General features: G+C 36.3%; 2 protein-coding genes and 1 long non-coding RNA gene across 6 annotated transcripts; 1 reads left to right on the plus strand and 2 right to left on the minus strand.

Moving 5' to 3' along the window:
• Positions 1-21,682: 21,682 nt before the first annotated feature.
• Positions 21,683-61,356, minus strand: LOC145685753 (coiled-coil domain-containing protein 97). 2 transcript variants are annotated; one of them, XM_081758255.1, is made up of 5 exons: positions 61,204-61,356; positions 48,626-49,327; positions 42,728-43,006; positions 34,777-34,993; positions 21,683-21,857 (listed from the first exon to the last, which is right to left on the minus strand). In XM_081758255.1, the coding sequence occupies exons 2-4, from the start codon at positions 49,324-49,326 to the stop codon at positions 34,795-34,797; spliced, it is 1,179 nt and encodes a 392-aa protein (XP_081614381.1). In that variant the 5' UTR covers position 49,327; positions 61,204-61,356; the 3' UTR covers positions 21,683-21,857; positions 34,777-34,794. The 2 variants fall into 2 exon arrangements, with proteins under 2 accessions (XP_081614381.1, XP_081614382.1); XM_081758256.1 differs by lacking the exon at positions 61,204-61,356 and adding an exon at positions 53,658-54,029.
• LOC145685755 (uncharacterized) lies at positions 54,212-121,447 on the plus strand. The gene is made up of 3 exons (XR_014131482.1): positions 54,212-54,317; positions 89,444-89,705; positions 117,820-121,447. It is a non-coding gene; the product is annotated as an uncharacterized LOC145685755 (long non-coding RNA).
• MESR3 (misexpression suppressor of ras 3) lies at positions 107,734-199,296 on the minus strand. Of its 3 annotated transcripts, XM_081758258.1 has the most exons (3): positions 162,348-162,363; positions 159,315-159,504; positions 107,734-112,454 (listed from the first exon to the last, which is right to left on the minus strand). In XM_081758258.1, exon 3 carries the CDS (start codon positions 112,399-112,401, stop codon positions 111,430-111,432), a length of 972 nt encoding a protein of 323 aa, XP_081614384.1. In that variant the 5' UTR covers positions 112,402-112,454; positions 159,315-159,504; positions 162,348-162,363; the 3' UTR covers positions 107,734-111,429. The 3 variants fall into 3 exon arrangements, with proteins under 3 accessions (XP_081614384.1, XP_081614383.1, XP_081614385.1); XM_081758257.1 differs by lacking the exons at positions 159,315-159,504; positions 162,348-162,363 and adding an exon at positions 198,592-199,296; XM_081758259.1 differs by lacking the exon at positions 159,315-159,504 and having other exon boundaries at positions 162,348-162,456.
• Positions 199,297-288,358: the final 89,062 nt, after the last annotated feature.

The following is a 288,358-nucleotide window of genomic DNA, read 5'->3' on the forward strand; positions in this document are numbered from 1 at the left end:
GTAACCAAACCCAACTATCACTTAACTCACTATGATGTACTTACTCCGTAAAAAAATACAAAAACTCGATATAGGGGCAGTTCAAAAATTTTGTGGCCCTTGATCCAAAATATCCAATATATTTCATTCAATCAAACATTTTCATGTACGCCCCATATTTGGAGAATTACGTATAGTGTAGTGAAACCAAAAGTATCACTTAACTCAATATGATGTGCTTATTACGTAAAAAATACGTAAACTCGATTTAGGGACCGTTTAAAAATTTTGTGGCATCTAATCCAAAAGCTAATTAGTGGCCAAGGTCGCAATCTTTTGATGCGTTTCTTTTTTTTCTTTCTTTCTTTCTTTTTTTTATCATTCCTAAAATTCTTGGCCAAGATCGCAATCTTTTGATCCATTTTTTGGATCATTCCTAAAATCCTTGTTATTTATTTGTTTTTATTTTGTGTGAATACCCATTACAATCAAGGTAAGTTATAATATTAACGAATTAATTCACTTGACTGATGTGATGTTGAACTAAAATCCGCCGTAGTTTTCTCGATTAATGTATGCATGGACAAATACACGTCGGATGTTCTAAATTTATCATTTCTCTTCTCGTTCTTTTTCTGTTTGCTCTGCCTAAAATGGAAACGTTTTCGCGACTGAGATCCGTCAGTGGTTAGGTTAGGTTAGATGAACTCGATCTGATATCTGAAGTGCTAAAACTACAACATGATATACTAGAACGTTTATTGCTAATTGCAGATATTGTACACCCATGTCCAAAATGATTGCCGTATATCTATAACTGTCTTCTTGTACGAATATAATTTGGTAATGAGTATGCAGGGTACTTTTAATACCGATACTATGTGTATAATCGGGAAATGTATATTTGTGGTAAATTTCGTAGGAAAAGAATTATAAATACGAAAATTAGAATGAGTAAAACAAAATGTTGCTAAATGGACAAGAAAGTTTTATTTTCGTTTTATTGTTCTTATTACTGGTCTTTTGACATGAAATTTTCCACATACATGTCTTTGCAAATTATACACATACTAACATTATAATAAATACCTGTAGAAATCGTTATCAAATTATATTCCTACATCAACATATTTATAGACATGCGACAATAATTTTGGACATGAGTGTACCTTTATCGCAACATTGTAGGTAACTAAATTCGTTTAAATTTATAGCCAATGTAATTTTGTATTTTGTAATTTTGTAATTTTTTACCAATATGACATATATTCACGAATGTATTAATAGTCTTGATGACTACCGTATGCATATTTTGACAAACTCTCCTCTGAACCGTCATTATTACGCTTCTTCACATTTTCACACATTGTAACACCACTTTATAACTTATACATGCCTTATGCGGGTTTGTTTACTAAGCAAGTTAAATGCTCTTTGTGTTCCTAATGAATGAAAAAAAAAAGTATTGGAAGTATATTTACAAGCATATTTGTGGACCGCGGCCCAGTCTTACAAAGATTGAAAATCACTGTTCCAAGTTCTTTAATGTTCTTTGAAACGCAAGTTCATTTATTTTGATTCACTCATGGTCCAACTTAACCGATGTCACTCGTATAGGACTTCTGAACCATTTCCCGTATGCACAACCAGGCCGGTAGCCAACCCAAAAATGTAGGGGGGAAGAGACAGAAGTTAGGGATGGCCCGATCCAACCATATTATAGTTCATCACCATATTATAGGTCATTTGCAACCCTACCGTGAAAATTTTAGGAGGGGGCAGCAAAAATTTAGGGGGGCCGCCCCCCTAGACCCCCTTGGATACGGGCGGATGGGCCTGTGCACAAGCTATAAAATTTTCAAAATCAACCTCAACACTTTTGTTTTCACTTCAAACATCAGTAAACAAGGTTCTTCCCAGGACACCTTCAAATTATTAACGTGTTCTGGAGTGAGACGGCACCGTTCTGAAGTTAAAATTCTATTCATTGTTGAAGATGATCTCTCCACTGAAACGGTACCGATTGGAAGAAGCACAGGTTTTGTTGCTAGAGCTGACAAATGATTAAATATAATGCGTTTACATTCTTCACAGGAAAGCTTCATTAGAAATCCCTTGAAGAAAGTTATTCTTTCAATCGTTTGAGAGTTCTATATTCAAATAGCACTTCTTCGCACAAAACATGAAATAATTGTGAAAAATCGCCTATTCAGGCTCGGATCAAGGCAGAAGTTTGGAGGGTGTTACTCGAAGTTTAGGGGTGACACCCCCTATCGGGGGGGGGGAGGGCTGGCGGAATCCCTGACTGAATAAAACGCTTGTTTGTATAATTGTTCGTCAGAGTTAAAGCCCGTCGACGGGAAAAAACGTCCTTTTCCTTTGAAAGTGATATTCTAGAAATTATTGCCATAACGTATACCCACTCTCGAATATTTTAAAATCTTTTTAATAATAATAATAATAATAATAATAATAATAATAATAATAATAATAATAATAATAATAATAGACTTATTGCAACTGCCAACATTTCTATGGGTGGAATACAGGGTCTCATTTCTGTATGCTGGCGCTGAATATGGTTTCCAATTCTTTCTATTAAAAAATCAAAAGTTTGTGTGGACATGCGATAGTAATTAAAAATTTTTGCATCGTCTTCGCGTAATTTCTCATATAGTGTATAAAAAGCACCTTCTACATAACGCACAGTCAATAATGGATGAACCCAAAGCTTTCGCGATCTACATTTCCTGTTTCTACGTCTTAAGTACAACAAGGCAAGAAGATATCTCTTGTTGATAGCTGGACTCATCTTCTCTCTTTCACGTCCTGTCCAATACTAGTCTCAGCGCCGACATTATCGGCCACGTGTGCAAACTATCGCCGACACCGATATTGTCGGGGCTTCCACCGATATTGTCGGCGACGTGTGCAAAGTACGCCGACACCGACACCGACACCGCTTAGTGCGTTTGCACACGGCAACGATAATATCGGTGGAAGCCCCGATAATATCGGTGTCGGTGTCGGCGTACTTTGCACACGTCGCCGGCAATATCGGTGGAAGCCCCGACTATATCGTTGCCGGTGATGAGCGAAGTAAACGACACACACAAAAAATCTTCTCCATATATGAAAACAAATAAAAAAAATAATAATTGGGAATATTATTTTTTAAAACAAGGACTACAAAAACTGTTCTGAAGAGGTGTGGAGGACGGTACAAAACTTAGAAAAAATAGCCCTATGCCTAATCATGTTTAGATTTAACAGTGCCGTTTTAAATAGATGCTGTAAACATATTATTTTCGTTTAGATGAGAATTGATGGTGTTGTACATTGCAAACTATATTAGTTTTAATTTTTGTTGGAACACTTTCATGTTGTATGTATATAATTTTGTTTTCCATGCAATTAACATTAATGTCATAGTAGATTAAATGATAAGATTCGAATTAGTAATTTTATTTCACATTGCTCCATACATACACTGGCGCAAATCCCGGGGGGATGAAGGGAACATGTCCCTTCCAATCTTGGAACTGGGGAGATTGTCCCCCCAATAATCCGATTTGAAATGTTTTTTTTTGGGGGGGGAGCGAAATTTGATTGTGTCCGATCGCCAGAAAGGAAAGTGAGATGGAATTAATTTCCACTCAGAATAAGCCTCAAATCTGTCCGCCTCCCAATGTTGAAGACAACTCTGCTCCCCTGATCCTCCACAGCATTGTTTCTCGACTACGGAAATAGTTTGAACATCGCTATATATATAATATGGGAACGATCTTACCCCCCTCCCCCAATGTTGAAGACAGATTTGCGCTGTTGCATACATACCTGTCGTTTCTCGTTTCTTTTTGTCCATGAACTCAAAATCCTGGGCAAGGCTTGCATAAACTTTTCACCATGCTTTTTGCTTTTCAATTCTGTCCTTGAAAGAGTCTGTTATCTTATCCCATATGCAAGGTCTACATTCCACAAGTTCAATAAGGGTTAAAATATCGAATGGAAAAATTCCTGCCATCTCTAAAAATCTACGCGAAACTAGAAAGATACGAATGCAATAATACACAATCTTTACATTCAGTCACTGTAGCTAAACTGCAGAACTCTATCAGGGGGTCGATCCCGGTACAAAGGGGAGAGGGAAAACTTGGATACATAGCTTTGGTCTTAGTTTTCAATTGCCATTCCACAAATTATTTTTAAAAAGAAGGATTTGGGATAGTTTTGGAAATGAGAGAAAAAATCTGCAACAAGTGAAGCATGAAGTCACATCCCTATTGTTGAGATCACAATCAAGAAATGCCAAATGAGTAACTTGTCCTTGGAGCTTTGGAAAGAGCTGGATTGTGCTGGTTTCGTTTTAAAATAATAATAATTCTACTTTGACTTGTCAACAAATATTCTATTCAATCATTGCTTATTGAGTTTAACCGGGAAAAGCGATTTGCACACAATTCTGATGAAAATAAAAGAAAGTAATAATAATCAGGATTTTTTCCATATGCTTATGTTCACAGTGTATCAAACTTTGAAAATTACGCTTAAATTAATTTCCAGAATGTATTAAAATTTAAAAGCATTAATAGATTAAAAAATATACCATCAAAGAGAGTGCGTGAGAGAGAGAGAGAGAGAAAGAAAGAAAGAACAAAAATAAAAAAGGAGTGGAAAATAATCAAGAAATTGATTATCTAAATTTCCTATATTCTATTTGGTAATGACTATTTAGAGGGAAACCAGTACTCTTCGGACTTTCCACATTTTATATTTATTTAATAAAGGGAATTAGCTACTCCAAAACAGAGACTGTAAAAAAATAATAAGCTGTTCCGAAGTTGTTTATAGGACAAGATAATAATAATAATAATAATATACAATTGTAATAGAAAAAATGGAAACAACAAAATTCCAAAGACAAGAAACGAAACAAAAATACACTGCGCCTTGTCACTCAGTCTCTTCATCTAACCCGCTGACCGGCCGACATTATCGGTGGCGTGTGCATCCAATCATAAGAAAACATTGCCCCCGACAAAATCGGTGTCGGCGGTACCGCCGATAGTATCGGGGGCTTGGCCGACAGCATCTGCGTGTCGGAGGATCGGCCGATAATATCGGTGGCGTGTGCAAGCTACGATTTGAATACATTGAAGTCGATTTCACCGCCGACATTATCGGTGGTTCCACCGATATTATCGTTGCCGTGTGCAAACGCACTAAGGATGATATTCCTGGAAGCTCATGTATCACGATTGTTTCATTCAATAGACAGAGGACACTTTTCTATGAAGGCTTTCAACATGTTTTCACACAAACATGTCTTCTCCTTTTGCAATCTATATGACTATTGGCAATTTCAATCTTGGCCATTTCCGCCAGCGTTTTCATTTTCGAGACACGAGACGAGACGGGACATTTCAAGAGACATCCCGTCTCGTCTCGTGCCTCGTCTCGTTTTCGAGACGGGACAAGTAGCCTGTCTCGTCTCGTGTCTCGTCTAAAAGGTTCTGTCTCTTCTCGTGTCTCGTCTCGTCTCGTGGCAACACTAGCTAGGCATTCGCCATTAGGTGTTCTAAATTCATCTCCCACATCGATGCATTTGTTTCTTCTTTTTCTAAGCGATTATGTACTAGAAACAACAAACGCATCAACTTTATTCGATGGCAACTGTCGCCGATCACTTGAAAGTGAATATGGAAGAACCATGAACTAAAGTAAATAGACATTCATCATTTTGTTATAAAATTACATGGCAAGCAGATGATCCCGAACGGTTATCGTCGAATATACCCAGTTAAAGGAGCACTCTGATTAGCCAAATTCAAAAGACCTCAACAATTTATCTCTCTACAAGCGACAGTATCTTCATCGCCTCCGTGGCCAAGTCAGAAGAGCACGCGGCTGGTAATCCAAAGGTTGGTGGTTCCCGGCAACCCTGGGGCACATTTTTTTTTACTTGTTTAGACTTACCTTAATGTAAACACATGACGCATATAGGCGATTTAACATATTTTGGAGGAGTAATTTTGTGGTTCGTTGACGCTTACAGCATGAGGAACATACCTAGGACATACTAGGCACGTTTCCCAAGTACATGTCAGGCATGTGCCTAGAGGCGGACATAGACTGTGACTATCACTTGCCATCCATGTGATTTCTCTCTCAGAGGTACATAAGGCACATACTGGACACATCCCCATGTACCTGAGGGAACATGATAGGCATATGTCTGCTATGTAATTGTGCTGTTAGGGTTAGTGGTAGAGCAGTTACCTCTGGTGCGTGGTGTTCATAGTTCGATCCCCATCCAGGTAAGTTTGTGATGGAAAACATCGTGTTCGTGGGTTTTCTCTGTACTCTTATTTCCTTCCACATTCTCATTCTAGTACTAATTCTTCAAATCATCAATCATTTGCCTTAATCATTCGTCTTTCTTATTCTAATCATGAGACGTTCAACTGATTTTATTTCATTTCCCTTTCAATTCTTGCACCATTCCACTAAAATTCAGAGTTCTTTACTAGGTAGGGACTCCACACCTCTGTAAACTAGGGATGGCCACAAAGTTCCGGTTCCGGCGGAACCGGTTCCGCGAGGAACCAGTTCTTGGAGATCCGGTTTTCAGAACCGGTTCTGGAACCGGTTCCGGACCTGGATCCGAAAACCCGGTTCCAGAACCGGATCTTAGGAACCGGTTCCAGATCTGGATCTGAAAACCCGGTTCCAGAACCGGATCTTAGGAACCGGTTCCAGATCTGGATCTGAAAACCCGGTTCCAGAACCGGATCTTAGGAACCGGTTCCAGACCTGGATCCGAAAGCCCCAAAGACCCGTAAATGAGGCATAAAGATCACCTTCAAAAATAATGCAAAGAGGACCATGCGCTTGTGCCTTCCTCGCCCAGACACGCTTGTGCCCCCAGAAAAAAAAAATTGGTCCACCAGTGGGTGTTTAGCCAAATGAGTTGGCCAGTTTGCCTGTTTAACCAATGAGTTTGCCAGTTACCCAGTTTATTTAGCCAAATGAGACAAGCTGCCGCCGCCTGGGCACCTGCCTGTCGCTTCCACCATTTCATCTAGCATACTGTTCACAGCTTGCCAGCAGCTCGGGTTTAGCGTAGGGATGGTCACAAAGTTTCGGTTCCAGCGGAACCGGTTCCAGACCTGGATCCGAAGAACCGGTTCCAGACCTGGATCCGAAAAACCGGTTCCAGACCTGGATCCGAAAAACCGGATCTTCTGGAACCGGATCCGTTCAGACCCGAAAACCGGTTCCACTAGGAACCGGTTCTGGCCATCCCTACTGTAAACCAAGTCGGCAGACGGAATATGGTCCAGTGCTCGATTTCTGTTACTCTTGAGCTTGGGCCACTTTTAACGGCAACGAAAGTTTTTCAGGCTAAAACTATGATCGAGTCTGTGCCAGTTCCGTGCCTTGGAAAATCAGCACCCGTCGTGAGAGTATACAACGGCGCCACCACACACATATTCCAAGTATTTTTCCTATCTTTTTTCCTCTTTCTCCCGAATTTTTCGCCCGCCTTACTTCGGCGTCCGGGGTCGTCGCCCCGCTCGACCCCTCATGGCACGGCCCTGGTCTGTGCAGAAATGGATGCCAATCTGTGCCTCGTTGCTAGGTAAGGCTAGATAACATGACTGAGCCACATAGTTCTAATCTGTGAAGAATGTGATTTTCTTTGTCAAAGAGTGATTTTCAATTAAAAGCCAACGAGTGATCGAAATTCAGGAAATACGTTATTTAGTTCTAAAAATGAAAAAAAAAAACTGTTTTCTTATTTGGAACGTACTTTCTTCAATTTTATTGTAACTTTTAATTCACGCTGGGATTGGCTGAAAAGTGATAAAGAAAAATATTATCACTTTTGTAAATTAACTGCCTCACATTGTGATTAAATTGTGAAGGGTAGAGGGCAGAGTTGGCGTGGTCAATGAAAACTTGACCCACGACCCACTGACCCACCACCCACCATGACCCACTCTGACACACCACCCACGGTGACCCACTTTGACCCACCACCCACCGTGACCCACTCTGACCCACCACCCACCATGAACCACTCTCATCCACTGTGACCTATTCTGGCTCACCAAAATCCATCGTCATCAACTCTGAACACGGCCTCTTCTGTACTGACTAAAGAGTTTACACTTGTAATAAAACAAGACTGTGAAATTGTCACTAATCGGAGTTTGAATTTCTAGTCAATCGCTCAAGCACCACTCTGTTACAATAACGGTGGATTTGACCTTTACAATATCAAATGGTAAAGTGTTTGTCAGTGAGGAAATTGAAACAGTTCGAGGTGGGGGAAATTAGTGTGTGCCTAAAATATACGTGTACTAAAAGAGTATTCTTGCAAGTGTTAATTTCTGAACGCATTCTAAAAGAAACTTCTATTCGCAGGAAAATACCCCTGTACAATATGGAAAAGGTTATGGTTTCTCAGTTCACAGTATTTTTCTCACAAAAAACTTGAAAAATCAGTTTTTCATAGTTTATAAAGGTGCTCGGGTACCCTATGTGAGAGTATCTCCATAAAGTATGCTCATAATTGTAATTTGTGTAATTACTAAAACACCACGTTAAATTTAAATTACAAATATGCATAATTGCAGTTATTATGAATATTTATTCAAAGTAGTTTACCTAAAGCATAGAAGAGACTTACTAAAAAATAGGTACAAAGTTCAATAACACAAATAAGCCATTACTAATACAAGTATACATTTTCTATAACTCGTAATTTTCCACCTTAAAACAAACCTGAAATCGGGTTTATTTCCTGTCGGTAACTTTTTCGTGGTAAATCATCCACAGCGGAATGGTGTCCATACTTCAGCCAAGAAATAAATAGCTCGTGTACTTTGAGCTTGTCTAGCTGTGGGCCATTAACATTGATGAATAACAAGTTAGACAATGTTTGAGCACTTAGTGTATTTCTAATATCAGTCATCTGTAAATTCATAAGGGGAAATCCCCGTTCGCACTCAGTCGTGGAAATTGGTAATACTTCTACCCAATTTCTGCAACTCCTCATCGACAATCTGCTTGTTAGACTTAAGTCTGATAACGATTTTTCTTAGTCAGTTTTGAAATACTCAGCAAGAAGTACGTATAATCTCTCTATCACTATACAACATCTTTTCCATATCGACCATGTCAGTTGGCAATGTCGACTCATGGAGAACAGAAACTTCATCTACCGCGCCTTCGATAGGGAATCTTGTGAATAAATTATCAATTAAAGCCTGATAAACTGATGATTTCTTATTTGTTTATAAATTTAATCTTCGTAAGTTTAACGGTTTGCGAGATACTCATTTTTTTTTTTTCGCAAAAATTCGGATCCTCTCTATCTATTTAGGATATTATGCATTATAATAAAAGCAATATAATATCCCAGTTTGGATTAAGGCCTAACTATATACCAAAAGTAATTTCATTTTGACTTTGCAATTTGAACGTGATGATCAGGCACACATAGTTACATTCAATTTTTTTATATAATAATTTATATATTACAGTGATTCAAAAATGTATTTTTTCCAGTAGTTAGCTCCTCTAAAAACTCACAGATCTCGAAAGCCAAATATTAGTTTAAGTGCTATTGCTATTATTACAATTAAAAATATCAATATCCAAAAGTCCTGAAGTTCTTTTTTCACTTTGTTCGATATACTCACCTCAGGTAAGTAGACAGAAACAAGTGGAAAAGGAAGGGAAATGAAGGTCTTGAAAGTAAAACAGAGACAAATTTACCAGTCTTCAGAAGATACTGTCTACAATGCAGTGAGCAGAGAGGGTAGGTAGATCATACTGAGTCGGTGGGTCGCAGTGGGTCATAGTGTGTGGTGGGTCGCAGTGGGTCACGGCAGGTGGTGGGTCGCAGTGGGTCACGGCAGGTGGTGGGTCGCAGTGGGTCATCGTGGGTGGTGGGTTATAGTGGGTCACGGTGGGTCGTGGGTCACAGTGGATCACATTCTGTTGACCCACGACCCACTGACCCACTCCATCTCTGGTAGAGGGAAACGACTTATTTTCATTAGCACAGATAAATCCCTGATGAAATAAGTTTCCTTCACTATCTAGATTCGGTCAAACGGAAATCGACGAATGGGAAATTCCAGTTTCACCGAAAAGCAATATCAGGATGAAATTTTGCTTCTAGTCTATTCGGCAAAACGAGTAGGAACATTTAAACTCCTCGTTAGAAATAAGCAGACATGTATCTAGTATTTTTGAAAGCTCCCGTTTTAAGGATGCCATTTTGTAAAAAGATTTCCCGTCACATTGAAATCGGCGGTGTGTGATATCACAGGAAAATGACTCACCCATGGATTCCCGAAAGTGGGGGCAGGGTGGGGCCTGGGCCCCCCTCTGGCTCACGAATACAACTTAAATTTCATAAGATTTTCTTAATACAAATAAAAAAATGCTAAACGTAATATAGCAACGGAGATGGGCCTCTCCCTAGAAAATTTTCTTCGGGCGCCCATGGACTCGCCCGTTTCCAAACGAATCTTGGAACATAGTATCCACCTCAAGCTGAGTTACCCATATCACTTTGATTCAAAGGCGTGTCTTAAGGGAAGTAGGAAGTTCAAAAATTTTACATAAATGTATTCTCTCCGTGCAAAGAATAGACATTTCAGATAGTGCACAATAAATAATTAGAAAGTATGCAAGTACAGTGCACCGGGGTTACGAACATAATCCGTTCCGTAACACTATTATTAAAACCGTTTATCTGTCAATGTTCCCAACTGGGAACATGCTTTTAGAACTCCTGTTGAGAGGTTGTAAACTAACGATAGGGACGAGAGCTGGCCTTTTATGATGGAGGAAGGTTGAATCATTTATTTTAGCTGAAATATTTTGTTGTTGACACATTTTTAAGACTTTTTGAAAAAAATCCTTTTGTTAGATATTTACTTCCTTCCTAATTCGGCTTAAATCGAAATTGGGGCCGCAGTGGCTCAGTGGTAGAGCGTTCATCTCTGGTGCTTGGGATCCCGGGTTTGATCCCAGCCCCGCCAAATAAACTTTGTGGTGGACAAACACCGTGTGCTTGGGTTTTGTCGGGGTTCTCCCGTTTCCTCCCACTTATTTCATTCATTACTCATCATCACCGTCTCCTTTAGCATAACCGGCATAACCGTGGGACGTAAAACTCAGAGATTTTAAACCGAAATTATTTTTCCATTGAAATTAGTGTAAATACAATTAGGCTAATCTATTCTAACCATAGAAACATGATACTCTTATTCATGTATTTATTTTGGTTATGAAGAATATAGAATGGAATTAGCACTCTTTCTAAAGAAAATAAGTAAGGCTAAATAAACAAAATAGTGTGGAGGCTAAAAGGAAAAAAAAAAAAGACAAACAGTAGCTTTTGAACACACAGCTCTGACGACATATAATATTTACGTAAAATGAAATGAAATCTTTGAGTTTAACATCCCACGACTATGCTCTTTAGCTAAGGGAGACGGATGATTAAGGGGAGTGAATGAAGGAATATTTGGTGGAATGATAATATGGGAGGATACGGGATTACACCGAGAAAGCCCACGGACACGATGTCCACCACAAGCTAAGTTGGCCGGGAATCGAACGGGGGACTCCATGCAGAAGAAGTAAGCGCTCTACATTGCCCACCCCTTATGGCAAATATGCAAAAGCATTACTAAGTACATGGAATTAATTGTTGGTACAGGCATGTGTGCGTTCCTATCGCGATATATTGTTTGTAATCTGAGGGGAAAACTGTTCACAAAACTTGTTTGTAAATCGAATTGTTCCCAAATCTATGCTATTCGTAAATCTAGTTCAGTTTATACTGTTTATTCTGTTCACATTTCTGTCGTTTAGTGCCATCTATTAGATTTAGTAGGAACTATTTATTCAATCATTTTACTGCCATCTGTTGGATTTAACAGGAAGTATTTGCTGAAACAAAACTGCTGTGTTGTTGGGCATAATTTTATTTTATTTTATTTTATTTATTTTACATTTTCAAAATATTTCGTACATAAATATTGCAACCCTTATAGAAAGGTTATGCCCCCTCTTGAAATGAAATCTTTCAGTTTAACGTCCCACCCCCACGACAAGACCCTTTACGCTCAGAGAGACGGAGTCCTTCCGTCTGTCAACAGTTGCCGGAGTAATAACCGAATAAATTTTTTGAAGCAATATTTTATTTTTAAAAAAAGTGATAAACAGAGGGAAAAAAACTGAAAGGGTAAAATGAAGAAACAAGAACAAGAACTAAAAGCATCGGATATTCTTTCTGAGATTCACAGCCAAAGTTCTTATGGACATTAGAAAAGTAGTTCGTAATTCGTTACAATCATGAGTAATATAATGCAGTTTATGCAAACCAATGCCTTTAGCCTTAGTTCGATTCCTCCATTTCGCCCCATTAAAAACATCTTTCCCCTTTCCGGTGCATTTTATATGTACACTCATGTCCAAAATTATTGTCGCATGTCTACAAATATGTTGTTGTAGGAATATAATTTGGTAACGAATTCGCCCGGTATTTCTTATAATGTTAGTGTGTGTGTGTATAATCGGCAAAGACATGCATGTGGCAAATTTCATGTCAACAGTGCAGTAAATAAGAACAATAAAACGAAAATAAAACTTTCTTGTCCATTTAGCAACATTTTGTTTTACTCATCCTAATTTTCGTATTTATAATTCTTTTCCTATGAAATTTACCACAAATATACGATTATACACGTAGTATCAGTATTAAAATTACCCTGCAAAATCATTATCGTATTATATTCTCACAAGAAGACAGTTATAGATATGCGACAATAATTTTGGACATGAGTGTACCTAGAACTCATAATAATAATAATAATAATAATAATAATAATAATAATAATAATAATAATAATAATAATAATAATAATAATAATAATAATAATAAAAATTAATAATAATAATAATAATAATAATAATAATAATTATTATTATTATTATTATTATTATTATTATTATTATTAATAATAATAATAATAATAATTATTATTATTATTATTATTATTAATAATATTAATATTAATATTAATAATAATAATAATAATAATAATAATAATAATAATAATAATAATAATAATAATAATAATAACTTACACTTTTACATAGGTGGGATCTAGTGGACCCTAGCGGATATCTCAATGGAAGTAATTATAATTGCAGTGTTGAAGTAATTATAGTGTTTCGATCACTACAATATAAGGACATTATGTGCTACTAGTACTAATGTTATTTTGACATATCCACAGTCATTTTGACAACAAGAAGAGTACCTTTCAAGTAAAATAATCGGTATTTTTTTTATTGTAAGAAGTATTTAATGCGCTAAACTATTTACTAGCACATAAACATATTTTTTTTCTAGTTTGTAAATATGTATATTTAAATTAACTAAAAATACTCTGAAGCCAGTGGCGGCTTTGGTGGGTAGGCACGGGTCTACCCAAAAATTTTGAAAAATATATAAACGCTAAAAAGATACTATAAAGAGTAAATATATTTTCCACTATTTATATTAACGGTAGATAATTCTTTAACGAATAGCATCAACCATTACTGTAAAAGTGATTTCCTAGTGTCATTAAGCAATCAAATGTGTATATGTATCCATAAATAAGGGAGCGGGCCTACCCAAAATTAACATCCTAAAGCCGCCCCTGTCTGAAGTTGTCTCGACATCTGTTATTGAAATATATAGCTGTCTTTGCAACAATAGGACTCATGCAAATTTTATATTTAAAAAAATAAACTATTATTACTCTGCCTATTATATTCTAATGTAGAACTATACACAGAAATGCCGTAACTCCGTTGATAATTCCATTATGAATATACGAATCTGCACTTACAGCTTTTAAGTTTTCACTTACGTACATTCAGTACACAGTACTTTCGAATTAGGGATGGGCACGAGTCGAGCTAAAACTCGACTCGATTCGAATTCGAGCCGAGTTATGAGTCGAATCATAGGTAATTTTCTCGAGTCGAGCTCCGAGCCGAGTTACTGTTTTTGAAGTCGACTTTTGAGTCGAGTCGAGTTTGAAAATGACTCGCTCGTTCAGATCATTTTAAAATCATGGAGTGGTTAAACCGGGAAGCAAAAACCATGAGAAATGTAAGCAATAATGTGGAATACTTTTAGTATTCTTAACGAGAGGGGACACTACTCGTCTCGTCTTGATAAGGAGACGACGATATATTTTTATAACGAGATAGCCTCAAATTTCGTGAACACCAATATAAGCAGGCCCTATATACTGTAGTTCTTACCATCAAGGCTGAGACTTGCATGGTCGAACTTTTGAGCCAAGCAGAGGTCCAACCGGAGAGTATTGTTTCGGCTCGGTTCAACTAAGCGAACAGGTCGAGTCAGCATGATTGGGATTAGAAATCGGCTCGGCTCAATTGAACTGATGGTTTGAGCCGGCTAGATTGGGGTGAGCCATCAGCTTGACTCGATAGTGAATGAGCTGTGAGCCGAGCCACTCGAGCCGTTGACAACCCTAAACCCAGGCCTAGCACTTTTGAACACGTTTGGCCGGCGCACTATAGCTTTTAACAATTTTCGGCTCGAGCTCGAACACTAGCTCCTCCGGAACTCAAATCCAGAAACTTGTGAACGATGTCCTTGCTCCTAGACTTCACGACTACTGATGTCAACCAACTTTTATTATTCAGATACAAACCGCCTATCTTTCATGTTTATACACGGTGTTATAATAACAATATAATAATAATAATAATAATAATAATAATAATAATAATAATAATAATAATTGTAGTAGTAGTATCATTCATAATAATTATATTGTCTATGTAGCAGGCACGTAGCCAGGAGGCAACATATATTGGTTCGTTTAGCCAGGATATCGTAATTGGGGAAGGGGGCGTGATATAAAATACTGTGGTTACACGCCAGGGGCTCGATCAATCTAAACCATGGGCGGGCAAGAGGGGGCAGTTGCCCCCCACTTTTTTGAAGTGCCCTAATTTATATAATTTCATTTGGAAATGTAAACAGGGTGTCCATACAATTTGGAGAGAAGTTCTCTGACTTTTCCCTGACTTTCCACGACAAAAGTTGCAGATTTCCCTGACCCCTGAATAACTTAAAAATATAGAAAAAAGAAAGAAACCCCAGCCTCCACATTCCCCATAGTTGGCCTTGTTCTATTCCACTTCTGTTTCTTTCTTTTTCAATTTTCTTTCCAAAGGAATGTAAATTTACAAATATGTGCATTAGGCCATTATTGATTAGGCCTACATATTTCACAAAATGTAAAGTTACAAACGAAAGTGTGCAGTATACAGAGTACTTAAGATATGAAAAAAATACACATTATAATACCAATTACACAGCATTACAATATTGCCTATAGCAATAAACAGTTCATACATGATTTTACTGATTATTAAAAAAAAAAAAAAAAAGAACACACACACATTATGTAACACGTACTTTTGCTGGTGCAGTTGTTAAATGCAACAAATTTGAAAATTTGTTTTCATATTTTCTCGCATAGTTTTCTTCTCATTGATCTGAATGTTCTTGTCTTCGCAGGTTAATTTTCTTTTCTTCCTCCAGCTCCTTTATTTGTTGCTGAATCTTCAGTTTCTCTCTCCTCTTCTCGTCCCCAGCATTTATTTCTCTTTTCTTTTCCAAATACACCTGATATTGTCTCATTGAACTTCTCACTGAATTTATCATACCTCTTGTAATTATTAATCCTGATGATCCACCTATTCTCATCACAGAATCATATATGATCCGTTGAGCCACCAGAGATTCTTCTTGTAAGTTGTCAACAATGAGAATTTTATTTATTGTGAAACCACTTTCAAAAAATGCGTTTCCGTGAAAGAAGATAAAACACATTTCATAACTGACCATAAGTCAACAAAGTTCTTCCCATTTCCTAAGACTAAGTAAAAAACTCATTAAGTCCAATACCATCTCTATCATTGGCTATGAATTCATTCGAGTGTTCCTTAAATTCTTCAGTCTGAGCTTTCACTGTGAGCTGGAGATACTATTTCTTCGCGTTCTCAGCCACTTGTCCAGATATCCTCTTGGCACCATGCAATTCTTCTAGAACAGCGTCTACCCTTTTGAGCAAATATGCCAGGATGCAGTTAGATGTGTTTCACACAGAAAATTAGTTTCAACAACTATACCAGAGAACACTGACTCCCTCAGTATCAGCACTAAGAACACCACGTTTTACATCCCGTAACAGTAAAGAAATCAAACCTATTTCATAAATTCAGTAATTGAACAATGGACCTAAATCGATTTTTCCCTGACTTTCCCTGACCAATCTGTCATTTCCCTGACTTCACCTGATACATTATTACTTCCGTGACCTTTTCCTGACTTGCACTTATTTTCCAGAATGTGGAAAATATTACTGTTTCATAGAAAAAAATGGTGCCATTTGATATTTGCCGTTGCGTTAGTACATATTGGTTATTTGTCTTCCCATGGAGTTAAGAAAGCTACAGGAATTGCGTTTTAATTGCAATTCAAAGCAATTAATATTCCAATTGCATATTTCTTTAAATGTCATAGCATATGCTTGCAGTACTTACTGTATTTCATTTCATTTTCTAAGACTAAAAACATTCATTTAATTGCATGTGTAGAATTAAAAGTATAAATTGTTCATTAGTTCCCAGTTTCAATATAACTTGTTGAAAACAAGCATCATTATTCATTACTATTATGATTAATATTATCCCTTATATTTATTTATTTTGCAAATTTATTAAATAAATCTGATCACACAATTTTCCAGACAGAATTTTAAGATGATCATGAGCAAGAACTCAAATCTCTTCTTACACCTTCGTTGTTTAAGGGTATAAAGGGCTAGTACTACCTGTATTGCTGTTATGAATTTACTTAATAAAATAGAAATACGATATAAGGCATTTTAAGTGAAAAGAGTATCCTATTAGTTATACAACCTTTCATGAAACAGTGTTAGAAACAATCAGGAAATCTAACATTGATATACAATTGTTCAGATCATGTCTTGCCTCCCCACTTCTAACGTCCAACCGCCGCCACTGATCTAAACTATTCTACTGGCAACATACCCATATTGATTTGTTAGGACAATAAAATGAGAATATGCTAGGAAATATTTTAATAATAAACTATGAAGAAATCACGAGTAAAAGAATATTTCAAAGAGTATTGAAAAAGATGTAGTCTTCTGAGGTCATTCGAACTCCATTCTTCACGTTTCTTTCTTTCTCTTACCTTCGTTTAATGTCGTCAAGGATAGCAACGAGATTTCTTTCGGCAGTAAAAACATCCTATAAAATGGATGAATATTGCCGCGAAAGTGAAAATTTCTTTAACAAGTGTAATGCATGTTGGAATTTATGTTGCCACTCTCATATTATTAGTGATTGTGGGCATTTCTTAAGTTCTGCCTAAGAGTCATCGATCGTCATTTGTAGTTCATAGGATTAGCATCGAGCTAAATGGATTAGCATCGAGCTCCGATACAATAATATCAATTTTCAACTTGACCCCCCCCCCCCCCATCCGCTTCCTACATACAAAGCTCCTCATACGAAAGAGCAACCAAACGCTTGCTGTAGCTTTATATTTTTAACGCTGATTCTTCTTTTCCTCGTTTCTCTTTGTTTCCTCTTTCCTTAATTTTTTTCATTTCTGGTTTCGAAAAGGGGGGATCCGGACCCACCCCTTGGCGAAAGCGCAACACTTGCGGTATCGACATTCGCGGTACTGCGACATTTGCGATACTTCGAGTATCAACATTTGTGGTCCTGAGACATGTGCGGTACTATTCGAAATAACTTCTTATTCTCCAAGTTAAGAGAGGATATTTCCGGGTGTTCAGTTAGAAGATAAGCACACAATATCAGCTGCTATGCAAAGACCAAATTTTGTAACATTTGTGTAGCCAGCAAGTTTTCTAGGAGAGAATAACATGACTTTTCCAGGGGACTCGGGGCTCTTTTGAATACTAAAAGTAGACTAAAAATCTTCTTTCAGAATATGAAACCATTATTAAGTAACCACACATACATACATATATATCTATCTCAGAACACTAAAATCATGTAAACCCAATATAATAAGGATCACTCATACAGAAAAGTGAAAAAAATATAAACAAATCATTATCTGTGATTGGTCAAACGCTTGTCCATGCCATTTAAAGGAAACTTCTAGAAATATTTATATTTTTTTGTTTTCTTTTGTAGGTTTCATTAACTTGTCAGTGTTTACTCAAAGTTGAAATATCATATTCTTTTTTCTTCGTTTTCAACATATTGAGATATTTCTAATTACGAGGAAGTATTACCGAATTATCCAAAGAGCAACTTACTTGCGGACTGATTTACCACAAGTCACTCATTTTGCACACAGTTGTCCATTGTTATGAGCATATTTAGGGATTTTTGGTCAGATTAAGCTCGGAATAAGTATAAGAGACAAAGTCAGAATTAATGTTCAATAAATTAGTACTTTATTTTCATGATTTATAATAGAGTTCAATTAGTACATTAGAGATAAGCGCATAATAGTAACACATAATGCTAGGGCATAACACATTCTGAGGCAGAGCCTCATAGTAGTCTCCTGAATGGATTTATAGTAATCTCTTGAATTGATTTATAGTTATCTCCTGAATTTATTTATAGTAATCTCCTGAATGGATTTATAGTAATCTCCTGAATTGATTTATAGTTATCTCCTGAATTTATTTATAGTTATCTCCTGAATGGATTTATAGTAATCTCCTGAATGGATTTATAGTAATCTCCTGAATGGATTTATAATAATCTCCTATATGGGTTTATAGTAATCTCCTGAATGGATTTATAATAATCTCCTGAATGCATGGGCGGCGATTAGGGGTGGCAAAGGGGGGCAGTTGCCCCCGCACTTTTTTGAAGTAACCAATTAATGTATATAGTTTCATTTGGAAATGTAACGATTTTGTATGTGTTACTGATTAATAGGAAAAAATGCTGCCATATAATATTTGCTGTTGCGTGAATACGTATTGGTTGTCTTCCCGTGGAGTAAAGAAAGCTACTATAATTGCGTTTTAATCGCCACAGAAAATAACCCCCAAAAATAACCTATTGGAGCACAATTTCAGCATACTTTCATTTCTTCTTACAAGGGCTCGATATGTTAGTGAGCCGCTTTGAAGCTAATCGAAAGAACATTATGCAAAAAAGTAGGGCCTATTTCACAAGTTATTCTTTAATTGCACAAAAATTGACAGTTCCTAAAATGTCTTTTCTTCTTTCTAAAGTAAGGAATATCGATTAAAAAGAGCATGATAAGAAACAACTTCTACCTTTTCCATTGTTTTGTAGTGTAATATACGAGTGAAGTGTTGTGTTTAAGGATGTGCGAGTGTATATACAATAAAATTTAGTAAATTGAGCATAATTCTAGGTTTTAAGTTTATTTTGTATAACTGAAGTGTGGATTGATTCTAAGTATTGTTGTGTTTTGATGTGTTCCAAGAAAGTGAAAACTGCACCTAATGGCAACGAACATATTTCAAGAAGTTGCAAAAGCAAATATTTCTTTAAATGTCGTAGCATATGCTTGTAGTATTTACTGCCTTTCATTTTCTAGAGTAATAACATACATTTAATAGCATGTGTGGAATTAAATATTAAGTTTTTCATTAATCCTCAGTTTCAATATAACTTTTGCAAAACAAGCATCATTATTCATTACTATGATTAATATTATCCTTTCTATTTATTTGTTTTGCAAATTTATTAAATAATCTGATCACACAATTTTCCAGACAGAATTTTAAGATCTTCATGAGCAAGGAATCAAATCTCTTCTCACACTTTCGTTGTTTAAGAGTACAAAGGGCTAGTATCTACTTGCGTTGTTCTTCTCAATTTACTTAATAAACTATTATATACGATATACGGTATTTTAACTGAAAATATAGTATCCTATTAGTTATACAACCTTTCGTCAAACGAAATGTTAGAAACAACCAGGAAAACTAACATTTATATACAAATATTCAGATCATGTCTTGCCCCCTCACTTTTAACGTCCAACCGCCGCCACTGCCTGAATGGATTTATAATAATCTCCTGAATGGATTTATAGTAATCTCCTAAATTGATTTATAGTTATCTCCAACTATTTGACCCAACAGAGATTGGTTGCTATAGCGTAAATAAAATAATCGCTATTATTCCAATTTCCTGTTAATATTGTAATATCCTACGCGTTGTCTTTATTTATAAAAACCAACACGTTCTTATTTGTAAACAAAACAACGTCCTCTCTTACTACAACTACTATAAGCAAGCAGACAACAGGCATCAACATCAGACCATGTGACAGAAGAGGAATATTAACGCCAGCGCTGTCCAGAAGAGAGTATAAAACACACTGTAAGACCTTCATTAGCATCAGTTTTGGCTGGTCATCCCATTCCTTTAGCTTGCCTACTTAACCTGTCAGGAGCGCTAAAGGAACTCAACCATTCTCTTCGCTTGCTTGGAGACTGCGAGATCCTAACAGCAAGCACCTAGCTTACCTGGAGCTCTGTGGTTTCCTTACCTGCTTAGCTTGTATGGAGCTCTGAGAGATTTAACCTAACTCAAGCCTCTTAGCTTACCTGAACTCTGAGATTTCTGCCCACTTAGCTTGCCAGGAGCTCTAGAGGAATTCAACTACTGTCTTTGCTTGCCTGGAGCACTGCGAGATCCTAACCATAACCACCTAGCTTGCCTGGTGCTCTGTGGTTTTCACCTACTTAGCTTGCCTGAAGCACAGCGAAATTCCAACCGCAACCACTTCGTTTGCCTAGAGCTCTATACCTTGCTTACCTGCTTAGCTTGCAGGAGTTCTAGAGGAATTCAACTACTTTCTTTCCTTGCCTGGAGCACTGCGAGATCCTAACCATAACCACCTAGCTTTGCCTGTAGCTCTGTGGTTTCTTTACCTGCTTAGCTTGCCTGGAGCTTTGGGAGAACTTAAACTCTTTTTACTTCCCTGGAGTACTGAGAATTTCTAAACCATTACCACATAGCTTGCCAGGAGCTCTGTGGTATCCTTCAATAGGCTGCCTAGGACACCTATTTATCGAAACTCATAAAGAATTTTGTATTGGCCATTGGACCACAAATATAATTAATTTGTTATACCTATTTGTACATAACACAACTTTTTATAATAAAAGATGGTGCGAGAAAACCGTATTAGCTGTACTAAATTGCTCTAAGATTTATTAAAGTAATTTTACAATATACTTTTACAACTGTGTGTGAAGTGTCTTAAGAATTTAGCATAAAGAATTTATATCAGTTAGAGTGTCTAAGAATCTGTGGAGAAGTTATTTCCAAACGAATATAATTATGTGAACAATTGAACAAATAAAGAAGCATTAAATTCATACTCGAGTTAATCTTCAAAAAGCGCCACTGATGCTCGCAGCAGTAAGTGAGTGAAATGTCAGGTATTAAAAACAACGCCAGGTACGTAAAAACATTATTTTATTTATGATATTCCTCGAAACGTGAACAAGGCTATAGTACAAGTATTTGAATCCGAGCGATTTACTAAGCAAATAATACATAAATCTATCCTATAAATTCATTTATTTACACACAATACAACAATTTTATACAACTTTCAGAATTTACTTTAAGATACGTTATGTATCTACACATACAGAAGAAGTGCGGTACAAATTTTGTAACTGACTTAAATGTTGTTCCCGTCCACTGAAAGGGAAGAACTACTTCTCTTGGAACATCTGAAAACAGAAAAGAAATATATATATGGTACACTAGAAGAATATTTAAGAAGCGTTTCAAAATTCTCTCAATCCAAAATATTTACTTTTAGATAACACGTGTTGCGTTTTATCGACTATGGTCACTTACTCTGCCTATTTTGGGTGAGTATAACATGCATGTGTTTTTCGTTCTCACAAGGAACGGACATGAACGTGTCATCCGGACATCCGAATCAAACCTAGCCAATTCGATAAACATAACAAAGACAAGTTCATGCACAAAAAAACAAGTGTCATGGACAACGGAGTAAGTCTCTGGGCCTCATTAACCCTGTTAGTATAAAGAAAATCGTAGATTCGCAGTGAAATAGGTATTGCATCAACACTGTTCATTGGAAAGTCATGGTTTATAGTGAATTCTCTTCAACATAAAACAAGATTTTCCGATGTGCTATGTATTGGGCCTCTAACGTACTTGAACAGGGAAAATTGGGAGAATGTCGGGAAAATTACCTCCAGAAATTCCCCCTCTCGAGTGGCCCCGGGTAAAAGCACATAATCCAATTATATCTCGAAAAATACTATAGAGGATAAGAAATGACTGTACCAAGTTTTGTTTTGACAGACGGGATACGTATGAGGGGGTGTATACCAGTACGCTCTGTACATACAAAACCGAACTTATGACCTAACATTATATGTGGTACACACATTTCCTATCTGCTATAGTATTTTTCAAGATACACTTGGATTGTATGATTTTACCCGGGGCCACTCCAGAGGGGACATGGTTGATGGGAGGGATTTCTGGAGGGAATTTTCCCAATTTTCCCTCTTCAAGTGATTTATGGGCACCGATACATAACACCTCTGGAAAGCTTAATTCATGCTGAAGAGAATGAACTATAAACCATGACTTTCCAGTGAACTTTGTTGATGCAATAGCTATTTCACTGCGAGTCTATCTTCTTTATACTAACAGGGTTAATGGGCCCCAGAGACTTACTTAGTTGTTCATGGCACTTGTTTTTTTGTGCATGAACTTATCTTTGTTATGTTTATCAAATGGACTAGGTTCGATTCGGATGACATGTTCATGTCCGTTCCTTGTTAGTACTTTACTAGAAGAGAATACTGTAAAATTCTGCTCAAGTAGGTAGAAAGTAGACCAATTATATACGGGAATCGTTTTCTCCCTCTACCAATTTTATTACACAACTTCCAAGTATAACACAATATGATACAATTTCACTAAATAAGTATAAAGGTTCTCTAGGTGATTAGGATAAGTAGGTGTCCCAAGACCAGATGGCGAAGGGAAGGATTCCTCACAAAACTCCATTGCAAGCTAAGTGGGGTGGTGAATGCTCTGCTGCAAGCAATGAGAGGTTGGAGTTCCACAGAGTACCACAGCAAACTAAGCGAGAAAAGGGAAACACGAAGTTCTACAGCAAACTGGGTGGTTTTGTGGTAAAGAATCTCTCAAAACTCTGCTGCAAGCTAAATGGGAAAGGGAGGACTTAGAGCTCCACTGCAAGCTAAGGGAGAGGACTTGACCAGCCAAGGACTAACTGATACCCATTCCATTGATCCCCTGAATTTTATAGCTGCTCGTGTAGCAGTGGCGCTAGTGTTCCTCCTCCATCACGTGATGAGTGGGCGCGCTCATGTTCTATCGTCTGCATCTCATAGTGGTTTGTAGTAAATGCACGTGGTATTGTTTGTAAATAAGAGCATATGTTACTGTTTACAAATAGAACCATGTGTGGGATATCACAGCGTTTTCATAGGTTTATATCACTTCTAGTAATGTTCAGCAGGCTGTTCGAATAAAACGTAAGGGCACACAAAAAATGCCACGATGAACATGTGCACATTATTCTTGTGTAGGGTACCTAGAGCATCTCAATTCCGTTTCCCAGCGATGTTGTATTGTTGGTATGGTAAGGGGCCTGATGAACTGGTAACGTTGCCTTTTTCATTAGGACGTCTTACCAGCGTGGAGCTCAAACGATTGGTGCGATTCGATAAATTCCACTTTTTTAAATTGAAAATCACCTGCGGTTACAACTTTCTTCTTTTTCCACTTTTTTTTTTTCGTATCTTTCTTCATAACGAAGTTGGCCCTGGACTTTTGATATACCCAGTATATTCCACATAATTTTCACGGAGATGTCTGTAATTAAATAAATTAAAAGTTTTGGTGTTTCATCTGTGTATTATATATTTTAACTGACATTTCAAACGTAATGATTGCCTTTTCATCAGAGTTGTATTAATTTTTCCAACTATGGTAACAGCGTATGTAATACTGTATTTTTTTTGGGATGGATGATTTAACTCTGACAATAAACACAGTCAATTCGTTTGAAACATCAGCTAAAATAAATACTACACAGATAAAACCCCAAAGATTTAACTTATTTAATTTTCTGGGTTTGTCTATTCCTCTCACGCTTCGTTTGTGGTGCTCTTGATACACAAGTCATGAGAATAGATTCAAGACCTTCGCTGAAAGATGGCTGCTAGCCAGTAGTGAAGCATAATACAGAGGCTGGTCCGTGTCCATTCCGTGTCCGTGTCTACTTGCAGACCTGCCAAAATGGGTTTTACAGAGCAACAAAAGTGTATGTATACGTGAATCACTTTCTCATCTGTTGTGTAGCAGCGTGATGGTGATCTAGTGCAGCGTTTCTCAACAGCTGTGTCGCAACACATTGGTGTGTCGTGAAATTTCTAATATTTTCATTAAGAGTCATAAGTTTCTTTTATGTTAATATGTTTCTATTCAAGAACCTTACGTAATTTGCTTGTGAGATTTGTATCTCATAGTCGTTCCATAATAAACGAAGTATTGTATGTAATTATTTTTTTTTCTTTTTTCTTTTTCTTTCTTTCTTCTTCTTTTTTTTGTATCTAGGAAAAAAATCATATGCAGGGGTGTCGTGCAAGTTTGAAACCCCAAAGGAAAAAAGATTGAGAAACGCTGATCTAGTAGACAAGATGCTGCTGAAAAAATCGCTTTTGGCAAGGGTACGTCATGGCTCTTTCCTATGCAAACTTGCGCATTTACCGCATATTAGAACAGTGTTCAAAAATGGCTCTGTGGCAGGATAAGCCACCGCCAGTGTAATAATCAAACGTTATGCACAGCAGCCTCCTCGACAACTCACATCATTAACAAAATCGCATCCAAAAGGAGCTTTAACTGAAACTCCCACGACCAGTGCTAAGGAGGATTCAGTATACAATGGCCTACGATAATCCATTACCACAGTGTGTTGTGGCCAATAGATTACAGTTCGCCAAAAAAACACAATCAACAGTGAATCGTACAATCCATCACAAATTGCGGCTCCGAACTGTCCGCAACGCCAGTGTGTGTTAACACCACGGCATATCGTAAAGCGAAAGACGAGGGCAAAAGGCTTACGACCATTACCTAGTTGGTGAACGGTGGAAATCAGTTGTGACAACGGACGAAGCGTGAATTTACCTAAGTAATTACAGAAAAATTCAGGCCATCATCTAGCGAAGTATTCACAAAAAAGACCAATGTAACTTTGTCCGTCAATATAAAGTTTCTCGAAAAGTTTTATAGTTGTTACTGGTTGCTGCGAAAAAGGATAGCTCAAGGTCCGTAAAACCGAAAAAATGTCAAAAATCAATGCTATTTATTATTAAAAACACGTCCTATTCCTAGTTTACAGAGACGAAATACTAGCATTGTATGATGATGATATTTATTGTGTGGAACTGCACCAAGTCAAAGTTTTCAAGTTACAAAGACAAAACATCGCTGGCTTTCTACCGACATGTAGTAGATAGATGCAACTGGTATCCATGCTGTTCCGTTCGAGGATATTTCCGTTAAAGTATAAATGCTAATCCCACAGATTATTGTGCTTTAGGAGTTCTCAAACGATACCTTCATGTCGGGTTCGCATGGTAAATAGTTTCTGGGAAGCTTGCATGCAGAAGTCGGAAAATACAGCTGCAACAATTTCTGCTGCTGTGGAAAGTAGGATGCCGTGGAATGGTCCATTTCTGTGGCCATCATATCCAGTATGATCGATGGTGGCGAGATGGTATACTTTAGGAAGGCAACTTCAATTTGTTTGAATGGAAAGGGATCAACCTTTATACCACGAAGTAACAACATACACTAATAATATAAGTACATAATGTAAAAGGATACTGAGAGAATATTACCGGACATACCTTTGTAACCTCGAGTTGATTACAGAATGCTGAGATTTAGAACTTTTCTACCAAAGTTAATTGTTGGAGCATAAACGAAAGTTACGAAAAATGAAATGAAATCTTTAAGTTTTACGTCCCACGGTTATGCCGGTTAGGCTAAAGGAGACGGTGATTATGAGAAATGAATGAAATGGTGGAATGAAGAATGTGGGAGGAAACGGGAGAACCCCGAGAAAACCCACGAGCACGGTGTATGTCCACCACAAAGTCCACACGGCGCGAGCTGGGATCGAACCAATGACCCCAAGCACCGGAGGTGAACGCTCTACCACTGAGCCACCGCGCCCCCAGTTACGAAAATGTTTTAGAAGTAACGGGTTTTAAGATGTTGAGAAAGATAGGCTCTTCTCCGAAAGGATCATATTATTAAGGTTTCGACCAGATCAGACAAATCTGTCATTAAACAAATCCCAAACTAACAATTTTTTAAAATAAGGTTCTTCTTTGTAGGAAATGCTTTTCTAACCTTCTTAAAACCAACACAACTATATTAAACACTGGAAGAATTGGAATGGCTTCTGTGAATGGACTGGATGGAACAGGAATGTACCAGTTCCACTTGCAACTTTTTTCAGTTACACAGACATGACTAAAATAAATATTCATGTCAGAAACAAAAATATGAAAGAGATACAAAATACAATGATCTATCGCTTTCAAACATTCTGAGAATGGTGAACACTATATAAAGTCCATGACAATGCTGAAAAAAAAAGATCTTCGTCGACGAAAAGATGAATACTTGGTACCTATAAAATACTGAAGTAGGCAGCTTGGACAAAATATAGATTCGAGTTATTGATGCATACCCAGATTTCCACCTTCAAAAGCAAGACTACAGCAAGACATAAAATTTTCAGAAATAATAACCATCATAAGTGCATTTTTAAATATGGAAGCAATTCAAGATGTACAAGTGAAAAGGTGTCTATTTTCTTTTGAGCTTCGTCTCCAAGTTTTTAACTTTTCTTTCACATTTACTTTACACAAGAACTCACTCAGCTACTGATGACCTTAGCAGAGGGTTTCACGTGTTGATTATATATCTATAAGTGGCTGAAGTGGCTGAAGTTGAAAACCAATCATTATGTTACGCGTTTACTTTCAGGGTAAAGGAATCCCTGTTTGGGGATTTGGGAGCACGGCTTGGGAAGATTGTTACAAGAACAAAAATATACGGAATAAAATATGGTAAAGCATAAATTTGGAATTACTTAAGAGAAAAGGACCTGTAATGCTACGAGGGGGACTGGAAAATTCGTGGCCTGACTTGGAAGGGAGAAATTATTTTATGTTTGTATACATTAGCTGCGTAGCTATATTCGTTGGTAGTCATTGTGCAAATAAAGAGTTTATAAGGCGCTAAGTCGGCGGAAGTGACGGGAAATTTGAACATGGAGAAAATCAAGCACCGAGCTGCCATTAAGTATCTGTATAATCTGTATAAAAGGGCTTAACACTACAGGAAATTCATATGGACATGGTAGAGATACTAGAAGACTCCGCGCTCTCGTATTTCATGGTGGAAAAGTGGGTAGCTGAATTTAAGAGTGGCAGAAACAGCACTGAAGATGATCCCCGCAGTGGCATGCCTTCAATGCGACCACTACAGAAAATGTCAACAAAATTTGTGACATGATTTTGAATGACCACAGAATCAAAATCCAAGAGATAGCTGAGACAGTGACTATTTTCTACGAGCGAGCACGAAACATTATCGTAAACGAATTAGGGTTTTCTAAGGTGTTCGCGAGGTGGGTACCCAAGTTGCTTCAGTTGAACACAAACATAACCAACTCACCCTTTCCTGTGATTGTTTTTAACTGTTTCAAAGTGATCCGGAGGAGTTTATTGACAGATATGTGACTATGGACGAGACATGGGTACACCATCATACACCGGAAACAAAACAACAGTCGAAGCAATGGAAACGACCTGGATCTACTGTCCCAAAGAAAGCCAAACAAGGTTATGGCATCAATTTTTTGAAATAATAATAAACACTTCTGACCAGAATATATACACTTGTTTATTAAAAACTAAATTCCAGTGTAACAGTTTCAACAACGTAACGTTGTCTTCATCAGACACTAACTGAAAGAGATGTCTTAGAGCGCAGTTATATATACTAAAAGTGAAAGTCCTTGTGTGTATGGGAAGCCACCTGGGTCGAATTCCCCTGGCGTCATCTTTCGGCCACCTGCCCTGACTTAATTACCCTTTCACCTGTGTTTATCTTTTCCAGACACACCTGTTGTTTATACTTGACCAATTGCCTTAAAACAGACTATACTACATACAACTGATTATAAATACAGCAATACAAATATATATATATATATATATATATATATATATATATATATATATATATATATAGACAAAAATAAACTATAAAATATAACAATATATAAAACTCTATATAACTATATACAATTTTAAACTATAACAATATTAAACTATATAAAATATTAAATATATAAATATAAATTACATGTAAATATGTTCAATCTTGTTTTTTCACTTCAATTTGTTCTAATAATTTATCCTATAGATCATGTATTAATAGTCCACTTGTCCAGTTCATTAATTTGTCACTCTTCTCTTTCTTTATCCTTCTTGCTTCCTTCCATTTCCTTATCATTGGTCTATTCTCCGTTTCTAGCCCCTTTACACCTTCCCAATCTATATCATGCCCCGTTTCTTTAACATGTTTATATATGGCATTATTTTCTCTCTTAAGTCTCACATCATCCCTATGTTGTTTAATTCTCTCCCTAGGTTTTTTCCTTGTTTCCCCTATGTATATCATATCACAATCCTTACACGTCACTTTATACACTACACCTTCATCTTTCTCACATATTTCCTTCGTTCTACTTTTCGCTTTCTTATTTCCAAAATTCTTCTTCCTCCTTTTTTGTACGTCTTCACACCACCTCTTCTAAGTAAGTTCTTTAGTGCTTCTGTCTTCTCCCCGATGCTCTCTATCCCGTGCCATTTGTTCTCCTCCTCTTTCTTTCTCTCCTTTCTCCTTCCTTTCCTTCTTTCCTCTTCAATTCTGTTCTTCCTTAACTTTTGTCTGTTGTACCCGTTCTGCTCTAGTAAACTGTGGAACTTCTCTATGTCCTCCTTCTTTTTCTCCTCTTTAGTATCTATTTCTTCTATTCTTCTCTCCATATTCCTTATGAACTTTCTTTTGGTGCTGTAATCCACATCACTTCTTTCGTGGCAGTAAACTCCTGCCGCACATTCTTTCCTATACCATCTTGTTGTAAATCGTCCATCTTTTCTCTCTATAGTCATGTCCAGGAAGTTTATAATGTTGTTGTTCTCCACTTCCATTTCCAGTCTTATCCCTTTTTCTTCAACCTTCTTTACGAATTTTTCCAGTTGTCTCTTTGTTCCTCTCCATACCCCCAAACAGTCATCCACGTATCTGCAAAATAATATTAGGTTGTTTCCACCTTCTCCTATCACTTTCTGTTCCCATCTGTTCATCACCAGTTCTGACAACACTGGGCTTAATCTTGAACCTATACTCAGTCCTTCCTTGATCTTGACTAGTTTGTTCCCTATTGTACAAAAACTATTGTCCCATAGTACTCTCAAGGCTTTCACTATCTTCTCTTTCTTCCAGTCTCTTATTTCTCTCCCTTTCATCTAATCTTCTATGACTTTCACTATGTAATCCCTCTTTATACTCGAAAACATTGCTTTAACGTCAATACTAAACATAATTGTTTTCTCCCTCTTATTTCCTATACATTCTAACATTCTTTTCACTTCCTCCGTATTTTTTACTCGATGACTCTCTTGACCTATCCGTATCTCTTCTGCTATTTTTCTTAACTCTTCTTCTAATGGTTCTAGACAGTTTCCTCTACAGTCCAACACTGGCCTTAGCTTAATCTCTTCCTTGTGAATCTTCGGGAATCCTTTCATCTTTGGAATCCTTCCTTCTTTCCGTTCTCAACCACTTCCTTGAGTACCTCATCCTTAATCTTCTTCTCCCCTATGACTTCATACGTTTCATCACAAAGTTCATTCAATTTTCTTTCATACCATTCTTTCTGCATCACTACCACTGCACCTCCTTTGTCCGCTTGTTCAATAACCACGTCTTTCCTCTTCCTCAGTCTTTTTAAGCCCACCCTTTCTTCTTTACTAAGGTTCCCCTTTCTAACGTAAGCATTCTGTCTCACTATCGCCACCACTCTTCTCCTTATTCTCTCTCTCTCTTCTTTGACAGTGGGTGAGGAGAACAGAGTGGTAGTTATAGGAAATGTGGATCTAACGGAGGAAGAAAGAAAGTTCCTAAAACTGGGACACAAATTTAAAGTGAAAGACGAAAAAGTGGATATCAAAGAAGTAGTGTTTTCAGTAGAAGAAGCTATCATGGATGTGAAAGACAAAGAAGAGAGAGAGAGAATAAGGAGAAGAGTGGTGGCGATAGTGAGACAGAATGCTTACGTTAGAAAGGGGAACCTTAGTAAAGAAGAAAGGGTGGGCTTAAAAAGACTGAGGAAGAGGAAAGACGTGGTTATTGAACAAGCGGACAAAGGAGGTGCAGTGGTAGTGATGCAGAAAGAATGGTATGAAAGAAAATTGGATGAACTTTGTGATGAAACGTATGAAGTCATAGGGGAGAAGAAGATTAAGGATGAGGTACTCAAGGAAGTGGTTGAGAACGGAAAGAAGGAAGGATTCCAAAGATGAAAGGATTCCCGAAGATTCACAAGGAAGAGATTAAGCTAAGGCCAGTGTTGGACTGTAGAGGAAACTGTCTAGAACCATTAGAAGAAGAGTTAAGAAAAATAGCAGAAGAGATACGGATAGGTCAATAGAGTCATCGAGTAAAAAATACGGAGGAAGTGAAAAGAATGTTAGAATGTATAGGAAATAAGAAGGAGAAAACAATTATGTTTAGTATTGACGTTAAAGCAATGTTTTCGAGTATAAAGAGGGATTACATAGTGAAAGTCATAGAAGATTAGATGAAAGGGAGAGAAATAAGAGACTGGAAGAAAGAGAAGATAGTGAAAGCCTTGAGAGTACTATGGGACAATAGTTTTTGTACAATAGGGAACAAACTAGTCAAGATCAAGGAAGGACTGAGTATAGGTTCAAGATTAAGCCCAGTGTTGTCAGAACTGGTGATGAACAGATGGGAACAGAAAGTGATAGGAGAAGGTGGAAACAACCTAATATTATTTTGCAGATACGTGGATGACTGTTTGGGGGTATGGAGAGGAACAAAGAGACAACTGGAAAAATTCGTAAAGAAGGTTGAAGAAAAAGGGATAAGACTGGAAATGGAAGTGGAGAACAACAACATTATAAACTTCCTGGACATGACTATAGAGAGAAAAGATGGACGATTTACAACAAGATGGTATAGGAAAGAATGTGCGGCAGGAGTTTACTGCCACGAAAGAAGTGATGTGGATTACAGCACCAAAAGAAAGTTCATAAGGAATATGGAGAGAAGAATAGAAGAAATAGATACTAAAGAGGAGAAAAAGAAGGAGGACATAGAGAAGTTCCACAGTTTACTAGAGCAGAACGGGTACAACAGACAAAAGTTAAGGAAGAACAGAATTGAAGAGGAAAGAAGGAAAGGAAGGAGAAAGGAGAGAAAGAAAGAGGAGGAGAACAAATGGCACGGGATAGAGAGCATCGGGGAGAAGACAGAAGCACTAAAGAACTTACTTAGAAGAGGTGGTGTGAAGACGTACAAAAAAGGAGGAAGAAGAATTTTGGAAATAAGAAAGCGAAAAGTAGAACGAAGGAAATATGTGAGAAAGATGAAGGTGTAGTGTATAAAGTGACGTGTAAGGATTGTGATATGATATACATAGGGGAAACAAGGAAAAAACCTAGGGAGAGAATTAAACAACATAGGGATGATGTGAGACTTAAGAGAGAAAATAATGCCATATATAAACATGTTAAAGAAACGGGGCATGATATAGATTGGGAAGGTGTAAAGGGGCTAGAAACGGAGAATAGACCAATGATAAGGAAATGGAAGGAAGCAAGAAGGATAAAGAAAGAGAAGAGTGACAAATTAATGAACTGGACAAGTGGACTATTAATACATGATCTATGGGATAAATTATTAGAACAAATTGAAGTGAAAAAACAAGATTGAACATATTTACATGTAATTTATATTTATATATTTAATATTTTATATAGTTTAAAATTGTATATAGTTATATAGAGTTTTATATATTGTTATATTTTATAGTTTATTTTTGTCTCTCTCTCTCTCTCTCTCTCTCTCTCTCTCTCTCTATATATATATATATATATATATATATATATATATATATATATATTTGTATTGTTGTATTTATAATTAGTTGTATGTAGTATAGTCTGTTATTTATTTCTAATAGGCATCAGAGGTAGATTAAGAGAAAATGTTTTAAGGCAATTGGTCAAGTATAAACAACAGGTGTGTCTGGAAAAGATAAACACAGGTGAAAGGGTAATTAAGTCAGGGCAGGTGGCCGAAAGATGACGCCAGGGAAAGTCCGACCCAGGTGGCTTCCCATACACACAAGGACTTTCACTTTTAGTATATATAACTGCGCTCTAAGCCATCTCTTTCAGTTAGTGTCTGATGAAGACAACGTTACGTTGTTGAAACTGTTACACTGGAATTTAGTTTTTAATAAACAAGTGTATATACTCTGGTCAGAAGTGTTTATTATTTCTTTAGTGAGTTCCAGAGTCGTGATGGATAGAGTTGCAATTTTTTGAGGATGTTAGGGGTGTTATCCTGATTGATTTCTTGGAAAAGGGAAAGACTGTCAATTCTGAATACTACTGTACCCTTCTAGGACGTTTGCGTAAATAAATCAGGTTAAAAGGCCAGAAATGCTACGAAGAAAAGTTTGTTTAACCAAGACAATACGCGCGTTCACGCGTCCCTTGCATCCATGAAAAAAAATCATTCCTATGGATTCGAACTGTTGCCACGCCCACCTATGCGCCCTCTCGAACTTTCACTTATTTAGAAACCTGAAAAATGTTTTTTGAGGGTCAGCGATTTTCTTCATGCAGAGGTGAAAAGTGCTGTACTGGGATATTTTGCAGGGCTCGAGGAATGATTTTTTTAAAAGTGGTATAAAATCGTTATCGGAGAGATGGCGTAAATGTATCTCGATTTAGGGGGACTACGTGGAAAAATAAAACATAACTTATCCAAATATTTTCTAATTTTGTAAGTTAGGCCATGAACTTTCCAATCCACCCTCGTATAAATGTTATATCAAAATAAGAATATATATATCTTTAGAAGGCAAGTAACACAAATCAATGCAAAATCAAAATAAAAACGTGAATGAAACTCGTAAGACAAACCAGGTATCATATCATTTGCATGTTACAAATAACTTACATCCGTAAATAGAAACAAAATTCCATAGAATTTCTGCTATAATAAAAGATTTGATAACAAGCAATCCTTCCTTTACAATCCTTCTAGATACTCTGTGTCATTCTTAAAATGTTATGTTTATACAAGATTTCTCTCTATTGACTTCGACTAAAGCTTCAAGTTCCACAAGAAAGGCCGCATTATTAATTAATAATAACAAGTCACACCATACTGAAGTGCCTTGATGTACAGATCATTTCAAGCGTGCGAGCCTCAAATGATTTCTCCACTCAGTTTTTATGAGATTATTTAAAACAACACTGAGATACGAAAATCTTTCTCTTTCAAATAACAATTTCTTTTACATTTTTATCTAACTTCTGGATTTTACTTAATAACCTCTAATCTCTTTCTCAAGAATGAGTCGACTATTTTTTGACTTCATTGTTATATTATTTTCATGACTTCATTATTTTGCACAGGAGGAGTTTTTCGTGTTATTTTAGGTTTGTTAATTTAACTTTCTTGTTTGATGATAAAGTCGATCATTTGCAAAAAATTGTTATATCCAAAATTAAAAACATGACTTGCTGAGAATTTTGAATGATTAATACCGAACACTTATTTATGCTATCAAATGCTAATATTAGAATCTGTCTGCTTTGTGTTTATAATTCGTAGGTAAGTCTAATCACGCTTATAAAACTACAGTGAACTCAACCTTCGATTATAAGGTCTTTCGTATACAGGGTGCGGTAGTGAATCGAGCGATTTCACAACACAGAATGTAGTTAGTTTTAGCATCATAGGCCACATGCCACTACAGCTAATCCCTACTTTAATTATCATTTAGTAGAAGTGAAGGCGTGGAACAGTGCCGTAGTTGCAGTTTTATTATTATTATTATTATTATTATTATTATTATTATTATTATTATTATTATTATTATTATTATTATTTTTATTATTATTATTATTATTATTATTATTTTATTTCTCCTAATGTTATTTTTATATAATTACTTTTTGTAGCCAATTTCGTATATTAATAATATTTATTTAAGTTTTCAAAGTTTTCGTTTACATCAATTAGTAAAGTCGTTCTTTAACTATCTTATATATGGGCGTAGTGATACAAATGGTCAAGTTCATTTTCAGATATTAAATATACATGCGAGTCAAACATGCTGCAAATAATTTCCCAGTTTCATATCAACTGTTGCCAGACACTTTAGATAAACTTTTATTTCTAGATTTTTAGCCATACAATTAGTGAGAAATTTACCATTTTGACGTCAATGTGTTACGAAGTGTCCATGGCTTGATTTTGTTGTTCTTTGAGGCTTCTCATGTACTTGTCCAATTCATCTTCGCTATCATCGTCAACCAGACAGGCACTGTCCTCGCCTACGATCTCTGGAGTCTCTGAGTCGAAATATTTTTCCTCTTCATCCTGTTGACGAACATCCAAGCAATCGTAATCTGTGTTGAAATCCACTTCACTGCAAAAAACAATAACAAGGACATGATTACAAACTAGGTTTCCGAACAATTGAAGAGTTTAATGTAATAAGGGCGTAAGCGAGTTTACGGGCCTTTTTGCATCAAACGCATTTGTGGTTTCTGCCATGCTTGTTTAGCCTCCTGGTAACATTTCAATTCAATATCGGAATAAAAAGCTGCATATTACATTGTTTTATATAAGAAAAAAAAAAAACACTACTTAAATTTTCAACATCGTTTTTCTCCAACTGTATGTTTCAGACTTACGCCCTTAATGCATCAAACTTCTCAATTCCAAATGCAAGACAGCAAAATACAATTATAACTAACATATACAGTACGAAAAGAAGAAAGAAAAATTATAAAAGGAGAGAAAAATCCGGGTGGATGCCTTCGCTCTCCTGCACTCATTCCGACTTAACCCTTCAATTTCCTTCATTAAACCACATCTACTTTCAGCTTCGTAACACGATCAACCCAATCTTAAGCTGTTGTCATGCTGCAAGAATCTTGTAGCTGTCATAAAAAATTTGCAACCCTACAATATTTTTCTTTGTAAACATAGTCTTGAAAGGAACATGCAAGAGTTTTTTCATCTTGCAAGGAGTCTAACCGTGTTCAACTTTCAGGGTCGTCTTGCTTACTACTGTTATTGTCCTCTGACTGACATACACACATACATACCAGGGGCGGCTTGCCTATAAGTGCTGCAGAGCTGCAGAACTACCAGCTATTTTAGTGGCATAAATGTATTTTCAATTGAGTTGAATTGTGTTTAATTTAATCAAATTAATAACATGTAATGATGATATTTGGTCTAACGATGTCCTGAAATTGTACTGCTGGATATGCTACATATCGTAGTATTACTGGAAACACCTTCTGAAGCTTAATAATATTGCAAGAGCTGTGCACGGATTGCCCTATGCTTTAGCATTGAAACCAAAAACTTCACCAGCCGCACTGTATTACGTTTTCCTTGTCTCTTAGATAGGATTTATTAGAGCTCCACTCCCAGCAGCTCAAAACTTCCGAAGAAGCCGAAGACACACGACGTGATGTACATGAGGCTCCCTTCTCTTGTTTTTGATAACGGTGTTCAGTGTAATTGTTGTGCGCTTTGAAAGTAATAGTATTCCATGTTCAAGTTTGTGCAAATTTTCTGAACAAACGCAATTTGTGTGACAATTTTAAGGAAACCATAAACCTTTTCGAAATTCTTCTTCTAACTACCCCAACGACAATAGCTGAAGCAGAACGTTACTTCTCTAATTTTAAAATAGTTAAAACATTTTCGGGAAGCACAATATGTCAGGAAAGAATCAATGCTTTGGCTGCCTTATCAATCGAGCGTGATTTCATATCCATCATGCCGAACTTTAATGATAGAGTAATAGGACATTTTGTACAGCAGAAGACACGTCGGATAGACTATTTACAAACGATAAAATATTTATAATTCAGCAGTATTATTATAATTTCTACCTGTAGACATTACGTGAATCCGAAATTGTTATGGTATCTGAAAACAGTGTTTCTTACGATATGGGTATGGTATTTTTAAAGTTTGTTACACGCAACGGTGGCGTATTTAGAGAGGAGCTATAAGGCTCAAGATCCCCCGAAATTCATTTAAACTTGTAGGAATCCCAAAGGAAAAATCAAGTGCTTATTCATATGCTGTGTATAGCTAGCTCCTCCAGGAACAAAATCCTAAATACGCCACTGACACTCAATAAGCAAAACAATAGTGTTTTGGTTGCGATACAGTTGTGTCATTTACGTATAACGATTAGAGTGCTAAAAGATATGCGGTTCGTGTAGATTTTATAATTAATTACTGAAACGGGAAATTTAATATACAAAAAACACACTGTGCAGAACTACCTCAGATTATGGTATCGAGCCGCTACTGATACATACATACATATATAAAAGTTTCTCCGCTTCCGAAACGAAGGATTCTTCACCATTTGTCCACTAGAGTGCAGTGCTGCATGGGTGGAGATATCTTTCTTGCTTTCAGAAAGTGTACCGTGTAAACAGTAAATAGAAAGATGGGGTTGCAAGATTTTTTTAATGATAGCTACAAGATTCTTTCAGCATGGCAACCTTGCTTCACATTACAATGGCGCCCATCTAGACGCTTCGCCGTTTTTCCTTATTTCTTCAGATTTTGTTTCCTTTTGTCCTGAGGACACGGTGGATCAGTGATAAAGAGCTTACCTTTGCTGCGTGGGGTCCTTGGTTCGATCCCCAGCCAAGTTCGTTAGTGGTGGACAACATCGTGTCTGAGGGTTTTCTCAGGGTTTCCTCCCGTTTCCTCCCATATTCTTCCATTGTCATTCACTTGCCGTAATCATTCGTCTTCCTTATCCTAAAGGACATAATCGTAGAACGTTCAACTGAAAGATTTCATTTTATTTTTTCCTTTATTATATTTTACCCACTCCTATCTGATGAAGCATTTTAGCGAAAATGCTCACACTATACATGTTTTCCAAAACTCTTTTATACTGGGTGGCCCAAAAGTAGGTATACACCCCTGCATTGATCAAGTATAACATTCTAGCTTATGGGTTTATTTGCTTTAGCTGTTCCGAGCTTTAGGTGTAAGTAAAAAGGCTTTAGAACAAATAATCACGAAACTAATGGATAACAATAAGAAATATTATGAAATACAGTGAGCTGATCAGTACGCTTTTGGGCCACCCTGTATATTTACTGTGTCCATTTATGTGTCGATCCGAAAGCCAAAAAATTCTCAAGAACTACTTGAATCATCACCAGCTCTAGGGCCTGGTTGCTATCTTTAATTTTCCTTATAGTGTACTCCGATGATGATGTAAATTTAATAGGGGATGATAGGAGAATAGAAAGAAATGCATAGATCTTATTAAACGCTTGCAGGGACATGGGTTTAGAAATAAATGCAGAGAAAACTAAATACATGGAAGTGCGTCGGGACCGTAATACAGCAAAGTATGGATGCGTTAAAGAATTAAATAATACTTTTGATAAAGTGGATAGTTTCAAATATCTAGGATCAATATTAACAGAGGAAAATCATATTCACAAAGAAATTAAATGTCGACTAAAAGCAGGGAATTCGTGTTACTATTCGGTTCAAAATCTCTTGTCGTCGCGAATCCTGTCGAGGAATCTGAAACTTAAAATATACAAAACTATAATCATGCCTGTTGTTCTGTATGGTTGCGAAACATGGTCGCTTACTCTGAGGGAAGAACATAGACTGAAAGTATTGAGAACAAAATCCTGAGACGAATATTCGGACCCAAGAGGAACGGGAATGGGGAATGGTGGAAACTTCATAACGAGGAACTACATAATTTATACGGTTTATCCAACATTGTTAGGGTCGTCTAGTCTAGGAGGCTTACGTGGGCAGGTCATGTAGCTAGAGTGGAAGAAAGTAGAAACGCTTTCAAAGTCTTGACTGAAAGACCAATCGGAAAACGACCATTAGGAAGACCTAGGCGCAGATGGGAGGACAATATTAAAATGAATCTCGCAGAGATTGGAATACAAAGTAGAAACTGGATGCAGTTAGCTAAGGATAGAAGTCAGGGGAGAGCTTTTGTGAACGCGGCATTGAACCTCCGGGTTCCACAGCCCATAGAGTTATAGTTATATATATATGCTCAAAAATGACCGACATCAGTGTTGAATCCGTAATTTTCGGGGTCACTAAGATGAACATTGATAGTTACGATGCAACAGCATAGATTCAAATTCAGCCATACAACTTGGGGGATTGGGGAAGGGGGACATCATACTTCAGCATAAAATGTAAGTTATTATCAATCTACAACATCGTATTATATGATCTTCGGAAAAATTAACGGCAATAAAATACGTGAGATACAAAGATGTGAATTTAAATTATTTATTTCAACCCAGCGAAGCGGGTAATACATGCTAGTCTTCTATAAATTCTGGAAATTAAAATTTAAAAACATGTTTAATTACTCTTGCAAAACCACTCAATGCCAATTCTTTTGTTCTTTCAGTAGTTTGTGCTTTGGAAAGAAAATCCGTTTGTGCCCGAGGTCCAACAACGCTTTAAGCAGAATGAAAAACTAAATTTACATTAACAAAAAACTGGCTACTTGTTAATGAATCCTCCCTTGGAAAGCCTAAATATTTTTGTCATATGTTTCGGAACGCCACACTGGTTCCATCTTCAGTGGCAAGGTAACAAAGATAAAAACGGATAGAGATAAAAGGTGTAAAACAAGGAATACATACCACTAAACAGGGTTGGCAAAAACCATGGTTTTAATTGAAAAAATAATTTAAAAAAAGGTTGTTTTTTGGTTTAAATAATTTGCTCTATGTATTAATATCATATATGGACAGAAATAAGTTTGTTTCGCCTTGGTGTTATTATGCAACAACCGGGTTATGCTGGAAGGGTCACATAAGCTTAAAGCGGAAGCCAAACAGCTTCTCAACTTACATCCGAGAGAAACTCTCCTCCATTTGAACTCGGAATCAGGACTAATTGGCTACAAATGCAATACGTCCGCCGACTCACTCACGAAGGACTCCTGATAAAAATACGTTGTACTGATCTTTACATATTTGTTAATATAACTGTCAAGAGTAATTTCAGAGGGACAAAAAGATAAACAGTTGCACAAGTGGAACCATTATACAGAATTACATATGGACAATTTCAAAGTACTACAGAGTTCAGAAGAACTAATTTAGTCCAAGTTAGTTAAAAACGACTGTCATTAGTCCAAGTTAAAGAAATACGACGACTTAATTTGCATATCAGTAAGAAAAGTGAATAAATATACCAATTATCTGAGTCTACTTTGGCTCTGACCCATTTATACATAAATAGATACCTAAGATACTACTAATTTCACTAAATGCCTCTCGTAGGGTTTTATGACCCCTCCTCCCCCCCCACACACACACACAAAAGTACGGCATTTCGATGTATTTCATCAATAGTAAACATTACTGAAACGAAACAATACTTAGAATTTTTCTTTGATTGCAATTACATAACAATAATATCAAACTATGAAAAAATCACAAAACAAACATAAACTTATAAAAAAAACAAGAGTTGCTTTTGTAGTATAATCTTTTTGAGTAATGAATGGGGAATTTAGGTCTGAATATAATACGAATAATATACAAGAGTGAAAGTGATAACCCACAAATGTGTGTTCATCAAGATTTTACAAACACTTACACTTTTACGAACATTTTTTTTTCTTTCTTTAAACTATCCAACCCTGCCACTAAATAAATGTAACGTAAAGAATGGATCCTGAAATGTCACGAGCAGACCAAAGAACAAAAAGAGTGATCTGAATCGATGGAAGCGCGGTGTTTAGATACGTCACTATTGCCAGATTCAAAATATGCATCAATGGTAGGTAGCCAAATTCTGTCAATATTGCTAGTATCCAGATTTAAAAGCAGGTTTATATTTATGAATAAAGAATGCTTCTTTAATTTCCCGTTGTTTCTTTGCTTTTGCTGAACCAATTACATTGGCCTGTTCTATATTATGTATGTGTGTTGTTTTAAATGAAACGTCAATCCCGACATGCCCTCTTCTTGATTATCTAATATGTTCTTTAATTTGAGTGTTAACACTGCGTTTTGTTTGGCCTATATATGAAGAGTCACATTCGCATTGAATGTGGTAAATGCCTGACTTACTTAGCGGATCAACAAAATAACTTTTAAATCAGGTGAGATGTTTCTGTAGACTTTTCGGGGGGATACTAGAAGGAGGCACGTTATGCTTTGAAAGAGTACATTGAATTTTTGTCGATAATTGTAGATAGTAAGGAATTCTTATCCAAGTTTTTACTTCTTTGCGAATAACTATTTTAGGGGTATGTATTCCTTGTTTTTACACCTTTTACCTCCTATCCGTTTTAATCCTTGTTACCTTGCCACTGAAGAAGAAACCAGCGTGGCGTTCCGAAACATATGAGAAAAATAATTAGTCTTCCCAAGAGGGAATTCGTTGGTAAGTAGCCAATTTTTTGTTAATTTGAATCATCCCTTCATGAGCCCATATAATTTTAATTTTATACCTAAATTTGTTTATGCGAAGTGGAAAATATTTGAATTTACTGAATTTAGCTATAATGTTATTACATGTATGATCCAGATTACCTTTAAAAAGATTTAGTACAAAATTATGTCTGGATGAAAAGGACTCAAAACATGATTCCATCTGTGTTCGTGGAATATAAATGACGTCTGTGATGTCTCCAATATCTTACACATGGGTAAATAATTATATATATATATATATATATATATAAGTGTTACTTAAGGCCGCAGAGAGGGTCAAAATTGTATGCAAAGAAGAAATTGTCCTTCTCGATACAAGGTTCGTGCTTATTTTTAATTTGGTTTATATTGGTCACTTGTTTCACAATAGTGACTTGTGATGTTTAACTTTGTGTAAGTTTTTTCGTTTGTTTGTTTGTGTTTGCTTCAAATTGAATTTCAAAAGGATGCTCTAGATTAACAGGACACTTCTATATACTAATGAAAGGAAGAAACCATTGATTTTTTATTTTTTTTTATTTTACACACCAAATCCTTTATAGATGCGAATTCTAACGCAAAGAGTGAAAAAATGACTAACCGGATCGAGACTCGAACCCGAGACCTCCGGCATATGGTGCTGATGTATTAATCACTACGCCACCCAGTCCGCTTCCCGGAACAGCCACCCACTCTCTCATTCTCGAGGTTGGTGCTCTCCACTCGGACCACGTGGGTTATACCACAAACCACTGCTGTGCTTGGACAATTCCTGTGTCCATATATTGAGAACCTATGACGGTTGTAGTTTCATATTTGCTAAAAGCATTCCATATATACTAAACAGCAGGGGTCTGTGGTACAACTCACGTGGTCCGAGATGAGAGCACCGACCTCGAGAGTGACAGAATGGGTGGCGTAATGGTTAACACGCATCAGCATGGTATGCAAAGGTCCCGGCTTCGAGTCCCGTCTCTTCCTTCCTCTTTGCGTTAGAACACGTACTTCATTTCAACGACCCTACGAGGGAAGTAAGAGAGCTTCTGAAACGATTGTCGCATAGTAATTCCTATACAAAGGCAGTTTGAAGGATGAAACTCAGTTTGGGCATATACTAACTAAAAAACACCCAGATTTTTGTAAAGTTACCAGACTGTTAAAAAATAAAGGCGTTACCCTCACCGCTCAGGTACAGGCAGTAAGAACAAAAATAAATGCAGAAAATTAAAGGGTCTAGCAGTGAGAGTGTACAATACAGGGGCACTAAACGGCGTGACAAACATCTTGGCATTTGAAGGCGGCGCTCCAAGTTCCCTTTAAATCCTGCTAGCAAATGAGATGTCAGCGGTATTGCCACGTTTATTTTGTACACATCCCACGTCTATCCCCTGTCACCTGATCGCGCTGTAGTTTGTCTGCTTAGTCATAGCTACACCCCTTTACCACTTGGCAACGTCGCGCCAGAGCTTGCGTTTTATTCGTTTAGCCGAAATGCCAAGATGTTTGTCACAGGCTTTAGTATCATTAACCTCTAAGACAAGGTGTGTGTGTATTTGTGTATGAATTAATAGATAACAAGTGATCATGTTAAGCCAACAGTTTTGTAACATATATATACTATTACTTATCTAGACTATTCATGAACACCTTACATTTCGTATGTTCTAACGAAAACTTACGTGTAATCAAAATCAGCATCTTTTCCTTCCAGGAAGCTCCTATACATGCTCGTGACAAATTCTTGTCTTAACAAATCCTTTTCTTCTGTTGACAATGTCTTTGGCTGCATTTCCTCTTCATCTCCTTCCCCTCCACCTGCTTCTGTAGTTTCTTCTTCCTCCTCCTCCTCATCACTATCTTCTTCTTCTTCCAGTACGTCATCCTCTTCTTCCTGTTGCTTCCGTCTCAAACTAGAAACCTGATCCCTCTCGATATGATCCAACAACATATTGGAGAAACTACGAAGATAAACAAAAAAAGCTATTTAACAAAAGGTTCTCAAAGCTAACATTTTAAAATATTAATTCGATCTAAGCGAAAATGTACTACAATTTATTAAAGAAACAATGAAAAGAAAGGAAATTTGTTACTCTATGACAGCGTGTTCAAACTGCGGTCCTCAAAGTCTGCTCTTATGGTTCTCTTACTCGTAGATTGAAAATTAGAAAAAAAAAAAAAAAAAAAAAAAAAAATGAAATGCACAGCACACACCATAGCTGCCAAACTCAAACAGGTGTAAAAGTTAATAAGGTAAAAACTGTATAAATTCTAATGACTTATATATATAAATTATGCTTGATAACCATCAATTAATTAAAAGCAGTGAACCCTCAGATTACGAATCTAATTCATTCTGTAACGTTGTTCGTAAACCGAAATTATTTTTCTCAGTGAAATTAATGTGTAAATACAATTAATCTGTTCTAGCATGATACTGTATGTACCTTTTTTTAAAAATATTATTTTGAAATGTTTTTCTGTGATCAAGGAGATATAATGAAAATAGTATTTTCCTTTTTAAAGACAAAATAAGTAACAATAAATTGAACAAAACACATGAGGGCTAAAAAACACAAAAACTGGTAACAAATTTAAAAAGTAGTTACACAGAATTCTAACAGGTAAGTGTTTACGGCAAACGTGCAAAAGTACTATCACGCGCGTGGAATTGTCGATACAGGCGTGTGCGTACATTCGTAACCCGAGGGAAAAATTCTCCATAAAATTTGTTCGTAAACCAAATTATTCGCAAACAGAGGGTTTCATAAGCCCGGGGACCACTGTATGTATTTATCTGTTAATACCAATATAAAATCAAGAGAGTTTTAATCGAAGTTATTTTAAAAAATACGCCGTGTTTCAAAAAGAATGCCCTGATTTTGGACGGTAATAATCACTGAACATGGTACGTGCCGGCAAAGAAATGAGTGTTGTTAGAATGGGCGTGGCCTAGAGTTTCAGAAAATCGCCGTGTTAGATGTCAGTCAATCCGTCTTCTCAGTTATCCGTCTTCTCAGTTATCCGTCTTCTCAGTTTGCAGTCAGTCAGAAGTAAGATGGCGTCCGCTCAACAGGTGTTTTGTATGCCGCAGTTTGCAAAGACTAAGTCAGTGATTTCGGTCCACCGTGATTTTCGTTCGCGTTTTGGCATTGATCCGTCTGCACCCAAAAACATTCATCGTTGGAATCACCAATTTTACGAGACAGGATGCTTGTGCAAAGGTAAGAGTCCAGGTCAGCCTCGTATTCCCAATGAAATGATAGAAACAACTCTACAAACGAATTGTTCGTGCTGCTACTGGTGGAGACACAGAGCATTTGTAATAGTATAGCTAAAACTTCAAAATTTTGTGAGTATTTTGCAATTTACCGTATTTTTGTAGTATGTTTTTATCAATACTTATGGACTTTTAAATCAGGTCGTTCTTTTCGAAACATCCTGTATAAGTACACTAGTATATTTGCTTGTGGATGCTATAGGATACACATCGATGAATTATAATTAGCTTACCTGTGTATCTCGTAAATAATATGTTAATCCTTAAGATTAATTTCGGACCTTGCTGGATCCTTTGTCAACATTTACTACAGCTACGAATTTAAATCAATTTCATTCATAATGGTACAATTCTGTATATATATATATATATATATATATATATATATATATATATATATATATATATATATATATATATAAGTGCAGTATCATTTCAGAATAATTACTCGAAATTCTTCCACTAATTTTCCGTAAGAAATCGCACCTGAAGTTTTTAAACACATCCTGCTATCTCAATGTTGAAAAAAAAAAAAAAAAAGTTTGAAAGACAAAATAAATAATAAATATTAATCACAGATATCCGTTGATATAAGATTTTTTTTTTTTATCATTTCATTTTTGAATATTGGGATAAGAGGACGCGGATAAAAACACTTCAACTACGATTTCTTAAAGAAAACAGTGGAAGAATAACGTATAATATTCAAGTTATTGTCATATGATTCTGCACTTTTAAAATTTTTACAGGGCAACAGCGTTTACAGCCTTTCTATACCAAGTGTGCCCTCGGAAAATATATATAACATATTGATACTTCGGCTCCGCCACCCTCTTACAGAAGAAACCTTCCCTTTGCTTTGCGGAAAGTAGTCAATGAGCTCGGCTAGATTGCCAATTTGTCATTCAGTCATTTGGTCTTGGTGGGTGAAGATCGTTAGCTACTTAGAATGGCTAACAAGAAGTGCACAGTAAAACCTGTTAATGGCAATCCTGTCCACCACATTGAAGGATCTTGGCCAATGCAACGTGTTCCCTCTCTTTCGAGGGAGGTACGGGAAAACCCACATTGACACGTTAGCACCAGCAGGAAGCACTTGAAACAGAAAGGCTCTAGAAATGAAATAAATTCAAATTAGTAGTGGTAACACGTGTTCAAAAACGATGAATATAGTACCACAACAATAAAGAGCTAGGCGATACAGACAGTAGGTTAATGCAAATTTACATATGTTCTGTGACCTGCATCATCTTGATTTTAAGAGCCTTCGTGGCTAAGCGATTAGCGTATACGCCTTTAGCGTGGGAGACCCGGGGTCGATTCCCGACGGGAGCTCATGTGGTTCGGATTCCACGTTAATCAGTAGGTTCCGTCTCATATAGCCTCGTTGCTGAAAGGGACGTTAAACTCAAACTCAACTCAACTCTTGACTTTAATTTTTTTTCTTTCTTCAAGACAGAGCCACCGACCACATAGGCCAAGGAATAAAGCAATGCTACAGGAACTGTTTCCGGGACGACTTATTTCCAGAAAGACTAACTTTCTTTTATTTCCTGACAGTTAAGACCTAACGATATGTGATGCTTTTCTGTAAGGAATATTAAAGGAGAAGTGCTCCACATCCGTCCTACGAACTTTTTCACGATATTCGTAAGAACATCTAATCAGTATTTGGGAATATAATCCCTGAACAGTGTCCCCCATATTTTGTCAGTAATCTAGGGCGCAAGGTATATGTATTATGCATGACGGACAGCATATAGAACATGTCACTCTGCGATAAGCATAAATAAACTAAGGTACTAGGTTCCGTTACTTTTTACCCCACCATGTAGATGATTTTTTATAAAATAATCTTGATAGCTGAATAAAATGTACTAACTTCTGTATCCTGTTGAAATTTTGAACTTACATTATTTCAATCCTCGCTGGAATCTTTGTCAATAACAAAGTTTAATATAAATATAAAATAAAGAAAAGTTTAATTAATATTTTAAAAATATAAGTAAGTAAAAAAAAAAAAAAAAAAAAACTGCTCTACATATTATTGAAAAACCGAACTCACCAGGGATGACCCCAAAGTTGAACCTTGAATCTGGGGACAACCTATATATTTCCTCAAAGGATTTATCGAATAAGTTCCAAAACAAGTTTCAATTCCTTGCCCGGAAGTGACTCTTCCCCTTCAGGGTTGGAAATATATAGAACAACTTAAACTATATGTACTATATATCAAAGTGATCTGCATGACTAGTAGATTAAGAATATAATATGCACTACTCAATTATACCCTATATTAATGAATAAAACCACACACACACGCACAAAAAAAAAATATTTCATTATAAATATCCTATATTAGTGGACCTATAAAGTTGAAAAGCATATCCGTAATATCAAGTCAATAGTAAGTCATTTGATATCACACCTGTAATGTGACTCAATGTTATGGCTAGATGTAACACATTCGGTGTACGTATTTCAATTTCTATATTTTCCACGATTTCACCTATATACGTTGTCAGATCAGTACGTTCATTGTATGTTCGTCAACTGCTTTTGTTTGATAGGTCACACGGTACAAAAACTTTAAATAGATTTCGAGTTACTGATTAGGTGAAAACTAGTCGTGGTGGTATCTCATTTACTCGGTCCGAACAATTCTTTCTTTGTAGCTATATAAACCCGATTGGACACCCTTCAGGGTTTAAGCCCTCTAGCCACGACAAGGTCCGGGTAATAAGAGGGTAGAACGCTCCGACTGGATGTTGTTTGCCGAAGCTTGGCTTTTGTTTTGGCTATGTGTAAGAGCCATGTAACTTACATGTCACGGTCCTGGCAAGATTGTGCTGCCAGGACTTTGACTTTGTTCTTAACATAAGGCCACGTAACCAGGGTTGGCTGGTTTAAACCATTGTTTTTTTTAAAAAAAAAATGGTTTAAACAAAAACAAATGCTTTAAATTGTATAAACTTTATAGTGACGTCTCCACATATCAAACCATATCTGCATTACGTTTATCTACTTTTCACCTTTTAATCAAGGGGTCCCACGTTCAATTCTTGGTCAAACCACAACCCATCTTTCAAGTGTAAACCAAGTAGCGATTCGAAGTGTCCCTTTAAGCGAAAGTCTTCTCCGTGATAACCTTGGTATTTCATAAGGATGTTAAGCCTAAACATACGAAACGAAACCAAATTATATATTTCTACTTTGCCTGAATGCCTGTTGTTTTATAAAGAAGCCAAGATTGCTTAAATATATTGATAGAAATTGGCAAAATTTATCAACTGCCTACGTAGCTTCCAACATCAGCTTGGATTCGACTTTGTTTTAATTTTATTGAATGATACCTACATACCAAATTTGTAATTTAATACCTCAGTTTTAGCGTAGTGATTATGATACGCTGACCTTAAAATTTTATATACAAATACATTTAAAGTAATAACAGGATTTTCCCAATGGCTAAGGCGGGAGTTTTCCGATTTATATATAATTGTATAATGTTTTTACTTCTGTAATTGTTTATCTTTTGTCCTTCTGAAATTACTCTTGACAATTATATTAACAACTAGGCCTATGTAAAGATCAGTAACAACGTATTTTTATCAGGAGTCCTTCGTGAGTGAGTCGGCAATCGCATTTGTGACCAATTAGTCCCGGTTTCATGTCGAAATGGACAATTTCTCTTGGATGTAAGCCGAGAAGCGGTTTGGATTCCGCTTTAAGCTTATGTGACCCCTTCCAGCATAACCTTGTTATTGTATAATAACACCAAGGTGAAACAAACTAATTTCTGTCCATATCTAATATAAATACATAGAGTAAATTATTTAAACCAAAACAACCTGGCTTAAACAAAAAAAAAAAAAAAAAAAAAAAAAAAACTTTTTTTTTTCAATAAAAACCATGGTTTTTGCCAACCCTGTACGTAACACACACCCTCTACGGCGTGATAAGTAAGTTTCACTAATATATGATATTTATAGTGAAATAACCATTTTTTGGGTTTATTACCTTGATATAGAATATAATTGGGTAGTGCACATTATATTCTTAATCTACTACTCATGCGGAATACTTTGATATATAGGATATACAAGTCAAGTTGTTCTATATATTTCCAAGCCTGAAGGGGTAGGATCACTTCCGGGCAAGGAATTGAAACCTGTTTTGGAACTTGCTCAACAAACTCTTTTAGGAAATATATAGGTTATCCCCAGATTCAAGATTCAACTTTGAAGCCAACCCTAGTTAGACACATGGACGTTCGATACACTTTTCAAAGCGACTTTACCTGCTCATATCGATCTTCTCGGCTTGCTCCCTCTCTTCCTCAGTCAAGTACTGTCCAACCAAATGTTCATATAGAAGAGGGTTTCTCTTTCTCATTTCATCCTCACTAAAATACGAGCCTTTTTCTATCAGCTCCTTTAACGCTTCAAACCTCCGATTTTTTACATCCACTCGATTCGTAGCTTTACAATGATATCGCTGCAATTGTTTCACGTAAAAGTCAACCTCATAGTCCGTTCGCAGCGACTCGAAATACTCTAAGTGTTGCTCTTTTAAGAATTTTCCAAACCTAGCTAAAAACTGCCCTGGACTATGGTCCAAAACGTCACTCGCAATTTGTCGTTTTTGTGCAAATTTAAGTTCAGGTTCTCCTTGCTGTTGGCTCTTAAAATGCGCCTTTGTACTTGCTAAGTAATCAAGAAGTCCTCTGTGGAGTTTCTCGCGAAGCTTTTCAGCTCTTGTCATATTATCAGCATTACAGTGTTCGTCTGCTGATTCACAACTGTCCACACCACTTGTTGTCACTGAACTACCATGGTCACTTTCTCCCGAGGAACTTCCACTAGCGTCTGGCGACAGACCACTCCCATGTTGGCTATTTCCATTTTCTGCTGCGTCTCCCCCTGCGTTAAGTCCTCCACCACCGTTCACTGCCAAGTCTCCAAACCGTTTTGTCTTGTTCTCTTCTAGTAGCACCGGCATGCTAAAAATAAATAAATAATTAAAATAAATAATAAAGAAGCAGGTTCAGTATACACAGTACAGGGTGGCCAGAAAGTCCCTTTATAGCCGAACTAAATGCGTGTAACAACCTGTGTAATAATAACAAGATGTGTAACGATCAATTGTAAAAATAACAATAATAATAATAATTAAATAATAAATAAATAAATAAAACAAATTCATCTTCCAGTAAGTAATGAAATGAAGACATTCTAGTTAACAGTTTATCCGCATCATGGCTCCCTTGATAGACTGCCTTAATAAACATAATGCCAATGAGCTATCGGGAGGGCAATAAACTATATAATGTAACGTAATGTTATCCTATGTTTAGCTCGGTGCATTTGACGACTAGAAACCACAGGGAAAAGAACATACTTTGTACAGTCACTGAATTTGAGAGTTTAATGTACGAAAGTTTGAATGTTCGAATATATTGATGTAGTGTTCGTTATACGTTACATCGAGTGTCAAATTAGCATTCGTAGGTTCGTATAAAAAGTCTATATGAGCGTTAAATTATAGGTTATCTTTAATCAAAGTTAATCATTTGTCCAGTTATCTTTCTGTTTGTAGTTAACTTTTAGGCATGATAGTTTGATTGGGATAACTTGCAATTAATAGCCATACGGGTTTAAACTTAGCGAGATTTGAGTAATTGGTATGACAACCTCTTTTGGTATTTATAATCATTCAAAAGTTTAAGCTTTTAAATTGACGGAATTAATTGCTTTATTGCTCGCGTAACAAAACGTTTAGATAGGAATACTACATCTATAATGGATGTTTATGAAAATTTAAGGGAAATAGATGTGGTTCATATGGTTATTAGTTATTATGTTAAATATTTAACTCTGTTGTTGTTGCAATTTACATTTGATCATATTGAAAATAAATTTTTAAATTTGTCCTTGAAACGTCCATTTTTTCTATTATACTTTCTAGTAACTTGCGACATACACTTTTGTACAGCTATATAACCTCTTCGTGTTCTCTAGTCTCGTTTCGAGGCCATATGAGGACGACAAAATCAAATGCTCGGATTACAAACAACTCAAAGTACGTTTAAGATAATTTAAGATTTAATCGTCTCATTCTAATCACTGATATGGCTACAGTACTTCTCACGTAAAATGCCTCGTGACTGCCCGCAGAGGGAGGAGAATAAAATCTGTGCATTGACCAATTCACCGTCTTGGCTTTCTGTGTTTGCTAAACAACAACGACAGATGCCAGTGACTTCACTTTGGAGGAGCGCTTATTGGCAAGCGTGTGGGTTTATGAACGGAAGCACAACACCGAAAATATGCCGCAAGTGAGGGATAGGTTTCGTGAACAGTTTGGCCAACCTGAAAGGAAACGTGTGCAGAAGGAATTGCGTCAGTTAAGTAGACCAGAAAGAGTAATTATAAAGTATTATTAATGTAGGTATGAAATAAGTGCAGATGTAAAAGGACTTTCTAGCCACTCTGCACAAATTACTTTAAAAGTTTAACAGTAAAGAAGGAAAATAATGACAAAGTTTGACAGTAGTACTTCACTTTTTAAACTTTACAGGTAACAACAAGTGTAGTGAAAAAAAAATGTTATTACCAGTATGTTATTAATATTTTAAAAAGCTCACATAGAACTGTGCTCAAAAGTGGATAGTTTCGAAGTTATAGGGTACTGAAAATCTGAAACAAGTGAAATTTAAAAGTTCACAGCTCCGCTACTATGGGACCTATCGTAGTCGGATCAATAAAGAATGATCCAGTACTTGCACACCAATTTTCAGAGAGGTAGGTGGACAATGATTAAGTACTCCCAAACAGCCTTTCTAAAAATGATTGTGCAAGTACTCCCAAACAGCCTTTCTAAAAATGATTGTGCAAGTATTCCCAAACAGCCTTTCTAAAAATGATTGTGCAAGTATTCCCAAACAGCCTTTCTAAAAATGATTGTGCAAGTACTCCCAAACAGCCTTTCTAAAAATGATTGTGCAAGTACTCCCAAACAGCCTTTCTAAAAATGATTGTGCAAGTACCCCCAAACAGCCTTTCTAAAAATGATTGTGCAAGTACCGGTGGTTCTGAAAGATGGATATTTGGATAGTTTACATACCAGTTCCTCACTGATGTCTTGACCCGACTACAATAGGTCCCATAGTAGTGGAACTATGAACTTTTAAAGTTGACTTGTTTCATGTTTTCGCCATCCTGTAACTCCGAAACTATCCACTTTGGAGCACAGGTCCATTTGAACTTTTTTTCTTATTTTGATGTGAGGAATATGTTTCCAAAATATTGTGGCACATTTTTCTAACACCCTGACTGTATATCTTGCTAATAGACTGGAATAGTAGTGACGTCATTTCCTCTCCGTTACCATGGTGATCGCCATTTTGTTTTCTATACAAACGTGAGTGTATAAATGAGGTGTTGAGTAAACAATGTCTGTGAAATTATTTAGAATTTTTAAATACTTTGAGAACGAAGTAAAGTTGGTGGAAAAAGGCGAAAATGCTCTAGAATCAAATCATGTGTCTTCCGTAATGTATGATGGTGAATTTAAATATGTAACGCTTAATTTTCCCATAATGTTAATTTAATGTAGATGTTTTATTTTATATTTATATCTAGTACGAATCATAAAATTTTAAATAAATTTTGGAGAAAAGAAGAAAAATTCCTATTCATGATGTTTTCCTTTTAGACCATAATTACTGGTTCGTCTATACCCCACTGAACAGATGCCCGAAGAGTAGTGTGGCCCTCACCACCATTCGCGCGCCAATCCAATGCACTACAGAACAACCACAATGGCTTAAAAGGATTAACTCAAATTCTGACCAGACAAGTTTTGTTTCTAAAAGTAACGAACGTTTATTGCATCTGACTATTTAAAAAAAAAAATGTTGTGTCATTAATTCCAAGATCTTGCTGAAGCGACACCCAGCATCGAAACCTTTAAGCTTTATTTAAATGAAGACTATTATTAATCTTATTTATAGTACTTCAACTTGAAGACAATATTAATCAATTAACTGTATGTACAAATATGTACTGTTTTCGATTTGACCAAATAAAAATGTAAATATCTGTATATCTTTTATTGTAATTTCATATTCTTTAATTAACAATAATACTCCTTCATCTCTTAAGGAGTCATTTTCAAGAATAGATAACAAGATTCCTTTAAGAAATTGGAAAAGGAAAATAACTCATTGCTACCACTAAACATAGTATAGTTTACAGTTGAGGTTAACTCCATATCTCACCAGGCGTGCCCATACTTATAATCTCCAATCAATAAACACACAACACAAAAAAAAAAATGTTACTATGATTTTCCCTATAATTCAGCTTATTTGAAATACTGAATACATTCCCTTTACGGAGGGCAAAGGCTTGATATCTATATCTCATTTCATTCAACAATATTCACTTAGTTATCCGCACGACCGTGCATGACATTAATGTCAAAGCAATACAACACACAATAAGAAAGAAATCTACCTAACTAATCTAACCTAACCTAACCTATAACTATCCTATTTTTACCTCATCTAGTACGAATATTGAAACCACATTTCATATTTAAGAGAGCGGATAACTTGTACATTATATACATTTATATTCACATCATACGAAATTCACACAATAATAAAAGAAATCAGACACATAAATAAATTGCACGCTATAACTGGAGTTGCCTCAACATCTATTTACGCTATCAGGAATAACAAATTTATTTTTCAATAGTTTCTCGAAAGTATGCAAATGAGGTTTTGATTATACAGCATAATTCAACTCCTGTGGAATTTTGAATTTATATGTTAACCGTATAACAACGCTCATAAAAGAAAAAGAAAAAAAATTTCTAACTTAAAGTGACTATGGAATCAGTACCGTCAACAGTATCAATATATATATATATATATATATATATATATATATATATATATATATCAATTAACATGCTTTTAAGATGTCAACCTCAAGACGATGTGCAGAGCTTTCACTATCTGGTCTCATAGCAGCAGCTAATTATAAGACTTGAAGTTCATGACTATCAGATTTTGTCATTACTCATTTCCTTCCCCTCTAAAGACTGTCTGAAATTGTGTGACTTAGCGATACGCTTAACAACTCTTCATCATCATCACATACATAATGAAGAAATGACTATTTTCCCTGATTAACAATTTTGAATTTAGTCATCAAAACAATGTCACTGATACCCCAAAGTCACTAATACTTCAAGTGGTTTAAAGAGAAGTTCTCATGCAACTTCTAGAAGTCAACAAAATGGAGGATATAGTCACTAACCTGTATCCTGAGATGCTCAAACAGTACTAAAATTTACCACCTGGTTGACTACCTGGTTGGTGCCAATATTACCTGAGCATCCTTCTTGTTCCCAAATTACACTGAATAGCACCGAGAAAACATCTTGGACGGCTTCCCTCTATTTTGATTAACCTCCGTTTGAATTGCCATGTTAAAGATAGGCCGTCTCCAAACGAAACACTACTCGTTACTATTAGTATCTTCCAAGAGCCCCATTCTGCCTAATTACGTGCCAGGTTCTCTCAATTATAACTTTTTACAGGTTTTATAGCCAAAACTTTTGTTTTAAATGCACATTTTCCTTTTATATTTTAGAAGGGCTCTTGGGCTCTTTCACTATTATGTTATTTATAGGATCTTCTGTACACCTTACACACCCCCCGTTTGCCAACACTAGATTTAAGATTTAACTATAATAGATATTATTTAATTTTCCGGCTCGTAAAATATGAAATCAGTCTTAACAAAAAGAAAAGAGAATTTATTTATTTATTTCCGCATATTCCATTATTCTTTTTCTTCTATATTGAGTATTTAATGTGGCTGTTCCCGCTTTGAGACATAACATGGCAGACATTTGTTTACATCTCAGGAAGACGCACAATTCGTGCAAGGTCAGGCTTCAAAACCTCAGAACAGGTAAGCTTATCATGGAACACATTAAGGTGTTCGTACTTTTATAAGAATAATGGCAATTATGCTAAATATAATTTGAATATCTATAAAGATAAACAATAAATTCTATCTTTCTTCCGGTCAAACATTAGGCCTAAAATTATGTAAACAAAAATAACCTATAACATTTCTTCGTGAATTAATGCCGAATAACTTTTGGATTTAAAGCGATTTCATGATTATTGAATACAATCGCATTAATAAACAATCTATCTCATTTTATCGTAGTACAATTCCGTAGTATTAACAATAGAAATATAGTGAGTGCAAAGCACATAATCTGAGTTGTCATGCTACATTACTTACGTTATGTAACTATCAATGTCATATTGTCGGTACTGATTTACAATATGCTAGTCAGCAGTAATACATATCATTATAAGAATAACCTACCGATAAAATGTACAAGGAATACTGTAATATGGAATTTTATCTAATGTTACCGGTAGTGAAAAACATACCGTAACAAATATTTAAAAGGCAGAGTGGAGGCAAACATGAAGAATTGAAGTTGAGGTAAGTTTGTATCCATTATTTGTTAATATAAATGCCTCGATGTATTGCACAGAAGGGGAACAAACCTTATGTAAAGATCGTATTGATTTGTCTGTATCATGTAATATTACAATTGTGTGTTCTGATCGAATCATATTTGCTCATTTATTTTGCCTTAGCAATTTTACGTTTACGATTAAGAATTTTATGTTGCCTACAGAATATCGAAAATCTTTAGTACAGAATTCTAGAATACTGCTTGTTCCATTTCTGCTCAATTACATTAATGCTTACAATCAAATACATAACATATCATCATTTATGCGTTATTTCTCAGCCTTCGCTCGTGTTTATATAGAAAATAAAATGGCGATCACCATAGCAACGAAAAGGATGTGACATCACACTATTTCAGTCTATAACCACTATTCGATACATATTGAATAACTCAAATACACACCATTATACGTTGTATCCGGGGAATCACAAATTCTTTCAAACTGATTCGATGCTCGCTAACATTTTTATCACTGACTAGCAGAATGCCCGTTCTTCGCACGGGGATAATACGTTTTATTTTGGACATAAAGGGCACCAAAACTGTCACCAATCAACTTTTGGATCCCCATAACTATGAATTCGACAATAATATTGGCCATTTTTAATTATCTTTACATGTCACCATCACCCCTTAGGAGTACTATTGTGGGCTGAATTTGGTTTTAAACAGCATCAGAAGTGTCACTGTTCATCTCAGCGACCCCAAAAACTATGGATCTGACACTAATATCAGTTATTTTCAATCTTTTTTATCTATCTCCCCCCGTTCCCCTCCCCTACGTTGTACTGTCAAAGTGAAATGATAAAAACCATCCCAGACTAGAACCTCATCTATATTGAAAATTTGGTCGGGTTGGGTGGTTCAAGAGTTATTAAGTCACAAACATAGTCGCTTTCATTTTTATATTTATAGATTTCTGTTCGCTGCTAAACTGATAATATGATACGTGGGTGGTTCCCTGCCTTCTTGTGGAAGTCTTCTGAGAGAAAATATAAACGAAATCCTTACTTAGAAATTGTGCTGAACTCGGCTTCTTGAAAAGTTTAAATTCATCATTTTCTCTTCAACAGATAGACAAACGAACGTTATCAAATTAAAAAAAGAAAAAAAAAAAGAAAAAAAATCAAATAGTGAAAATTTTCAACTTATATTTTTAAGCCAACTTCCACCAAAGTTGGAAAGTGAAAATTTTATTGACTTATTTTCTAGAAGATTGGCTTTACAGGAAGACAGGGACTTACTACATGTTATCAGTTTAAGAGCGAATAAATGCCATTGATAAGGATGTCAGCAAGCATCGAAACAGTTTGAAAGTATTTTTAATTCTCCGGATACACAGTAAAATTATTTATATTTCAGTTTACCCCGTACTTTAAATTCTGATTCAAATTTGATTTTTAAAATTGCTAAACAACTCTGTACAAATTCCCACATACATGAGTGTTCGAATCTATCTCAATGTTGAAAAACCCATAACAGTGAAAAACTTAAATGTGAAAATGGAAAATTGCTATTGTTGAATGCTTGCATTACGGACTTTTATAGGTGTTTTCTCCCCACTTTTTAAGTTGCTAACGTCGCATTTACGAAATCCTTTACTTTTTACAGGATACGATTATAGTAGCTCATAAAAATTAAGTACATTGTGTTACTTACAAATTGTGATTGTCTATGACGAATGTACTCCTTGAATTAATTGTCAAGAGATCTATTTTAATAGCAGTGCTTTTAGATCGCGATATAAATTGTTTTTATTACTGCAAACGCTCACAAACTTGAGTTACCATTAGTCAGCATTTATGTGGCCATGCCTGCATTTTGGAAGTACTAGTTTCCGCATTTTCTAAGCTTAAGTGTATTGTCAATTGAATTGTATTGTTCGAAAATAAATTGATGAGCATATTTCTCTACGCATATCAACACCGAGAATATATGATGTTAGTTTTCTGCTTGTTTTTCTTTTCTTTGCTTTTATTTTCTGTTTTTTATGAAAGGTAGTAACTAGCCAATTGTCACCTCAACAATCAACTAAGCAACACGTGCAAGTTTCTTAACATATTTTATATGCTTTTGCTGTTCCTTAATATTATACTAACATGCGGAAAGTTTGATGGCGGATCTAAATTTCTTGTAGAATTTCTGCAGCATTTGTGTGCAATTTATGATGATTTGTTTACTACAGTATCAAAGTATCGGCAGTTGACAACAATGGATTACGTTACTGCGTGGCGATTAGTCACCAAGTCCGAATATATATCCTTCTATAAAGCCCATAAATGACTGTCTTGAAGATTCTGGCACTGATACACAAACTGAAGAAAAGAGGGTTTCCATAAAGAATATGATGCGAGAACAGTGTACTGATGAACGAGGAAGGAATCTCAATGCGAAAGACTTATCCAAAGTAGAGCATCCATGAAATCACGAATAGAGCAAAGAGAAGCATCGAAAAACGATTTCAATCTGACTCAGCGTTACTGTCCTCTTTATCACTCCTGGAGCCAAAACACTTCCAACAGCTGAAAGTAAAAGGTATTTCAAAAGGTACATTTGAAGCTCTGGCCAGTAAGACAAAACTTGAGTAAAAACGAAATTGAAAAACAACTAGTTCAGTTCATTGACCTGTATATGAAACTCTTTCTTGCAGTACTATTTACCAACCTCAGCCTGAAATGTCAGATAGTGGTGAAAAATACTCCTTAATCACTGTATATGAGGAACGTTCCAGATGCCACAGATGTTTATCGTGTGTAGTGAAGGTGTTGCATCAGTAGTATGTACTAGAAGCAAGTTCATTCAGCAACTTGTATGTAGGATACAAATACGGTCTTACCTTGCCATGCTCCCAAGTTACACGTGAAAGATCATTTTCAAAACTTCACCTGATTAAAACAAAACTGCGCTCTTTACTCAAAAAGGACTTGCTAGAAACGCTTTTGCTTCTTACTGTTGAATACAACATTTTATATATATATATATATATATATATATTGCACCGGGAACTGATTATAGAAGAGCTCTGATGTGTATGTGAATAAATTATTGGTAAAAAGCAGACGTGAGGAATCAATTATGGAAAATATAAAAAAGTTTCGTTATTATCGTTAAGCTTATTGTCAGATTTCTTTCTTCGTATTCTAAACAATGTTTTGGTTAAAAATATTTCGTTTTTACACATACTTGCATATGTGATCTGGAAAATTCTAATAGATATAGGGAAAACTGTTGTTTTGTTTTGTATCCTGAACATCAAAAAAGTGGTATTTGAAAAAATGTATTTCTGTCTTCGGTTATTTATGTTGCTACTACAAGTAAACGTTACATTTGTCGAACTAAAATAATTATTGTCTGTCCGTCACTTGAAAGTAGTAGAAATTAAATTACTTTATGGGAAAAACAATGAGCTATCACGTGAGTTTTTTTGTTGACTGACCTCATTAACAACTATTGACTCTATAATTTGTATTTCATAATCAAAACACGGGATATTTTCGCGTTCCGGCAAACATTTTAGTGTTCCTTTCCGTTTAGGACACCGGGAAAGAACTCAGAGAAAAACACGATCCCGTATTTTACGGGATGTATACGACTCCTATCGTGGGGCCCCTAAACTGCTCTGTTCAGCCAGGATCCCGGCGGACCCAGTCTGACACTGCACTACAGCTCTCTCATTCAGTCCAACACTACTGAGCTTCACATAAGGGCTCCACACGTACCTAGATCAACCTAACGTATATTTTGTGCCATTAATGAGTGGGCAACTTCTGTGAAAAATTGACCATATTTAGTCATTTGTTTATAAAAGAAAGCCAACTATCTTTCTTTCTGTTTTTCAGCCATGCTAGTGTAAGAGATCGAGGAAGTCAACACAGACAATTCTGCAATTTTATCTGGTATATCTTTGGAACTGGGGGCCAGAATATTTTACTTAAATACCGTGCTTTCTTGCTATATTTTCTGTATTTTTATGATGGTTTAGGTAGGTTAGGATATTTGGTTTTGGGAGACCAAAATTCTTTGCTTAAAATTCGTACTTTCATCCTATATCTTCTGTGTTTTTGATGGTTTACGTTAGTTAGGTTAGTACTTAGTAATTACACTTAAGTAACATCAACTCATCTCTCCTGTAAACATAGTGATTTTACCTGATTCCCCCCAGTTCCAAAATTAACCCTTTTATCTTGACATCAACTGTGCAAAATAGAAAAAATAGGAACAGATTTGTGTTCCATAAATGTAATGTGAGACGTCGCAAGATCCAATAAAACGAAAAATGAAAATACGGACTCATTATTTTTGTGATGTTACAATTTCACAAGCGAAATGACGAGATCGTTTTGGGCATTTGTACCGTATTGCCGGACCACTTTGAAAAATAAAAAAAGCACCAAAGTATATTGCATTCGGTTATATTTTGTTGATTACATTAAGTTACGTTAGATTGCGTTACATTAGGCATGCAGTATTACGTTAATACGGATCCATAGTATAAGTATTTGTAGTAGTAGAAGCAGTAAAGTAAAGCAGGGTTGGCAACATGGTTTTTATTGAAAAAAAAAAACAGGTTTTTTGGTTTAAACCCGGTTTTTTTGGTTTAAACCAGGTTTCTTTGATTTAAATAATTTGCTCTATGTATTTACATCACATATAGACAGAAATAAGTTTGTTTCGCCTTGGTGTTATTATACAACAATCGGGTTACGCTGAAAAGGGTTACATAAGCTTCCAAACCGCTTCTAGGCTTACATCCGAGAGAAATTGTCCTCTATTTGAAATCGAAACCAGGATTAACTGGCGATACGTCTGGCGACTCACTCACGAAGGACTCCTGATAAAAATACATCGTACTGATCTTTACATACTTGTTAATATAATTGTCAAGAGCCATTTCAGAAGGACAAAATAAATAAATAAATAAATAAACAGTTGCACAAGTGAAACCATTATACAGAATTACGTATGGACAATTTCAAAATACTGCAGAGTACAGAAGAACTAATTTAGTACAAGTTAGTTTACTACGACTTTTATTAGTCCAAGTTAAAGAAATACAATGACTTAATTTTCATATCAGTAAGAAAAGTGAATAGAGATACGAATTATTTGAAATCACTTTGGTCCTGACCAATTTATACATAAACAGATACCAAAGATACTTCTGATTTCAATAAATGCCTCTGGTGGGATTTTGCATGACCCTCTCCCCCCCCCCAAAAAAAATAAATACGGCACTTCAATGTATTTTATCAACAGTAAATATTATTAAAACGAAACAATATTTAGAATTTTTCTTTTGATTGCAATTGCATAACAATAACAAACTATTAAAAAAATCATAAAAGAAACATTCATAAAGTTATAAAAAGAACAAAAGTTGCTTTTGTAGCATAATCTCTTTGAGTACTGAATGGGGAATTTAGGTCTGAATATAATACGAAACGGGACTGAAATGTGATAATCCACAAATGTGTGTTCATCAACATTTTACGAACACTTACACTTTTACGAACATCATTTTTCGTTTTTTGGTTTAAATTTTTTTTTTTCTTGAAAAAACCAGCTGGTTACCAGCCAACCCTGAAAGGTAGTAATAGTAGGAACGGGTTAGAAGCTTGGCAGGGGTTGGTTGGGTTCTGTTCTCGACATAAAATGGGCAAATTAAAGACTTGCCATTTTTTTCTGTGCATTTTACAATTTCTGGATCCGTATAGTAAAGCAAGTGTACCTCTACGCGAAATAATCCATCCACCTCCACATACAGTGCCGCTAAATGCATCAAAAACAATCAACAAATACTACCACTTTCTTAACTTTTACTATTCCCCTTACCTGTCTTGTATTCACTCTTCCTCACACACAAATAAATTCTCCAATTGACCCGGTAAATTTCCTAAAATTGGTCCGGCTACGGCACCTAACCCTAGTTTTGGAACTGGGAGGCCAAAATCAGGTAAAATCACTATGTTTACAGGAGAAATGAGTCGACGTTACGTAGGGTTAATTACTAACTTAATCTAACCTAGCTTAGCCTAAACCATCAAAAAGAAAGAAAACAGCAAGAAAGTACGAAATTTAAGCAAAATATTCTGGCTCCCAAATCCAAAACTATGCCGAAATGACAAAGCAAACTAAACCAGGTTACATGCTTACAAACGTTTAAAATATACCAAGTGCTAAAATAATATAAACAAAACAGCACAAGTATTGATGTTTACATTCAACGTGCTATATTATTATGATTATTTTGCTAAGACTTATTAAACTAGAACCTTATTTTTTATAACTATAACGTACGTCACAAATAAAGTATTCCTATAGCTTTTTATGTAAACATATTCGTATATAAATAAATTAATCTGCAACAACTTTCATCACTAATGTCCATTTTCCAGGTAAATCGATTGTCACTTGTTGTAGCTATCAGTGATAGCAGAAACAGTCACTGAATTTTTAGTTTTCAGAAATCAAATCACTACATTCGCGTCGAGATCACGTAAAAGAATGTGGTGTCAATCCGAAGCGGTTTGCGTCAACGCAGCACAAATTTTGCGTTTCGGTTTGCCGTTAATGGGCATAGCAGCTATAATTACTTTTCACACTTCTTGAGTAACGTTACGATTCCGAATATTTGCGTAGACCGATACAAAATGAGGGCAATACAACCTACGAATTTATGAACGTTTACATAATAAGAAATAAATTGTTACCTGCACATTGATAATATCAGAGCTATTGTGTAATGACAATCAATAAATTAAAAAAAAACACTCGACTTTTATGCTAATATCCTGCAATACTTCCTTGCACAGTTTCCACTGGTACGATCAAACAGATCATACATGACTGTAGTGTGTGTGTGTTTATATATATATATATATCAGAGCCGTGCCGTGGAAAATCAACGCCCGGAGCGAAAGTATACGACAGCGCCCCCATACATATATTCCAAGCAATTTTTCCTATCTTTTTTTCCTTTTTTCTCCCGAATTTTTCGCCCCCTTATTTCGGCGCCCGTGGCAGTCGCCCCGCTCGCCCTCCCCACGGCCTTTATATATAAACTAGTTATAAGGCTCAAAATCTTGTAATCTATTATACTTTACACTTTTATTAAGTTTAATTGCACATGAAGGAAGGGGGGTTGCTGTCATGATTCATCGGGAATGTTGGAACTGAAGAGAGAGATATTGTGAGCAAGCAGCAAGTAGCAAGAGCATTAAGGTGCCGATGTTAAGAGCGTCGATATTTACAGCCACTGTTAGATATGGTTTCGTGAGCTTACTAAACAGTTTTTAAAACTATATCAGTTCTTATACTAATTCAATTTACACTGTACACGGCCTTTGGAAAATGTTCCCATGTATTTCTGCTAATTTAACCCGAACTTGAGCTAGACTACGTATTTAAGCCATAACGTATTTCACAAGGGTTTTCCAGGCGAGAATGTTTAAATAGTAGGTTTAATCAAAATATTGTTTCATGTGTTCTTACGTAGTAGTTGACAGAAACAATTGGGTGAGCCCTGGACATGGTGGCTCAGTGATAGAGCATTTACCTCTGCTGTGTGGAGTCCCTGGTTATATACTCGGTTAAGTAAGTTTGTAATGGACAACATCGTGTCTGTGGGTTTTCTCGGGGTACTACCGTTTCCTCCTACTTTTCATTCCACCAATTCTTCCATTATCATTCAATTGCCTTAATCGTAAGCAAGCCCGTATCCACGGGGGGGGGCAAGGGGGCCACCCCCTAAACTTTGGCTGGCCCCCATAAAATTTCACGGTAGGCCTGCAAATGAACTATAATATGGTGATGAAGAATATAATATTTGGGTCGAGCCCCCCCTAACTTCTACCGCCCCCCCTAAATTTTTGGGTTGGCTACGGGCCTGATCGTAAGTTTCCCTTAGCCTAAAAGTCATAATCATGGGATGTTAAACTGAAAGATTTCATTTCATTTAATCTTTTACTCGATCTTATATAATGAGATTTTGATGAATTTTTAACCTGTATCTATTACCCTGAATTTTAACCTGTATCTATTATAAAGGAAATCTAATGATTTTAATTTTTCATTAATTATAATGAGATTCAAGTAAGTTTTATCTTTATACAGATGGTTATCAAAACAAAATAAACACTTGAAGTTGAAACAAGTCAGATCTCTGGGTTGGCAGTGACCGCAGCGCCGGGCTGTTGAAACTCCGTACTACGTGAGGAGCAGTAGACCGGTAACGTGTGCAGTGAACTGAGCAGACGATGATACGTAAAATGAGCATCCTCTTTGATTTCCAAAGAAAGCAAATTCTTGGCGCTCGGTATTGTGATTCGAGCATGACGAAAGTGATAAGTGTATTGGGCAAAGAATAGTGTCCAAGGGGATGCCTACAATACCCGCGGCAAAATCATATCGGCGAAAAGAAACAGCGATCGGCTGAAAACTCTAAATGACAAGTTTCGCTCAGCTTTAGAGCGAATTGTCACTCAGAACCGTCGTGTAAGGTGTAACTGTGGTGCAAGTGACAGAGGAACTCACGGAACACGACCCACAACCTGTGTCAATACTCACAGTCCAACGCGAGTTAAATGACATGGGCATATGGTGTCGAGTATGGATTGCCTGGGGAAATCACTTATCATAAACCATAATGCTTTAGCACGATTACAATGGTACCGCGAATATGCAACATGCACCGCTCAGAACTGTAAATAAATGATATGAATCATAATCTCTTAAGTTGTAATTTTACGGATGTTTCTATAATTGTGATAACTATCTGTATATTATAATGGGATTCCGCGAGTTTATCTATCTATTATAATGAGATTTTAGAGGTATATTATTTTATTTATTATAATGGGATTCTGGTGAGTGTTTAACACTTATCTATCATAATGAGATTCTAGTGAATTTTTATACCTTATCTCTTAGATTGAGATTCTGATTATTTTTAAATCTTTATCCATAATAATGGGTATTTCAGTGAGTTTTAAACAGGGTCCTATATATCATGGGATTAGATGAGTTAATCCCTATGTACGAAAATAGGATTCTGGTGAGTTTTACTCTTATTCTACACCCTGTTTCAAAAAGAATATACGTATTACGAATAATTATTTTGTCCAAAGTATCGATCGCTGCACCTCGGCTCGGCTATTGGAGAAACGAATTCTTAGTCTAGTTTATATTATAGCCGCTAGATGTCAGTTGTCTTCTGGTTTGCTTGATAACCATCATATGTTTAGAATGGCTACTCCGCAGCAGAAATCAGTTTGTGTTCTAGAGTTTGCGAAGTGCAATTCCGTGATTACAGTGCAAAGACGTTTTAGGTTGAGGTACCAAATTGATCCTCCGAATGGGTGGAACATTCATTCGCAGATGGTATCGACAGTTTGTAGATACAGGATGTGTATGTAAAGGAAAGAGTTCTGGCCGCCCTCGTGTTCCTCAAGAAAATGTTGCACGAATTCAAACTGCTTTCCAACGTAGTCCTTGAAAATCAACTCGTCGTGCCAGTCAGGAGTTACAAGTGCCGACAACAACAATTTGGCGTGTTTTGAGACGTCGGTTGGTTATGAAGCCGTACAGGTTACAGCTGTTACAAGCTCTGCGTCCTGATGACAAACGCAAACGTCTGGCATTTTGTAACGAGATTCTGCATGCTATTGATAATGCTAACACTTTTGCACAACGCATCGTGTTCAGTGATGAAGCGACTTTCCGTGTTAGTAATCAAGTAAACAAACAAAATGTTCGAATTTGGGGCCTACAGAACCCACATGCAGTCATTGAATATGTACGAGATTCGCCCAAAGTCAATGTGTTTTGTGCGATATCCCGATCACCTGTTTACGGCCCATTCTTCTTTAATGGAAACACGGTTAACAGTCAGCAGTATCTCGCTATGTTACAAAACTGGTTGTTTCAAAGACTGCACAAAGACAACTTCATTTTTCAACAAGACGAGTCACCCCCTCACTGGAGTCGCCAAGTGCGTGAATATCTGAATGAAACTCTACCGAACCGTTGGATGGGTCGTCAAGGAGCTGGCGACTTAGTATGTCTCAGCTGACCTCCACGGTCACCGGATTTGTACCCTGTGACTTCTTCCTGTGGGGTTTCGTTAAAGACAAAGTTTGTATACCACCATTTCCACAGAACCTGTAAGAGTTGAAGAACCGGATCCGTACTGCCATAACATCAGTGACGCAGGACATGCTTGCCGAATATGGGAGGAATTTGAGTATCGATGTGATATTGTTCGTGTCGCTGATGGAGGACATATTGAACATCTGTAATTTGAACTTTGAACTGTAATTTGTACTTGAGAGGTTCGTAAATATGTGTGTAAAATTTCATATTCGTATGTCTTAAAGTTTAATAAATATATGCATTCGAAATCCGTATATTCTTTTTGAAACAAGGTGTATTATAATAGAATTCTGCTAAGTTTTTATATATTATAATTAAGTATTAAAATGAGATCCTCATAGGTTTAAATATTTAAGTATTATTGTGGTATCGTAGTGAGTTTTAATCTTTGACGATTACAGTGGAATTCTAGTGGGTTTTAACCCTTTGGGGATCCCATGGTACAATTTGTACCATACAGGGTGTTTCATGGTACATTGCGTTATAACTCTTCTATTTGAGCTTTTTAGTCCGTTTTTTTTTTCAAGTCCAGAGGCATTGCAGAAGACATTACGGATGGTTTCACACCTTCCTGTGTCGAGACATAGGAGTTGATGACGTCATAAGTCTAAAATTTATATTTTCGTGTAATACTTTTTTTGGGGGGTTATGTAATGTATTTTTGGCGGGCTTATTTTTGCACGTAGAAATTGAAATTTTGCACACACATGCAGTCCATCGAGTAGTATTTACCAGATTTTTTTTTTCAGATTTCTGCGTTAAAACAGGGGGGATCCAGAGGGTCAAAAAGTTGAAAAAGGGATATTTTTAAACAAAAATCCCGTTTTTCCTCATTTTCCCGCCTTAGATACATGATGGAGACAAGTGAATGGTACCGCCTGAAAGTTAGTTCTATTCTGAAGAGAATGATGTGCGACACATGGCCCTAGGTTAATTAGGGAAGTGTCAGGGAATTTTTATCAAAATATACTTCTCTATAGAGGAATTTTGGACATTTTCGGTACTATTTTTGTGCTGGCTTATTTTTGCACCTAGAAGATTGAAATTGTGCACAAACATTCAGTCCACCGAGTAGTATTTACCAAATTCTTTTTCAGATTTCTGCGTTAAAACAGGGGGTACAGAGGGGCTAAACTTTGAAAAAGGGAAATGTTTACCAAAAAATCCCTTTCACGGGATTTTCCCGCCTTAGATACATAATGGGGACAAGTGAATGGTACCACCTGAAAGGCAGTTCTATTCTGAAGAGAATGATGGGCGAAACATGACCCTAGGGTAATTAAGAATGTCTCAGGGAATGTTTAAAAATTTCTCTCTGTATACGGGAATATGGGACATTGTTGGTATATATTTTTTTTTTTTTTTGGCGAGCTTACTTTTGCACCTGGAAAATTGGAATTGTGCATAAACATTCAGCCCACCGAGTAGTATTTACCAGATTTTTTTCAGATCTCTGCGTTAAAACAGGGGGGTCCAGGGGGGCTAAAAGTTGAAAAAAGGATATTTAGAACCAAAAATCCCGTTTTTCCTCATTTTCCCGCCTTAGATACATGATGTAGACACGTGAGTCATACCGCCTGAAAGGCAGTTCTATTCTGAAGAGGATGATGGGCGAAACATGACCCTAGGGTAATTAGGGATGTCTCAGGAAATTTTTTACCTGAGATCATGGTGTTTGACGGTAATTTGGGGCATGGTGGGGATTCCTGATAAAATTTTTCCCGCCCTCGGTATTCAAGATAGAAACTTGAAATTTGGCACACACATTCAGTATACCAAGTACTATTTATCAGATGTTTTTAGATGGCTACGTTCACACAGGGTCGCTCAAGGGGGTCCTAAATTGCGAGAAAAAATTTCCCTCCGAAATTTTCCCTTTGACACCATTTTTCCCGCTCCTGGTATATGGTATGAGCATGCAAGTGGTATCATTTGAAAGCTAGCTCCATTCTAAAGAGAATGAGGTATGAACCATGATCCTAGGATAAATAGTGACGATGCAGTAGCTGCTTGACTGAAAGTCTAAAAAATAGCCCAAAAACCCCGGATCTCTTAAGGGTTAATGCTTAACTAGTGCAGGAGATTGAGCCAGTACTGTACAGTTTCCAGTGCCGGATGAAAGAGGTTGTGCCAATTGAGCGCTAGATAGTAGCTGGTTTCATTCATGCACTTTTAGAGAATTATGAAACACGCCCGTATTTTAAGTCAATTGCATTTCTCGTGCATGCCGTTAGGGAGTAGCTTATTGTAGAGTGCATATTCCTTCATGTTGATACTCCGTAGATAAGTTTACCAGTCTTCATTTGTTTTCATCAGGTAAGATAAACTTACCCGTTATGATTTTGGATAACTATTTAGTCATTTCTCTTTAGAACATATCATGTGGTCCCAATACCGTACGCCTGCTGTGTTCCCAGTACTGGCCAGAAGGAATTAAATCATTGCAGCCATGTAAAAGCAATGTCCATATCCAGAGATATCTTACAAAGATGGTTGCAAGAAGAATTGAAAATTGGGATGAAGAAAGAACGACAAACGCAAGAACATGCAGTTTTAGAGAAGCTTCTAATATGATTTTGCTATACCCAAATTTACTTTACAAGACTCTGTGTGTGTTCTATACAAATAAGCTATCACCGTTCAGATTTAGAAGAAGTTTCCATAATGCATTTGAAACTTAACTCAGTCAATATCTGAAATATCCAGGCCCGTGCTGGGACACCGGGACATGTCCCGGTGCGCCCACTGAAACATCACAGCATAAATAAAGGTACAAGTTTTTAGTAATAAATTCTTACAGTTTTATTGGTAAAGAACCCGTGAAAGATGCAGTGCGCTCTTTACATTAGGCACCCTTGCGAAACCACGTCAAAAATGAACGATTTTATTTATTCTTCTGTATATCGCAGTTCTGTACTATAAATACATACAGTTACTGTTGGTAATGAACTCGTGAAAGGTACAGTGCGCCCCTTACATAAGGTGCCCTGCGAAACATCACATTATCGATAAGTGGTTTTAGTTGTTCTGTATACCAGCTTTGTATAAGAAATTTAAATAGTGGCTGTTAATAAAGAACTTATGAAGGTTACAAGACGCCCTTTACGTAAGGTGCCCTGCAAAATATCACATTACAGAATTTTTTCTTTGTAAATTTATTCTTCTGTATTCCAGTTTTGTATTATAAATTCATACAGTTGTTATTAGCAGAGAACAGGTAAAGATTATAGTCACTTACAAAAATACGCATTTTTACAGCATCGAAGCTTACACAGTCATAATATTCATCCACATATCCCCACATACTGATTGTTAATGTGTATTTTAAAGCAGTGTTCGGGTAATCAGTGCCTATTATATTTCTAAAAAATAGCGATATTATTTTCCGTGAAATATGGTTTTCCTATCACCAAGGCATGGCGCCTCTCAGATTACGAATCGAGAAGAAGACCTCTGTGTATATATAGGTTAGCTGCGAATATACTAAATAAGCAATCGCGAACAGAGAAGTGGTGGTCCTCCAGCTTGGGGATTTGGCTAACAACCTCATCCTTAAAAAAAAAAAAGCTTGTTAGTAGATAGGGGTCACTTGGGGGCGTTTTTTTCCTACTGCGCATGCGCAAACAAACTGCTCCGGTTCCTGTTCCAGTTCCGGTTCCAGTTCCGATTCCTGTTCCGACTCCCTGTTCCATTACCGACCTGTTCCGGTTCCTCCGGAGCAGATATTACATAAGATTCGTTCCCTTTTATGAGCACTTTACGAACACATAGCAGATTGATAACACATAGCAGGGGTGTACTCGTTCCCTTTTATGAGCACTTTGAACATAGCAGATTGATAACACAGCAGAGCATGGAGACTACGAACACATAGCAGAGCAGATATCTCGTTCCAACCCTTATTTTAACATAGCCGAAATTACACTGAGACTACGAACACATAGCAAAGCACATATTACATAAGATTCATTCCCTTTATGAACACTTTACGAACACATAGCAGATCGATAACACATAAGACTATATAACATAGCAGGGGTGTACTCGTTTTCCACCCCTTATTTAAACATAGCAGAAATTACATAAGACTATGTAACATAGCAAAGAATAATGGGGTGTAGTCGTTCCCTTTATCACGTGATCGTCCTCCATTTTGTATTCAAGATGGAGACCAAATTTTTGACCTACTGCGCATATGTGCAAAACTGTTCCGATTCCGCCGGAGCAGATTATGGCACCATAATAGAGCAGAGATTAACAAAATAACAAAACACACACACACACACACACACAGCAGACCGCAGACTGTTCCAGTTCAGGAGCAGATTACGGCTATGCGCAGAAACATAAAATAAGACATAACACCCCCGTTCTCTTTTACGAGAATAAAAAAATAACAACACACACACACACACTTGATTGCTTATGCGCAGTAAAATTAAATTTCCAATTAATTGCACATTGCACGCATGCGCAGAAAAAATACAGTCACATAACAAACTGTTCCAGTTGCAGTGCCAGTTCCGGTTCAGGAGCCGATTACGCAACTGTTTCGATTCATGTTACGACTCCCCCGAAGCAGACTATGACCTATTTTTCATCCCCTAAATAACATAGTATACACACACACACACTTGGTTGCGTATGCCAAATCCGATTTAGTACAAATAACACGCATGCGCAGAAACATTTACATTTCCGATTGGGGGTTGCCGACCATGCTGATTACGAATACCACACTTCTTTTACCTGGGTCTTATAGTTTATGTGGGATACGTCGTTTGTATGACACTTAAAACCTAATAACTCAAAAACTGAGCCACATATTGAGGTCGTGTTTCCACATTTAGTAATTGGTCATCAACTACTACAAGTTCCAAAATAATGACCATCGAGGTCAAAGGTCAACATACTTAAAACCTAATAACTCGAAAACGGAGCCAAATATTGAGATGCTGTTTCCAAATCTAGTAATTGGTCATCAGGTACTACAAGTTCCAAACTACTGACCATCGAGGTCAAAGGTCAAACTCAAAAACAAAACAACATATCGAGGTGCTGTTTCCACATTTAGTATTTGGTCATCAACTAGTACAAGTTCCAAAATAATGACCATCGAGGTCAAAGGTCAAAATTCGAAAACGGAGCCACATACTCAGGTGCTGTTTCCATATTTAGCAATTGGTCATCCGGTACCACAAGTTCCAAAATAATGCCCATCGAGGTCAAAGATCAACATACTTAAAACCTAATTACTCGAAAATGGACCCACATATTGAGGTGCTGTTTCCACATTTAGCAATTGGTCATCAGGTACTACAAGTTCCAAAATAATGCCCATCGAGGTCAAAGGTCAAAACTCGAAAACGGAGCCACATACTCAGGTGCTGTTTCCACATTGAGTAATAGGTCATCAGGTACCACAAGTTCCAAAATAGTGGCCATCGAGGTCAAAGGTCAACATACTTAAAACCTAATAACTCTTAAATGGATCCACATATTGAGGTGCTGTTTCCACACCTAGTAATTGGTCATCAGGTACTACATGTCCGAAAATTAGTGGTCATCGAGGTCAAAGGTCAAAATACATAAAACCTAATATCTGGAAAACGGAGCCACATACTCAGGTGCTGTTTCCACATTGAGTAATAGGTCATCAGGTACTACAAGTTCCAAAATCATGACCATCGAGGTCAAAGGTCAACATACTTAAAACCTAATAACTCTTAAATGGATCCACATATTGAGGTGCTGTTTTCAAATCTAGTAACTGGTCATCAACTACTACAAGTTCCAAAATCATGATCATCGAGGTCAAAGGTCAACATACTTAAAACCTAATAACACGAAAACTGCGCCAAATATCGAAGTGGTGTTTCCACATCTAGTAATTGGTCATCAGGTACTACATGTTCCAAAATAATGATCATCGAGGTCAAAGGTCAACGTACTTAAAACCTAATAACACGAAAACTGAGCCACATATTGAGATGCTGTTTCCACATTTAGTAATTGGTCATCAACCACTGCAAGTTCCAAAAATAATGAACGCCCAATGAACCAATGAACGCGAATAACTCTTAAACAGAGCAACATTTTGAGGTGTTGTTTCCAAATCTAGTAATACGTCATCAACTAGTACAAGTTCCAAAATAATGACCATCGAGGTCAAAGGTCAAAACTCGAAAACGGAGCCAAATATCGAAGTGGTGTTTCCACATTTAGTAATTGGTCATCAGGTACTATATGTTCCAAAATAATGATCATCGAGGTCAAAGATCAAGAAACCACATATTGAGATAACGTTTCCTCATTTAGTAAATTTGTGTGATCTATTCAATTTTGTACAAAGCAGAAAAAAAGTGAAGAAGGAATAAATTTGAGAACATAATTTTAACTGGCGCAGAATTTCTGTACCTTTTTGGGCTATTCAAAAGAAAGCAAAGATATGCCATATTAACTAGCTGAGAATTATTTAAGCAAAACGAAGAAAGCGAACATGGGCCATTTTACTCAAATTTGGATGGAGTATTTATATTTGTATGAACCAGAAAAAATTAAGAAGGTCCGTTTTGACTAGTTCAATATTTCTGTACAATTTTGTACTATCTAAATAATCACAAGAAAATCAAAGAAGGGTCATTTTAACTAGATCAGCATTTTATACCTTTTTGTGCTATTTAAATAATAGAGGCAACAAATTTCAGTGGTCTATTTTATTTTTGTACCAATCAGAAGAAAAGCAAAGATATGCCATTCTCAGACTTTTATACCATTTTGTACTACTCCAATAAACGAAGGAATACCAACCAGAAAAAAAGAAGTGAAGATCAGGTGGATTATTTTCTTTTGTACCAACCGGAAAAGAGAAGAAGAGCTATTTTAACTAGCTCATTATGTACTGTTTAAACAAACGAAAATTGAGCATGATGTAACTTTTGAACTACTGAAATGTTCTATTTTTGTATCAATTAGAAAAAACCGAAGAAGGGCCATTTTAACAAGTTCATAATTTCGATGTTCTACTTTTTATACCAACGAGAAAAAATGAACTAGCTGAATATACGAAATAATAAATTTAAGTGACCTATTCAATTTTGTACCCTTGAGAAATGTCATTTTTAACTGGCTTAGAATTTTACTACTCAAATAAACAATGGAGTATTTAGTTTTGCACCATTTTGGAGTATTCAAATAAACAAAGGACTTATAATTTGTATCAAATCTAAAAAGGGTCATTTTAACTAGCTGAGTATTTTATACCATTTTTTTATTATTTCAACAAACAAAGGAAAAAGCAAAAAAAGGACCATTTTATATCATTTTAAACTAATCTAATAAACAAAGGCATAAATATGAGTGAGCTATTTTTGTAGCAACCAGAGGATCATTTTATACCATTTTGTATTACTCAAATAAACGAAAGAACAAAATTGTACTCACCAGAAAAAGCGAAGAAGGTACCTTTGTACTAGCCCAACGAACGAAAGAACAAATTTGGTTGTTCTACTTTCCATTTTAGCTAGCTGAGTATTTTATACCATTTTGTACTGCTCAAATAAACGAAAGAAAAAGCGAAAAAAGACCAATTTAACTAGCTCAGAATTTATATACGTTTTGTACTACTCCAATAAACGAAGGAATAGAGTATTTAGTTTTGTACCAAGCAAAATAAGAAAAAGAAGTGAAGAAGGAATAAAATTTAGATGGACTATTTTCTTATGTACCAACAAAAATGGAGCAAATTTGAGTGGCATATATACTTTTGTACCAACGACAAAAGAAGAAACCGAAGGAGTACCTATTCAGTTTTGTACTAAGCGGAAAAAATTGCATAAAAAAGCGAAGAAGGTAAAATTTAAATAGGTCAGTATTTATGTACATTTTGTACTACTAAAATAAACGAAGGAATAAAATTGGATGTTCTACTTTTTATACTAATCAGAAAAAACGGAGAAGGGTCATTTTATTTAATTTTGTAGTACTCAAATATACAAAGGTATAAATCTGTGTGACCCATTGAGTTTTGTACTAAGCAGAAAATTTGTTGGTTCAAATAAAGAAACCTATTCAGATTTGCCGGCTTATTAAAAGCGAATAAATTTCTGTTCTACCTTTTGTGCTCTACAAATAAACGAAGGAAAAGCAAAGAGAGACCATTTTATGTGCCTTTTGTAACGAAGAAACAAATTTGAGTGGTCATTTTAACTAATCCTGCTGCGAGTAGATCAACAGTATGGCATTAACGTAAAACGAAAGAAACGAATTGCGACTTTCATTTTCGAATACATATGGATTAGAGCAGACTTAAGAGGACCAAGCATTATTTTAAACTCGTATTCTAGCCAACAATTAGAAACCCACTAGTAGGGCATCGATTTATCGTTTGCAGTAAACCTGTTATGCTTTGGAAAACAAAATCCATATTGGAGTATAACTTTAAAAACATACTCTTATGACCACCTTTTATACAACAAACAAGCTTCTTAGCCTCACTCCAGAAATTAGAAAAGAAATTCTTTCTTCTACGGTCTTTGGTATGCATTTTAGACCAAGAGCAGCAAGATTAATATTTGTATTTTCCCCTGCTGGATAGAAATTCGATTCTCTCGATCTTCTGTTTTATCCGGCAACTTTACTTGGAAATTATCCCAATAAGCATCTGTTAAATTTATCACATCTTAGAAATCGGAGCATCTGTAAAATATTCTTTGGTGTGTAAAATTGGATCCACTCATCGGTATAGTAGTTAAAGATAATTGCTTCCAATCTCGTAATACCCTGTAAACGCTTGTCTGAACAATGAACCAAATTTGCCAAATAAATTTGTTGTAAATTTTAATGGAAGAATTACCTGTATTCTATCTAAGACAATTTACACCCACGGAATCATCATTGTTTCAAATAGTGTTAATAGGCTTGTCCTTCCATTTAAAAATTAAAATACCTGCAAAATCATGTGTAATGTTCTGTTTGTAGATGTTCTGAAATTTTTCTATTTGCACATCTGCTAATTCCATCCTAGTACTTCTTACTTATATCTCCCAAATACTTTTGCACAATTTGTTGTACACCTCTTCCCCATTTAATTTAACCTTAAATCTGAGAAAGTAGATGGTATAAATGTGTTAAAAGAACTACAAGCTTCCTTCTTAACTTTTTGTCCTTCGCAACATAATTCCCAAGTACATTGTCGCAGAACGGTGGTGCAATTGGTTCACCACTAGCAAATTGTTATCAGGTAAGTTTTATCTCAGAGATCATTATTGCTGGTAGACTAGAAATTGTACACTACAATACACATTTAAAACTCTTGTGCAATGTAACCTATTTAAAAAGTTTTAATGAACTTGTAAAACCTACTCTCATTCGAAAAATAAACTGCACTACTACAGACTGTTTTTTATAAGTACAGTGCAATATCACTATTACACAATGTATCGTTCTTGTAAAACCTACTATTAATCGGGGAATTATTGTTATCGAAGTATAATGTAATACCACCAAAATTCTCTTAAGTCTACTCCAAATAAGCATAAGGAGAAAGTAGTATTTTTTGCCGTAATGGATTATTCTGTATGTATAGCTTTATTGTGAGAAAAAAACATTTGTTATTCTTTTTCACAAAGTTTCCAAATACTGCGAGGTCCAGCAGATACGTATCAGGAGATATAGAAAAAAGGTCAGTTTTACAGTGAGGCTAAGAAGCTTGTTTGTTGTATAAAAGGTGGTCATAAGAGTATGTTTTTAAAGTTATACTCCAATATGGATTTTGTTTTCCAAAGCATAACAGGTTTACTGCAAACGATAAATCGATGCCCTACTAGTGGGTTTCTAATTGTTGGCTAGAATACGAGTTTAAAATAATGCTTGGTCCTCTTAAGTCTGCTCTAATCCATATGTATTCGAAAATGAAAGTCGCAATTCGTTTCTTTCGTTTTACGTTAATGCCATACTGTTGATCTACTCGCAGCAGGATTAGTTAAAATGAACCTCCTTCAAATTTGTTTCTTCGTTACAAAAGGCACATAAAATGGTCTCTCTTTGCTTTCCCTTCGTTTATTTGTAGAGCACAAAAGGTAGAACAGAAATTTATTCGCTTTTAATAAGCCGGCAAATCTGAATAGGTTTCTTTATTTGAACCAGCAAATTTTCTGCTTAGTACAAAACTCAATGGGTCACACAGATTTATACCTTTGTATATTTGAGTACTACAAAATTAAATAAAATGACCCTTCTCCGTTTTTTCTGATTAGTATAAAAAGTAGAACATCCAATTTTATTCCTTCGTTTATTTTAGTAGTACAAAATGTACATAAATACTGACCTATTTAAATTTTACCTTCTTCGCTTTTTTGTGCAATTTTTTTCCGCTTAGTACAAAACTGAATAGGTACTCCTTCGGTTTCTTCTTTTGTCGTTGGTACAAAAGTATATATGCCACTCAAATTTGCTCCATTTTTGTTGGTACATAAGAAAATAGTCCATCTAAATTTTATTCCTTCTTCACTTCTTTTTCTTATTTTGCTTGGTACAAAACTAAATACTCTATTCCTTCGTTTATTGGAGTAGTACAAAACGTATATAAATTCTGAGCTAGTTAAATTGGTCTTTTTTCGCTTTTTCTTTCGTTTATTTGAGCAGTACAAAATGGTATAAAATACTCAGCTAGCTAAAATGGAAAGTAGAACAACCAAATTTGTTCTTTCGTTCGTTGGGCTAGTACAAAGGTACCTTCTTCGCTTTTTCTGGTGAGTACAATTTTGTTCTTTCGTTTATTTGAGTAATACAAAATGGTATAAAATGATCCTCTGGTTGCTACAAAAATAGCTCACTCATATTTATGCCTTTGTTTATTAGATTAGTTTAAAATGATATAAAATGGTCCTTTTTTTGCTTTTTCCTTTGTTTGTTGAAATAATAAAAAAATGGTATAAAATACTCAGCTAGTTAAAATGACCCTTTTTAGATTTGACACAAATTATAAGTCCTTTGTTTATTTGAATACTCCAAAATGGTGCAAAACTAAATACTCCATTGTTTATTTGAGTAGTAAAATTCTAAGCCAATTAAAAATGACATTTCTCAAGGGTACAAAATTGAATAGGTCACTTAAATTTATTATTTCGTATATTCAGCTAGTTCATTTTTTCTCGTTGGTATAAAAAGTAGAACATCGAAGTTATGAACTTGTTAAAATGGCCCTTCTTCGGTTTTTTCTAATTGATACAAAAATAGAACATTTCAGTAGTTCAAAAGTTATATCATGCTCAATTTTCGTTTGTTTAAACAGTACATAATGAGCTAGTTAAAATAGCTCTTCTTCTCTTTTCCGGTTGGTACAAAAGAAAATAATCCACCTGATCTTCACTTCTTTTTTTCTGGTTGGTATTCCTTCGTTTATTGGAGTAGTACAAAATGGTATAAAAGTCTGAGAATGGCATATCTTTGCTTTTCTTCTGATTGGTACAAAAATAAAATAGACCACTGAAATTTGTTGCCTCTATTATTTAAATAGCACAAAAAGGTATAAAATGCTGATCTAGTTAAAATGACCCTTCTTTGATTTTCTTGTGATTATTTAGATAGTACAAAATTGTACAGAAATATTGAACTAGTCAAAACGGACCTTCTTAATTTTTCTGGTTCATACAAATATAAATACTCCATCCAAATTTGAGTAAAATGGCCCATGTTCGCTTTCTTCGTTTTGCTTAAATAATTCTCAGCTAGTTAATATGGCATATCTTTGCTTTCTTTTGAATAGCCCAAAAAGGTACAGAAATTCTGCGCCAGTTAAAATTATGTTCTCAAATTTATTCCTTCTTCACTTTTTTTCTGCTTTGTACAAAATTGAATAGATCACACAAATTTACTAAATGAGGAAACGTTATCTCAATATGTGGTTTCTTGATCTTTGACCTCGATGATCATTATTTTGGAACATATAGTACCTGATGACCAATTACTAAATGTGGAAACACCACTTCGATATTTGGCTCCGTTTTCGAGTTTTGACCTTTGACCTCGATGGTCATTATTTTGGAACTTGTACTAGTTGATGACGTATTACTAGATTTGGAAACAACACCTCAAAACGTTGCTCTGTTTAAGAGTTATTCGCGTTCATTGGTTCATTGGGCGTTCATTATTTTTGGAACTTGCAGTGGTTGATGACCAATTACTAAATGTGGAAACAGCATCTCAATATGTGGCTCAGTTTTCGTGTTATTAGGTTTTAAGTACGTTGACCTTTGACCTCGATGATCATTATTTTGGAACATGTAGTACCTGATGACCAATTACTAGATGAGGAAACACCACTTCGATATTTGGCTCAGTTTTCATGTTATTTGGTTTTAAGTATGTTGACCTTTGACCTCGATGGTCATGATTTTTGAACTTGTAGTAGTTGATGACCAGTTACTAGATTTGGAAACAGCACCTCAATATGTGGATCCATTTAAGAGTTATTAGGTTTTAAGTATGTTGACCTTTGACCTCGATGGCCACTATTTTGGAACTTGTGGTACCTGATGACCTATTACTCAATGTGGAAACAGCACCTGAGTATGTGGCTCCGTTTTCCAGATATTAGGTTTTATGTATTTTGACCTTTGACCTCGATGACCACTAATTTTCGGACATGTAGTACCTGATGACCAATTACTAGATGTGGAAACAGCACCTCAATATGTGGATCCATTTAAGAGTTATTAGGTTTTAAGTATGTTGACCTTTGACCTCGATGGCCACTATTTTGGAACTTGTGGTACCTGATGACCTATTACTCATTGTGGAAACAGCACCTGAGTATGTGGCTCCGTTTTCCAGATATTAGGTTTTATGTATTTTGAACTTTGACCTCGATGACCACTAATTTTCGGACATGTAGTACCTGATGACCAATTACTAGATGTGGAAACACCGCCTCAATACGTTGCTTCGTTTTCGAGAAATTGGGTTTTAAGTATGTTTACCTTTGACCTCGATGGCCACTATTTTGGAACTTGTGGTACCTGATGACCTATTACTCAATGTGGAAACAGCACTTGAGTATGTGGCTCCGTTTTCGAGTTTTGACCTTTGACCTCGATGGGCATTATTTTGGAACTTGTAGTACCTGATGACCAATTGCTAAATGTGGAAACAGCACCTCAATATGTGGGTCCATTTTCGAGTAATTAGGTTTTAAGTATGTTGACCTTTGACCTCGATGGCCACTATTTTGGAACTTGTGGTACCGGATGACCAATTGCTAAATGTGGAAACAGCACCTGAGTATGTGGCTCCGTTTTCGAGTTTTGACCTTTGACCTCGATGGTCATTATTTTGGAACTTGTACTAGTTGATGACCAAATACTAAATGTGGAAACAGCACCTCGATATGTTGTTTTGTTTTTGAGTTTGACCTTTGACCTCGATGGTCAGTAGTTTGGAACTTGTAGTACCTGATGACCAATTACTAGATTTGGAAACAGCATCTCAATATTTGGCTCCGTTTTCGAGTTATTAGGTTTTAAGTATGTTGACCTTTGACCTCGATGGTCATTATTTTGGAACTTGTAGTAGTTGATGACCAATTACTAAATGTGGAAACACGACCTCAATATGTGGCTCAGTTTTTGAGTTATTAGGTTTTAAGTGTCATACAAACGACGTATCCCACATAAACTATAAGACCCAGGTAAAAGAAGTGTGGTATTCGTAATCAGCATGGTCGGCAACCCCCAATCGGAAATGTAAATGTTTCTGCGCATGCGTGTTATTTGTACTAAATCGGATTTGGCATACGCAACCAAGTGTGTGTGTGTGTATACTATGTTATTTAGGGGATGAAAAATAGGTCATAGTCTGCTTCGGGGGAGTCGTAACATGAATCGAAACAGTTGCGTAATCGGCTCCTGAACTGGAACTGGCACTGCAACTGGAACAGTTTGTTATGTGACTGTATTTTTTCTGCGCATGCGTGCAATGTGCAATTAATTGGAAATTTAATTTTACTGCGCATAAGCAATCAAGTGTGTGTGTGTGTGTTGTTATTTTTTTATTCTCGTAAAAGAGAACGGGGGTGTTATGTCTTATTTTATGTTTCTGCGCATAGCCGTAATCTGCTCCTGAACTGGAACAGTCTGCGGTCAGCTGTGTGTGTGTGTGTGTTGTTATTTTGTTAATCTCTGCTCTATTATGTTGCTATAATCTGCTCCGGCGGAATCGGAACAGTTTTGCACATATGCGCAGTAGGTCAAAAATTTGGTCTCCATCTTGAATACAAAATGGAGGACGATCACGTGATAAAGGGAACGACTACACCCCATTATTATTTGCTATGTTACATAGTCTTATGTAATTTCTGCTATGTTTAAATAAGGGGTGGAAAACGAGTACACCCCTGCTATGTTATATAGTCTTATGTGTTATCGATCTGCTATGTGTTCGTAAAGTGTTCATAAAGGGAATGAATCTTATGTAATATGTGCTTTGCTATGTGTTCGTAGTCTCAGTGTAATTTCGGCTATGTTAAAATAAGGGTTGGAACGAGTTATCTGCTCTGCTATGTGTTCGTAGTCTCCATGCTCTGCTGTGTTATCAATCTGCTATGTTCAAAGTGCTCATAAAAGGGAACGAGTACACCCCTGCTATGTGTTATCAATCTGCTATGTGTTCGTAAAGTGCTCATAAAAGGGAACGAATCTTATGTAATATCTGCTCCGGAGGAACCGGAACAGGTCGGTAATGGAACAGGGAGTCGGAACAGGAACCGGAGCAGTTTGTTTGCGCATGCGCAGTAGGAAAAAAAACGCCCCCAAGTGACCCCTATCTACTTTGTTCAAATACATTCACAGACTCCTCGGATTAGGACTGATAACTTGGCAAGATTTAACCAAAGTAAAATGGACATGAGATTTGGAACATGGAATATACGAAGTCTCTATATCGCAGGCGCGTTAAAATTTGTAACGAATGAGTTATAAAAAAGAGGATGGACTAGTAGGATATCAGGAAGTTAGATGGAAAGGAAATGGAACTGTGACGTCCGGAAATTTTACGTTCCTTTACGGGGAAGGAATTAAAAATTACCAACTAGGATTTTTCGTTCACAAACGAATAATATCAGCAGTTATATGGGTTAAATTTGTTAATAGATTTCCTTTACTTCTGTTAAGGGGCGGTGATATTGTTTTGAATATACATGCCCCAACAGAAAATGAAAATGATGATATAAAAGACAGTTTTTACGAAGGAACAGAACAGGTATTTGATAAACTCCCATAATATCATATGAAATTTCTATTAGGAGATTTCAATGCGAAGGTAGAACGAGATGGTATTTTCAAACCAATTATAGGGAATAAAAGTCTGCATAAAGAAAGTTGTGAAAACGGCGTTAGACTTGTGAACTTTCAACATCTAAAAACCTTATCGTGAAGATTACAAAATTCCCACATCGCGACATTCAGAAATATACTTGGACTTCACCAGATGGAAAAACACATAACCAAATTGATTACGTTTTAGTAGATAGAAGAAAACAGTTTAGCACAACTGATATTTGGTTGTTCAGAGGGGCTGATTGTGATACTGATAACCACCTGATAGCAGCGTTAATAAGAGGGAGACTATCATTGAATAAAGGAAATATTCGATATCTGAAAATGGAGCGGTTTAGTTTAAAGAAATTAGAGGAGAGCCAGATTGAAATGCCGAACAGATTCTCGGTTTCAGAAAGTTCAGAGTGCACTAGGGTTCAGGATGTTTGTCGGGATCGTAATACTATGTTTTATGTATGTGTTAAAATACCAAATAATACTTTCGACAAAGAGGATACTTTCAAATATCTAGGATCATTATTAACAGACCAAAACCATAATCACGAAGAAATTTGATGTCGATTGAAAGCAGGGATTTCGCGTTATTATTCAGTTTAAAATCGTTTGTCGTTGCGAAATCTGTTGAGGAATTTGAAGTTTAAAATATAGAAAATTATAATCATGCCTGTTGTGCTGTATAATTGCGAAACATGGTCACTGACCCTGAGGAAAAAACGCAGGCTAAAAATATTTGAAAAGATTCTGAGACAAATATTCGGACTACAGGAGGAACGGGAATGAAGAATGGCGGAAACTTCATACCGAGGAAGTACATAATTTATACCGTTTACCAAATATTGTTAGGGTTATCAAGTCTAGGAGGCTCAAATGGGCAGGTCATTAGCCAGAATGGAAAAAAAAATAGAAACGCTTTCAAAGTTTTAACTGGAAACCCAAATAGGAAAACGACCATTAAGAAGAAGGAGAGGCAGATGGGAGGACAATATTAAGATCAATCTCGCAGAGATAGGAAAATAAAGTAGAAACTGGACCCAGTTTAGCTAAGGACAAAATACAATGGAGAGCTCTTGTGAACGTGGCATTGAACCTCCTGTGTCCATAGGTTATACAGCTATATATTAAGTTGTTGATATATTTAGCTTCATTTTGTTTGACAAAATGCTACTACAACAACTAAAAAGTTTTTCTCCTGTAAAGATGATTTCGAAGTTTTCATAGTTTAGTTATGTACGTTACCAAAACAATTTTCTTTCTGATTTTGATATAAAATGATGGCAACCATATATATATGGATTCCCGTTTGTATGGGCGCCCCTTTTAGTAGACTTGTCCACCGCCCTCGTTAGTATCCCAGTACGGGACTGGAAATATCTGACAATTTGACAATTTCTTATTACCGGTACGGGTAACAACACTGAACTATTAAACTCGAGCCTACGATCTGGCAAAACATTTTCAGTTAGGTCATCAGTTCAACAAAACAAAGGTTATAAGAAAAAAGTTTTATTGCGGAATCATTACATTTCAAATTTCTTTTTCACTGTGCTTAAGTAACAAGTATGAAGAGAGTCCAAAAAGTCAACAAGAAGCAAATGGATACACTCTTGATCATACTGGAACAACTAGTGAATACACATTCTTTTCTTCGATCCTGAATTTTTAATTGTGATGAAACTGGTATTAGGGTTGTGCATTCAAATAATTCGGAAGTTTTGCCCTTAAAAGGGAGAAAAGTAAGTAACCAACCTCAACCGGGTGAACGTGGAAGAAATGTTTTCTCTCTGCTTTACATAAATACAGCAGAAGATCAATTTATGTCTTTCCTTTTTGTAAGGTATCTCCGAATTGGAATAGATTTTCTCTTGACAAAAGACTCGCCAGATAAGAGCATCTTTTGTGCTCACGAAAGTGGATGGATCTCAGTGTCAGGTTTTCTGAAATGGTTTAAGGCATTCGTCGATAGAATGAATTCATCAGAACGAAGTCCAGTTCTTCTCATCTTGGATAGCCATAGTACTCACAAAGAGATGCAAATGATCATTATGTTTATATCTAAGCTTGTCTCTTCAGAACTCGCACAAGCTCCAGCCTTCGGGTTGATTAATCAAGAAGTTATTTAACACTGCATTCAATGCAACATTCGAAGTATGGATGAACAAATATGGAAAACTGGGGTTCAAAATAACTGAAAATGATAAGTGAGAATTAGTTGGTACCGTCTTCTGTAAAAATTCATTATATTTACTAAAATCAAGATTTAAATGTAGGGAAATATACCCTTTAAACAAGAACATTTTCACATTTTGGATTTCGTCTACCATGACAGTGACAGAAAAAGTGCATCATTTAAGGACTCTTATCCTGTTGACCTTGCTGCACCTTTTACTTCCAAAACATTTCAAGGTGTCATAGAGAAAAATCTCGTCCGTCATCTACAAAACAAGAAAACCGATAACGTGAAAAGAAAACGAAATGACCAAAGTTCTTACATTCATTTTTTATAAAACAATGATGGAAGAGAGAGATGAAAGAAAGCAGAAAAACATACAAAAGGAGGTATCTGAAGGGATTTTCCGGGGAAGCAGTCTCGAAAATTATGTCTCCGAAGAAGAAACTTCAATTCGCCCAAAATAATGATGATGAGAAAGAAGGCACAAATACTGTCACTGTGTATTATTTGCGGCTAATGCTTTCAGGAGGATTGGGTCCAATGCTACAGTTGTCGAGGGTGAGCACATGTTGCATGTGCTGATAGTGAAAACATTTATTACTTTGTTTGTGAACTTTGTAATTGTGCCTTGAAGCGGAGGAACCTTCCTTTTTTTTTTGTTATGCTTTTGTTTGTAGACAGAAAGTGTTTCTTTTATAGAATATGATAATTATATGTAGGCTTAATGATCAATAAACTGTAATTAAGAAAGACAAGTAGTCCATTAATAACATTGAAGTCACTATATGCATTATAAATACCATACGGTAACTTCGTATTTTCTTATCTAACAGTAATTATTATTAGTATTAAGTTTGCGATACTGCAACATTTTTAATGATCTTATTTAAGAATTTGGGATTATATTTTTATATTACAGATTATTGTTCAGTTAATATATGGGACTTACCAGGGGTGTAGCCAAGGGGGGCCCATCGGGGCCGGGCCCCCCAAATGGCTTCCTGCCCCCCCCCCAAATGACCAGCTTTTAAAACATCATAGTAAAATTATCTCGCTTCATTCATTTAAAAGTAACAAAGTTTATTGACAATTAATAATTTATGGTAAAATAGTAAGGAGAAATATTGTTTTTTTCCCTGCCGATCGAAAAATAGTATAGTATTTCTTCCTTATACCGATCGAAAAATAGGATACTTTTTTTGTGACAGCAGTTACACAATTTACTGCGATTTATATTTGACAGTTTGAAGACAAACGTTTTAACAAGGTACTACAAATACAGCCATAAAACAAAGGTATTAAACTGATTTGTAAGTACAGTATATTTTTATATGCTTTAACAAGTGTTTTAAAAGACATAGATGATGGAAAATGTGGCGAGAAACAATGCTTTTATTCAATTTGGATTTCATTCCCTCTCTCTTTTATTTCTACTCAGTGTAATAAAATAATTATGTTTTTTAAGTCACGAATAATAAATATTTTTGACAGGAAACCATAAAGAAATTAAGTGAAATTTCAAAGAAAATCAATCTTGTGTAGATAGGTTCTGTATACAAGGACTTAAATTTAAATATAAAGGTAACCAAGAAAAGTTTTGTTGCTTTTTCACCCACCACCTTCGAACATTGATATGTCACCTAACCTGGAAGATCAAAAATAGTCCCCATCAGCATCGAAGACCTTCTGAAAACGTTCTGGAAGGCCATGGAATCCATCGCGGTAGAACTTGGTGGGCCGTGAAACGAACAAAGTATCAGGTGCATTTTGGACTTTTACTAGGGATTTGAACTGGAGTCCTCTAAGGTGATTGTTCAAAGAACGGAACAGGTGATAATCGGATGGTGCAATACCCGGGGAATATAGTAGTTGTAATATTGTTTCCCATCCAAGGCAGAAAATGGTGTCCTGAGTCATCTTAGCCACGTGGGACTTAGCGTTGTCCCGTAAACGAGGACTCATGTGCAATTCAGAAGCGATGGCTCCAGAGTTTTGAGTTTTTGTTGAGCACAGCTCAACTGCTGACACTACACAGTTGCATTGATACACTGACCAGCTGGTAGCAGTTCCCGATACACGATGCACCAAACACACAGAAGGACCTTATTCTGGTACAGTACTGATTTCAGCTGTTTTGAAATCGGTTCATGGGATGCTAACCAATGATGGCGGCGCCGTGGAGCTTCGTATAGGACACACTTTTTATCACATGTCAACGCCCTGTCCAGAAACAGTAAATAAACACAGGCGACTGCCGCGTTGCCTTCTGGCCCGGAGTCAAAATATGAGAGACCCATCGACCCAACTTGTAGTGCTTCACAAGTGGACGGATGTGCTGCCGAATGGTTTCTCCACACACTAACTGGTCCCAGTTCCTCTTTGTACATGTGTTGGTCTTCTGGCACGTGGTGTTTTCGGGTGTTTCGTCATCCTCCTTAAACTTGTTAAACCATCGCTGCAATGTCCGCGTCGTCACGACACCCTCACCAAAGGCCTGGCATATCTTCTGTCCCGCTACAGCGGCGTTTGACCTCCATTTGAACTCGTTCAGCATACATGCTCTTATGACGCTCTATGGATGTCCCATGTTCCCTCTGTCTTTACGCAAGTTCACGGTGTGTCTGAATTGCCACAACCAGGTAGTATGTTGGATATACCCACAGCAACAACTGACGTTCGCCTTATCTCCACTCGCATTCAACTCACGATGTGAGGTCCAATTGAACACAGACCTCCACGAAAAGGGACAGAACTTTCTTGGTTACCATTATAGTTATGCACAAAAGTATAGCGTTTGGTCCCGGGCAGTAGTTCTTGATTAAGCATAATAAAAACTATCTTGAATATATTTTATGGATAATAATAAAAATAATAATAATAATAATAATAATAATAATAATAATAATAATAATAATAATAATAATAATAATAATAATAATAATAATAATAATAATAATAATAAGCTAAAATAGTGTTTTTAATTTTCCAGAAGAAAACCAACATTTTCCTTTCTTTCAGACCTAAAAAACACTAGCAGCAACACTTTTTTTTGGCTTTGTACATTGTAGCTGCCCCCCCTCAAAAACGACTGGCCCCCCCTACACGAACCTGCTGGCTACACCCCTGGGACTTACTTTCAAGGGTACTTACCTTTCGAGAAACTTCGCCCACCACCACTGATGGTACTCTATTGGACCTCCAGCAATGTGAAATATTGCACGACATCGCAATTTCCACTGCAACGCACTACGTTGGAGCACAGATATAGGAATTCCTCCCCATTCCTTTATGCAGGTTATCCGTAGGCAGTGATTAGGGATATTGATAGGAATGTCATTTAAAAAATAACATAGATTCCCGTTTTGTTCTTCATGTCATGCAAACACCCGATGAGATGAGTGGATATTTGCTCTCTGGATGAGCTGGTTTTTGTTGGCTCTGTACAAACGAGAGATGTTTTATCGATAGATTGAAGTCATGATGGATTGATGAAGGTATCCACATTCACCTTCACATAGCTCGAACTTACCCTTGTAACAGTACCCAATGACAACCACAATTCCCTGAGAAAAACGTTTACAACATTGGTGTTAATACATTCCTTGCGAGAGGAGTCACGGTACGTAATAGGCATTCAATGTGACAATCGTCTTCCAGAGCATTCTCCTCTGTAGCGAAATTCTGGTACGTTTTGCGTCCTCGTCTGGTGAGAAATTTTCGTGATTTGCTGGCAACTATGTGTGAAACTGTTGTGTAGCCATCCTTGGTTGTAGCACTTGTAGAATGCGATCATGGAAGGGACTCTCGATTCAGCCTTTCTGCTCTCATTTTTCCTAGGATAGCTACTTTGCGGCCAGTGACGTCACGTAGAAGTATCGCCAAGGATGTTATAAAATAGAGGATCTATCCATAACACAAAATCTGAAGTCATACGTCACAGCCATACGTATCCTATGATTGGTGATTTTCTTACCTATGAAAGGTTATTCCGGGTAATTTCTTCTAACTCCAATTTGTATACCCATACGTGCAGTATGTAACCATTGTATAATACAAATCTAAGATCACAATGTTTTGAGATCAACATATATGGCGGAAACGAGAATAGCCAATCAGACGTGCCAATGCTAGCTTGCTTTTTGGCTTCATTCAGTTAAGAGGATGAAGATACATATGAGCAGATCCTCTATTTTATAACATCTTTGGGTAGGTCTACAGCAAGTATCGTTCAAGAGAACAAGTGACATACTGCATACGCAATTACGCTAGTTGGGAGGTGTACATCATGATGAACAAAAGTCCCTCCACATGACGTCACGAACAGGGAGCCATCAGAACACTAAACGCGAACTGGGACCATGACGCCAACTCACGTTAATTTTGTAATCCAGGCCCTATTTAAGTTGTTGTTTCGTATTATTATTATTATTATTATTATTATTATTATTATTATTATTATTATTATTATTATTATTATTATTATCTTTTCAAACAAAACTAATAATACATGAAGCAATAATGTTTTTTCTCTCTTTTGTTTTAAATTTTAATTGCACAGGAACAATAATATTGTTTTTCTTCCTTTTATATTTTCACTTTCCTCATTGAGAAAAGTTGATTAAATCTTTTCGTGTATTTTTTTTTCTATATGTTTCCGGTTCTTACATAAATATATGACCTTGATGGAAAGATATTAAAATATTTTATTCATATATTGAAATACAGGACTTTGTTTCTCATTATTAAATATGCTTTTTTCTTTCTTTCTTTATTTCATGAATAAAGGAACATGAATGAAAAGAGACTTACATTTGCAGACCATGTAAAATTTTGATAATACGTCAAGACTTGGAAGTTGTCTCATCTCGGAAAAATGTATCGTGTTTATTACTTTGAGAGCTCTGTTTCGTTTCGTCTCATGAGTAATTTTAAGGAAGATAAATTGGAAAGAAAAAAAAGCATAGCAAATCACACGTTTTTCGAAAGTAATGTTTGATAATGGAATAGAGTCACTGGCGTTATTAAGAGGGTTATCGGGATCAAGCATCCCCCTCGAAATAAACTTGTTAGTCCATTCCAAGTACAACAATAATTCTTCTTACCATTTCGGGGGCGCGGTGGCTCAGTGGTAGAGCGTTCACCTCCGGTGCTTGGGGTCCCTGGTTCGATCCCAGCTCGCGCCGTGTGGACTTAGTATGGACAAACACCGTGCTCGTGGGTTTTCCCGGGGTTCTCCTGTTTCCTCCCACTTTCTTCATTTCACTCATTTCTCATTATCACCGTCTCCTTTAGCCTAACCGTGGGACGTTAAACTTAAAGATTTCATTTCATTTTTTTCTTCTTACCATTTCTTAGAATTTTATAGACTTTCCATTTTCTTATGCTCTTTGTACAGAAATAATACTGTATTTGTCAAATTCATTCCATATAAGTACTGTGTTATTTTTTTCTTTCTTTCTTTCGTCCATTCTACTCTTCTGTTTCTTTTTCTTAGTTGTTACTTTCTTTCGTTTCTCCTGTCATACTTTCGACTGTTGTTAGTTGTGATTCAAGTCGGCCGTCGTCAGTAACACCAAAACTATCCAACGTGTGTTTGCAGGCGCGATTCAGGATACCCTTTCAGATTTACCTGGAAGGGTAAGGTCCTTCACCGACATACGAATTTCACGTTTTTTCCTAGTATATTAATAGACAATCGATTAAAATATATTTAATTCTCAAACTCAGGTGAGCAGTTGCCCCCATCCCTGCTTCCCCCATGACACCCAAGTGTGTTTGGATTTTAAAGGGGGAAAAGGAGAAGAATATAAATGCTTATTCACGTGTTGTGCACAGCCCCCCTGAAACAAAATTCTAAATACGCCACTGAATTGAGTAGTCCCAATACAAACCATTTGAAAGTGGCAAGTCATCCTATTATGTCGTACTGCATCCAATCTTTCCGGCCTTTAAAAAAAAAAAAATGTTTGAGTGGGTTTGAGTTGCGAATTATCGAGGGGATGAGAAGGAAATCGCCCTTCTGAAGATAAGATATACTATATCCCTACTTTCAAAAGAAATGAAAATTTTCACAGCCAGATGGTATGTGTATAAATAGGTGTATGTATGTAAGTATGTGTGTGTGTGTAATGCAATATACAATGTATATTTCCAAATGGTATCACTTGCTTGTTAGAAATTCAAGACGAAAAGTGGTGAACAAACGGATCATTGTCGAAAGCTACACAACGCTGGACGGAACAACAGCGACAGATTACCGAATAGAATATCGTTCGGCTTAAAAAAAAAAAAAAAAAAAATGTTCAGATGTCTAAAACGTGTAGGAGTGGGGGACACTTCACTCTCATGAATATCGTAATCTCGGGTCGACACTAATATACAGTAAACCCAGTGTATTTTGATCCACCATCTGCCATTGACAAGTGGGCAACTTTCACAAAATAAATTAATTTTAAAAGGGAAGCGTCTCAGTCTGTACTTCAGCCTAATTCTTAATAGTAAATAGTCAGCAGGGGCGGGTCTAACCCGAAGCCCCTTTCACCGTTTTGAGTGTCAAAGGTAATTGAAGCTATTATATATATATATATTTTGAAAATTTATAGTAAACTTATGATAAACCTATCATAGTCTGGATTCTGAGTGCCCTGCCCCCCACTTTTTATCTTCTAGATTCGTCACTGGCTAATAGGTGTCTCGATCTGTGTTGCCTATCTGCCTACTTGATCCCAGTAGATGTTCTTAGTAAGCAGACAATTCGCCAACTTAAAATTATTTAAAATATTTAATTGCAATTTTTAAAAAATATAGTATTTCAATTTAAATGTTTCAAAATAGAACAAAGGCTGTAATCATACATTTGAGAATTAATATTTGTGTATTTCTACAGTAATATATTGTGACCATGGTCATCTCGGATGTAGAAGAGTACATACAGTTCATGATTCAAACTAGTTGAAACCAAAATATGAGACCACAAACAAAAATATAATCACTGAAGTACAAAAATAACGGACGAAGCACAGTATCGAAACATTTTTGCCAAAGGAAGATGTCAGCATAGTTCCAATACACAGCATATAAGCAACACAGCAAGATTCATGTAGGTCTATCCTCAAACGTTGGCAACACTGTACATCACGACTTCACAGGTATGGTTCTACTTGTAATTAGATTTGGATATAGTATACGAGAGTGCCTCATCATTTAGCGAGGACTCACGAAGTGCAGTCTTTTAAGGATTATTCATTGAGGATATAGGAACTTGAAAATGAGGTAAAAATGCGACTTTCATTTAATTACTGAGTAATATAAAATAAAATGTACGTCGGTTTGCGTTGCGTTTCGTTGTGTTTTATGGTATGCGAAGAATAATAATGTGCCCTTGTACGTAGTGTATGAGTATATGTGGGGGATTTGAAACACATATCGCATGTCACGTGCACGTGGATGCTTCTTACTACTTCTAAATGTAATAAAATCATTTTTATACGTAGTGCAACAGTAGGAAGTATCCACGCGCACAGATCATGAGGCACTGTTGTATACTATTACCTTAGATTTGCTAGATGTTGTAATTTGTGTTCCGTGCCATTTAACAAAACTTCATTTTGTGCTCAGTTGGCAACACTGCATTACATATGATGTTCTTGAGCATGTCCGTGTGTACGTTTGCTTACTCTATTGTTGTGTAAATGCCATTTTCATTACTTTAATCATTTTGAAGTTCTTTTTGTGTCAGTGTATCTTCTGCATAGCTATCTTGGCATCTTTGTATCTCCTGTGTTTCTGGATGTCGGCCCATAAAACTTTGGATTTCTCATTTTCCTTCATTCTTCTATCGATTCTGAGGTGTTTGATTGGGCAATGCTACTATCAATATAAGATGTTCCTTTGTCAGTAAATGTTCAATGATAACACTCAAGACAAAATATATTTAAATTGATGTATTTTCCGAAGATTTTCTACATTTACCTTTTTATTTTTACAAAATTATTTCTTTATAATTGAAGGTACGTCCACTATGAATGTCTTCTTTAGTATTATATCAGACTATCTAGAAAAATACGTTTATACATGTCTGGCCACAAAATTTTAACAAGCTAAATGCCCAGGTCTGGCCATAAAGAAAAATGATATCATACGATACGGACTGTTGCCCATGTCAACATATACCTATTTGTACGTAAGTTATCGTTATATATCACTCTCAAGAGTGTGTTGTCTTGGTACAGGATGGAATTCAATGGGAAACCTTCTGCTACGATAAACCTGCGTGTTCCTTAGCCATCGGCCTAGTTAAAATTCGTAATTCGCACACTGCTCCTTTGAGTTAAAGCAATTTCGAGGCCAATTTCTGCATAGCTATTTCATGTTCGATCCTCTTATAGCAGAAATGAGTTTTTTTTTTTTTTTTTTAATAGTGGCCTGTATGCATACTAATTTTCTCTTTTAATTTAGCCGATTATTAGGTCACGTACTTCGGATCGCTTCCTCCTATAATACGTGGGCCTGTAGATAATTAATTTGGGGGCACTGAACAATAAATACAAAAACAATAATAAAAGGGTCTTCCTTCCTGTGCAGAACTTCGCTTCGTTACAAACCATATTGACAGACTATATTAACAGAACGGGAAACGTAAAGTGAAAAGAAAGTACACCGTTCTGTCGAGTAATTAAGTTCAAGAAATGTGAACTAATAAAGCAAGCAAAAATTAAAACATCTTTGAATCACGTTGCAGGAAGTTCACCTTATTTATGCGAGCTGTGCGTGAGGAACAGATATCTCGTAATGCTTAGAATTATGATCAGGAAACAATGCCTAGTTATATAGGACAATGCCAAAAATAGTCATCTTGCAAAAGCAAGATATTTCCTCCGTGTTATAGTCGCTTTTATTATGCATCCATTGTTTTAACTCATAGCGCTGCCATCTCCCGTCTGTTTTGGTACGCAATTAATTGAACGAAAGTATGCTTCACGCATTTACGCATATTATTATGATGAGTCAGTACTACTTCCGAGAAAAATCGAGGCAGATAAGAATCAATTTTAACATAAAACTTAATGACACTTATTGTTGAACCTTAGTATCCACGATGATTTCGTAGAGTCACATGAAGGTCTACCTTCTCCTCAGAGCTACAGAATTCCATCTCGAAGCCATCCTATATCTCCGTTCATGCTTATATCAATATATTCACGGTACTTAGTGTTGCCAGATTGGACCACAAGTGGCGGAGTACTTAGTGTTGCCAGATTTGACTACAAGTGGCGGATTTTTTTTTTTTTTTAAAGTACCCTCGCTACCGAAATTTCAAATTGGGCGATACGCTACTCTTTGGGGCATAATTCTTAAGAATAAGCTACTTTCTTATCTTCATATATGAAATCACAAATTATTAGTTTTATAATACAATAAAAGTTTTGTTTGTTGAGTATTCTATTCACAACGAACAAGAATTTTACTACAACTAACGTGTTCGATACTACTTCAATCTAACAATGCTATACTTTGTTAAGTTTGTTCTGTTGCGATATCACTGACCGTGTTACTGTTTCAGTTAATGCCTGAAACTAATAGTTATGCGAGCGGAGCTGTGTAAACATGAACATCGCAAGTCTTCATAAATTAATGGCTCCCAGATAAAGAATTTAACAACCGAATTAAATAAATTAGGAATAACAGTGAATAAACACTGTAGTTGTAAAATGTATTACAGAACCTACAAAACTGACTTAAGCAAACATGTCTCCTTGAAAATCAGCGAAGTCAAGGTGCGTGGACTTGGCCCCTGACCTGAAGCACAAACGATGAGATTAGTGTCATTGGTTAGTGCTTCGTTTGTGCTCGTTTGTGCACAAAACCCCGTCGTTTGTGCTTTATTAGTTCCGGAAATATAAGCGAAAAACTGGTAGGGGGCCAAGTTCACGCTGGCACCCGACTTCAGGCACAAACGATGAAAATAGTGTCATTCGTTAGTGCATCTTTGTATTCGTTTGTGCATGAGACCCCATAATTTGTGCTTTATCAGTTCCAGAGATACAACAGAAAAACTGGTAAGGGGATCAAGCTCACGCTGGCCCCCCGACCTCAAGCACAAATGATGAATGTAGTGTCATTCATTAGTGCTCCGTTTGTGCATCAAACCCCATCGTTTGTCCTTCAATAGTTCCTGACTTATAAGCCAAAAACCGAAAACAGAGTTGAAAACTGGATACAAATTTTCCCAATTTCTTTCGAAATAAAATGCTTCCATTTCTCCCGCATGTGAAGCAAAAACGATGAGACAAGCGCAATTGGTTACTGCATCGTTCGTGCTCGTTTGTGCACGAGACCCCATTGTTTGTGCGTTATTAGTTCCGGAGATTTGAGTGAAAAACTAGTAGGGAGCCAGCGTGAACTTGGCCTGACGACCTCAATTAAAAACGACGAAACTAGTCTCATTCGTTAGTGCATCGTTTGTGCTCGTTTATGCATCAAACACCATCGTTTGTGCTTCAATAGTTCCTGACTTATAAGCCAAAAACTGAAAACAAACATCTAACCTGGATACAAATTTTCACATTTTCTTTTGAAATAAAATGTTTGCATTCTTCCCACGTGTGAAGCACAAACGATGCGATTAGTGCCATTGGTTAGTGCATCATTTGTGTTCATTTGTATATGAAACCCCATCATTTATGCGTAATTAGTTTCAGAGATTTGAGCGGAAAACTAGTAGGGAGCAAGTGTGAACTTGCCCCCCCCCCCCCCGACCTCAAGTAAAGCGACGGAACTAGTGTCGTTCGTCAGTGCATCGTTTCAGGGGCGCCATTTTGGACTTCGCTTGGGGGGGCAAGAGCACCACCGACCTAAGACTTCCGCGCTTTGTATTAGTATATTAGTAGATAATCGATTAAAGTATATGTATTCCTCAAACTCTTGGGAGGTGGGGCAATTTTCCCCTCCTGCTCTCTCTAAATGACGCCCATGCATCGTTTGTGCATCAAACCCAGTGCCGGTCTGGCTAGGTCGGCTGCTCGGCGATCGCCGAGGGCCCAAAGGGCCCTAGAGCCTTTGGGAGGGCCCGGACGAATAGGAAAATAAATATTTAAAACTTAAAAAACTTAATTATCAGATGTTTAGAATGCAAAAACAGAATTAACTACTGATAATTTTAAAACACAACAACATAGTTTAATGTAATGCTTGAAAACCATTTAAAAATCAGCCAGTACCAGATTTACACATAACAAGCTATAGGGGCCTCCAAAATATTAAATAAGTAAGTTGGATATAATGACATTTTTTCCTATCTACCTTTAATTTTCAGTTCACAGTTCATACGGTACCTTTTCTAATAACATTACCTAGATACAGTACCGAAAACTATTTATCTGTTATACTATTTCCCTTCGGACTTTATAGTTGCCGCAGTTTCCTTTGTGACAATTTTTTTTTTTTCACAGGTTTTCCTAAAATTCTCTAACATTAACATTGTATTAATTCCCGACAGAAAAGAGTGAAATAGTTTACTAAACTTTTTTTTTTTTTTTTTTTTTTTTTTTTAATACAACGTCTTATAGATATTATACTTTTTATTGGTAGACAAGGGCTTGTTTACAGGGGCAATGAAGAAGCGTCATTCTCTCTCGAAAACGAGGGAAATCATGGCAATTTTCTAGAATTAGTCTTACTTATTGCGGAATACGATGTCATGTTGCGAACCCATGTAAATCCGTGTATTGAGAATAGTAAGAAAAAAAGAGCTGCTGATTTGAAAAGAAAAAAAGAAGGGAAAAAGAGATTGACTCAAGTTGGAAGAGGATCTCTGATTACTTTCCTGTCTAAAGCTTTCATAAATAAGATAATAAGAGTAATAGGATCCTTGGCGCAAAATATGATTATTAAAGATTTAAAAGACAGCATAATATATAGTGTCATGATAGATACCACTCAAGATATAGCAGTGATGGACCAAGTAGCCGTTTGTGTTCGTTATGTTGTACAGGTTATGTATGAAAGGGTGCTACAATGGTCTTCAAGCACATTTGAAGAAGGTAAACCCAGAAATCATATAGCCCACACTCATTGCATGGGACACGTTCTCAATTTAGTTATAGCAGATTCTACTGTAAAGTGCCTCCAAGCAGAACATTTATTCGGGCTTATGGAAGAATCCGCTTGCTTTTTAAGCAATTCATACAAGAGAATGATCGTTTGTGAGAAATTTACAAAGAAACATCATTCTTGGTAGGCAAGCTACATCGATTAAAAAAAAAAAAAAAAAAAAAAAAAAATAGGTGCTACTAGGTGGTCGAGCAAGCACAAAGCTCTATCATCCATAATAGATTTACATTATGATAATGTTGAATCTTCTAAATTCGTTACATTATTGTCAGTATTGTTAGATAAGTATGTCAACAGGCAATTTCGATTGCAAAACAAAATTTACAGTGCGTTCCCTTCTAAGACAGTGGTGCAAATTCGAAAATTTGTTTCTAGCTGTAGTCATGCTAGACATATTTTCAGTTACTTCTTCTGTGTCTATCTTTCTCAAGGCAAGTCTTTAGACTATGCAAAGGCCTGGCAGTCGGTAGACGCATTATTAAACGAAATTAGAAGAAAAAGAGGTGACAAAAATTTTAAAAGACTGCATGACAAATGTAAATCCCTGGTTAAAGACATCAAAGCTTATTTTAGGAATGGGGAAATTGATATATAAAGTGATTTTCCAGAAAAAAGAATTCCCAAGGTGTGAAGAAAATGCCTTGTGAACAAGTTTCTGACGAGGCTAGAAATTTGTCACATGACCAGAAATACAAAGCACTATACTTTAACATTCTCGAATGTGCAAGTAAAAGTATAGAAGAACGATTTGTACCCAATAAGACTCTACTGCTTCATTGTTCCTGGTCAGACCCAAAAAGGTACGAGGATATAGTTGCAGTTGAGGTAGAAGATTTTCCAGATGACTGCTTGCAAACTGTTTCTCAATTAGCAAACGTGAATATCAGTTGTTGTTAGAACTGAAACAGTTTGCAAGCTAGTATAGTAATTTGAGTGCAGATTTTAGTGACAACTCTGAAGAACCAGAAGAGAAAGAAGTGTGTAAATTTGTGAAAATTACAAGTAATGACGTGATAGCGATTCAGATGAAAGTGCGACATCTGAAGAAGAATCTGAAGATAAAAAGTCTGAAACTCAATGTGGTACTAAAGGGAAATGAATCATGTCTCTCATGTGCATTTCCCATTCTCTGTGAACTATCGTCACGGTCTGGATTATTTAGTAATTTAAACACTGTGTTTAAATATATAATGACCATTCCATCCACTCAGGTGACTTGTGAACGAGTTTTTTCGAAATTGAAAATTGTAAAAAACAGACTCAGATATTCTTTATTACTATCTCCTTTAATGTTGATGAATGTTAAGAGAGACTTGTTTATAAATTTGGACAAAAATAAAGTCATTGATGAAATTGCGGTGACAAGCGAAGTTTTGAAAGAAAATTAATGTATTGATATGTTTCTGATTCTTTGTAATTCCTATGTGTGTCTGAGTCATTTTCAATTTCACAATTATGTGCTTTATGATATTGTAATCATTTATTAGTAGTAATCAATAATTTGCCTGTTTGTATTAATATAAAACTAGAATAAGCTTCACTTTGTTAGTGCATACCAATATTTTCTTCTTTTTACAATTATGTGGTCATATAAATGTTGTAATACACGTTAAATATTTGTTACTAGTTCCCATAGAATAATAAAAAAAATGTTTATAACTATATGGGTTTCGCATAATTTTGCCATATCAACACACTTCTCTTTATTTCACTCATAGCCTCATTACATCATATAGTACGATGCTGAACTGACGCCGAAACGTATATCATTATTTATATCTACGTTATATTGCTTAAGTATCTTTTACCTTGTCATTTATTGTAACATAGATAGATTTAAAATACTTCAGAAACTTTCTTTTCACAAACAAACCTTTAATCATTGTTGTAAGTACCGAACATACGCTGTGAAAAGTTTCTCGATCCACAACCAACTTTAGCCGAGGGCCCGTGATTGCTCCAGACCGGCACTGATCAAACCCCATCGTTTCTGCTTCAATAGTTCCTGACTTATAAGCCAAAAACTGAAAACAGACTTGGAAACTCGATACAAATTTTCGAAATAAAAAGCTTGCATTTCTCTCGCATGTGAAGCACAAACGATGGGACTAATGCCGTAGGTTAGTGCATTGTTTGTGCTCGTTTGTGCACGAAACCCCATCATTTTTGCGTTATTAGTTCTGGAGATTTGAGCGAAAAACTGGTAGGGAGTCAGCGTGAACTTGGCCCACCGACCTCAAATAAAAACGACGAAACTAGTGTCGTTGGTTAGTGCATCGTTTGTGCTCGTTTGTGCTTCAATAGTTCCTGACTTATAAGCAAAAAACTGAAAACAAACTTGAAACCTGGATACAATTTTTAGCGTTTTCTTCTGAAATAAAATGTTTGCATTCCTCCCACATGTGAAGCACATTGGGACTAGTGCCATTGGTTAGTGCATTGTTCCTGCTTGTTTCTGCACGAAACCACAGCGTCTGCGCGTTATTAGTTTCGGAGATTTGAGCAAAAAACTGGTAGGGAGCCAGCGTGAACTTGGCACCCTACCAGTTTCTCGGTTATATCTCCGTAATTAATAAAGCACTAACGATGGGGTTTCGTGCACAAACGAGCACAAACAAAGGACTAACGAATGACTATATTTTCGTTCTTTTTACTTGAGATTGGGCGGACAAGATCACATTGGTCTCCTACCAAATTTTCTCTCATAACTCTGAAAATAATAACGCACAAAGTATGGTGTTTCGTTCACAAATGAGCACAAACAATGAACTAATCAATGGCACTAATCACATCGTTTGGTCTTCATATGTAGGAGAAATGCAAGCAGTTTATTCGAAAGAAGTAGCGATAATTTGTATCCAGTTTCCAACTCTGTTTTACTTTTCGGCTTATTAGTCGAGAACTATTGAAACAAAAACGACTGGGTTTCGAGAAGAAAATGGCACAAGCGATGTACTAACGAACGGCACTACATTTATTATTTGTGCTTGAAGTCGGGGGGCCAGCCTGAACTTGCGCCCACCCCCTACCAGTTTTTCCTTTATATATCCTGAACAAACGATGCACTAACGAATAACAATATTTTCCTCGTTTTTACTTGAGGTCGGGCGGACAATTTGACGTCGGCCTCCTACCAATTTTTAGCTCATAATTGAAACTAATAATAATCAAACGATGGGGTTACTTGCACAAATGAGTACAAACGATGCACTAACCAATGGCACTAATCCCATCATTTATGCTTCAAATGTGGGAGGAATACAAACATTTTATTTCAAGAGAAAAAGCAAAAATCTGTAAGCAGTCTCCAATTCTGTTTTCAGTTTCTGGCTTATAAGTCAGGAACTATTGAAGCACAAACGATGGAGTTTGATACGCAAACGAGCACAAACGATGTACCAAATAATGACACTAGTTTCTTCTTTTTTACTTGAGGTCGGGGGACCAAGTTCACGCTGGCTCCCTACCAGTATTTTGCTGAAATCTCCGAAACTAATAAAGCACAAACGTGCACAAACGATGCACTAACCAATGGCACTAATCACATCATTTGTGCTTCACATGTCGGAGAAATGGAAGCATTTTATTTCGAAAGAAATTGGGAAAACTTGTATTGAGTTTTCAACTGTTTTCACTTTGGTTTATAAGTCAGGAACTATTGAAGCACAAACGAGCACAAACGATGCACTAACGAATGACACTAGTTTCGTCGTTTTTACTTTATGTCGGGGACGGGGGGGGGGCAAGTTGGCGCTGGCTCCCTACTAGTATTTTGCTCAAATCTTCGAAACTAATACTGCAGAACGATGGGTTTTTGTGCAAAAATGAGCACAAACGATGCACTAACCAATAGCATTAAGCATATCATTTGTGCTTCACATGTCGGAGAAATGCAAACATTTTATTTCGAAAGAAATGGGAAAAAATTGTATACAGTTTCCAACTCTGCTTTCAATTTTTGGTTTATAAATCAGGAACTAATGAAGCTCAAACGATGGGATTTCGAGCACACACGATGCATTAACGAACGGCACTACATTCATCGTTTGTGCTTGAAGTTGGGGGGCCAGCGTGAACTTCGCTCCCCGCCCCCTACCAGTTTTTCGTTTATATGTCCGGAACAAATTTAGCACAAACGATGGCGTTTCGTGCACAAACGAAGCACTAACGAATAACAATATTTTCCTCGTTTTTACTTGAGGTCGAGCGGACAACTTGAGGTTGGGCTCCTGCCAATTTTTTGCTCGTAACTGAAACTAATAAGGCACAAAGGATGGGGTTTCTTGCTCAAATGACTACAAACGATGCACTAACCAATGGCACAGATCCCATCATTTATGCTTGAAATGTGGGAGGAATAAAAACATTTTATTTCAAGAGAAAAAGCGAAAAACTGTATGCAGTTTCCAAATCTGTTTTCAGTTTTTGGCTTATAAGTCAGGAACTATTGAAGCACAAACGGTGGGGTTTGATGAACAAACGAGCACAAATGATGCACCAACGAATGACACTACATTCATCATTTGTGCTTGAAGTCGGGGGGCAGCCTGAATTTGGCCCCCTACCAGTTTTTGTTATATCTCTGGAACTAATAAAGCATAAACGATGGAGTCTCGTGCACAAACGAGCACAAACGATGCACTAACGAATGACACTATTTTCATCGTTTGTGCTTGAAGTCGGGGGACCAGCGTAAACTAGGCCCCCTACCAGTTTTTCGCTTATATCACCGGAACTAATAAAGCACAAACGATGGGGTTTCCTGCACAAACGAGCACTAACGAAGCACTAACAAATGCCAGTAATCTCATCGTTTGTACTCCAGGTTGGGGGACCAAGTTCACGCACCTGCGAAGTCACCCATTTTATACTATTACCGCCTGCTCACACGGGAGGGTCCCACAAGTTGTCGCTAAAATCTGATTGCCACATAGCACATCTGATAGAGCACCATGAGAAATGAACATTAGCAAAATTTAAGGTGCTATGGACCAGAAGGATAGAGCTAGAGGGCTTCAAAATTTGAATATCCAAAAAATTATATCATGGAATTATGTACGTTTAAAGTAAATATCTTGAAAACCGTTAAAGCAATCAAAACAAAAGTTGCACAATGTAATGCGAACAAAACGCCCTATCGAAAACCATAAACAGTGTTGCCATATCATACAGTATGTAGGAGAGGAAGTAAAAGAATATGTCACTTAACACGAAAGACAGAAACCAAGAAACTACTCTTCCAAATACTGGTAAGATAATCGAGAACCAGTTTACAGAAATAGAAAAAACACGTATTTCTTTCCTCGCGTGTATCATTTTGTTTTTGCGAGTTGACTGCTTATTCACCGGGGCTACAGAAGTATAATGCAAAATCCTCACTTGTTTCTAGTGCATTCCTTTATTACCTTTTCTTGCCATATATCAGACTTCTCTATTGTACATTTTCAGCACATGTAGCTCCAATAGTATGCAACACTGTACCACTACATTTCACTGTTACGTTTAGTGATGATAGTGCATTTTGTATATGGTGCTATTTCAAATAAAATATTTTTATGCTGAGTTGGGAACACTGTTTCACCTATGGCAACACTATGGTTTTCGATAGGGCATTTTGTTCTTATTATATTGTGCAACTTTCGTTTTGATTGCTTTAACGGTTTTCAAGATATTTACTTTAAACGCACATAATTCCATGATATAATATTTAGGATATTCAAATTTTGATGTCCTCTAGCTCCTATCCTTCTGGTCCATAGCACCTTAAATTTTGCTAATGTTCATTTCTCATGGTGCTCTATCAGATGTGCTATGTGTCAATCAGATTTTATCAGCAACTTGTGGGGCTCTCCCGAGTGAGTTCATTGCATATTGCACTTCTACTGTAGCTGATGTAATATGGCGTTTGCCCTAATACACCACCACCAACAATGCGAAACCGGTCACCGCCTGACCATTACCATTACCACTGCCTGCCCGCCGAATCTGACATCTGACTTTTTATATTTGGAGTGCAAATAGTTCAAATCCGTTAGTTTTGGAGCACAACTTCGCTACTTTTTAATCTTCAGATCTGACAAAACGGACAGTACTATTTTCACTCCCCCTGTATTGAAAGCATTTGAAGCCTAGAGAATGGGTCAATTTCCTCTAGGTAACGAAATTCTGATGGTCGGGTAATTCCATCCACTTAATACTTTTTTAAATAAAATCCCCGCCTGAGTAATGATCTATTTGGGGGTGAACAAAGTGAGAGTATTGTCCAAAAGTTTGTAAATTAATTACGGTAATTCATATGCTGTTAATATGTATTTCATATATTATTGACAGGTGAACTAGTGGTAGGGGAAGACTCAGAAAGCAACTACAGTTAATTATGATCTGGCAACATTGTATCCTTAATGTCAGACAGTTTAATAATTGTGGATTTTCAAATAAGCGAATTTTCTCTTTCACAGTATTACAGACTTTTTTTTTTTTTAAACTCCTACCTACCCTCTCAATTTAGACTGAAATGATTTCCCACCTAATTGTCCTCACCTGAGTTTGGGATCTTCTAAACTTTTTCCCAGTTAGCTGAGGTTGGCTTTTCGGGTTACTGTCCCCCACCTGTTTCTATTTTGTGTCATATCCACTGCAGGAATAACAGTGGATCTGAAAAGGTAGGGGGACGTTTGACGTCACGCCGTCCCCCTTGGCTATCTTTGCCCATTGTGACTTTTTAGAAAGTGGGGGGACGCCAAAGATATTTTTGGAAACCCCCTGTTACGCTGTGATACCACACTGCACCATATCGTTCTTCATACCATGGCCCCCACTCATACTACTCAAGGGCGCCCATGTTGTGGTTTCCAAGGGAGGGGCAAGTATAAGCGATATTTCAAATTTTGCTGTAACTAATGTAAAAATTCTATTGGGTTTTCGATATTCCCAAGTACAATTTCCTATAGGGGGCGCCCCAGCTTGCCCCCCCTAATGGGCGCCCTTGGCCCTACTTCTTATTCGGCTGACATTGCGCTCGCTTCCCATCCAGCTTTAGAGCATCCACTGGGTGAGCTACGTATTTCGAGGGCCCTGTTACATGTCCCAACCAACTCAGTCCACCTTCTTGCAGTTTTCCTATTACTGGTCTCCCTGGATCACTTCATTCTTAATTCTGTCCTTCCGCGTCACTCCACACACATCTACCACAACATCTTCACCTCCTTAAGTGTAACTTCTATTTCTCTCTTTTCTTCGTCGTCCAACATTCCGCTCCGTATAATATGGCAGGTGTCACTTCTATTTTGTTAACTTTTCCTGTAAGGCATATTGGTACCTTTCTGCCACTTCTTTCCATTTTGTCCAACCGCTGCTAATTCTAGGGTTTATATCTGCCCATATTGATCCCAAGTACTTGAATTTCTTTGTCACTACCACATCTTCTTCGTCCAGTCGTATTCTTGTACTCTCGATTGCATTTTTTGCTGGATGGGCAATGTAAATATTCTGCCTTAGTTCTACTATCTCTAAGCACTTAGCTCTCCAATGCTCCTCTTCAGATATCTATTATTGTTGTTGTTGGATATCCAGTGTAAAATGGCCTCTGAGCTGTATCTGGTGATTGTTAAATAAATAAATATCTGATTTGGTCTCACTCACGAGTGCGATGTCGTCCGCCAATAGCATTATTCCAAAGTGCTAACTCTTGGATATCCTTTGTAAGTTCGTTCGTCACAACTGCAAAGAAGTACGGCCTAAGACTAGATCCCTGATGAAGTCCCACTTCAACTGTGAATTCTTCTGTTATTCCACTCGCGCTTCTTCCTTCTGTTCTACCTCCCCTTGTATTATATAGATGTATATGTTCGGAACACACTTATTCTTCAGTGCTTACCAAATATCTCGTGGCATGTTATCATACGCTTTCTCTAGGTTGATGAAAACCATTTATGAAGGTCCTTCTGGTATTCTCTGTACTTTTCCATTAGCGTCCTAAGTGGAAATATTGCATCAATTGTCGATCGTCCTGGCATGAAACCAAACTGGTTCTCTGTTATTTCGCTATCTTCACTCAATGTTATTTCTACCACTCTTTCCCAGAGCTTCACTGCATGGCTCGTAAGTTTTATTCCCTTTAGTTGCCACATTCTTGTATTTCTCTTTTGTTTTTAGAAACCAGCACAACGTAGCTGCTTTTCCATTCTATTGGTATATTTTCTCTTTCCAATATTCTATTAAAAAATCGAGTAAACCACTGCACTCCTTTTTACCTAAACGTTTCTATCCTTCGATAGGGAGATTATCCAGTCTACTTTTCATTTTTTTCATGTCATTTTCCATCTCTGCCATGCTCATAGCCCCCTGATACATAGGTTCCTGATTCATGGGAAGATTTTCACAATTTCCTTCGGGCTTTCTTCATTGACAAATTTCTGCAAATACTCCTGCCATCTCTTCTCTATCTTGTCCTCAATTCTCAGAACCTCAATTTTTTTTTTATCCTTAGTGCAGCGCATGTGTGGAATATCTTTCTTTTGACTCCCTTTTATCTTCGAAAGATTGTAAATTATTTTTTCTCTCTCTCTTTTGTTTCCAGTTTGTTGTACAACTCACCGTCACAATCCATCAGATCTAATTGCTTGCCAGAGTTCTGCATTTTTTAAATATATCGTTTATTTTTCTTCTTCGCAGCTGCTTGGACTTCTTTATTCCACAGCCACGTTTGCTGATCAATGAAACCTACTGCTTTTGTTTCTCGCACAAAGTCAACATTTCTTGGTGTTTCCCTGAGTGCTACTGATACTCTGGTCCATTCAAGGATGTTATAAAATAGAGGATCTGCCGATACGTATCTTGATCATATGAACTCAATGAAGTCGAAAAACAATCGAGCATCGCCTGAGCCGGCACGTCTGATTGGCTATTCTCGTTTCCGCCATGATTGTTGGCTCGAAACATTGCAATCTTATTGGCGCGGAGTGGGCAGAGTAGGTGTGGCGAAGCTGTGACGTATGGCTTCACGATTTTGTTGTATGGGCAGATCTTCTATTTTATAACATCCTTGTGTCTATTTCTCTTGCACGAGCACCTCTTCTTCCTTCATTTGCAATATTTGCGATGTGGTAAATTTCTTTCTAATCTTTTCAGTACTTGCCTCATTCTCTTTCTTGGACTTTTCAGAACGGCAAGAAAGGTAGGAAGAAAGCGGTATTTTTCTTTGTTCCAACGCAACGAAAAGGCACTTTTGTAATAATATTTTTTCCCCTTACAATCACAGTTGACAACTTCACATGTTCCAAAATTCACGTTTTAAGTCGACTAAACAAATAATTGGTAGTGAGTGCTCTTTAAATCGAACAGATATCCTCCTAGTTTTGTAACGAACAACTTTGGTTGAGAAAAGTATCGGGAAGACAGAATCGTGAATATCAAACATATAATCTGACTGTGGGGTAATTTTCTACAACAATTATAATATTTTCAGATTACTGACAAAGTATCGAGAAAGAAGTATAAACTCTTTAACCCAAAGTATTTGTAAACTTACGTAAGTAGTCTCCAATCTTCAGAGAATACCTGGAGGTAAATGTTATGTTTCGACTGATTTTCTATAATTTTCATATTCCTTTCTTAATTGTGAAATAGTATAGTTTAAACTATTTGCATATTAAAATGTACTAAAAAAATTGTTTAGCATATTTAGTTACCTTTATTATCTTCATTAAATAAAGCAGAATCGATTGCATTTGACAAAATTTAATCATTACGCGTAAAAAGAGTAATACCAACCAATTAAGAAAAAATGTCTTTTCGGCACCTTTCATAAGACCAATTAATTATTTTTTTTTACCTGACAAGGTGTAAATTGATTCACTTAACAAAATTAATAAATGTTGGAAACGTGCCTATATCTCTCTTATTCAAGCCCATATTTATACATTGTGCGCCCCTGTGCTCTAAATAATTCCCCTCCCCTTCCCACACAAACTTATGTCTCAAGCAAGGAAACAAGCAGTGATTTTGCAAATATACCAGTCCTTGTTGAGTAGCAGTTTAGGTATTACAAGTTACAACGTAATTTTAAATGGTTTAATTCTCTTGATAATGATTATGATGTGGTGGTAGATGACCCATAGTAGAGAGAAACATGAAATTTTAATATGTTTTAAAACTTTCAGAGCAATAATCCAAATAGCCTGTTCCAGGTCCCTAGGTCACAACTTTGCTGAGATATGGTGGTGAAAAAAAAAAAAAAAAAAAAAAACTAAGAATAACATGGGGGCATTTTAAAAAATAATCGAAAACGACCAAGTTAATAGTTTTTGGAGTCGCTGAGATGAATAGTGACAATTTTTACCCAATTCCACTTCTCAAGGTTATATTCCATCCCCCAGCGGGGGGGGGGGGGATTTTAAAGGTAATCGAAAGTAACAGATATTAATGTTGAATTCATAGTTTTGAAGGTCGCCGAGTTTAACGATATCAGTTTTCATGATGTTCAAGTTCGTCCTCACCCTAGGGGTGGGCGTGGGAGAGGATGATATTTTAAAAATAATCAGATAAGTTAGCTAATTAGTAACTACTGTGATTAAAGCGAAACAACATATTTTCTCGCGCTTGCGCGGGACTCTGCAGGTTGCTAGTTTTAAATATTACTTTATTGTGAATCTTTAAAAAAAAAAAAAAAAAAAAATCCGTCCTGTGTTCGAGCACAGAATAACACTTACCTACACACGGGTCTGCACTTATTTGATTCGTGTGCGTGAGTTTTCTCTAGATTCTCCAGTTTCATTCTACTTTCTTCATTCTATCAATCATCCCATCATTGTCCATACTTCCTGAACCATGGCGCCTTCTACACACACTGAGAAAAAAATTGTAGGTGGCGTACTTAAAAAGATAGGTTACATGCGTAATTCCTATAGTTTTTGGACTTAACGTACAGCAGACGTATAAGTGAAAATGCATGTTTTATAATACTTTCTGTATAAGTGTTCCATCTGTACGTACTTTCCGTATGAAACAGTATTGGCGGTCAGGATCTCACATACAAATGGACATATATATAACTTATAGCTGAGGAATGTAACATATATATATGTATGTGATATACGGAAAATTGTTAAGACGTCAGACATCCTGCAACGGCATGATGTAACATCTAAGGGCAGTGCCTATATAGCATATGGATAACGTATGCTCCGTACTGATTCCTATAGTAAGCAAGAGGATATCGTATATTTGTACAATATACCGCTGTCCGGAGAACGGATTTTTCTCTGTGCACTCTCATGTCTCAACCAGCTGCGCTCTGGGGCAAATGCCCCGAATTACCCCCCGCCATAGATCCGGCCATGGTAACGGGAATCAGTTTACTAACGCGGTTCGGGATTTGGCTTTTTATATGACAATGAGATGCGAATGCGAATTTAAAAAAAGAAACATTTTGTTGTAATAATGTACTTTTTTTTATTTATTTTGCAATATAAACAGATGCTTTAAGTTGAGACATTGAGAAATAAGCAAAAAAAAAAAAAAAAAAAAAAATCGAGTAATTACTACAGAAAGTAATGAAATATAAACTGGGATTCATTTTCACTGGGAATATAAACACAAACTTGTGCGCATACACACAATTTAATGAATAATACATTATCGCATAAAACATATATATTTTAATGTAATTCTTTTTTTTTTCTACATACACTGTTTTAACACTCATACTGTAACAGATGAATATATATTCATTACTAAACCGAAGCAAATATAAAATATATGTTAATCCTACAAACATTGATAATGCGAAAGCTCTTCCGTTTATTTCTTATAACATTTGCTCCACTTTAAAGAAAAAAATAGAGAGAGAGAGAATGAAAATAACAAACAAAGAAATTGAGATAAATTAATAAGGAAATGTTGGTATATTAAGCAAACTAAAATACATATGTAAATGAGAAACTTTCCATTTTAAAACAGAAACAAGTCGCTGAACATTTAAAGTTATCAAAAGACCACTTTTTCTCAGGTTACCATATTCCTCATATATAAGTAACTGTAGTATAAGTCACTTCATGTAGCATAAGCTGTAATACTGGAATTTAACATCATAATATGTATAAAGTTTATAATTATTAATCTATTTAAGTTCATAAATAAGCAAGTGAATTTATTAGAAACAATATACAGTGGAATGTATTTTTTGTATTAACTATATTTGAAATCATTTATTCTTATAACATTGAATTCAAAATAGAATGTGCATTTTGAAGATATTATTTGACAGAGCTAAAATTCATTTACACATTGTATTCACTGAAACGCACTTAACATCAATGAAAAATTCGCAATATGAAGTTGGATAAAATTGTATAACATTTCGGCTTTATAATTTCATTTTTTAAAAAAGCTTAAATGTACGTATATTGTTTACATGACTCGATTTAAAAGTATATATATTTTTGACATTATAGTTTATAAACAAATTCCGAAACATAACAATTTTCAGTAAGATTTTTAAAACCTTATACGAAACACACATACAAAAAATACACATATAACTTTCAGATAATCGAGCATGCTATTCGTAGAATACGATACTCAAATAATTGACATCTCAATAAATCAATTAAACAGTAATTGGGTTAAGCCCTCCCCCCCCTCAAAAATGTATGAAATTTAGTGAATCTTTTTCTCCTTTCACGAACAAATTGCTACAATAATAGTCGTTTTTATGTACTAAAGCAGCGTTTCTCAAACAGTGGTCCACAAATGGCAAGTGATCCTCGAGATCTGTCCTTGTGGTCCTTAGATTGAATAATAGTACAAGAAAAAGAAAGAAGAAACAAAGAAAAAAAAACAAAATACAGAGGAGTTGTGTATCACACACTATGAGAATATGAATTTGGAAATTATATAAACAAGTGTTTTTTTCTTTTCCTTCGAGCCTTCAAATATTTTAAAAAAAAAATCTACATCTATTTTCTTTTATTAATACTAATACAAAAATACCGTAATTTGAAATATATATATATATATATATATATATATATATATATATATATATATATATATATATATATATATATATATATATATTTTAAATATCGTTATACTGGTACTAATATATGCTGGAAACATTACACGTGCTTTTAAAGGAGAGAGGAGTAGATTGGTCTGTAGAACATTCTGAGCAATGAAAGTGGTCCTCACTTGAAAATAGTTTGAGAAACGCTGTATACTCAGGTCTTGAGCCTAGGTAAACTATATAGCACCTACGTACGTACAGACACACCCCTATAACTCATTTTATAATCCTACGCATTCGATAATAGACAAGAAAACAATAAGATTATAATAAAAACTACGGAGCAACATGGCGATATAACGATTTACACACATAATATTGAATTCTGATAATACTTTTATATAGATTATATTATTTTCTGCTTCTCGGAACGCTATACTTATCAATGTTCACCATTTTGAAAACTTTGATAACAACAGTACACGAAAGATAAAAAGAAAAAAGTCCCGCCTAAAATTACCTTCAAGTTATCACTCTTCTCACGTACACAAATGATTCATTTTACGTAACTTTTGACTGACACACGCGTTTATGTGTCTTCACCCGAAAGAATCAACATTCGATGTACCAATCACAGCCTTCGAGAAAGAATTTGTTTACAAGAATATATTTTATCTTCTTTTTTAAACATGCATCAAAATATTATGTTATGTAAACAAAGAGAAAAAATAGTTCATCATAGATTTAACTGTCATTTTATTTTTTCTTTCTTTCTTTAAAAACTGAAAATTCAAGTCCTAGCATTTTAACGACTAATTTATTAAGCTTATAATATTTTTATTTTAGGCCCTTTGGCTTTCAGGAATGTTTCTTTAATGAAATTGTAAATAATAAAACCAGGAATGTCTTGCATTATGACACAAACCAAATTACTTTCATAGCAGTAATATATGAGGAAGACAATTGAACCGATTATGAATTTTTTGTCATAAATCTTAATTCCTCTGTGAATGACACACAAACAAGCACAACGTAAAATTCAATGCCTCAGCACAAGCATTTCTCAATTAACAATTTCTTTAAGAATTGTATTTTACTTTTAAAAACGCAATCTGTGACTGAGCCAGTTAGGCAAAACAAGTATAATTTCTACAGAAATCTAAATTCGAAAAATGCTTTCTGAACAACTTAAGTAATTCAAAATTTAAGAATAAAGTATCGTGCAGGTTTACTTTTGGCGCGTCACTCGAAATAATTGTTCAAAAATTAGAATTCTTTCACTAATTTCCTTCTTATTGTTCCCTAAATGATTTACGTTGGGCGACTTGAAAATATCTCACATAACATAGTTAAAATTCAAGCGGGTCATCATAAGCAATTGTTGAAAAATTACAATTCTTTTACGATTTGTATATATATACAGGGGTCCGGATGTGTTCCCAAAAATTATAGTGCAAAAGAAAAAAAAAACAACAACCTGTACTAGGTGACCACTAAAAAGTACAAATGTTATCTAACCGAGTTAGGGCAGGGTTAGGCTGGGGACCGTGCGTTCCCGAGGGGGTGCTCCGAAGGGAGCATGCGTTAGCGAAGGTGGATATACGCATAAGCAAGGATAGTGAAAACGAATGGGTTTTGGCAATGATACTAGTTTCAATAGCGTATGTCATGGTTTCATACTAGTAGCACTCCACTTGTGAACATAAAATACAACTTGTGTATACTGTGCAGAAATACACCGCCAGTGGAATATAGTTTATTATAGTCCTCTTTCATATGCACTCACTTATTTTATCCATAGTAAAGCACTTTTAAGGATTTTACACTTGTAACTCTACACTTGTAAACATAAAATACATATATATTACTTTGTATTTAATAATATCGTGTGCAGAAATTTGTTTTTTTTTTATAAATATGTTTTTTTTATGCAAACTACTGAATTTTCCCTGTAAATCTTGCAAAATGTGGTGCGCCAAAAGTAAATCAGTACGTAAAGTATTTCGTCTCAAAAATTATGGTAGCCTTTTTTTTTTTATTTGAGAATATGAAAATGTAAATAAACAGTTTCGCATTGTGACAAGATTAAGAACGTATTTACTTTTCTGAACTTGTAACTTCGAAATAAATTTACTTTAAAACCAAACAATTTCATTTCTTTTAATTATCATTAGTAGGAAAACCACATGTATTCATTAATTACAAGAGGGATGTTGTGAAATTACCTAAATATTCATCATACATGCAGAATCACATTTCATTTTTAAACATAACCTAAATTGGTCATAAAGTTTCTACAGAGGCCTTTTTACAATCTAGATTTGGTAAAAAGTTGCAGCTGGCTTTGGCAACATTTCTGAGAATATCTTTAAAAAGTGGTTGAACATGTTCCAGTTGTTTAGTGAAAAAAATATCTAGTGGACGCAAAGAAAAAAAAAATGTTCTTGATGGCACATACTTTATGTTCGATGACGTGTTTTAATGCATAATCATTTCGATTAATTTAGACTAGCTAGATAACTCGTTTTTCTTTGTTTATTTTTTATTTATTTTTTTAAAACTGAACTGCTGTTTGCAAGTAGTGGCTACTCAACAACAACTCAAGCCAAAACACCTTCTTTTGTTTCAACACAAGATTTCAGTAGCCTGTACATGTTAAAAGAAACACCGGCGTTCTGGTTTTTCTTCGCCAACTAATTATGTCAATTACTTTCGCTGTTGTGGACAGAAAAACAACAACAACGCTCTGTCACCATATAAAGATAGGAAAACGAATTTTTAAGAAGGCGGTATCAGCTAACAGGTACTTATAGGACACCATTTACTAACTCAAAAGTTTCGACACATTTGCCATGCTAATAAAACATGACCAGTACTTTTTTTTCTTTTAAATATTACACACAAAAATATACTGTGTAGAACTTGTACATTATTATATCAGCATAATTAATAACCAACAACGTCATAATATTCCTTTAATAACCTTCTCAATACTAAATTCTTGAATAATACGTGGGCTTCCACGTACATAAAACAGTTTCGACCACACTGAATTTTAAAATTCGTCAAGGGTAGTCTTCCTATATCAGACTAGTAACTTATATCTTCAAGACACTTTGACATTTGATTCTCGTTATAAATCACCTTATTTCTTCAAGTACTTTACTGCTAAAAACCGTACTTTTATTTTTAATGAACGATATAATTTTCTTTCAATTTAACATCCATTCATAACAATGAATCATATTTTGTAACAACATGTGTTTCTTTCACTTCACAATTACCTTGTTTCAAACGTATGTACATCGATCCAAAATAATTATTTTTATCTTCTTAATAATAGACATTAGGCTTGTCACATGAATTCTCACTGAACTGGAAATTATTTTTAAGGATCATTTTCGCTGTAACCACATTCGTTTTTCTTCGTATCTCTTGCAATACGAGTATTTACACAACACACTTGTTTTACACACTAATTATACATAATGGTCACATCATAGCACTCACTATTGGTCACTATATTTTTCTGTCTTCATATTTTCTCTAAATAGAATATCGCTAACATACATGTGTGTATATACGATCCATCACTATAAACTGTATATAGTGAGGGTATTACAACTTCTGGAAAACAACGAATTTATGATTTACTGACTATAGATACACGATGTATAACACACACTTCATATTTTCTATGGCTGGCCTTTCTTACGAGGACGTAAACATGAGCAGCACCCGTTGGGGGATGATTCTCAAGAAACATCACTGGCAACGATAAGCTTTGGTCGTTCTGGACTATGAACAGGCACCAAAGCTTGTAAGGAGAAATACCGACTTCGATCCCCAGCATCCACACTGTTCACATGCTGGAAGCAACACGGTTGGGATATTTGTGATTTCGGTGGTAATGGCACTCTTTCGACCTTCTTCTTGTTCTTATTCTTTTTCTTGTTAGCGCCAGGGACGGATAAGCTAATGTTCTCTGGGTCTGAAGTCAGGTTTTCGATGTGGGAATACAGTTCTTGTGCGGCTGACGGACTGTCGAAGCTGAAACCAGCCAATTGCCGATGGTCGGAGGAAAGGTACATCGTATGAAAAGCTTTACCAGCGACTTTATAAGATGTGAGATTGTCAATGGTGTCCTTCCACAGTGTGAAACATGTACCACGTTCCGCCAACAAGATCTGAATTCTCCTCTTATTTCTGGAACGAGTTTCACCACTGTCCAGTATGATTAAAGGAATTCCAGTGTATCGGAGATCCCAGCATGACGCACTGTCAATGCCGGAAGCTAGCTTATCGGTGGTGGTGAAGTAAAGATTTGCTAACGAACTACACACGTACACTTGGGTTTTCAGACCTCGGAAAAAGGCCTCGATTTGAAGACGTTCATGTTCGGTAACTTGAAATCTGCTCGAATGGCTTCCTCCGCCAGCACTGCCAGATCCACTGCTACCCCCACTGTTGACACTGCTATCGTCAGAGGTCGTAGATTCTCCGCACTCAGACATTCGTCTTTGATGTCGCTGAGATGCAGCCAGAAACAAACCGTGATACGAGTCGTATTTGTTAGTGATGTGTCGAATGGCTATATCTGCTTCGCTGATTGGTTTCTCCAGCTCAGAGCTTGAACCTGAAGACACCGACGTTGATCTGTGAGCCCTCTGGTGTTGCTTCGGCAACTGAGGACATGAGGCATACTGATTGAGAGCCCTTGATTTCATCCTGCCCTCATTTGACAATTAGCTGGTGACAAGAGTTTGCTGATTTCACTTATCTGTAAAGATAAGACAGAATAGTTGTTATTAGATCTTTAAAAATAAGACAACATAAAGTACAATACAAAGAAAAGATTAGATTCAGAATTATATCATTTAAAAGAGGAATTAATTAAAATTATTACGGCAATATATATAACAAATTGTTGAGATTTATTTAATCAGTTAATGGTATTTCATTTCCGCTGAAATAACCTTGATGTGAAACAAAGCTGTAAGAAAATACCATAATAAATTTTAGAAATTGATTTGGAGCAAATGAAAGAAAAATTGAGTCCTACACTTTATTTCGATCAGACTTCTTCAGGGTCCACTATAATCAAAGATTTATCCACTATATACGCCCTTCTAAATAGTCTGATTATAATAACGAGAAGACTAAAATTTTTCAAGACAGTAGATACTATTCAGACATGATGCACTCGAATAGTTTACACATTATGTTGCTATTAAAATAATTGGCAGGAAACAAAGCAAAGGAGAACAGAGCAGGCGGGATCTACACTTCTTTTGTATCTATATGAATTGGATATTTGCAAGAGGGGGACGGTATTTTTCTCATATGCTTTCCCTGACTTCGCCTAAGTGATACACTCTCCTCCTTCATTCACAGCAATTACACCATTTTGTCACATTGAATTATGGCTTTGTCGAAGTAAAAAGCCTCAATTAGGGTTGCCAACTGACCCGTATTTTTTTCAGGTTCAATTGTATATTTAACGTATAAAAATCATATAAATGGCTCTGGTAAACACAATGGTATGTCACATTTTCTAACTTTGGAGTAAACTAGAAAAGAAAGTTAACCATTACCATGCAATTCAATGCAATGACACATAACAAACAAGCTTCTCCTGCCATGTACAGATACATTTCCAAAATTAAACTACCTACATACTGTTCTGGGGTTCAATCACAAACCCATTCCATTTAATAGCTCAATTCATCGGAAGTGGCGCTTAACATTATGTTTCCCAAACCGCTCGTACACCGTTTACCAAACATTGTTAGGGTCATCAAGTCGAGTGGACTCAGGTGGGAAGGTTATGTTGCCAGAATGGAACACTTTCAAAGTTTTAACTGGAAATTCGATCGGAAAACGATCATTAGGAAGACCTAGGCGCAGATGGGAGGGCAATATTAAGATGGATCTCGCAGGAATAGGAATACAAAGTAGAAACTGGACTCAGTTGGCTAAGGACAGAAGTCAATGGAGAACTTTTGTAAACGCGGCATCGAACCTCCGGGTTCCGTAGGAAGAGTTAGTAAGTTATTAGCACCTAAATATATTGATCTCTGAAGCGTTTTAGCAAACGTTTAATTACCCGTAAGCTGTGATTTTAATAGGTGAATAACTTATTAAATTCTGTTCATGTATGAGTACATGAAAGAAAGTTAATCGTAATAAAGTTTCTTCTTACATTTATAGGTCAAGTAGTGCACATGGTACACACAGGCAATGGATAGAATTTAAGGAAATAATAGTAATAATAATAATACATGTTGTATAATCACCACCTGTTATTTGATACAGACCAGCAGTGATAAAACTTTTTTTTTTTTTTTACCGTAAAGAATAAAAGGTTGTCCAACACGCGATATTTTTACCATGACAAGCACCAATCAATGACACATGAATTATATAGAGACCTATCTTTTATGCTCTTGATTTAAATTACGATTTTACTCTGAACGTGAGTGCATGAAGTACGTAACGAGTAAACCAGCGTTTCAGCACTGTCACTATTGTCATCATGACTACAGTAATGTTTTTAAAGCCACTTTTCAAACACGTCATCATTTTTACATTCATTCGTGCAAGACAGCTCGCCGGTTAGTAATTACACATTCAAGATAATACAATGCTCGCTCTCCAGTGAAACTGAGCATAACTTCTCGACGAAACCTGTGACGTAGGGACTTCAGAACCAATACTGAGTGAAAATAGAGGCTTAAAAAAGCGCTCCATGAATATTTAGTACACACAACATAAGTGAATGAAGTTACTGTCTTTTACATTAACATGTCGATAGCCAGCCCTCATTTCAAATATTCCCTTATTCATTTTATGTTGTGGGTCCAGGTAAATGGCGACGTTGCATTTTCATTTAACATTGGGCTCATAAAGAATGTACAGGCCAAACGGCTCGACCTATTTAAAAAAATCCTTCACTTTACGTTGAAAACATATTTGGAGACGGTTTCTCTCTTACATTTTGTTGTAACTGTGATAATAACAGTTACCCTATGTCAGGGACTTTTAAGACACCATGTATATTCTAATTCTGTGCGGTTTTGCTGCTACTGGGCAAAAGTAGTTTTTGCCGACGGAGAGTCGGAGACGGGAAACGAAAAATTTAATAGAAACTGAACAGGATGTAAATTAGATTTTGTTTCTAAACGGAAGAGATACTAAATCGTGACAAAATGCTTCTTTTTTATTTTTATTATTATTATTTCATTCTCCCTTCAGAGAAAAAGGTGACGATAAGAACAGAACTTTCTCCGCCATCTTGAGCACAATGGAACTTAACCGCACCTTCTTTCTATACTTGAATAAAGCCGATTTTCTCAGCGCTGTGCTCGACAGGAAGGAGACTTCATAAAAACTAAGACCCACCCTTTTCTTCTACTGCTTAGGAAAAGAAGAAGAAGAAGAAGAAGAAAGGAGATTTGATAACATTGCAACGAGCGAACTTTCCTTCCGAAGCAATATGTCACTACGCTCGTGACTAGAGACTTAACAATGGGTTGTGCCATGTTTGTGTCAATCCTCTCTAATGCAATCGGTTATTCTGTCCGTAATTTAAATCCCAGTTGTAACTACAATTGAAAGCGAACGTATAAAAAGACCACTTTCGCCATTTTCTGACTATTAAATTAAAAGGATTTCTTGTTGGACTCTTTCTTCTGTATGTGCTACGAGACTGGATTGCGAAAAATTACGTTTTCTCGGTGAATTCGCACCTTCCTTCACAGGCCTATCACAATTCATGAATTATTTTATCAAATCACGATTGAACCGGGCCTTTTGAATACTTTCAACTCATGGAATAGTCATTACACGTTCTTCCAAAAGCAATGATTTAATGTTGAATGACAAGGGAAAGGCAGTACAATGACTGCCAGTATTCATGGGTGACACAAAGTCAAGTTTTTTTTTTTTTTTTTTTTTTTTTTCAGGTTGAGTACAGAAATAAACATTGTTATAATATTGTATGTTATTCGGATAATAAATTGTACTTTCCTTCCCTGTATTCAGAACTATTATTATTATTATTATTATTATTATTATTATTATTATTATTATTATTATTATTATTATTATTATTATTATTATTATTATTATTAATAATAATAATAATAATAATAATGTGTAAATTTCAGTTTAACGCCACACAATTATGCTAAGGAAGCGGGTGATTAGGGCAAGTGAATGGTGGTATAAGCATCGGTGGAATGGGAATGTGGGAGGAAACCAGAGTACCCCAAGAAAATCCTACAAACATGATGTTGCCTACCACAAACTTCCTGAGCTATAGTTTCGTAAATAATTTCAGAATGGAAGGACAATTTGAGTACAGTTTTCAGTAAGAACGTAATTTTCTGTACGTTCCAGTCTTAAAACTCGGTGAAACGATCTACTTTCCACCATTATATCCAAAATAAATTTTAATTAACTGAAAGAACTTTTGTCGCTGACTGTACAGCCTGTTTCAAAATAGATTTTAACTAATTATTAAATGCCTCATGATTTTTAATTTTGCGACACATACTATGGGGCCTGTGCGGCACACTGGTTATGTCAATAAGAAAACATAATTTACTGCCATAAAGTGTATGCATGTTTGACACTTCATCCGTTGGAAATATACTGTGTCATTCAAATGAACAGAGCAAACATCCCTTATATAACATTTTCTGCAAAATACGCAGCTGAAGAAAAATGTGCGCTGAAAGAACATCGTTATGACGATGTTTATAATCGCGTTTCTTGTTGTCCATTAAAACGCAAGGGTCAAAAGTTCGGTTTACAACCTTTACATGATTTACAAGGAAAATTACCCGTCGCTTCTTTTTCTCCCTGGGAAGATGTTTTGCCGTGGGAACTGGTGCACAAAGGTGTGAGGAGTAATGTCTGGACCGTGGGAGACCGAGTGCAAAATAAATGTTTGTCTTAACCGATATTGCTTTGCAGTTTCATATTCAGAGTTGTTATGTTTCGTTTATGATGTGAACATTATGAATATTTGTTTTGTTGTAAACAAATGTGCTTGGAATTTGTTGCGCAGTTCATAACATCAGTTATATTTATAGGAAGGAAATTGAGTATGGAAAAATAATATTTTTATTTTTTTAATATTAATTTCACTGCGTAAACAATTTTATTATTATTTTCTTTCATTTCCTAGCAACTGTCCTCGCCAGAAATCATGTTTGTTTATTATTATTATTATTATTATTATTATTATTATTATTATTATTATTATTATTATTATTATTATTATTATTATTATTATTATTATTATTATTATTATACCAATCGACGTAGGCACAGATGGGAGGACAATATTAAGATGAATCTTGCAGAAATAGGAATTCAAAACAGAAACTGGATCCAATTGGTTGAGGATAGAAGTCAATGGAGAGCTTTTGTAAACGCGGCATTGAATCTCGAAGTTCCATAGATCATAGAGCGGAGTAAATTTATTTAAATTAGTCTGATTGAAATCACGATTTTATATCACTTGATTTTTAAATAAAAATCGTTGATTTGAATCAAATTCCGAAATAAATTAATTTAAAGTGAAAATAAGTAAAATCGCGTATCTGTTCTGTTATTTCAATTATGGAAGATAATAATCATAATACAATGAGGCTCAAATGTATGTACAGCACAGTATGAAAACGAGCGTTTCATGTGGAAGATATGCCTCTGCCAAATATCAATAACATTAAAAAAAAAATAGTTGATAAACGTTTCTTTACTTGCTAAGGATTGAAATAGGTTAACGATTGTGGATTAATTCAAAATTTGACCCTAATGCTTTCACGTAAATGGTATATTTAACATCTAATACTAATTCCTAATGTTTTTCCTTTAGTTCGTGACTTGTATTATTTCTATACGAGGAGAAAGATTTGATTTAAATCAAAAAAAAAAAAAATAAAAAATAATGATTTTTGAAAATAATCACGATTTTTTCCACCCTGCCTTAGAGTTAGTTAGTTGGTTAGTTACTACTACTACTACTACTACTACTACTACTACTACTACTACTACTACTACTACTAATAATAATAATAATAATAATAATAATAATAATAATAATAATAATAACCTTATATTCTTTATTTTTTCAGAAGAACACCACTATTGCAACTACCTGACTTCGCCGTAAGCATGAATCATTTAGGCTATCAGCCATACTAGGAAGAACATAGTTATTTCACATCCTTCCTTACATGAGATCAATCAATAGAAAACACCGCATAGATGTGTCGCAACGAACTTAGGCCTGAATGTTGTTACCGAGCCACAGACAGGAAAAAAGTAGAATTTATTATTATTATTATTATTTTCAGTTGCAAGGCAGTCTTAGAAGGATTTCCAGTTCGAAAAAAAAAAAAAAAACACATATCTAAGTATAGTCTTTGTTTCTGAGGCAATATTTTCTTTAGTACCTTGATGGTTTTCTTGTGTTGATACTTTGCAGAATTACCTATCTCTTCAGTGTCACGCACGCAAAAAAGCAATTTTAAAAGCACAGTATGTATACCTCCTACTCAAAGCTGTAGGAAAATAAACAAATTCTTGGAATTGATGTGTGTAAAAACTTTGTGGCATTGGGTAACTGTAACTCAAAGTGAGTATTTACCAAAGTCTTGTATCATCGTTTAAAAACTTCTACACAGACAACCTAGATCGTCTACAATAGGAATTTAGACGTGGTGCGTAGGCTTCAAGTATTTGCCAGAGAATTATAATATAGTGGAACTATTGTAAAACTAGTTATGGGTTTTCAAATCGTATTTTTAAAAATATTTACTGCAAATAAATTATGAAGAGTAAATACATTTTACAATCTATGGCCCAATTAGTAGCCGTTAGCTACTAATTAGTTCTGTAATACTAATGTTATTTGTAGAACAACTTTATAAAATACTTGTATATAAAGCTTGTACTCTTACTATACTGTCATCAACGAAAATGCTTTAAAACCATTACAATAAAAGAGAGGGTGTAACCTTCTAATGACTAGGATAGATGACTAATTGTTACATCCATATCAGTATGATTAAAATGATTAATTAAGAAATATCGTGAAAATAAACCCTTACTTTACCCCCTCAGTGTTAGAGCGTTTACCTCTGGTGCCTGGGGTCCTTAGTTCGATCCCCGGCGAAGTAAATTTGTGGTGGACAACATCGTGCGTGTGAGTTTTCTGGGGATACTCCCGTTTCCTCCCACTTTCTCATTCCATCAATTCTTCCTTCATCATTTACCTGCTTTAATTATCACCTCCCTTAAACTAAATGACAATCGTGGGACGTTAAACTGAAAGATTTCATTTCATGTCTTGCAAGAGCGAGGGGCAAGATTGTCCAGTGACATAATAGTTTCACGTCTTTTATTAGTATATTAGTATACACTTTATTATGAAGCGCGTGTTTCTCAAACTAAGGGAGGTGGCAATTGTGTCACTGCCCTTCCGAAATGATGCCCCTGATTTCCCTACATAAATTTATTACCAGACAAATAAAGGTGGCGTACGCAATCAACAAATTTAAACGAAAGCGGCAAATAATAATAATAATAATAATAATAATAATAATAAAGATTTCTTAAAAGTTTAACATCCCACGATTATGCTCCGATTATGCTCCGAGGTTAACAAGAGACGGCGCTTATGATAATAAAGGAAATGGTGGAATGAAGAAAATGGGAAAACCTAAATAAAAACACGCACACGGTGTTTGTCTACCACAAAACCCACGAAGGTGGTGCATGGTGAGATCGAACTACGGACTTCATACACGAAAGGTGAGCGCATACTGTCTGTGTGTGTATGTGTGTAAGTTGGCTGGGAACCTAGGCCTGCGGCCCCGCACATTCTAAGTCGGGCCCTTGGTCAGACGGAATAACTACAAGTAAGTAATACTAATCATAAAATTAAAACCTTCAACATTTTCATTCGGGATCTGGAACAAAAATCGATTTGTTCATCTAGGTACAGTACATCAACCTTAACCATTAATATCGAGGGTGCGATGGGATTGGCCATCATGAGGTTATCTACCTTTGTCACCAAGGTGATCTTCTCCGATAATTATTACTTGCAAGTTGTTTCTACTGTAGCTACTGGTAATGTTCTACTTTATGGCACCAACTATTTTTTTTTTTTTTTTTTTATCATTCATGTTCTATTCATGCATAAATACATCACGTTTACCGAACTTCACCTCAGGCAATTCACTAAAAAAATTCACCAAAGAAATAAATGTCTTTTTCAATAACAGTTAACACATACAAAAAGAAAATGTAGTATGTTGACAGTTAAAGGTATGTAAGTAATGAAGCTTGGTCTGTTGCGTGTGTAGAATGTTGTCAGACTGGATTACACACAAGGGGAATGATAAGATGACTAAGTCTGAGTATTCTGATTTTATTCTGTCGACACAAATGAATGTTTCACCATTGCTTCTTTAAGCCATTAGATATTTCGTGTACGTTTGGCTTTCAACTATTTCTTTCACAAGTAAAGTTTTTCTTACAAAACTGAATATTATATCTTCTGTCTTTGTTACTATTGTCCCTAAAGAATAATTATACGTTACAGTGTTGCCAACAGATCTCTTTGAAAATGGCTAAAGTCTAGTTTTAGCTAGATGGCTAACTTTTCTAAATTTGAAGCATTCCTGAATAACGTTATATGGTTTACATCAGTGAAAGAAAGAAAAACGAACAAACTTGTTGTATGATTGCATTGTATATAACGATGGTTGAGCGCCAAAAAGGCGTAACTGCAATTTTATTAGTTTAGAGGCTTAAGTGATATGTGCCTCTCTGGCACAGAACCAAATGCTAGTAACTCAGTTATACCTTTATATCTTTTTCGAATAACGTTCCAAGGATAGAGATTTTCATTAAGGCGTCTTGGCACAAGAAAATTCAATCCATTATACATGTCCTCATAGCATTAACTCAAAATATGAAAATTCGACAGTTACGCCCTTTTGGCGCTCGTTGAGCTCAGTCTGAGCAACGGAAAAGCGAATCTTACAGAATATGTCAGTCATGTTTTGTAAAGAATGATTCCCTTGGTAACTTGTACATTCCAAAATACAGAATACATTATTCGGGGTAATGATTCCTATGTCTGAGTGACTGTTCTGCCCGAAAGCAAGTTCTTGCCTTCTCCCCCCCTCCCTAACTAAGACAATAAAACATTAAGCAAGCGAAAAAACTAAGACAGTAAACTAAGAATAGGGTGGACAGTTCCTTTCCTTTGTGATTTAAAGAGTTGCCCCGAAGTTTTACAATGGATTCCAATAAACAATATGAGGCAAAAGTGCCTTTTAAGTTTAGAATGGCTAGGGGAAGTAACGTCACGTCACATCTTGGATAAAAATGATGGAGGTAAAACTGCATGTATTACTGTATGTCATCATGGTGTCCATCTTGAAATCCGCCATTGTGGATTCACGTCCAAAAATGTCAACAGGAAAATATAAGTGACATGTTTTGGGGGTACTTTTCACCTCAAACATACATCTGATGTTATTTCCAACTTAGCTGTAATCACTTAATAGTCATTCCTTTCATAGTATATGTTTATTAACTTGCAATTTTCTTTCCAAACTTACAAGGCACATTGTCTCATATTGTATACAGGGACGTAGTGTCCATTAAGGCTATAAGGCTTAGCCTATCCATTTATTTATACATCAGCCTCAAGTGTTGCTTTTGGATATTGATACAATTAATTTTATTAAAATGGATTTATTTTATAATACGCTGTTTAAACATCAAGCGAGTTGAAGCGAAGCTTCTGCAAGAACGCATTGAAGGCTATCGGCGGCTAGCCTCCCGCTTCTTTCATGCAATTAGGAGAATGGGGCGGTAACAATCACTTTCCCGCCACCCTCAGCAGACGACAACTTCTTGAGCTATACACAAATTCAACATGATGAAACGAAAGTGGATTACTGTTGACGAAAGGCTAGCCTTTAGGGTGTTTGGGGAAACAAAAGCGACAGGATGCGGTCTTGTAAGAAAGTATAGAACAGAGACTATGAAAAATTTAGAAGCCCACACTCAGTAACGAGTTTTAACCATGAAAAAAAGGGAGAGAGAGACAGAGAGAATAAAAATGTTATTATGAATAGTATTAATTCATCAGGGACCTTATTGTGTACTGGATTGCGTTATCACAGCGTAAAATTTACATTTTAGTTTTCGATCATTGACATAACAGTTATGTTGTATTTTTTGCGTTGCGTTGCTATATATATCCGCAAGTTTTTCGAAGATCGATACTGAAGGAGACCTCAGATGAGGTATTTTTTTTTCATACATTAAATCTACAAATAGCTTTTTCTGTAAAAATCATCAATTGACTGTGAGCTACTGCTCCACTGTTTTCCATTAGCATGCTGATATGGGTTGTTGTGGGTGAAGTGCTTAAGTTACGCGGAAGTTACACTTAAGATCGTCCTATAGCTATCCGTTTTTATTTGTTTCTTTGAAACAGTAATACAGTATATGCGTGATATGCGAGTATCGCATATGTAAGGAAACCATATGTGTAAGGGAAATATAAGGGAAACAGAACCAGTCTTATACTTTTTCTTGCATTGTATGAAAAATATATTGCATGAATTAGCATTTTTCTATCAAGCATTACAGCATAGTCAGAACACTAAGACGTGATCGTTTAAATAATGGCGGAATATTTTTTTTTTTTGGGGGGGGGAGAGTGACTTAAATTCACTTTTCACTCATATATATACATACAACAAAAATTGCATGTTTCAGGGAGTTGGGCCCTTCCTAGCCACTCTCTAGCTACGAATCTAATTTCAGCCTACCCATTTCAAAACTACACGCTACGTTACTGATTGTATATTGTAAAGGTATTCAAAACTTGAGATCGTTTGAAGCACCATTTAATATTATTTATTTTAGGCAATTCTTATGCCTTACTTTGGCATGATATAGAACCAGGGAGTGCATCCACATGAGGGATGCACCGGGTCCGGACTTTCCCCCATAAAAACTTCCTACCTCAACATACATTTGTCCACTTTCTCAATAAAACTATAATTGTTTAACAGGGAAATGATTGATGTAGTATGAAAATTTGATCCTACACTTCATTTGTACTCTTTCTCTTATAAAAATAATCTACTTCTATCAATTTACCCCTGAAAATATACGTGGAAGTTTTTACAATTACTTATCATTTTTTCGGATGCTACTGCAGAATAATACCGGTTCAATACGGTGTCGTCCTACTTGCGACAGTCTTATGTGCGACAGGAACTGTTAACTGCCATATGAGCGACCGATTCGATCTGTTAACTGGTCTGTGAGTCACCAATTCGTTCATACTAAGATAATGGAAGAAGATAAGGTTCCCTCTTCTTTTAAGTTGTTTCACGCTAGTGTAATTTAGAACTTAACAAAATGTACTATGAAAAATTGACGTTCTTAGAAGTTTGATTTCTTCCAGCCGTTTCACAATTACAAGGAACATACACCCTTAACAATTAGGGGAGACCGGGGCTATTTGAGTATAGTAAGGGAAAACTCAAAATTTCCAAAAAATGACGCACTTTAGAGTTTAGATAATTAGACCATGATCAACATACATTATTATAGTACAACATATTAAAGAATAAAGAACCTGTTAAATCATGGAAATTCAGGAAACGAATTTAAAATAAAAATGGCAGAATTCGAGATTAGCAAAAATCACGGGGCTATTTGGGTTTCTCAGGGGGCTATTTGGGTATTTCACTGTATCAACATTGTTTACATTAATCACATTAGTATTCATATATATTATTAAATTATACCCTTTTATATATAACTTGTAAAAACATAAGTCAAGAGGAAAAGAAAATAAGTAGAGCAAATCTTTAAGAAAGGGCGTTAAGAAAGGGTGTTAAGAATAAACTCCTTCAGCGTCCTAATAATACAAGGCTATTTATTTTCTTATCTGTTACATAATACCATACACATACAGGTTCGTCTGCGAGTAGTTTGACTTATCCTTTTTGAAATAAACATTTGTAAAAGCAAAGAAAAAAGGCAACTCTGACAAAATAACATAAAAAGAAACGTCGTATCGTTTTCTATTCTACATTTTCTGCATTAATTTTCAGTAAATAAAAATAACACACATTAATAATGAAAAATTTAGTTCAAATTTAACTTTTAAAATAAAAACTGAACTGACAATAACACCTGTGTTTAAAATCACGTTTAATTAGTAGTCCTATACATTAAAATCAAATGTATAGTAAGAGAAAAACCAAACATTGTGCTAGAGAAACCTAAGAGAATTATAATTATTTTTTATACGAACATCAGAGAAATCACTGTTTCTCAAACTTCTGAAATACGAGACAATGAAAGTTATCGAGAAATGTGAAACTCAGAGACACTTGCCGCATACAAACTGTTTTCTCCCATAAGCTCCAACACATATCTCATGGTACCATTGTTTACAATATTGGCAGCGAATCCACTCCCCTTTACCGATTGATTCTTTAGAGTAATATTTCACATTGCAAAATCCGCATGGTACATCGTCCTCGGATTTATTCTGATCACTATCATTATCACGTGCAGCATACGTAACACTTGAGGTCATAGGTCTGTTTAGTATTGTCTTCTTAATGCTTTTCGTTTTCGAGCCAGTTTTGCCAAATCCCTTCACTGATAACTTCCGTTTTATACGAAGTTGTTGGACATTTTCGGAAGAAGTGAGTAGGCGAGTAGTTCGCTTCTTTTTCGTAGAGATACTTTTGACATTTTTTGTAGGAGTGCGAAGAATTTGAAAGAACGTCGATGTTGAGCATGATGGTGTTGCTGATGGACGTTCTTCAGATTCTGATGCTGAGGTTGAAGAGGGAATCTCTGCTGTTGTTTTAACTCCTGCAGTTGAACTTAAACTTGTATCTTCCGGAGAGGTGAGAGTTGTACAAGTGATATCGGTTCTTTTGCTTGCAAATTCAGTAGTGTTGAATAAACTGGCGGGAAGAAACTTATCTTCAGGAATGGCATCTGGGTTGTATGGATATATGCCTGTACAACTGAATCCCTGTATAGCATATGATGGAATTGCTGCTCTATCCCATGTATTCTTAAATATCTTTCCAAAACTGGCTTTCGTAATTCGATTATCACCTGAACTTCCGGGCTCTGATGGACTGATGTTATAAAAGTACTTCGTAGCTTCTTGATGATAAAAAGTCTTCATAGGTTTAAATAGTGCTCTATCTAGAGGCTGTAATACATGAGTGCTATGAGGTGGCAAGCACAAAAGTTCAATGTCATGTTGCTCACAAAATTCCAGAGCTTGTAGCGAACAATGAGAAATATGCCCATCCAAAATTAATAAACATTTTCCCTCAACCCTGTTTGTTTGAAAAAACTCGAGCCACCTAACAAACAGTTCTTCATTAACGTAACCACTATCTGATAAGGAAACATGAGAACCAGGTGGTAGATTGTTTATGAATTCTTCTCTCATGCGCTGACCTTTAAAAATAACAAATGGTGGGATGTATTGTCCAACTGCGTTGCAAGCAACTATTACGGTGACATTCTCGCCTCTTTCGACGTCAGTGAGAGCAACCACCTCTTTTTTCCCCTTCTTGGCAATGACCTTGCTTGGGTTGTTGTTAAGAGGAAAACCTGTTTCATCAACGTTGTATATACGTTGTGGCTTTGTGTTGACACCAATCGTCGAAGAAACAGATTTCAACAGTTGAAAAAAGGCACTCACTGCTTCCTTATTAACGCCCTCAGCACGGGCTCTTGAAAGTCCCTCAGGCTTTCGTAATGATAAGTTCGGATGTCTTTTCATGAAACTTGAAAACCAATCCTCACCAGCTAATGCTTTGTTTTTCCAAGGATGCGGAATTTGATTTATCGTTACATATCGATGCACAGCTTTTCGAATGGTTTCAGGGGTGCAACCTAGTCCCTTTTCCGCAAGAGTCATAATTCGCAACACCAACTCTTCCTCCTGTTCGTTTGTCAGTACTGTGGGGTGTCCTATGACTTTCGGTTTTGCACTTTGAACTATTTCGTTATTATCACCCAAAGTTAGTCTCAACCTTTCGATCTGCACTTTTCTTCGCAAAGTTTCAAAAGGAACATTGCAGAGCTGTGAAGCTCCACGCAAACTCAAATCACCTATTGTTACACTTTTCACTGCCTTTTCCATGTCTTCATTATTCCACTTGTTGTATTTATGTTTTGGTTTGTATGTCCGTACCATCTAAAAAGAAAATAAAGTGTTTTGTTTTACATACATTACCATATAAGAGGCTGAATCATAATACAAAATTAAGATTCATAAATTAAATATATTCACATCAGTTTACACCTGACTCAAATAGCCCCCATTGACTCAAATAGCCCCATTTTTTTCGACTCAAATAACCCCATTTTGCTAAAGCTTACGTAGGAACGTATTACTTTCACACGAAACAGAGGAGAGCACCAAAACTTGCGGTTATAACATGTGGACGTTCGGTTTTACGCGTACGGTAATAACTTTACAAATATTTGCATTTACACAGATTCAGCGCCTTATGTTATAGAAACACAATTTTATATCAGAGCAAAATATGAAGTATTGCAACTCACCTTGCTCAGAATAGTCGCACATTCACAACAAGCGATAAGAAACTTGAAGATCAAAGATATACACAACCTTCCCTTAGTCAACGAACTCACAACTGAACGTAGGTTCAGCGTACTGGTGCGCATATTAAATGCGCAGTGACCTTTTTTCTTAAGTTTGACCCAAATAGCCCCTTGACTCAAATAGCCCCGGTCTCCCCTAACAATTAAAAAAATAAATATATTTGACGAACAGTATCACTGGCACGTTCATTTTTCATAGGAAGGTTGTTCGGAATCTAATAACGCCAGAGGTAAATATATTTTACGAGAGGAAATTGTATCATCTTCCATCATCTCAATGTAAATGAACCGGTCGCTCATAGGATAGATAATAGTTCCTGTCGCTAATAGGACTGTCGCTTCTAGGACTAATTCATTCAATACTACATAGACATAGTTCGTTGTTGTATTGACTCCAGCCCCACCTCCAAACAAAAATTTTTGAGTGCACGCTTGTATAAAACAACTTTAGAGAGCAAGACTCAACTTTAAAAAAATCTCGAAGTCGAAAAATAAGAGCCACCGTAATCTATACTCGTTCGGTTTTGAGATTCGTGTACTGCCTCTTTGCTATTGAATATTTACAAATAACTATCTCTCTCTCTCTCTTAAACCTTTGTTGAGATTATAAAAGAATCCTATTGCATAAGCGAGCAATTTATTATCCTAAACAAGAGGCGATGAATGATGACAACTTCATGCAAAAGATGCCAAGCTCGTTTCACGTTATTACCTGATTCATGTCATGTTGCCGACTTATGATCTGCTTTGTTGAAACTTGTTAGAGCTAAATGGATGGTTCGTGACGTCCAAGTAGGTACAACAAATATGTGACTTTCTTGATACTAGCAATGATAATAACAACTTCAGTTTCAGCTACGAATAGAATCGATTTCAAAAGTAACTCTTTTCACAGTAGTTTCGAAACTGCGCAAAAGAGAAATTGAAACACACGAAGATGAATGCAAGAAAAATACAATAAGCATAATAAGTGAAACGAGATTTAAATATGGAAATATAAAACAAATGCAAATGGTGAAGTAGAGCGCGGTATGGTTCAGAGGTAGAATGCTGAATTTTGATGCGAGAGGTATGTAGTTCGATTCAAGGGCAAGTGTATTTGTGGTGGAGAACATTGCGTCCATTGGTTTCCTAGGGGTTCTTCTGTTATCTCCCACATTCTTATTTCATAATTCTTTAATTCCATTGGTTCAACCGCCTCGTTTAGACTAAAGGGCATAACCATGAGACATAAAAAGATTTTTAAATATTTTATGAATTTTAAATATCTTTCAAATAATGTTTACATATTGTTCTATTTCTTATAATACAGACTATGCACGATCCATTTTACAATATGAATCCATTCTTTGCTAGTTTAGACAGCCAAGAAATGTGTGAAGCACCAAAAGAATGAGGAAATGCTGATTAAGAGGTAGATTTTCCTCCTCCCCCTCTTTGTTTAAAAGAATGAGAACATACGCATGTGAAAGTTACGAAATACAGTAATACTAATTCTGAAAACAGCATTTACTCATTTAAGTGTCGTTTTGTAATGATGTTATCATATATCACCTTCAACAACAGGAGGGGGAAAAACGAGGTCAAAAAGCAGACGAAATAAAAAGCTAATTATACAGTAGGTCTCAGGAATAAGAGTAAAGAGTGCTTTTCTCTCCTAGTTCTCCTGCTTTTTGATTGCTATTTGTCATTACTGTTTACGTACTTCAGGTACTTTTTGTTTCCATTTTACTTCATTTCGAATGATTATGTCCTATTAACTAATGAAACAAATGATTATGCCCTATTAACTAATGAAACGAATGATTATGTCCTATTAACTAATGAAACGAATGATTATCCCTTATTAACTAATGAAACGAATGATTATGCCCTATTAACTAATGAAACGAATGATTATGCCTTATTAACTAATGAAACGAATGATTATGCCCTATTAACTAATGAAACGAATGATTATACCCTATTAACTAATGAAACGAATGATTATGCTCTATTAACTAATGAAACGAATGATTATGTCCTATTAACTAATGAAACGAATGATTATGCCCTATTAACTAATGAAACGAATGATTATGTCCTATTAACTAATGAAACAAATGATTATGCCCTATTAACTAATGAAACGAATGATTATGTCCTATTAACTAATGAAACGAATGATTATGCCTTATTAACTAATGAAACGAATGATTATGCCCTATTAACTAATGAAACGAATGATTATGCCTTATTAACTAATGAAACGAATGATTATGCCCTATTAACTAATGAAACGAATGATTATACCCTATTAACTAATGAAACGAATGATTACGCTCTATTAACTAATGAAACGAATGATTATGTCCTATTAACTAATGAAACGAATGATTATGCCCTATTAACTAATGAAACGAATGATTATGTCCTATTAACTAATGAAACGAATGATTATGCCTTATTAACTAATGAAACGAATGATTATGCCCTATTAACTAATGAAACGAATGATTATACCCTATTAACTAATGAAACGAATGATTATGCTCTATTAACTAATGAAACGAATGATTAATGGAAGAAAATGAAATTAAATTAAAAATTTCAGTTTAATGTGCTAGGATTATGCCCGTTAAGCTAAGGGAGACTATGATCACGGAAATTGGTAATGGCACGAATGATAATGGAAAAAGTGGTGGAATGAGAATGTGGGAGGAAAGGGAGAATCCGAGAAAATCCACAGACACGATGTTGTGCACCACAAAATTACTTGATCGAGGATCGAACCAGAGACTCCACGCACTAGATGATTAATGAAAGAGAGGCTCTTAAAGAATTAGTGGAATGAGAACATGAGAGGAAACAGGAGAACCCCGTGAGGATAACTTGACCAGTTAAGAGCCTGCCTTACTAAAAATAATACAAAATTTACCATTTTTCTTTTGCTTGTTTATTCATAAGTGAAAGGAGATAATGAAATGCAACTTACCACAATCATAGATAATGTTATTCTACAACAGAAAATATGAACCTGAAGAATGTTCAGTGTTGCCATCCATTAAAATTACAGTGTTGCCAGAAAAAACAACGCCCCTAAATTCTAAGTTAAGACAACGATTAGAGAAACGATCTCAACTGCATTTGGTTACGTATCATGTTGTTTCGGTTTTTTGTGAAGTACTTTTTAAATAACGTTATTCTTTAGTTTTAATAACTCCATATTAAAATTATTTTGATTATTACAAACTAAATACAGCTATTATTTAGTGCGCCCCTGAGGTAGACTAAAGATATTGAGAAAAACTGATTAAACCTTCATACGTTTATACCCTATAGGCTAAAGGAAAGCAATGATTAAGGGCGATATCGAACCAGGAGCGAACAAGTGATCCATCCAGTTAATTTCAAGATATGGGCAATAAAAAAAAATCAGTAATGTACTCTTATGAGAGCAAGTATTCATATCTCCTTGCTTGATAGATTAGCGACAGTGTTGTTCAGGTTAACGGGTTTGTATAATGCTCAGGTGCAAAATATGTTCTAATCTGTCCATAGAATGCAACGATAAAATGAAAGTAAATGGCCTTTTTAGACGGCAAATCTAAAGAGTTAAGAGGCCCCATCACGGCGAAATTAAAATACCGCTAATTTTATAATAATTATGAGGTATCTTCAAATAGATTAAAGATAATCGAAAAGTGGAACTCGCTAGATAATACTATTTTACATGTGACGCCGTTATCACGACTCACTTATCTGCTTTTGATTTCCAGCCAGTTTTAGAAAATCGGCATTTATTTTCACGTTTATAAATGGCTGCAAACGGAAAGTTACTAGGTGACTTGTGATAACGGTACCTCATGCAAAGTAATATTGTCTAGCGCGCTCTTGTTCCACGTTTCGATTATCTTTTATCTATTTGAAGATATCACATAATTACTGTAAAATTAGGGTATTTTAATTTCGCAGTGATTAAGCCTCTTAAATATCTTCTATTTTCAAATATCAGTTCATCTTACTTAAGTTTTTTAAGTGGAGAATGGGCGGAGAGGGAAATGCAAAAATTCAAACTTCAATTTGCACATTGTACACTGTAAGAAACCAAACCTCTTTAAGTGGTGTACATTATGACACTGCGACTTGCTTTAAGCCTACAACAAAAAACAAAACTCTCAGCGCACAGATTTTTTTTTTAGCTGCATACAAAAGGAAATTTCGACCCTTGAACTTTATTCAAAACATTTGAACTCGACTTCACCTTTTCCTTCTTCTTTTTCTTCTCTCTCTCTCTCTCTCTCTCTCTCTCCATATACATAATAAATAATTTAAACTTCTCTCTCCCATAAGGCAAAATAATAACAAAAGAATTTGTCTTTTTTTTTAATGCGGCTATTTTCCTTTCGTATCTTGTTCTAAGTACGTCATCTTTCCAAAAAGGAAATCCTCATTGGTTAAATTTTCCTTTTTATGATGCTGTTATGTTATGTGAAAACGACCACAAAATGAAGTTACTGAATATTATGAACAAAGAAAGATTTCTCAACAGTGTATTTTTTAATGTTTCAACTCTGGGAATTTCTAAGAGTTGTTTTCGTCGTTTTGTCTTCTTCAAGAAGTAACAAACTAGTAAAGTATTGCAGCACAACTGCTCTAAGGTTAATGTTCTTTAATGGTTGCTAACGAAGGGTCACTTGTCAATGGGAGGGGCAAAGCCTTTGACAGATACGGTAGCGGTCGTTTTTCGAAACATATTTCAGAAGCTAATAACTGAATCGTAAAAACGTATAAATGATTTTTTCCCCCTTAATTTTTAAAACATTAAAAAATGTATTTTAGAGGATATATTATTTTTGTCGGGGAGGGAGGTGTGCATGGTGGTTAAGTACTAGAGAATCTTTCAGTTTAACGTCCCACGATTACGTTCTTTAGGCTAAGGAACACAGATAATTAAAGCAAATGAATGATTTATGGAAGACTTGGTGAATTGAGAATGTGGGAGAAAACGGGGGTACCTCGAGAAAAACCACGGACACAATGTTGTCCACCACTGCCCGGGGAGAGAACCTGGGACCGCACGCATCAGAGATAAGTGCTCTAGCACAAAACCGCTGTGCTTTCTCCCAGGTTAGAGCGTTCATCTTAGGCCCCAGAGGCAACTCCTTCGATCACAGGCCAATTGAGTTCGTAGTGAACAACTTCATGTCAATTGATTTTCTAGGGGTTCTCATATAGGTTTGGGTACAAAACCTCGCGGCGACAACCTCGCGGACCAAAACCTCGCCTGGCCAAAATCTCGCCTCCCAAAACCTCGCGGCCCAAAATCTCGCCGGGCCGAAACCGCGCCTGGCCAAAACCTCACCGCCCAAAACGTCGCGGACCAAAATCTCGCGGGACCAAAAACTCGCCTGGCCAAAACCTCGCGGGTCAAAAAATCGCCTTGCCAAAACCTCGTCTTCCAAAACCTCGCGCCTCAAAATATCGCCATACGCAAAATCTCGCCTGATCAAAATGTAAATGTTCCAACAGATGATAAGGATGACGGTATAAAAGACGCTGTTTCAGAAGAAGTATCACGGGTATTTGACCTGGTCATAGATGACCAGGATGAAGGAAATGATAGAATAAAGAAAGTGGGAGGAAACGGGAATAACCCGAGAAAGTCCACGCACACGATGTTTTGTATCTTCTTCTTCTTCTTCTTCTTCTTCTTCTTATTATTATTATTATTATTATTATTATTATTATTATTATTATTATTATTATTATTATTATTATTATTATTATTATTATTATTATTATTATTATTATTATTATGTAATGTGGAATTGCATACTAAGAAACTCATTGGGTAAGTTTTAAAGAAAAGTTTCATTCGCGGCGAGGTTTTGGCCACGCGATGTTTTAGGTGGCGAGGTTTTGGTCCGGCGAGATTTTGGCCCGCGAGGTTTTGGCCCGGCGAGATTTTGGCCCGCGAGGTTTTCGCCCGGCGAGATTTTGTCCCGCGATGTTTTGGCCGGCGAGATGTTGGGCGGCGATGTTTTGGCCGGCGAGATTTTGGGCGACAATGTTTCGGCCGCGAGATTTTGTCCGTATTCCCTCATGTTTGCTTTCACATTCTCATCCCGCCACTTCTTTCCTTATTAAGAGGCCCCATCACGGCAAAATTAAAATGCCGCTAATTTTACAGTAATTATATGATATCTTCAAATAGATAAAAGATAATCTAAAAGTGGAACAAGAGCGCGCTAGATAATATTATTTTACACGAGATACCGTTATCACGACACACTTATCTGCTTCCGATTTCCAGACATTTAGAAAATCGGCATTTATTTTCGCGTTTATAAATGGCTGCAAACAAAAAGCTACTAGGTGACTCATGATAACGGTACCTCATGCAAAATAACATTGTCTAGAGCGCTCTTGTTCCACATTTCGACTATCTTTTATCTATTTGAAGATATCACATAATTTCTGTAAAATTTGCGGTATTTTAATTTCTCAATGATTCGGCCCCTTAATTATCCATCTTTTTTAAGGTAAAGAACACAATCATGGGAAGTAAAATTAGCAATTTTAATTCAATATTATTTTCCTAATTTCTACAATATTACAGCATTAGCGTTTTGCATGTACACCGAGAAAAAAATTGTAGGTGGCGTACTTAAAAAGGTTACATGCGTAATTCCTGTAGTTTTTGGACTTAACGTACAGGAGACGTATAACTGAAAACGCATGCTTTATAATACTTTCTGTACAAGTTTTCCATCTATACGTATTTTCCGTATGAAACAATGTAGGCGGTCAGGATCTCACATACAAATGGACGTATATAACATATAGCTGACGATGGAGACATAAGTATATGCATGTGATATACGGAAAACTGTTAGATGTCAGACATCCTGCAACGGCATGATGTAACATCTAAGGGGAGTGCCTATGTAGCACACTGATAACGTATGCTCCGTACTGATTTCTATAGTAAGCAAGAGGATATCGTATATTTGTACAATATACCAATGTCCGGAGAACGAATTTTTCTCTTGTAGGCAAGCACACGAGACGAGACGAGACAGGATTTTCCTGACAAAATTCGAGTCGAGACACGGCTCTTCCAATAGAAAAATATACATTTTTCGAGTTGAGACATCACTTTTACAACACATTTTCGAGACGAGACAGCCACAAATCTTGTCTCGTGTGCATCCCTATTTGCATGGGGAGAAGTCCAGACGCGAGATAAATATCAATCGACAGACATCATTGACTTAAATAAACTCACATATATATATATATTAGTATAAAAATCTCATGCGTAGTTTTTGAGAAACTGAAAAAAATTGTAAACCCTAAAATTTGATACTGTACAAGTATCGTACCATTCCATTTATTAAAGTGAAGCTGATACTGGAGCACACTCTCATCAACCTCTTCATTACAACGCTAGCAAGACAACAGTACGTAGTGTATGGTTAGTGAGATAAAGCTCAAAGTTATCATCATTATTTATAATTATCAAAATTAGCTCATTGCCGGTGGCTCAGTGGTAGAGGGCTCACCTCTTGTGTGGGGGGTCCCTGGTTCGATCGCCAGTCAAGTAAGTTTGCAATGGACAACATCATGTCTGTGGGCTTTTCTTTCCACATTATCATTCTACCAAGTCTTTCATCAACATTCATTGTCTTAATCATCCGTTTCCCTCAGCCTAACAAGCATAATCTTGGGCCGCTCGTATGAACCAGTGTAGTGCATTTGATACTCTCTACCCGGGAATTGATCTCGTGGCCTCATGCATCAAAAGCACATGCGCTAACCACTAATGCAAGACTTCAGTTGTGTGTCTCTTTCAACCTACGGCGCATAATTGCGATATTGCCTTTGTAATCACATAGTTTAAAATTGCCGCATATACAGATGCCGTGCAATGATCTATTATTATTATTATTTATTGTTATTACCTGAAGTACAATTAGGTATGGGCTTTTGTATAAGGAAGCAATATTGCCAACTTCTATAAAGGAATGTTTAATTTTGGAAAAGAATAAAAACCGGAACTATGCCGATTGCTATCTGTGGTATAATACACAACATTTATAAACTACACCTTTCCCTCTCTCCTGCCGTTTTATCTCAGCGTACAAAAATAATAATAAGAGAGAGACAGAGGGAGAAAACGAAGCGAATTGAAAGCACTGACCTAAGTAAGGCCTCATGAGAAAGGAAGTTATTGTTACGACTGGCAGGAAATAAATTACGTCAGAGCGTTTTGAACAAAGTCAGACACAAAAAAGGCTAACAACCTTTGTCTGAGGTTGCAAGCAAGTGTTCTACTACTGCATTTATTACTTTCGAGATGCATCTACGCTCCGATACTTGTTTAAAACAGGATGTTCGAACCAGATTGATCTTAATCTTGATATATGCTATCCTTGCCTGATTGATCTTGATATATGGTATTCTTTGCCTGATTGATTTTGATATATGCTATCCTTTGCCTGATTAATCTTGATATATGTTATCCTTTGCTGATTGATTTTGATATATGCTATCCTTTGCCTGATTAATCTTGATATATGTTATCCTTTGCTGATTGATTTTGATATATGCTATCCTTTGCCTGATTAATCTTGATATATGTTATCCTTTGCTGATTGATTTTGATATATGCTATTCTTTGCCTGATTGATCTTCATATATGCAATTCCTTGCCTGATTGATTTTGATATATGCTATTCTTTGCCAGATTAATCTTGATATATGTTATCGTTTGTTGATTGATTTTGATATATACTATTATGATTTGCCTGATTGATCTTGATATATGCTATTCTTTGCCTGATTAATCTTGATATATGCTATCCTTTGCTGATTGATTTTGATATATACTATCATTTGCCTGATTGATCTTGATATATGCTATCGTTTGCTGATTGATTTTGATATATACTATTATGATTTGCCTGATTGATCTTGATATATGCTATCCTTTGCCTGATTAATCTTGATATGTTATCCTTTGCTGATTGATTTTGATATATGCTATCCTTTGCCTGATTAATCTTGATATATGCTATCCTTTGCTGATTGATTTTGATATATACTATCATTTGCCTGATTGATCTTGATATATGCTATTCTTTGCCTGATTAATCTTGATATATGCTATCCTTTGCTGATTGATTTTGATATATGCTATCCTTTGCCTGATTAATCTTGATATATGCTATCCTTTGCCTGATTAATCTTGATATATGTTATCCTTTGCTGATTGATTTTGATATATGCTATTCTTTGCCTGATTAATCTTGATATATGTTATCCTTTGCCTGATTAATCTTGATATATTTTATCCTTTGCTGATTGATTGCGATATATGCTATCCTTTGCCTGATTAATCTTGATATATGCTATCCTTTGCCTGATTAATCTTGATATATGCTATCCTTTGCCTGATTAATCTTGATATATGCTATCCTTTGCCTGATTAATCTTGATATATGCTATCCTTTGCCTGATTAATCTTGATATATGCTATCCTTTGCCTGATTAATCTTGATATATGCTATCCTTTGCCTGATTAATCTTGCTATATGCTATCCTTTGCCTGATTAATCTTGATATGCTATCCTTTGCTGATTGATTTTGATATATGCTATCCTTTGCCTGATTAATCTTGATATATGCTATCCTTTGCTGATTAATTTTGATATATGCTATCCTTTGCCTGATTAATCTTGATATGCTATCCCTTGCCTGATTAATTTTGATATGTGCTATCCTTGGCCTGATTAATCTTGATATATGCTATTCTTTGCTGATTGAGTTCTCCCGTTTCCTCCCACTTTCTTCATTCCACCATTTCATTCATTACTCATCATCGCCGTCTCCTTTAGCCTAACCGGCATAACTGTGGGACGTAAAACTCAAAGATTTCATTTCATTTTTTTTCTTTGCTGATTGATTTTGATATATGCTATCCCTTACCTGATTAATTTTGATATGTACTATCCTTGGCCTGATTAATCTTGATATATGCTATTCTTTGCTGATTGATTTTGATATCTGCTATCCTTTGCCTGATTAATCTTGATATCTGCTATCCTTTGCCTGATTGATTTTGATAATTATTGCATAAATATGGGGGAGTGGTTTGTGGTTAAACTAGAAGAAAAAAGTTAATTGTAAACAATCAGAGCTTTTAATTAAGTAGCTCCGATTTTAACCTACAGTGTACAACGGCCTGAAGACCAGGGAACAACAATATTCTCATTTGAGTGGACATTTGTGACTCGGTTACTCGGTTTGTATAGACTCAGTGACTAAATCACTGTTTTCCAGTGATGGCACCGATTCTCTTACGAACAAGTCTTGTCCTTGTGATTTTTCTTGTCCTTTTATATAACAATATTTTCTATTTTTTCTTTTTTCTTTTTCTTTTTTTTTTAATGTCCAAGTTGTCTAGCATCGAGCCAAGAACGAACCGATGCCTTATATGTTACAAGTGAAGGAAACAAAATAGCCACGAGTCTGGCTGGCGCTTTAGCTTTTCATTTTTTTATTCTTTCTATTGTTCAGTGGTAACAGACCGTGAATTATTAAGACGAACGTTCGCGAAACGAGTTTTTCTAAATTTAGCACCATCAGAAGACGGCGAACATCTTTCCTTTTTTCGTACGACTGCCCTCGACGTGATTAGCATAAATTTATCATGTACTGTACTTGCCACTAGTGTAGCCAATAAATGATTTGTTTTTTACTTGTGTTCTCCGTTGTTTAAAAAAGAAAGTACATTTTATTTATTTTTTTTTAAAAAGTACTCAATTTAAAAAGACGTTGGAATTTCCCGAATTCTAGAGGTTTTCACTGCGTATGCGTCATTGTGTAAGGACTATATCTGGATAATTAATCAGAAAAACAGCAGGTACTTACTTGAACAACGATATGCATGCTTTGAAATGTTTTAACTGAATTGTAGCATGGGTGGTACTAGTGATATATATATATATATATATATATATATATATATATATATATATATATATATATATATAATTTGAAAGGATCAAAAAAGTCAGTTGATACAGCACACTTACATATAGGCCTACTTAAGTATTTATGAGGTGCACCACAAATGGAAATCTGTTTATCAGTAGTGCAGATTCATGTATACAGAGTGGCCCAAAAGTAGGTATAGAGACTAGCATCGTTCTAGTATGACATTTTAATTTATTAAGATAATGAATTTATTTGCTTTGGTTTGTTCGGAGCTTAAGGTATAAGTAAAAAATAAATTAAGAATAAATAGGGAAGAAACTAAGTCAATACCTGCATGGATAACAAAAAGTAATTGATATAAAATGTCATGACCGGTCAGTACATGACTGTATATATACTTTTGGGCCACTCTGTACTTAGAAGAGTTATGTTCATGGAAATACGTAGGTGTACGTACTGGGAGTTTCACTGACAAACACGATTAAAGTAAACCCATACTATGGGAGTTGTCCTCCACGAAAATTTTCACGTTTGAACTGAATAAAATGGTAACTGAAGTCATTTTCTCCTTATAATGTTTTTTTTTCTTCATCTGCCCCCCCCCCCAGCGAATCTTCTTGCTACACACTTGGGTTATGATTGTAGTCAAAAATTTTAGCTTCATATTACATACAGTAGTATAAGCTTCATTTATTATATTCCTATTATCGGTTTCTAGTTCAGTAGCTGGGTTACAAAGCAAAAATTAAAAAAAAAAAAAAAGGAATAAATGAGGAAAATTCAACTGACAACCATGGACAATAATTATCACTTTCCATTCCATTCCATCCATAGATCATGTGAAGCAGACAATGTCTGTTGTAGACTGGTACCAAAACAACCTTTCTGGAAAAAACTTTTCCTTTCCTGTTTTTATTATTATTATTATTATTACTATTGTTGCTGCTGTTGGGAGACTTCTTGAAACTTGAACCATTAGTCCACGTAGGGGAACTACACATAAAATGCATATAAACATTCTTTTTTTTAAAAAAAAAAAAAAGAAAAAAGAATTTTAAAAAAAAGGTACTTTAACGATGTGCTGCTGCCAGGAGTTTTATGAAGCAAAAAATACAAATGCTTTGGACGAATGTACATTCCTTCAAGTCCTTACGACGTCTCTCTCCATCTCTCTCTCTCTCTCTCTCTCTCTCTCTCTTTCTAACTCTCTCATACACATACAGTACATACATACACATACTACGGCAGAAATAGTGATTATATCAGACATTTCTTTCCCCTCTGAAATTTTCTTCCAAATATGGTGTAAAACAGCTATTTCTTCTGAGAAATTTCTATTTTTCTTATACAACGTAGCTCAGCCAAAATATTGGCTACAGTCATCAACAAAAATCGTAGTTGCGTATATGTTCATCTTGTAAATAGCTTCGGAACTATTCGATCAATTTGGACATAGTTTTCTTGATTGTACAAGAAGCAAAAAGCGTTATCTGTTATTCAAACTGGTCAATGTGAGTCTACGACTGAGACACACAAGATATCAATATTTTACAGAATGTACGATTTTGTATGTATATATATACAAGTAATATGTGTGTCAATATAGGGTTTTTCAAAACAACACCGATAACGTTTGGGAGGTGATTTGTCTGACACCAAGACACGACGAAAAGTATAGACCAACCTGGGTGCATAAATGTTTCATTTCGGAGTAATAGGATACCGAAAACATAAAAAAATGAAGTTTAAATGTCCATAGCTCCAAAACTATGGGATCTACCGTAGTCGGGTCAAGACTTCACCGAGAAACTAATATGTGTCCTATCCAAATATCCATGTTTCAGAATACTGTGCTACTTCCGCAACAAATTTTATAGAGGTAGTTGGTAAGTACTTCAAATTATATGCCCGTAGCCAAATTGCCTCTTTAAAAATTGTTGCGTGAGTACCTTTGGATTGTAAAACATGTATTTTTGTATAGTGCACATATTAGTTCCTAAGTGAAGTCTTGACCCGACTACGGTAGGTCCCATAGTTTTGGAGCTATGGACCTGTACAGTTCATTTTTTCGTTTTCGATAGCCTGTAACTCCGAAAGGAAGCATTTGTGCACCCAGGTTGGTCTATACTTTTCGTCTTATCTTGGTGTCAGGAATCACCTCCCAAAACGTTGTCAGTGTTGTTTTGAAACACCCTATATATATTATTTCTAAAGGAAAGCCTGGTTATTAGTCTCAGGAAAGCTTTAAAGTAAGTTATTTATAGCCTATGGCTTGCTTTTTTCGTGTTGATGTTTCATGGTACTTGTGTAGTACATTCCAACTGCTAGAAAAAATAAGTAAAATTAAAAAAAAAAGCAATGTAAGAAAGAATTATTCAGGTGACGTGGGAAGCAAGTTGAATATAAGAGTCTTCAAACCTCCTTAAGGACACTTGCTCCACACATACGATACAATTTATATTCTTCTATCCAACTGTGCACTATAATACGAAAAAAAAAAAAAATACAGAATATAAAACAGCCCGTAACATCTTCTGCCTTCCAGGCTTTTTATGTATAAAAACGTGCACTTGCTTTCTCACGCAGGGCTTGCTTCAAACTATATATATATATATATATATATATATATATATATATATATATATATATATATATATATATTGGTCTATAGATGTGTTTCATAAACTTAACAAGGCGTTCTTGAATCTTTAACTCGTAAAATGCAGCTGAATGCACTTGCCCTATATGGATGTGCAATATGCATCAAAGATTATCTTTCTCAAAACATCTGTATTCCACTGTGTGTACGCCCAGTTGTTTCTAATTGACTGCAGCTTGTTGCTGCATGAAACTGAAATATAATACTCTAAACGCACAAGTGAATTTAGGCCATATCTTTATTTTACACATGAAAGGAGTTTTTTTTTTTTCTTCTTTCCTGATCTCTATTATAAATGTTCTAAAAATATACAGAACCAGGATGTTTATGCATGAGCAAATTCTCCGATTTCACTTCATAAGAAATTAAAACCCAAATTTAAATGCATGTCCAGGATTGAAACGCATTTTTTTTACCCTCAAAGTGCTAATCAGATAATTCATAAATGCCTTTCTGCAAACCATAAACACTGTAGTTTAACTAACCAACTCAATACCGTAAGAAGTTCAAAAGTTAATCACCACAGAAACAGTCTCGTTAGTGTAAGCCAAACATAACCGAAAAGCTTAAAAGGGAAGAAATTCCCTGTTCTACTTACAAAATAATAATAATAATAATAATAATAATAATAATAATAATAATAATAATAATAATAATAATAATAATAATAATAATAATAATAATAATAATAATAATAATAATAATAATAAAATAAATAAATAAATAAATAAATAAAAAATCACAATATCTGCTATCGACGTAGTAATTTTAACGATATATTTGATAGGAGTCATCTAAATCAATGGTTCTCAAAGTGGGGTCCGTGGGTACCTGGATGTCCGCGACGCCTAAAAATTGAAATGAACTGCAATAAAATGGAACTCACAACTGTTATGCAAGAAGTATTTTCTCAATTACTAAAAAGAAAGCAATTAGAAATTATACCTACGTTTGTAAATTTAAATGTTTTCCTACTTTACCAAATTTCTGCCCTGAAGTCTCAACCCTTATATAGGACTATTTCAAGTGAGAGAAATCCCTTCTTTGTTAGGGCGCTTTTTCAAAAGCAGTTGTACATACGTACACTGACAGCACGACGTCTCGGAATTTCATGGATTTCCTCTTCAAGTAGCGGAAAGCTCTCACCACTACCAATTCCATATTTTTTTTAAAAAAAAAAAGTAAATATTAATTATTTCTATGCTTATAAATATCAAGCCCCTCCCCCACAATTCTAGGATTTCTAAAAAAATAAATAAAAAGATGAGAAACACCTCGAAAAATATATACCCAGATCCATGATATTTCTTCTCAGTGGTAATTCTAATTGGTATATTTTTAAATACCAAGTGAAATTTCAAATACCATTGCAAGGGTTGTCCGCAGATCACTTTCTAAATGAAGAGGTGGTCCGCGTTATGAGAAAGTTTGAGAACCACTGATCTAAATAAGTAGAACCCTGCTTCAAGAGAGATTACGCAAGAAGACCTATAAGTAAAATATTACTATTTTATACAAATAAAATGTTATGAAAAAGAAATACTTGAATATCAGTAAAAGTTGTTTGTAAATAATCATTATATATATATATATATATATATATATATATATATATATATATATATATATATATATATATATATATATATATATATATATAACTAAAAATATGTTCTATATACACAAGTAATTATGGAACAGAATTCACATATTAAGCAACTTGACACTAAACATTTTTAAAGCATTGACCAAAATGACCACTTCGTAAATTGTTTATACGTTAACCAATCTGTTCATTACAAAACGAAATTACTTGAATCATTTCGTAAAGTGTTTAGTTCATGTTGCTTCAATTTCTTACGTTATACATTCTTCCTAATAGCTGCTACAAGACATTTTTATATTAAGATGTCTTTGTGAGATAATTAATCTCTCTTCTTTATGTCTACATAATAGGCGATAAATCCAGTGTCGTGTGACTTTCATTGCATGATCATACCTCGTAGTAACATTAATTAAAAGGGCGACCAGGATAATCTTATGCAGTTTCTCACACCAAGCATTATCTACTCGTTATTATGTAGCCATTATTCAACAGTTTCTCAGAATTAAAAAGGAGAAAACAAGATTTCTGTAACAGTATTACTGCGAGAAAAATCTTAATTGAACATTTATCGTATAATGGTATCAAGGAAAAATGGTGGTAGCTGGGTCATAGTGTTATTTTATCTACTTGGGGTAAATGTCCATTTTCAGATTAGCTTTCAAAGTATTCATATTACTACAAATAACTTCAAAATATTATTTTAAATACTGACAGGTGAAACAATCAGTATTCTAGAAGAGGGAGTAAAATTATTTAAACATACTACTACTACATGCAGTGGCGTATTTAGGGGGCTTCCGGGCTTAAGCCCTCCCGAATAGTAAAGTAAAGTAAATAAAATATCTTGCAGAATTTTCACATTTCCAGGCAAAGCCCCTCCCGAAACACAATCGTAAATACGCCACTGACTACATGATTTAATTTTAAATATTGTTTATTAATATACGATTAACATGTAGAATTACTTTAATTAATAATCAATGTTAATGTGTACAACTTCTACAAAGGTTGATCCATTTATATTGAGCCGATTTTGAATGTTCCACTTACTGAGGAAATGCCGTGTTCCCACCACCGCATTGTGGTCGATCTGCACGGCAACTCTACTGACTATTGATCGGCATCGGAGTTTCCATTGCAGGAGACTGTGTTGCAACTGCACCATATGTATTACATCCTACTTCTCTTTACAGTCTTTCCACAGGCCTGACACGGTGTGGACTCGACGATGGGATAGGCGCCGCTTCAGGAGTCCGAAGGCACAGTAGCCCATTGGGCTGGCATCTGAATTCTTGACGGGATGAGAGAAGGAATTGCCGAAATTCCAATTTCCTGTCCTATTCAGCGATAGGATTCCAGCGATGTTTTCGCCCTGTGGCTAGATGCTTTGTCTTGGCGGAGTTCAACTTTGTTCACGTCTTGTTCATCGGTCAGGCCATGAGTCTGATAATACGCGGCATTGTCTTTGACGTTTCGCTCCACCTTTTGGAGACAATTTGCCCCTTGCACGAGAAACTGGTCACAATCACAAACTCTTTTGGAAAACTCTGCGCACTGGCAGAAAAACTTGTTTCAGCTCTTAGCGTCTACAAGTAATGGCAAGAACTTTATCATAGTCTGTGAGATAAATCCACGTGTCATCAAGGATAATAACGAACTTCAACCAATCACCCTAGAAATGACGTTCATACAGCCTCCAGCAGTTCATTTTTCGCTCAGCCACATGACATGGTTTCAAGGTGTACACACTGCTCTTGTGAACGATTGTGAGGCGTAAATCTCTGTGAATGACACGATTGAACGTCGCCTGCGATGAGCGGCATTTGCTGACCATAGCACCTTGTATGAGGGGTATTTCGGAGATCACCATACGCCGAACTACACGCAATAGAGAAGGGTCTTCCTCATGGGTGGCCGGTTTCTAGTTGCTCGCGTCAGTGTGGTGGGTTCAGGACTCTGCTCCGCATATTTTCGTATAATACGACTCATAATGACACCATCTACACGAAATTACGCACTTCAAACATTTTGCCGCTGTGAACTTAGCGTCGGACAAGGCCACAATGAACTCCTCCCAGAATATGTTCTGTTTCGGAGCATCAGATTACACTCGATCACACTGCTCTACTATATGACTAACGAGATAGTGTTGCTTGCCTCGTAACAATCTCACGGCGATGGGTTGCGCATGCGCGGTACATTGACTTCCGCTCAATATAAATGAATCAACCTCTGTTGAAAGTTTGATGACGAAGTGTTATGCAGAATTGTTAATGCTACATACTTTGCTGATGGAAAAGTTAATTGTTGGGGAAAATAAAATGAGATTTCTATGGTTTTACATCCCAGGATTTATGCCCTTTAGGCTAAAAGAGACAGATTAATAGTGAACGTGAATGATTATGAAAGAATCACTGGAATAAAATTGCTTTGAGAAAACCAACGATGTTGTCCACCACAAACATGCATGGCCAGAGATCGAACCAGGGACCCTTTGTAACAAAGATGGATACTTTACACAATTACTGGAACTCCAGCATTAATAGGCATGAATCCGAGTAGGCATGGTATTAATTAAAGCATTATTTGTTGTTAATAGTGAGATGGTCAGATGATCTGCACCATTATAAAGTACCTCAAGTGAGGTTTGAAGGAAAGTAAAAAGAGACGGGTTCTCCGGCGAACCACTAGAACTTTCCAACTCGTTTGTCAGAGAAATTTAATTGCTTGGCCGATTGGAACTAAACTTGGTGAAATGAAATTTGTAGGTTTGTGTCCCACGGTTATGCCGTTTAAGCAACATGAGACAGATGATTACTAATGAAACTGGGATGATTATGAAAGAATTGATGGAACGAATATACGGGAAGAAACAGGAAAACCCCGAGAGAACCCACTGACACGATGTTGTCCACCACAATCTCGCGTGACAGCAGATTGAACCAGGGATCTATTGCACCAGAGGTAAGTGTGCCTCCAACGAACTGACGCAGCTGGACAGCTGAAAGTGAAACACTTTTATAGATGGTGCTAGATGTCACGAACGACTTCTTACATGGCGCGATATTTCAGTATCGAACCGGAAAACTTTTGAAAGTGCCCTCGTACATATTAGCCGTCAAATTTTGTCAGAAAAGGATGAAGTGATTACCTTTTTCCTCATTGGTACACAAAATCGTTCTAGCCGGCATAGATAAAAAACGACAAACTGGTACTTGTGATTTACTAACAGGTACTGTCAGTACCCAGTATTCTTCATCTTTGTTCAAAACAAGATCAACGTCTACTGGGTTTCCATGTAAAAGAAAGAAAGAAAAAAAAAGATATCATCTATAAGGAAAGAAGCAATTCTTCTTCTTCTTCTTCTTCTTCTTCTTCTTCTTTTTTTTTTTTTTTTGTTTTGTTTTGCCTACACCGTCTTTCCCCATGTTATTTATTCTGTCTTAAGTGATTTCAGTTTAGGAATTCCAAGCCAAATGCGACTGAAACAGTAGATTGTTCCTCGTGGCTAAATTGTATGTACGTAGGATATAACAAAAATGTTTCTTCCGTGCCCGCTGATTTGAGTGTAAGGGGAAAAAAAAAAAAGCATCCAGATTGCTTTTCTCGGGAGAACCAGCTGACGAGAGATTTCGACGAACGAATGCGACGGAAAAGTAGGTCACCAGTGGCTGCAAGCGTGAGATGGAAACAGACGATCGATTCCATCCTCTGTACCATGTACTTGCTGCTCCTCTCGACTTGAATTCTCATAATTTCACGGTGTACCTACTACAGAGGTGGCTCAGAGGTAATATCTCTGCAGGCCCGTAGCCAGGGAGGGGCTAGAGGGGGCACTGCCACTAAATTATTTTTGGCCCCTCTAAAAAGAAATAGCGCTAAAGAGAATTTTCAAACTGACTCAAAACCAATGAAATTCTTGTAATTGTATTTACCAAATTAAATTCAACTTTGCGAAATCTACTCATTTCTGTGTAAATTATGTTTCTTGCTAGATGCTATTTCAAGAGCTTTCAAACTGTACCCTATTATTGCAACCATGACAAACATCCAAGGATACCAGGTACACTTCCAAACAACAGTAACATATGTAGTCCACAACGTTAGTTGTGAATATTAACAAACTGTAATGTCTCGCTTATTTTGGAAGGTAGAAAATCGAGTGCAAACGTTGAATAAAACATATACTTCTATCTTATATTGATATAATTTAAAATTACTGTAATATAATTTTCCTCCAATATTTTAAAAAATAAACACTTCAATTTTAATTATTAATATGAAACAAAGTATCTCGCAAAGAGCTTCTATTACGGTTTCGATAATTCAAAACTAAATACAGATTCTGTAAAAATAAATAAATAAATAAATAAATGTACAATTTTATGGTGTTCTTTGATGTCTTTGTCATTGCCCCTTCAGTCTTCATTTCTGCCCCCATCCTTAATAAATAAGACTGGCAACGGGCCTGCCGTTGGGAAATAATGTAAATAGAGTATTAGGGCTCCCCAAGCGGGGGATTACTACTCGTATGAGGTTCCAGGAAACAGGAAATGAAATCTTTCAGTTTATGACAGTTAGCCCGTTAGGCTAAGGGAGACGGTGGTTAAAGCACGTGAATTATGATGGAAAAATTGGTGGAATGAGAATGTGGGAGGAAACGGGAGTACCCGAGGAAACTCACGGACACCGGTCACGATGTTGTCCATCACTTACTTACTTTCTCGGGGATTGAGCCAGGGACCCTACGCACCAAACGTAAGGATTCTACCATTGAGCCAAGCATGCCTCGCTTCCAGAAAACAATAGCAACCATCTCCGATATCTTCTTCTTCACCCACAACCAGTGGCGGATCCAGGATATGATCAAGCGAGGGGCTAAACCATAGTTTGCAGCTTTATCCAGTGTAAAGTAGGATTGAAGCCCATTTTATCCAGTGTACAAGATGTAATGTTCCTCTCACCTCTCTATGTTATTACCACCTCTCATAACCGGATGGATCCTGTTCCGGTCATGGGAAGCTTGTAATTGGGAGAGATTTATCAGACTTCGACTTGAAGAGCAAGTTCGGCACGAGTAGTGAGTTAATCGAACAGTTAACCAAACTATCTAAAATTTCTAATAATGAAAATCATTCAAATTTCCTTATAGCTAATTTCATGCATTTATTCATTCGGCATCCAAATCGATATGTACGAAATACTCATCCGATATAAACCATATGCTCATGTACATCTAACATATTCATGCACATAAATCATGCAGATTACTTCCTTACATTAGTTTTTACATCTTATATTTTGCAGGCATCATCATGCTTTTCGTTAATGGTAAGAAACACATATAGAATACTCAGACCATACGTTTCCCAGACGATTAATCACCGTAGACTCTATTCGTTTAATCTCATAAGAAATTCATTACGACGTAGCTTCACTTTTAATAAAATATTATATCAAGACAAACTTTATTTCATTTCATTAAATTCATATCTTTTAATATTGGAAAACATCTCCGATCATATTCTAAATTCTCCCTTCTGATATGCACTGGTAGCATGGCGATTAACTTTTAGATTCTCCTTAAGATAAAACATAAAACTTGCTGACATTTTGTCTGATGCTAATAATCTATTTTAATGCCTACATAGATACACTCAGTCGTAGTAAAATGCATGATGAGTAATCTATTGTAATATACTGTATTATGTTCATAATCATGAATAATTTAGCTATGAAGTTCAGCAATCTAACATATCGAACATCGAGGGAAATTTAAGCTATTTAATGCATAATTACGTTTTCCAACATTTTACTCACAAAATTAATTAAACTTATAAACAGTCTGTTATAATAATTTCAGTGGTCCGACGATATCACTTTTATTTTGAATTATTAGAACAGCAAAGTATACTGTATTTAACCTTTCTTCTAAGAAACACACTTTGTTACAACTTATTCTCACACAAACTAGAAGAAAAGAAAATGCATCTACTCAGTATTTAAAGAGATGACATGATCGTTAGTACATAAAGCTTATGGACATGAATCTAAAATTCTAACAAAATTTTATACATTAAGATAACATTCAGTAATCAAATTTAAACAAATAAATATGACAATAATTAAACGTTGAATACAACTATTTAGACAAAAATAAAACTGGAACAGAATAAACAGTCTGTTACAGATTACCACTGTCACCGAAAAAAAAAATATGTGAATAATTTTTTTTTTACAAGACCTGATATTTCTTCAATAAATCTTGCCCTTTTGCTAAAGAACAATTAAATATTTTAATATTTCTAAGATTCTGTGTTCCAATCGACTCTCCAGTTAGTGAGTGCAGGACAGCACAGTTTCTCAATAGTTTATGTACAACATATGGTCCGGTATATGTGTCCATTTATTTATGCGTTTGAGATTTGTCAGCCACCATTACTTAAGCACAACTAAATCACCTTCCTTTAACACTATTTGTGATTACACTTCATTACTAACGACTAACTCGTTGGCAGCTTGCAACATTGACTCCGATGTTTGACAACCCATATCATTTCCAGTCGATTTTCTTTGCCTCGTATTGAATGAGTTATTAAATCTTCCACGATAATTCCATGGACCATTATATCTTCGCGGAAAGTATCTTTGGTTATTACCTGATCTCGTGTAGCTGGCTTCTGTTTGACATGGCGTGTTAGGAGACTCAGATCTATAGTTATTTTGAGCCATTCGTATATACGGAGGTTTTGTATTGGTGTCACGTCTTGAATTAATGTTCCATTGGTTCGCTTCAGCTTCCGCTTCCGCTGAGTTCATCTCAATAACACTCAACAAAACTTCTTCAACTGTTTTTACTTTCGATAACCTTAAAATCTTAGCTTCTTCCAATGGAAGGCACGTTAACAGAATATCACGGAGCTCTTTCGCGTCATAGTTCACAGTTATATTGTGATATTTCTCCACTATACCCAATGCGAATTCAAGAGTATTAGGATATCTGGATTTATCGTATCTCGTATTACGCAGCTGGCGTTTCTGAGCCTGTTCGAGTTGTGTTGACATATACTGATCTTTGAAATGTTGCTCAAATTCATCAAAAGTAGTTACAGTATCCGCTATAATTTCAAACCAACCGATCGCCGCTCGTGTTAAACACTGAGGTATTATAATGAGCTTTTCGGCGTCTGAAAGATTATACAATTTCGAGAGTCGATTAAACTCTTTCAAGAAATTTTTCGCCGCTCCAGGGGTTAATTGTCCACTATATCGTGGGAAATCGCGCAAGTATTTAGGTTTTAACATACTGTTAGACGTATATTCGTTATTTGCAATTATTCTGCTCTCCTTAGGAGTCTCTTTAGTAATATGATATATCGGTGACTGTCTTATAGGACTATGAATTTCTCTAGTGATAGTTTGTTCTTCCAATTTACGAATTACATCTTCAAAATCTAAATGTGGAGTCGGTTGAAAATGATCCCGATCACTCGCACAATCGTCAACTCGAAAACGGTTGTTTCCAGTCTGAAAAAAAGGGAATCCTGTTTTCTGATACAGCACACCTACAACCAGATTCAAAAGTACTCATTACAGTAGAAACTGTTGAAGTTACCGTAGTATTACTAGAGGTAAATGTGGGTATTGATACAGAGCGCGTCCCATTATCTGAGGATTTTGGAAAAGGTACACGAATATAATCAACATGATTAGTATCAAAATTAGTATCTGCTTTTTCATACTTACGCTTTATAGCATCTACTTCCTCTTGCAACAGTTTATACTTACGGTCTATTACTTCGTGACAATGTTTACAACTATTCTCTATTCTTTTTATGTTCTCATCCGTCATTTTAAAGTTTGATTTTAGTACATCAACTTCTCTTTCTACTTCCTGCGATTGCGCTTTGCACAGAACCATAACTGCTTTTAAACTTTCCGAATCTTCCGACTGTTTTTCCATTTTCTTATTTATTTCCACAAGTTCTTGGTCCAAACGTGCTACTTCCTTATTCAATTCAGTTTTCCAGTCCTCTCTCATCTCCTTCATTTGATTACTCAATTCTGTAAATTTTTCATTTATATCCGTCCTATTCTGAGCATATTCTTCTCGCAAAATTTTTGTTTCCTCGCCTAAAGTATCAAAGCGCTTATTGGTATCCTCACTTAAAGCATCAAGGCGCTGATTGGTATCCTCACTTAAAGCATCAAAGCGCTGATTCATTATCAGGACCAAATCTTCCAAAGTCAATTTTGATTTCTCAGTCGCCTTTGTCTTCTCTTTTGAACCGTCTCCTTTATTTGTTTCCGGCATTCTTGGTATATCACATTCCTTACAATACCAGTCTACTTCAGAATTACTAAATTCATCGTATCTATCATTATCAACATTTACACAATTAAAATGGTACCATCGATGGCAACGTCCACACATAATGGAATTCACCACTTCATCACTTTCCACTGTCTTTCCACTGCAACATGCATAATTTTCGCTGGAGTCACCAGCTCTCAGTTTTTTCACTTTCTTAGCCCTAGGCATTTTCTTCTTTCAAAGTGTTATTTATTATTTCCCCCGATGATTGTCAATGTCAGATGTAAGCTTTACTTCTGTTGTTTCTTTTGCCCAACTTTCAATACAACATCACTACCAGAGTTATAAATAGATGGTACTCTGCTCCAAATCGTCGTGCTTACGGTCGCCATTTTGTAATGTTCCTCTCACCTCTCTATGTTATTACCACCTCTCATAACCGGATGGATCCTGTTCCGGTCATGGGAAGCTTGTAATTGGGAGAGATTTATCAGACTTCGACTTGAAGAGCAAGTTCGGCACGAGTAGTGAGTTAATCGAACAGTTAACCAAACTATCTAAAATTTCTAATAATGAAAATCATTCAAATTTCCTTATAGCTAATTTCATGCATTTATTCATTCGGCATCCAAATCGATATGTACGAAATACTCATCCGATATAAACCATATGCTCATGTACATCTAACATATTCATGCACATAAATCATGCAGATTACTTCCTTACATTAGTTTTTACATCTTATATTTTGCAGGCATCATCATGCTTTTCGTTAATGGTAAGAAACACATATAGAATACTCAGACCATACGTTTCCCAGACGATTAATCACCGTAGACTCTATTCGTTTAATCTCATAAGAAATTCATTACGACGTAGCTTCACTTTTAATAAAATATTATATCAAGACAAACTTTATTTCATTTCATTAAATTCATATCTTTTAATATTGGAAAACATCTCCGATCATATTCTAAATTCTCCCTTCTGATATGCACTGGTAGCATGGCGATTAACTTTTAGATTCTCCTTAAGATAAAACATAAAACTTGCTGACATTTTGTCTGATGCTAATAATCTATTTTAATGCCTACATAGATACACTCAGTCGTAGTAAAATGCATGATGAGTAATCTATTGTAATATACTGTATTATGTTCATAATCATGAATAATTTAGCTATGAAGTTCAGCAATCTAACATATCGAACATCGAGGGAAATTTAAGCTATTTAATGCATAATTACGTTTTCCAACATTTTACTCACAAAATTAATTAAACTTATAAACAGTCTGTTATAATAATTTCAGTGGTCCGACGATATCACTTTTATTTTGAATTATTAGAACAGCAAAGTATACTGTATTTAACCTTTCTTCTAAGAAACACACTTTGTTACAACTTATTCTCACACAAACTAGAAGAAAAGAAAATGCATCTACTCAGTATTTAAAGAGATGACATGATCGTTAGTACATAAAGCTTATGGACATGAATCTAAAATTCTAACAAAATTTTATACATTAAGATAACATTCAGTAATCAAATTTAAACAAATAAATATGACAATAATTAAACGTTGAATACAACTATTTAGACAAAAATAAAACTGGAACAGAATAAACAGTCTGTTACAAAGAGCGCCGATTTCTCCGTAAATTTGGAGGAGCCCACTCAGACGCAGAAGGTATATATATGAGGATTTTAAGACAAATTGCATTCAAATTATGCCAAATATTGTATATTCATAAATACAATAGGGGGGCCACATGAGCTTTAGGGGGACCCAGGCCCCCCAGGATCGGCGCCCTTGTCAGTGTATACCTAAGCGTCAAGGGGAGGCTATAGCCCCCTTGCATCCGCGCTTGCCCACAACGATGATGTTTCCCTTTCCATTCCAGTAGTGCTCTCCGAAAAGGAAATTTAGAAGAAATGAAGCACACTGCCAACGGATAAGGACCAACGTTTCCTTCTCTTCTGACACGACTATCAGAATGTTAATGGATAGCCTATCTATACAAACAACATACTATATACTAAAATTGGTTTTATCTCTTTAGAATCCAAATAAAGTTCGCTATTCAAATAGCATATGTTTGAACGCTGTTACAGAAACAAACAAGCGGATTTTGTTATTAACCATACCCTATCTCGTTTATTTGTACTTATTCATGATAAATCAGAGGAGGGCCTGAAAGAAACTTCTTTCAATTGCGATTCAACAAAATCAGCTTCCAGAGAGGCTCATTTACCGAAAACTTTTATTGACACTATCACCATTAGTGTTGCGACGAGACGAGACAAGAAATAAGGTTTTCTCGTCTCGTCTCGTCTCGAATCATGAAGATTTTTTTCTCGTTTCGTCTCGGTTCTCGAAAAGATTTTCTCGGCTCGAAATTTCTTTCTTCTCTCGTTTCGTAAATTTATGTACAAAATTTTTGCTCTGATTTTCGCCCCTTATTTGCCTCTAGAAATTATCAGAATTCTTAAGCGACACCAGAGGCCCCTGAAGGGTGTGATATAACAATACTTAAACTATATTTATTATAAGAGTGTATAATGTGAAATAACTTGCGTATATTGAAACGTTGATAAGTGTTCCTCATTGTGTTCGTACAATCACTTTATCAGTTTATAAATTTAACACTATGAATCATGTAACACAAAAACGGTGTTTCAGATGTAAAAGTTGGGTGAACTACAGTGTTGCCAACTGGCAGGTATTTTAACAGGCAGACCAGTATTTTTTTGTCACATTCAACAACTATGATTCATGATTTAAAATACATTTTATTCTTCATCTGTTTTGGGAATTATGAGCGAGTGACGGTAATTTTATTTTTCAGAGTTGGCAACCCTAGCTGAACCAGTGTTGCTCACGAGACTTGTAAAACTTCTCATTTCGTAAACCAGGCAATCATTGTCATCTTTACGGTCTCGTCTCGAATTTAAAAAACGTGGGCAACACTGCACAGATCACTTCACATGTTATATCGATATGAAATATCCAAGTTTGATTATAATATCAAAATTGGATACCGTCATGCTTCAACCTGCAACGTTAATTATGATTCCTTTTGTTACATATATTTGCCCACGGTTCGAGTAAGTCAACACGATTCGGTACTTTAATTTATACACTTAATTGCGAAAACTAAAAATTGCATACCTTGAAAATTAGGTTTATCAAATATATATTGAACAACTAACTTTTATTCTCGAAACTCCATGAATAATTAATCTTTCTGTTGTCATAGCAACACGAAACAAACAATTATCTCTAGTTATAGCCACTACCACTCAAGGATGTTATAAATAGAGGATCTGCCCATATGTATCTTCATCCTATTAAATCAGTGAAGCCAAAAAGCAACCGAGCATCGGCACGTCTGATTGGCTACTCTCGTTTCTACCATCGTCTGATTGGCTACTTTCCTTCCCGCCATGATTGTTGGCTCAAAACATTGCGATCCTATTGGGCGGAGTGGGCAGAGTAGGGGTGGCGAAAGTGTGACGTATGGCTTCAAGATTTTGTTGTAAGGGCAGATCCTCTATTTTATAAGATCCTTGCTACCATTACATGAATATAAATCTATCTCAACATATATTCTACATTTTTGCTTCTTCTTCTTCATAACTTATTGTGCACTTTTACGCACCGTTGTCCAAAATAGCTACAATTGGAAATGAAAATTCAGAGATGTCAGATATACAATATCGTTGTAAACCATTCATAGTGAGGTGTTCAAAAAGTAGCCTCGCAGCTCTTACCTGGGTGCTAAGGGGCAACACATTCCAGTATAAGCAGAAAATATGAAATCTCCCAGTTTAACGTTCCATAATTATGCCCTTTTAGGCTAAGGGAAACGAGGATTAAAGCAATTGAATTATGATAATAAAGTGTTAGTGGAATGAGAATGTAGGAGGAAACGAGAGTACCCGGAGAAAAGCCACGGACACAATGTTGTCCACTACAAACTTACTTCGGCCAGGGATAGAACCAGAGACCCCACGCACCAGAGGTAAGCACCGTACAAGTGAGCCACCACGCTCCCCAAGAATTTCAAGTTTTTCGTTAATAGCACTATATAGTACTAGGGATGGCCAGAACCGGTTCCTGGTGGAATCGGTTTTTGGCTTTGAACGGATCAGGTTCTAGAAGATCCGGTTCTGGAACCGTTTTCGGATCCAGGTCTGGAACCGGTTCCTAAGATCCGGTTCTGGAACCGGGTTTTCGAATGCAGATCTCGAAACGGTTCCGTAACCGGTCCAGAAAACCAGATCTCCAAGAACCGGTTTCGCCGGAACCGGAACTTTGTGGCCATCCATATATAATACTTTCAATTAAAATGCACTCTATATGAATATCAAACTTACGGGGGAGGGGGAATTACTCCGCTGCGAACCTAAATGACGCCTCTGATTTCAAACACTTACTTGCAATTTCCCTCACCCCTTGTATCATTATACCGTATACGTGTTAATTCTCGACATTTTTTTTTTTTTTGCTTTATAAAGTTTTCACCAACACGATATTTTTAGCCCTTGTGACACGAAACGTAAATAGACTCAAATTCATTAAAGGGGCCGCGGTGGCTCAGTGGTAGAGCGTTCACCTCTGGTGCTAGGGGTCCCGGGTTCGATCCCAGCCCCCGCCAAGTGAACTTTGTGGTGGACAAACACCGTGTGCGTGGGTTTTCTCGGGGTTCTCCCGTTTCTTCCCACTTTCTTCATTCCACCATTTCATTCATTATTCATCATCACCGTCTCCTTTAGCCTAACCGGCATAACCGTGGGACGTAAAACTCAAAGATTTCATTTCATTTTTCAAATTCATTAATTTTTTTTAATTTTATTTGTTGGTAACAATCTAAATCTACAATCTACAATCTACAATCTAAAATTCGGTGACATTGTTTCTCGGTACCATACATACAGTACTGTAGCTCTTATCGGCTACAATTACATCAGCGTGTATGAATGAAGTAAATATGAGAGAAACCCAAATATTATTAACCAACCGGTCCAGTCTGAACAGTCCCATTTAAAAAAAAAAAAAAAAAAAAAAAAAAAAAAGTTGCTGCCAGTCTTGACTAGTTATTGAGTATTAGTTCGTTAGAAAACCATGCATGGTGGATGAGCAGAGCTTGCACATTATGGTTTATAGGAGCGTATACTACGCGTATACGTAATGAGTAATGATTCAGAGCATCATTCTTTACAGCGTCGGCAACGGAGAAAAACAAAACAAAACAAGGGTGATGGCCCACTTTTTTTTGATCAGAGAACGAGCGGTTCGTAACCTAATTAATTATTGTACAGTGCATGTGGGTGCAGGCAACCAGCAGTCAAATTGATTGATGGTAAACCTATCTCTTCCTACCTGCGGAACCAATTGAGGAAGATGGGAGAGGGAATTTGAAAAGAACGCAAAGTGTGTGTGTGATGTGATGTGATGTGTGGTGGGGATCAGAGAGCCCAGATGACGATGAGAGTTGATGTGGAGACCTGCCGCGCCGTGACCGTAGAGCTCCAGCTGCTGTTCCCATCCCGTATTGATTTAGCGTCACGCAGTTTCTTTCAGCACTTCCGCCACACTTTGCTGCTGATTAGGCACAGGTAGAAAAACCACAGCCATCAAAGGTTTTAACTTTTTAAACGTTTACAGCAAACTACAGGGAAACAAAAAGTTTTATAAACCACTACGATTTTTAAGCCACTTGTAACTAAAAGAAATGGCAGTGCGTACAAGGTCAAAGTAAATCATTGTACGGCTTAAGTATCCCGAAGGATGATCACCGCAGAAACGAAAGATCGCTAATCACGTATCAATCGTTTACTAGTACAATGCTGCCAAATTGGGTTACAAATAGAAGATTAGACGATGTTTTAAGTGCCTTCGCTACCAAAATTTGAAACTGGACGAAACAATAATTTTTGAGCTACTTTAAGGGTCTTCCCTACAGCGAAATTAAACTACCGCTAATTTTAGAGTTCTTCTGTAATATCTTCAAAACAAATAAAAATATTTAAAAAGCAGAAACGTAGTGAAGTAGATAATACGATTTTGCATGTGATACCGTTATCACAACTCATCTATCTGCTTTCGATTTGGAACTGAAGATAGTTTTAGCATTTTTTGCGGGTTCTGTAAATAGCGGCATACCAAAAGCAGGTAGGTGAATTGTGGTAAAGGTATCACATGCAAAATGGTATTTTCTAGTTCACTACGTTTCTGCTTTTCGAGTATTTTTATTTGTTTTGAAGATATTACAGAAAACTCTTAAATTAGCGGTAGTTAAATTTCGCTGTAGTGAAGACCCTTAATTATCTCCAGGTCATAATTCTTAATAATACACTACTTTTTTTTATTTTTTATATACGAAATCACGAATTGTTAGTTTTATATAATACAATAAAGGTTTTGTTTATTAAGTATTCTATTTACAGTGAGCAACAGGTTTACTAAAACTAACATGTTCGATAGTAAAAGTTCAATTCTTGTTTTAGTACTGTTTTAATCTCCAGATCTGACAACACTAGACTTTTGTTAAGTTTGCGCTGTTGCAGTATCACCGACTGTGTTCTGTCTCAGTTAATCTCTGGGCTTAATACTTGTGAGGAGCTGTGTAATCATAAACATTGCAAATTTAATTGTATTCCTCTACTGTTCATATTAACAAAACGTGTAAATGGAGTTATAATAAATCTTCGAAAATTCATGACTCCCAGACAAAGAATTCAGCAACTGAATTAAAGTAGTGAGGAAAAACAGAGAATAAACATACTGTCAACGTTGTAAAGTGTATTTCAGAGCCCACAAAATTGACTTAAGCAAACATGTTTCCTTGAAAATAAAATATCGCCCATTTTATGCTATTACAGCCTGTCCAGTTTAATATGGTATAAAACACCAGTGCCAACAATCCGAAACTGCAGTCGCCACCTGACCATTGCCAACTCAGACTTCTGACAATTTTATGTTTGGGCTACAAATAGTTCAAATCCGCTATTTTTAAAGCACAACCGCACTTACTTGTTAATCTCCTTATCTGGCAATATTGTACAAGCGCTTTCAAAATTCGAGTAATTCTCGAACATTATTAGCATTTAATGAAATTGTTCAAAGATGAGATTGATAGAATTCGTCAAGCATAACAAAACGATTTAGACGAGTAAATCCTCATGAGTAGTTTTCGAGAAAATCGAAATATCCTTCTTTTTGCAAATCTAAAAGCTGTCGCTAGGGTTGATTACAAGACAAAGAGTTCAGACTGTCTTGTCTCTAGAAATTATCTTCTAAGTATTGTCTCATTCCGTACAGTGGATCTATTTCCATTGGAAGAGCTTTTACTCTCGTCTCATTTCCATTGGAAAAGCTCATACTCTCATCTCATTTCTATTGGAAGAGCTCTTACTCTCGTCTCATTTCTATTGGAAGAGCTCTTACTCTCGTCTTATTTCTATTGGAAGAGCTCGTACTCTCGTGTCATTTCTACTGGAAGAGCTCTTACTCTCGTCTCATTTCCATTGGAAGAGCTCTTACTCTCGTCTCATTTCCATTGGAAGAGCTCTTACTCTCGTCTCATTTCCATTGGAAGAGCTCCTACTCTCGTCTCATTTCCATTGGAAAAGCTCCTACTCTCATCTCATTTCCATTAGAAGAGCTCTTACTCTCGTGTCATTTCCATTGGAAGAGCTCTTACTCTCGTCTCATTTCCATTGGAAGAGCTCTTACTCGTCTCATTTCTATTGGAAAAGCTTTTACTCTCATCTCATTTCTATTGGAAGAGCTCTTACTCTCGTGTCATTTTTGCTGGAAGAGCTCTTACTCTCATCTCATTTCTATTGGAAGAGCTCTTACTCTCGTGTCATTTCTACTGGAAGAGCTCTTACTCTCATCTCATTTCTATTGGAAGAGCTCTTACTCTCGTGTCATTTCTACTGGAAGAGCTCTTACTCTCATCTCATTTCTATTGGAAAAGCTCTTACTCTCGTGTCATTTCCATTGGAAGAGCTCTTAATCTTGTTTCATATCTCGACACTAAAATTATGTTTCCTTTCATCTCGTGGCCAACACTCTGCCAATCCACTTGTTAAACGCAACGGGATGTAATCCTATGTATACAGTATAAAGAAACAGGCCTAAATTATAAACAAGTCTGAATTTCAATAATATAGAAGTTTCAAATTAAATGTCAGAACTTGTTGGACAGCAGAATATCATACCGCGCAAGAAATGGATTCCAGCCTTGCATAAAACAGTGTTCGTACATTGTAACGCGAGGTGTTCATTCTGACTTACATAAAATTTAGAGAAAACTCCCGAAGCAAGAATTTGATGCAATGCACAACCAAAGGCAATGCGGTCTGCCGTTGACGAAACAATGAATACTGACAGCTCCAAAGAAGAATATGCTAATCACCCAAGGAGTACAAAGCGAATTTTTGTTTCCTTTTTTCTACAAATAATGATTTTTTTCTCTCTCTCTACAAATCAACTGAGCACAGAGTCTCTGGAGAATTAATATTTATGAAATTCTATTCTCTCGGCGTGGGAACGAAGGAAACCTCATGTTTATGAATGAGCTCTATCGTGCAGAATCTTTCACAGATATACTAAAAGCTCTTTATATATATTGCAACAACTTTTGTTACAGTATACAAGTGTAACACATATGTATACATTTCATGTAGTCATGCGTTCCACCAACATGAATAATACCCTAGGGTGGAGTTTGGTTTCATACACTACATTCATTCATGTGCTTTATTTACAATTGGATTTTAATTTTTAAAATACTAGAATATGAATGCGAGCACGATATTTTAAAAAACAGTGACAGGTTCTTATTTCACTCTTTCACTTTGACGTAATTATGGACGTTGTGCGAATAAATTTATAAATATTTCAGTTTAGTACAGATACTACAACTCTCTGGGCATTACAACCCTCTAGTGACTACCGTACTTGCGGATTCACGCGGTCCCGGCTTAGATTCCCGGTGGGAAAAGTTGAAATTTGAACGCAATCCAACTTGGGTTCACGCCTCATATGTTCCCCTCGTATGTGCAGTCGAATTATGCATTTTTTTTTTCATAGCTAATCTATCACGCTCACAAACTAATCATCTCGTTTACATTAAAAGATTACTAAAGAAGTTAAAATATTTTATTTAATTTCATTTGTAAATACAAAACATTTTTTAAAAAAAACGTTGGGTCACAAATGTTCCAGAAAAACAAAATAAACAAAAAATAAACGTGATGAGTCTAACATTATACAGAACACTCAGCACAGGCATTTGAGGCTCATTAAGAGTAAATTAAAATAATAAAAAAGACCCACCCTTTGAAGATCCGGTTGAGAATTTAACCCCTAATGCTCCGGCCACTTGTGATCTCATCTCAAAAGGTCCTTTGACGTCATGTCATAAGTAGGGTGAATTGTAACTTCAAAAAGAAAAAAGAAAAAAAGCAGAGCCATCTGGTGTCCAGAAGGATGTAACTATGCAATAGGGTGTAACAGGAAATTTCTTCTATCGAGAGGGAAGAAAATAAAAAAAAAAATAATAAAGTAAATAAAGGAAGCATGTAACACCGAGAATAATACTAATACTAAAAGGATAAACTGAATATACAAGAGTAGATAAACTTCTCTTCCTGATAAGGAAACAGTGCGGTTTTGCTCATAACTTACGCATCGAAAGCAAACATGAAAAAGAGAGTTAGTTGCATGTTCTAATAAAAACATCCTTTTACTTTATCTGGATTATATGGACGCCATAAAAGCCTTATCTGAGCACAAAATAAAAGTCTATTTACGTTTAACAAGCCGTTCTTGTATGTAGACTGCTATTTAAGGGTCTTCACTACAGCGAAATTAAACTACTGCTAATTTTAGAGATTTTTCTGTAATATCTTCAAAACAAATAAAAAATATTCGAAAAGCAGGAACGCAGTAAACTAGACTACACGATTTTGCATCTGATACCTTTACCACAATTCACCTATCTGCTTTTGGATGCCGCTATTTATAAAAACCGAAAAAAAAAAAAAAGCTAAATCTATCTACAGTTGCAAATCGAAAGCAGGTAGATGAGTTGTGATAACGGTATCACATGCAAAATTGTATTGTCTAGTTCACTACGTTTCTGCTTTTTGAATATTTTTATTTGTTTTGAAGATATTACAGAAAAACTCTAAAATTAGCGGTTGTTTAATTTCGCTGTAGTGAAGACCCTTAAGGTGATGATTTTGTAACTTTTGAGAGATGTTCTATGCTACTGCTATAAATAGGTTTTATTTTTTGGAATTATTGGAGTTGATGAATCTTTTATAATACTGACATCATTATATAAATCTTCCGTTATCATTCTCCGGTTTCTTATCACAATTTGGGGACTTTCCATACGCTATGGTCTTTGCCTTGACGTAACACATGTTAGTGGTCTCTACTACGCTCACCTATTTATTATTATTATTATTATTATTATTATTATTATTATTATTATTATTATTATTATTATTATTATTATTATTATTATACAGGTAGTATGCACACCACTGTTAGGAAGATGCGACACACTACAATATACAGGGTTTTACAAAAATGTGTCAGAATATTTTGGGAACAGATTCCTAACATCAAAATAAGTTCGTATGGACTAGGGATGGCCACAAAGTTCTCGGAGATCCGGTTCCAGACCTGGATCCGAAGAACCGGTTCCAGACCTGGAACCGAAAATCCGGTTCCGGAACCGGATCTGTTCAGACCCGAAAACCGGTTCCACCAGAAACCGGTTCTGGCCATCCCTAGTATGGACCTGTGCTCAAAAGTGGATAGTTTTTGAGTTATAGGGTGCAAAAAACGTGAAACAAGTGAACTTTAAAAGTTCTTAGCTCCACTACTATGGGACCAATCGTAGGCGGGTCAAGATATCACTGAGGAACTGGTATATGAACTATCCAAATGTCCATGTTTAAGAATGCTCCAGTACTTTTAGAATGCTCCAGAATGATGACAATTTTTAGAGAGGTAGGTGGACAGTGATCAAGTACTCCCAAACAGACTCTCTAAAATCGATGGTGCAAGTACCGGAGGTTCTAAAAGATAGATATTTGGACGGTTCACATACTAATTTCTCAGTGATCTCTTGACCCGACTATGATCGGTCCTATAGTAGTGGAACTATAAACCTTTAAAGTTATTTTTTTTTTCGCGTTTTCGGCACCCTATAACAGCGTTTCCCAACATTTTTCAACTTGCGGCACACTATGGGTGTAACTTAAATTCTCGCGGCACACTTATAGATTTTATTATATTTAAATATAAAATACCATGGTATATTTTTCTGTGATTACTGATCTCACAGAGAAGGAAGCTCGATCACTGGTTTTCTACCATGGTACATCATTATGCTTATTTTTCATTCTAATTTAAAAATAGAAAACAATTGCAATGAAATATTGGCCTTAGGTTTTTAAAAATATGCTTTCCTTTTCGAAAACTGCATCCAAACTTTCACTAACAAGGAAGATCACTAAATAACGAACGAACAAATCTCTTTTATTTTTAAAACACAAATGTAGGTAATTCGTATGCATGTTTGTTTTGTCGAAAGGATTGAATATTTTAAAATTTGAAGTTACGAAATAGTCTGCAACAATAAAGAAGCAATAATGGTCATAACGTCATAACAATGATAACAAATACCTTGTTCAATATTAAAAATGTACAAAAAAAGTAACGCGGTATGAAACTTAAAATTGTAGATTCACATTAGACGTTCATAGTAATATGAAATACAAATATACATTTTCTCCTATGTCCTGCAATTTAATTGCTGTAGAATTAATAATTTTGTTTCGATTTACTCGCGGCACACCAGCGGCCTATTCACGGCACGCCAGTGTACCACGGAACACCGGTTGGGAAACGCTGCCCTATAACTACAAAACTATGCACTTCTCACTACAGAGCCACATGCACTTTTTTTTCTTATTTTGATGTGAGAAATATATTTCCAAAATATTATGACAAATTTTTCTAACACCCTGTATATATATAATTTATTCCAACAGTCCTTGTTTCCCAATAGACAAACTTCGAATTTATATCTTCGATTTTTCCTTATATTTAACAGAAGAATGTTGTGACTATAGGGCTACTTTCAAATACTAAAGCCTGGCTCAGCTAAGACATCGCTTGATTGTATTTCTTATGTAAAATGGCTTGGTACTTACATAAGGAAGTTCGTTTATAAATATATATTATGTATATGTACTCTTTTATTCATGACTCTACACTAAGATCTCACTCTTAGTACTAATTAACTACCACAAACACGTAAACATAACTTTAATTAATATAAATGCTTACGTAAGCCACTGTATCTTCTTCCTTTCTTCTCGGAATACATCACAACAAGTGAGGGAAAAAAAAATTAGTTCACTTTTAATTTTGAAATCATTACATCCGTATCCTGTCCTGTGTTCCAGGAGGAAATGTAGGGAAACGGAACTTAAGACATTCGCTATCAGATCACGGTCATTAGTGATGAAGCGAAATAAAGATATCCTTATGTCATTGTTTTATACAACGCTTCTCTTGAAAAACACTGGAAATCCTGGTTCCGTTTCTCTTATATAGTTTATACTAATTTTCCTTTACGACACGAACATCCTCTTACAATTAAAAGGAATTTTGAAAATCAACTTTATTATTATAAATATTATTCATAACAATAAACCAAAATAAGTAACAAAAGTTTCAATAAACACATACTGTACACAGGCCGCCTGCGGTGGGTCAGTGGTAGAATGTTCACCTTTGGTGCATGGGGTCCCGTGCCAAGTAAGGCTTGTGATGGACAAACACGGTGCGCGTGGGTTTTCTCGGGATCCTCCCGTTTCCTCCTACTTTTTTCATTCCACCATTTCATTCATTTCTCATTATCACTGTCCGGCGAAATTAAAATACCGCTAATTTTACATTAATTATGTGATATCTTCAAATAGATAAAAGATAATCGAAATATGGAACAAGAGCGCCGTAGACAATATTATTTTGCGTGAGGTACCGTTATCACAAGTCACCTAGTGGATTTCCATTTTCAGCTGTTTAGAAACGCGAAAATAAATGCCGATTTTCAAAATGGCTCGAAATTGAAAGCAGATAAGTGAGTCTTGATAACGGTTTCTCATGTAAAATGATATTGTCTTGTTCCACATTTCGATTATCTTTTTTATCTATTTGAAGATATCACATAATTAATGTAAAATTAGCGGTATTTTAATTTCGCCGCGATGAAGACTCTTAACCGGCATAACCGTGGGACGTAAAATTTAAAGATTTCATTTCATTTAATTTCTTACTGTACTCAGAATTACAGTAAGGTTCTTCACGAAAGGCAAAAAAATCGTGATGAGACAGATAGATCTTCTAATAGAAAGATATCATTTTCTGAGACGAGACAGAGAGGGCACGGTGACTCAGTGCTAAAGCGCTTACTTCTGGTGCGCAGGGTCCCTGTTTCGATCCTCAGCCAAGTAAGTTTGTGGTGGAGAAGATCGTGTTGGCGGGTTTTCTCGGGGAACTCCCGTTTCCTCCCACATTTTCATTCTACCAATTCTTCTATCATTATTCACTTGCCTAAATAATCCGTCTCCCTTAGCCTAAAGGGCATTATCGTGGGACGATAAACCGAGCTACCACTAAGCTACCATGTCCCCTTCGTAAGATATTGATATTGTATATAACTATATTAAGAACGTTTCTTCTTTTAGTTTAAAGCAAAAAAAAAAAAAAAAAAAAAATTGAACAATTTTTATCGGTGTGCCATTCCTCACGAGCCGCCTCTGGAGTACTGCTTTATCTTAAGAAAGTGTCGAATACCTATGCTATATTCAATTTTTATTCTATCATATTCAATTTTTATTCTATCCATTCTTCTCCACACTTACATTGTCAATGCCTTTTTCAAGTTAATTTTTACAAAGTATGAAACATTTCAACGAAATTTGAAGAGATATTCAATAAAATCAAGCTGTTAATAATATCATCCTCATTTATTTCTAGGAAAGGGAGTATGTTTTCCCGCATAGTGCTGATATTCAGCACTCTTAAGTTAAACAGGACATCGAAGAAAAGGAAGCTTTCGGTCACGGGTTTGATTCCCGGTGGGTTACTTTTTCCTGGGGTTCCCTCATTCACACCAGACAAATGCCGGGATGGTACCTAGGTCCCAGGCCGCTTCCTCCCCTTTCCCCAGATAGTGTACTCGCCCAGAGACGTCATTTCTCATACGTGACGGTCTAATTGGCCTTAGGTGCCGAAAGCCCAGAAATCTTATTTCTAATCCTTATAAGGAAGTTTTCAACTTCGACAAAGAAAACAATTTTTCTACATTAATTTTCTTTTTACGCGTGGTCATGTTAACAGATTTTGTATTTATATTTTTCTTAGAATGCCCGAGTTTAGAACATTTTATTTTTAAATGTGTAGTTTTAAGTTTCTCCTCATCGGAAAATATAAAAATAAATAGCTCACAATTGTAAAACTGTTTCATGCTTTTTTTTTTTTTTTTTTTTTTGTACGTAAAAGAGACACAAACACTATGCATGTCAAGAAAGATCTCATGTCGGTATTTCAACTGAAAAATCAATTTACAATAGCGCACGCAAACAGTCAAAGTCAAGGACAGCCTATTAAAAGAAAAAAAAGTTTACAAATACCGAAGATTACTTTAATCTGCTTGTTAAAGATAAGTAGAAATGGAATTTAGCGCTCATTTTGGCGCCGATGCTATATGAGACGTGGACCTATAGCTTAATATGATATCCGAATCATATGAGCTCCCGTCAGGAATCTAACTCGAGCTGCTTGTTAATGAAAAACACAATATATATATATATATATATATATAATGAACTTGTATCATATATGTGTACTCTGTAGTTGTGTTTTTAAAACTGTGTGTGTCTGAAGGCGAATATGTCCTTCCCTCTTAACATATGATTAAATGGTTCATATGTGCCCGAGCAACTGTCTCACTGCATGTAAAAAGTTTGGTTTGTATATTTCTTTTATTCCTCTAGTATATTACTAGAATATCGATTCGATTACTAGAATATCGATTTTATTACTAGAATATCGATTCTATTACTAGAATATCGACTCTATTACTAAAATATCGACTGTATTACTAGAATATCGACTCTATTACTAGAATATCGACTGTATTACTAGAATATCGACTCTATTACTAGAATATCGACTGTATTACTAGAATATCGACTCTATTACTAGAATATCGGCGACTAATAACGCTGTGAACTTCAAATATCACAAGAACGATATGTGAGATATCTAGTGTTTAGGACATTTTAGGGGACAAATGATGTAAATCTGGAACTACCCAGGGTAAACTAGGACACCTGGGAGTTCTGTTCATTGATTAACGTTGAAATTCATCATCTTGATAATGGATTTCTTCATATGGGGTTTTCAATTATCAACAACGAAACTTAACTCGTCAAACAACAACAAATATGAGAAATGAAATCAGCTAAGAGTCCTAGGACCTACTTTTAAAAGTATCTTTTTGGCCATTTGCTCGGTAAAAGTAAAGCCAGGTTGCCATGCTGTAAGAATCTTGTAGCTGTCATTAAAGAAAAAAAAATCTTGCAACTCTACAATATTTCTCCATGTAAAGATAATATTGAAAGAGACATGCAACATTTTTATTTTCCATCTTGCAAGCAGTTAAATCATGTGCAACTTTCTGGATCGTCTTGCTTGCTACCTGCTAATCGCCCTCCCACTGACATAAAGAAAAAAAAAGAAAAACAGTTTCGCCGCTTCCGAAACGACGGATTCTTTTGGGTGGGGAGGAGAAGCGCGCCAAAATACAAGTTTTTAATGAGGAGGTTAACTATTTGTCCACTAGAGTGCAGCGCTGCATGGGTGGAGATATCTTTCTTGCTTTCAGAAAGTTGTAAAGTGTAAACAGTAAATAGAAAGATTGGGTTGCAAAAATTTTTAATAAGAGCTACAAAATTTTTGCAGCATGGCTACCTGGTTTAAGAGTCTTCATCCCGGCGAAATTAAAATACCGCTAATTTTACAGTAATTATGTGATATCTTTAAATAGATACAAGATAATCGAAATGTGGAACAAGAGCGCCCTAGACAATATAATTTTACATGGGATACCGTTATCACGACTCACTTATCTGCTTTCGATTTCGAGCCATTTTGAAAATCGGCATTTATTTTCGCGTTTCTAAACAGCTGAAAACGGAAAGCCACTAGGTGACTTGTGATAACGTTATCTCACGCAAAATAATATTGTCTAGGCCGCTCTTGTTCCATATTTCAATTATCTTTTATCTATTTGAAGATATCACATAATTACTGTAAAATTAGCGGTATTTTAATTTCGCCGGGATGAAGACTCTTAAGAGAAAATGTTCAGACGGTCAATGGATTCCAACCCGGTGCCTCCTGATTTGCGAAATAAGAGAACGTTAACCTCTAGCCCGCGCTCGAAAGTAAGAAATTATTTATTTATCTGTATTATGTTTTTTTTTTTTTTTTTAAATACTACCACGTACGACAGTACAATGAAAATGTCTTCTGACACAAGACATTTTCCTTTCAAATAAAGCACATAAAAGCTCTTTCAAAAGAAATTTCAGAAATAAAGGGATAATGTATCGTTACACGAAAACACACTTTAAGAAAATACAACGCGCTGTTTACTAACGAATGGAAAACGATTTTCTGAAAGACTTCACTTGACAGGGAAGGAATAAAGAGGACAATGCGTAGAGACATTTTTAGTACAATATAATAATGACGCTTCTAACAAATGATGTCAATTCTTACGTAAAACTAGGCCCCATTTCCTGCCTGTCGTCCAAGACTTCAAAAAAAAGGCGTGGCTTCAAAATGCAGAAATAAACGGGAAGTAAGTCTTTTCTATACTTATAACCAGAGCTATACAGTTGAGAAACTAACACAAGTGTGACAAAGAGGATGAAAGTAGGTGTGTATGTAACTTATCTAACACAGAAGACAAAACACTATTGCGAAGACAGTCTTACTACGCTTGTATGAATCAGCATTTCTGTCCAAGAAAGAAAGAAAAGAAAAAGAAAAGGGTTTTCGCGAATAAAAGGGATATTACAAAACATCTTTTACCTTGTTGTTTAAAAATTCTTTCACAAACAAAAGAAAATCGGAACAAAACATCTTTTCAATGTGCTAAGCTTAAAGATTTTTAGTTTCTTTCTTTCTGTATTTTTTTTTTTTTTTTACTGTCTTTTATTTAAATCATTTTACGCAAATGTTCTGACGTAATTTGTTACATAAAAGTTGCTAATGATCTATTTTCTGACAACTGAAGCAACTTTGTTTACGCAAATTAAGTGACATCATAGAAATTCTTGCATCCTGATCCATAACATCACATATAGACTGGTGTTTAACTAGCAGTAAATACGGATAGATGTGAACTGATTACAATAATAATAATAATAATAATAATAATAATAATAATAATAATAATAATAATAATAATAATAATAATAATAATAATAATAATAATAATAATAATAAAAATAAAAATGCTTTTACTTAAATTCTTTGTTATTTCGGATCTGAGTTTCGAGTTCTCTTGATTTTTACTTGCTTATTCATTTTAAATTATGGCTTTTTTTTTTTTTTTTTTTTTTAAGTAAATTACAGGCTTTCAGTCAAGGAGCTACAGCATCCTAGACTCCTAGCATCATGGTTCGTACTTCATTCTTTTCAGAATAGAACAGCGTTTCAAACCGTACCATTCACATTTTCCTATAATGTCCCTGAGGCGGGGAAATTTTGAGGGAAATCGGGATTATTTCTTAATTCTTTTTTTCAAATTTTGATCCCCTCTGGACCGCCTCCCTGAGGGGATCAAAATCAATTTAAAAATACTAAGGGATGCAATAAATGTGTGTACAAAACTTCAAGCTTTTATCTTGAATAGTAAGGGTGGGGAAAATGTTTACCAATGAGCTAAGAACATCCCCACAATGCCGCAGATGACCCGGATGTAATATAAAAATTTCCTGAGACATCCCTATTCATCCAAAGGTCGTGTTCATATATCATTCTCTTTAGAATAGAACAGAGTTTCAAACGGTACTATCCATCATGTATCTGAGGCGGGAAAATCATGGAAAAAGGGATCTTTTGTTAAAAAAAAATATTCCATTATTTTACCTTTTTGCCTATTTGGACCCCTCTGTTTTAACGCAGAGATCTGAGAAAAGTTTGAAAAATACTAAGGGATACACTGAATGTGTGTGTGCAAAACTTCAATCTTCTAGGTGCAAAATTAAGTCCGCCAAAAAATAATGAATATAGGCATAACAAAAAAAAAAAAAAAATTAAAGTTATGACGTCATCACACCCTATATTTGATCGCAGAAAGGCATGAAAGCACATGTAACGTGTTCTACAATGCCTCCAGACTTGAAAAGACAAAAAAAAAAAAAAAAAAAAAAAAAAAAACGAAGTCAAAAGCTTTATTGATACTTTTTAAATCAAATATTGAAGATTCTACTCTATCACCTAAAAATAGATGATGTAATTTAAAAGATTTATGCAACACCAAGGTTATAAAATAACAAGAGCTACTATTCACGTGGTATCCGAACTACACATGGGGCTTGAATCCGGTATAATTGGCAGCTACTGTCAGCGATAAAAATTGTTTGCGTTTGGTAAAATTTATTTTCGGAATAATGGTGGTATATGGGTGAAACGTGCAGAAAATTACGTTCTTTTTAAATTTATTGAAAGCTACTCAAAATGTCCTTCTATTCTGAAGTTATTTACGGAAACTAATTTCATCAAACGAAAAGAAGTTTTGTCCCTGACTGTACACAAGGATCATCATGCAGTATCAATCTTTACAGTATAAGCTGCTCCTCACCACATTCTCTTGCCTTCAAGAGAGTTGGATTACAAGAAAACGTCACTGGATCTGGATGTTTTTTTTAAAATACTATTTTTTTAAATCTATTTAAATGGAGTCCGTTTCACCCTTCTGGTCTTGCATAACACAAGCAAGCATACGGTGGTAAAGTAGCTTAGTAGTAGATTGTTCACTTCTTTTGTTGAGTCCCTCGTTCGATCCCATGCTAGCTTATACTGGGGTTTTATCAAGGTTCTCCCATTTCCTTCCACATTATCATTCCACCAACGCTTTCACAAACATTCACTATCATTTAATCATATATCTCCTTTAGGCCTACAAAGCGTAACTATGGGACGTAAAACAGAAACGTTTCATTTCATTTCATTTATTAACAACAAGCGTAAGATCTTTGCTAAGCAGTTAGTTTTTGCGGTATAGGCGTGAGATACCTTGCTTCGATTCCCTGTGGTCTAGATTCCCTGTGGGATTTCTGGTCTGTTTAAAATGATTATATAATGATTTTAACATAGTGGTGTATTTTTGCTTATGAGCTATTCATATCACTTAAAATAAAGTTGTTATTATTATTATTATCATTATTATCATTATTATTATTATTATTATTATTATTATTATTATTATTATTATTATTAGTAGTAGTAGTAGTAGTAGTAGTAGTAGCACACAAATTGTATTTAGAGGAGAAAAATAAAAAAGATACTGAAGTCAAAGTAAGAGTCGTAAATGTAAGTTAGTGAACATGCTGGTTTCCCGATTCGTTTTTTTTTTTTGTTTTTTTTGTACAGTATTTGCCCCAAAATAAACCATACTCCCCCTCCCTCCAAATGCTACGTCTAAAGCTGTATTTGGTTTACTTATCTAGGAGTTAGAAGTTCAGCAAGAAGAGAATCCAAATAACACGATGAAGAACTTATGCAACCCGAACAACCCAAACGAGAAGCTGAGTTGCATAACTTTCCCCTTCAGGCAAACAATGTGATGCTACTTGAAAATTAACCCAAGGTTCGATTATAAGATTCCCGTATGGAACCTAGATTCTTATAGTGTATAATGTAATGTCCTTCCGTATCGTTTTCGATTTCATTGACCAACTTAGTCCTATTTCAATAGCTGTATTTTTTCAATCAGAACTTTCTTGGACCGTTTTTTTTTTCCTGCCATTACAAATGAAACACTCAGTCGGCAGTTCCTTGCTACATTTCAATACATACGAGTATTACGGTATTCCTAACTATAAGACACCTGACGTAATTACTCGATCGCATACTTCAGTTTCATGCTTGCAAATCTTTAACAGTTTACGGGTATCGATCTTGAACGCCGATTCACGGATCTTATAATCGAGCTGTCTAAAACAACTTTTCTCAACCTGTGTGTCTAGACCCAGCGGCGTACATCTGTATTCAACCTTGGGGGGGGGGGGGGGGAGTAGAACAGTTCCTATAATTTTTATTTTTTTAAGCGATGTTCAAAACATTTATGAACTTGAAAAACAATACTGTGGAGGATCAGGGGAACAGAGTTGTCTTCAACATTGGGAGGCGGGTAGATTTAAGGCTTATTTCGGGGGAGGGGGCATCAATTTCATCTCACTTTCCTTTGTAACAATCGGACACAAATCATCACATTTCTCCCTAAAAACACATTTCAAATCGGATTATTGGGGAGCAGTCCCCCCCAGTTCCAAGATTGGAGGGGACATGTTCCCTTCATCCTTGCGCATTTGCGCCAGTGTCTAGACTCAGGGGTTAGTCCTGAGATAATATATTGTGGGGTACGAAGTTATCACATTAGAGGGCTCTAAACTCTCATTAAGAGAGAACTGCTATGAAATTTCGGCTGAGGCAGTAGCTCATGTCAATTATCAAGGTATGATTGGACGAAACAAGATGGATTTGTGGATTAAAATGAAAAGGAACCATAGAAAAAGACTTTATACATTTACAACTTACAAATTATTCAGTGCTAAACGCTTGATGTTAAAAAGAAGAGGAGAATCCCAAAAACTACACTCGTTTCGTGAGTATAAATATCTTTGATTTCAAATTTCATGATATGGTTAACTAAAAGAATTTGGTTTCTAGAGTAACAGGGAAATTTTCTATATATTTTGGGCATGGTGAAGTTTAATATACTTCGAAATGTATTTCAAATTCGAAAAGGTTGGGAAACGCAAGTTTAAGTCATTAGACTGGCAATTCTAAGATCTACCTGTCCTGGATCAAATCTCGCTCACGTACGGCTGCTTATTGAGAGAAGAGTTTGAGGTTATCTCGTCTCGAAAGGTATCGTACAAATAATGTTTCGTCTCGGAACGTGTAGGTGTTTCTAATGGAATAGCTCTTGTCTCGTCTCAAGGGCAGGTATTAGAAATATATGTACTGTTCTATCATTATTCATTTTTCATGTCTTCTTTAATCTAAACCAAGCATTCTGAACAGGGATGAATTCAGGAGGTAGCCCGGGGGGAAATGTCCTCCCCGAAGAAAATCCATTCCCCCCCGGAGAAACTCCCAAAATTTCAGTCACAGAATGTAGAAATTACTTCACCCAATTATTTCTTTTTCTTTCCGTGCACGTGCAGACGAAATCCGATCTCTCAATATACATATACATATAACGCAGACTCATTCTATATAAATATTAAACATGTAACATCTAAGATAGAATATCAAAATAGTCAATAAAACATGTATTTCTTAACGCTATGACCGAGTTTGACAGAACATGAAATTGTCAACTGTTGAAGAAAGGTTTGTATTTTAGTAGATACTATACTCTCGCCCTATATTATATATTAGTAGGTAGCACTAGCACAGATTGAGATAGGAAAGGAAAGATAGGGAAGATCTTTCGATCATTTCATATGATCTCTGATGTCAGCAGACTTCAGTTTTTGAAAATGTACAGTTCTTGCATTATTTGAAATAGAGCTCCTAAGGGCCAATCCTACCATCTTCTGATATCTGTCTGATATAAGTATCCTCCTGGCATTTTGCCGATAAGTGTTTTACAATGTCCTGATAACAATCAGATGGCTGATAAACCCTACCAGCTGGTTGGTACTTTGACAGGAAGCAGCGTTGCCAATGTGTGTGTAATTACACAAAATGTGTGCAATTTTGCCCTGTGTGTGCATTTTGTGTGTAATGCCCATCTGTGTGCATTTTGTGTGCACTTTGGTCAATTCAAAATTTTTATCATTGACTTTTGCGAAGTTGCTTTTATTCAGATATTCATTATTTCCATTTTTTTCTGAAAATTGTTTTTCAGAAACTACGAGTGCCAATGCCTGACTCCAGGGCGGAGCAATAAAACCTATCTTGCTTTCTTGGTACCTCACTTCTTGTTTTTCAGAAGCGGGTATCGTGACCGTTAGCCCATATCCCCAAGCAAAGACGCTTTGTTCAAGCCAAGCAATATGAATGAATGTTGACCCTCTATGTTGACCAAAACATGAAGTGCAGGGAGGTAAGAAGTCTTTTTTGTCTTCTCGCCACTAATCAGGAAAATGCCATTTTGCAAACAGATGAAGACAGAGTGAATGAGAGGGATGGGAGATCTTTTATTGAACGAAGAACAAAAATAGAAAAAAAAAGAAGTTAAATCAAAGATTCAACACTCTTTCTGTGACAATGAGCGGGAAGAATGAGACGGTTTTGCAATGATAATAATAATAATAATAATAATAATAATAATAATAATAATAATAATAATAATAATAATAATAATAATAATAATAATAATAATAATACAGGGTGGCCCAAAAGTAGGTAACGTACAGTAAGAATAAGCAATAAAGAAACTAAGTCTAACTGATGGATAACAATAAGAAATTATATAAAAAGCAATGAGTTGATCCCTACGGGACTGTATACCTAATTTTGGACCACCCTGTATAATAGTAAATCAAACGCTGAATCTTTGAACAATGGCTGGTCGATGTACATATAAGTATGTACAGTACATCAGACATAATATACTTATACATAGGTAGTTATATATTGTACAATTGTGTGTGCAGCTTCTTCCAGTTTGTGTGTAAAATTGTGCAATTTGGACGGAAGGTGTGTGTAATTTCGCATACCGTGTCTGGCAACACTGACAGGAAGTTCAATTGCCTGTTAACAGCTATCAGCTACTTGTTAGTTGTCGTGTAGTGAATCATGGACGAAATCGAAGAATTGTTGATGGTGTCCGAGGACGATGAGGAGATTGTTCAATATATAGCGAGGCCTAGAAGACCATTCTAGCTCGAATATATGCCAATTTATAACGATATGTAGTATCCGTTGGCTACAAGTGCCCACAAATAAGCGCCATGTAATTTGTGTAGTTAGAAGATGATGAAATATATTCTGTATAAAATATAGAGTTTAACTATTGAAATTGAATGATATATAAAAACATATCTAAATTATTAATCTAATTTACATATTCTTAGAGGTGGAATATCAAATAAATGAATTAATTAAAAGCTCAGATTGTGTTATTACGTAACGAAATTAACGTTATAAATTTTAGTAATGCTTCTTAGGTTGTAAGGACGAACAGCAATATTTCTATGTATATAGTACCAATGCATATGTAAGTGTAGCCTAAAAAGTGTTGATTACTTAAGTTTGTGTTTGCCTTTACGATAGTGTACCCCTAGACAATAACGTGTATAACAAAAAATACCGGTACTCATTTCTGTTTCCCATGTTTTCAATAGGATAATTTAAACAAGCATACTGAAAACGCACTTGACGTTTCAATTGTTTTCAGTATGAGCAACAGAAAACCAACCAATCAAATGATCCGTTAAAACCTTGCTTCTGGTTAACTATCTGACAGAGTATATATATCAGGCACAGTATATTGTAGAACGAACCACGGGTTAAAGTAACTGACAACTTCCTGATATCTAATTCTGACTGATAGTAATCAGAAAGAATATCAGGATATTGTAGGACTGGCTCTAGCGATTTATATAGAATTTATCAATATAATAGTAGTATATAAGTGAAAGATTGCTATTGAAGGTGACGAAGGAGGGACAAGCGGAGCGACGGCCCCGGGCACCGAAGTAAGGGGCGCACGATTCGGAAGGGAAAAAGAAAAGAAAAGAAGGAAAGAAAAAAGAGGGAATGAAACACATGTGCACATGTGGGCATGTGCACATATATAAAATGAAAAGAAAAAAGTAATAAAAAGTGCTCAAAATCAAGGAAAAGCAAGGTTAACTTTTTAAAATTTTCTACCTTTCGCAGCTGGTCTGTGGACCTCACTCATATGTACGGGGGTGCCGTCGTATACTCTCGTCCCAAGCACTGACTTTTCACGACACGGCACTAATCCTACTGAAGATTTCGTAAACTAAACTATTGATGTGTATGCAGTGAAGAAACAAAGGCTAATATACTTGATTTAGAATCAGAAGTGTGAGAAAGAATGATTAATTTTTGTTAATATATTCCTATGTATGTTTGTTTTAGGGCAAAAAATATTTGAGATAATTTAAATCTTTAAAAAAAAAAAACTTCTACATTAGTAACAAACGGGAACTACTGAATATAGGGAAAAAATATCTAAAATAGCTACTGTAAATAGCAGTTAAAATTTAGTCTAAAATATTTTTGCCAGTCTTTATTTAATGTTTTAGATAAAATTAAACGATTGTTTTTTAAATTATAATCTCACATTGAATATTTCTCAGCAATTAGTCTCAATATTAGCTAAGATGTGCATGTGAATGGAATTGTTAAATATGCTTCTTTCTTGCAAAAATACAGAAAAACAACCCTCCCCCTCGAGGAGTTCACATTCCCCCCCGGGTGAAAATGTCTGAATTCAACACTGATTCTGAACCGATGTGTTGTGTAGCCAAATCAAATCGTGGGACACAATCAATTGCGTGTGCTCTAGGCCAATGACACGAAGACTGTGAGGCAACGTTGCCGTGCGGTAAAAAGACGTGGTTAAGCAGATACACTACAGCGCGAGCAGGTGATGCATACTTCTTATTCTCTGGCAACACTGCATCCGTCATTTCCTTATAGTGTTCAATGGGAACTTTGGCAAAACCGTATCCCTCTCATTTGCTTATACTATTCAATGAGAACTTTAGCAACACATCCCTCTCCTTTGCTTACAGTGTTCAATGGGAACTCTGGCAACACCGTAACCTCCATCAATGCCATAAACACCGTCCCTTAGCATATATATGTCGCAAAATTCTAAAATTTTATGCTACCTAGAAAATGTACATGACTTGACTTTATAAGAGACACTTTATTTTTTACCACGAAGCTTCAAATAATAAGTTAATATCGATTTTAAGTGAGACTTTGCCAGACATCACGATAGCATCAATGCTCAACTCTTCTAGCCTAAGTGTGTCATGATATCATAGGAATCGTCAGTAAGGCTTATCGTCACTACGAGAAGGTTCGAAAGAACTAGTATAAAGGACAGAACTGTAGGACGTACGTAAATAAAAATAAATAAATTCGAGGATATCGGATTCAGAAATAATTCAGATTCATGGTCTTCATGAATTTACTATAAAACAGATTCTACATAAGATTTTTTTTTTAAAAAATCATTCTTATGTACACAAAGACTATTTTTCTGAAGTCAATCCAAGTTGGCAATTCTGTAGCGAATATTAACACTTAAAGAAAAAAGGAATGTGCTTCATTGATGAATGGAATGTTTTCGCCGTTGCCCTGTTGATCTTGAAAATCACCTTCCGTTATTATATTTTTTTTAACGAGCACTCTGGTATTCCATGTCATTGTTTACGAACAATTTCCAAAGCTTACATATTGGAATACCTTGCGCTAAAAAAACTAAAACGTTAGAAAAAAAGACCTATCAATGTGAACGCAATTGTTTACCGCCTCTCGTCACGTTCTCACCGTCTCCAGCAAATAGTCGTTAACTATTACGACTGAACGGTTTCTTGCATTTCCCCCCGGCGGTCGTTGGTTCATTCTCCTCCTCCCAGTAGCTATGCTGGTCCATTTGAATTCCTACACACTGCACATGTGCATTGTATTCTCACTTCATTCGTAACCCATCCATAAAACGATTGGACTGTTCTCCTGAGACTAAACTGATTCAGTTTTTGGTGCGGGATAGCCGGGTTCGATGTTTGGGAGATATATGTGCTACTTATGAGGCGTTCCGTGGTGGTAAGAGGTCAAGAAAAGCAATGGGCTATCTGAACACTAGGAAATTACATTTAAGGTGATCGAGTACTAACTAGTGTTGGGCACGAAAACCGGTTTTGCAATTTTTGTTTTCCATTTTTTCTTTTTTTATTAATTTCCACAAAAAGCTTTTCGAATTTCCAGTTCGGTTCTCGTTTTCAAAGAAAACTTCAAAAAAATGTTTTTTGAAAACCAGTTCGGTTTTCGTTTTTTTAAAAAAATTCGAAACACCTCTTTTTCAAAATCAATTTGGTTTTCGTTTCCTAAGAAAATTTCAAAACTCCTCTTTCTGAAAACTAGCTACCTTATTTTTTAAAAAAATTTCCAAAACCTCTTTCTGAAAACAAGTTATTTTATTTTTTTAGAAATTAAAAGAAACTTCGAAAACTAGAACAATTTCCGTTTTTTAGAAAATTAAAAAAAACTTTTTGGAAACCAGTTCGGTTTTCGTTTCCTTAGGAAATTTCAAAACACTTCTTTTTCAAAAACAGTTCGGTTTTCGTTTCTTACGAAAATTTAAAAAAAAAAAAAACCTTTGCATTGATCTTTTAGTCTTAGTCTTATTTTACATTGCGAAGTTAAGGCTAATCATGCCTTGTCTCCCACTTGACCATGCAATGATCATGATCATGTAATACAATAAAACCTCTTTCAGAAAGCAAGTTATTTTCTTTTTTAAAAGAAAATTTCAAAAAAACTTTTTGAAAAGCAGATCGATTTTCCGTTTTCTTAAAAAAAATAAAAAGAACTCTTTTAAAAACCAGTTCCGTTTTCGATCAAAACCGGTTCTGTTTTCTATCAAAATCGGTTTCTGCTTTAAAACCGGTTTGTTTTTATATCAAAATCCGGTTTCGCCCATCCCTAGCCGTAATACCAAACTGATTTGTGGCAATCATCTCATGACAATACGCATACCTAGGTAGTGCGTAGAATAGGTTTCGCGCATTTTTTTTATTGCTTTAGCGTTTGCAGCGCATTGTGATTAGCCATCCACATTTAAATACACGGTCAGCGTATTCCAAATGTACGCGTTGCGAAAGCATTGAATAGCCATGCACTTAAGAGTCTTCATCCCGGCGAAGCGCCATAGACAATATTATTTTGCGTGAGGTATCATTATCACCAGTCACCTAGTGGCTTTATGTTTTCAGCTGTTTAGAAACTTGAAAATAAATGCCTATTTTCAAAATGGCTCGAAACCGAAAGCAGATAAGGATAAGTGAGTCGTGATAACGGTTTCTCATGTAAAATAATATTGTCTAGGGCGCTCTTGTTCCACATTTTGATTATCTTTTATCTATTTGAAGATATCACATAATTAATGTAAAATTAGCGGTATTTTAATTTCGCCGGGATGAAGACTCTTAACCACATTATCTCCCGCAGGGAGTAGAAGCTAGGTCTCCCAAGCCAAGAGCGCGTACGATAAACCGCTTAGCCACGAGGGAGGCTCTTCAGGACAATAGTAGCAGTAACCTGTACGTCTACCAATTCTGGTAAGTTCATAAAAATTTCCTCCACAACCTGAAACATAGAATTGCTTTTAAACTACATTCTCTAAATTTTTATATATTTGTAGGCAAAAGCAATGTAGTTTTTAACCTTTCGCCCCTGAAAAAAAATATTAACAATAATATGCTAACCCAAACAATAAAAAGGGCCTTCGCCTTCGGTTGAATTGTTTATATGTCTTCCTGAATATTTACCTTCACTATGGAGGAAACAAGAGGTGTGCCTGCTTTTACTATAGACTCTGGTCTTGCCTACCTGTTCGAAGAAGACGCTTTGACCTCGTGACTGGTCTGTCTACTGCGCCATCTGCCCTGAAGGAAAAATCGTCTTTTTAACCTTCATCTATGTGTCTTTTTTATATTTATTCCATCTTTATTTTTGCTTCTCTGTCTCTCTTTTCTTTCTGCTCAAGAGTCCGCTCACGTAATTTCCAAACTAAGACCACTTCAGCTGTTCCACCAACCACTCCTCTTAAGAGATTCCTCCCCCACCTGGAAGATCTCCGACCGCCTCCGCCGCCCCTGACCGGCATTACGTGAAGAATAGACAAGAGGTTCTTGCACCCGAGTCGCCACCATCTTCCACTTCACTACAATCGAAGTCAATACGAAAACTCTTCTATCAGAACTCCATTTTTTTTTCTCTTAGAAAATTCCATTTTTTTTCTCTTAGAAAGTGCGTCATTCACTTATATAAACACAAGATTACGTACTTCTTCCCTTTTAATTAATTATGGAAGCCTTTATAAGGAAAAGAAATGAAAATGAAATCCTAATATAATGACGGATAATCAAATAAAGCCAATCAATGATGATGGAATGAGAAAGGAAAGAAGAAAGCCCCGAGAAAATATTTGATCAAGATATTGTTCATCTCACCATAAATTTACACGGCATAAAATCAAAACCATGAAGACCAATCGCAAGCAATATATCACTGGCGAAAGTTTTCTTTTGAAATGATACCCTTATCGTTGTTCTAGTGGCTAGGGCGCACGCATCTGGTGTATAAGGTGCCAGATTCGATTTCCGTAGAAATAAGGATGAATCTCGGAGTGTCTCTGACAGATAAAAACATTGACAAATTACAACAGACGAATTGATGGTAAACGACGATGAATTGATTGTAAACGACGATTAACTGATCGTAAACGGCAATGAATTTTCAATGACAATGAATTGATTGTAAACGACGATTAACTGATTGTAAACGACGATTAACTGATCGTAAACGACAATAAATTAATTTAAACGATGATGAACTGATTATAAACAAAGATGAATTGCTTGTAAATGACAATGAACTACTTGTAAACGACAATGAACTAATCGTAAACGGCAATGAATTAATTTTCAATGACGATGAATTGATTGTAAACGACGATGAATTGATTTAAATGACGAAGAATTTATTGTAAACGAAAATAAATTGATTGTAAATGACAATGAACTGATTGTAAACGACGATGAACTGCTTGTAAACGACGATGAACTAATCGTAAACGACAATGAATTAATTTTCAATGACGATGTACTGATTGTAAACGAAGATGAATTGATTGTAACTGACAATGAACTGATTGTAAACGACAATGAATTGCTTGTAAACGACGATGAACTGCTTGTAAACGACGATGAACTAATCGTAAACGACAATGAATTAATTTTCAATGACGATGTACTGATTGTAAACGAAGATGAATTGATTGTAACTGACAATGGACTGATTGTAAACGACGATGAATCAATCGTAAACGACAATGAATTAATTTTCAATGACGGTGAATTGATTGTAAATGACGATGAATTGTTTGTAAACCACGATGATTTGATTATAAACGACGATGCATCATTCTCGTTTCTTACTGTTAAATATATACTCACACGTTGTTTAAACTACTTTCAAATAGCATGCATAACAAGCTACTTCCACAGAACAGCTAAAACGCAATTCTGGGAACTTGGCATGATTGTTAAAGTGGAGAATGTAAGCTATGAGGTAAGAATAGGCACTGCTACGAGTGTGCGTTCTTTTGTACCCCAGTATATTTTCAAGTAAACTTGCATAGAATAAAACTATTACTGTTAAGTTGCAACATTGGATGGAAGCAGTCCACAGAACATACCCAAGATATACAGTGCGTTCAGTAAGTCCCGCAACTACCTCGATGTAAGAAAAAAAATATTACCACGTTAGCTTTCTACATATTGTACATGTCTTCCCATGCCACACATTCACGGAACTGGCCGTAGGGGCTTTGGGATGTCCTAGGGAACTTAAATGCCTTTTTAGCACCGTCATCACAGTCGCCTGAATTGATGCAACTTCCTCAAAACACTCCTTTTTGAGGGTCGATTTGAGCTTAGAGAAGAGCATGAAGTTCGCTGGAGCAACATCAGGCAAATATGGGTGGCGTTCAGCGACTGTAACCCTCTTTTGACTAGAAAATGACACACACACACACACACACAAAAAAAAAACTGGTGTGGATCGGCGTTAATCATATTCATACATGTTCTTCATCATTGTGTACGTTTCAGTCACTTTTTCACAGCATTTTTCACAAAACTTGGTTCCAGTTTGTTGTTCTATTCTCTCAACACTGACAACGAATGAAGAAACACCAACACAATTACGCATAAAGAAACAGAACGAATAAAGAATGTGACTGTGGTAACACTACTAACACATAAAGAAACGGAACGAATCAAGAATGTTGATGGCGGTGACACTAACAACGCATGAAGAAACGGAACGAATAAAGGTTCTTACGGCAGTGACACTAACAACGCATAAAGGATGTGACTGTCGTGACACTAACAACACTAAAGAAATGGAATGAATAAAGAAGTGACGGTGGTGAATATTAACAACGCATAAAGAAACGGAACGAATAAAGATTGTGATGGCAGTGACACTAACAACGCATAAAGAAACGGAACGAATAAAGAATGTGACTGTGCTTAACAGAGTTCTAGGGAACGACTTTTCTCAGACGTTCCAGAGCCTCTCCAAGCTGTTCACCAGTGAGTGGCGCGGGAAGAGAAGTATGCAGAAAATCCGGAACTTTTTGAATGGACTGTGTACATGCAGTTGATACATCAAAAAGTGATAAATACTTAAAACAGATTGCTTTTAAGAGAGAATTGATTGTTATCTCATAGTTGTACTAAATACATATCTTTCTTTAGCTTGCCCTCAGGATTCATTAAGTTTTGAAAGCTTTCTATTGATCTGATATTAATTATGGTAAGTAATGCTGACACTAACATAAAGAATATCTTAAATCGCTGTTAAAAAGAGTTTTTTGAATCAGCTATCTTACATCTCTGTAAAAAGAGCTTTCTGGATCACAATTCTTATACCACAGTGAAAAGAGTTTTTTGAATCAATTTTCTTATGTTGCTGTGAGAAGAGTTTTCTGAATCAACTTAATAATATCACTGTGAAAAGAGCTTTTGGAATCAATTTCCCCAACTTCAGGCAGTTTATAAGTAATCTCTCGTGTTTGAATTATGTGATTATAATTCAAAATAATTGTACATGCTTCTAAAAATAATCTATTGCAAAAAAAAAAAAAAAAGTTAGAAAGAAGAAAAATCTTACAAAAATGGTCTTTCATGCATTTTTTTTATTATAATTCTCTCTTGCCCCCATTTTGTCAACGTAATGTATAACTGTTCAAACTAAAAATAAAGTTTAAAAAAGAGCCATTTCTTTTCACCAAATAGGATCAGAAATAATGAATGTTTTACATTATTAATTTTCATTCCTTAGCGTTCTCGGCTATGAATAAAACTCTCTTATTTATTCATTAGCCTTTTTTGCTTTTTTCTTCCTCTTTGCTAGACGGAACAAAAGCACATTATGCTTCTCTGCTTTGCACTCGCTGTGCTGGGAGGAATGTTTCAATTTCTGAAGCGAATTGGACCAAGGCTAAATTTGTATTCTGATCTACAGCGTATCACATACACACAACTATAGGCCAAGGTCTCTTGCCGCCAAAACCACACACAGAAGGATAATGAATGAGTTGATTGCGAAAAGACAACGGCGTGAAGGTTAAAAATACTACCACATGATTTAATTAAACAAAATGCCGGACTTATGTCAACTCGATCGATTGCTTTGAATCGGGCCTTTGTGGCTAATGGGGCCCCGCACTAAATTGTAATCCTTCTCTTGACAATTCCAGCGACTGTGTCATCTGAAAAAAGGAGTTTTTTCCAAGTTGAAACTGATCAAAACTTACTTGAGATATTCACTTTTGCTAGAACGTTGTGAACAGTTTGGGAATTTTGTCCATTAAATCTGAAGTTAGCACAAGTTTGAACGTAGACAAAATTCTAAAAAGACTGCAGAGAATAGATAATAAATAAATAAATAAATAAATAAATAAAAATAGCTTTAATAAAAAAGAAAAATAATGACTGATATATAGTTTATGAATGTTAAGTTATTTTTGAAAGTTCAAAAAGTATAATTTGTTTCCAACAGTACAGGTCTCGAAAAATACTACTCTGGTCTTTATTCAAGGCAAATACTTCCAGCGGGAATCGAACACAACCACGCGAGCTACCAACACGGACACGAAAGGACATAATTATTCTTATAGTTTTATGGTACACTCGAAAAAAATACATATTTTCCACCTCAAAATAATTTTGACAGCATTACACTCGCCCGAGGGTACGAGTTTCAGAAGAAACTGCAAGACAGGTGAAGTATTAGTTGCAGCTTGCATATTTGCCTTCTGCCTAGGCTATATACAACGAGCTATGTGTGGCTTTTGTATCCCTTCCTCATTACCCTTGGCTGTGTTTACGATTTTTTTTTTTTTTTTTTTAACATTGGATTTATCATATTACCTTATCAAATAATCACCATCTTCAAAGTTGACGAATGATAGGAAATAATAAAACTACTTCTTCTAAGCTTGTACACGGTTCGAAGTTTATGCATGCTTCGTGTGCTGGGCGAAAGAGCGAGGAGGGAGGTCAACTGCACAGTCGAGCGGTGTTGCCAAGAGTAGATTTATTATTCTGAGCAGATATACTTAAGCCAAAGGGAATAAACTTAAATGTCTAATTCTTCGAGTGTACCGACTTCAGAATATTTGTACTGATCCAGCATCAAGACTCAGTTGAAAAGCTACTTGATAAGTTTATTACGTCCTCTGTTACTAGAGACGTTATCTAGGAGAGCAGTGGGAATTTAAAAACCGTAGTGAGTTCAGCTCCTATTATGAACCATACTCTTCCACTTGGAATATGAACCACACTCTTACGTGGAATCTAATTACGGAAAACCGACTGAACTATTTGACATGAATGTTTGGATACATCTAGTTAATACCTTCCTCGAACTGTCTTTTTTACCACGTGACTGATGAGGGGAGCAGGTCGTAACTTGTTCGAAAAAATTAGTATTTTTCGAGCCTGTCAATTTAGGAAGATGAATCTCGATATGTAAACTCATCAAGAATAACCGAAACTGTGTCTCAGCCTTTTGAAAATTTCCCGTTTTTAGGGATGTGTGTAAGTGTGGAAGACGGCATTATATATACGCTGCCTGTTGTTTATAATCACATACCGGGAAAACCACTGAACAGTTTGAAATGAAGTTAGTATCTACCTCGTGCTAGGTTTTCAACATGGTGCTTTGAGTTGAATTGATGTTCAGTTTTAACGTCCTTTTGAACAGTAAGGCTATATGAGATGTGGACCTACTGATTAACGTGGAATCCGAACCACATGAGCTCCCGCCGGGAATCGAACCCGAGTCCCCTAAGAGAGCAGAGAGGTTCAAATATTTCATTAAGTTATTTTGCCCTTGAGGAGAACAAACACTTCAGTTCGTTGTGCATATTTAAAATAAACTTTTATTGTGTTATTTTATCTTTCTTGATACAAAGTCATTACGGCCTCAAAAGCTTTTTACTACATAAATTTATTAGATAATAAGTACGGATACTTTTCTCCACCTTCCGGAAAGAGCAATTATTATTAAATCTTCTTCCTGTCTGAGTTTTTTGTAAGAAATTATTAGATACTTAACATTCTTAAGAGGTTGAAGTGTAAAAAAAACTAATTATGTCATTAAGTCTTCTTCGTTTTTGTTCTTGTTTTCTTTTCTTTGCAATTTGTAGTTTGTACGGAAATATGGTACATTTCACATCACTTTTTTTTTCCTTTTTTAAAAGTAATTATTACTTTTTGGAAAGTTGTTTTTCGCATGACTTCACATAAGTTCAAGTGTTAACTTATTTTCTCTTTCAGTATGTTATATCATAATAATCATATGTGAAGAATACTGCAAAGATTCGTAATTATTTCAGTGGGTTATTTGCACTGGTTTTTCTAAACAAAAAGTTGAAAAAAACTACATATAGGAGTCATTAATTAATAAAATTATATGAAGATACTCCAAAACCAAATCGAATTTTGCAGTAATCAACCTCTGCTTCAATTCTATTGGATAAGAGTAAAATTGATTTTACTTAACCTCGATTTAGTACTGAATGATCTACAAAGATTGGGCCGCGGTGGTTCAGTGGTAGAGTGTTCACCTCTGATGCGTTGGGTCCCTGATTCGATCCCAGGTCGCGCCAAGTGGACTTTGTGGTGGACAAACATCGCATGCGTGGGTTTTCTACCGTTCCCTAACACTTTATTTATTCTATTATTGCATTCATTTTTCATCATCATCGTCCCCTTTATTCCAGTCGGTATAACTGTGGGATGTAAACTTGCAAGATTTCATTTCATTTTTTTTTTCTACGAAGACATCAGTAAACTTCACAACCTAACACTAATCACTTCTAATCCATATTCAGTTTTATTTTTACGGAGTTCAGTATACCAAAATTTTCTTTATATATATTTACTCTTGACAGTCCATGCGTCCTTTCGGAAAAGAATAAAAATGAAGAACTAGTTGGTGAGTCAGAATTAATTTTGGCCAGAATGTACAGAGTCAAATAAGTAGGATCGAACATGTTGATGGAGATGATAAGTTTAATTGATCCCAAGATATGGACAGTCAAAAAACGGTTTCCGCATATATTTCTATCACAGTAATTAGAGTTGAGTTGATTTTAGTTTAGCGTCCCTTTTAGCAGCAAGGCTATATGAGACGTGGACCTACTGATTAACGTGGAATCCGAACCACATGAGCTCCCGCCGGAAATCAAAATTGATCTCCCACGCCAAAGGCGCGTACGCTAACCGCTTAGCCCCGAAGGAGCTCTCAGAGTAATTAGAGTACCAGGCATACTTGATAAAACTATCCGTAGTACTGTTGAGATCAGCAGGTTATTTATAATGCTCAGGATGCAAAATATTAATCTATTCATGGAATACACTGCTAAAAATAAAACTAAAACTAATCTCTTTCTTTTTGTTGCGATATGAAGCCAAATCAGAACGCCTAGTCGTCTCCAACCGACAAAACTTCGGTGAGAGGATGGTTGTATAAGCACTGGACGCTTGCTCAACAAATCTAAAGACCTAAATATTTTTTGTATGTTCACATGTTTATTCATCTTAAAGTATATTTCATTTAATTTGAGATTTCATTTAATTTGAGGTAAAATGTTATACTTGATAAAAGTTTAATTTGCTAAAAACTTTGGTTCAAAAACCAAACTCCTTCATGTGGTGTACATGTACTAAGAGACAATGCTGTATGTTATGTTCTCTCTTAATAACTTTCCTTAGAAATCGCTTTCTCATATAAAACTTCCACCTCTACATTTTTTAAACAAAAATTCTCTCTCATTCGCTACTCTAAATCCTCGACATTCTGTTTAACATTCCCGTTTTGTTTTTCCATGCTTTTTTATTAGTTGGCTACCGTTTATTACCTCAAGTCTTGAAACTCAAATTTCACGCAGTCCTATACTAAGTATAGAGCTCTGAATTTTGTTTGGAAAATTACACAAACACCTTGACAGTACAATATTTTCACACACTTTTAGCCCTAGATATCGTTCTACTTCAAATTAACAAAATTAGAATATTAAGAAATAATTATGAAACGCCTGGTGCTTATACAACCCACATGTCAGGGAAGTTTTACTGGTTGCAGACGACTAGACGTTCTGTTCTACTTCATATCAAAAAGTTTCAGCATTTTTTCATTTCGCAATAAGAAGAAAAAGACTATTTTCTTCCACAATGCAATTAAAATTTTTTAAAAAATAAAAGTAAAATAATAATAATAACGATAAAAACTTTATAAAACAACGATCTTTGTAACAATGCACTGAAAAGGTTATTTTTGTGAGGTAATTCAATGTTATTGCCATATTAACAGAAATTCAGACAAATGCACAAAAAAGATTTTTTGTGGTGTAAAACAAAGAAATTATTTTATTTTATTTGACTTGATTTGATTCGATTCAACTTGACTTTATTTGATTTGATTTGATTCGATTTGACTTATTTTATTTTATTTGACTTGACTTGACTTGATTTGTCTCGATTCAATTTGAATTTATTTTTATTTGATTTGATTTGATTTGACTTGACTTGATTTGATTCGATTTGACTTATTTGATTTGACTTGACTTAATTTGATTCGATTCGTTTTGACTTTATTTGATTACAATTAAGATTCCCTTGCACCACCGAGGCCATATGATACGTGGACCTATAGTTTGAAACGTGGGAACTAAACCACATAGGATTCCACCGGGAATCGAACCCAGATCTCCCACGTCAAAGGCACTATGCCAACTGCTTAGGCCTTGAAGGAGGTCACGAACAAATGGGATTACGACTAAAAGTATTGGGTGCGAAAAAAACACTTCTCTAATATTCTATCCATAAAAACTTTAGCCATCAAAAGCTTAGGGAGACTGCCCAATCTTAGTCACGTTTGTTTACTTCATCCCATAATAACAAAAGAACTCCATTTTAATGTATTTTTCTAAACTTTTGTTAATAAGGCATTAACACTCTATTACTGCACCAAAAATGCAACGCTGGAACGCTTAAAGCAATTTTAACCAAACTTGGTACACGTATGACTTATAATCTGAAAAAGAATACTGTGATGTGAGATATTGATAACGTCCATGGGGGACTTTGTTTTACGACAGGTCCTAACAGATCCGGCAACACTTCGTTAAAGGTTGCCTGCACAACAAGGGAGACATTTTCATTCAAATGTGTATCCTACGGGAGGAAAGGTTCAAACACTTTTCATAGACCTATTCTTATTCTCTCCGTGCGAAGAATGGGCATTTCAATTAACACATTATCAAGGATTTCTTCCTCACTGGTTCTAGCAATACTTCCATCAAGTTATTACGTCATTCCTTGGAGGCTGCATTGGACCAGTGGTACATCCCTCCTTCTGATGCGTGAGGTCCCTGGTTTGATTCCAGCTCCCGCTAAAGGATTTGTGGTGAACAAACATTCGTGCGTTGGTTTTCAGGGTTCTCCCCTTTCGTTCTACTTCCCCTATTGTTATGATCCATCTCATCATTGCCGTCTCCCTTAGCCTAGTAAATGCTTCTTTTCCCATAATATCTTGCTTAAGGGGGTGGTTAAAACTCCGAACCCTTCCGTAACCCACTATTAATATAACACACGTTGTAGTTTGTTTCCTATTCGGTCCCTGATGGAAGGTGGAAATTCACTACTAAATGGTTTATATTTAAATTACAAATGGTTAACCCTTAAGCAAAAGTTTTCTTACAATCTCTCGAAAACTAAAATTAATGATATTGTTAAATGTTTCTAAAAAAATTAAAGTCATTAAACTTACTTAATAAGCTATATTTTTCCTTCCTTACATATAGATATCACGCTATTCCATGAATTGTACTTCCACAGGCAACTCTCACACTAATATACAGAGAAAATATGAAAATATATGTTTCTAATTATGCTTCCGAGAAAATGAACAATCTACATATATTACAATATTCCAACTATGATAGCTGTTTCTCTCTTCTTCCTTACAGCAATCGCCTCGCATCGCATCGTCTGACATACTTCCGACAGCAAGTTTCTTCGTTTCCAGGGTATACTTACTATACGACAGCCAAGCCCCTTTCTCCTATGACGCATTGGCCTCCGCTTATTTGTCATAAAGCTTATATGTGGGATGATCGAACGAAAAGCACCTACAACATATATAAGAGCCGTTGTAACAGATATCGGTAGAAAATGAGTTGAAAGAAATCCACATGTGGGCAGGTGTAATCAGGTTATGGAACTCCTTTCACATTTTTTTTTATTATTATTTCTTTCGGTTTCTTCTTTTCAGCAGTCATTTGATATGCATTCTACTTAATGGGAATACATATCTTGATATACTTCCGGTTTCCAAAGCCAAACTTAAGAATTATGGGTTCGATACCAATGTGAAAGTGGGAAGGCGAAGAAAATCGTTTTGAATCTATGATGAAGAATGCCATAAATAAAATTCATGGCTATACGACTAAAATATCTAATCTCATCTGGAATAAATCCTTTGCCAGTCAAATGTTTTGGCGAGAATTTTCCCCCGGGTGGAACATTTGAGAGCAACCTGAATTAAGAGGCGGGGAAATGTCGAAAGAACATGTACGGATTTAATCTGACGAAACGCGAGTATAGAGAATTAAAACAACTAAAAAAAGGGAAAAGTGCCCTTTATGAGCCATGTCTCTTAATATTGCCTATGAGACGGGACGAGACAGAATTTTCGTGGCGAGATACGGGACGACACAACGAGCTCTTCTAACAGAAACACGATATACTTTTCGAGAGGAGACTGCACTTTCATGTCACCCACTTCGAAAAAAATGAAACGAAATGAAATCTTTCAGTTAAATCTCCAACCTTATGCCCGTTAGGCCAAAGGAGATGGATGACTTAGGCAAGTGAATGATGGGAGAAGAAATAGTGGAATGAGAATGTGGAAGAAATCGGGAGTACTCCGAGAAAACCCATCACCACGATGTTGTCCACCACAACCTTACTTGGCTGGGAATCGTATCTGGGACCTCACACACCAGAGGTAAGCGTTCGACCACTCAACCACCGTGTTATTGTTTGATAATCAGTGCCCTCATCTTGCATGGCAATGCTGACCTACATATCGCTTTAAAGGACGGTGCAAATTCTTCATTAGATAGCAGTATGATACCCTGCCTTACCTACCGTATTCTCCTGACGTCTCATTTTGACCGACGGGGGAGCGGTGGCTCAATGGTAGAGCGCTCACCTTCGGTGCTTGGGGTCCCTAATTCGATCCCAGCTCGCGCCGTGTGGTCTTTGTGGTGAACAAACACCGTGCTCGTGGGTTTTCTCGGGGTTCTCCCGTTTCCTTCCACTTTCTTCATTCCACCGTTTTACTTATCTTTCATCAACACCGTCTCCTTTAGCCTAACCGGCATAACCGTGGGACGTAAAACTTAAAGATTTCATTTCTTTTCATTTTTTCGTTTTGACCGATTACCACTTCCATCGACATCTAGATAAGTTCTTGAAAGGAACGAACTTCCTTGATGACGGTGCGGAGCAACTTCCCGCTGTGAACTTCCTTGGAATAAAATCGGCCAGGCAATGGAAAAAAAAAAAAAAAAAAAAAAATATGTGGCTGCAGCCGAACTCTACTTTGACTAACCAGGTATTGACATTTTCATTTGTCTTAGCTATACAGTACATAATATTATCAAAATTCTGACAAACAATCGGAAAACCCTTGACAACAGTACAGTAATATTAAGTGGTGCCATTTCTGACTTTAACACGAAGTACATATTCAGTCTTAAGGAATTAAGTATACTTCCGTGTGAATACCTGACCACTGAATCCCAAAACATTTATTCAACACATCGTTAAAAAAGTTACGTCCCAAACCGTTAATGTTTTAAAAATGTACTTTCTTTAAGTTTTCAGAAACTCGTTAATATTGTTTTAAAATTTTTCATATACAAAAAACGTTTCATGTCGTACGAAAACAAAATGAAACGAAAAGAACAAAAGATGTATATGATCTGTGTATACCGAACAAGGAAGCTTCCATGGTTATGTAAACAAGTACGGTATGTGAAGAATAAAGTATTTTCATGCCTTCTTTGCGGAATCATTGTTTTGCTTCTTTGTAAATGCGTTTATTACATGCTTATCTTAGCGGTTAAATTTTGTGTGTTGTGTGTAATGTGAGACATTTTTGTTTCATCTTTATTTCTTTCACTAAATCAACGTATATAATTCAACACTTGTTTGTATAAAACAAAGCGAAGACAAATTAAAAAGAAACAAAATTCCCACAGAACAAAATGAACTGTTATCAGCACGAATACACACATACAGTACATACAAAGTTTAGCACAAAACCCTATTGTTTCGTGTTAATATTTGTAGAAACAAAATTGGGAAGATTTAATGAAAGCTGGTCGGATTTTTTAAAGAATGAAAATACGCGTGTGAATTACTTGTAAGGTGCAACAAGAAAAGGGCGTTACAGAAGACTGTTAAATTTAAGCAGCTTTATATTCGAAATATGGTTCCTGACTTCAATTTCCTCATATAGCGTTCTCATAGCATTTCCGATTCACGCTAATCATGAATTCCCTGAATTGACAGACGGGGATATGTTTGAAATGAGGACTGGCCATCAACACGTTAGCGTAAAAGAATATAACTCCATTCACTAATGCTGTGGGCAACGTTGCATTTTCATTTAACATTCAGCGCATAATGAGAGTACAGCCCAAACTCCGATTTAAAAAATCCATTTTACATTGAAAACATAATACTCGGAGGTGGTTGCTCCTCTAACATTTTGTTGAGGTCCTTCGTGGTTAAGCGGTTAGCGTACGCGACTTTGGCGCAAGAGACCCGGGTTCGATTCCCGGCGGGAGCTCATGTGGTTCAGATTCCACGTTAATCAGTAGGTCCACGTCTTATATAGCCTCGCTGCTCAAATCGATGCTAAACTAAAATCAACTCAACTCTTAACATTTTGTTGTAACCCTGATAATAATAGAGTTATTCTATTTCAGGGGACTTTTGAGACACACCCTGTATGTATACTAACTATTTGTATCAGGCGGGTCGCGGTGGCTCAGTGGTGGTAGAGCGTTCACCTCTGATGCATGGGGTCTCGGGTTCAAACCCTGCTCCCACCAAGTGAACTTTGTGGTGGACAAATACCGTGTGCGTGGGTTTCCTCGGGGTTCTTCTGTTTCCTCCTACTTTCTTCATTCCACCATTTCACTCATTACTCATCATCACCGTCTCCTTTAGCCTAACCGGTATAATCGTGGGACGTAAAACTCAAAAATTTTATTTGTATCAGGGGCGGATCCAGGGGGGAGATCGGGGCGATCGCTCCCCCCAGAAGAGGAAACTTTCTTATTGTATATATACAGTATAAATAAAACCTTCCCAAAGTTTGGAGCCCTTAAAAGTAGCAGTATGACAACCTACCGCGACCCCCCAGAAGTCGGTCCTGGATCCGCCCCTGATTTGTATTATTATTAACTTATGCAAATTAAAATTGCATTATTTCATTTACAAAAAAGGGCTTCTTGTACTATTACAGTACTACTAAGTGCACTGAACAAGAACAGAACTAGTTTTTCGAGGCAGAACTGCATTCTTAAACACATCTTTACATTTTTTTTTTCTCTTTGTTCACTACAACATATCTATCATTACTTAAGCTTTTATGTCCTTTATTAGTTAACTCAATTCTTTCTACATCAGAAGCAACCGTGAGATCAAGAACCGCCCTGTACTAATCACAGAATAAAAGTGCATATAAAGAAGAAGAAGAAGAAGAAGAGAAAGAACAAATGAAGAATTTTCTTTTTATGCATGCTGTTTCTTTTTCTTTATCACATAAATTAAGTTGCTACTCCCTGTGATTTGATGCAATATGATTATACGCTGTGATCTGCCTCGAGACATAGAAGAGCTGGAATTCGTATGTACCCATTCATTTAGGGCTCACAAATCGCATTCCTTCAAGAGAAGCGTTTTTCTTGCCTCCAGCTTTACACGATTACCACCCTTTTCTGTTTTTTTTTTCGTTGATCTTTTTTCTTGCACATTTTATATAAAAGTATATATTTTATAATAGTGTTAGAGGACCACGGTGTCTCAGTGGCGGAGCGCTTACCTTTGGTGCGTGAGGTTTCTCATTCGATTCTCGGTCAAGTAAGTTTGTGGTGGACGGCATCATGGGGGGACTCCCGTTTCCTCGCAGATTCTCATTCTACCAATTATTAAATCATCATTCACTTGCTTGAATCATCCGTCTCCCTTAACCTAAAAGGCGTAACCGAGGGACGTTAAACTAAAAACGAAATCAAATGAAATCTTTTGAGTTTTACGCCACACGGTAATGCCGACTATGCTAAAAGAAGACGATGATGATGAGAAATTAATAAAATGGTGGAATGAAGAAAGTGGGAGGAAACGGGAGAACACCGAGAAAATCCACGTACACGGTGTTTGTCCACCACAAAATTCACTTGGCGCGAGCTGAGATCGAACCAAGGACCCCATGCACCAGAGATGAACGCTGAACCACTGTGCCACCGAAATTCCGACGTTAAATTGAAAGATTTCGTTATTTATTACAGTCTCTTCCTAAAATTAGGGATGTTTTTCAGTCAAAAATAAAAGAAATGCATAGACATTTACAACAAAAGAATTCATTAGCCCTCTGCGCTGGACTTGTGACTAGTGAACGCTCCTTTCGTGCACGGGGTCATGGATTCGATTCCCAGTGGGGGATCTTTAAAATTTAAAACGGGTAAACACTGGTTTGGATTCCATCTTCATATGTAGCTCTCATATAGGCTCAATGCTGAAAACGGGACGCTATCTTCAATAAAAAAGCAAACAAGCAAACCAACAAAAAGATTTCATTGCTATTACAATGCTTTTCATAAAATCACTTTTTTGTTAGACTCGAATCTTGCAACTTAAATTTTAAACTTACTGAAGCTCTGAAATTTTGTACAGATAATTTATACAGATAACTGTAGGCTTACTTTTTTGCTGTATCTTATGGTTTTAGTGTGAAATTAATTTATTAATATTTCTTCTCTACGTTCTAATTATACAGGGTGGCCCAAAAGTAGGTATACACCCCTACATTGATCAAGTACAACATTTTAGTTTATGGGTTTATTTGCCTCGGCTCTTCCGAGCTTAAGAACTAAGTGAAAACACATTAAGAACAAATAATAAAGAAACTAAGTGTATTTGATGGATAACAATAAGAAATAACATAAAACGCAGTTTTTCATTACTGTACTGTGGGCCACCCTGTATATCCTATTCCATTATGAAACCAAAAATGTATGGGAGTTCGCATGTACAGCATAACATGCATGATACCTTCGTTAAATCTTAAGATTTATTTCATGCTGTGAAACTTATGATACATTTAAAGAACTGATTGAATGTGAAAAGATTTTATAACAAAAAGTAAAAATGATAACCGAATAAAACTTTTTAAAACTGTTTTTATAACATGGGCTTTTTTTTATTTGGTAGGGTAAAATGCAGAATTGAACTACAGCAGATTTCAGATGAGAAGCGGCATGGCCTTGAGTTGGCTTTACGCGGCGTCCAATTGGCTTTGAGCGGTGTTGACAATTCGCGACAAGCATTTCTGCACGCTGACTTCTCGCGCTACTGCGAATCTTGACAATAGCAGAGGCGCTTATTAGAAATATTGTATTAGCACATTAACTGCTCACTTTACGAAGTAGAAAAAAGAATTACGAACACATACGTGAAAACTACATCTTTTTATGACAACTGGTTGTCATGATACACGCTTTGAAAGGTTTCCATATAAAACAATTAGTAAAACGAGCGTTGAGTCCCGTCTAATTTCCAGTGGATTTTTCTTCGATTTGGAAATGGAACTCAACTTTTATTAAAGGATAATCAGGGGTGTAACCAACAGGTTGTTCTAGGGGAACATTACTTTCAGGGGGAGGAAAGCTTTTCACACATTAAAAACAGAACAAATGACCTCTTTCAGAATATGAAAGCATTTTAACTCACCATGTATACTATACACATATTATGTTTTCTCGATGCTACCTTAACAAAAGACGGATCTTGACAGTACTGAAGTTGAAAAGCGAATTGTAAGAGATAAATCAATAAGCTATTCATAAGAAAACAAACGCTGTTTCTAGCAGTCTGTTTATCCGACTTTGTGTTTATGTAGGTTAAAATACTAAAAGGAAAAATCTCGAAAAAATATCAACTCAGATATTATTATGCAATAATATAGTAGTGAGAGATCCTGGGGGGACTGAGGGAGCCAGGGCCCCTCATTTTATTTGTAAATGTGCAATATTAGGCATAATTTGAATGCAATTTGTCTTAAAATCATAAATATATGCTTTCTGCATCTGAATGCACCCTTCCCCCCAATTTACAGAGAAATCAGCGTCCTTGTAATTAGGTACAGAAACTGTATTGATGATGTTTTCTTTTTTTCTTTTTTTTTAAAAATCTTATTTTATTATAAACGTTCCTAATTTCCATTAACTATTAAACAAGTTTACTAAACATATACTAGATGAACCTCATTTCGGGGCTGGAAATAGTTTGGAAAATCAAGGCCCTCTTTTCCCCCGTTTCTACACCCTTGAGAATAGTAAGCGATCGAATTAAATAACAAGCCTCTGCAATTTGATTCATATATATATATATATATATATATATATATATATTCGATTCCCGGCGGGAGCTCATGTGGAAGAACAGAAGGTATGGGACATTCGTAATATTGTCTTGAAATTGCCTTCATGCAAGATTCTTCCTTATTCGACAGAAGAAACGCAGTATGATTTTTTTTTTCTTCGTTTCAATACCTTACGTATGTGTGGCCAATTACGTACTCCTTCTTTACTCCTCTAGCAGGGATGCAAAAGCACCAGGCGTCTGAGTGGTGTCATAAATTATTGTAACCCAAAACAAACTCGACCATATCGTGTTGCTTACGAATCAGATGGATTGTTGTGAGACCTACATCAAGTATAAGGGTATGTTATTATAGGAACAGACATGGAAGCAAAGGAGCTGATTGTGTGTGTAGGAACGCAACTTCTCTTCTTCTAGCATAAACAGAATTCATCAGTGTCTAGGTTGCTTTCTTTCGTGGTAGTTCATTTGTTCTCCAAAATTATAGTTGACAATGTCTTTAAGGAAACCGAGTACAAGTGCGGAATTTTCTTTTTTAAAAAAAAAAGTGCTACGAAGTGAAGCTCGAAGAATAATTTTTGTGTTTACAATTTTTGGAACTCATAATAAAAAATTTACAAGAGTCACATTCAGACAATGGCGAAATATTAATTGACATAGACGATAGTGAAAGTAGTGTTGAAGACGAACGTTTAGCAGTTCCACTGGAATAAGTTAATAGGTAGGTTATTCAGTTGCTATATATACTTCTAGGATACACAGCCAAAATCTTTGAGTTTGCTGGAATAGTATATTTACATTGTGAATAATGTTGTCAATGTATGTGTAATAATATCAACTAGAGGAAGAGCGAGAAGGGAAAGGAGAGTCCGAAATCCGGCAACACCGCGCGGAATATCGCACAGCATTGGCTACTGCCCGTGATGCTTTACATCTGAAAAACACAATAAGATTATAAGAGCATTGTGCAAGGTTGATTATAATGAATTATAGCGAAGCTCTTAAAGAGTAATGGTTCCCAACCTGGAAAACGCACACTGCTGGCAGAAATAAAAACAAAACTTTGAAATCGTGAACAAAGCATCATTTACAAAGACATTTGCAACGCATCTTTAGCCAACATTACAGACGCTATATGTTTTGTATTTTGTATTTACTATGAGAAGGATGGAAGGGGAGTGATGTACATAAAATTTCGAAGAGAACCCGATAAGCAAAGTTAGGAACTATTGACTTAGAGCTTAGGATAAATAGGCCTATTTGGAAGCAGGACGAACAAATACCTACCAAAATTTGACAATTAAAAAGACGCCAACTTTTATCTCTTCTGTGGAGGGAACATTAGGGTAAATAATTGTATTACTTCCTTTATCACAAGCAACATAAAATTGCGTACAAGTAACTATTATGTTTGAAAAAGTACAACTTACCCTCTCTTTTATGTATAAGGCGCGTATTTAAAAATTAAACATCAGATTTGGTCTTATGAGATTCCTAACACCCAAGATGATCCATTGGGAGACTCGAACCTGTATATCCTATCTCAGAAACAAAAACAACTCCTCGCTTGCTCGAAGGGATGATGCACAATCGCTAGTTATAGATTACACTGGCTATGGAGTTCCGCAGTGGTCTAGGATTTTACACCTGTATCGAGGGAAGATATTGAGTCAAAACCCCATTCCGCACTTCCTACCCAACCCAAAATTCAATTAAATAAAATGGCAAATTAGCGATTTGCTGAATCCTTTATTAGAGTTTAGTATATATATATCCCTTCTCCCCGAACTTCTTTTCTAGGTACCCTCTTAAACCCTTCCAAGTATTTTTTTCCTTTCTTTCGCCCCTTTTTCTCCCGATTTTTTCGCCGCCCTTACTTCGGCGCCCGGGGCCGTCGCCCCGCTCGCCCCCCCCAGGCACGGCCCTGTGCCAAACGTCCCGGTTTTCCAGGACAGTCCCGGTTTTCAATGAAAGAATTAACTGTCCCGAAAAAGGCTTTCGCGACGCATGTTTGTCCCGCTTTTTGTTCTTCAGACTGCAAAAAAAAAAAAAAAAAAACTGCAAGAACTAGTATGTTTCAGCTAAAAACAGAAGGTTTGTGTAGCCAATTAATTTTACTAAACAAACATGGAGTTTGAAAATTTCATTCATTCTTTCGTCCTATGGGCTGTTTAGCTTCCATAGGGGAAAAAAGCATTTAAAAATATATATATTCAAGAGGGTGTATAGCCTATGCTATTGCAAAATTTTCTTTCAAACCACTATCAATAGGAAAGAATGTCATTTTCCCGGTGACGGGTAGCGTTTCTGATTCAGATGATGATGAAACAAAGAAGAAAATATTTCTTCAATCATAAATGGAAGAGTGTACCGTAATTGGCGCGATATTTAGGACCTATTAAACACAAAAAATCGGAATTCGGAATAACGAACGCCAGGCAGCTCTTATGTTATCTTTTTACATTCTTTATAAATCCCTTCTGGGGCTTCATTTGTGATAACTGTGTATAGAATGAACTGGAAAATTGTGAGTAGTAACCTATAAAAGACAGGTAATTAATTGATTCTGATCAAATGAGTGGGAACCCTGACTATATACGTATAGCCTGAAATTGGTGTCCCGGTTTTCCGTTTACAAAATCTGGCAACCCTAATAAAACATAAGAAAACGAAAGAACTAATAAATCAGAAGGGGCGGTGCCAGAAAAAAAAATCAAGGAGGGAGGTAGTCCTAACTAACATAATAATGGGACTGCGATGGCTCAGTGGTAAAACGCTCATCTCTACTGCATGGAGTCCTTCGTTCAATCCCAGCTCGCTCCAAGTGGATTTTGTACAGTAAAAAACAGCATTTGACAGTTTTCTAGAGGCTATTCTGTTTCCTCTCACTTTCATCACTCCTTTATTTAACTCATTATCATCATCACTTTTAAGCTCAGCGCATAAACGTGGGACGTTAAAACTCAGAATAATAATTTCAACAGAGACTTAATAATGGCAGGGAATGAGGAAAGAATTAAAATAATTCCAGGAGAACTATCAAATTCCTCTTTATTTCTCATTGCTTACTTCGTTTATAACTGGATACCAGTGCCGGATCTAGCCCCGGGGCCGGGGGGCCTAGCCATCCCGTTTTTTTGAGTGACAAAAATAATTGAAGATATTATTTATGTATTTTTGAAAGTTTATAGTAAGCTCATGGTATACGTATCATAGTCTGACTTCTGGGTGCCCCCTTCAGGTTTTACCTTCTAGATGCACCATTGCTGGATACTGATCAGGAGCGTGATTTCAGCTCTTGTTTGGGGGGCAAAATCCCTTGATATAAGTAAAATTTCCCATTTTTCACTGATATACTGCTATTTTATTGATAAAACATATATAAATGTCAAACTCATGGGGGCAACTGCCCCCTGCCCCCCTAAATGACGCCCTTGATACTGATACATTCTTTTATGTATCACAATGTATAAAACACCAATGGTTGGTTGATTTGAAGTTTAGTATCATTTTCTGCACCACGGCTATATGGGCTTCTGGGTCCCTTATTTATTGCATACAATATGAAAACTGTGTCTCAGTCAATGCGATATTACAATTCGGCTAATAGTTGAAAGGTGGTAACCTTACGTTGTTCCGCGGAGACAGGATGAAATGGTTTCGAACTCGGAACTGTGGTATGTGGGATTTAAATCACATCTGCTACCACCGGAACTCGAACTCGGTTCTTCCACGCCAAACACGTGTATGTTAACCGTATACACACGAGGGAGTTCTCTAAAACATCATCTTAGCATGTGTAATTTCGACTTCGAGTCCCGAGTGAGTACACAAATCTTCGATGCTGACCTTACATTATGAAGAAATTAGAATCGAAATCCCTAATTTGAAAAAAAAAAAAAAAAAAAAAAAAGTGGTGAACTTACATCAAAACAAATGATTGTGAGACCTCATGTGCTGACCGCCCACGCATAACTAAAACCGATCTTAACTGACAACCCTTCACAGGTCGTAATATCGGGAAAAATATACAAAAATTCGTGTCAAGTGTCAATTTTATGAGACTATTTTTTTTGCTTCTTTCTTTCCATGCCGGCTTATAATTGGCATTTCAAACAAAGATGTGACAAGCTGTGTTCTGAACTACGATAGTACTTAACTCTTTTTGCAATATCCACATAACATGTTAATCCTCATACACAATACACATAAGGGAAAAAAGAACATATAAACACGATACTTACTAAAAGATTTATGTTTGTTGATCACACGGAGTATCTTCTTCCCTTGAGAGTTATTTTTCCTTTCACACGGGAAAAAAACAATATTTTTTTGTTTTCCCAGAAACCAACAATCTCACTGTTTTTTTCCTCTAAACCGAAATTTTCACGTATTTCAAGAAGACACTGCGTTTACGAAAAAAAAAAAAAATGTATTCACTTGTTTATCACAAAATTTGTCACCACTGATTTTCTTTATTATTAAATTACTTGTTAATACCACTGAAAAAAATCCTTTGTCAGAACAAAACCACTGTGCATGAACTTGTGAGAAATATCTGTATTCAGGCAAATTCGCAATCACTGTTATTTTTTCCTTTTTTATCTTAGAAATATTGTCACACTGTGATTTATTTGGAGAACTGATAAGCGCGCTAATTTGCTTCTATCGAGCGCAACCCCATCTAGCGTCAACAACTGTCACCGCGTCTCTGCTGGTTTGCTTCGTTCGTCTGTGTGAGAATATTTTTGCTGGCGCAGTATTCGCTGTGCTTGAGGCTCAAAAGAAACTCCACTGCGCATGTGCGAACCCGGATTTTTCTCAGTGAAGTAGAGAAAACTCCCGCGGCTTCAGCGAGTAGTAAAGCCCAGAGATCCAGCCAGAAGAACTTGAAATGCCGGGTGGCGTCATTCACATGAAGAGCGACTTCGTGCAGTTCCGCGAGCAGAAAGGGGTTTGGGTATAATGCAACGAATCGTGACTCATTTTCCGCTTTTGGTAAGAAATGACGTCATGTTTGGAATGCCGTGGCCAATCGTATTTAGTAAATCGTCCATGACTCAACTGAGTGTACGCTACGTCACTATGAGAGAAACAGCAGTAATAATAGTTTATAGTATTCACCTTGCATAGCAATTAAGTTTTGGTGGTTGTTACTAAGGGGGCGTTGGACACAGCATTAAAGGGTCATGTTATGTAGAGCATTTTTTTTTCATTTTTTTTCCAAAGGAAAACTTTCTACTGCGTGGTTTTAAATGTAAATGGAAGATTTATATTTGCCTGAATATGGATACATACTTTTGCTCACACTCTTCTGCCCTAATATCATACGTTTGGAACATGGAATAGTTGCTAAATTTGACCCGACAAATTATTTTCTCCTTTATAGGTCATTTTGTAATGGCATTAATTTTAGTTTTTTTTTTTAATACTTAATATTCTCTTTTACTTTTGTCGCTTTTCAACGTGTGTGTACTTTAAAAGAAAAAACTTCCTCTTCTTCCTCTTAATACGAAAAGAAACATTCAAACTCGTCAATACGAAGTCGATAGAACGCCTAGTCGTCTGCAACTAGCCAAACTTCTGTGTACGCTTGGGTTGTATAACAATCAGGCGCTCGATAATTATTTCTAAATAATTTTTTTAAGCAGTTTGGTTTACTACAACTCCTTTATACATTTACTGGGTCTGCACGTGTGTGTCCGCCAGACAAAAAAAAATCTCAAAAACTACTTGATGGGACAACCATTGATTTTCGTCCGCATGTGGACAAGAGGTGGCCAACATGTCGACCGGCAAGTAGAGTAGCCCGTGATCATACCGTCTGTATCAGTCATTGTTGTTGTTTTTTTTTTTTTTTTTAATAAAAACGAAATGAAATGAAATCTTTCAATTTAACGTCCCGCTATTATGCCCTTTAGGCTAAAGAATGTTTAAGGCTAATGAATTGAATATGGAAGAATCGATAGCATGAGAATGTAGGAGAAAGCGGAGTACCCCCGAGTTGGCTGAGGATCGAACTAGAGACCTCATTCACCAGAGGAAGTTCTCTAACACTGAACTACCTTGTTATTGTTTTATAATCTCTGTTCACATGTTATATGATAATGCTGACCCATACATCGCTCCAGATTCTCTATGTGTTGCACTGTACCTACCGTATTCTCCTGACGTCTCTTTTAATGATTTACTACTTCCAGTGGCATCTCGATAAGTTCTTGGCAGGAAGGAACTTCAGTGATGACCGAGCGAGCAGTGCAACTTCCGATTTAGGACTTTTTTCGCATCACAAATTTCGCGTTTCTTTTGTCATGGAATCAAATTGGCTAAGCAGTGGGAAAATTGGGTGGCTGCAGCCATTTTTTTTTTTAAATGAAATCTTTGAGTTTAATGTCTCATGGTTATGCCCTTTAGGCTAAGGGAGGCGATGATTAAGACAAATGAATAATGGAAGAATAGGTAGAATGAGAATGTGGAAGAAACGACCACGCCGGTAGCCAGCCCAAAAATCTAGGGGGGCCGGTAGAAGTTAGGGGGGGGGCAGACCCAACCATATCATAGTTCATCACCATATTATAGTTCATTTGCAAGCCTACCATGAAAATTTTAGGGGGCCAGTAAAAATTTAGGGGGGGGCACCCTAGCCCCCCGTGGATACGGGCCTGAAAACGAGAGAACCCACAGATACGATGTTGTCCAAAAATGTACTTAGTCGGGGTTCGAACCAGGAACTCCACGCACTAAATGTAAGCACTCTACCACTGAGCAACCATACGCCCGCAGTCCTAGCTGACGAAATACATCAAACTGTCAACAGGAAGGCCCTTCCATGCAAAAAAAAAAAAAAAAAGCTACGCCACTGATATTCATTCCTAGCTCATGTACTAATTGACAATAATGTTAATCGTATCATTTCCTCTACAACAAGTACCCTAAATATTTGAAAAGCGTAGAATTACTCGTCGGTCGTCACATAATCAAAGACACACTTTGCTAACATTATATGATCCTTAGAGATGTTGCTAAACCTTTAAAACATAATAATAACAAAACAAGTAACATTGTGTACAGCACAATTCCATTGACTAAATCTCTTATAATTACATACGATGGATGCGGAAATGAACTGCAATTAACGTACATGGGATTCAATCGAAGTTGTTCAACGAAGGCGTAATTAACTGACTGTTGAAAGCTCCTCGCGTGAAATGATTATTGCATTAGAACGTGGTCTCATTTGTGTGCAGACAATGTGCTTTTATGAGAGACCGATTTTCCCCGAGTTTAATGGATCCATAAATCTATTTGTAAATTAGATACAAACTGCTGTTAAAATACTCTGTTCACCAACCAAAAAAGAAGGAAAAGAATCAAAGTCTGGCAGAGATATTAGATGATAATCAACAGATACGAGTAAAGTGAATCAAAATTGAGTTTTCAAACGCATTTGGCAATCGTAACCAAACAGAATACAAGGACGCTTTAATTGTTCAGTGGAAGCACCATCTTGTTTTTATCGCATTGGTTGATACGAGGAAATATTCTCTCTCTCTCTTTTTTTTTTCTTTGAATTGAACGGAGATTTTTAATGGTTTATCTTCTCCTTGCTTTGTAAACATAAATTTGTATTATATATAGCTGAATTTGAAGCTTAAAATATATAAAACGACAATCATGGCTGCTGTGCTGACTGGTTGCGAAAGATGGTCACTTACTCTGAAAGAAGAACGCAGACTGAAAGTATTTGAGAATAAAATTCCTGAGAAGAATATTCAGACCCAAGAGGAACGAAAATAGGAAATGGTGGAAAGTTCATAACGAAGATTTACATAATTTATACCGTTTAGCAAACATTGTTATGGTTATCAAATCTAGGAGGCTCAGGTAAGCAGGTCATGTAGGCAGAATAGAAGAAAGTAGGAATACTTTCAAAATTTTAACTGGAAATCCAATCGGAAAACGACCATTAGGAAGACCTAGGTGCAGATGGGAGGACAATATTAAAATGAATCTCACAGAAATAGGAATACAAAGTAGAAACTGGATCCAGTTGGCTAATGACAGAAGTCAGTGGAGAACTTTTGTGAACTTGGCATTGAACCTCCGGGTTCCATAGGCCATAGAATTAGTTTAGTTATATCTAGCTGAAAAGGTCGTTCTTCGCATGGGAAGAACTATGTTTATGTAAAATATCTGAACAGTATAGAAATACGTGAAATATATAACAATGTCTTCGGCGTTGCCTCTATTAATTCTTAGGCCAAGTGACATCCCCGTGGTTTTCAAGGGGAAGAATAGGAATTCAAATATTTGGAAGTATGCAACCTTCAATACATACGAAACGTTTGGGTTGCCTATCTTACAAGCCATATGTCTCACTGTACATATACGTACTTTAAATTTTGATCCCTCCAAAGGAATACAGTGGGTCACTGGTGACAATAAAGTGTTGTCGAGTGTTACGAGCGTTAGAATGGCCGGGAGAACCCCGTTTTGGTAACAAAAATAATTAAAACTATTATTTATATATTTTTGAAAGTTTATAGTTAAGTGTTGTCTTTTATTATTTACTGGAAAATTTTTGAAACATTAGATGTAGTTTTTGTGTTATGCAATGTGTAAAACAATACTTAATGTCCACAATGGCAAAGAGCAACCTAGCCTAGGGTGACCAACCGTCCCGTAAAAACGGGATTGTCCCGTTTTTTCGCTACCATTCCCGATGTCCCGAAAAATTCTCCCGGGACGCCAAAATGTCCCGTATTTACGCACATTCGGTACAAAAAACCTTTCGAATCGCTAAAACTTCCTAATTTATATTATTTTTCTAAGCTATGTGATTATATTGGAGTATGTCGAATTACTGAGCAACGTCATTACGACGTTTGCGGTATTGGATGTGGTGGCTGCACTGTTTTCCCTCCTAGGCTTCCCCTCCGCAGACGACAGTGCAAGGGGCTGAAAGTCTTATGAAGAACAATGTAACGACTTTTTACTCTCTGTTTGGGCGCATTGAGGCGCTGTCATCAGTGTTTCCGTGATTTGACTAAGATGTAACATACTACGAAAGGGTAACAAAGGTAAAGAACTATAAAAGTAAAAAGAAAATCAATTGTAAGTGAAATAATGTTTAAAAGTAACGAAATGCAAATAAAAGGAGTTGGAATCCGATGCTGAGAGTAATGTAAATCCTGTCGGTGACAGATTTGAGCGCTCATATATTTTTAGTAATGTTTTTCAAATATTTCATTTTTTAGTTGCTGATAGTTACTTGTTATTTAATTAATTCCAGAACCTTTCAAATAGGTTTCAAAACTAAAAAGTGTAAATTTACTCTTTTTTGTAGGGGATACTGAGAGAGAGAGAGAGAGAGAGAGATAGGGAACGGAAAGGCAAAAATATATATTTAGGGGAGCAATTTATCCAGAAATAAAAGGTGTCCCGTTTTTTCTAGTTGACGATTTGGTCACCCTAACCTAGCCGTAATATCCATCGGAAGAGAGTTAATGTTGAAATTTCTGCAGGATCCATGAAAAATTGTAAATCATTTTACAAACATGGGCAATCAACGAATCACTTGTTGAAAAATTAATTGCTACAATTTTTTGCTATTCTTTTCAAAGTTTTGGTGAATAATATATATAATTCGCACCTACTTCCTATTAATGAAATGCGTAAATGGATTTTAAATTAAAATGATATGAGTAAACTCATGATATATCTATCATAGTCTGTTTTCTGGCTGGCACCCCCCAGTTTTTACCTTCTAGATCCATCACTGACAGTACACTACATTTGTGACGTAAGCATGGGCAGATTTAGGAATTATCTGCCGGGGGGGGCAGACCTTCTGTCTGTTGGGAGGGGGCACGATAAACAAAAATGAGAATTGAAGGATCTTGTAAGTGTCAATTTTATTTTTTGTCAAAAAGTTGGGGAGCACTGCCCCCATGCCCCGCATAACTTCGTCCATGGACGTAAGATACCACTAAAGAAGGATTTTTCGAAACTCCAAGTGGAAGAAGGGGTAGATGGGAATTGTAATTGTTGTGGTAAGATATCGGTATGTCTCGGAACTCCTTATTGTTAGAAACACGAGTTTAACTGTGTTTTAAATACTTTAGCTAAAAGGGAAGAAAAAGATTTTTGCTATTCACTAAGGTGCCCATATAAGATATCATATAAGGTCATTCTTAACTAGCAGACTTAATATTGGATTAAGGAAGAAGTATGTAAAGTGCTATATATGGAGCATTGGACTGTATGGTTCAGAGACTTGGACATTACAGAAGTTAGAGAAGAAATATTTAGAGAGCTTCCAAATGTGGTGTTGGAGGAAAATGGAGAAGATAAAATAGACAGAAAGAGTAACAAACGAAGATGTTTTAAAACGGATAGGAGAGAAGAGGATGCTTTTAGTCAGCATCATTTGTAGGAAGGCCGATTGAATTGGACACATCTTGCGAAGTAATTGTCTTCTTCATATCACCATAGAAGGAAAGGTAAAAGGAAAGCGAGGAATAGGAAGAAGAAGAAGAACACAATTGATCGATGATTTGAAAAATAGAAGAAATAATGGAAGCTGAACATCGAGAAACGTGTAAGAAACATTTCCAGACCCAAACCTAAAATAATAATAATAATAATAATAATAATAATAATAATAATAATAATAATAATAATAATAATAATAATAATAATAATAATAATAATAATAATAATAATAAAGCTCATTAGCCTCAGGACCTGCCAAAATGCAGAAAATTTAATAATAATAATAAGATATTAGAATTTCGTACGAGACTTCTTCAGAAGAACTTCATATAGAACACACCTGAAGAGGAACGCAAAACAGGTATTTGTTAGTTGTATTATATGTATTGTTGAATGTTATAGTGAAGCATTTCTCTGAAATTGAGCAGGAATATTGTTGACGTAATCTCAGTGGGTGTCAAAGGCTAAAGGGTAACTCAACACCTAACACACAATGCTGCATAGAGCCTATAGTGTTCACGTGCTCTCTCACGGGACTATTGTTCATTCATTGGTATGCTCTTATACAGTTAAACTAATAATAACAACGCAGCCTCCCAAGAGATGTGCTAAACAGGTACTTGTGGAATTGCATTGCGAAGCTGCAGTGATTGCTTAGTGGGCGTATTTATCACTCTGGTTACCACAAACAACCTGCTTACTCCCGATTTAGCTACAACAAAAAACCGTCGTCATTTGTTGTTAAGGGAAACAGCTGATGCCCCTTTGATTTCAGCGAGTTCCTTCTTTCTCCTGTTCAGTGGTGGGAATAGTATTTTTAATTTGGAGTGGCAACCAAATGAAAAGAAAATGCAAGGGCAAATTATAGTATTAATGAAAATAGACAATCAACCCACGTACGTTGCCATGAAACCATTTTGCACGTGTTCTATGCTGATGTAACACTTCTCTATCAAATATCTTCTTCTTTATATATACATACACACACACACACACACACACACACACACACACACACATATATATATATATATATATATATATATATATATATATATATATATATATATATATATATATATATATATATATATATATATATATATATATATATATATATATATAAAATATTGTATCACACTGCACAGATATTGTTATTCTTGATTTTCTCAAAGATCGCACATAAAGATTAACGCTCAGTCATATAATTTTAATTTTACTTGCCTTAAATGTTTGAGAAAATCTCGGGATATCGGAATAACAACGTATCATCCCATTTTTACCAATGTACGTCCCATGGACATCTTGTAAAAATTCCAGATTATGTTCTTATGGCTAGGAACTTTAAATTTCTGTGGGACACATCTGGGATCGTTGCAGACGAATCATAGGACATTCTAATATTATTTCATGACAGACGCATGCCATAAATACTCAACTGTTTCCGATACCTATTGGGTCACCCTGTACAGTATATATGTATATTTTTGATTGTTCGTGTCTTTTGAACTAGTGGATGTATCACCTCCACTAACGAACTCGAGTCCTAATTTGAGCTTCTACATCCTGCACAGAATTTCTGGTGATCCACCAAGTATTCTTGAGATTTATCTATCTCGGAAGTACGGACACACGGACAGACAGGGAAACTATATACAACAGGAGTTTTCGTAAGTAAACCTTCTCATTTCTGTTTTTTTTTTTTTTTAATGTACCAGTATCACTTACTAGTTAAGAGAAGCGGTTTTTTTTTTTTTTTTTTTTTTTTTTTTTTTTTTTTTTACGAATGCTTACCTGGTAATAATATACTTACGATTGTACAGTTGGACCTCTATAACCCGAATTCCTTGATAGCTCAAATTTTTTGACATTCCCTTCAACTCAATAATACTGAATGTTAAAATAACCTCTGATAAAAATTACAGTTTCCGTAAGTCGAATTTTCAGGGTTTCATACTCCTTAGGGCAACCCAAAAGCATAAAAAACATAGTAGCAATTTACACATATGGTTGGTGCCTTGAACATGGTTGTGGTTGTCTAATGGTCCAGAATAAACTAATTTTAAAAGCATGATTTTAGAAAATAAAGCATAAAGCGTAATTTAAAATATATAGCACAATTCTTGGAAAGTGCTGTTTAACTGCAAGTTTAACATATTGTATTAATATTTTTTGAAACCAATATTTACAATGGAAAATCATTGAAAACATAACAATGCAATAATGAAAAGCTCATTTTTATATCTATAAACTGTTTGGTGTAATTTTTTGATGTGGAGAAAAACAAACAAACAAACAAACAAACAAACAAAAAAAAGAACAAGAGAACTTTTCGCCAACAATGAATAGTACACAAGAACTCCACACTATATTGTTATGTGTAGCTCTTGAACTTGAGCACTTTCTGTACTGTTTGGTGGCATCTTTAACTTTCCCTCTTTGTATACATGCATCTCTAAGGCGCACACAAGTGATAGAAAAAACTGACTCGAGTAAAGCATATTTCTTTACTGCATTAAATAGAAAGTTCATTAAATCTGAAAGAAACTGAGTTGATTTTGAGTTTAACGTCTCATTCAGCAGCGAGGCAATATGAGACGTGGACCTACTGATTAACGTGTATTCCGAACCACCTGAGCTCCCACCGGGAATCGAACCCGGGTCTCCTACGCCAAAGGCGCGTACGTTATCAAAGAAACTGGTTGCATAAAATATTAATAAATAGATCAAATTATTAAACAGATCAAGATATTTAGAATATTTAATATATAATAAATATTATACATTATAAACAATTAATGTAAAACAATGATTGAATTAACAATAAAGCATAATAAATCATAATTTGAAAAAAAAATAACGCATAATTAAGCAAAAAATAAAGCATCATGTGGGTTGCTCTAATAATCATATTTAAAAACCTCGGAAACTCGAACTCTCGTACCTATGAACCTCTAGAAGTCGAGGTTTTACCTCTGTAAGTCGAATTTCTCTTGATGTGACTTCGATAAATTGAAGATATAACTCTATGCTTTTATGTAATTGTCATTGTTAGTAATGTGTACTGTTATTGTCTTTTACTCATGTCTAATATTTTATTTTTACTAGTCACCTTATTTAATTTAAGGAACTTTTACAACTTCGAATTCTAGGGTTTGAAGGAATAAAACTTCGAGTTAGGGCTATAGAGGTTATATAGTGACTTTTTTTTTTTTTTTTTTTAACTAAGGGACTCGGAACCTCGGTATCTTGAGTTTTTGTTGTGGCTACCTAGATAACTCGAAAAATTTGATAACTCGAATTTTTGTCTATTCTCTTCTGCTTCGAGTTATCGAAGTCCTTTTTTTTTTTTTTTTTTTTAAAGATTTAAAGTGCTTGGGAATGTAAACAATTAGTTGCTGGTGCGCAAAAATAATCAAAACAACTGAAGGGAAGGACAAACAATATGTAGATACCTACACATTCTGTTGTACCACCTGCTTCCTTTGCTATCTGTTAAGACTTTTATCAGTCTCGTAGAATTTATACATGTATGTGTATGCATGGGACTACACGGCAGTTCTTGCTGAGATCATCACATCACTTTTTTTTTTTTTTTTTTTTTTTTATCTGCATGGCTGACCACTCACATTTCTTTCGTATCTGACCACATTGTCCTTTCGGTCACGCATTGCTGACTCACCTTAAAAATCACCCAAGAACCCACTCGGCATGTAAACAACATACTTCTTACATCAAGAAAACAATGCATATAGGAGAAGAAGGGGAAGTGATGTACTGTGTACTTACCACAAAAGAACAGTTTCGAAACCCCAGAAGCAGGAAGTTCAGTTCCAGCAAGACAGAAGAGGGGAGACTTATGAAGGAAAAAAAGTATTACTTAAATATACCTATAAACAAATTCTTATAAAATATTGTGGTTTATATTTTCATTTGTTGGTCATGATATAACTTATCTTGGTCATCAGTTGCCTTAACTTTTGTCTTGTAAGGAACTCTAGGGTGCCAAGGCATTGCCCTGTTGCTTTTTAGCTTTTCTAAAACCTGAATCTGTCCTTTCCTTCATACTTCCTTCTACTAAATCGATTTCTCGACATGTATAAATAACGTAAAACATACTTTAATTAAGAGAATAACTAACTAACTCTATGGTCTATGGAATCCGGAGGTCCAATGCCGCGTTCGCAAAAGCTCTCCACTGACTTCTACCCTTAGCCAACTGGATCCAGTTTCTACTTCTGCGAGGTCCATCTTAATATTGTCCTTTCATCTGCGCCTAGGTCCTCCTAATGGTCGTTTTCCGATTGGTCTTCCAGTCAAGACTTTTAAAGTGTTTCTACTTTCTTCCATTCCGGCTACATGGCCTGCCCACCGGGGGCTCATAGATTTGATGACCCAAACCATGTTCGGTAAAACGTATACATTATGTAGTTCCTCGTTATGAATTTTCCGCCATTCCCCATTCCCGTTCCTCTTGGGTCCGAATATTCGTCTGAGGATCTTGTTCTCAAATACTTTCAGTCTATGATCTTCCCTTAGAGTAAGCGACTATGTTTCGCAACCATACAGGACAAAAAGCATGATTATCGTTTTATATATTTTAAGCTTCAAACTCCTCGACAGAATTCGCGACGACAAGAGATTCTGAACTGAATAATAGTACAAATTTCCTGCTTTGAGTCGACATTTAATTTCCTCGTGGATATGGTTTCGGTCTGTTCATATTGATGGTAGATATTTGAAACTATTCACTTTGTCGAAAGTATTATTTGATATATTTTAACGCATCATTTTCAGTATGAGGAGTGCATTTGCAGTGCATAATAAGGGGTTTGCTTTACCAAAAATTCCTTTGTATATTTACTCTCTCCGCACGGGATGAACAAAATCTGAAGAATTATTTGATAGATCAACATCAATTTCGGACAGAATGTAGTGGATCAAAGTTAGGAACCGAGTATCTAGATACTAGGGATGGCAAGAACCGGTTCCTGATGGAACCGGTATTCGGGTCTGAACGGATCCGCTTCTAGAATATCCGGTTTTTCGGATCCAGGTCTGGAACCGGTTCTTCAGATCCAGGTCTAGAACCGGTTCTTCGGATCCAGGTCTGGAACCGGTTCTGAAAACAGAACCGAACTTTGTTACCATCCTACGTTAAACGCGAGCTGCTGGCAAGCTGTGAACAGTATGCTAGATGAAATGGTGGAAGCGACAGGCAGGCGCCCAGGCGGCGGCAGCTTGTCTCATTTGGCTAAATAAACTGGGTAACTGGCAAACTCATTGGCTAAACAGGCAAACTGGCCAACTCATTTGGCTAAACACCCACTGGTGGACCAAATTTTTTTTCTGGGGGCACAAGCGGGTTTGGGCGGGGAAGGCACAAACGCATGGTCCTCTTTGCATTATTTTTGAAGGTAAACTTTCTGCCTCCTTTACGGGTCTTTGGGGGCTTTCGGATCCAGGTCTGGAACCGGTTCCTAAGATCCGGTTCTGGAACCGGCTTTTCAGATCCAGATCTGGAACCGGTTCCTAAGATCCGGTTCTGGAACCGGGTTTTCAAATCCAGATCTGGAACCGGTTCTTAAGATAAGGTTCTGGAACCGGGTTTTCGGATCCAGGTCTGGAACCGGTTCCTAAGATCCGGTTATGGAACCGGGTTTTCGGATCCAGGTCCGGAACCGGTTCTGAAAACCGGATCTCCGAGAACCGGTTCCTCGCGGAACAGGTTCCGTCGGAGCCGGAACTTTGTGGCCATCCCTAGTAGATACAAGTGATCCATACAGTTGATTCGAAGATGATTATTTTTTAATCGTACCATGTACGTATTAAGATGAATGTACAAAAAAGTTTTAAAAGTTTCATAGTTGTAACTTGAGCAACGGCACAATTTGTAACAAAAAAAAAATTGCTTTGTATGCCCATTAATGTTTAATAGTGTAACTTTTTGTAAAGTTACTTAGGATTTACTGAAAGAGCAAAAATTAAGCTTTCATTTGACACCTGGATGAGCCCAATAACTTGAAAAATAAGGAAGTTATGCTAATTTAGTTCCATGATGCTGTGTGCCGGAAAGTGAAATTGAAGCAAAATTCACATTTTTCAAAAATTTCTTCCCGGCCCATTTCTCATCCAAAAAATCGAAAAAAAAAAATTAATTTAGCATATTTTCATTGGTATTAATGTATGTAACAAATTTGAAGAGAATCGGAGACATTGAAGCACGGTCATGTTTTAAAATTAGGTGATTTGACATGGAATGACCCTTGTGCCCATCCCTAGTCTTTTCTATCCAGCATTACTATATTACATTTATTTATTTGTCAACACAACAGGTATAAGCCCTGTGCCCAATTAAAGTGTTGAAATATTATAATTCATTTTTACAACAGTTTTTTTAGTGCTTTTCAGGATATTGTATACATAAATTTCATCATGTTTTTGACATAATTTGTTATAGAAAGAACATATTCTCCAGTTTGCTGACTTCATCATTATGTTGGTCCTAGACTTTTTACAACAGAAGAGACCTGTATTATTAGTTCTAGTTCTAATTGAAGGAACATGGAAGTATAATCTATATATATAAAAGAGAACGCACAAATCCTTTGTTACCTCATCACGCTAATACGGCTGAACCAATTTCTTTTATTTTTGGGGGGTTATTAGGATTTGGACCCTAGATGGTTTTTATCATATCACTTTAATTTTTAATTACCAGTGTCTTGAGATAATTGACCATTCAAGTGTCCATAACGTACAAATCCTTTGTTAGCTCATCATAGCTAAATCTAACCGTATTTATATGCAACCCACATGACCGTGTCACTCGGCGGGTTAACATAAATGACAGGCGATATAATGTTAACATTCTTCTATGGTTTTTATCATATCACTTGAAAGCGAAAAAGTAAAAATTATCTAAGTAACAAAGTTTATTGCGTTCCAGGGTGACCGCAGCGAAGCGGGGTGAACGCTGCTATCTATATATATAAAAGAGAACGCACAAATCCTTTGTTACCTCATCACGCTAATACGGCTGAACCAATTTCTTTTATTTTTGGGGGGTTATTAGGATTTGGACCCTAGATGGTTTTTATCATATCACTTTAATTTTTAATTACCAGTGTCTTGAGATAATTGACCATTCAAGTGTCCATAACGTACAAATCCTTTGTTAGCTCATCATAGCTAAATCTAACCGTATTTATATGCAACCCACATGACCGTGTCACTCGGCGGGTTAACATAAATGACAGGCGATATAATGTTAACATTCTTCTATGGTTTTTATCATATCACTTGAAAGCGAAAAAGTAAAAATTATCTAAGTAACAAAGTTTATTGCGTTCCAGGGTGACCGCAGCGAAGCGGGGTGAACGCTGCTAGTGAAGATATAAAGTTGAACAATCGAGTTTATTTTAAACTATGTTTTGGAGGAATTCGAGATCGGGAATATTACATCTTGGTTTTAATGAGCAAATATTAAAACTGTCTACCAGTGTACTATGGTTTTCAAGTGAAAGATAAATTTCAGTTGCTTTGTAATCAAATATCTGAGAAATCTTGATTGAACTTGCTCAATTTGTCGACGATACTTTTGTTGAGAGGGGTTCCAAATCACAACAGCATATTCCAATTTGGTGCCTACTATGTTGTAAAGGCCTGAAAAAAAAAACGGAAATTTTGGGTTAAAAAAACAGTTTTTTACCGGTTTTTTCGAGCTTGGGAAAAAACGGAAAAATTGGGAAAAATTGAAATTTTCGAATATTTTACTCATACATTATGCTTTTAAAATGAAAACGATTTTATATTTACTAGTTTACAATTAATATCATTAAGTACTTATGTTTCTTGTATTAGAATTGAGAAAATGTGTGTCAACAAATTTATGTCCACCACTCTTTTAAAGTTAGCAAGCACTGTGATAGAATGGAGTTATGCCTTCAAAACATACTAAAATATAATACTAGTTAGATTAATTAATATAGACGCATTTAAATTATCTTAAGTAATCTTACAAAGTTCACAGTTTTATGGCAGGGAAGTGTTAAAATAACAGAGCCAGTATCATTTTATTACTACCAGTATGTTAAAAAACAAATATATATTTTATGGAGATACGTATCTTCCCTGTGCTGTGCAAAATTTCCGGAAATTTTGAACCTATTAGAAAAAAATCTTTTGTTCGGAAGTATTGGCAAAATCCTGATCGCCTGATGCTAATCTTATTTGCTATGGCGTGTCTGCAGCATATATATATAGCGTATTTTGCTAGCAGGAAAAATACTTAAAGCAACAGCTTTTAAATTTACTTTTTGGTTTTCTGATTTCTGATAAAAATACCTCTTTATTATTTGTATATTTTTCAAACAACTCTAAAAGAGAGATGATCTTATCTACATATACACACACACACCTCACAAGTGCTTAAATTTGAGCAGCGACAAGTATTACAGAATTTAACATGTGAAACTTCTGTTCGTTATTATTAAAGACTAACAGAATACCCGTCCTTCACATGGGAAGAATATGTTTCTTTTTCTTTCTTTTTTTCTTTTCTTTTCTTTTCTTTTCTTTTTTTTCTTTTTTTTTTTTTTTTTTTGAATAAGGGGCATCAAAACTCTCACTAATGAACTTAGGGACCCCAAAAACTATGAATCCGACACTAGTATCAGCCATTTTCAATTACTTTTAAATGTCACCCTTCCCCTTTACGAGTACTAATGGGGACTGAATTTAGATTTAAACGGTATCGAAAGTGTCACTGTTCATCTTGGCCACCTCGAAAACTATGGATTCGACACTAATATCGGCCATTTTCGATCATTTTTATATATCCTCTTCCTCCCCCAAGTTACGACGCTCAATTTGGATTTAAACAACATCGGAAGTGTTAATATTCATCTCAGGACACCAAAAACTATAGACTCGACATTAATATCGGTCATTTTTTACCTTATTTATATATCTTCCCACAGGCCAAGTTGCGGGGATGAATTTGGATTTAAACGGCATCGGAAATGTCACTGTTGATCTCAGCGATTTGACACTAATATCGGCCATTTTGAGTCATTTTTATATATCTGTTCCTACTCGAGTTGCGGGCATGAATTTGGATTCAAACGGCATCGGAAGTGTTACTGTTCATCACAGCAACTCCAAAAACTACAATTTGACACTAATATCAGTCATTTTTGATTATATATATATATCCCCTGCCCCTCATCCCCAGGTCACGGCATTGAATTTGGATTTGAATTGCATCGGAAATGTCACTGTTCACCTCAGCGGCCCTGAAAACTACGGATCCACACTAATATCGATTATTTTGCATCATTTATATATATATGTCCCCCTCCCCCAATTTGCGGGGATAAATTTGGATTTAAACAGCATCGAAAGTGTCACTGTTCACTTCAGCGACCCCGAAAACTATGGATTCAACACTGATATCGGCTATTTTCAATCATTTTTATATACGTATATCTCCCCTTCCCTCTTCCCTAAGTTGCGGGGCTGATTTTTTATTGAAACAGCATCGGAAGTGTTACTGTTCATTTCAACAACCCCGAAAACTATATATTTGACATTAATATCGGTCATTTTCGATCAATTTATATATATCTCCCCTCTCCTTCCCCCAAGTTGCAGTGCTGAATTTGACTTTAAGCTTCATCGGAAATATCACTGTTCATCTCATCAACCTCGAAAACTATGGGTTTGACACTAATATCGGTCATTTTCAATATATATCCGCACTTCCTTCCTCCAAGCTGCGCCTTCAAAGTGAAATGATAAAAACATCTAAGGCCCTTATCTTATCTAAGCTGAAAAATTTTATCGAGATCAGTCTGGTAGTTCAAGAGTTGTTAAGTTACAAATATAATCACTTTCATTTTTATATATAGGCTATAGATAATTTGTCGCACTGGAAGACAGGTATTTGCCTACATATAAAATTTTGTACATAAAGTTTATATTAAAGTCTGTATTTGCACATTAAATAATAGTAATTATATGTCTTAGTGAATGAGTATTAGTGAAATTTGCCTACTGCCCTTTCTTTTAAGAAGTAATTTGGTTAAAATTAAGAAAATTTCATCAGATCAAATAGCACATTAAGAACTCAGTTTCATTCAAGAGCCCTATTTGTTGCAACAAAAACGCTTCATGATGGTGGATGTGTATGCAATTGTAAAAGTTCTGTAATTAATGCACAAGCAGGAGTAAACGACTAGAACACATACAGGAGATATTCTAAGTGCAAACTATTAATTTTCAAGAATAATTACAACAGTTTTATTTTCGAATGTTTCCTTTTTTAAATATACATAATATTGAAATTTCTCAATTTGTATTTTTCACGCGTTCGAAAAAAAAAACAGTTTCATTACAAATAAAACTAACCTAATACAAAAATTTTTGTTATTTTTCCCAATTTTTCCTTTTTTTTTTTTTTTTTGAAAGAAACTGAAAGAAAGCGGTTTTTTACCAGTAGGTTCAAAATTTCCGACAATTTTACAACTCTAGTGCCTACATATGAATAATACATTTCCAAATGTGTTATAATATTTCTGAAGTCTTTGAAACTTCTAATTATGAATCATAATAATTTCAATGCCTCATGCGTAACATGTTCGATGTGTTTAATGAAGTTAATTTAGGGTCATGTGTAACACTTAGATGTTTAACTGTTTTAGGTCTACTTATAGAAATGTTATTAAGCTTATAAAAACATTTAAGGGTACTTTTGCTTCTGCTGAATGATAATACATTACATTTGTGAACAGGTGCGGATCCAGGATATGATCAAGGGAGGGGCTAAAACATATATTGCCGTTTTATCCAGTGTAAAGCAGGATTGAAGTCCATTTTATCCAGTGTAAACCTGAGCGTCAAGGGAGGGGGGCTGTAGCCCCTATAGCCCCCCTTGGATCCGCCACTGTTTGTGTACGTTTATTCCAAGTTTGTTAACTGAACACCAGTTCGCAATACTCTCGAAGTCACGTTGTAAATCAAGACAATCATGTAGAGAGTTTATCTTAGCGTATGTTTTGAGATCATCAGCGACAAATAATTTTTCACTGTTGCGTATAGGATATGAAAGATCGTTGATAAATAATAGAAATAGTAAAGGGCCTAGTTTGGAGCCTTCTGGAACTCCTGATTACGCGAAATATTCGTTTGATTTAAATTCTTTATAGACATCAATGTGCTTACGTTCAATTAGATATGATAAAAACAATTTGGAGAGGGCTGAAGAAAAATTATAATGATTTAATTTGCTTAACAGTATTTTATGACTTACTGTGTCGAAAGCTTTCTCAAAATCAATGTATATTACGTCAACTTGATATCCTTCATTCAAAAGATTAGTTGTTGTTGATTTGCGAGTAACAATGCCATGCTGATAGGTTGAAATTGCTGCTTTAACGTGATCAATAATTCGTTTATATAATATAATAAGTTATTTGTTATTATATTATATTGTGTCATTATATTATCATATAATATAATATTTGAAGAGTTGGTGGCACGCTTGCTTCGCAATAAAAATTTTCCGGCTTCAAATTTTAGCGACCTGATTGAAATTTAAAGTGAGATTTTTTTACTGCTGTAGCTGGCTAATTATATATAAACTTGTCGCTACACTTGCCTTGAATTTACTCTGGTCTCTGGCAACACTAAAAAGAAGATGTATAATAAGAATATAATGATTATACTTTGAAAGAGATGTCCGGATACTCCTTCTAACCAAAGGCGTCATTTGGAGAAGCTCCTGAGTTCGACAAACACATGTTCTTTAGTAAATTTAATACTATAGTGATCGCACGGAGTCGTGAAGCTTGACCGAGATCTACCAATTTCAACATCCAATAGAACATGAGGGTGTGTTCCGATCATCACTCTATCCACGAAATTTTGCCAGTGTCGTCTCTCGCTGTGTATGAACATCTCCTGAGGGTAGAGTATTGTCGGATTTCCGCTAAGTTTCGTTTTGTTTATGTCTTCTTGATTTATATTTTTGTTGTTATTATTATTACCATTTCAATTCGAATAATTGTTGGTGTTCGTGTTATAGTTCTTTAAGTGTTATTTTTTTAATCGTTCATTCACTACTACAACACTGTTGGTGCAACATTGTTTGAGCAACATTTGGCAACATTTTTGGTGCAACATTTTGAGGTTCACGTTTTCTAAAGTGTGCGTTCGGAAAGCAGTTCCACAAATCGCGCCACATTCTTCCGATGCATCACACGTGAAACAAAGCGGTTCTATGATTGGTGTCAAGTCCAGGCTTCACGAGTTCTCGCGGTTACTATAATATACTAAAAGAAAACGTGAATTTCTAATGTCGGTGGACAATCTTGCCCCCTCCTCCTGGGAAACTCTGCAATTACGCTACTGTTTCCAACTTAAATACAGAAAATAAATACAGGGTGATCATAAATATTCAATTATTTTGTAAAGGCTATATTTTCAAAAGTATTACACGTCCACACATGAACAATATATGTAAAGAACCGTTTGTACTGTGTGGGACCACGAATCCATTGTCTTTCCTATTGGGTGTGCAATGTGGCTGTGTAAGAGTTTAGCACCTGTCCAAAATGAAAGTGAAACAAAAAAAAAAAGTGTGCTTGAATATGCTATATGTTCGTCTGTTATAGCTGTACAACGCGCTTTCAGAAGGGAATATGGAAAAGAACCGCCATACAAACAAAGCATTTTGAGGTGGTATCGGCAATTCAAGGACATTGCTTGCTTGTGTAAAGGGAAAAGCACCTAGCCCAAGGTGACCAGAATTTTCATTTACGAAAACGGGACGCATACGAATCGGCTACGGAAGAGGGAGATTTCTGACTTCCAGATTGCATTTTGGGACAGCAGTGTTCTCAATTTACAAAATACACAAGGAACAGTGATAACACACCGTTTCTAACTTTACGTGTAGCACACAACAAATAATGCTTATCGATTCAGGGGTGTAGCCAGCAGGTTTGTGTAGGGGGGCCCGTCGTTTTTAAGGGGGGCCAGCAACAATGTACAAAGCCAAAAAAATGTGTTGCTGCTACTGTTTTTGAGGCCTGAAAGAAAGGAAAATTTTGGTTTCCTTCTGGAAGACTAAAAACACTATATTAGCTTCTTCTTCTTCTTCTTCTTCTTCTTCTTATTATTATTATTATTATTATTATTATTATTATTATTATTATTATTATTATTATTATTATTATTATTATTATTATTATCCATAAATTATATTCAAGATAGTTTTTATTATGCTTAATCAAGAACTACTGCCCGGGACCAAACGCTATAAAGGTAACCAAGAAAGTTCTGTCCCTTTTCGTGGAGGTCTGTGTTCAATTTGACCTCACACTGTGAGTTGAATGCTAGTGGAGATAAGGCGAACGTCAGTTGTTGGTGTGGGTATATCTAACATACTACCTGGTTGTGGCAATTCAGATACACCGTGAACTTGAGTAAAGACAGAGGGAACATGGGACATCTACAGAGCGTCATAAGAGCATGTATGCTGAACGAGTTCAAATGGAGGTCAAACGCCGCTGTAGCGGGACAGAAGATATGGCAGGCCTTTGGTGAGAGTGTCGTGAAGACGCGGAAATTGCAGCGATGGTTTAACAAGTTTAAGAACAATGACGAACACCCGAAAACACCACGTGCCAGAAGACTAACACATGTACAAAGAGGAACTGGGACTACAATTCAGTATATGGTGAAACCATTCGGCAGCACATCCATCAACTTGTGAAGCACTATAAGTTGGGTCGATGGGTCTCTCATATTTTGACTCCGGGCCAGAAGGCAACACGGCAGTCGCCTGTGTTTATTTACTGTTTCGGAGCCATTTCTGGACAGGGCGTTGACATGTGATAAAAAGTGTGTCCTATACGAAGCTCTACGGTGCTGTCATAATTGGTTAGTATCCCATGAACCGATTTCAAAACAGCAGAAACCAGCACTGTACCAGAAGAAGGTCCTGTGTGTTTGTTGCATCGTGCATCGGGAACTGCTACCAGCTGGTCAGTGTATCAATGCAACTGTGTACTGTCAGCAGTTGAGCTGTGCTCAACAAAAACTCAAAACTCTGAAGCCATCACTTCTGAATTGCAAATGGGTCCTCGTTTACGAGACAACGCTAAGTCCCACGTGGGTAGGATGACTCAGGACACCATTTTCCGCCTTGGATGGGAAACAATATTGCAACCACTATATTCCCCGGGTATTGCACCGTCCGATTATCACCTGTTCCATTCTTTGGACAATCACCTTAGAGGACGCCAGTTCAAATCCCTAGTAAAAGTCCAAAATGCACCTCATACTTTCTTCGTTTCTCGGCCCACCAAGTTCTACCGCGATGGATTGCATGGCCTTCCAGAACGTTTTCAGAAGGTGGTCGATGCTGATGGGGACTATTTTTGATCTTCCAGGTTAGGTGACATATCGATGTTCGAAGATGGTGGGTGAAAAAGCAACAAAACTTTTCTTGGTTATCTTTATATTTCAATTTAAGACCTTGTATACAGAACCTATCTACACAAGATTGATTTTCTTTGAAATTTCACTTAATTTCTTTATGTTTTCCTCACAAAAATATTTATTTATTATTCGTGACTAAAACAAAACATACGGTAATTATTTTATTACACTGAGTAAAAATAAAAGAGAGTGAATGAAATCCAAATTGAATAAAAGCATTGTTTCTCACCAAATTTTCCATCCTCTATGTCTTTTAAAACACTTGTTAAAGCATATACTGTACTTACAAATCAGTTTAGTACCTTTGTTTTATGGCTGTATTTGTAGTACCTTGTTAAAACGTTTGTCTTCAAACTGTCAAATATAAATCGCAGTAAATTGTGTAATCTGCTGTCACAAAAAAGTATCCTATTTTTCGATCGGTATAAGGAAGAGATACTATACTATTTTTCGATCGGTATGGAAAAACAATATTTCTCCATACTATTTTATCATAAATTATTAATTGTCAATAAACTTTGTTACTTTTAAATGAATGAAGCGAGATAATTTTACTATGATGTTTTAAAAGCTGGTCATTTGGGGGGGCCAGGAAACCATTTGGGGGGGCCAGGAAACCATTTGGGGGGCCGGGCCCCGATGGACCCCCCCTTGGCTACACCCCTGTATCGATTGCAAGTTCTACCTAACAATTCTTTTAACTAGTTGAACACTCAGAATTCCCACTCAATTCCCACTTGAACCACGAACACTCAATTCCATTTGCAAATTCAGAAGTTCTAGACACGGCTGAACCTTGTCGAGTGTTGGTTCGGAAGAGAGTAGAATTTCCATTGACGATTTATATTTTGAATAATAATTACGGGACACCTAGGTCATTTTTACTTAAAAACGGGACATTTAGGCGTCCCGTTCGAGAATCAGAAAAAAACGGGACAACGGTTGGAAAAAAAAGGACTGTCCCGGCTAAAACGGGACGTCTGGTCACCTTGACCTAGCCTCCCATATCTTCTGACTTAACGCCCTGCGACTTCTTCCTGTGTGGGTACGTTAAGGGCCGTATTTACGTACCCCCACTACCACAATCTTTAGTTGAGGACAAAGAACGCACCAGTGCTGTAGTGCAGACAATTGACAGGACTATGCTACAAAATGTATGGAATGAGCTCGAGTGCCGTTTGGACGTACCAGATATGTTGTGCTACCAAAGGGGTATACCTATATTGACCATTTGTAGAGGATGTGTAAATTTGGTGACTTTTTGTTTCTTTCCATATGTCTTTCATATGTGTACGTGTATTATTCTGAAAGTATAGCCTTTTCAAAATGAATCAATCTTTTACGCTAACCCTGTACAGTAGACTCTCCGAATATCCGGATCACAACTATATAACTTTCGTATTATCCGACCTAGTTAAAAAAAAAAGAAGAAGGGAAAACCTCGTAATAAAATGAGAAATAATTTTTTGAGCAATCTACTCAAGTACTAGCATCTTAAAAATGCAGCTTTACCAGAGAAAATCTATCATGAACTTAAAAAAAAAAACTAAAAGCTTTAAGTTTTGTCTCTTTTAAGCCTATTGTTTCATATTTGTGTTTATTTATTAAACGAACAATAAAACAACTTGAAACATTTATTTAAGTATTAGGCCCATGTTTTAGGTTTATGTTTTATTGCTTTAATGTATCCATATATTTAATTTAGATACTATAGAATTTAACTAAAAATGTGAACAATATTTTTATTCTTGTACTTCCTTTTTCTTTAATAATGTGTTTTTTTAAAAACGTACGTATACCGGTAATTAAAAAAAAAAAAATTAGATTTTCTTTCCTAGCCGCAGATAACTAGCTCTAGCCTAAAGGATATCGTCCTTTATATCGGGAAGTGGACTGAAGAATCGTGGGGAGTAGGGGAATGTGGATGGGTACTAGTACATTTATTAAATTTTACTTTAACATTTTACTGTACATAGTCAGAAATATACAGGGTGAGGCAAAAGTCTGGTACACCCCTATAAAAGTCAAACGGATAGGCGAGATATGACGAGACCGGCGGTCATTTTGAAATCCGCAATCGTTGCGTTTTTCGCTTTGAGTTACGTTTTTCAAATGGGAAGGGGGTTGTGTCGCATATCATTTTACACTGCCTTTTTCTGAGGAATACGCGTGTGCAATCCGTTTTGCGATAAATGTATATTCGAGTTACATTTATTGAGCAGAACAGTAAATCATATACTGTGGGAAGGGTGGGCATTATGACCGTTAATCATAATCATATCTTAAAGTGGATGGGAATGAGTGGTAATGAGGTGCACCAGACGTCACAGCAACGGGTTTGGTTAGCAAAACTGATGTGTGTTATCTTAGGGCAACTCCGGATCTGATGGAGACAGGGGAAGCCCAGTTAGACAAGAGGACTACTGTGCATGATAATACAAGGTGATGCCGTGCCAGTGATGTAGTCTGTGATGAAAAGATGGTCAGGACTGTCAAGGGGTAGGGAGAAGTGGTACAGGGTAAAGAGGAGCGAAAGAGGGGTATGACGGAGAAGGACATCGGTCGGATGTAAAGCAAAGTGATACATCGTGTTTAGAAGTAGGGAATGTTGAGTTTGAAATCGAGTGGACATGTAGCAGAGGCGTAAGGTTTCCAGATGATAGAGGATGTGGGAAAATGGGATGCGGTATAGAGTTCGTAATTTTTAGAAAGTACTGGTTTGTACTAAGAGGTCAGAAAATATAAATAAGAGCGTGTTTTGATATAAAAACACCGTTTTTAATGTTTTTAATGGAAAGAAGTGATTGTTTATAAAACTTCGGCTTATTCGTTTTTTTTTTTATCCGACCTGCTCTTCCTCCACATTAGCCCAGATAATCGGGAGTCTACTGTAATAAATTCTTTCAGTTTGTAAGTGAATTCCTAACTAACCAAATATTCATAAAATTTTGAAGAATGAATTGCAGTAAAGAATCCAGGAAGTCACCTGCCGTTATATTTTTTAGCATTTAATTTCATTTATACACAGCACTTGATTCTTTCCCTTTACTCCTATTATTCAGAACGACATTATCTTGAGATAACTAATTTGAAATCCAGGTATTATTTACACACAATAAGATTTCTTTTTGTCTTCAAATAAAACGATAAAAAAAAAAAAAAAAAACTCATGACCGCTTGTTAGAAGAGATTGTTGTGTATAAAAGCCCTAATTTGTTGGGCGGACACACTGCAATGAGAATCAGTGACCCAGCTGTTCACACCTTGGTGGGCCTTGTAATTAGCTTTTAAGGTTATTCCGTTAATCATAAAAACAATGTGTTTAAATTCTATTACGAATTTATTAGTCGTGAATGTTTTATGAGGACTACAGAGGAACAGTTACCGTGTTGTACTTATATAGAGTCAATGTTTGTGGGATTGGCTTACATTTTCTTTTTTTATTGAATACTACGTAAAGGTTGTGTTTGCGTTATCACATTTACTGACCTAAAATCTTAAAGTAGGCCTAAATTCTGTCTCACTTTTAGAATGTACTAAAACGGAAGTACGTAAAATACGTCTTAGCAGTGTAGCCAGTAGCAAATAGTGCGCTATGAAGAGATATTTACCAGAGTTATGCATTTCCACGTAATACAGAGTTTCATTAAAACGTGACTGTTGCCTCTGTTAGCAGAAAAAAATGAAAAAATGAATGCCAAAAGATATTTCGTGCAATTAACTATAGAAGTACTTCTATGTGTATATCTACATAATCTGTGTAGTCTAATATATTAACTAATTTATTTATTTATTTTACCTGTTTTGACTTACAATATGGAGAGTATCTCCTATAAGTTCTACAGTTGTCATATGTATATAAATGCAAATTGTAATTACAACTTATTACACCATTCGTAGTACAAAATTATAAACAAACATCACATGTTAAATTTGTTACATCATTACATCATATTCATACATTGTTATCATTTGCAAATTCCTGAACTGAATAATATGCTTTAGAAAATAACAGAGTACGGTACGAATTTGGTTTTGGGTATTAAAATTTACCTCTTTATAATGTGATGATAACATATTATAAAGCCACGTACAATTTAAATAAACATTTTTTTGGTATGTGGAGTAATTTTGTTGTAGTACGTAAATGTCGTTTGATTGCCGCGTGTTGTATGCATGAATATCTCTTGTTTGTATAAACATCTGTCTGTTTTGTTTCACGAAGTGTATAGATTTATATATGTATAGGCTTGGAAGGATTAACATTTTTTGTGATCTAAATATTTGTTTACATGATGTTCTTTTATTTAGTCTGAATATTATTCGTAATATTTTCTTTTGTATCCTAAATGTTTCCTGACTGCATGCGGCTGATCCCCCCCCAAAAAAATTCCAAAACTGAGGAGTGATTGAACTTTTGCATAGTAGTATATCGATAATAAACTATTTCGTGAAACTGTAACACATAACCTAAAGAACGCAAAACATAAAAGTAGTCAATTTTTTTTTTTATTTAATGTTTTAACATGGGTTTGCCAAGACAAATTATCATCGATGTAAACCCCAAGTAATTTTGTTGCATTAGAATATTCACCACTTGCAACCCTATTGCAGCAGAACAAGAGAAGCATGAGGAAAGTAATATTATTAGCTTTACCCTGAGGTCGAATAAAAGTATATAGAAAACACTTTAAATTATTTTTACAGTAGGTAAACAACACAAAATAGGAATATCTTTAGAATAGCATTGCAAACTCATTCTTTCTTTGTGAAATTTCTTGCAATTGGGTAATTTCGCAATATACGATACTAAATCAAATCAACATTGTACGTTTAAGTAAATATGTACGTAGGTTTACATTACAAGGGAGAAGGCACACAGGTTGTCTTCTGATAGTAATTAATGCATTATTGTCATGTCATGATATATGTATAGTTTCACTGCATACATTCTTGATTTGATATAGATTGTGTGGAATTTTTGTAAAAGTAAATTAATTAATTAATTAATTAAATCCATTATGATTGGATAGTTGCTTTACAGTAGGAATGGGCAACACCGGTTTCTATAAAAACTGGAAGTCAATCTCCAAAACCGATTCGATTTTTACAGAAACCAGTTTTTAATAGAAAACCGAACCGGGTTGCAAAAATAGTTTTTTTTTTTTTGAAAGTTCTCAAAAGCTGAACATTTAATAATGGTGATCGATGCAAAATCATATTGTGATTCGTATGGGGCCCGTCAAACCCCGATTAAACAGGGTACAGGGGCTGGATCCAGGGGAAGGGGCGATCGTCTCGATCGCCCTCCCCCCAGAAGAGGAAACTTCCATATTTTATATATGAATTAAACCTATCACAGAGTTTGAAGCTCTTAAAAGTAGCTCTAAGTAGCTGTATTACAACCCACAGTCCCCCTCCCCAGAAGTCCGTCCTGGATCCGCCCCTGACAGGGTGCTCACTAACCTCAATGCAGCTCGCACTTTGCCTCACTACGTTTATTTATTTATTCACAAAGTTTCATACATCACTAGATCAGTTAGTTGAAACTGTACAACATAAAGACAAAAAGAAAAAAAGAAAACAAAAAGATAAAATACAAAAAAAAAAAAAAGTTCATCTCTAAATATACAGGGTTCTCATCAATTGAATTCTAAAGCTTTTCTCAGAGGTAAAAATGTTATATCCTGTAAACAATATCTTGTAATCGTAGGCTAGTCTGTTTAAACAAGGAGCGCTTTACTATCAATAACCTAGGTGTCTCAGCAAGTTGAGATAGCGAGTTCGCCGCCGAGGAACACGGAAGTTTCTCTGCGATAGTAAAAGTTCAGATTAAATTTTACCATTAATGATCTTATACAGATAAAGTAAATCAGCTCCGCTGCGTCGTTTGTCAGGGGAACATAAGTTCATTAAAGACATTAGTTCTTGTTTGGAGTTATTACGCAACTCGGAAATTCTAAATCTAAACAAGGGCAAGAAAGAAGTTTAATACAGAGTCAATGCGAGATACAGTAGTAAGTAATACCATATTCCATACAGGTGAATAATATTTAATGATCGAAGAAACAAAAGCCTTATAAAACATTGTAAGGGGAGGGAGACTATTTCCGGAAATCTAAAGAGTAGACCAAGTAACTTCATAACTCTGGATGAAATCGAACCGATATAATCCGCAAAGGAGAGTTTTTCATCAAAAACAACACTTAGATCTTTTTGAGATGAAACCCGTTCGATAGGTACATTGTTAACATTATATATTTTTGTCGAAGAGCATTCTTTTTTTAAGGAAATAGAAATTGTAGTACATTTATTGAGGTTTAGAGACAGATTCCAGGTAGACCACCAATTACATAACATATCTATATCAGCTTGCAGTGAAGAAGCATCGTTTACAGTGTTAACGACTCTGAAGAGTCTACAGTCATCAGAGAAAAGCAATATATTTGATGAAGAGGTCGAGAACATGCTACGTAAGTCGTCCATATACAATAAAAACAAAAGTGGACCCAGCACACTCCCTTGAGGCACTCCGGATAAGACGGGACAAAACGGAGACATGGTTCCAGGAAGAGTGACGCGTTGTTCTCTCCCCGAGAGATAACAATCTAGGAACGAGAGGAAGCATCTTGGTGTTTATGTTGTCAAAGGCCTTTGATATGTCAAAATAAACTATAGGACTTGTTCAATAAGGCTTGTTCTCATTAATCTTATTGCAGCTCCTGCTCAGGCCCGTATCCAGGTCTAGGGGACGCCCCCGCTAAATTTTTACTGCCCCCTAAAATTTTCATGGTAGGCTTGCAAATGAACTATAATATGGTGATGAACTATAATATGGTTGTATCGGGTCCCACTAACTTCAGCCCTCCCCCCCTACATTTTTGGGCTGGCTACGGGCTTGCTCCTGCTCATTAATCTGGTTGGGATGGGACTTGTGCTTGCTAGGATTCGGGCTCGCAATCCTCAACGGAGCTTGGAATTCCACGTTTCGAGTTCACTAACCATGAAATTCTCATTCGTTCGGGCCTGGTATCCAGAATATGGTTAGAAACCCGATTGAACCCAAGTGCTAGGCTCACGAGTTTCGACATTTCCAGCCTCAGTGTTGAAAAGGGACGTAACATATCAATCAGTCGACTCAGCAAGTGATGCTGGAGAAGCAAGTACGGTAACTTGTTTATAAAGAAAAACTGTTAGCCTGATCGACGACAAGAAAAGTGAACTGAAACCACATAAAATAAACAGTCAGATAAGCTTCTATTTAACAAAAGCAAAAATGGAACATCGAGAATGTATCATCTGGAATAGGGCCAAACGTTGTCCAGTCTAATCCCTCATATTAATGTTTATATTCTTCTATTCGCTGCTTCTATACATTTAGTTGTCAAATGTTATCTTCTTTTCTTCTTCCCCTTTTGTCATTACGAGTGTGTCATTTGTTTACTTTTTCTTATGTCATCCTGGGTTTTTCTTCATAATCAGTGTAGACAACCCATATGTTATATCTCTATTCATATTTAACAAAATTTATTTGCATGTCAAGAATCACAGCTGTGAAGGACCTAGTTTTTTTTTTTATCACTTCATGAAGTCTCAGTACCTTATATTAGGTTATACAAGGGTTTCTAATTAGTGTTCTAAGAGTAGGTAGCCGCCCCCAAGGTCGTAGCTAACTCCTTATCGAGAAAAGAGGCAAAGTTGAATAAGAGTAGCGAGAGTTGTGAAGTTATATCGGGTTGCCAGAACTACTTAGTAATTTTATTGTTTATTTCGTTGAGTTTTATGTTGCACAGTTCTGTAGGTTAAGTTGACAATTCCATATGTAACGACAATCAGTAGCGTAACTAAAGGTTTGGGGGCCTCCCCGCAGACAGCGTGGAGTGGGGCCCCTTCTCTACTTCCCACTTTACGATTTGGGGGCCCCCTGATGGCCTGAGGCCCCCCACAATGTGGGGTCTGCGGGGCCCTTATTTACGCCCCTGACGACAATGAAAGAAATTATTGTTCTAGTCGTTGCCTAATTATCTGACCTGCTTGAAAGTACACCGTGTGACTCGAGAGCAGTCGCCTTTTTAGAGCTGGCCACATATTTGTGTATTATTAAGCTACCTTGCGTACACTGAGGAAAAACGTAAGTGTCATACGTAAAAACCTACGTTACATGCGTAAATCTTGTAGTTTTCGGACTGAACATACAGCTTTATGTAACATCGTGCACTAAACATATAACTGAAAACGTATGTTTTATACGTACTTCTCGTATAAGTGTTCCCAATAAACGTCCTATCCGTACGAAAGAAAGAACTATATATAGGCGGTCAAGATCTCACATACAGATGAACGTATTAGCGTATAACTGCCGTATGTAATATACAGAAGACAGTTGAATTTCAGACGTCCTGCAGCGGCATTATGTAACATCTAAGAAGGAAAAAGGCAATACGTATGTAGGATATCGACCGTACTGATTTTCGTAGTAAACATATGGTCCCCGTATATTTGTACAATATACCGCTGTACGGATAACGGATTTTTCTCAGTGTACGTTTACGGTTTTAAAAATTTAAAAAAATATCTGTTTTAACTCAAGATGTAACAAAATTGCTGCGTGTTAATATGATTATAGTTTAATTTCAACCTGACAACACTCGAGAAAATTTGACCTATGACCCACTGACCCACCACCCACCATGAACCACTCTGGCCCATCATCCGCCAAAACCCATTGTCATCAACTCTGACCCGTGATCCACGCCCTCCTCTCCACTGACTAAAGAGTTTACACTTGTAATAAAACAAGACTGTGAAATTATCGTTAATTAGAGTTTGAATTTGTATGGTCAATCGCTCAAACACTGCTCTCTTGCAACACCGGTGGATCTGATCTTTACGATATAAAATAGTAAAGAGTTTGCCATGGGCCATATTACGATCAATTTCAATTTAATTATCATATTAATTATTTCCTTGTTGAATTACAGAAGCTTTTCAGTGGAAAATAGGATGAAATTTGAAAGTCTCAAATCAAGGTAAAGTAGACCAACGTAAAGGAAAAAAATAAAACAGTGTAAAATTCGACTGTGTTTTGAAAGCCAAATAATAAGTTCTGTTGTTATTATTACAATTACAAATATCAATATCCAAAAGTACCTGAAGTTCTTTTCTCATTTAGATATACTCATCTGAGGTAAGTAAATAGAAATAAATGAAAAAGGAAGAAAAATGCAGGCCTTGAAAGTAAAACATAGACAAATTCACCAGTGTTCAGAACCTGTTGTCTACAAAGCATTAAGCAGAGTGGGTCGGTGAGTCAGGATGGGTCACAGTGGGTCGGTGAGTCAGGATGGGTCACAGTGGGTCGCAGTGGGTCACGACCCACGACCCATTTACAAATCTTGACGCACTTGACCCACGGTTTCCAAAACGCGTGAAAGCTGCTCCCAAGCAAATTTTAGTTTGCCCATGTATAGAGAAATAATAAAGAGTTGAAGTGGGAGGGTACATTAAGGATTCACATACATAAGAACTGAATATTACGTTATCGTTCTTAGTTTAGTGGTTAGAGCGAGTAATGCTGGTATCAGAGATGGAGTGGGTCGTGGGTCAAGTGTCAAGATTTGCAAGTGGGTCGTGGGTCAACAGGATGTGACCCACTGTGACCTATCCTGACTCACCGACCCACTGTGACCCATCCTGACTCACCGACCTACTCTGCTCATACTTTCAAGGCCTGCATTTTTCTTCCTTTTCCATTTGTTTCTATTTACTTAACTGAGATGAGTATATCTAAGTGAAAAAAGGACTTCAGCCACTTTTGGATATTAATATTTGTAATTGTAATAATAGCAATAGCACTTACTACTTGGCTTTCGAGACAGTCGAATTTTACAGTTTTTTTTTCGTTGTTCTACTTTACCTTGATTTTTCTTCTTTCAAATTTCATCCTATTTTCCACTGAAAAGTATCTGTAATTCAACAAGGAAATAATTAACACGATAATTAAGTTGGAATTCATCGTTATATGGCCCATGGCAAACTCTTTACTATTTTTATATCATAAAAGTCAGATCCACCGTTATTGTAACAGAGCGGCGTTTGAACTATTAACTGTAGAAATTCAAACTCTGATTAGTGATAATTTCACAGCCTTGTTTTATTACAAGTGGAAACTCTTTAGTCAGTAGAGAGGAGGGTGTGGATCATAGGTCAGAGTTGATGACGATGGGTTTTGGCGGATGGTGGGCCAGAGTGGGTCATGGTAGGTGGTGGGTCAGTGAGTCATAGGTCAAATTTTCATTGACCCACGCCATCTCTGGTTGATACACGAGGTTCCAGACTCGATTTGCAGTGGAAGAACATTGAATATACTTCACTAGCTCACAAACTACATAGGCTCGTCCTATATATATCCTTGTTCATGACAAAGGAGGTAAAGACAAATTAATCGAGAAGTAAGTATCATCATGCTTTTGCAGGGCCGGCGCTAGCAGTTTTGCCGCCCTGGGCGGTACTTTCAAATGCCACCTCTTTAATCTGCAAACCTTGTTTTGACAGAGGACATTCAGGTATTAAGAAAAAGTAAGATACCATATTTAAAAATATGCATGAAAAGTAAACAAAAAATTAAACTACCTCTCTCGAATGCTTATGTAATATTTAAACGACTCCATACATGACACGATATTCAGTATGATCGATTTCGCTGTACGTGATATACAGCAGGCCATACAGAAAATTAAAAAAAATATATATATATATGCTTTAGTCCGACTAAGGATTTTAATTTTTAAGCTTAGTTTATATCAAAAGGTGTTTTCCATAATGTGGAGCATGAAGATAATATAGTGAATCAGATATTACGGCAAAAGTAAGTGATTAGCCTAAGCCTTATAGCGTACTAAAATACAATAGAAATACAGAAATTTTACATATCTTAATTGAAAAAAACCTTTCTTGCTTTGATATGATAAAATTCCTTTATCACATTCGCGTAGTCCAATGTTTCAGCCAATTCGTGTTCCATTGATATCATCACTAGACCACCTAACCGTGTTTCAGATATGGAAGAACGTAGACAGTTTTTAATAAGCTTACAGTAAGTTTCGAAAAACTTCTTTCTCTACTTGCCACTGTTACTGGTAAGGTAAACAAAATCATAAGGCAACACCGACATTGGGAGCAAAGTAGAGACCTGCACGGGCCGGGCTTGGGCGGGCCGACACTGATTTCTCTTCAGGTCGGGCCGGGCTGGGGCCGATTAATTGCAATTCTTTAATAATTATTGACATTCATTAAACGATAATTAGAATAAAGGCAAATGTTGAAGAAGTGTGCCCGTGAAAAATGTTACAAAATGAAACTTCGAAAATTTATCGGGCCCGGGCCGGGCTTGGGCCAAGAATTTTAAAAAACTTATCGAGCCGGGCCGGGCTCGGGACGAAAATCTCCAAAACTTTTCGGGCCCGGGCTGGGCCGGGCCTACGTACATTCGGGCTGGATTGGGCTCGGGCCGAAAAATTCGGCCCGTGCAGGTCTCTAGAGCAAAGTCATATTCCTTAACTAATTTTAGTCTGTTTTGTTGAACTTTTAGGCTTAATTGTAGCCGATAATAGTTTCAGTTCGTATTTCAACTCACTGGGGTTAATATCTTTCGATTCTTCACGTATTATAATGCAGGCACTTTTCAGACAAAAGTTCAGGTGGCATATATTTCAGATTACTTATGTCGTAAATAAAATCGAAATACTCGCTGTGATGTTTAAGTTGCCCAAACCTTTTTCTTAAAGCTAACACAATGACGTCCAGAACTTTGTAATAAAAATCGATCTTGTATTTTGTTTTGCGGATCTTGAATAGCTTCATCCTTTGCCTCGTACTGAAACTGTCTCTTCTTCTTTCGACTTCCACTGTATTACCTATTCGTGGATAATCCATATCTAATACTAATGCCAACTCCATCGCATCAACTAAGTAAGGTTGAAACTTTGCATAATTTCTGCTTCTCTCAAAGTATTTAGATATATTTTGAAGAAACCCGACTGCATCCGAAACATGAGAATCAATGCTTTGGAGACTTTTGCTTACTATGTTTATGTGGAGTGAAAAGTCATACCAGATAACGATGAGCAAAGAAAGTAAAACCACGCAGCTGGTTTGCTATACATAGAGAATCGCAGGCGACCATTCTGTTTGTTCTATTGTCATTACTTATGTGAAGTAAGGCATCATAAACCTTTCCTATTTCATATCTAAGTGGTGTCAGAGCATCAATTCGGCTCTCCCATCTTGTGGTGTTGAATAATTTTAAAGTGAGGCTGCTAATATGTTCCTTTAATATGGCCCAACGTTGAACTGACGCAGAAAAGGAGCCATAAACTTTTTTTTAACTATATAAAAAATGAAACGGTGGACTGAGGTGTTTTGGTTGCATCGTTAACGACAAAGTTTAGTAAAGAAACATAAAAGTCTTGGAAATTTTCTTCTAATATTCTCTTCTGAATACCTGAATGTTTGCTTTTCATATTGGAACCATTATCATATCTTTGACCCTTCTTGTCTTCGATAGGAAGTTCATTTCCTTTAGCTGTTTAATTATTACTTCTGCCAGTCCTAGACCAGTGGTGTCTGTTACTGGTACGAAACCAAGAAAGTGTTCGCAAATTTTTACAAAGCACTCTTCATTACTGTATGTAATTTGTACAAAACAATTGTTGTCATTTGTTTTGTACCAGAAATATCTGGTGTACAGTTTAGTATTATACTATAATATATTGCAGCTCTCAACAAAGACAGAATTTTACTTTGAATTCACTCACTAAGAATTGGAATAATTTCATTTTGAACATCTTTTCCTTAGTAATGGTGGTATTTATTTTGTCCTCCCATGGTTCTTTTAATGTGTTCGGCCATGACGCTGTCAAACTTATATTGCTTAAATATAAAAATAATTATATATAACGTGTTCTCTAAAATATACTATATTGTTGATAAGATTTGAAGAATTTGTAAATTGGTTAAAAACTCGCTGCTAGAACCTAAATGTCTCTAGGTGTTGTAGGCTAGAACCGCCTGTCTCAAGTGGGATTGTACCTTTTGCATACTTGAAGTGGAGCGTTAGAATATTGCTGAATAGAAATATATATATATATATAAGACACTTGATAATATCTGCCCTATTTGAAAATCTTATCTACGCCGCAGCAAGGGAAATCTTGAACGAGATATCTGTAGCTAGTAGTTTGATCATTGAAAATGAGGGGGAATGCTTTGAATTTTCTGAGTGAGTATTTTCCTGAATGTGAGTGAATTAAGTTTAATTACACTCTCAGGTGAACAAAATTTTATTTTTCCATGTGAGTCTATTACGAACCATTATATTTTGATACTATTCTTTTCTTTTCCAAATTTTGCCGCCCTGGGCGGTGGCACGGCTCGACCCCCCTCGCGCCGGCCCTGTGCTTTTGACTTCAATAAGTCAATAAATCTTCCTTTGACAAAGGGTGCACTTGTAATGCTGTAAGAAACAAATCTTGGCAGAAACAGGTTCATATCAAACGAACAAGAAAGTTTAGTTGGATATAAGAGTTCCTTGTAGTAAAATAATATTAACTCTTGAAAGTGGAAACACTGTTGTGCAAGCACGGGATGTTTCAATCTATTTTGACATTGTGCCAACATATACAAAGCGAAAAAAAATCCTTTAATGTTTTTCTCCATTAGAAAAAAAAAACTGAGGAGAAGAGGATATGAGACGATACAGAGCACTTGTATATTAAAAAAAAAAAACTTTTTTCATAAATAAATTCAAACCAACATCCAAACGTAAGGCGACTTGATACAACGTTATGTAGGTCATTTTTGAAATATAGGCAAACTTCACATTAAAAAAAAGGGGGAAAAAAAAAACGGAAAGTTTGTAAACTATGGGAAAATGTTTTTACTTAGAAAGCTACGATAATTTGTAGTGTTTTAGCGAAAGTTAAGGCAGTTATTCAAAGATTGCCAATTTCAAGTCTTTAGCCGAATAAATCATTCGGAACAAAATACCATTCTCATGTTCTTTCACAGAATAAGAACAGGAGGCTCAAGTATACTCTCAACTGTTCCTTATAAATGCCAAGGAAACAATTGTTACTGCAAAACTACTTAAGAGAATGGGCCAAATTTGATGGCTAATACAAGAGAGATTACTCACAAGAACAGAATTGTGGAGTCAGTTCTATTTAAGATAAAATTGTATCCTAACACATCAGGAGTTAATTCACCTCCGTTGAGAAAAGACCATTCTCATTAAGTGTGTCCAAGATTTTGTCGGGATGATATTTTAAAAATTAGGTTCCGAATACATTTTTTTAAAAAAACTTAGCCCCATATTTTTGTGTTTAAGATTAGAATTAGGCATATATATATATATATATTTGGTCTAGGAATTAATTCGTGCGGGTGGACAAGAGATGGCGCAACGAACGGAGCGTCCCACAGTTCCGTGTATCCACACATGTGTTGCAAACCCCTGTCATCGCGTATCGTTCGTAGTATAGGGCAGTGGATTAAAGCGTCAACAACACCAGTTTGTAGTTAAGTGAACATGGCGCAATTTGTGCCTGATAAAGTGTTTTTGCGGGGTGTCCTGCTGCATTACTTTAACATGCAGAAAAGTGCGACTGAAAGTCATCGTATTTTGGTGGAAGTGTATGGTGACCATGCTCTAGCTGAGCGAACGTGTCAGAAGTGGTTTGCACGGTTTAGAAGTGGTGATTTCGGCTTGGCAGACCAAGAGCGAGCTGGACAGCCAAAAAAATTTCAAGACGAAGAATTGACAGCATTGCTCGAGCAGGATTCGTGTCAAACGCAGGAACAACTTGCAGCAGCATTAGGCGTTGATCAAACAACAGTCTCCAAACGCTTGAAAGCCATGGGAATGATTCAAAAGATGTCACATTGGGTTCCACATGAATTGAAAGACAGAGACGTTGAAAGACGAAAAACCATTTGCGAATTGTTGCTTCAACGACAGAGCAGAAAGGGGTTTTTGCATCGAATTATTACGGTGATGAGAAGTGGATCCATTACGAGAACCCTAAACGAAAAAAGGCCTGTTTGAAACCAGGTGAACCAGGTCCATCACAACCAAAACGAGATATTCACTGTGCAAAGGTTATGCTGTGCATATGGTGGGATGTGAAAGGTGTGGTGTACTATGAGCTGCTGCAACCGGGTGAAACTATGAATGGAGAACGTTATCGACGACAATTAATGCGTTTGAAGCAAGCTCTGGCCAGAACACGACCAGAATGGGAGAACAGACATGATAAACTTATTGTTCAACATGATAACGCTCGCCCACATGTCGCAAAACCGGTCAAAACCTATTTAGAAAATGTCGGATGGGAAGTTTTACGCCACCCGCCGTATTCACCAGAGGTTGCTCCTTCGAACTACTACCTGTTCGATTGCATGAACAACGATTTGATCGGACAGCGGTTTACTTCTTCAGAAGATATCGAAACATGGGTCTCTGACTGGATCGCTTCCAAGGATGAGGACTTCTTTCGCCACGGAATCCGTACATTGCCTGACAGATGGGCGAAAGTGGTGGCTAGCGATGGACAATATTTTTCTTAAGGTATTTATGTATTTTGTGTTTGTACTACAGCTTCAATGTGTGCGTACCAACCGCACGAATTAATTCCTAGACCAAATATATATATATATATGAGCATTACCGGCAGCTATGCCCTTTCAAGATAGTCACATATGAGGGATGACGTCCCTCAGCGACCATCACTGAGAAAAATCCGTGATCCGGACAGTGGTATATTGTACAAATATACGGAATCCTTATGTTTACTGTGGAAATCTGTACGGAGCATACGTTATCCATATGCAACATACGTACTGCCCCTTTTTCGTTTAGATATTACATTATACCGTTGGAGGATGTCTGACATCTAACAGTCTTCCATATATCACATACGACAGCTATATATTATATACGTCCATCTGTATGTGAGATTGTGACTGCCTGTATACAATTCTTTATTTCATACGGAAAGTACGTTTATTCGGAACACTTATACGGAAAGTACGTACAAAACATACGTTTTCACTTATGCAGGATATACGTTAAGTCCAAAGAAACTACAGGATTTACGCATTTAACCTACGTTTTTTTTACGTAAGCCACATATGATTTTTTTTTCTTAGTGCACACTACTTGGAGAAGAAAAAATGAATAGGAAAATTAAAAAAGCGACCTGGGATCTTTATGTTAGGTATTAACCCTGTGTTTGCCTGGTGTGTGTAAAGAGAAACCAGGAGAATCCTTACTCGGAATAGTCGGCCTAAAAAAAAAAAAAAAAAAAAAAAAAAAAAAAAAAAAAAAAACTTTTATATCTTTTCGACCAAGTATCTCTATCGTAATAATATTTTTTTGTAAATCATGTAAAAGTCTGCAGTAACTTTGGTACATGTAAACCGGGTTCGATTTCAGATGAAAATGTTGATTATTACTCACAATCTTCTTTAGCCTAAACGATACTATTCTTTAGTAGCCTGTTCTCCATGGATGGAAGAGGTCACATGACCTGGAAGCCGAAAACCCGTCACTCACCAGATCCAGTAACCCGAGATGGTCATACATATAGAAAGTGTGTATGAAGTTGCTAATATATTTATAACTCTTACGCTTATTTCTATCTCTCACTTCTGTCCCGTTTTCAATCACTGTCCCGTTTTCTTCCTAATTCTTAAACGGGACTCCTAAATGTCCCGGTTTTGAGCAAATATAAACAAACCGTCCCATAAATGATCAGAGCAAAGTTTACACTCATAGTGATTTTGTATTGAGCTATTTTGGTAAGTACTAATATTAATTGGGAATTTTTAGGCCGTGCCTGGAACTGGCAATTGTTGGATATCACATAATAAACGCTGTCATATCACTTTTACTTCTGTATTCTGTGATTTGAAATCATTGCTGGCAACCAAAATGCAATCTGGGAAATCTCGCCTCTCTCCCTCCCCCTGACCTGCGATTCGTTTGCGTCCTATTTTTGCAGCTTAAGCATAGTATTGTGTTCAGCACAATCTGAAGTATCGAGGTATATATATAACCTTTGGATATAATTTCTCTTTAAAAGCTAATAATTTACTTTCATCATGTAAATATGTAGGATCAATAATAACAGAGGAAAACCATATTCACGAAGAAATTAAATGTCGACTAAAAGCAGGGAATTCGTGTTATTATTCAGTTCAAAATCTCTTGTCGTCACGAGTTCTGTCGAGAAATTTAAAGCTTAAAATATATAAAACGTTAATCGTGCCTGTTGTTCTGTATAGTTCCGAAACATGGTCGCTTACAATGAAGGAAGAACGCACACTGAAAGTGTTTGAGAACAACATCCTGAGACGAATATTCGGACACAAGAGGAACGGGAATGGGGAATGGCGGAAACTTCATAACGAGGAACTACATAAGTTATATGGTTTACCGAACATTGTTAGGGTCATCAAGTCTAGAAGGCTTAGATGGACAGGGCATGTAGCTAGGATGGAAGAAAGTAGAAACGCTTTCATTCTTGACTGTAAGACCAATCGGAAAACGACCATTAGGAAGACCTAGTCGCAGATGGGAGGACCATATTAAGACGGATCTCGCAGAAATGGGAATACAAAGTAAAAACTGGATCCAGTTGGCTAAGAAAAGAAATCAGTGGAGAGCTCTTGTAAACGTGTCCATAGAGTTAGTTGGCTGTTTTTTTTTTTTTTTTTTTTTTTTTTTAAAGAAAAATCTTGAATATGTAATTAGAAAATTGAAGCTTTTACATGTAATCTTTGTTGATACATAGTACGTTCGCAATGAATACAATATAAAGATTTTTAGTGAGTGTTAATCTTGTGAATCTAATTTAATGGAAATAATCAATAGCTATGGACTTAGTCCAAACTTCAAATGACGGTTGTTCTGATTGTGACAATAATTTTCTTCCTACAGCCATCCTACAAATTAGCTCAGTGGTTCGTTAATACGTGTGAGGTGTGGTCTCTGTTGTTGTGTTTGCTGCATTACATTAAATACATTCATTTAATTGTGTCAATTCCTTTTGGGTACGAAAGAAGATTCACAAATATTTAGGTTAAAAGTATTATTAGCATGTTTTGCATGCGCAAAGAATATAACGGCTTTCTTTTGTATTTTGATCTGATCATTTTAGAAAGGCTGCTTTACGATTTATTCGTCGTCACATAGATGTAAATTACCACCCTGTTTTATAGTAAGAAAACTTGCATTGCATTTTCCATACAATGTCTCAATTTCCCATCTTTTCTTTCTTTTTTTCTTTAAATTCATTTAAACTGTATATCCGTGATCATACAAAAAATTGAATACCACATCACCACACACCATCTTTCTAACATAGGAAAACAAGGGAAAAATGGTATATTTAAGTTTAACGTCACACTATTGGAGACGTCCATTAAGGCAAGTGAAATGAGAAAGTGGGAGGAAACAGGAGTAACGCGAAAAAAACCCATGGACTCAATATTGTCCACCATAAACTTACCTTGCCGGGATCGAACCAGGAACCTCGCACACCCAAGGTAAGCACTCTATCACTGAGCCACCGTGGCCTCCAGATAGGGACACAAAGGTGCATAGCTCTTGAGGAGAGGAAATTTTCGGCTACAAAGCTTGATATCGTTATGAAACAATGATAAAGGCAGGAAGGATGACCCATCCCCATATTAGTTCATTAATATCAAAAAATGAAATCCAACGCTCTCACCTTCTGTACGAGCGGTCCCGGGTTCGATTCCCGGTGGAGGTACTCGGTCAAAAAAGCGTATAAAGTTTTTTTTTCAGGCCTGCTATCCTGAATGAGGATTTCGCATTCACACCAGGCAAATGCCGGGGTGATAGAAAAAAATATCTAACATATAGGTCCCGGGCCGCTTCATTTCATCCCCAACCCTTTCTTCCTTTCCTTTCCTTTCCTTCCTTTCCTTTCGTTTCCTTTCCTTTCGTTTCCTTTCGTTTCCTTTCCTTTCCTTTCCTTTCCTTTCGTTTCCTTTCGTTTCGTTTCGTTTCCTTTCCTTTCGTTTCCTTTCCTTTCGTTTCGTTTCGTTTCCTTTCCTTTCCTTCCTTTCCTTTCCTTTCCTTTCCTTTCCTTTCCTTTCGTTTCCTTTCGTTTCGTTTCCTTTCCTTTCCTTTCCTTTCGTTTCCTTTCCTTTCGTTTCGTTTCGTTTCGTTTCCTTTCCTTTCCTTTCCTTTCCTTTCCTTTCCTTTCCTTTCCTTTCCTTTCCTTTCCTTTCCTCGGATAGTGTGATCGCTGAGGGAAGCTATCTCTCACATGTGACGGGCTAACACGGCCTTAGATGCTGAAAGCCCAGAAATCTAATTCCTAATCCTAATCCTAGTAACGGGCTAACATGGCCATAGATGCTGAAAGACCAAAAATCTAAACCCTAACTCCCAAATCCCAAAAATGAATTCTGCTTACATGGAGCGGAGCATGTTCCGCTTTGAGTCCGCGATGACACAGGTTTGTTAGAAGATGATTTATCACTTAAAAAAAAAAAAAAAAAAAAAAAAAAAAAACGTTAAAAAACTTCCTCCTTAACTCTACATAACATGTCAGCAAATTACTTATATAGTAATTCTTACTTTTCTCGTTAATTATGTGCATCAAAACCTTACCGACTGCAAGTGCAAATAGAGACTATGAAAAATAAAGCACATGTTTAAGATTTTCATTTATTTCTTTATCTTTTGATAAATGTATTACTTGACATCCTGCTTATTCGAATTATTAGGAAGCACGACTTTGGTGCGCTTGGTCACTGGTGCGAACACTAAAAATTTTTCGTGTTGATCTATTATCATGAGGCAATTGAGGAGTTACCTGCATTAAGAAGTAACTAACCCTGGTCCAGAAAACCCAGAAATATTACTGTCTGGGAACCCATGGGCTGACCACGCATTGCCAGATTCAACGTGCGCCATCTGGCTGGTCATGGATCTTGCCATACCAAAATTTTGATTTTCTTAGGGTAGTAGATATATACTCCCAGTAAGCACGCAGGTCTATGGTAATTCTAAGTAATGGTAAGTTATGGTAATTCTCAAACATTGTTCCAGTGATCAAAACATAACACACTAATCCGTCAAAACTAATGAAAACAAGGCAGTAGATCATTTTGACATGCTATAGTTGCTCACATTTTTTTATGATCATGGCGGACATATCCGTAATATCAAAAAATCGACATATTTCCTTATGTCCACCATTAGAAGGCAATTCATTTGTACACATTAAAGTATGTCCAAATGTGAAGACATGCATTTTTGTGTCGTTTTGAGTCGTTTCGGGCTGTGTGTGTAGATAGCTTTCACGTATAAATTTGTATACGCTTAAACTAGATGTAAGACTGAAGGCTGCTAAAAAAAAAAAAAAAAAAAAAAAAAAGTTTGACTTTCGCTTAGAGATTTTTTCTGGGTATAGCTTAACCAAGTGTACATTTTAAGTCATACTTAACAGGTGTTCCAATTTAAAGGAATTGTAAATCTAGCCTTACATTACGTACTATTGGCAAGTCTGAAACAAGCTTGCGATGTAGGAACTAGCAAGTTTGCTGTAGCCTTGGTTAGGTCTGCAGCCGTGCTAATACATGTTTGTGCAAACCTAAAGCCTTACATTGGAGGCTTGAGTAAGGTTATTAAAACTCTGGAATGCTAATAGGTCTGTGTATAATGCCAAATTCTACCGTCTGACTGGGGGCCGCGGTGGCTCAGTAGTAGAGGGTTCACCTCTGGTGCTTGGGGTCCCGGGTTAGATCCCAGCCCACGCCAAGTGAGCTTTATGGTGGACAAACACCATGTGCGTGGGTTTTCCTCGGGCTTCTCCCGTTTCCTCCCACTTTCGTCATTCCAACATTTCATTTATTTCTCATTATCACTGTCTCCTTTAGCCTAAACGGCATAACCGTGGGACGTAAAACTCAAAGATTTCATTTCATTTTTCTACCGTCTGACTTCAGGATTGCTTTTAATGTAGAAATGACATAGTCATCCCTGTTTATCATGAGGAGGTAGAATGTATGGACATTGGTTATTTTAACCAATGAGCTCATTGTTCGCAGCTCAGCTTTGCATGGTCACCAATTTCCATGAATTTACTAATATAGTTTATTATTATAGACAACTTTAATTCTGTTGCTCGAAAGGGTCTTAAACATAGGCAAATCTCTAGTTGCGTCGAGAGTCCCTTGTTCGATCCTATCTCACGCCAAATGAATTTTGTGGTGGAGAAACACTGTGTGAGTAGGTTTCCTTAGTTCCCCCACTTTCTTCATTTCACTACTACCTCGTTCATGATCATGCTTCCCGTCTTCCTTAGCCTCGAGACATGATCTTGAGATTTTAAACCATAAATTTAATTTCCAATTTTTGTAGTACGAATATTTATTTTTTAAAGAAAAAAATCGATGTTAAGATCTAACATCTGCGTAATGTAATAATAATAATAATAATAATAATATCTATTAACACGCTACTTGTTGAACCAAAGCCTTAGGCCAGCTGTATATGTTAAAACAATGTTTATTTGTTTATTTTTGCAAAGTTTGCTCACTAACGAACATAATGAACAAGAAAGCATATTCATATTCAGTATCTTGACTACCCACTTTCAAATAATTAAATTGATGTAATACAAGGTTTCATGTTGCAGTTAAACTGTCCAACAACATCTCATTCTTGGATATATATATATATATATATATATATATATATATTAAATGCTCATTATGTTGTATTATTTACAAAGGTTGATTACCACCTGGAAGTCAGTATATATTTTAGCTCATTGCCTTAATTACTGCCCAATGAAACGTTACATATTATAAATATTGTACTGTAAGATAGAGTAATATTTCAGCTACAACACAAGATACTGATTCATTTGGTTGTGTCTCCTGATATTGAAAAATGTAACAAATAAAAGAAAATATTTGATTCGTTTCACAATGAGCACACAAGATGGCACTTGCTGTAAGATCTTACTAGACGTGCTCTATTTTACGAAATGTTCATTTGTATGTGTAAAGTATTTTAAAGTAACGATCTTATTACGAAATAGACATAGTGTTAAACCGTTTTTCGTGTTATGTTTCATATTTTATTTAAATATTAACTTACTCTTAAGGAAATAGATTTTGAGACGAAACTTACGCAGAACGCCATAATGCATTGTTGCCATATTTCTATGTTTATTGTAGTAGTCACAATAAGAAAATTCCTGGATTCAAGCGTTGCAGTTCGAGAAGCGGAATTGCGGTAAGGGTCGAAAACGAATTTCTCCATTAAGTATCCAAGCAGAATTCCATGATTACTTCCTTTATTATCTGGCATCAGTAAACACTGGACACTATCTGGCAACACCGCACTATTTAAACAGCGTTTAGCATAGCACTGGGAACCTAGCGATACACCTAATCTTTTGGAATATAAATCTCATCTCGGTAAAGGGGAAAAGAAATGATGTGGAGAGAATTCGTGAAGAACTTGATTTATAAGTCCTGTATCATCCCCGTATTCAAGGTATAATTTTGAGCTGAGAGACAAATGCTGAAATGCTTTTGTATTTTTCTGAGCAGCTTGTATTATAAAAGGTATGCCATAAATAACACAACTTTTGAAAAGCCCGCTATTTCTGTTCTAATAAGAGTCTTCCTCCCGGGGAAATTAAAATACCGCTAATTTTACAGTAATTATGTGATATCTTCCAATAGATAAAAGATAATCGAGATGTGGAACAAGGGCGCCCTAGACAATATTATTTTACATGAGAAACCGTTATCACGACTCACTTATCTTCTTTCGATTTCGAACCATTTTCATATTATCAGCATTTATTTTCGCGTTTCTAAACAGCTGAAAACGGAAAGCCACTAGGTGTCTTGTGATAACGGTACCTCACGCAAAATAATATTGTTTAGGGCGCTCTTGTTCCATATTTCAATTATCTTTTATCTATTTGAAGATATCACATAATTACTGTAAAATTAGCGGTATTTTAATTTCTCCGAGATGAAGATTCTTAAGTTGGCAGCACTGAACGTTACAGGATTTTCATCTGTTGTCTTTGTGGCTAAAAATCACGGAACGCCGAATAGCGTATGATCTTCATCTGTTTCTGTACGGATAGGAATGGAACGCTTCATGACGGAACAGCGTGTTGTCATACTGAAAACTTATTACAAATTATGAATGTTGTTCAGAGACTTCGCAAAGTCCGTGGAATATTTGATCAACGTAATGCGCCGAATAAGTCGACTATGACAAGATTGATTGGTAAATTTAAGAAAACCGGTTTGTTTGTGGAAAAAAGTATAGAACCTTTAAATAAAGCAAAATGTGTAACTAAAAACTCGAAACCTGGATAAATATACCGTATAAACGAGTTTTTAATGTACACCTTTAATATAATTAATGCTTTTACCTTCCCTTTCTTTCTAATTGAAGTTGATCCAATGTCAAGAAAACAAATCGTCTAAGCACAATAAATGTTCTGTTTTCAGTTGAATCGGATCTGCAATGTTTCCTATTCTCAATGTTGGAAATTAATAATCATAAGAAAGAACTATAGCTAAAATTTACCGGGAAAAGCGCGAAATTAGAAAACAGAAATACCCAGACGCCCAAAGAAAAAAAGGTTGGGCATTAATCTGCCACATAGTAAATGAATAGATAGTACAATTGAACAATGTGATTGGTTATGATACTGATATAAATACCATATATAGAATGTTTTAAGATTATGTGGAATCTGGGGGCAGGAGTAGTCACCAGGTGGCGCTTGATCCCCTTGTCCCCCCATCTGGCGTCGTCACTGATTCCTACCCGTACAGAAAACAGATGACGATCATGCACTCCGTGCCTAGTAAACACAAAGTCAACAGATGATAATGATGTAACGATCAGTGCTGCCAACTTAGTACAACAGAAATGGCGGGCATTTCAAAAATTGCGTTATTTATGAGACACCCTTTATAATAGTACAATAAAAGTTGGAAATGTAAAGAAACAAGAACAATATTGGAGAAAATATTATTCTAACCGCGAAACTCAAATCAAATTATTGATTTATTTGAATTTCAGGTTCCAGGGAGTAGCCACGTCTCTCATCTCTTGTGGTCTTCATGTATGTCAGTCATTTATATGATTATGTTATTTTGATATTTGAATATTGTATCGATTGATTGACATAGAGATTGCGGCACGGTAGTCCAGTGGTAGAGCGCTTACCCTTGGTGTGTAGGTCCCTGGTTCGATCCACGGCCAAATAAGTTGGTGGACAACATCGTGTCAGTGGGTTTTCTCGGGGTACTCCCGTTTTCTTTCTCAACCCACCAATTCTTTTATCATCATTCACTTGTTTTATTAATCCTCTACCTTAGCGTAGAGTATAATTTTGGGACGTTAAACCAGGCCTGTATCCAGGGGGGTCTAGAAGTCCCCCCTAAATTTTGTCTGCCCCCCCTAAAATTTTCACGATAGACTGGCAAATGAACTATAATATGTTTGCATTGGCCCCCCCTAACTTCAGCCCCCCTACATTTTTGAGCTGGCTACAGGCCTGCGTTAAACTGAAAGATTTCAGAAGATTGACATACTGTAGAAGCATCAAATAGCGCAATTTCATTGTTTAGACGTAGGATATATCCGCTGAAATTTTGGTACTGCCTCCTGTCTGCAAGGGCGCCGATTTCTTTATAAATTTAGGGAAGGGGGGCATTCAGATGCAGAAGATATATATATGAAGATTTTAAGACAAATTGCACTCAACTTATGCCAAATATTGTATATTCAAATATACAATAGGGGGGCCGACATGAGCTTTTGGGGGCCCGGGTCGCTTTGGACCTCCCAAGATCGGCGCCCTTGCCTGTCTGTCAGTCTTTTGTAAAAATATAATCATTTAGAAAAAGAACAGTTGATGTCTTGTTTGTAGTTTTTACTTTTCCTTTTTCTTCAAAACTGTAAAAATAAATAAATAAATAAAAATAATGACGAATTAACTTCTGCCTCCCCCATCATGTACACATCTATTATTCAAAATGAAAATGGTAAACAACTGAAAGAAATGAATTTAGTAAATAGCCTTTGAAGCTTCAAAGAAAAGCCGACTCGTAAGTTAAAATAAAAATAAACAAACAGTTCCGTCGGTAGAAGTAGTGAAGATTTCTCTGGATGACTTGTCAAAAAAAAAAAAAAATCCTGCCCTTTCACTATACTTTTGCTTCACACCTACGTCTTGCAGTAATTCAAAAGAAGAAATACATAAACATTTTTCACTTTGAATATATATATATATATATATATATATATATATATATATATATATATATATATTGAAAGTGAAAAAATATTTTTGCTACTTGTTTTGTAATGTTTTTAGTACTCAGCAATTAGTAAGTGCTTAACACAAGTACAAGCTCTTGAAACGTACTGTATTTAAAATGAACCATTTGCATGCAGTACATATTTTTCAACTTAAAAAAATGTCTTATGCATGCCTTGCACATACGATGAGAAGTGGAAGAAAGTAAGAATTATGACAGACACAAAATATAAGAAAGTTGATTTTTCTCTTACTGTCACTCAAAGCTGCCAAAACCATTCTTCGGTCAATATCCTTGCAAGTCAGAGAGACTCTTACGCATTTTTTCTTTCTTTCTTTTTTTTTTTTTTCAAAAATCGCAATACTATTCTCCTTCTCTTTGATTCTTCCTATTACATTATGTAATAACAATAGCAATAGCTAATTTACCTTCATTTCAATATACGAGAGTGATTCGAAAAGTAATGCCCTCAAGGTAATGTCATCATTTGTGTTGGACAGATAGCACCAATGCATGTATCAATAGAAAGCTTGCAGTGTCAGCTGCAAATGGTGGCATTATTTTTCAATAGGGATGTTATCGAGACGAGACGAGACGAGACTTTGTACAGGCTTGGTCTCGTCTCGGTTGATAAATAACGGTCTCGGTCTCGTCTCGAGTAAAAAATCACCGTCTCGGTCTCTGTCTCGTCTCGGTCAACAGATGCTTGTCTCGATCTCGGTCTCGGTCTCGAGTACCAAATCTCGGTCTCGTCTCGAAAGTCTCGAAAGTCTCGAAATAAAGTGTGAAATTAAAATAGTGAAAGTATTATTCTCGTGCAGTCTGTCGTTTCCGCTTATTTTTTCCTTACATTTTGACTTAGAATTAAGGTATGGTGTACCTCTTCGTAGCTAATTTGCTAGTGCGAATGCTTTCCATGCGCGTATTCCAGGTTCAATGATCAGTGGGTATATCACGCTAAATCCCTAATAGAACCCATATTTCACTTTCAGCAATAGACTTTGTTTCATATAGCCTCAGAACTGCTTATACAATTAAACTCTATTAAATTAACTCCAGTACTATACAGTAGTTTATTTCCTTCCTCTGAATCAGAATTGTTCAGTACTTCCTAATGGATAACGCAACACATAGCAGCACGAATGTATTTAAACGTACCGAAATTGAAACTTTACAATTTTTCATTTATTATTCAATACATTCTGCTTTGACTGTCATTTTAAAAACAAAATATAACGTTCATTATCTTAACAAATAGGGTAAATTATTACTACAATATACGTATTTTGTTTGAAATTGATTAAATGCTATATTAAATGATCATAATTTCTTCTTGCAATACGTCCAGCACACTTTCCAGCTCATATTAAATTATTTCATTAGCACCATCAGTATTCATTTCTATATATTTGGGCTACAAATAGTTCGAATTCGCTACTTTCGGAGTACAGGCACGCTACTTTTTAATCTTCAGATCTGGCAACACTTACTGAATGATTTAAATCAACACAATGTGAGCTTTGTAAGGACTCCCATTTGGTCTAGCGGCTAGCACTCTTGATTTCGGTTCGCGTGGTCCCGAGTTCGATTTCCGGTAGGAGTAAAGTTGAACGACCGAAGTGGTTCGGATTCCACTATAATCATTAGCTCCACGTCTCCTTTAGCCACCCTAGCATAACTGTGAGACGTTAAACTAAAACAAAATGAAAAAAGGAAACACTGTGTATTACTAACTGTAAGTCCTTGAATAATTGCATATAGCTATATGGTATGGATCGAGTTTGAGGTGGTCGGTGGTCAAACTAAACCAAGTGAAATGTAATTAGGGTGTAATTAGAACTTTTAATTAAGCACGGTCTTAATCTAAAGTGTACACCAGGCCTAAGGCTTAGGGGGAACAACTAGTGTTACTGAAAATGTATCAGTTACATTTAATTTCAGTTACAATTTCCATTTACATGTATTGCTGGAACGAAGACTTAAACATTAACATTATAAGTACCCCAAAGACTATGGAAAACGTCGTCTCTTGAAAGCATTCTTACACCATGAAACAAATTACGAGTAATTTTAAAATATTTTGCGGTTTATCTACGTTATTTGCAGATATTTAGAATAATATTTAGCAATTTATTTAAGTGGGCAACGCTGCTTAAAATAATGTAACTGCGACTTGTTGTAATTAAAACCACCAAAAACTATTGTTGTAATGTTATAGAAGCAAAGGAAAACAATAATCATTATAAAAATTTAATACAAATACGCCATTTTAAGCAGCATAACAATCACTACCAATGTGTTTGTTATCTCTGAAACGATTTGAAATAACAATTGTTGTAAATGGCGTTATAAGCATAGTCTTTTGGAAGCATCTGCATGATGAGACGTGATATGTCAGCGCGTTTTCGAAGTAAAGTCTTTAGAAACATTTAAATTTTCCGTTTCTTGTAACTTGGTTCCTTCATTCATTCGAAATATATTATCCCATGATCAAAGTATTTGACGCTAAGGTACAGTTGATGCGCATTGCACCGTCCACGTCCATGCCATTTGAGTTATCAGAGATTCCCAAGCTACACTAAATAATGTATGGGCTATTGTGGTTTTGTTAAATAACTAAATTAGAAATATGTAATACTTTGCATAGCGCAATTGGAGAAAATACAACTTTATTTTGCTTTAGCAACATTGCTTGTTTATCTAGTGATATTGCAGAGTATCAAAAAGAATTTCCCAACTTAGTACAAAATTTCAGCATTTTTAATAGGTATATATATATATATATATATATATATATATATATATATATATATATATATATATATATATATACTGCAGATCCTCCTAGGGGAGGACTATCGGGACTATAGCCCCTCTTAACGCTCAGGTATCACTGGATAAAATGGGCTTCAATCCTACTTTCTTTGCACTGGATAAAGCGGCAAACCATGGTTTAGCCCCTCCCTTGATCATATACTGGGTCCGTGGCTATATATATATATATATCCAGGATGGCCCATTTTAATCTTTCCACGGAGATATCTCGAAAACGGTTGAACATAAATGAACCAAACAAAAACTCAAATAGGAAATGCCATAGGGCACACTGAATGGTGTTGTCGCGGCGCCTCCCGGGGCCGCCTTTCATGGGATACCAGGGCCAAACCTTAAAATTTTAAATGGAAACATGGGGCGAGTAATACCTCGTTTCATAGATCTTTAAAAAGTAAAAAGCGTTGTGGCAATAGATTTTTCATATCGGTCACCGTATTCGAGATGGCCGCCATGACATGGTGCCTATATCTGATAAAACGTCCAGTGCCATTAATATGAAAACAGTTGAAGATAGACGAACAGTCAGAAAGGGAAACAGGAAAGGCATGGGGCGTGTCGAGTAATGTTCTCGCAGTGCTCCCAGGGCTGTCTTTCAAGGGGGCCAAACTTAGAAATTTTAAACCGAAATATGGGTCAAGTGATACGTCGTTGGGTAAATCTTGAAACACTAAACAAGTTGTAGCAAAAGATTTTCCATATGGGTCACCGTTTTCAAAATGGCCGCCTGTATCAGATAAAACGTCCAGTACCACTAGACCCCTAATATGAAAATAGTTGGAGATAAATGAACATAATAAAACTCGTATAGGAAAGCACAGAGGGTATTTATCATTCCACGGCTCGAGTATACCGGGTAATGCAACGGAGAAAAAGATTATTAAAATATAATTGACATGATGCAAAAGAAGAAATGATAGAAAATTATCTTTCCGATCTCTGTCCGTAAGTAGGTAAAGCGGGAATGAATGGTAAAATCTCAAATGAGAACCTCCCTTTTATTTACAATAGATATTGTTTGTCGGAAACACTTGTGTGTACAAATGACTGGTACTATAATGAATAAAAATAAATTGAAATAAGATGAATAAAAATAAGGTGAAATTCAAGTTTAACAACATTTTAGCCGCCTCTTCGCCCCTGATAATTTAACGCATTGCGTGCAAGATTTTTGGGACATATCTGCATCAGTATGTACCGTTTCGTTCCTAAGGATCACAACTGAAATTACCGTTGAAAGTTATTCAGAATGTAACTGTGGACATCTCAGTGAAACTCATATTCTATCACATGAAAGAAGACATAGAAGGAAAAGAAGCGAACCAATATCATGGAGACGACTGTTGAACAAAACCAACGTTTGTAAGCATTGTTCTAAAATTGCATTGTTGGACAAATTGGTTTCGCATTTCAGTTGATTCATTTTTGCATCAAACCATTGTCCGCAATCAAAATAGAAGGTACCATTTAACAAGAATTTTACATACTTTATCCCATTACAGAGACATTTATCTCTTACAAAAACACATTTCAAATAACTTTGTTTCGTAGATACAATTTGCAAAACCTAAGGCTCTCATTTGCAATTTCACCGATCCTTCCCGCTTCACTCACGTACGGAGTGAGGTTGGAGCGATAATTTTCTAGGCGTTAGATTTCTTCCTTTCCATTATGGCACTTTCACTCTAATAATCTTTTCGACTGTTGCAACATTCCCGAGCTATAGAATGATAAATACCCTCTGTGATTTCCTATTCGGATATTTGTTCTGGTGTTTTCATATTAGTGATACTGGACGTTTTACCTGATGCAGGTACCATGTCTTGGTGGTCATTTTGAAAACGGTGACCCATATGAACAATCTTTTGCAACAGCACTCTTTAGTTTTTAGATATGTCAAACGAGGTATCACTCACCTCATGTTTTCATTTACAATTTTGAAGTTGCGTCCTGGGCCCCCATGAAGGGTGGCCCTGGGAGTCTCCGCGACAATATAAATCGATGTGCTGCATGACATTTTCTATTTGAGTTTTTGTTCGATTCATTTATGTTCAACCGTTTTCATATTAGTGGTACTGCACGTTTTACTGTATCTGATAGAGGCAACATGTCTTGGCGGCCATTTTGAATACAGTGCCCGATATGAAAGATCTTTTGCCACAACGCTTTTTAGTTTTTCAAGATCTATCGAACGAGGTACCACCCACCCCTTGCTTCCATTTAAAATTATATATATATATATATATATATATATATATATATATATATATATATATATATATATATATATATATATAGAGAGAGAGAGAGAGAGAGAGAGAGAGAGAGAGAGAATTCTATTTGCATCAGCAGTGGATTTTGTTTCGGGAGAGGCTTGAGGAACGAGTAAGAAACATTTGTGTTGTACGTACAATGCAAAAAATTATCACAAAAAATTATTTCGGGAGGGGTTTGAGCCCGATAACCACCCCTTAAATACGTCACTGTACATCAGTCAACCGTTCTCATATTATCTAACACAGCAACGAAACAAATTTTGAGTGAAAATAGTATCTATCAATATCAATATTCGAGACGAGACCGAGACTTTCGAGACTAACCTAAGTCTCGTCTCGATTTATAGAGGTCTGTCTCGGTCTCGGTCTCGTGTCGGTATTTAAAAGTCCGTCTCGTTCTCGATCTCGTCTCCGTATATAAAAGTCCGTCTCGGTCTCGGTACCATCCCTATTTTTCAACACAATACCCATTATGAATAACGCACTTGCGCCAACGCGAAACAAGGTTTTTCATTACGTCGGCAAAGAATTGTGGTGGCTGCTGGCTACACCATATCCAGTGCTACACTACCATACCATATCGAACTGCTGTTTCCACCTCCATGTCACAACTATAGCCTTGCCCTTAAGGTGATCCTTAAGTCTGGGGAAGAGCCAAAAGTCTCAGCGCGCAAGATCCGGAACTATAGGCAGGATGAGATAGAATGTGAACAACACTTTGCCAGCAGATGGGACAACTTTGAATTTGTTGGCGGACGAGAGAACGTGTGGCGGTACTCCATCGACTGACGATTCATTTCCGGGTCGTAATTGAGTATCCACCACTCTTTGCCGGCGATGAATGTTTCTGGACGCACAACCTTCCGCAGTCAAAAATTCAATGACAGTTCGCTGTTTCAACCGAAAGTCGCCACTGTATGCCATGGATTGTTTCATTTCTCTGGAACGAGAAGAGATAGGAAAGTGAAACAAGTGACATCCTATAGCTTAAACATCAGTGTATTAATGATAAACAGTTCAGGATGTTTGCACTACTATTGGCTAGGTAGTGGGCTTGGAGACATTACTTTCTGAATCACCCTCGTATTTTCGCTTACTGAGTCACCAATATTAAATTCATAAAGTGAATGATAAGTGTGGCCCATAATTATGTATGTGTTGTTTCAAAGACTGCGGTAAAGAAACTAGCAACATAACATGAACATAAAAGTGATGGTCCACCATCCAAACTGATACATCCTTGAAGACGAAGAGGAATGTTGTCACAAGCAGTTTGACAGACCCGTACTGTTATACTGTGATAACTTCCTGTAGTTCGGCCAAATTGCGTATGTGATGTTGATACACTTTGTCCTTTGAAATACCCCAAAGAAATCGAACCCCAGATCTCATGCACCAGAGGTGAACGCTCCACCAGTGAGCTACCGCAGCCCCTGCAGCAAATTGAAATGAAAGGTTTGTCTTTCTTTTTTTCTTTTTTTTTTAATAAGGTTTTTATGATAAAGAGATGTGAAACAGTCGTTCAATATCTCATTTTAAAAAGGAATCGTCAACTCGAGGGGGAAAAAAATACAGTGAAAAGGATTTTTGGTTTTTGATTCTCAGCACCAGAATTTCCGAGTTTAACATGTTTCCATTCCTGGGAAAGTCTCTACCCAAACTTTAATCACTCTTCCCGTTCTATGAAAAAATCGAGCTCTCGTGTTGTCATTTAAGAAATATAGTGAAAGATTAGAATTTTAAGTCTACCCTTTTTCTCTCTTTCTTCATATTCTTTCCTTCATTTACTTTTTTCTCGACTTTTTTTAAAAAAATATTCTTTTTTGTGTGTGGGTACTGAGTACCATCATAAAAATTCTGAAGACTGCTCGAGACGGCGCGCCAGCTACTATAGGCTACTTTTATTTAAATGTATACAACTGTTAGAAAGACAAAAGCCATAGTAATTGGAACGAAATGGTCGGTATTAAATATGAAAATAGGAGGGAAGAAATTGAACAAGTGACTAGTGTTCTATACCTGGGTGGTATTATTAGTAATGATATGAAATACGAACGAAAAATAAATTTAAAAGCAAGGATAGGAACGGCGAAAGAAGCCTTTAAGACGAAGAAAATTTATTTTGTGGAGAATTTAAGAGTTGGCAAAAATACCTATAAAATTCTTCGTGTGAAGTATTGTACTGTATATAGTGGGAACGTGAACTTTAATACGAAAAACGACTGTGGGTGTGGCTGACTGGCTTTCGAAATGTGGGTGTGGAGAAGAATGGAGAGAATTAGTTGGATCAACCGGAAAACGAATGAGAGAGTGTTAGAAATGGTGGGAGAGGAAAGAAAAATTTTAGAAATTATTAAGAAGAGGAATAGAAACTGGTTGGAACATTGGCTAAGAAGGAACTGTATTATGAGTGACGTGCTAGAGGGTATGATGTCAAGAAAGAGAGGGTGGGAGCGAAGGAGACTACAATTAATGAATGATATGAAAACAGAAAAATCTTACGTAAAGACGAAGAGGTTAGTGGAAGACGGTGGGGCATGGAAGTTTCTCAGTTGTAGCCTACCAATAATGGAAGAATATCTACGATGATCTTCTTCCGTAGCAGACTGGATAATTTTCAACACATCCGATTCTAAGTTTAATATCTGGAGGAGGCTCAAAGCCTTTGGAGAATTTGATCAGAGATTATCTCATTAATGCCCCTTAAGAAAAGGAGCAGTGGCGGATCCAGGACATGATCAAGGGAGGGGCTAAACCATAGTTAGCCGCTTTATCCAATGTAAAGCAAGATTGAAGCCCCTTTTATCCAGTGTATACCTAAGCGTCAAGGGGAGCTATAGCCCTTATAGCTCCCCCCACCTTGGATCCGCGCCTGGAAATAAACATATATAAAATCGACGAGAAGCAATATTTTCAGTATGGAACATTTCTATCTCCAGATTTTTGTTAAATTGACCCTTAGCGGTTTCTGAATCTATACGATGAACTCTATCGGATAACACTATAGGGTTTATGCAAAAGGGAACGAAGACTTTTTGCTAGAAATCACAATGTATAAAGTTAGTCCTGTCTATAAAAACGAAATTCATTTACCTCGTTTATTCATTTCTCCTGTAAAATTAGAAATTATGAAATATCTCATTTCAAAGATAGATAAACCGTTTACCTTTTCATATCGGCATGTGATTTCAAGGAAATCATAGACCTTCATGTTGGTGGCCCTAGTAGCCCTTCCAATTGTCACAGGGACACGAACTATACCCAGGGGTGGACTGGCCATAATCAAGTACCGGCCCGATGGCCGCTGCGCCCTCCTCACATCAATGCCTTTGCGCCCTCCTCGGGAGGGGCTAAGACCCATCTTAGCCTCGGGAAGGCGCACAGTTTCCTCTCTGAATACATTAAAAAAACATCAACAACAACAACAAAGCTACATAATTATTTTATAAATTCGCTAGCCTTTGGCCAGCTATGGCTCCACCCAAGACTCCGGTATTTGCTGCGGCCTCGCTCTTTCTGTTTTCGGCGTGGGAATGCTGTTAATGATATTAGATTTGCCCCTAAATATATAGATTTGACTCTAATATCGGTCATTTTGGACGATTTTTACATATCACCCTTACCAACCCCACGCTCCGCCCCGAATCCCAGTATTTGCTCGGCCTGCGGCCTCGCTCTTTCTGTTTTTGGCTTTGGGAATGTCATTATAATGATCTTAGGGACCTGAAATTTATAGATTTGACTCTAATATCGGTCATTTTGGATGATTTTTATATATCAACCCTCCAACCCCCACTGCTTCGCTCCCAGATCCCGTCTTTACTCGGCCTACGGCCTTGCCTTTTCTGTTTTAGGGTTTGGTGGTATCATTAATGATCTCAGCGACTTCGAAATATATTGATTTGACTCTAATCTCGGTCATTTTGTATCATTTTTACGTCTCTCCCTCCTACTCCCGCCGTTAGAGGCGCTAGTGGCGTTACATAAAAACAAGACTCCGTTCAAGACTTACAGATGAACATCTGGAATCATTGTTCTTGATAAACTCAGAAAGAGACATTCTGACCAAAATAGACAACAATCTTAATATTGACAAAATGTGTGAAAAAAGCAAGGAGATGCGAAGGCTCCTTCACGCATGAAGCAGTGACTTTGCTTTCATTTTCCAGTTTTGTTTTTGAATTTCTTTTTTCGCTAGGTAGGTATATAATTCTAAATTTACTTTTGTTAATTTGTAGTAAATGTTTCATGTATACTTTTTATTAACGGTTTTAAAAATAGATGAAAAATAAGTTAATGTTATGATAAACGTAGCTTTAAAAGGACAGAAGTATGAAAAATAGCATAAGCCCCAAACTTAACTCAAATCTTCAGTTATAATTAGGCTGTTAACAAATGTAGCCGAAGAATTTAAACAATTGGTGTGATTTTAGTAGTCTCAGTTAAAGTGTGCAGATTTATACGAGGCGTGTTTTTTAAGTAAGGCCGTTTGAACATAAGTACACAACGAAAGGTTATTTCAAAAAAGTAAATGTATTTTCAGAAAGTACATACTTTACTCTATATTTTCGACATAGTTGCCAAGTCTGTTCAAACACTTATACCTCTCGACCAATTTCAAAATATCCTCCTCATAAAAACTTGCCGCCTGCTCCGAAAACCAAGAGTTCACTGCCGTTTTCACATCGTCGTCATCATTGTAACGGATGCCACTGAGGTGTTGTTTGAGGTGGGGAAACAGATGGTAGTCGCCGGCGCAAGATCAGGACCGTAGGGTGGGTGGTCTGAAACTTCCCAGACAAAATTGTCCAACAAATCGCGGGTCTGACCTGCAGTGTGAGGTCTTGCATTGTCACGGAGAAGAACAATGCCCTTTGTCAGCATGCTGCGTCGTTTGTTTTGAATCGCTCTGCGTAGCTTTTACAAGGTTTGGCAACATGCTTCTGCATTGATAGTGGTTCTTCGTTGCATGGAGTCGACCAACAAAACACCATGCCTATTCCAAAACGCCGACGCCATGATTTTGCGCTGAGACAAAGTCTGTTTGGCCTTCACTTTTACAGGCGAGTGTATGTGTCTCCATTCCATGCTCTGTTGCTTCGATTCGGGCGTGATATGCGAAACCCATGTTTCGTCTTCAGTTACGATCTGACTCAAGAAGCTGTCAGTCACCTTCTTCGTGATAACGAGTCAAGAACTTCATGGCACACTCAAATCTTTGGTTTTTGTGGTCCTCTTTAGGAGTTTCGGGACCTAACGGGAGCACAGTTTCCTAAACTTTAGGTGTTCAGAAACAATTTTGTAAAGCACTGATCTCGACACGTCAGGAAATTCGTTTGAGAGACCTGTTATTGTGAAGTGCCTGTTCTCACGAACCCTCGCTTCAACTGAAGCCACCAAATCGTCTGTAATGGAAGAAGGGCGACCGGAGCGGTCCTCATCATGGACGTTGTCACGGCCATTTTTGAATTCTCGTACCTACTTACGCACTTTGCTTGCGCTTATAACAGTATCACCGTACACTTCGCAAATCTGTCGATGAATTTCTGCAGCAAACGGATTACTTGCTGACAAAAACCATATCACTGAGCGAACCTCACACGCGGCGGGCGACTTGATAGTCTTAAAACATTGTGAAAGCACAGAACACAACCGTACAGGTCAGCTACAGAGTTGAAACTGAGCACAGTTGTTCCCGAGGCATGCCGGTGTCCTGCCCACGGTTGAAGCTATCCATGCATTACCGGGGGTTACAAAATGAGCAGCCAAAAACTACCCCCCAATAAATCATATTGACATCCGCTTTTATTCTTTCCTTCTTGTGGAACCAGATATATTACCAAAAGGATACCGTCTTTTAAGTTGGTTTCAGGGTTGCCAGTAATATAGTAACGTTAAGGGACAGGAACAGGGTGAGTTCAAGGAGTGCTTACACAAAGATTACCCCCCAATAAATTATTTTGACAAACACATGTAGTAGCTCTTTCTTCTAAAAGGAGATGACCTTCACCAACAGGTGCCGTCTATGAATACCAGTTTTAAAGAAAACCGAAGATTGACAATAAAGCAGGAGAAAAGGATAAGGAAGTTTAGTTGTCCCTATCTGCTCACGTGGTCATCGGGTCTCTAGTTGGCGTCAAAAGACATAAACAAAGCTCTTTATTCGATTCACAGCCATACCTCTAAATTCTTCGACCTTTTTAGCCAATGCGATTCCAGTGTCTAATGTCAAACTCTCATCAACTCCACGTGGAGTAACACTTCTTTGAGAAACTTTTGTGTATCCGTTTGTAATGAGTAACAAGTTACGAGGGGCAAAAGCCAACGAAGAGAATTATGGAAGTCAGCTCAAATAATTGTCATATTTCTTACCTGCTGCAATACTTACAAATGCATTGAAGCTATGATGTCTATTCCTTCTTGCGTTTCATGTTAATTTTATTTGTCTGATTTTAAAGTAGGAAAATTTCCATAATATTATTGTAAATATATATTTGTTTTGTGGTTTTCTTTGTTTTGTTTAATTTTCAAGGCGTGTTATTTTTTAAAACATTTCTTTTACCGAGAGTTACTTTGTAAAAAAAAAAATCTGACTTTAAAATCAAGAATAGTTATTATTTACTAGCAGCGTTCACCCCGCTTCGCTGCGGTCACCCCGGAACGCAATAAACTTTGTTACTTAGATAATTTTTACTTTTTCGCTTTCAAGTGATATGATAAAAACCATAGAAGATTGCAGTAAATCTTAACATTATATCGCCTGTCATTTATGTTAACCCGCCCCGCTTCGCTGCGGTCATCCCGGTGCTGGCATATTGTAAAAGTGTCTGTAAAAATAAGCAAATCAATTAAAAAATTTTAAACAGAAGATTCAAGCTATTTTCCGCTGTATATCGCCTGTCATTTATGTTAACCCGCCGAGTGACACGGTCATGCGGGTTGCATATAAATACGTTTATTTTTACCTATGATGAACTAATAACAAAGGATTTGTACGTTATGGACACTTGAATGGTCAATTATCTCAAGACACTGGTAATTAAAAATTAAAGTGATATGATAAAAACCATCTAGGGTCCAAATCCTAATAACCCCCCAAAAATGAAAGAAATTGGTTCAGCCGTATTAGCGTGATGAGCGGACAAAGAATTGTACGTTCTCTTTTATATATATAGATTATTTTATTTATCGTACTTTTTATTATTTTTCTTTGTTTCTCTGCCTGCATTATGTTTTAAATAAATATTTTAGTAATGCCTATAAGAAAAAGAGACAAATGATTGGATAATGAACCAATTAGTTAAAATAGATACACATACTTTCCCAAGTTGTAGTTCATAAAATTACCTGTATGCTTATTCGAAGTGACTGCAAATTGCAAGGAATAACCAATGGAAATCATAACACTATTTCACTTTGAAATAGTATAATAGGCTATCTGATTCTCGTTTTATTGGGTTGGATTAGATATCTGAGTTTAGTGTCCCGTTCAGCAGCAAGGCTGTATGAGAAGTGGATCTACAGCTTAACGTGGGATCCAAACCACATGAATTCCCGCTGAGAATCGAACCTGGGCCTCCCACCCCGAAGGCGCGTATGCTACACACACACACGAGGGAATTATTTCTGGTCTGGTATACACTAACGCATATATATATATATATATATATATATATATATATATATATATATATATATATATATATATATATATATATGGGTGTGTTATGTATCCACATAATTAAAACAATACACAACTAGATAGGTATGCAGAGAAGAAATATCCTGGCGATACAAGTAGTTGATGGAGAAATCAACAAATTCCTTCAAATTGGAAGCATTTCATATGTCAATGGAATGGAAAAAAAATCACTGATAGTGATCAGTCTTTGAAAAAGACGAAATTCTCTGGGTTAAGTTATGACCCTTAAGCTCCTATTCTACAACTGCTTCAAGTTCGAAAATGTTATTATTCGCCTTGTTTACCTTCATTTTCAACGAATTTAAATGGTTCGTTACTGAATTCTCTATGTGTGTGTGTCTGATATCTGCATTTTTTTTGTTTTGTTTTGTTTTCAATTTTGAGTCGTCCAGTCCATAGAGCATCAAAAACTACCTGAAAGAAGTGATGACATTTTTTGCGTCACTCTTACCGTTTACAAGATATTGGAAGAAGTTCCGATTTTGGTAGATTTAAGGAGCCATATCTCGGGAACCTTAAGTGATAGTGAGATGATATTGGTGTTGATCAATATTTAAGAGGATGGTGAACATTTTGGTACCAAATAGTAACCGATGGCCACTGGTTATATCTGCATTTTCAGTATATATACGGTGATAAAAATGTGACAGCTCTATATAGCTAATTCAATAGATCCCCTAATACGCAGGTTCCAAATATGTAAGTGTATTATCTATCGAATTTAAACAAATAAATTAATTATTAAATTTCATATAAATTTCGGAAAAAATTAATTCGTTCTAAGTTAGCTCTGGCAATACTCTTCGAGCATTCTCAACTGGTTTATGTTCCTGCGCAAACAGCAACTTGCATGTCTCTTCGGTATTCTCATTTTCATATCTTCATTCTCACCATCGTGGTTAATCTGATTGAGTAAAAAATTATGATTAACTAAGCAAATTCATCACCATCGCAATGCCGAACACGTACGAGTATTTCAAACTTGGACCGTTTCCGATTTTGAAAACTCTCCTCCGTACACTATAAGATATTATTACACCGTACCTTGTATATCACATCGTTATTAAAAAATCATATACAATACCTTTTTTAAGTAATAAGTTAAAACTTGCAATCACTCTTATTGAAACGTTCGAATTGCAAGCGGAGCGAGCAAGATTTTTTTCTCATCTATTTTTTTGCAAACTGACAAACATATTGATTTAATAGGGCACCAATAAGTTTTCGGAATGACTCGTCATTTACTCATCTCCAGCGCTTTTTTTTTCTTGCTTGTAAGTCGCCCCTTACTATCAGCGCCCGTGGCGACTGCTCTTCTTGCTCCCCTTTAGCTACAGCTCTGACAATGTACGAACTGCTATATATATTTGAGTTTTCAAAATAGCAGGATATTGAAGAATTTATTTCGTGTTTTCATAATTACTAACAAATTTCAGTGAAAATATATATCCTAGCACAGTGGGGAGCAAATTTTTGTAAGGTGAGTCCAAAGAGAAAACTTTAGGTATATGAGGAAGTTCTTGTAATAGTAAAACAATGCTATTAAACTTTGAAAGATTATGAACTAAAGATTATTAAGGGTTAAAGTGAGGGGAACGCGGGGGGATCCCGTCCTCCGACCTTGAAAAAATATGTACGGCGTCCCCCAGTTCCTAAAAATTACAATGGGCAAAGATAGGCAAGGGGACGGCGCGACCTCATGCCGCTACCTACCATACCCCTACCTTTTCAGATCCGCTTTTACCCGTAATAACAATTAATACGATTATCAATAACACGCATGCTACGATAATTTTATAATTAATGTCACGTATTTATGTATTGTTATAACCAGGGGTGGACTGGCCATAATCAAGTACCGGCCCGATGGCCGCTGCGCCCTCCTCACATCAGTGCCTTTGCGCCCTCCTCGGGAGGGGCTAAGAACCGTCTTAGTCTCGGGAAGGCGCACAGTTTCCTATCTGAACACATTAAAAAAAAAAAAAAAAAAAAAACAAAGCTACATAATTATTTTTATAAATTCACTAGCCTTTGGCCAGCTAGGGCTCCACCCTAGACCCCGGTATTTGCTCGGCCTGCGGCCTCGCTCTTTCTGTTTTCGGCGTGGGAATGCTATTAATGATATTAGATTTACCCCTAAATATATAGATTTGACTCTAATATCAGTCATTTTGGACGATTTTTACATATCGCCCTTACCAACCTCACGCTCCGCTCCAAATCCCAGTATTTGCTCGGCCTGCGGCCTCGCTCTTTCTGTTTTCGGCTTTGGGAATGTCATTATAATGATCTTAGGGACTCTGAAATTTATAGATTTGACTCTAATATCGGTCATTTTGGATGATTTTATATATCAACCCTCCCACCCCTACTGCTCCGCCCCCAGATCCCGTCTTTACTCGGCCTACGGCCTTGCCCTTTCTGTTTTAGGCTTTAGTGGTACCATTAATGATCTCAGCGACTTCGAAATATATTGATTTGACTCTAATCTCGGTCATTTTGGATCATTTTTACATGTCTCTCCCTCCCACTCCCGCCGTTAGAGTCGCTAGTGGCGTTACATAAAAACAAGACTCCGTTCAAGACTTACAGATGAACATCTGGAATCATTGTTCTTGATAAACTCAGAAAGAGACATTCTGACCAAAAAAGACAACAATCTTATTATTGACAAAATGTGTGAGAAAAGCAAGGAGATGCGAAGGCTCCTCTAAGCATGAAGCAGTGAATTTACTTTCATTTTCCAGTTTTGTTTTTGAATTTCTTTTTTCGCTAGGTAGGTATATAATTCTAAATATACTTTTGTTAATTTGTAGTAAATGTTTCATGTATACTTTTTATTAACGGTTTTAAAAAATAAATGAAAAATAAGTTAATGTTATGATGAAAATAGCTTTAAAAGGACAGAAGTATGAAAAATAACATAAGCCCCAAACTTAACTCAAATCTTCAGTTATAATTAGGCTGTTAACAAATGTAGGCGAAGAATTTAAACAGCTGGTGTGATTTTTGTAGTCTCAGTTAAAGTATGCAGATTTATATAGGCCTAATATACGAGGCGTGTTTTTTAAGTAAGGCCGTTTGAACATAAGTACACAACAAAAGGTTATTTCAAAAAAGTAAATGTATTTTCAGAAAGTACATACTTTACTCTATTTTTCGACATAGTTGCCAAGAATGTTCAAACACTTATCATACATCTCAACCAATTTCAAAATACCCTCTTCATAAAAACTTGCCGCCTACTCCGATAACCAAAAGTTCACTGCCATTTTCACATCGTCGTCATCATTGTAACGGTTGCCACTGAGGTGTTCTTTGAGGTGGAGAAACAGACGGTAATCGCTCGGCGCAAGATCAGGACTGTAGGGTGGGTGGTCTCAAACTTCCCAGCCAAAACTGTCCAACTATTCGCGGGTCTGACCTGCAGTGTGAGGTCTTGCATTGTCATGGAGAAGAACAATGCCCTTTGTCAGCATGCCGCGTCGTTTGTTTTGAATCGCTCTGCTTAGCTTTCACAGTGTTTGGCAGTACGCTTCTGCATTGATAGTGGTTTCTCGTTGCATGAAGTCGACTAACAAAACACCATGCCTATTCCAAATCACCGACGCCATGATTTTGCGCTGGGACAGAGTCTGTTTGGCCTTTACCTTCACAGGCGAGTGTGTGTGTCTCCATTCCATGCTCTGTTGCTTGATTCGGGCGTGATATGCGAAAACCATGTTTCGTCTCCAGTTACGATCTGACTCAAGAAGCCGTCACCTTCTTCGTGATAACGAGTCAAGAACTTCATGGCACACTCAAATCTTTGGTTTTTGTGGTCCTCTTTAGGAGTTTCGGAATCCAGCGGGAGCACAGTTTCTTAAACTTTAGGTGTTTAGAAACAATTTTGTAAAGCACTGGTCTCGACACGTCAGGAAATTCGTTTGAGAGACCTGTTATTGTGAAGCGCCTGTTCTCACGAACTCTCGCTTCAACTGAAGCCACCAAACCGTCTGTAATCGAAGAAGGGCGACCGGAGCGGTCCTCATCATGGACGTTGTCACGGTCATTTTTGAATTCTCGTACCCACTTACGCACTTTGCTTGCACTCATAACAGTATCACCGTACACTTCGCAAATCTGTCGATGAATTTCTGCACCAGACAGGTTACTTGCTGACAACAACTGTATCACTGAGCGAACCTCACACGCGGCGGGCGACTTGATTGTCTTAAACATTGTGAAAGCACAAAACACAACCGTACAGGTCAGCTACAGAGGCATGCTGGTACACGACGCACACGCTAGTTGCGGTATGCGCGCGAACTACTAGTGTCTACAACAAAATGGACCTTACTTGAAAAACACGTCTCGTATATAGTACTCAAAGTCTCTTTGTTTGTTTATGAAAATATTGAATTTGTATAATTATCTCATGATTAACTGCAATAGCTACTTAATCTTTTGTTGTTTTTTGTGTACTAATTTTCCGAGGGAAGCCCCCGGGACTTTCTTTTATTAGGAGGGAGTATTCCATACAAGCGAAAGCCTCAGATGGACGGCGCCCTCCCAGAGTATGTGACCGCGCCCTTTTTACATAGCCAGTCCACCCCTGGTTATAACGTATTAAATAATCTTAGTGAGTGCCTCATTATTACAAAACACTCATCCTCTGAAACACTCATCCCAGGTTTGACAACAGCGCGTTGATCACTAACTGGTTGCCAAAAGTTAGTTTAGCTGGCTCACTGTATGGTAACTAACTACAGTGAATATAAGTGTTGTCTACTGTAGGGATATGTACCTTTCTTTAACTTAGAAATATTTAGACATTTCTGCTAACCGTAGGGACATACGGACGGAATTTACAAATTGGTGCGGAAGATAGGGATTTAAATAAAAACTTTGTGAGTGAAAGTAAAATGCAATTAATCCTAGTATTGGTAATAGTAATTGTTCAAGGTTACAGTGTTTCATACTAGGGATGAAGTGTAAAGTTTTCTGAGTGGGTCATGATGGGTCGTGGGTCAACAGCATGTGACCTACTGAGACCCACCACCCGTCATGACCCACTGCGACCCACCACCCACCATGGCTCATTCTGATCCACCCACTCACTGCATTATAGACAGCACAGCATCTTCTGAATACTGGTGAATATGTCTACGTTTTACTTGCATGGCCTTCATTTCCTTTCCTTTTTCATTTGTTTCTGTTTACTTACTTGAGATGAGTATATATAAGTGAAAAAAGAACCTCAGGCATTTTTGGATATTGATATTTCTAATTGTAATAAAAGCAATAGGACTTCTACTACTACTTGGCTTTTGAGAAACAGCCTGTGAGTTTTTAGAGGAGCTAAATACGGGAAATAATAATTTTTGAGTTACTGTAATATATAAATTATTATGAAAAAAATTTGAATGTAATTTTGTGTGCCTAACCATCAAGGCCAAATTGAAAAGTCAAATGAAATGACTTTTGGCTTGGGTCTTAATCCAAACTGGGATGGTATCACGTCGCTTTTATTATAAATCATATCCTAAGGGGGTAGTGGGGATCCGATTTTTTCTGCAAAAAAAAAAAAAAAAAAAAAAAAGAGTATATGCTACGGATGGGCACGGGAGAGTTTTCTTTGAAACTCGACTCGACTCGAAACAGACATTTTTCAGCTCGACTCGAAAAATTTCCTGCAACTCGATTCGAACTTGGGCCGTTTCGAGTCGAGTCGAGCCAAAATGAGCCAATTCGAGCTAAACCCTGTGTGTAGTTCCAAGTACTCTTTTCAAGTATCCTACAGGGGCAAAATGATTATCAATTATGCTACTCCTACTTCTTCTTCTTCTTCTTATTATTATTATTATTATTATTATTATTATTATTATTATTATTATTATTATTATTATTATTATTATTATTATTATTATTATTATTATTATTATTATTAGTTTAGCGTCCCATGATTATGCACTGAGGTTAAGGAAGACGTTGATGATTACAGTCCGGATTTATATGTGAAATGCATGTTTATAGTGACATGCAAGAACGTATGGAAAATGTTTTCTTCCTTCCGACGGACTTGCAAGAATTCGTTTGAGATGCATGTAATGGTGCATGTAAGTGCATATTTTGAGTGAATTTCGATGTGTATGCATATTTTGTAAACTTTGCAGGATACTGCATATTCCTGAATTTTATTGCTGCATAAATGAAATGAAATCTTTAAGTTTTACATTCCACGGTTATGCCGGTTAGGCTAAAGGAGACGGTGATGATGAGAGATGAGTGAAATGGTGGAATGAAGAAAGTGGGAGGAAACGGGAGAACCCCGAGAAAACCCACGAGCACGGTGTTTGTCCACCACAAGGTTGACTTGGCGGGGGCTGGGATCGAACCCGGGACCCCAAGCACCAGAGGTGAACGCTCTACCACTGAGCCACCGCGTCCCCCTTTATTGCTGCATACTAGCATATTTGAGAGTATATCACAAGAAAGTAGGCTATATTTAAAGTGAACTGACTCCGTTTGTAAACGCAGTGTAGAACAAAATGTTGTACAGAATAATAGAAGAAAGTGTTGCGTAACTGAAACAATCAAATGCTAATATCTAGCAGTAGACGCGCTAGTATTAAATGTAAATAAATTATTGTGAAAGCTCCATCGCGCTTACGTATTTTTCGCGAAGTTGCTACAATTGTTCCAGTTCCTTCTCATCCAGTGAAGAGCCCGTGGCTGCAAGCTGTGCAGTATTATACAGATATCTTAAAAATCAATGAAGACAGCCGTAGACTCACTAAGTTCCGATGATGCAGCCGCTATTTATGTATCTCAAAAATGTTTCTCTATAAGTGGCATTGAGAACAAAATTAAGTACATACATAACCACTTCTCGGCAATACCTGAAGTCGTCAGACAGTTGGAATCCTGTAAGAAGGCTTTGCAGCATTCACTCTCCTTGTTGGGCGAATTATCGCAGACTTTGTCCTGTGAAACAATTCATGGTCTTGCCAAAATAGCGTCAGATAAACTTTGCAAAGTATTTGGCAAAAAAATCGGGGTACAAAACAATCGGTGCCATTACAAATGTACTTAATGGTGAAAACATGGAATGGGAAGAGAATGTAACACAGGAAGACTTTCATGTATTTCACATGTACGAGTGACTTCTGTTGATGTAGAAAGAAACTTTTCGATCTACAAAACGTTTTTTACTGATAAACAAAGAGTTGACAGAAAAAAAAAACTTAAGGAAGATATTAGTAGTTCATTGCAACAGAGATCGTTAAGATAAGATATTTTTGTAAGAACCTGATATTTTATTTTCTTAGTGTATATTTCAGTGCATATGTTAAATTTTTAAATGCATATTTTAGTGCATATTTTTATACTATATTTTTCGTGCATGTTTGCATGAATATTTTGGGGTTTGTTTATGTATGGAAATCCGGGCTCTATTGATGATAATGATTGAATAAAGAAAGCCGAAGGAAACAGAATACCGAGAAAACTCGCGCACACAACTTGTCAGTCACTAAACTCACTTGCCAAGAGCTGAGATTGAACCTCGGACATATCGCACCACTGGACACAGTAAGACCTACATGACTGAACAACTCAAAGGTCAAATTTCTTAACCTGGAAACTTTAAATTTTAACAGTGCATGGGATTTGTAATGTGGGATACCATTAAGGAGAGATTTTTAGAAAATCGATATGGAAGGAAGAAAAGGGTGCTGGCAATAATTATACTAAAATTTCCATATCTCCGAATCTCTGAAGGCAGAGAGAGACATAAAATTTGGTATATAGACTTGCCATTTAAAATAATTATACACGTGTTTCGTCGGTTTTTGGTATTTTCCCTAGAATGGAAGAAGGGGAAGGAATGGGGTTACAATTGTTATAACAAAATGAAAATATCTCAAAATCCTTTAAGGTTAGAGACATGAAATTTGGTATTTAGACTTTTCATTTAAAGTTATTAAAGATGTGTTTCAGCGTTTTTAGATATTTCCCTTAGAAGGGAAGAGAAAAGCAGAAAGTGAAAAAGGCGGTAAGCAAATTGGTGGATGCTGCAATTGTTAAAATAAGATAGCAATATCTCGAAATTCCTAAAGCTTAGAGACATAATTTATTTTATTTAGACTTTTCATTTAAAACAGTTAAAGAATTGTTTCTGCATTTTGTGGATTTCCTTAGAAGGGGAAGAGAAAGGTGGGAGGAAAAAGGGATTGGTTTGCAACTGTTATAATAAGATGGCTCTATCTCGAAATACCGAAAAATTTGAGACATATGAGGGATATGAAAAGTGGTATTTAAACTCCTTAATCAACGAACTTCAATATGGATACAGCACAAAATCTCAAAGAGGCGAGCATTCAGAGCACTTGACTTGACAAAATTAACAACTATAATAGCCAATGATAATGCCTGCTTCAGGGTTTCTGAAAAAGTTTTTTTTTTTTTTTTTTTTTTTTTTTTTTTTTTTTTTTTTTACTAAGGCTTGTGTGTGAATTAAGTAGTACAAACCCATAACTGTAGAATTTTTGTTCTTTGCCAGCTTTATAAATCCAGACTGCGAAGCTAACATCGCTGGAGCTGCATCAGCACATATTTCTACAACTCTGTTCCAGGACAAACCATTTTCAATAAAAAATTATTGCGAGAAGGAAAAACAACAGAACCTTTTGATGATGTCTCCAATCTTTTTGAAAACAATATTTTCATGGACTGCTCTGCTTGTGTCACCGTGTAACCTATTGCTGTGGCTATCCGAAAATCTTACATGATAAAGTATGCAATTTGATATATCATTGAAAAGGTAATGACAAAAATAAAATTTATATAGGAAAAAGTTTTGTCTCGCTGTTCTTAAACAATAAGCGAGATATCAGATATATATGCCCCTTCGACAATAAACTTATAAAACTGAGAAAGAATGGGTAGAAAGAATGGTTCGAGAAACTTATAAAACTGAGAAAGAATGGGTAGGTTATTCATTTATTTATGTTTGGAAGACTTAAGTACTCGATATATTTTTAATTTAGATTATTTGAGTTGGTCATGTCAGGACAGTTGCGTGATCCTCTAATCCAACTCTCTGGAAAGTGAGACAGTGTGGTGGAAAATAGCTTATTCTGAGAAAGTTGATCTTATATGATTGTCTGTACACCCGCCGGTGGCGGTTCAAGGCCCACGTTCCGTCCTTCATAGCCTTGGTGTTGCGTAATGACTAAAGAAATTGAATTTAATTGAAACATACTCTGGAGTAACATTTCTGGTTTCAATTGGAACTCTGGAGTAATGTTATCTACTAATGAACGTTTTCCATTAGTATTTCATTATACATCTCAGGCTTAGGGGGCATAAATAAATAAATGACACTCCTGATTAAACTAATAAATTTCATTTCAAGTAACTTAATTTTAATATATACAAAGACAATATTTGCAGTCTGGAACATAATTTGTCAACACTGATCAATTGATTTAATATATATATGTTTATGACTGATTCAATGAACAGTGACAGTTTTATTTATCTTGTGAAAGCATTAAGATTTTACAAAAAGTAAAATGTATTGATTGATATAGAAAATTTTTCAAGAGACCGATTCTCCGCATTGAGCGCTTGGTTTATTACCTGTCACTCAATGTGTCGCGTGCCAATTTTTCCTCTCCTAAATTTGTGGTCAAGACGTGTGGTAGTTTTATTGCTCCGTGCCTTTTCCTTATTTTATTGGGGGTACAGAAATATTCTATCGTTGGACAAACTCCTCTCTGCAGTTCGTGCACTGGCAACCGTGTATGACTACAAAACTTGTACCTAAAAAGCCTTCGTTTGAAAAAGCCATCTGCTTTTTTAACACGGTATGTTTTGACATTTTACAACTATGATTTATGAGGGGGTAAAGCTTCGGACCCCGGTATTTCGTGCGCGCCACACCGGTACACGACGCACACGCTAGTTGCGGTATGCGTGCGAACTACTAGTGTCTACAACAAAACGGACCTTACTTAAAAAACACGCCTTGTATTTAGTACTCAAAGTCTCTTTGTTTGTTTATGAAAATATTGAATTTGTATAATTCTATCGTGATTAACTGCAATAGCTACTTAATCTTTTGTTGTTTTTTGTATACTAATTTTCAGAGGGAAGCCCCCCGGCACTTTCTTTTATTAGGAGGGAGTATTCCATACAAGCGAAAGCCTCAGATGGACGGCGCCCTCCCAGAGTATGTGACCGCGCCCATTTTACATAGCCAGTCCACCCCTGACTATACCTCGTTGGAAAGACTATGAAACACAGATTTCAATGAGGTAATTTTTGTGCCCCCATGCCCAACTTCTAGAAGAAGAAGAAAGTCAAACATTTGAAAAATATATGGTTCTTTGTCTTTTGTAGGACTCTGGCAACACTGTTATTTGTCATACACAGGAAAAAATAATTTTACATGTGCACCAAAATCATAAATTATATAAAAATGAATAATAAAAAGTAAGTGTGGTTTGTCTGTGCGTGCCACAAAGGCTCCGAAACAAAGGCCCGGAGTCCCATGAGAGTTATATGGTATTGTAGCCCTGTATCTCCCATCCATGAAGAAGGTTTCGGTTTGGACCAGCATGGGTCCTAGAGGGAGAAAACGCCCTAGCAACTGTTACTGTGTTTTAAACAAAGTTAAATTTTAACGACAATGCGTGGATTTCTTTATTTAATGACAATGCGTTGCTTTTCTTTCTACACAAATCATTATTGATTGAATATTCCAGGATGTTCTAGAGTTATCAACAATCTTGGAAAATGTTACAGACTGTTATAGAAGTTTCCCAAAGGTTCGTGAATGTTCTAGAATTTACAGGATGCTCTAGAACCTTCTACAATAATCCAGGATGTTCTAGAATGTTCCAGAATGTTAGAAATTGTTGTAGAATATGCCAGCATGTTATATTATTTTCCTATAGGTTCGAATATGTTCTAGAATGTGCACCACTAGGATGGTACACATTAAAAATACGAGGTCTAAGCGGTTAGCGTACGCGCCTTTGACGTGGGAGACCCGGGTTCGATTCCCGGCGGGAGCTCATGTGATTCAGATTCCACGTTAATCAGTAGGTCCACGTTTCATATAGCCTCGCTGCTGAACGGGACGCTAAACTAAAATCAACTCAACGAGGTCTTGCTAAGGTTCTTCTCAACCTATTTAATGTTTTGAAAGGAAAATGGTGGGGTTATGTCTAGATGATGGGAGCCAGACAACTGGTAAATTTCATACGAAAAGAATGATAAATACGAAAATGTTACTAAAGAACAAGAAATATTTTATTGTTGTATTGTTCTTATTTACTGCTCTTTTGATATGAAATTTACCACATGCGTGTCTTTGCGGATTATACACATACTAACATTACAAGAAATATCGAAATTATTCTCAAGTTATATTTATAGACATGCGAGAATCATTTTTTACATGACTGTGCATTTTTATAGCATGTAGAGTGTAGGCATACGTGCTTCTAACATTTACAATTCATTTTACTGTATTTGTGTGATATGCTTCTTTCAATATTTGTTGTAGGTTTATGTTCTTGTGTTGTGCTTACATTAAAAGTGGGTCCAGAAACGTACCGATTTCCATTTGCTACCCACAAGCATAAAGCTGTGCAGTCAGAAATAAATTGGTTTGGTAGAAGCTCAGAATTAAATAATAATAATAATAATAATAATAATAATAATAATAATAATAATAATAATAATAATAATAATAATAATAATAATAATAATAATAATAATAATAAAAGCAAAAGAAGTGTGGTTGCCTCGCCTCCCCAAAATTTCTCTTGCTTCCCCTCTTGCCCCCTTCCAATTATTGCCGCAACTGTTGACAACTTCTGTGGTAAGAGTCGCGTAGTACGCTAGCATGCGTTTGTCGAGTTCTAGGAGAAATCTTACGTACTGTAATATCCTCTTTCAATATTTAATTGTTAATACTTCCTTAAATATTGTAGAACTAACAAAGAGACGGTACCAAACTGGAGCTTCTTCTATTTTTATTCAAATAATTAGAAGAGTTTTAAGGTTGTTTAATAGCGTCATTTCCTGTTGAGTTGTTAAATTGGAAATATTTTATGCAGATTAGTTTTTTAAAAAAACAAGAAGGTAGTCTTAAATAATGTACGCTCTATCGCCCAGCATGTAATGGTTCTGACTACAGATACTACAATGTTCTGTGTTCTGTAGTTCCTGATAAATTTTGTTTGAAAAGAAGGAAAACAACAAAAAGAAAAAAAAACTTTCCTTTCCTGGTTTCTCGAAAACAAAAGAAAGTCGGCAGATAATCACATAGTTACATACTGCCTCACTAAAAATACAGAGAAAAATCGAATTGTTTTGCACAGTGGGGTGTTCTTATTGAGATCAAACTATCATTTCTTTTCTATTCTTTTTTACACGTGCCTTAACTTACGTGGATGAGTTTTTTTTTTTTTTTTAACCTGTTGTGTAAAACTTGTAACATCTGTCGGGAAGATTTATTGTTACAAACATGGGAGATTTCTTCCGCGTTTTCACTCACTACCTACCTACCCGATGCACTTTGGCACTTGTTCCTTGGTGTACATACCTGCACTTTTATTGCATTTGGTAATTGCTATATTTTACTGTTTTTCAAAGATGGATGACCTGAAAGAAGATAACAGGACAGAAGAATTGTACACTTATCGCTTCTACTGATAGCTACTCTTGTTATAATTTTAAATTTTACGTGCACGTGCTTACGCTGCGAATTACCCATCTGTTGCAGTTAGATCACCTGATTCCTGATTCGTCGTGGTGAAATTGGTTGGACCATGAGGAAATTTTACTCTTATAATCAGCTTTTTTATTATTATTTTAGTTTTTTCTTTTTTAGAAAACATTTTGTTGAATCATATACTCAGTTCGTGCCGTCGTCTCGGTATTTTATCTTCTTGATCCAGTCAAATGTAGTAGCATATTTCCTTCACGCTCGACTCTAGCCATGGGAACTAAATACACGTATCTGATTGGTTGCAGTTTGCGATTGTCCAAACTTTCTAGTGCATGTATTGTGTATTATAGTAATATAAGAAAATTGTCACTTTGTGTGTTGATAAAAATAAAAAAATAAGTTTGGGTTACATTACGTAAGAACATGAGGCATATTGTTTTTTTTCAGGAGCTACCCTTAAAAAAATATGCATTTTGGTCACAACGAAGCGGATGAGGTTCGAAGTTGGACCATCCGAGTGTAACGTAATGTCACATGGTATTATCATGGGGGTAACGGTGTAACAAAACGTGTCTTGCAAGGCTTCTAAACAAGGGTGCCGATTTCTCTGTAAATTTAAAGGGGGGAGTGGACAATTCAGATGCAGAAAGCAATATATGTGGATTTTTAAGACAAATTGCATTCAAATTATGCCAAATATTGTAAATTTACAAATATAATAAGGGGTCGCACATGAGCTTTGAAGGGGTCCGGGCCCCCTCGACTCCCCAGGATCGGCGCCCTTGCTTCTAACTTCCTTCGCTCGCTTACCTCGTTCAACTATGTTTCGTAACGTAAGAAAATAACTTTTTCTGCATTATATATTACGTACAAGGGAAATGAGTATTGTTTTTACCTCATTTTAATGATAAAAGTCTTATTAATTTTTTTAAAAAAAATTAAGAACTTTCCTTGGGTCGGGTTTAAACCCACTCCAGAAACCATCTTCATTAGCACACTCGGCTACGGTGCACTAGATGCTCACCCCACGAGAACTAACACCAGTCCATGTTTGATTTGTGCTATATTTATGCTACGTAGCGGGAAACGGATAACTTCAACCAATCAGAACCGCTTATTTAGCTCCTATGGCTAGGGTCTAGCGTGTATGCAATGTAATAGTCGGCGCCTACACTTGTTCTTGTTCCTTCTTTCCGGAATGGAATTTTTTTTAACAATTTTCAATTACGATAAACATTACTTAATTCGGCAAGGCAAGTGAATGATGAAAGAATTGGTGGAATGAAAAAGTGGGAGGAAGCAGGAGTACCCCCGAGAAAACCCACAAACACGATGTCGTCCACCACAAACGTACTTGGCAAGGGATCGAACCGGGACTCCATGCACCAGAGGTAAGCGCTCTGCCACTGAGTATCTTCCAAATTTCCTCACAATACAGTGTTAACACCGAAAACTCTAAGCTCACATCTAGTACCACGATTAGTCCACCAAAGTTCAACTGTTGTTAAAACTGAAGGTGTTACCACACTTCTTTTTGAACACCCTATGAAACAGGTCATGTTATCTGTCATCTGAGTGAATTCCGGTTTCATTGTTTGTACAGAGAGCAAGCACTTGATACTTTCGAGATTCAAATCACTTGTTCTTTCTTCCTTCTTTTTTTTTTTTTTTTTTTTTTCCTGCTGGTTAAAACAATTTCCGAGACACATGCTTCATTCCGTGTGCCTTGTAATGCATTAAGAAAGATTTTTTCACTTAACAATGTAGTCTGTGAGCAGCTGTCACTGTGGGAGAGGAGTAATAAATCATTTGGAAGTGAAAAGTAGTAGATGCAGTAGATATGTAACCAAAGCCAATGATTGGGAAGTTCATCCTATTGTCATCAAAGTCACACAACGGTAGTTTTAGAAGTCAATTATACAAGTCGACAAACGAATAACTGTTTTTACAAATCAATTTCTTTCCAGTTCATAACGATCTCATTAGATGATGTAGATTTAGTTCTATTCGTTCTCAGTTCACAGTACAGCAACCATCATTTGTTTCACGCCAACTTCTGGTTGATTAGCGTTCATCTTTATGATACAGGAGGTATAGGTTCGACCATGGGCGGCGATTAGGGGGGGCAAAGGGGGGCAGTTGCCCCCCACTTTTCTGAAATGACCTACTAATGTATATAGTTTCAACCAGGGAAATTTGTATATTAACATTGATATACAAATATTCAGATCATGTCTTGCCCCTCCACTTTTAACGTCCAATCGCCGCCACTGGGTTCGACTATGAGTGGTTTGGATATCACGTTAAACTACACTATATCGAAATCTCATATAGCTCTGTTACTGATAAAGGACATTAAACTTCAAGTCAGAACAGAGCTCTCCTGTGGATATATGGGTAACATACTCGTCTTCAGTGCGAGAGACCCGGTACGAACTCACGTGATTGAAGTCCTTTAAAAAAAGCTATAGGTCCACGTCTCATACCGCTGATTAGGAAATCCCATGCTCCACGATCTTCCGCTAATCTCTTCGTCTTCACGACGATTTATCTGTTTTGATATCGTACATTAATTATAGTCTCCTTCGCCCCCTCTCTTAACTGCCACCATACCCTCTACCACGACTCTCAAAATACACTTCCTCTTTAGCCAGTGTCCCAACAAATGTATCTTCCTCTTCTTAATAATATCTAAACTTGTTCTTTTCTCCCCACCATTTTTAAGACCCTCTCATTCCTTGTACGCTCAGCCTAGCAAATTACCTTCATTCTTCTCCACACCTACCTTTCGAATGCTTCCAATTGTTTTTCATACTTTTTTTTTTTTTTTTTTTTTTTTAAGTAATGTCCATGTTTCTGACCCCTACAGTACAATACTCCACACGAAGCATTTTATCGATATTTTTCTCAACTCTATTCAAGGTACCGCAAAACAGACTTTTCTTCCTCCTCAAGACTTCTTTCACAATTTCTATCCTTACTTTTTTATCGTAAACTAAACGGTGTGACAAACATCTTGGCATTTGAAGGCGGCGCTCCAAGCTCCCTTTAAATGCTGCTAGCAAATGAGAGGCCAGCGGTATTGACACGTTTATTTTGTACACATCCACGTCTATCCTTTGCCACCTGGTCGCGCTGTAGTGCGTCTGTTTAGCCATAGCCACACCCCTTAGCACTCGGCAACGTCGCGTCTGAGTTTGCGTTTTATTCGTTTAGCTGAAATGCCAAGACGTTTGTCACAGGCTTTAGTCACCCGTTTAGGTATGGGCACGAGCGAGTTTGAGCGAGTTTCCATTGAAACCCAACTCGACCCGAAACATACATCTTTGTGCTCGTCTCGAGACTCCAACTTGACTCGAATTCGGGTCGAGTTTCGAATCGAGTCGAGCCAATTCGAGCTAAATCCTGTGTATAGTTCCAAGTATTCTCTTCAAGTATCCTATAATATTAAGACAATATAATTATCAATGATACTACTACTACTACTACTGCTAAAACATATTATTATTATTATTATAACAACAACACCGTATATAACCATGAAAAGTAGGAGATTTGTATCTGAATACTGAAAACTTGTTGACTGTCGATCTCAGTCGTCGAGAAGTCTTCAGGAAGCAAGGATATCGGCCACGAGGTTCTGGCTTTGAGTTCCGGAGGAGCAAGTATTCGGGCTCGAGTCAAAAATTGTTAAAACTTATAGGGCGCCGGCCAAACATGTTCAAAAGTGCCCGGCTCGGGTTTAGGGTTGTTAACGGCTCGAGCTGCTCGGCTCATAGCTTATACACCATCGAGCCGAACCGAGAAGTGACCCGAGCCAACAGCTCACCCAACCGAGCTGGCTCGAACCGATGCCTTATCCGAGCCGAACCGAATTGAGCTGATTGCTCATCCAACCGAGTCAGTTCGAACCATCGACTCAGTAGAGCTGAGTCGAACAGAGACGATGGACTCTTTCAACGGGACTCGCTCCAGCCGATGTCTCACTTGAGTCGAGTCGGTGGCTCATCTGAACCGAACCGGCTCGAGCCATTGGCTCAATTGAGCCCAGTCGATGACTTGTCCCAACCGAGCCGATTGCTCATCCCAATTGAGCCAGGATGAGCCGAGCAGTTTGCTCAGTTGAACGGAGCCGAGCCGGTTGACATCACTCCGGGTTGGGCTTGTTCTTAGGCTCAAAAATTCGACCGTGCAACTCTCAGCCTTGATGGTAAGAACTACATAATTACGACATTTGAGGCTGTCTACATCTAGTTATACAAATGTGTTTTCGTCTCGTGTCGTAGTAACGAGACACACTAAAGTACGCCACAAGATGCGCTAAATGTACGAGACGAGATGCACTCCTGTTATGAGCAACACTAAAAATATTCCACATTACTGCTTACATTTCTCATGGTTTTTGCTTTCCAGTCTAATCAGGCCATGATTTCAAAACGAGTTAAAACGAGCTGAACGAGCAAGCCATTTATTAAACTCGACTCGACTCGAAACTCGACTTCAAAACAGTGACTCGACTCGGAACTCGACTCGAGAAAATTACCTTTGACTCGACTCGGAGCTCGAGTCGAGTTGAGTTTTAGCTCGACTCGTGTCCATCCCTATACCCGTACTATTTTCTCCTCTCCTACGTTTAAATTTAATACCGACCATTTCGTTCCAATCACCACGGCTTTTGTCTTTCTAACATTTATTTTCATCCCATATTCTTTACAGCCCTTCCTTAAGTTTTCAAATATCATAGATTTTCTTCTCAGATTCTGCAACAAACACCATATATTTGTGTCTTTGTTAAATTTGCCATTTTACCTCACTGCAAACTTATAATTGTATTTACAATTAAATAAAAATGTTTCAGTTCCATTGTAAATAATAATAATAATAATAATAATAATAATAATAATAATAATAATAATAATAATAATAATAATAATAATAATAATAATAATAATAATATACATGACTAAAAACACTATGGAAGCTTCTCAGTTGCGGCAAGCAACCTGCCAATAATGGCAGAATAGTTATGATGATGATGATGATGATATATGCCTTTTCAGATAGACAGGGAGACTCGTTACGTTTTCTTGATGCTGTCAGTTACTCACATGGATGGCGATTAGTTAATTAATGTCAGGGTGACCTTATGCTCTATTTCCAGCGGGACAATCCCGTTTTTATCACGTCTCAATTGGATCTCATATCTCTTTATCTTTGTCAGTCCTTATATGATTACACAACGAAAAGTATAACATATAAACTTTGACGCTGAGCAGTCTTTTCGTCTTGTAGCTTTCCCCATAATGCTTTTCTAGTTCGTGGCTTTTCTCCAAAAGACGCAAATCAGAGTCTAAGAAGAAGAGTTCCTTGGGTCTGAGTTCCAAAAAAATATTTTTTAAAAAAATCAAAGGTTTTGAAATTGTCTTTTTTTTTTTTCTCAAATTTTCAACTAAACCAAAGTGGCATTTGAGAATCGAATAATAAAAATTATTCCTAGAGCCTCGGTGCTCAAAAAATCTTGTAAAAATATGATCTTTCAGTTTGGGATTAAATAGCTTTTTTTTTCTCAATACTTTCACAATAGCCGTTCTTCACACGGGGAGAATACGTTTTATTTCGGACATAAAAAGGGTGAATTTAGATTTAAACAGCATCGGAAGTGTCACTTTTCGTCTAAGTGACACCAAAAACTATGGATTCGACACTAATATCTGTCATGTGGGGACCGCAGTAGCTCAGTGGTAGAGCGTTCACCTCTGGTGCGTGGAGTCTCTAGTTCGATCCCAGCTCATGCCAAGTGGACTTTGTGGTACACAAACACCATGTACGTGAGTTTTCTCGGGGTTCTCAAATTTCCTTCCACTTTCTTCATTCCATCATTTCATTCATTTCTCATCATCACCGTCTCCTTTGGCCTCGTCGGCATATCTGTAGGACGTAAAACTAAAAGATTTCATTTTTTTACTAACATCGGTCATTTTCGATCGTTTATATATATATATATATATATATATATATATATATATATATATATATATATATATATATATATATATATATATATATATATATATATATATATATATATATATCCCTTCCCAAGTTGGGGGACTGAATTTAGATTTAAACGGCATCGGAAGTGTAATTGTTCCAGAGATGGAGTGGGTCAGTGGGTCGGTGGGTCAAGTTTTCTGAGTGGGTCAGTGGGTCGTGGGTCAACAGCATGTGACCCACCACCCATCATGACCCACTGCGACCCACCGACTCAGTATGATCTACCGACCCTCTCTGCTCACTGCATTGTAGAGAGTATCTTCTGAAGACTGGTAAATTTGTCTTCGTTTTACTTTCAAGACCTTCATTTTCCTTCCTTTTCCACTTGTTTCTGTCTACTTACCTGAGGTGAGTATATCTAACCAAGTGAAAAAAGAACTTCAGGCACTTGTGGATATTGATATATTTAATTGTAATAATAGCAATAGGACTTATACTATTGTTATTGTTCATCTCAACAACCCCGAAAAATATGGATTTGACACTAATATCACTCATTTTGGATCATTTTTAAATATCTCTCCCCTCCCCTTCCCGTAAGTTGCACCGTCAAAGTGAAATGATAAAAAACATCCAAGGTTCGAACCTCATCTACAGTATGTTGAAAATTTGATCGAGATCCATCGGGTTATTCAAGGGGTATAAAGTCACAAGTTATAATGGACATGAGTCACGAATGTACTACCATTGTTTGCACTGCTCTATTAATGATTATTTATCGAGATGTTCAAAGAGTGTTTCACTAGCCTAACAATGTTTTCTGTTTATATGGTTAAGCAGTAATATTCATATCTGCACTTTAGTTATTTATATTTCACTAAAGTAATGAAACTTGAACCTTTACCTTTTGTGCATTTATTCATAGTACAAATTTAAGGCGATAATTATTAATATATTCTTGAATTAAAACGTGTACCTATTTCGTTCACTAGTGGATTGATTTCATGTTCTTGAAGATAAGCAATTGTTGTGGGAAAAGCCACGACATAAGGATGGGGTAAACAGCACGTAGGGAAAAGCCACGAAAGCACGCGTGCTATAATTCAATTCCAAACTAGACCGTAAGTCCGTATTCAATGATATGAGTGAACAAGGGCATGAGCGAGTGCGAGCTATATTAAGGTAAGCGAGCACAAGCCCTTTGCAAACTGTCCTTTAGGCTAAGGGAGACAATGAATGATGATGGAAGAAGTGGTGGAATGAGAAAGTAGAAGGAAACGGGGGTACCCCGATAAATTCCACGTATGCGATATTATCTACCACAAACTTGCTTAGTCGGGGATCGAACCAAGGACCCCATGCACCAGAGATAAATGTTCTACCACTTTCCTATAGTGCCTCCCAAGAGGTCGAGACAAGGCGGGCTCCATTGATGAGAGGGAGAGCCATTGAGAATAGTAGAATGAATTCGGTCGATGATAACACTGATAAAGACATTAGGTCGTAAATTCGATGACCTAATATTAATTCCCTGTACACAATCTTCATACAGAATAGGAAAATATATTGTAAAACATAGAAAAAATTCTGTATATAGAAGACTCCTGACAACGTTACATACTAACCATTGAGACATTACACAAGATTATCTTCTTCTGCAACTTCGCAGTTCTTATAATACCAAAGTTATATTACATTTATAAGCTGAAATCACAATGAGAATAAAGTGTGATTTCGTTTAACACAGGTTTCAATTTAATTGTCCTACCTAAAGCAAGGACTGTGTAATCCATAATAATTTAATATTCCACTGGGAGATCAATAATAAAAGATGAATATATGTACAATTGCAGATGTGTCAGTATGTATTTTCTTTCTGTTATAAAACGTGACACAATGCCTGTAATAGGGAGAAAATAGTTATGCGTTGTACACTACAGAGTGGAATGTAATTGTTCTTTAACGCCTGCAGGGTGTGGCATACAAAAGGTCATGACCTCGTCTTGGTGTTGCAGGGCTTGATGTTCAATCCCGAAGCACTTTCTCTTATTGGTGATTAAAGGCGAAAGAAAGAAAAAAAAAAGTTGTCATTTCCCAATGACTCCAATATGACATAGTGAGGAAAATCGCTTCAGGGCTTGGCCCCACTGGCTGCCGTGCTTTACTTGTTACACTCTCCTCCACCCATAAGGCCTTGCGGGCACGTTCTATGCGCCGCTCATTCTACTATGCTTATTACTTTAGCCTTCAGTATGGTCGATGTTGCGTCATATTATTGTGTTCAGTAAGGGCTTTATAACAAGGTTATCAGCAGAATTTGGAGCCCAGAAACAAGGAAGAATTATTCAGCTTTTTTATAAGAGGAAAAAACAGAAAGAAAAAAGTAAAAACTCTTTTAATACGAAACATTACAGACGTGGTTTGCAACCTTCCCAACTAAAGGATCCACCTCGAAGGATATTAATCATTGCACAGATCAAAAGTTATGCGATGTAGAAACAAATTATATGTGCATTTTAAATAATAACCATAAAAAAAAAAAAAAACATTTCTGTTCTCCACTGAACCCCCCTCCGCAGCTGTACAGAAAGTTGACATCGACTAACCAACGTAGTTTTTTGAACTGAAGAAAAAGATACCTTAATCATGAAGCTGAGTCAACACTTTCGAAAATTATTGCATGTTGAATTTAACATTAGAGTATATGGTCAGAAGTACTTTTTTTCGATTTTGGAAGAACGGAAAGAGATAGAAACGCAGTCCTTAGGAAGTTTTCAAGAGACAATATCAAGACACATCTAATGGTACTGGAGTGGGTTTCCAGAAAGATCAGGGATTTTATTTATTTATTTATTTATTTATTCACGGGAGGTATTAGCATGGGAACCTGGAACATACGGATTCTACGACGTGAGGGATACCTGAAAATTTAAAAATGAAAATGGACAAATGTAAAGTGGACATAATAGCCTTGAGTGAAGTGAGATGGCCAGGGAAAGATGAGATAGTATCGGGAAATTACAGAATATACTATTCGGGTGGCGATAACGCCGAGAATGGTGTCGCGATAGCAATGAAGAACGAAGTAGCAAGAAGTGTAACCAAAGTGAAATACTGCAGTCACTGCTTGATGTTTGTAAAATTACATGCTAAACTAGTGGATATTGTGATAATACAAGTGTATACCAACAACCGACCATGATGATAATGAAGTAAAAGTTATGTATGATCAGATTAGTACATATTGCATCAGGAAGGAAGAGGTAAGGTCAACGCCGTAGTAATGGGAGACTTCAACAGCATAGTAGGAGAAGGAGCTGAGAATAAGGTAGTGGGACCATTTGGACTAGGTAGAAGAAACGAACGAGGTCAAATGCTTATCGATTTCAGTAGGTAGCATGATCTGGTGGTGATGAACACGTGGTTTAAGAAAAGAAAAACCAAGCTGTACACATGGAAAACGCTACCAAATCCAGGAGATAAGAAACGCTACCAAATCGATTACATTCTTGTGAAGCACGTTTCAGGAACAGTGTACAAGACGTGAAGACACTGCCAGGAGCGGACATTAATTCGGATCACAATCTCCTGATGGCGGAAGTGCAAACCTGGTTAAAGTCGACCAAGAAAAATGGGAGGAGAAATCGAAAATGGAACTTAGAGCGACTAAGAAATATCGATGATGATGTGAAAGAAGAGATTGAAGAAAAATTCTATACAATGGGAGATATGGTTGACAATATAGAGAATAGTTGGTGAAAAGTTAAACAGATTCTACTTCATACACTTCACAATAACATTGGCAGGATGGAAAGAGCACCGAGAAAAGCATGAATAACTGGAGCAATGCTTAAGAAGGTGGAGGAACGCAGAAGGACAACAAGCACGGTCCCTCGGCGATCAAACTGTCCGGGGAATTGGAGAGGAAGAAAGGAATGGAAAAGGACGGAAGTAGTCTGGGACTATTATGTTAGGTACCATCTCGGCATTTGCCTGGTGTGAATGAGGGAAATCCAGGAAAAAACATCACTCAGGATGGCTGGCCTCAAAAAGCTGTTACACCTTTTCGACTGAGTGTTCCCACCGGGAGTCGAACCCGAGATCGCTCGAACCAAAACAACTTGATTCACTGATTAACAAAAGAAGTAACATTATGCACGCAGACTCTACTATTGATGGAAAAATGAATTACAAGAATCTGGAGCAGTGTTAAGTGTTCGGGAGTTTCTGTCTCAAAAAAAAAAATTTTTTTTTTTTTTTGAAACTTTATGAACTTCATATTCACTTGATTTTGCACCACGCAACTTTTGAATATTTGCAAAATTAAATATTTACGTGATAAGGACACAGAGAGCTTGTGTTTCGGATATCCAGTGTGCTGGCGATAAATACATTGCACAGCGCTTCGGAAAATGAGTTCCAACAAGGTTTCCGTCAGTGTCTAATCTGTTCACCAAAATGCGCTTGTTCACAAGAAGATTGCTTTGAAGGCAGACACACCCGCTACTGTAGAGATAAGCAAATATTTCTTTTTACAGCATATTCCGGAAATTAAATTGCCACAGCTCTATATTGTACAGTACAAACGTTTTAGAAACATTATTTCTCCAATAACACAAACCAACATTTAAAATCTATATTCAGGATTCAAGCTTAGTACTGACTAACGTTCGAAACACAGTTCTTTTCAAGGTTCGTATATATTCTAGGTTCTCCTGCAAATAACATTCCTGAAACAACAACAACAGCTGCAGGGGCGGCGATTTGGGGGCAGTTGCCCCTACTTTTTAAAGTGACCCCTTAATATATATAGTATCATTTGGAAATGTAAAGGTTTTGTATGTATTACTGGTTCATAGAAAAAAAAAATATGCCATGTAATATTTGCCGTAGCGTGAGTACGTATTGGTTATTTGTCTTCTCTAAGAAAGCTACAGGAACTGCGTTTTAATTGCAATTCAAAGCAATTAATATAGCAATTGCGTATTTATTTAAATGTCGCGGCATATGTTTGTAATATTTACTGTGTTTCATTTTCTAAGAGTTATAACATACATTTAATGGCATACGTGGAATTAAATATATAAGTTGTTCATTAATCCCAAATTTCAATATAACTTCTACAAAACAAATCTCAGTATTCATTACTATGATTAGTATTATCCTTTGTATTTATTTGTTTTCCAAATTTGTTATTAAATAATCTGATTGCACAACTTTCCAAACGCCATTTTAAGATGTTCATGAGCAAGGAATCAAATCTCTTCTTACACTTTCGTTGTTTAAGAGTACAAACGGCTAGTAATTACTTGGCATTGCTCTTGTCAATTTACTTAATAAAATATGAAATGCGATTTACAGTATTTTAACTGAAAAAGATAGTATCCTGATAGTTATACAACCTTTCGTCAAAGTGTTAGATTAGAAAAACTAACATTGATACACAAATATTTAGATCATATCTTGCCCCCTCCCCCACTTTTAACGTCCAATCGCCGCTATTGCAGTTAGTTCTTTTCAAGGTTCGTATATACTCTAGGTTCTCTACCAAAATATCACTCCTTCTGTAACAACTACAGTTGATTGAAGTTCATAAGAATAGAAGTATGCTTTGCCCTTGGTCATTCAGTCCACCAATGTCTTCTTCTTCTTCTTTTGTTTTATAGTCTGTGCTACATTTGATTATTAGAACCTGCTTCAAGAAAGGAATTTTTTAAAGGTCAGCGAATGCGTATCGTATATAATGTTGCCATAGACAGAATCATAAAAAATGTGCATTTTTCTTTTTCTTTTTTCCTTCTTCTTTTTCTTGTTTGGAGATCATAAAATGCAAATCATTTCGATGATCTTATCTGGTAGCAATTAGATGCTTCTATCGTTCTTTTCTGTATTCTTATATTATTAATTTCTTACTATTATTAATTTCTTCTTCCCCAAGTATTAGAATATACAGGGTGTTTCAAAACAACACCGACAACGTTTGGGAGGTGATTTCTGACACGAAGATAAGACAGAGTATAGACAAACCTGGGTGCACAAATGCTTCCTTTCGGAGTTATAGGCTGCCGTAAACATGAGAAAATGAAGTTTATATGCCCATAGCTCCAAAATTACGGGACCTACCATAGTCGGATCAAGACTTCACTTAGGAACTAATATGTGCGCTATCCAAAAATACATATTTCAGTATCTTAGGGTACTCATCCAAAAATTTTGATAAAGATAGTTTGGCTACGAGCATATAATTAATTTGAAGTACTCACCGACTATCTCTGTAAAATTGTCGCGGAAATACCGCAGGATTCTGAAACATGGATATTTAGATAGTGTACACACTCGTTCCTAAGTGAAGTCTTGACCCGACTACGGTAGATCCCATAGTTTTGAAGCTATGAACCTTTAAAATTCATTTTTCCATGTTTTCGCAGCGGCAGCCTATAACTCCGAAAGGAAGCATTTGTGCACCCTGTGTCTTGGTGTCAGGAATCATCTCTCGAACGTTGTCGGTATTGTTTTGAAACACACTGTATAAATTAAAATACTTTGATAGCCTGCAATGAAAACAGCATCTGAACTCAATGTTGATATACCTTATATCTGTTACTTTGTAGATATGTTATTTTACTTTAAATTATGAATCTATTGCTGGATGAAGGTCTCTCCAAGTTTCCTCCACAACCATCTATCTTGGGAAATGTTTGTCAGTGTTATTCCTTAATGTTTCTTGACTTCGTCTCATCATTTTGTCTGACAACGAAGCATGTGTTGTGTGGATTTTTTCTTTTTGTTTTCCTTATCCGTAACGCCCTCATTCATGTCTTACACTAGCTAATAACTAATTCTACGGCCTATGGAACCCGGAGGTTCAATGCCGCGTGCGCAAAAGTTCTGCATTGACTTCTGTCCTTAGCCAACTGGATCTAGCTTCTACTTCTGCGAGATCCACCTTAATATTGTCCTCCAATCTGCGCCTAGGTCTTCCTAATGGCCGTTTTCCTATTGGACTTCCAGTTAAAACCTTGAAAGCGTTCTTACTTATTTCCATCCTGGCTACATGACTGCCAATCTGAGCCTCCTAGATTTATGACCCTAACAATGTTTGGTAAACAATATAAATTATGTAGTTTCACGTTATGAAGTTCCCACCATTCTCCATTCCCGTTCCTCTTGAGTCCGAATATTCGTCTCAGGATCTTGTTCTCAAATACTTTCACAGTCTACGTTCTTCTCTCAGTAAGGGACCATGTTTCGCAACTATCCAGAACAACAGGCATCATTATCGTTTTATATATTTTCAAGTACAATCAAGATTTTTTGCACTACAAATAGAAGAGTGAAAGAGGCAGAGATTAAAAAAAAAAAAAAAAAGAAAGAAAATAACCAATTTTATGAAACTTTATCGAACTTGCGAAACCTCAATTACTCTAAAATTGCCCCAAAATGTTGACATTTTCCCGATATAGATTTTCGATATTTCAATCCAGATATCAAACCTCAGAAAATTCCAGTATTTCTTGTAATTGGGACACCGTTACAATTACAGCAACGTAAGACAGAAAATGTCTTCTCTGCAGAAACACTGTGCCACCCCCTAAGGAAATCTTTCTGGCCACCTGTAACGACCGCTAAATGTTGTTAAGAAATCTCTCTCAATGACACGACAACTAGAAGCCTGTGTGACAACTGTGAAATGGCATTCCGATCTCTCTTTATGAATATTGCATACATTTTTATCAAGAACCATTTTAAGCATATGCGTAGAATAGAATCTAACATATTTACTCGCATATTTGTTTCCACGATCATGCCCTTATTCGTGATATGTTTGTGAGTTGTGTGTGTTTTTGCATAGTAACCTTTGAGCACTGGACAAAACAACAGCGATTGCTTCTTAGAATTTTCGCTTGCTCTGGTGAGCTGCAGACACGCAATGGCTCCTGGGAGGGGAAAAATAGAAAGAAGAAGAAACAGAAACAGCTTCCTTTATTTTTGCTTTTTTTGGGCATGATCTCATTCACAGGCATGTCGTCTGTAATTTACAAACAGTAGTTACTCCTGTTGTGGTCATACGCGGAATTAGGTCTTCACCACACATTTGCTTATTTTAGGTATATCAACACACAGAATCTGCGCTCTGTTCCACTTTACGTCATTCGTACAGACTGAAAGATTTACGTAACATATTACCGCATTTGCTCTTCCTTTTGCGTTTTTCATGATATGGACAAGCTTAATTTTTTCTTGAATGGAAACTGAAAATGAAAGAATGCTAACTTTGAAACCGTGAATTTGCCAACCAGCGATAAAAAACGGTGGGCCAACGTTGGCCCTACTTTATAACCGAAAATTTGCCAACCAACCATAAAAAAAAACGGTAGACCAACGTTGGCCCTACTTTGTAACCGAGAATTTGCCAACGAACCATAAGAAACGGTAGCCCAACGTTGACCCTACTTTGTAACCGAGAGTTTGCCAACCAAGAATTAAAAAAAAAAAAAAAAAAAACGGTAGGCCAACATTGGGCCTACGTTGTAATCGATAATTTGCAACGTAATTCCTACAAAATAAGCAAAATTACTATTAGATACTCGAGATCGAAGCTGTTGGATAAATTATAGCATATTACGTATTTAAATTGCACGGGGTCAACGTTTTTTTTTTTTTTTTTTTTAATGTCAGTTTCCAGTTATGCTGATCATTAGAAAGGTCAACGAAATGTACTGTTAAGAAAGTAATCTATATACTCATCTTTGGGGATGCGGACAATCCTGGTTTCGATTCCTGATGGATGTTAAACACTGTTTTTCTTTTTTCCTTTTCCGAGCCGAATTTTATTTAACAAAAAATCATAATTGAATTTAAAAAATAAAACACGAGAAAAAACTACAAACTTTGTCCAGAGTTAACTTGTGTTGCAATTTAGCGCGTATCTTTGAACTTCCCCAATCAGTTAACGACTGTACGGCTTTTGGTTATTGGGCTGATGTGGCAATAGTTGAGTGCTTTCAAACTCACGAAGTTATCAGCAGCCAATGACAAACGCGCTTTCTGATGCTGTCTTGTCCTTTAGATGGTAGTGCTACCTGATTGGACGACGGTTCATACAGTGATACGACTCTATGGTCCTTATGCAGAGTCATTTTGACGTATGATTAGCGTCATACTAAATGCCTGGCTACAACAGGGAACACATGTTAGTCGAACTCTTTACTATGGTACTAATCACGCGTCAGAACGACTTTGCATAAGGCCCTATTAGTGTGGATCAGGAATATCTCTAGAATGGATACAAGCCCGAGATTTAGATTGATCAACATCTAACTAGGTTTTCTGCTGTTTTATGCAATGAAAAGCAGGAGCGGATCCAGGACCGACTTCTGGGGGGGGGGAAGGGGCGTTGGGTTGTCATACTGCTACTTTTAAGGACTCCAAACTTTGGGATTGGTTTTATTTATATATATAATATAAGAAAGCTTCCTCTTCTGGGGGGAATCGCCACGATCGCCCCCCTCCTGGATCCGCCCCTGATGAAAAGTGAGTTGGATATGAAGCTTCGGATAATTAGATTTAAATATGACCCGAAACTCAAGACTTGCGTGGCTGGTTATGTGCAATAGGATTTTTGATGCGACCTGAGCATAGTTCTTGTGCCTGTATGCCTAATGATGAGATGTATGCAAAAGGATTTAAATATAACCTAAGTATAGAAGCAGTCACTGAGATCATTATTGTGAAGAGATAATAGGCATACTAACTAATCATCGCCGTAGGTATTCTGCCCTTCTTGGCAGGTCACTTGCCGTAACTGAGAAGCTTCCATGCTCCACGGTCTTCCGCTAACTTTTTCGTCTTCACGTACAATTTTGTCCACCAATTGTTGTCTTATTCGCCCCCATCCTGTCTTTCCTGCCACCATACCCTGTAACATGTTATTCATGATGCAGTTTCTTCTTAGGAAATGTCCCAACTAGTTTCTCTTCTAATTCTTAATAATATCTAAAATTGTTCTTTTCTCTCTAACCATTTCTAACATCTTCTCATTCGTCCTCCGTTCGACTCAATTAATTCTCTCCATTCTTCTCCACACCCACATTTCGAAGGCTTCAAGTTGTTTTCGTTTGATGAAATTAGTTTAATAAATAACTTCAGAATGGAAGGACAATTTGAGTAATTTTCAGTAAATTAAAAAGAATAGAATTTTCTGTCTGTACGTTCCAGCCATACCTTGTTATTTTCAAAATAAAATTTTACCAAATCGAAAAAAAAAAAAAAACTTTTGTCATTGACTGTATATACGAATTCCTTTTATAATTTGTATAGCGTGATAATGCCTTTAAAACAATAATAATAATAATAATAATAATAATAATAATAATAATAATAATAATAATAATAATAATAATAATAATAATAATAAGTTGATGCTTTGGTACTTGAGTGAAATCTGATTGCTTTTTACTTATTTTTTTTTACTATGAAAAAAAGACAGTTGCAGAATGAATAACTGCAAATTGCCTATACAGACTTTGAACTAAAAGCCAAATGCAAGACAGCATTGAGAAGAAAACAAACCTAGAGAAAACGTTTGCAACCCACACAAATATTCATTGGCCTGAATTATCTTCCTCATTTTCTCGTGTCATCATATAAATGTTTCTGTCAACGAGGCCATGTTTCTTGAATTCATTGCAGCCATTTTTCTGTCAAAACAAACATTCGATGTGCACGTTCGCTTGGCAAATATGTCGTGAATGGATTGTACTGGACTTTCACCGTAGGAGGATGGATGGATATCCTCTATGATGAACAACAATGTTTCTTTCTGTGTGGATGGTTAAATGGATGAATGGAATATACTTAATGATTGCTTTTTCTTTCTTTTCTTTTCTTTTTCTTCTTAATTTTCTTTGTGTTTGATGTGGTTGTCTTATTGTCCATTAGTGACAAGAGAAAAAAATAACAATATAAATTGCGAATGTTGTAATATGAACTACAACGTGAGTTTCTACAATAGACCTGTTCTTTGTCCACTTAGGAATATGCTTTTTGTTTACGTTGAATTGTTGTAACTACAGTAAACAACGAAACACGTTTCCAATTAAAAAGAAAAAAAAGTAAGTGCTATTCTTAATATGACGTAAACATCTACATTTTGATAGTTTCTTTTAAAAAAGTTTCACTTATTTTTGATTGCTTGATATAAATTTCTAAACTTGGTTGCCTACTTCCGGTTCCATCGAAAAGAAACATTTATATTCATGTTTACCTGCAAATTCACACGCGTAACCGCTGAAGAGTTGAAGAAACAAACAAAATAAGTTATTAACCCGTAACAACACACGTCCGTCTCCGAGACTGCTCAAGGTACCACTCACTAGCTTCCTTTTCTCCTGTTGTAAAATTAGATGGCGCAACCACCTAATCGTTTCTTGTGCTGCTGCCGTTGCACCCTCACTGTAGTGTTTGTAGCTCTTATAGGGGTCACATGATTAATTGTTCATTCTGGCCAGCGTTGCCAGATCTAGCATAATGATGCTAGATCTAGCATAATCTGTATGTCTAGCATCTAGCATCTTGCTTTTAGCATCCTGCACAAATCTAGCATAATTTCAGCAAGTTTATCAAAAAGCCGCAAAACCTGGAGATAAGAAAAAAGTTGGTCGTGGGAAGAAAATGAACGGCAGAAATGTATCCTCTCCCATTGATTCATACAGTCGATAAACCATGCAGGCAGTCACATTTTCCGAAGTAAGTTAGAAACGGCTTTCGTCTTTTATTTTGTGGCTCCACCCAGGGTTTTCTAATCCTTTAACTGCAAGGCATGGGCGGAGCTATGGGGGCCATTCTCTCCCCAACATTTTGACAATTTCACCATATTTATTTCTGACATCATGAAAATCTTTATTCCTGAGCAGATAATTCCCAACTCCGCTTATGCTGTGAGGTAATTCTCTTTCAAAATATGTAAACAAACACTTTGTATTCATTTATACGATATATACGCCATTGAGTCTGGCAAGGACTGCACTAGTTTAATTGCTTAAGACTTGGTGCGTGAAGTATTGAGTTCTATC

This window comes from Thermobia domestica, chromosome 5, assembly GCF_964235325.1.
Source record: "Thermobia domestica chromosome 5, izTheDome1.hap1.1, whole genome shotgun sequence".
Taxonomy (NCBI): domain Eukaryota; kingdom Metazoa; phylum Arthropoda; class Insecta; order Zygentoma; family Lepismatidae; genus Thermobia; species Thermobia domestica.

Coding starts and splice junctions, on each gene's coding strand:
- MESR3 (XM_081758257.1), bottom strand. CDS start 112,401: ATGAAATCAAGGGCTCTCAATCAGTATGCCTCATGTCCTCAGTTGCCG.
- LOC145685753 (XM_081758255.1), bottom strand. CDS start 49,326: ATGCCGGTGCTACTAGAAGAGAACAAGACAAAACGGTTTGGAGACTTG. Junction 43,007..48,625: donor GAGAAGATCGATATGAGCAG/GTAAAGTCGCTT, acceptor TTATCTTCGTAG/TTTCTCCAATATGTTGTTGG. Junction 34,994..42,727: donor GATGCTGATTTTGATTACAC/GTAAGTTTTCGT, acceptor TGTTTTTTGCAG/TGAAGTGGATTTCAACACAG.